Here is a 288,358-nt window from a genome sequence, read left to right on the forward strand (position 1 = left end):
TTCAAATTTTATATAATATAATTTATATTTCTCTGTTTTACTAGGATTTTTTTTTCTGTAATGTTATCTTGTTGCTTTATTTGAATTGTGTTTCTTCATTTTATTGACTTTTTCTGTTGGTACTTACACAGCAGAAAAACTGTCACCTCACATAGTCTTCACAGATTGGCCTTATATTGGGGAAAACCTCACCAATCAAACAGGCCATATTATCTGTTGGTTTCTCAAGTCTTTGTGGTAGTCCAGACTGCTATCTTAGTTCTTAGTAATCCCTAGGTGTCTAAAGTATACCAGGTTCTGTCACTGATATAAAATAGGGAAGATAGAAGCCAGTATCTCAAATAGCACTTAGAAAGTTGGAGCATTGGATATTTAGTTCAACTCTTTCTCTCCTCAGGGAGAACTAGAAACTTAGGTTTTTTTCACCTACCTACTCTGCACTGGGGCAGGGAGAGTGTCTGTGGAGATTCCTTCTGTGCTTGTTCAAACCTCATAAAAATATATAGTTAGTATGTGTCAATTAAAGAATAAATAATAAATAACAGTAATCTATGAGAGATTAAAAATAAAAATATTTCCAAAACTGAAAAGAGCATTAAGGAATGGAATAGTGTTGGGAGTGAAATATATTTTCACCTTTTATAATAACTAACAGACATTCTTTAACATTGATTATTCAAAAATACAGGAATAAACATATAATTTAGATTTGTAGAAGAAAGAAACAGAAGTAAAAACAAAATAGCAGAAGTAGTTACTATTGAGAAATAGAACTCAAAGAGGTTAGGAATGATTGGAAAGGAATTTTTTTGCCATTATTTTGTATCTGTATTTATTGATTTTTATATCTATTCAAAGAAAATGGAATTTTGTAATAATAAAATAAATTATAAAATACAAATGAAATAAAAGGAAAACCTCATTTATTCTTACTGGCCACCAGGATTCTAGACTATACTGGGTACTGTCAGCACTCTGAGACAAGCAATACAGAATCCAGACTCCTGAGCAGCACCATGGATATGTGGCAGAACTCTTTCCTTCCCCAGAGAGAAGCTGTGAGCTGAGTTTTGTTTACTCTGTGCAGAGCTAGGGAGATGGCTTGTGACAAGTGCCCCCACATAGGTCAAATCACCTTTTTGTTCACTATATCCTTGAGGGATCTACTGTATGCTGGGTTAGTTCTTCTAGACAGGTGATACAAAAGCCAGTTTCTCAGGCGGTACATGGAAAAATTGGAATTTCTGATGCACATGCCAGCTCTATCGTTCTCCAAGGAGAAACTGGAAGCTGAGGTTTTTTTCTTCCGATTGTATGATGCTGTGCTGTGGGTGGGGATTATGGTGAGAACATGTTTTACAAAATAACTTAGTTGTGAAAGGAAGTTCACATCTAGGTCACACTTACAAGACACTGGATCCATGACATTGATCGTCCGGTTGCAGGAAACAACATGCACAGAAAGGTGTGCCAGGACTCGTATTACATGCACAGTTTTATCTGCCCATTTATCCATTTCTCTCCACTCATTTAAGGGCCGTAAGCTCACATTAAAAAACTTTTCCTTAAACTTATCCCTAGTTCTTAGCTTTGAGTTAGCCTTGAAATATCCTCATTTAATCCCTTTATCACTCTCTCCTGGATCTCAACACCCACCCTACACTGCCTTCCGATGTCTTCCCTAAAGCCCCAGCCCTATTACTCCCCTGAATTCTGAGAATTCCCCTGCTGTAGGCAATCTATCCAATGGCTCCACCTTCCTCATGACCTTTTACACTTCTAGATTTCTTAAAAATAGTCTCTCTGACTTTTACTCCTCTAATTCTGTTCTTTCTACTGGATAAGACTTAATTTTGACTCTTTCAGTTTTCTTCATTTCAAAACACCTAAAGTGCTTTAACTAACTCATGACTTAAGTAAAAAATAATTGTACAAGTGCTACATGGGCATATCAACAATGGTGAAGGTAGTACATATGCTGCTAAAGCTTTTGGGAAATGCCCTTTCAGAAATAAGAAAAATAAGCAGACAAATTATCACTTTGGCTGGTGGGTAGATTTCAATATGGATTGGACTTGAAGAATCCATTACAGGAATAGGCTTTCTGTGGTCTTGATTAACCAGCTGATGACATTTGGAAGCATTTTTCTAACCAAAGAACAAGAATTCAAATGCCTTCACAGAGTGGCAGGTAGCAAAAAGATATAAAACAGGCAGGATATACCAACAGATAGTGGAGTTCTATAACAAACTGAAGATTGCATTCTTCTTCCTAGAGATGCAGCCACTTCCTAGTGTCTGTTCATTGCTTCCATTTAAAAATATAAAGCTTGAGTTTCTAAATTTATTAATTTATCAAGAGAAATCAAAAAATATCTCTTTTAATATAAAATCTTCAGAATTTAAATATTTAATACCTGATTCAAACAGTGTGTAACCATTGTGTCAGCCCCCAAAACACAGCTACAGGTTGTTTCTGGCCCAACAACTGACATATTCTAACCTTTAGTCTAAACTGAATGACTCAAATATAGGGAAATATACCACTGGAGGGGAACAGTCCTTAGTCAAAAACAATCCCTGTACAAAAGGATTGGCATGATTACATGATGTATAGAAATCAAAAACAGAAATATGAAGAAAGAGATATCTTTCACAGCAGACAGCATAAATGAGATTGGGGAAGCTAGATTAGAAAATGGGGTATAATCAAAAGAGAAAAGATTCTTCTATGCCCCTTTAATTTCTTGGTGAAAACAAAGCTAAACCTATATGAACCAAATGTATCTAAAGTTGTGCTGGGCTTTTATCCAGAACATTATACATTTTTATTTCATTACATTACATTACAACATTAAAAATGGGAAAATAAAATACATTTGTTAATGGAAAACCTTGATATCACCAATAAATATTTTCTTAATTTTTCTACAAATCTGTTATAATCCCTAACACAATCTTTTCAAGGTATTTTATGGATATTGTAAAGGAAGGACAAACTCTATATTGATTAATAAAGAGCTAAGGTATCAAATATAGTTTTAAGGCATAAGAATTTAAATGACAATGACTAGGGAGAGATTATTTTAAAAGATAAAAAAATAAATCCACAATACAAATGATAATTTTATAATGCTAAAATGAAACACTCCTGTGGGGGAAAAAGACATTGTAAAGCAAATTAAAAGTAAATTTAATTTAAAACAACACACACACCAGGTGAAAATATTTGTAACATATAATACAAACAAATGATAAGAGGCAGAATATACACAAATCTCCCAGAAGCTAATAGGGGTAGGGACAAGAAACAACTCAAGAAGAAAATAAATGAGTGTTATGAAGGCAAGTCACAAAAGAAGAATAAGGAAATTTGAGCACTGAACAGGGAGAAGGTTGTGTAAGAACTAACCATCAGTAAAAAGCAAATTAAAACTAAGAAACTTCATTTATGACTCATCAGACAGGCCAGTGTTAACAAGGATTAGGAGAATGGAGTACATACATTGCTAGAGGAGGCAAAAACAAATACAACATCTAGGACAGCTGATATTTGTAATATTCTTTTCTACTGCAACATATTTAAGAAAATTGGGAAGAATATTTAAGATTCATTAAATCTTAGTGGCAGGTACACTATTTTGTGCTTCTTTATTGCCTGTGTTTGTCTGTTTAAATAATTTTACAGAAAAATAAATAGGAAAAACAAGGTAAATAAGTGCTAAGAAAAAAATTTTTTGACTATAGGACAGTACAATTGTTGGTCAGTAAGGTAGAGTAACAGAAAGACTATAACTTAATATTGTTTAGTTAGGACAGTCCTCTTTAGACCCAAACTTTTAAACTGCAATTTTATTTAAATAGCTATTTTCTGAGACACAGGTAGGAAAAGAGCCTTCCAAGCAAAGAAAAGGGCAGATATTGAAGCTAAGAGAAATGAGAGCATTTGGACATTTCTAGAAATAGAAAGAAACTGATTTGGCTTGAATAGAGTGAAAGATGATAAGGGCCTGAGAGAAAGTGACCATGGCAATGAATATTCATTTTACTTAAGAACAATAGTAAACCAATCAAATGATTTTAAGCAGGGAAATGTTGAAGGCAGGTTGATATTTTACCACTTCATTATATTATGAGAAGACTAGGTCAAAAGGAGAAGAAGAGTCTAGGAGTCACTAAATTGAAGGTTGCTGCTGTTGTTCAGGAAAGAAATGATGGTAAACAGTAGTTTGAAGTAGAGTCGCTAGGACTTCGTGACAAAGTGCATGAGGGGAATGAAGGAGAGGAAGTTTTTGAAGTGTGGCCCTCAGCTTTCTTACTTGGGCAAGCACTGTTTAGATCAGAGAGAGAGAGCTGAGAAGGAAAAGGTTCTTAGAACAGGAAGTGGAAGAATAAATTGAGTCAAAATTTAAACACCAAAGTAGAGGGATTTTTTATGGCACCAAACATAAGCAAAACCAAGAAATGATCAACATATATTTATCAATACAACATAATATATCACTTACTTCCTCTCAACAGTTTTTAAAAATGGAAATGGTTACTTCCTACTTTTCATAATACTCTTATTTTTCAAAGTCAATCATTCTCTTACAATAGTTGTGTCCTTTCTTGTGTTGAGTTTCAAATAATTTTGGTTCTTCTTTATTTGTACTTTTTTAATCCACTTCTCAAAATTCTAAAAATGTGTATCTTATTGACTAGACAGCCTATATGCTATTGTAAATTGTTATTGATTCTTTTGGAGAATATTGATGATTTGTTACTTGTAATAACACATCTACATGGTAGAGCTTGGAAAATTTAAAGGGTTTTTTTGAGAGAGAAAGAGAGAGAAAGAGAGAAGAGAAAGACTTGCAATTTGATGGTGACCAAGGAGAAAAATATCATGATACTTCAGTACATTTAACCAACATGTTTTTCATAAAATTTCCACTGAGGGTTGATTGATTTAAAAAAAAATTTGCTCCTTTAATGTTATGACAAAGACTTTGTGCCCTAAAAGTAACTAAAAACAATAACAATTGTAAAATTAGCTAACTTCTTGAGCACTTACTATGTATCCAAGAGGTTGCAGTATACATTTGCTGCAATCGATTGACCAGATTTCATGAAGCTATAGTGGATAATATCAGCTCTGCATCACCAAAGAGCCACCATTAGCTTTTTTGATGAATATTCGGTTTTGGAATGTATTTTGGCACTTCATCTTTATCGAACCATTGTCCTGAATGCTTGCAATTGTCAAAGAATCTATTTTTCATCCTACATAATGATACAGCGTAGAAATGGTTCACCTTTATGTCGTGACAGTGGATACTATACTGAGGATGCTTGTGATTAAGCTGAGATTGGTCAACAGAGAGAGCATAATCCTCTTGCAAGACAATGCTCATCATGTCCCACAAACAACCCTGCTCAAACTGCAGAAGCTGTACTTGGAAACTCTCTTGTCATCCACCATGTTCACCAGACTTTGCACCAACTGGCTATCACTTCTTCCAGGCTTTAGACCACTGCTTTCAAGCACAAATATTCAATTCTCAACAAGCTGTGGAAAACGCCTTTCACAATTTCATGGCCACTCACTCTCCAGGCTTCTTCACTGTTGGCATAAACAAGCTACCCTTAAGATGGCAAATTTGTGTCCATAGTTTAGGCACATACTTTGATTACTTGTACTGCTTCTTGTTTGAGATTATATAAACTACACTTTTTTTTTTAAATCAGACATTTCATACGTAATGACCTAAATACATATTATTGGTCTTAACTGAAATGGGTACCAAACACATTAAAATAGCATAAAGCTGTTCCAGAAATCTTATAAGAGATAGTGTGGGAGAATATACTTAGTATATGTATTTTTTCCAAAGACAGGTAAGCTTGCATTTATAGAAGATATATACCTTTGTAAATAATATAAAATTATATATTTTTAGCTATCATACTAGAATCAGACTAAATGTATTATGTTTAATAAATTGATTTTACCTCTTATTGACAAAAATAATAATAAGAAAACATGATTCTAATTTGTATATGTGACAGAAAAATAAAAAAATAGAATAAATAGTATATTGGTAATTTGGCCAATTACCAAATCTAGTTTCGTGAAATTTATAAAAAGAATAATACATTTCTCTTTACCACAGTAAAAGAATGTAAGGTTTCAGTTGTCTTAGGATATCAAAACCTTTTTTATTTTTAAGTTTAATTCATAAGTTACTGTTTATTTACTTCCAATTCATGAAAATCTCAGTACATAGAACACTACACACAGACAAGTCAGCGTTTTTATTTTTCTAATGTTGTGGCAATGTGTTACAGCTCTTGTTACAGCTCTGGACCAGGGAAAGAACCAAGCAGCACACGAAGAGAGAACAGCGCCTTTATTCTTCTACAGCAGGCTCAGCACACATAGTGCTACAGCTCTCTTTGCGTCTTCTGATCTTCTGACCCTTTTGCTTGGTCTCCTACTGCTTTTATACCCTTGGTAGGGCTCAAAAAGCATCCAATCAGCAACAAGCTTTAACATCCAATCAACAACAAGCTTTAACATCCAATCAAAAACAGTGGGATTCAAAAATTACCCAATCAGGATCATGCAAGCAGCTTGGCCGGAAACAGGCAGCAGCACGTGGGCCTGGGGGCATTCCAGCACAGCAGGGCCCCAGCCGCTCTCTGCCGGGGCCTCGGGGGCAGCTCTGTGTGTGGGGGGGGAGCCTGGCCCCAGCAGCATGCCCTCCAACTGGCCAGGCGTAGCGCTGGCCTGTGGGGATGCAGAGCGTCGGGGAGGTGGCAAGTGGCCGCCTCCCGGCGCCTGACATTTTCCGTATCACTAAGATTAATTTAAGAATCTATGTGAGATTCTTTTCTGCCAAAGGAAGATATGCTTTGTAAATATTTAAGTTTGATCTTTCTTATAATTTCCGAATCCATGGAGTTCTAAATTTGTCATAGTTCATGTTTCTTGCTCTATTTCAAGCAATGTTTTCAAACTACTAACTCTTAATTTAGCTTTTGCTTATTAACAATGCCCAAATAATACAAACAATTTTTGTTATCTTATTGTTTGAGGGCATTCATTGACCCACATGCCTGGTCAGTTTAAATGTGTTTTTGTATTACTGTTTGTGAGATACAATTGCTATCCTAACACTACATTGCTAGGAAGAAAAGGAATACATTTCCAAATACAGATATTATTTTCAAACCTCCCTCACCAATAGCATCAGTCGATAGGTATGTGTTATTTTATAATGCATCCTTTGCATTCTTTTTAGTAGTATGAAGTTTCCACTGATTTTCTTAAAGGGCTCTTTCAGTTTTCATGTTAATCTGTTAGAATCCTGAAAAGTTTGGAATTCTTTTCTTTTTGCTTCTCTTTTGTAAGTTTTCATATCTAAACAATTTTTGATTTGCACAAAAAAGGACTAGAGACCACACAGATCTAGCATATTTTTCTGCATTGGTATTCCTTTTAATCTTTACCTTGTAGCTCATATCAAAGCTGTAATTGTTTGCTAGCCAGCAAAATCTAATGGCTCCCTCTGGTCAAAAGCTGTCAACAGCAATCTATCCAGCAATGGGGACATTGCTTGAAATAGAAAAGCATCACATATGGTCATATTCCTTGGTGAGCCACAAACAAAGCAAAGCTTAACGTTTTCAAACACAAAAACCATTACTAACCCTACATAATCAGACTGGGGCACTAACATATCATTGATAGAGTCTAGTATATCACTACTAGAGAATATTGCTGGTTGGTTTATTATTGTCCTATAGGGCAAAGAGTAGCAAGACGGTCCAACCATTTGCGCTATTTTTTTCTTCCCTTGATTTAGCAATGTGGCAATAAGTCTCTTTCTTAGATGTTAGATCATGATTTATTAGGTGTCCAAAAGTAAACCTGTACTCCACAATGTGTAAAGAAAACAGGCCTCAGATGATCAGTCCAGATTTCCTGCTAAGAGTAAAGACTGCTAAATTCATTAGGGAATGCAACAAAGAAAAATACTATAATATTCTTTAAAAATCACTCCAAAAACTGTAAAGTGTTGTTTAGAAAATTCTGAGATGGGTGATTTATTTAACATTTGTATTATTACAATAGTATTGTGTAATCCTACTGACACAGTCCAGTATAATGACTCTAAACATCAAACCAACTATTTAGCCTCATGCCGAGTTTCCCATTCAGGCTAATTAGAATTCTTGTCTTCTTAAAACATTTGCACTCTTGGCTTTCCAGTGATTTTTCCACTTGCGACTGGGCCTTTTGGATATTTCTAACTCAAAATGCAATGCATGCTGCTAGTTTTACATGCCTCGTGGTTCCTTTTGCCCTCTCACCTGAATGTCAGAATTCTTTTAGTAATTCCTTAGAACGAAACCAAAGAAACAGTTTTTATTAGCTCAGTTTAGAGGCATTCAAATGTAAGTAAACTAGAAACAGAACATTCACCCAGTAGTTTTCCTACATTCTATAATTCCTCTCTCTCAACTAACTTTATATGTTATATAATGTACAATGGAGTATGGATTGTTCTCTTGTTAGAAGTAAAATTTTTCAGGTATACATAAGCTATACTGAGTGTGGTGTAGTACATAAAATATGCATCTAAACTTAATTCATCTAAAAGAACAACAATGTAGAAATAAATTCAGGTAATAAATTGAAGAAGAAAATAATCTTGGGTCAGGTAGAAAAGGAACTCATTTTGTTCACATTTGACATGAAGAACAGCAAGAATGCAATATGAAAGTAGGGACTTGTACTGCTCTGTGTCTATTATAAGGGACATAATAATAAGGCTCTGAGAGTTCCTATAAAAAAGCATATGGCATGTGTTATCACTAATTTCTTTTTAATGTAAAAACCTCCAAGTATCATTGGTAGGAAATTCATGCCCCATTATAAATTTTAGATGACTCATTAAGTGCTCCTGTGTCCTTTTGTAGAAAGTCTTCAAAAAATACACGCACAATTCTCCTTCAGGGAGATTATTAGCAACTGATGAAAAGTTTTGTTGGAATCTGCCATTGGTTTAATCATACTAATTCATCTCAGAACTGAACTAAAAATGAGAGAAGTCTTCAGTCTAAATTCAAATGCAAAAGAACGGCTTTGGTTAAGTGAAAGCATGACAACATGTTTGGTATTTTGTCTGTGTTCCTGACACATAACTCCAAGGTTCAGTGAACTGGTAGTATGTCTTGTTCATTATAACATCTTCAAGCATTTCCAAAATGTCTGGGGTTTGGCAAGCTCCAAGTTTACCTTGCCAAGCACATTTTCTATTAATATTTACACCCATATATATTTTCAAGGAAACAGTCTGAGTGTTTCTGATTAAATGGAGCTATTAAATGTACAAATGGCCCCTTGAATACACTATGATAAATTATTTAACTCAGTTTTTAAGGGAAAATAAATAAAAATAGAAAAAAGAATTCACATTTGCTAATAACCCTGAATTTCAAATATTTGGATTGTGTCTAAACCTTAAATCAAAATAATAAATTTTAGGATTGAATAAAATACATTTTAACCATACTTAGCATCCATGCAATTTTTCATTCAACTCGGTGTCTCCATCTAATTTACCGTATCTCATCTAATACCACAAATATTTTCAAGCACTTTGACATGTGTATGTCATTTTACTACTAGTGCTTTCCTGGTTGCCTTTTATTTTAAGTAATCTAAGTTGGTAGTAACAGTAATTGTTCACAGAGAAGGCCACAATTCCTCTTGCCAAACAACATACCAAAAATTAGATGGAATTGTTTGTGTACTTTCCTTAGGCACTAATATATAATATGATAATAGGATATTAAAGATAATATATAACTATGTATAAGTATGCATAGCATAACCCTGTATTTTAAGCAGTTTGTTAAGGCATTAATAGCATATTGGTACACTAATGCCTACTGTATTAATACCGGAGCCAATATTTATAAATGTTCATTACATATGTTTTGCATTTTATGAGGTCTACCTGTCACTATTGTAATAAGCTAAATGCCAGGTTTCAATGAAGATACTGATCCTTTAAACTTGAGAATCTTTTGGTGTGAAGGGCCTGTTATTTGGATCAAACCATGTTCATCTAAGCAGCAATAGATTCCCGTTGACTGATTTTAGAGTCTTCTAAGGAAAAAACACCATATAGGCTTCCAGAAAATCAAAAAGAACAATGCTATAGAAAATTTTGAAAAGTTGTTCTTGAATTCATTTATTGAAACTTTTCAACATCTCTAAATTCAACATTCCTTTCATTTTTGAGAGGCACTGTATGTGACTTTGTTATGAGCTATGGATACCCCCTGGAAAACATATATACCAGAGGAGAGGGAGGCATGAAGAGTCTTAAGAGAGTCACTTTCCAACTACGATCCTCACTTTCATAGATACTCTTTGCTAAATTGTATTTGACTGAGAACACACTTGCAATATAGATGTACTGGTTCCCTTTTCACACCATCTCACTCTCATAACCCTCTCATAACCCTTGAATCTTGCTACAGCGCATTTGATCTTTTGTGTAAAAATCTCTGGCATACCAAATAGAGAAACAATGAAATAAACTGTTACCTGAGAAGCATCCTTTAACTTTTAACCCTTGGATGAAAACTAAGACATTTGATAGGTCATGGTAAAGTCAATTTTTAGACTTGCCAAAGGTTGAAGAGGTGCGTAACTTTGATGACTGGGTAAAAAATGCTCTTACAATTCAGGTGGTTTCCAGAGTTTGCTTTCAACAAAGTGGAAGAAAGACTTAATTGAGTTAGTAGGTAACAAATTGTTAAAAGTAATTTTTAGTAAAAGATTACAATATAATTTTGGCATACACTCAGAAGGAGTTTGGATAATTGAGTGATACACCTATGTTAGAATTCCTTTTATTCCCATCTGTGTGTTTATTTGACACATACAAAATGCTGACATTTATGAAAATGAAAAAAGGAATAAAATTGAGGCTGAATCTTGGATGATTCTAGAAGCAAGTTATATTAACTCATGCATGCACAAAGTAATTAGAGAAAAATTCATGTAACTCATTAAAAATGAAAAAAATTTTTGAAAATTATTTATCTAAATGAGTATTATAATATTATAATTTATTCATTGAATAATAGTAATAATTCTAGTAAAACTGAGCACAAAAATTATTTTTGAAATTCAGTTTATAATCACCACTTTAAAAAATTGTGTACATATTTTTGTGGGATATGGTCCTTCTCTTCCATTTTCTTTGCTTTCCTAGAATAAAGAAACATGTAAAAAAGAAAAGTGTTTAAATGATACCTGTGCCATCAAAATGTCTTCTGATAAGATAATGATTTGGTATGATTTGGGTCAGATAGATTAGACCGTTTCCTTAATAATGATATAAGTACATTTTTAAAAGTAAGACTAGATAAAAACACAAAATTAAAGATAATTTTAAAAGAAAAACGCCTATAATCCTAACTGAAATAACATATATTCAATTGTTTCATCTTCTAATCTGGGTATTTTTTAATAAAATATTTCAATCTATTTTAAAGGCAATGAATTCTAAATTTAATTATTAAAAATATTTCAAGGTAAAAATATACAACAAAGGTATCAACTATGTTACCTAATGTAGTAATTAATTTTAGTGCCATTAATTGTAGGTCAACCAGATATTATAGAACTTCTGTGATATACTATGAAAATATAATTTCACCAATTACTATTCTAGTCAAAAATATTTCATTTGAACATATAAAGCTTTTAAATTTAACTTCCAGTTTACTGAAAATATAACAAAAGGAGAAATAAGGTAAAATACATCAAAAAGAAGCAATCAGACAAAATCAAAAGATAAGATATTCTTCTGGACAACTGTATGATTAACTCCAACAATTCTATATCATTAAAAATGATACTTTATAATAAAAATTAGAGAAATAGCCCATATTGCAAAAATAATTTGGTATAAAATATCGATTCTCAAATCAGTGTGAATAGATACTATTTTTAATACATGAGGTTTTATAATGAGATAGCCATGTAAGAAAAAAATAAGTTTGAATCCAGTCCTCACATATTATGCCAAGATAAATTCTAGTTGGGTTAAAAATCTAAACTTAAAAAAATTATACAAGTGCTAGGGGAAAAAAAGGTTAATTTTACTATACATATAGAATGGATAAAATTGTCAAAAGTATGTCATAATTTATAGATAAAATAATAGAAAATATTTACAAATTTGTCTATATAAAATTTTTGAAATGTGAAAAAACATTGCAAAGTACATAAAGCAAATAAAAATTTGAAAAAATTTAATGTGTACAACAGCAAATGGGTAGCATACTAAATATATTAATATCTTCTAAAAATAAAGAAAAGCCCTAACACTATAGAAAAGGGTTACAAACAGCTCAACGAGAATAAAAATATACATGCCTTTAAAATATGACAAAAAATGCTCTGCTTTGTTTATAAAAAGAAAATTTTAAGTTACAACTATCCTGAGACCCCAGTTCTCATATACTGGATTGGCTGAAATCCAGAAGTTTGACAACATCCTCTGTGAGTGAGGATGAATAAAACATTCATAAATTGATGATGGAAATGCAAAATGTTAAAAACCACTTTAGAGGAAAATATGGTAATGTCCTGCAACATCTATGCATTTGCCCTGTGACCCAGCAATCCCACTTCAAAGAACATATCCACAAAATAAAGAACAAGAGACAAAAATAAGACAAAAATAAGAACAAGAGAATGATATGTACAGGTTATTTATGCTGCAATATCTAAATTGTAAAGACTGGAGAAAAAACAAATGTATAACAATATTGGACTGAAATTAGTTGAATAAACATAGTAAAGTAAAACAATAGAATTCTAAGTACTACTAAAATGGCAAAAGAAATACCTCTATAAACTACTGAAGTTCTCTTTAGTATATATTGCTAGATCAAGAAGGAAAGTTCAAGAAAAGTAGGTATAATATGATATTGTTTATCTAGGAAGGGGATAGTACATGCAACACGTTAAGTATACATAGCAAACAAAGTATAAACAACATGTATTGACTATTTAATATGTACATATGTATATGGCTATGTTATAAGCTGGAAAGTAATTTTCAATTTAGAAAGCACATGGGCACCTATGGGAATGGGAGCAAAGAGGATTGGGGAAACAGAAATAAGAACTGGACTGTTTTGAATTTGCTTTGTAGATTTTATTCTATACCTATTTTATTTTATTCATATAAATGTTTTGCATGATTGTAAAACAGAATTTATATAAAATGGGAAAAATAGCAATTCCTAAAACCTGACAGCAAATTAAAGCAAATTAAACTATGCATTGAATTGATGGTAAAACCAAAAAGAGTAAAATTATTCCAAATGCCTTTAAAACACAATAATTTGGCTGTACAGCCCCTTGCACATAGCATAAGGACAAAAACAATTTTAAAAATATATTCTGTTGTCAGTAGATATTTTGTTAGTCATTATATTGATACTGTTAGTCTGACATATGCAAATACACATACAACCACACATATAGGAAATTTGTAGTCTGTGTATACATATAAGGATACATGTATACATATATACATTAAAAATACATTTATACATGTTTATATATACTTAGTATTTATGTTATATTATTATGTTTTTATAAGAACACCTATTTTATGGAGATGTAATTGCATTTTCATGGATGAAATGATAATAGTAAGACTAGAATTTACTTCAAATAATCAGTTTTATTTTGTGCAAAGAGAGGAAGTATGTCTTTGGGAATAAAGGATTGGCTTGACTTAACACTTGTGAAGCTACCTGATGAGTAAACAAAGTCATCCTATTCTCCTATTTTATAAATGGTAGAAATTATCAGTGATAAAAAGTTTTTTAAAAGGTAAAATAGAAAAACATGCTAAATTAAGAAGTTTAACAAACATCTAATAAAGAGAAAATAAATGTAAGAGGCATTAAAACCATAAACAATGCTTTGTTTGAAATTAGCTAAAGATTTGAACATTTGGGGGTTAGTGAAGATAATTTAAATGTAATCTGTGTGTTAAATAATTAAAAATTACAGAAATAGATAAATGTAGACAAATACTGCTTAAAAAACAGATCATAAAAGAGCATGTACAGTAAGACCAGAAAAGAATAAATATAAGTATTTATATAGAGAGAAAGATCTGGAAGTCAATATACTAGTTATGTTTTCAATTGGGAGATTGTTAATTCTATTGTTGCATTTATTTTCTTCAATGGATGTGTACTACCTTAGTAATAATAGAAAATTATTTAAGAAATAAAACATATATTCCCTTTTTCCCATTTTTATGCCCTAGAATTAGTGATATTTCTCTTATACATGAATGTAAAACACTATCATAATCTTTAAAATTATTCCCCATTTTTATTATAACTAAGAATGTTAATACTCTGTATTAAACAAAAAGATCATTTAAAAGGAATAATAACAATAAAATTGAATCAAAATGGTCTTTGTCATTTATTTTTCTATAATCTTAAATATATAAAATTTCTCAACCCACTCTTTATTCAAAGATTCTAATTTTCTTTAAATTAGGTTCATCTTCTACCAGTTGCTACTTAAATGCTATACTTACTTTCAGTCATGTAATTGATTTATTCCTGTGGGGGATAACTAGTGATATAAGTGGTATTTTATTTCTGCCTGTGCTTTTCTGTAGAAAATAGAAAATATATTTTGTATCCTTTACTTAAATAATGAAAAGAATGCCATAATTACTAATTGATTTTTAAAAAGGCATATTATACAACTGTTACTACGAAGACATACTCAGTGATTCAGCCCACACATTACTTTACTAGACTAGCACAATCTGTTACCATAGTCTATCTTGTATACTATAAGGTAAATTGCAAAGTATGAGGATAGTTGATAGGAATTTGGCATGGCTTGGTGTCATGCTACCAAGAAAGGCATGATTTTTTCTGGGAGATGGAGACTGTGCTTCCCTTTCTTGTAATTTTCCCTCTTTCAATATTTTTTTCTTCATTAATATTGCTCACTAATTTGTTTTATACCCGTCATGTTTTACTCATCTCTTTCATGGTTGTTTTCTTGAGTCCTCCCTTTAAATTAAAATCAGAACTAGGAAAAAAAAAAAGATATATCTGTTATAGGTAATAGGTACTAATATATCCATAACTATAAGTATAAAAAGAATTTTAAGCACCAGTGCTTTGGCAGACTGACAATATATTTTCAGTTGAAAAGAGCAATAATCTTCTTTCATTCCATTTCTCACCATGGTAAACAATAGCTCTTGGCTCTTTTAGGACTGGCCACATTCATTGTCAGCAGTTGTAACTTCAATACATGTTATTGGAATTTCATTCTGTTTAAGGCTTCTTTCTGCATGTTTGGAAAACTATTAGGTTTGGATATTATGATTAAGATGAAGGCCAGTTTAGTCATAACTTTTTTTATAGAGACCTTGAGGGCCCAAGTTTACTATTACTAAACAGTTCTAAAATGAAGTAAATATCCTTTACAAGAATCACATCTTAGAAAAAAGTGTGATACTTATAAAAATGATGCAAGTGATTTTAATAAAGGAGCTACAAAAAAGGGAAGCTATAATCTGGCCCCCTTTTCACTCTGACCCCATCTGTTGTAAATGAATAAAAGCACAAATTGGGTTTTATGCTGAACACTTTAAAGTCAGTACTGGTTTAAGGTTATAAGCAAATGAAAGCCAGAAGGAGACTTGGAAGTTATATGAACCTATGTACTTGAAGATATAAGCTTCTACCAGGTAATCATATGAGAAAAATAGTGAGAAAATATGCTGAAGTTTATTGAAGATCCACTCCAGTATTCCCAACTACCCGTCTGCACTTGCAGTTAGTCTGTGAAGAAATCTTGGGTCTGATCCAAATGAAAACTAAAAGATGATATAATTTTTTTTTACACAGCTAAATTTATTTCATTTGGGGACTTTTTAAGTCTTTGCTTAAGAAGCTTTTCTACTTTTTTAAATGTTAAAATGCCCTTTTTGTGAAATGATTATACTAGGACGTTGTATCATTATTGTTTCTGTAGTTAGAATTTTAAGCTTTTTCTTATTCAAAATATAAAAGTTAGTAACTCTAAATGGATTATTATAACAATTATTTTTGAAGTTATACTGACAAGTGAAGTTGAAAAATCAGAGAACCACAGAATTGGTTAATTGACTCCCATATAAGTGTTTTACCCATTATTACACTTGTGTCTAGCCTCTTTAACATACCTGGTAGAGGCCAGCAGACTAAGATGAGAAATATAAGGCAAGAAGGATTGAGTAGCTCATCACTGAGAAACTCAAGAATAGAAAAGGAAATACATTCAAGGATACCAACTGTTCCTTCCACCTGGAAAGCCATCCCCACACATTTTAAGGTCCTACTCATTTGATATTTATCTCCTTCATTAAATTTTCTGGGATAACACTTTTAGGCTAAGATTCACCTCTCTATACCACCAAAATATTTTCACAGGGAGTATATGCTCTTTACAGAGCCTGGCTCAAAAGTGGACATTTATCAGTTCAAATGATGGCTAAACTGAACTGAGTTTTTCTTACTGCCCAACTATGCTCTGGATTATAATTACTATAGGTTTCTCCTATGTCTTATCTCCCTTGCAAAAGAAGAAACCAGTCCAGAGCAGTAACTCTGCTCTGTTTGTTTGATTTCTGCCAACATATAAGCAAAGCTTCTAGATTCAGAAGATTAACTAGGGTTTGGTTACTAAATTCTGACCTAACACATTTTTCTCACTGATTTAGCATAATGAAATAAAGTGCACTCACTTTGTATTATGGATATTCATGTAGCATCACAGCTCTTACAGAAGCTCCTGTTAAAGATATTAGATAATTCCAAAGCTTAAAGAGAGACAGAGAACAGAAAAAGAATAACTTTTAATTTTTATTTTTTTAAATTTTTGATACATAGTATTTGTACATATTTATGGGGTACATGTGAAATTTTGTTACATGTATAGAATTTGTAATGATCAAATCAGAGTATTCAGGGTATCCATAACCCAAGTGTTTATCATTTCTATTTGTTGGTTACATTTCAGGTCCTCTCTTCTAGCTATTTTAAAAAATATGATATGTTGTTGTTAACTATAGTCACCCTATTCTGCTATCAAACATGAGGACGTATTCCTTCTATCAAATTGTGTGTTTGTACCCCTTAAGCAACCTCACCCCCACGAACACCTGTACATCTTTCCCAGTCTCTGGTATCTATCTTTCTATTCTGTACCTCCATATGATCTATTAGACAAAGTATATTAAGAACTGACTAGAGGATTACCTTGCTGGGCTTTTTAAGTTGTGAAAAAGCATCTCTCATACATTTGCCTAGACTAAACAAACTGGTTGAAAATGAAAAATTAAAGAGATAGTCAATTTTCTATTAAAAATACAGGTGCCTCGATATTGTGAATTCAACAAAGAAACAGCTCTGAAGCCCTAGAAGAAGTGAAAAGAGGGAACATGTTTTAGTTGTAGAACTACCTGAATTTTTTTTTCTTTGTAAAGAGGACTGTTACATACCATTTTATTCAACTATCTGCTGCTTGGTGCTGCAGTACTGCTTCTTGTGCACTGAATGTTCTTCTATTACTTTCCAATAACTCTTCAGTAGAAGTCGCCTACTCAACAGCCAGGTAGAAGAGGGACTGTGCTCTAATTTGGGTTACATCAGAGGAAAGACAGAAACAACCATAGGTAGAAAGTCTGGAGGGAGGTAGACTGTTGGTATGAAACAATAAATAGAAATCACAGATGACCAGACACAAAAGTTCAAGCACCTTATAAAACTAAGGACATATTCACAGTGCTGCATATCCTCTATATATGGAATGATATTTCAATCTAATTGTTAAACTTATATCAAAAGTACAAGGTAACTTTAACAGCCTAGGCAATTTAAGGGAATCTAGATTACTAACTCAAATGTTCCTGACATGAAATATACAAACAATAAATGACACTTATAATTTGTTTACACCATCTTCTTTTGCTTTTGCTTATATTTTTGTTTTGCTTGTTTTAAAATTTCCTGTTTTCCCTTACCTAATGGAGCTTATTGACTTCTGTTTTGTCTTGTTCACCTCAGACTACTTAATCTATTTATTTTATAATGTAAAAAATGCACTATTAATGCCAATAACAAAATCTAAAGAATATTTAAATTGTAATAGGCACTGTACAATTATTGAAATTTTATGACGCATTATAACTATTTCCATACAGTTTACTCAAAGTCCAGGTCTTTGAGGGGGCGGTGGTCTAAATGTTTGGGTCCCTACTAAATTCCTATGTTGAATTCCTACCCCCCACAATGATAGTCTTAGGAGGTGGGGCCTTTGAGAGATGACTAGATAGTGAAGTTGATGTCTTGATAAAGGGTTTTAGTGACCTCAGCTTGTTTTCCCCTTACACGCCCGTGTGTGGACTCAATAACAAGGTGCCATCAGTGAACCAGAAAATGAGCCCTCACCAGACACCAGATCTTCTGGCTCTTTGATCTTGAACTTTGCAGTCTCCAGAACACTAAGAAATCATTTTCTGTTGTTTATAAACTTCCCCGTCTCGAGTATTTTGTTCTAGCATCACGAATGGACCAAAACAAAAGGTCGAGGAACACTGTAGCAAGTCTTCTATACCAGGCAAGGAGTCATTATTTACAAAGAGCAGAGTGAGTATCCAGTAGAGCCCATGCATTACTTCGCAACATTCAGACATCACCGCACAATGAAAATGATTTGTTTGCTGTTTGTATTGCACATGGTATAAACCAAAGCAAATTGTCATGACATCCTCAGGAGACATCCTAGGCACCACCCAACAGACTCTAAAACTAAAAGATGAATATTTGGACATTCTGAAATCCATTTTAAATGTACCAGTTGAAAAGCGGGGTAAAGAGTCCTTGGAGCAATTGCATCAGACTCCCAATGCTGACACACCTTAGGATTTGATATTCTAAAGAAACCATATATCTACCTGCAGTGTGGCCCTGGATACCTATGTTTTGGCCTTAAGAAATGCCTTTAACCAACAGTGTAAGCACATTAATGAGGTAGTGTTTAAAATTAAAACAGAGCAAATGGTCTTCTCAAAAGCAAAATTATAAGTGAAACTATTCTCATCCCTATGAATGGAGCAGTACATGCCTTTGTGGTGTTAACCATAACCAAGCGAATAAAAAATTTCCAAGGATAATGAGTCTTTTAAAGAAAATAAAGCAGTTCAAGGCATTTGAAAGTGGCTGGGGTTGTAAGGCTACATTACATTGGACCACCATGACAAGGCTGTCTCAAGGTCAGTTGGGCCTTATATGACGTGAAGACGCAGCAGTGTGCCTTCTGGGGAATTAATTATATTCCAGCTGAGGACACAGCGGGCTGGGAAAGTGGGGCTAAGTTCAGCATACATAATGAACAGAAAGAAGGTGAATGTAGCTAGCAAGAGGGGAAATGAGTGTTAAGAGATGAGGTGAGCAGAGGGCACGTCACCTAGTATCATTGTAAAAATTTTGGATTTTATCTCAAAATTGGCTTTAAAATCAATAAATTTATATGATCTGATCTACATTTTTAAATGGTCACTCTGTGTGGGAAATGGATTTCAGAGGAGCAAGAGTGGGATTAGGGAGACTGATGAGAAGACTATCATACCAATTTAGGCAACACATGATAGGTTAAACCAGAGTGATAGTAGTAGAAATGAAGTAAATTGAATAAATCCTAGATATATTTTGGAGACTGTATCTCCAAAATCCAAAACTCAAAATTGCTGGAGTCCTAGAGTAAAAATCAAATCAAATCAATACAAAATACAGACACACACACACACACACACACAGACACACACACACAAATACTTGAGAAGCAAAGAACAATTAGTTATTTGGGTCAAGTGGAAGGCAGATCAGTGTTAGAATAGACTCTGCCAATGGTGGTCTTTTACTCTTTTTTTAAAATGATTTAAAGACTGACATACATTTTGGTGGATGTAAAACATACAATTTGGTCACAATTGTCATCTGTTCATTTTGGAATATTCTTTCTCTCTAAGGAGAAGTGGTTTCTCTCCTCTGACCCATTTATCATATGATCATTATGACTCATTTACAGTCGACTCTAAGAGTATACTATTCTCATTATAGGTATGCCTTATAGAATATATTCCTAGTTAATATTTCCCAATAGAATTCTTCTTGCTTTTAATAGACAAACATTTATCTCTCATTTAACATTTTCACCTAAAAATAATATTAGAAAAAATTGTTTTTATAGTCCTCAGTAAAATATGGTAGACAACAACAATATAAAAGATACCTGTGAAAAGTCTTGAGTTATATTTCAAATACAATTGGTAGAACTCAGAATCTCATGTAAATGTCTTGAAAAATATTCTGTCAATAAAGGAAACATTGTGGGGACCAAGAGTGACCAGGTAATAGAATATAAAGTAACTGTTTTTTAACTTCATCATTTAGGGATCAGGAAATAAAATGTTAAGTATGTATTTTTTATTTTTACATTGCAGTATATTTCTTACACGAAAGTGTTTTACCGTGTTTTAGTCATAAAATATTGCATGAGAGTTCTGGTTTAAAATGTAGCCCATTATCATATTTCCAATTTAAAATAATAAAAATAAGTCCTATAGTAGGCTAAATAACATTCCCTAGATACCAGGTCCTAATCTCCATAACCTGAAAATGTTTTATTATTTGGAAAAAGAGTCTTTGCAGGTGTTAAGAATCTGGAGATGAGGAGATTAATCTGGATTATCTGGGTGGACCTAAATGCAATTAAATGTATCTTTATAAAAGTGAGACACACAAAGAAAGGAGACGTCTATGTAAAGAAGAAGACAGAGGTCAGAGTATATGGCCACAAGCCAAGGAATGCTGACAGCCACCAGAACCTGAAACAGACAAGAAATAGATTTTCCTCTAGAGCCTCTGGAGGGAATGCAAATCTGTTAACACCTTGTTTTTGGCCAGTGACACTGATTTCAGACTTCTGGTCTCCAGAACTGTGAGAGAACACATTTCTGTTCTTTTAAACCAGTTGGTTTGTGGTAAATTGTTACAGGAGCTTCATAAAACTAATCTAGGCCCCAGTTAATATTTTTATTCAGAAACACTGAATTCTCAAAAGTGGATTTCTAATATTCAGTTCCAAATGATTTGATGTGTGTTATTTCTGTTTCTTGGAGGAAAGTCTACTTTTATAACATATGTGTTTTTATGCTTCCATTAATTGATGAACTTCAACCATCAATGAGGTGGTTGAGCCTTCAACTGCTTACTCTGCATTCAAAAATAGAGTGATACTACTATGTTCTGTTGGCACCACTTGCTTGCACCTTTGATCCAGTATTTGTCAAGACTTTGATTCTGTTTCTGTCATACTGTCATCTATTACCTAAAAGTATCTGGCTGAAGATAGAGAGTTGTATATATTAAAGGTGAGAGTTTTAGGCTATTTTTCAATAAAAAGCCATACCTTCACAGAATCAGATAATCCCTGCAGGGTCAATTAGGCAACCCCCCACACTTTGTGGAAAGGAGACCCAGCAATCTCTTTGGTAAACGGTCTCAAGCAGAATTGATTTACTGTATTGCTAGCTCTCATGATATATTGAATCTTAGTATTACTGCTCACTCTTATCACCATTCCTGGGCTATTTGTTTCTGAGTAACTATGCTAGCTCACTCCTATTACTGGAAGAGCTCTAGGATTCTGCATACCTCAGACTGTAGGTCCAGCCTCCTACTGGATCCAAATAGAGTATATCCCTACTCACCTTAATTCAGATACCAAACTCTTCCTGGCTGTAAGTATTCTCTTCCTAAGGAAAATCTCACTCCCACAGGATGGTATGGTCTTTCCCCATGGACCTGGCAAGGCGATCACAGCATTCTGCAGTAGAAGCAGCAGTATAGCATAGCACTGTGCAAGGGCAGCCCATTCTGGGGTGGGCAGCATGTGATGCATTAGCTCGAGAAAGCTCCACAATGAAGGGAGCCTTTCTGAGCTCCAGCTCCATCTGGAAGTGTCAAAAGAAGTCAACACTGATATTTTGGTTGACAGAAAAGCAAAGCTAAACTCCCCCCAAGTGGAGTACTAGAAGCATTATCATAGGCAAACAAAGGAAAGATGGCTGTATTTTATAGTCTAATTGAGGGCCAAGATATATGGATCATACATTAAAAGGAATAGAAAAAAATATTCAAAACATGGTTTTCAAGAGGATACAGTTTTTTCCAGTAGAGTGAATAATTCCCCTAACTAAATTATAGACTTAAGAGTAAAAGTTAGTTTATAAATCTTAATAAGTAACAGTATTAATATCCAAGCTATCTTTGGCACTTACTTGCTATGCGTCATTGGGTAAATTATGTATTTTTTTCAAACTTCCATTGCTTTATCTTTAAAATGGTTATTTATTCATAGGATTAGATGATGCACATAAAGGAGATAGAACAGAATCTAGAATGTTGCAAACAAATAGCCAATGTTACTTCTGCTACTATTTCTCCTCTTTCTCCTCCTCCTCCTACTAATATGACTCCTATAACAAACACTATTTTATGTTCTCATAGTGTTTTAGTCACATACTTAAATCATGTAAGTAGTAGAAGAATAAAAACAAAAAAAAACCTTAAGCATATTTGTCTCATCAGAGAAAAAGTGTCACAGCTATTAAAACATGCCAAGATTTCATTTTATCATAGACAAAATGGCAAAAATGACAAAATTCTTAAGAGGAAATTTAGATTAAAATAATGGAGATATTAATTCCATGTTTTGGAGGCACCTGTCCTAGTATATGCACAACCAGTAATATTAAGAAATCTGTTGAAACCATACTTGATCTTCTTCCACCACAAACACTTAAAAAGAAAGTATTCCTCTTGCCTGAGGCACCATCAATAATAGATAGCTGTAAAATGTGTTATCTAAATTCCTGGAATACCACAGAAGGAATGATTACTAAACAAACAAGAGGGTTACTTTGTTTGATTTTGACTTATTTTCCCCCAATATCTTTAATCTGTCATTCATGGCAGGAAAAAATGTATCGAGGGAAAAAATAGTTGTAAAACATAGTAAGGGAATTAGATCATTTAATAGTTTTAATGAATAATTGTGTTGTATTTGGATTATTCATCATATGGTTTTTAACCTGCTAGCAATTACCTAGGTTGATATTCTCTCTTGTCCTTCTGTTTCATTAATTTTTTCTCATGTGAGTTTAGGCTTACAACACTGGCAAAAGTACCTTCTTTTCACATTCTTCATGTCATCCATGTGGAAATTTTTTCTGAATTTGAACACTGATATTTGCTATATTTTGACTGTCAGTATAGATTCTTAGCATTGAAATTTTTGAAGATATCTTAATTTTTTGTTAATCTTATTTAACTTTTCTGAGTTCTCTCAACTGCTTCTGACTCTTACATGCAAATTTTTCATTGATTCTGTTATAATAGATTCAGAATTTTAATTTTAACATAAGACATTAGAACAGGAAAAAAATAAGAATAAAAACACAAAAATTATATATTTTATATTGATATAACTTTTAAGATTCTATTTTCATTGACATTTCAGTTTCAGTAAGTACTTTCCCATTTAGAATGATTCAGACTCAATTTATTTTTAACCAGGTTCTTAGTGATAAGTAATATTACGTGTACACCATAGTAAAACTATACCCATTCAGAGCCTGGAGAAGACAGGTGATGATTGTTTTCTAGAATAAGTTTTACTAGTAGCCTACCTAATGAGGGTATCTAATTTATAGTACTCATAATGCTAGATACTTTATCACTTATTTTGTAATTCTCTATACAAAAAAATAAGGAATGTGTTGGTACAGCACAATGCCTATAGGATAATGACTAGTGTTACTTAGTGGATAGTAATGATCCAGAAGTTTGAGTAAAGTATAAACTTAAATGGAATTATTAATCCCCAAAATGGTTCCTGCCATGTTCAACTAACAGACCAATAAAACAGTTCATAGAACAAATATTTTACTTAAAACTATATAGAAATGGTTAAATATAGCTAATTAACAAATGTATTACCTCACATGTATATATACTTCAAAACATGTTGTATATGATAAGTACATGTAATTTTATCTATCAATTTTAAAAAGATGAAAAAATAAAAATAAAAGTAGATTACAGAGGAAAAAACTACATAGGGAACAGTTGTGTTTTACTTATTTATATGTTCACTTATTTTTTCATACTCTCAAGTTACTATATAAGAATATCACAATAATAAGGGTTTAGGAAGCAGGTAAAGTAGGTGATGTGAATTTCCTTGGAAACTTCAAGGAGATTCCAGACACACAAACACATTTGAGTGTGTATGCACACACACAATTGCATAACCCTGAAATCATCAGGATATTTCAAACCTCATTCTTTCCACATGCTGTCAATTTCCCCTTTCTGAGAACTCCACAGAGTGTCAATGTATTGAAGTACTAACTTCTAGATTTCTCATAGAAGTACTTGAGCAGTTTTATCATCTGTGATATCATCTGCCTTCCCTAATGAGTTCCTTGTATTAGTTAATACCTCCATTATTGTTCTCTTCAATGTGTAGATACCTTGATTATGTGTTGCCTTCAGTACTCTCTACATAGGTCTTTGAGAGTAAGGAAACTCTCATTTTTGTATATTTTAGTGCCTCACACAGTGCCTGTCAACAATGCCTCAACTGATGTTTAATGAAAGAATGCATGTGTGAAGGAATATGTCATAGTTTATCTTGACATATTCCAGACATATTTTAAGATAAAATCTTGAAACAAAGTTTAGCCTTTATCTACAGAAAATTGGATAATAGATCTAATGAAAGTCTTCCTTTCCTCTTTCTATGCCTGTCTTGTTTGAGTTTTAGAGAAATATATTCAGAAGGACAAATACATCTGCAGTTCTCAATCTTGGCTACACAGAAGAATCACTTCTCACACCAATTATAGCAGAATATCTGGGTACAGGACCCATGTCTGTCATTTTTAGAGTTCCAAGATATTCCATACATAAAGTAGAGAACTCATTTATCTAAACTAATACTCTATTCTTTTCATCTAGATTATGAGTATGGAAATCATGGAACTAAGACAATTAGATCAAATAGGGTCTGTTCTTCACTCATTGAGAAACCTACAGCAACCTAAAGATGAAACCTACAATATTGATTTATCTTCTTTCTCTTTCTTGTTTTCCCCATGTTCAAAGATCTAACTCCTTGTTTCCAATGCAATTGATGAAAACCAACATGAAAAGGAATCAGTATAACTATAATTAAAGTTTACAGACAATAAAATATTGTAAAAAGTTAGTAACAAGAAAAATAGGACCACACTTTGTAAATGGATTATTGGAGACAGATGATACTGATAGTGCAAAATACTATAGGAGAGAGAATTACTGATTTTTGCTATCAATAGGTATGCACTTTATTATGGTGATGATGTCTGATAATTATACTGTTGCAAAGATAAAATATCTCTTAAGATCATATATTTGCTGTTTTTATTCTATTTAAAGCTAAGCCATCTTTTGATAATTTTTTAAATAAATGTTGATTTAGAAAGAAGATATTTTGAAAGGATTTATTGCTTCGAAAGAATTTCAAAAGGATTTAAAATCATTTATTGGTTTTATCCTACTAAAAACTATTCTCTGAATTATCAATGTAATTATCCCAAATTATCAATATAATTATCCCATGTGACATTTGTGATACTTAGTGTCTGCCTATATGAAATTTGAACACTTAAAAAAAAATTCCTTACTGTTGTCATTGGTGTTTGATTTAATCTAAGCCTCAGCAGCTTCTGTGTATACATATAATAAATTCACTGTAAGGTCTTTCATTTGCAGCTGGGCCTGTCTCAACAATTAAGTCTACTTCAATCCTTTAATTAATTTATTTGTATTCATTATGGTAGCCAACACTCAAATATGTCTTAAGTGTTTCTTGATATTCTTGGCTTTGCTTAAAAGTAAGCTATTTACCAAATCTATTTAAGAATATGATTAAAAAATTAGAAATATTCAATAACTAACTTGTCATTAAATTCTCACTTTAGTCAATTTAAAAAGTATCATTTTTTAATAAGTCAGGTTTGCATGCATTTGGTAATCATGAGTCAATAAAGTTCCTGGTAATCTGAAAACTGAGTTTCCAAACTTGCTGTATCAAATGAAAAGGCTTTGAACTCACAACAACTGTAATATACCGAGATTCATTAACCACAAGTCCCTAATCGAGCCAAATCAAAGAGCATAGACAAAGAAGCAAGTAAGATTTTCTAAATTCCAACATATAGGAAACTTTTAAAATGTGCTCGGTTTCTTAAAGACTTGGAATAGGCACTTGTATAGAGTCAATTCTGAAATTTTAAGCTAAGTTACCTTTACTGATAAACACAATTTCATTTTGAACTTTATGCCACTTTATAACTATTTTTTCTTTTTTGTGGAGCCTTTCATAAGCTCATTTATTCATTCATTTGATATATATTTATTGTGTCCTTACTATGTACAAGAAATTTATTGTTCTAGGTATTGGGTAAACTGTTAGTTTTCATATAATTTCTTACTCAAAAAAGGAATGGGTTTCATAAAATATATTTTGCTATGAATGTAAAATCACTTTACTCTGACAGTAGTAGTAGAGGGGCCATACCTTAACAGCAGTCACATAGGAAAAAAGCTGCCAGATAACAGGCTTTGGATTACATCATTGGATGATGTCTGAGTGTGCAGTGGCAAATATAAAATAAACAGTAGTAATTGCATATCTAAGCAACCATCATTGAAAGGTAGAAATATGACGGACCTGGGAAAATGCATAAGGGTGAAAGCAACATAATAGTATTTACCAGTTTACATTGAGGGGCAGAAATGTTTATACACAGTTTTGTGTGTGTGTATGTGTGTGTGTGTGTGTTTTAATTTGTGTATTGCCCTTAGAGAAATCTGTAAACAGATTCCATGAGCCAGTTTTCCTTAATGATGTTCATGAGGGTATCTTCTTAATTTCTACAGAAAGTGATTTAAATAATTTTGTCAAATTGTAAGAAAGTTACAGCATCTGGTTTAAACTCATCTATCATGCATAGTAACATGAATAAATGGAGACATTCATCACTATGCACACCACAGAAACTGTGTTCTCCTATGATATAATTAAATACTCATAGAAGCCTAAATGCATAATAGCTTCCAGATCTTTTGTTTAATGCCAGAAATCAATGGCTCCGCTTCCAATGAACTCGATAGGCATATGTTCCTAGTCAGAACCATTGTGAACCCTCTCCAGTTTCTAAACATTTATTGCCGGTATTGTAATAATAAACATCTTGCATTTATAAAATGTAATGTTGCCTAGAATTTTTCATTTTTCAAGAATGCAGAGCACACTATCTAATGGCTCTCATATGTCCAGTGTGCCCACGAACAATTTGTCTTCTGAGTGGAGTGTTAATCTGACACCTCAAGGACAAACCTGTTTTCAGAGGGACTTAAAGAAAAGCTAGAAACATTCATAGGCTTCAATAACTACTGAAAATCCTGGTGAACTGTGGCTGGGATTACTCAGAGTTCTGGATCACATTACTTCTTTATGCCATATTTTGCTTAAATAAGAGTTATTAAAGATGCTAGTAGATTATTTTTTGACTTATTGCCAAATATGTACATACCAAACACACACTTAATATATGTGCATATATATAAAATCAAGCTAATGATGACATTTATGGTCCAATTATTTTGGTTTTCATCTGGACTCAGAGTTGGGTGTGTGATAGGAATGTCTTTTCCATTTGTTTAACCCAGTTGCATGTGATAACCCCGCAGCAGTGATGAAGGAAGCAAATATATGTGTTGGTCATAAACACTGGGCAGAGCAAAATCCCTCTTCTAAAGACAAATCCAAAATTTTGATCTCAGGTCAGGGCAGCATATTAAACATGTGGCTTTAAAAAATAATACTCTATCAAATAAAAAGGAAAGAAAACAACAAAAAAAATTAAACTGGGTTTTCTTAATGATACTATTTTGCCTAGAGTAAAAAAGTAGAAACTTATCTCACCAATGGAATAAAAAATTTAACGGACAGAGAAAAAGCACACAACATTCACACCTGGATTCATAATATTTGCTTTTCTTATTTGACATGTATTATTAATCTCATCATTCTCAGGTGGCTTGAGCAGGGCTTGAATAGTCACACCAATACCTTGAACTAGAACAATATTTTATACAGGTGTGAGGATAAAATAAAATGAAAGTTATATCTACCTGGCTCACATACAAAATTTGCTCATTTCTTTAAGCCATGCTTTATATTTACAGATAAAGTGGTTGCCCATCAAAATTGCCAACTCTTTGCCTCCACTGTGATTTTTCATGCTCTCTCTGCATTTCTTGCCCCCAAGGAAATACTTAATTCATTGCTTTGAAAAAATGACTTCTCAAATGAAAAGTGCAACCTGTGATTGTGGCACATATATGCTGACCTCAATTATAGTTTCCAGTCCTGATATCCTCAGTTATTTTTTTAATGTACAAGTATATAGGGCGTGGTTAAGACCTGTATTTGATGTACAAAAGGCCAAAAGAATGTTTAAAGTAGAGTAGAAACAACTTTTCATGTGATTTTAGTATTTTAGACCACCTTATTTTTTTACATAGATTTCAGCTACTAACATTCCTACCTGGGCTAACATGATTAATTGAACTTCCAAAGTTTTTATGTTTAAGCTCTAATAGCACCCAGAGTTCAGTGTTTACACACTGTAGGTTGGATATACCTCTAGAGTAGGTCTGCAGAATTTGGCACAAGTTCTGCTGTACCATCAGGAGAATGACAGAGTGCACGAAGTAGAGAGTCTTTAAAGTTTTATTTCCACTTTGTTCAAACTTGCAAACGTTTTTCCTCCTAAACTCAGTGTGATGGGCATGACAAAATGTAAGGCAACTCCAAGCACAACTACCTATGTTTAATGAGGAAACTATGGTTAATGAAGCAAAACTGAAAAAGAGGTAACAGATATTCTTTGAGTTAAATTTAGTTTCAAAATTCTTCTCATAGTTTATGTGTGTATATATATATATATATATGAAAGATATAAATATATATGGGAAAGATATAATATCAGTAATAAGTTTTCTAATAAATGAACAAATCAAAAGTGCAATAAAACAGCCTATATGAGTAGATATTTATTCTGAAGTTATCAGTGTTCTACATGACCTCTTTGCTGAGTTTCTGATTTTATTTGTGGCTCTTTGCATGCCAAGAATTGCTTACTTGAATCCACATTTATCTGCAGTCTTTCTATCTGCATCATGCAATCTTTTCCATTAGTGACATGAGAAAGGCTGTAGCTTGTGAACTCATATAATTTTTTAATTCAACTTTAACACCAAATAGAAGTTAAAGTATTTTGCATTTAACTATAAAGCACCCCACAGCAAAAAAAAAAAAAAAATTTCATAAAAAAGGTGAAGCAAATATCCAATATCTCACAATCTTACAATTAAGTTATAAACAGAGGTTTTATCTTTAGTATTAGATGTCTGATCATTACTTTTTTTAATTAACAGGTTGCATATCTTACAGAAATTCTTATATGGGTGTATATTTCTTAAAAAGAAAGATCATATTCTACACATTATTTTATAATATTGAATTTTCTTAATACTGCATGAACATCTTTCCATAGAAATAAAAATGTACAATATCATTTTAGTGACCAAGTAGTACTTTTAACCACTATTCATATTTAGAGTATTGTCAACTTTTTTCTATCATAAATAATACTGTGATGAAGTCGTTATAGCTAATCATTTATACTTTGATAACTTACCTCACTCACTTAGTTCATTTATTTTCATTCTTAACGTGTAAAAATTCTGGGTCAAACAGAAATACATATTTTGAAATGTTGGAAACATTGTGCTCTGTAAACAGCCTAACTACATACAAATATGGTGACTCCGTTGGGGCTGTTCTTAGTATTTGAAAAGGTAAGAATAATACTTAAATATATATTATAATAAGTAATCATATTAATGGCTGCTAGCTATGTATTAAGTGTACAATTACGTTTTATTTTTTAAAAGACATTTAAACTTTTTTCTGTTTAGATTTCCTTTCTCAATCTGGCTCATACTTAGTTTATAAGTTTTTATAGTTAGAAAAGGATGAAATAACTTTGGAAAATTGAAACACATTAAATATGGAAGAGAGGCAATCTCTAGAGGAGAGGTTGTCTGCCCTATTTTCAGCCATCAGTATGAAAGTGGCAACTCAGGGACTTTAATCACTTAGAGCGAATTTCCACATCTTAATTTCTACAGACTGTAAAGTTTTAAGGGTACAAAGTAATATATAAAGCCCTCATTTTATATCATTTGAAAAATCATGATGTTTCTTTTCCAGAGCTAATATAAAATTTTCATAATTAATTCCTGGGATTTTAATAGCTCTAATATAAGGCAATAACTCAAATATAAAGGAATCCTAATCTGCCTAATCTGTTTTTATAGCAGACTACTTTGTAGAAAACAAAAAGTAAACAAATTGTCACATCAATCAACATATGTTTTGCCCTCATTGTGTGTAATTTTTTTTTTAACTGAGTAAATTTAAGTTGGTAATTTATTACCTTCCGCATCCCAATCATATACTTGCAAGTTGTGTTGGGGTAAACCTGAGGGCAATGTAAATTTCCCTGTGGATAAGAAAGAATCTGTACAATGAAAGCTCTAAACATAGGGCAATGGTGCCAGCCATAGAAAATTTTCATATGGATGTAGAAATTGAATAGTAACAAAACATAACTGGTAGTGAAATAATACGTATAGCATATCACTTAAAGTACACAATATTATTCATGACCTATGGGGAGAAACGGGAAGGATGAATGTTGTATTGGTAGGATAAATGACAAGGTTACCATATGTCCTGGTTCTCTCATAACATAGGAATTGCTTTGCGTCACCTATATGTGCATGAGGGATTACCATCTCAAATTCCACACAAACTTCCCCAAAAGACAGTTCTGTTTAGTACTGTAGCGCTATTGGCTTTAATTAAGTGGACTGAGAGAGGGATCCAAGGTCAGAATATCTAAAATTGTTCTTAAGTACTATAATAGATTTCTCATTAACTTTAACAAAAATTGCTATCATAGCCAAAAGTGGTGAGAAGTGCTTCAAAAAGACTGTCACAAAAGGCATTAGTTCATCTTTTTATGGCTGAGTAGTATTCTATGATATACATATACCACATTTTATTAATCAATTCATGAACTGATGGACACTTGGGTTGATTTCACATCTTTACAATTGTGAAAAACATTTGTACGCACCTTAATATTTTGAAGTTTAATAAAAGACTAATGTCTGTACTCCTGAATATTTTTTCAAGGAGAAGAGGGAGACGGATCATTGGAAAGAATCTTGGTATCTGAATGTTTGGCAAATTGTCGAGTTGTTTCTTGTCTATTTCTTTTTTAATTTTGTTGATTTTTTTTAAGACATCACTATGCATGTTCTTCCATTTGACTCAACAATATGACAAAATTAGCATTCAAAATGACTCAGCAAAATAGTATGTGATAAATGACATGCTCATACAAGTTATTAATATTAATAATCAAATGCAGTGTGTGGTGATGTAGGGAAAAATCTAAGAATTATTGTTTATTTATGGTTACATAATACACTAGGCAGTGTTTGATTATATAAGCCTGCTTCTAATTGTAGACTTAAAACAAGTAAAAAGGAAAAAAAAAGACGATGTAAATCACTAATGAAATCAGCACTTTGGGGAAAAAGTACTCATTATTCTGTTTACTTTTCAATATGTGTTGTTTCTATTAGTGGTTTAACCACATAAAAGGTGATAACAAATATGGATCCTGTTTTGTCCAGGTAATAATTATTATTAACAGTGGTAAAGTACTTTATAAAAAATAAAGTAACAAATTAAGAACAACATTGCACTTTCGATGTTTGAGAAAAATATCACTATTTTCAATGATGTAGTTTGACTAGCTTATTTACAGATGCATATTTCATTCCATTATATAACCATTTAAAGCCTATGCTTGCCTATTTATACTGTTTATATTTAGAAGGAAATCTATTGTCTAAATAGAAATCATTGATACCTATTCAATTTATTTATACCTATAATATTCTTATGGTAGCTTATTTTTAAGATATTGTGCTGAGAATGTTAGAAATTAATAATTTTTGTAGTGATCTAATATTGTTCACAATTTATTTTGTTTCAATTCTATCATGGTTAGCCATTTTGAAATAATTTTAAATAACACGGCATGTGATGACTGAGAACCACACTTAGTATTTTTGTACCTTTTGCTTTAACTGCCAAAGGAAAAAAATATTCTGAAAGATCTCAAAGCAACTCCCCAGATGCACTAATGTCAAAAGAGTGTGTGTTTTTTTTTAAATTAGCACCTTCATTTCCAAGGTAAAAAATTTAAAAAAAAAATGCAAGTTGTGCATTTTTACTATAATGCCTGAGATAAATGTCATTGTCTTTTTCTATAGCATAACCTTATGGGCAAAGACTGAGAGGGATTAACAGTAGGAAAGAGCAATGTTCTCAATCAATTTATAGCATCTGTTATAAACCTACCATGTGCCTAGTATACACCAGGTGGAATAGACCATTTATAAAACATATATGATGTAGCCCTGAAGAGTTTCATAGTTTCTGTGGGAGAAATTGTAAACACAAAAACACAAAGGAAGTATAAAACAAAAAGTAATGGTGAAATTTAGCCACCATACTTTACACTTAAGATTCTCAGGTAAGAGGCCAAAATAAAACTATCAAAGCAGTTGGCATATTTGGAGGTTATAAACAAAATTAGAATCCTCATGTTTAATTCTTTAAATGATTGAATTTTTAAATTCTTACTTTCTCAATGAAAAAAGAAAGCATTTATAAATGTTTGCACAAAGATTTCAATGTATTAGATTGTTTCTATAATAGTTAGCATCGACTGAACTGCAATAACAACCAGACCTCAAAATGTAGATATGTGGCCGTATCTACCCTCAAGGAGGCTGGGGAAGGGATTCCAGTCATGTGCCTAATGCTAATTCTATTCCATTGAAGGAAAGAATGTGAAATGTATTGGACAGTAAGTGGTATTTACCACAGCTTTTCTTTTTTTTTTTTTTTTTTTTTTGAGACAGAGTCTCACTTTGTTGCCCAGGCTAGAGTGAGTGCCGTGGCGTCAGCCTAGCTCACAGCAACCTCAAACTCCTGGGCTCGAGTGATCCTCCTGCCTCAGCCTCCCGAGTAGCTGGGACTACAGGCATGCGCCACCATGCCCGGCTAATTTTTTTTTTATATATATATATATATCAGTTGGCCAATTAATTTCTTTCTATTTATAGTAGAGACGGGGTCTCGCTCTTGCTCAGGCTGGTTTTGAACTCCTGACCTTGAGCAATCCGCCCGCCTCGGCCTCCCAAGAGCTAGGATTACAGGCGTGAGCCACAGCGCCCGGCCCACAGCTTTTCTTAAAATGCTTGATTGACAAAAACAAGAAAAGCTCTTTGATTTTCTCAACTTGCAATCTCTGATATTACAGGCATAATTAGGTTTGTTTTTTTTTTTTTGGTATATACTTTTCCTTTGATGCATAACAAAGCCCATGTCTCTCTTTTCAAGACCATTTTAATGAGTGAAGTAAATGCAATGTATCTAATAAAGTGAAGAAGGTTATATCTAATTCTATAAATTATTATTTTATTTCTCATAGACATTTCCCCTGTCAGCAAAAACTATATAGGCATATATATAGTAAATCCTGTCAATACTTTCATCAGCTGACACATTTCTGATAATATATCACCTAGTTTTTAATATCAAAATTCCTTAGAATATATCTTAGTAATAGGTTTTACATCTGATGCTTAGTAAAGAAAAATTTATATATATGCACATATATACATTTGTACTTTTTTTTTTTTTTTTTTTGAGACAGAGTCTCGCTTTGTTGCCCAGGCTAGAGTGAGTGCCATGGCGTCAGCCTAGCTCACAGCAACCTCAAACTCTTGGCTCAAGCAATCCTCCTGCCTCAGCCTCCCAAGTAGCTGGGACTACAGGCATTCGTCACCATGCCCGGCTAATTTTTTGTATATATATTATTTGGCCAATTAATTTCTTTCTATTTATAGTAGAGACGGAGTCTCGCTCTTGCTCAGGCTGGTTTCGAACTCCTGACCTCGAGCAATCCGCCCGCCTCGGCCTCCCAGAGAGCTAGGATTACAGGCGTGAGCCACCGCGCCCGGCAACATGTGTACTTTTTAAAAGTTTGGATATATATAAAAAATTTAAGTTTTGAGTTTTATGTATATATGCATATATGTGTATATAATATATACATATTATATTTGGAATTTTATATATATATATATATATATGTATACATATAAAACTCCAAACTTTAAAGATTTTTAAAAATTATGTGGAGGGAAAGTCTCATATTACATTCCAAATATAACTGTAAAATAATACAATCACATGTCAATGTTTTTATAGGTAGTTTGAGGGCTAAGAAAGGGAACGTAAATATCAAATGTTGCTAGCACCAAGAGGGCCATCACAGGATCATACTTAATGTAATTATTCTCTCAACTGTGCGATGCCTTGAACTCACTTCTACAATGTCTACTCATACTTGGTCCTTGGTTTTGCCCATTTTAAAACTTGAGAAAGTTTTGAAGAAAAGCATGTGAAAGTTAGAAAAGAATGTGAGAAGAGTGCTTACAATAGAAGAGAAAATGAAGCTAATATTTTAACAATGGGCAGCCCACCAAAGACATCGTGTCCATGCTGTACTCTTTAATCACCACCTCATGTGTTATCATAATAAGAAGTGAAAAGAAATTAAGCAAAAAGGCATAAATCACTTTGGTAATGAAAGAAATATACACATATCATTGTATGTTAGAAAAGCTTAAGGTAAACCAAATAGATGTTAAGCCTAACTAACTATACTATGCTGATCTAGGAGAAACTGAACAACACATTTCAGAAGCTAAAGGTCAAGGCTATAGTAAAGGATGGTGTAATTAAAGAGCAAACCCTGGATTTTGCTATATATTTAATCCATACTCCCTAATATCAAGATAACAGGAAAACTGCTGTAGCCAACAGTGAGGTAAGACACCATATTAACATTTAATTCCCCCCTAGATAGATAGATAGATAGATAGATAGATAGATAGATAGATAGATAGATAGATAGACAGATAAAGGAAGCTATACAATTGAGCAATTGTTCAATGTAAAAAATAAACAAAAAACTCCACAATAAAAAAAGAAAATCATTTTTATTTTGGATGTGCATGCCTTTCTCAGCATTTATCTTACAGTAGGAGAAGAAACCATCTGATCAAGAAACCTCCCGGAAAAACCAACTTCCCCACTGGGATTAAGTTCAAACCCTATCTAATGATCATTCTGTAAACCTCAATGCCCTCAAGAAATGCTCAAAAGAAAATTACCAGCTATCTGGAGTTTCAACATCAACACTGGTTGATGAGAAGGTTTTTGTGGATTCCATACAGTTCTAATCACTGTGTGTTTCACAAGAGAGAATATAGTCAAATAAAATCTTATGAAGAAGCCTTTATACATTGACAGTGTTTCTGTACATCCACACAGTGTTGTAACATATGGTGACAACACACACATGGTTTTCCTTCTCCCAAACAAGTCCTCTCTGATGCAATCCATGAACTAGTAGCTTATTCCATCTTTTATGGCTTATTGTGTACATTTACTTTATACAATCAATATGTGGTCTACAGTGTCAATGACAACTGAAAAACTGCAGTGAAAGTACATTGGAAATGCTTTTCTTTAGACATCATTGATGAGACATGAAAAAGAGTTCCTCTACAAATGATGAACAGTATATGGAAGAAACAGATTCTGCAATTTATGGCCCATTTCAAAAGCTTTGAAAAGGTGATCAATGCCAAAGGGAAAATTGTTGCTGCTGTTGCAATGGTAACTGGTTTGAAAGGTCAAAGAAAGGGACTTTAAAGAGCTTTTAGGTTTCACTCAAAGAAATGGCAGTACTAGTCTGAAGAAGACCACAGTGTCGAAAACCTGAGAGAGCAGTCAATCAAAATACTAGACACCATCAGCTTAAAGAAGTGGGGGCTATGCAACAATAAGCATGGTCCTGGAATGTATGATGAGTAGCCTTTCTTTTAATGTGGTCTGATGTCTCCTCTAACACCATTCAAAGAATTCTAAACACAAAATATAGGAGTGTGAGCCAAGCTCCATTTTGCATCGGTTTTAAAATTCAAAAGACTGCTAAATCCATTAAAAATGTTTCATGACGTTTTGTTCAGGAATGGCAACAGAAAAAATGGAAAAATCTTATAGTTCACCTAAAATTGTCCCCCTTTCACCTGACTCATCCCTGCCATCATCTTCCACACCCAGTGACAATTACTGCTCTACTTCTTCGAACCTTATTTCTGAACATTTTTTTTCAAAGTTTCAAGTCTCTACCTCAGCTAAGTACCAGTTTGTTCCAGGAAATTGCTGCCAAAGAAGGGTTCAGCAACCTTTGTCTGCTAGTAAGTACCTTACACTTTGTGGGGCATGTGTTCTCTGTCTCAGTTACTCAACTCTGCCCTTGTATGGCAAACACAGCCATAGACAACATGTAAAGGAATAAGTATGGTACTTTTAGAATAAAGCTGCATTTTAAAACACAGGTGGCAAGATGGATTTTGTCTGGAAGTTGTAGTTTGCCAGCTTCTGTGTTAGACAGTCTTCAAATATGCTCACTATAAATTATTTTGCTTTCTGTATGTGCATGCTGCACCTGATGCCTAGGGACAGAATCTAATCCTCTTCTCCTTGAATCTTAGCTGGTCTTAGTAATTCATTTGTCTCTAAGAGAATGGAACAGAAATAATGTGCTGGGACTTTTGAGGCAAAATAAGAAGCTTTATAGCATCTGGCTGTACCTTTTAGAATGCTTGTTTTGAAATGTTTCATATTTGAAGTTAGCCATCATTGTATGAGCAGACCATGTGTAGGTGCTCCACTAGAAGTCTCCAGCTCCTGGCCAACAGCCAGTACTGCCAACTATGTGTTTGAACAACCTCAGACATCTGGTCTAGTTGCACCTTTAGGTAACTGCAATGCCAGATTCTACATGACTGCAATCACGTTAGAAATCATACGCTACAACTACTCAGATGAATCCAGTCAATCCACAGGATTGTAAGTGATAATAATATTGCTGTATTAAGACACTCATTAGGCAATAAGAAGTAACTAGAACAATCACCTCACTTTCTTTTTTAATTGTATATTTTTTATAATTTCATTATATCTTATATAACTGCAGTTTTTCTAAAAATGTTTGTTTACTACATTGCATTTGACATGCCATACCACGAGTGAACGCTTATGGTAAGGAGCACAAATAGCACAATGTGCTGCATTTACTGCTTTTTTCAACACCGCATATCATTCTTTTGTTAACCAGAAACTAATGTTTTAAAACACATCACATTCTAATGTAATAGTATTACTTATACATAGTCATTTTAAAGAACTGGTTGAAGATTAGAGATTTATATGCAATACATTATAATTTCTCCCATTAAAATGATATGAAATGGACTTCAAGAATCATTTTCACACAGAAATTCTGATTTTCAGAAATGAATTGCTGACATTAGTGGGGAATGCCTGGCTAATCTATTTTTAGACTGAAACTGTTCATAAGGCAAAGAATATTGAATTTGCCCTTAGTCTACAGATATGGCTATGTTTAAATACTGTTATTTGATCTCTGTTTAGTTGTGTGAATGACTTCTGGTAAGCTTGTAATAAAATTACATCCAATATATTTGAATTAAATTATTTTGATAGTATTAGATTTGGGCTGAGAAGCTAAATGTGTTATGAATAAAAACAAATTTCTTTCACCCAGTTTCTTTAAGCTTTTAATAAGAAGTGACAAGTAGGGGGAATATGATTTTAAGTGATTATTTAACTCTTTTAAGCTCAGAATTAAACTAAAGACATTATGGAAAAAAAATTCCACAAAGCCATTTATAGTTGTTTTGCTGTCACTTCCTTTTGATTAGCTGAAAGTGAGGAAAAAAAAAAACAACTTGTACATAGTTTGCATTTTAATGAGAGCTATGTTGACATAGGCTGCTCCTCTGTTCACAATCATTCAAGATAGAAAAGTCAAGACAAATATGCAGTATACCTGTTGCAACAAGTAATGCCACCATCTAGAAAAACACAGAATAAAGCCTTGATATAGAGCCAAGAGCATCAAATGTAATAAAGACTTAGTGAACGCACTTACTCTTCCCCAGGGTATTGCTTTGACCTAAATATGAACAATTTTCTTTACTTCATTCTAGAGTTCTGAAAAAAAAAAAAACATATGTCAGCCTTGGCTTGTAAAATCAGCGAACACCTTTCTATGCTTGGGCCAAAAACCCCTGATTCAGATCCAGAGAAAGCAGCAGTTCTGATGGGAGATTACAATGTGTTTGGACATTCTATATTTCATTGTGTATAAGAAGCATCTGAGTTACAAAAAAAAAATGTGTACCTGTGTTTAAAAAAATTCAAACATCTAACAGATGTCATGTGTATTTGGTTGCACTGTAAACAAAGGAAAAATATACCAAAATAGTAAAGACCTAGTGCTATTGCTATAAACAGACACTTACCACATCAGAGTTCAGGCTTAAGCATAAAATAAAGTCACAAATACTATTATTTACATATATTTTAATATGCATGTGCATAAAATATGGAGAAAAATTAAACCACCTATAAGCTGAAAAGCCTGGAAATGTGCTATCTTCAGACTCTATTATCACTGAACTTAGAGGAGTGTATTTTGGCAGTATTATTGGATTGATGTCCCAAGGGCTGAATTAAAACAAGACTTGCACCATATGTAGACATACAAAATGTTGCTTGTTGGATACTGCCACAAACAATATGCTATAGACCATCGCAACCTCTTACTTCTTTCTCTGGGCCTCCCAAGGGTAGAAAAAGTATTTTTCATAAAGTAGATTTTTCTTCCTAAGTGGCAAGACATACAGAAGAAATAAACAAAAGTGTGACAGAAGCAAGTAACAGATCCTGGATATCAGAAGTTATCAAATGGCTGGAGTGCCCACAGCACTGATAGAATATCTAATTGGTGGAAACTTTATGAGCAACAGGTAGAGGACCTTTAAGGCTACAACAACCTTTCAAGGAATTTCTTTGAGCAATATGTTTCTAGGTGTAATCCTGTATAATTCATTTTTTCTAACTAATTTTCTAATAGGGAAAATAGGTAAACAACAATATTCTAAAATGATCATTTCATAAACTTTAAAGTAAACTTAGAAGTGATGTTCAGAGAAAATATAAATTGAATTTAAAATGCAATTGTCTAGCTGTATGTATTGTCATTAAATGAGAAACATCTGGATTAGTTTAATTGCTAGCTCATTTGATAATTAGTTGAATTGCCAAAATTGTCTAGCTGATATACAAATTCAGCATGTTGTAGGGAGAAAATAAGGTTTACTAAGGAGGAATTTACATTTTTTGGATTTTATTTACAATTTCTAATATGTTCTTGAGCAGGAGATAGAAAGAGATCAGAAATTATAAACAATCCTTCAACACTGCATATTATTTCCCTGAAACTTGTATCTGACTAATAACATATATGTTCTAAATTAAAGAAACGTCATGGTAAAACTGTACTATTTCATTGCTCACAAAGCAGACGGCATTGCATAGGCTAATTTTTTAGTTTGAGGTCAGCTAGTATTTGTGGTAATGGGAATAATAGTTCATTTTTAAAATAGAAAAAATAAAATCTCAGTTTGAATTTTGAAGATCTTTGGCAAAATGCATTACTTTTTTATTTTAATGGGAAACATATACTAATGATGTATCGTCCATCGAAATTCACTTTTGAAGACTTTTAAACAGCTTGTATATACTTAAATGCATAAAGCTATAGCAACAGAGCAGTAAAATGTTACTACAGATCACTTGAGATTTAGCAAGAGCCTTTTATAATATTAGGTAACCTCCTGGAAATGTGATTCTATTCTACATTCACAAAGTCTAAGATATACTATAAAGATTCAAATCCCTAGAGATATTTGGGCTGCCATCAACAAAAAACACAATTGGTTTTTGAAACATATTCCATCACTGTTGAAGGAAGGAAGATTGCTTTTCTTAATTCTATATCTGTTATATATGTAGTCTATATCATGGAGTAACACTCTTCAAATTACATTGAGAAATACAGTCTTAAAGTACTACATGCAGTGTGAATCTTTCCAGTTAAAATGAAAATCAAAAGAAGTTACTTGAATTATAATTTGTTCTGTTAATTTGTAACTGAAGTATTGGTTCATATTTTTCAAGAAAAAATATAAAATATGAACAGAATACTGTATTTATTAAAAGATTCTGCCTTTAAAATTGGAAAAAAATTCCCAGTATCCCATTTTACTTGGGCAAACTATTTAACTTCCCTAATTTATAAGGTAGAGATAATGTGTCGTAGGGTTGTTTTATATTTTCAACAATTACATATTCAGTAGCTACTATGTGCCCAGGCATTTGATTGGACTCAACACCTGTTGGCAAGAGCCATTGTCAGCAAAGAGACTTTGTCCTGGCCCTTGTGGAATATATATATTCCAATTGAATACATAATGGTACATTTTAATAAATGCTGATGAAAGGATGCCCTGAGAGAAAAAAAATGGCATAACAATAGAGTGGGCATGAGAGGTGTCCCTTTAGATACCACTTTGCCCCACTTCAGCGGAGTCTCAACCCAGCCCGCTGCTAGGGTGATGTGGTTTAAATGTAATTCAGAGCACATTGCCACCCTGCTTAATGGATCCACAGCTCCTTATCTCCATCAGGGTACAAGCCCGTGGTGGTCCCAGTCCAGTGCCTAGTTGCCTGCCTGACCTCATCTCCTGCTGTACTTGCCCTGCTCAGCTGGCTCCAGCTATTTGGATTTCCTCCTTCGGACTTGACTTTCCTTTAGCCTGTTACACTTTTCCTCAGATTTCCATGTAGCTCATTCCTTCACATTCCTTAAGTATTTAGTCATATACTATTTCCCAGAGAGGCCTTCCCTGAAAAACATTTTAAAACTTGCTACACACCACACCCCAAGCCCTGTCCTCTTTACCCTTTCCTTCCTTATCTTGTCTAGCACTTTACCTCTTACTTCATTGTCTGCCTTCCCACTATGTTGTACACTCCATGGGGGCAGCAGTTGTCATCTGCTTTGCTCATTGCTGTGTTCGCATTGCCTAGGACAAATTCTGCTGCATAGTAAGTGATCAGTAAATATTTGTTGATTGGTCTAGTGAGGAAGGACCTATTTGAGGAAGGAACATTTAAGATGAGAAATTACTAGAAATAGTGAAGTGTAGGGGAACATATTCAAAGAGGAAGAAATCGTGAATGGACAGCCCTTGAAACTGGTAAGAGCTCCTTCTAGGGAGGATTTAAACAAGTCTATGCATTGACTGTGGCTTAGGGCAGAGTGGCCTTAGATGCAGCAAGAAAGGTGGGCAGGAGTCAGATCACACTAGAATAAGTCTTCTGCTTAGCAAAGAAGAAAATTTACAATGACCTGTATTTTTTAAAAAAGCAAGAAATTCACTTACAATGTAGAAGAAAAGTAAAAAGAAAAATATTAAAATCATATTTTATTATTAATAATTGAAACAATGAAAGATCCAAGAAAGGAAAAAAAGGCAGAGGTAAACAGAGAAATCTAAGATAAATGAGAACAGAGGAGAGTTTTTACTAAAAGTGAAAACAGTGTTTTAGAATGACAGCAGAGAGAGAGAGATTAACACAATTCAACAGATAAATATAGAGACTGAAACAGAAAAATAAACAAAAAACTAAAGCAATGAAATAACTCTTTCATTTGCTTTTTACAAATGTGTATGGGGTAGGAGTTCAGAGAGATCAGTGTCAAGGCAAAGAAATAAGTGTGGCTGACATAGTTCAGGCAAGAGTGTGAGCAGGAGGAACTGGGCAAAAGTTAGATACTGAGAAGGAAGAGCCTATTGGCTGACCAAAGGGACTAGATACATGGTGCAAGGAGGATGGAATAGAGAACTGTGAGCTTAAGTTTTGAAGAATAGGTTTCTGAAATAATGGCATTCATGAAAGTAAAGTAGAGGATGGCAGGGAAGGGAGAGAATTGAAGAAAGAAAGTCGAGAATGAAACCAGCATTTTATACTTACATTTATTTGTCTTTTCTGTTTTTGTTATATCTCTATGACTCTATATTTTTCCCATTTAAAAAAGAAATTTTTTTTACATTTTATAATTTGCTAATTTTTTCCAAACCTGCCATTCTTCAGCCTGCCTATTACCTCCTTTCTCCCAGGGTGCCATGGTAAATAGGCTCCTCTTGCTCCATCACACCTGACATCCCACTCTGACAACACTAAAGACTTTCAGCTCCTCCTAGCTTTTAACTCCAACACTGCTTTTTGACCCTATGTGTGATAGCCATCTACCACCACTCGCCTTCCTATTTAAAACACTACCATTTGATCCAGCAATCCCGCTACTGGATATCTACCCAAAGGAACAGAAGACATCTCTACTGGAATGTTTATAGCAGCACAATTCACAATTGCAAAGATGTGAAAATAACCCAAGTGCCCATCACTTCATGAGTGGATTAATAAAATGTGGTATATGTATGCCATGGAGTACTACTCAACCCTTAAAAAGAAATGATGAACTAATACCTCTTATATTTAACCTGGATGGAACCAGAGACCATACTTCTTCTAAGTGAAATATCATAAGAATGGAAAGACAAACTCCACATGTACTCACCATTAAATTGGAACTAATCAACACTTATGTGCACATATGGAAATAACATGTATCAGCAGTCAAGCAAGTGGGAAGGAGTGGGAGGGGATGGGTAAATTCACATCTAACAAGTACAATGCACACTATCTGGGGGATGGGCACACTTTGACTCAAAAGGTACAAAAGCAATTTATGTAACCAAAACGTTTGTACCCCCATAATATTCTGAAATTAAAAAAAAAAATTTGACCTAGGGTCAACAGAAATTCAATCAATCAATCAATAGAATATATTGGTCTGGAACACTCCCTAATCCCTTTGCTCCCTGACTAACTGATTCCAAGCCTGTGTGGTAGTTGCTCGACTGCTAACTCCATATTTTATATTTTTATTTACAAAATATCTCTGGGTAGCATGAGCATATAATGCATTGTACCAACCAGGGGCCACCAACAGTACGGGCTAGTTGGCTGAAACAACAGGTAGGAGCAGAGACTATCTTCAGTCACACCTACTGTTAGGGAACATAACCTGGTTACTCTGCTCAGTGTTGCCACCTTGGGGGATACCATTTCAGGGTAGACATAGGGCATTCCTATAGGGCACTGGAAACAGCAGCAGCAGCAGCAGCAACTAACACTTACTCAGAGCAACAACGATTATTAGTCATGCACTGTGCTAAGTACTTGGCTTTAATCTTACATATGCACATAATTGATTTCAAGGCCAGAGCAGAAAAACCCAAGTGAAACTTCACTTTACATTTTATCTAATGGCAGATAAAATAAACCAACAGCTATACATAATCTGAGGGCTAAAATTTCTCTATTACTGGTTGTTTTTTTTTTTCTTTTAAACATAGCCATTTGAAAAACGAATTGCTTTTCTTTTTGTTTCCTAAAGAAGTCCTGCCAATGTTTTATACAGCTACATAAAAAGCTTCCTTATAATAAACCCAACTGTTTCATTATGTAATTCTATGTAGCCTTTTTGAGACAGCCAGTCAATTCTTGTTATTCTAGGTAATAATATTCTAGGACTTCACTGCAAGCACTGAATTAGTGAATAAGGAACCATTGACCCTAGGGGAAACAAAAGGTTAGGGTCCTACAAACTTCTGGTCACAAAATTTTCATCAACCAATCAATGCATAATCTTGTTTAAAGTATATTTCTATTAATGATACCTTATTTAATATATACTGTTGATTCATTAGCATTGACCTCAGGACCAACAGCACTTTAAGTCATGCTTGTGCAAAGCTTATCTACCATACATATCTGTCCCTTAAGGGCACATTACATATCTTTTGCCTCAGGACACTAGACAGTACTTCAGGACTATGCTCGGAGGCCATTTTAAACAGCAAAATCAGCAATAAAAATCATAAGAATGAGGAAAATGTGGCACTAAATAGACCACAGAAAGGAAACTTATTATACAGTATGAGAGATGAAACAAGAAGGCAGAGAGTCAACTTGTTTGATCTTAGCTGGGAACATGTGCATCTTTAGACTAAAATTTTTACTACTCTGTGTATGTCTGCAAATGACCATAAACATGCCAGTATTGATTTGGGCGTTATAGGTAGACAAATACATAAACACAAAATCCACAAATAAAGAGAAGCAACTGTAAAATAAGTAATGTCACTTTCCTGTTCAAAAATCATCCAATGTCTTCTTAGTACATCTGGGATTAAAGACAACCTACTTTACACAGCATGCAAGGCCCTGCATCATGTGAGCCTGCTTACCTTCCTAATTTCTTATGCCAGAGTCCCCATAACCAATGATACCCAAGCACATTGACTTTCTGTATGTTAACGCCTTCTCCCACGTTTATCCTTCCAGCCCCAGCCTTTTTCTTAGCTTTAAGCCATGGACTCATGTTGCAACTACACATTGGCAAACTTGGTTTGTGCCTAAGGCACAAAGCAAACTGAACACAACCGAAACAGGACTAATGACACTTCCTCCTAGTTCTGCTCCTCCTTCAATCTTGTCCCTCACAGTTAATGTCACCCCCATCCATGAGATGCTCTGACCACCTCATCCATTTTTCTGGGCCTCCATCCTACTAAATTTATTCCTATCTCTGAGACGTGGCATTTGCTCTTTCCTCAGGCTAGAACTCTGTTCCTTCAGGTGTTATCAAGGCTGTCTTCCTCTTTGCATTCAGGTCAAATGTCCTCATGCTCACTCACCCCTTACCTCCAAATCAGACGATCTTATCAACTTGTTTTATTCTCTTTGTAGCACTTTTCACTATCTGAAATTCCCTGCCTCATTTATGTGCTTATAATTATTTTCAAAACTGCCTCATTCCGTTGGAATATAATACTCTGGATGGCAGTAACTTTTCTTCCTTTATTATCTCACTCCCTTTACTTAGTTCCCAGTGCACAGTAGACCCTTTGATGTCTGTTGCTATCTGGCCTTTTTCTAGGAAATGACCTGAACAAATGCTTTTCTACGCCTGAGCCATTGCGTCATCATTCCTTCCACATGGGTAGACCAACCATCAGTTATTCTTCATCTCTCATCTGAAATGTCCCTTCTTCAGTAAAACCTTTCCAAACCACCCATTCTAAAATATTCTCCTTGCCCACCTCTCAGTATTTGCCCACATGATACTGTATTTGTATTTATATCAAGTTTTTACTTTTTTAATGCCTATCTTATCCACTAGAACAGGGGTTGGCAAACTAAGACCAGTGGTCCAAATTTTCCCTGTGGCCTGATTTTATAAACAAGCTTTTATGGGAACACAGCCACCCATGTTTGTTTATGTATTGTGCATATCTGCTTTTGTGCTACAACAGCAGAGTTGACTTACTGCAACAGAGACCATAGGGTTAAGCAAAGCCTAGATATTTACTATCTGACCCTTTATAGAAAGTCTACTGACTCCTGCCCCAGGACCCCAGCTCCATGCAGTCAGAGATTCTATAGTTTATTTACCACTGCATACCAACACCTAACAGAGTGCTATGCATGGTTGCTACTTAACTATTATTTCTTGAATGTATGTTGAATGATTCAATATGGAAACAATGCAATTAAAAAAATGTTTATATTCAAAAAAACATGAAATGTTTTTGTGTGAGCATAGGTTATCGTTCTCTAACTGCTTGAGCCTAATTTTTTGAACTAGACTTATTACCTACATTTTAATGCTACGTAAATCAGGATAAAGAAACACACAGAGAATTCCATCTAGTAAATATCTAACTCTCGCTGAACTGCTAATAGAAGTTCATTAGCTGAACTTCTTGTGTGAAGTGTTGGGGCCCCTAGATTAAATCCACAGAAAGTTATAAAATGTGGTGAACTTAATTCTTGTGTATAGGTATCATTCCCTACTCTTTTTGGCATGGCATTGCTAAAAAGAATATTTCAAATACTATATAACCTTTTCCCTCATTAGTATAGAGATATTGTTGTATGTCCTTTGATTTTGGATCTTTGACTTTGTTACGCTAACTTGAATTTGACCTTTATGAACTTTGTTCTCTTCATTTCTCACTGCCTTTCCAATTTACCAAGTTCATTTTGAATAATGAATCTATCTTCCATGAGCAGCTTATCCTTATTCTCTTCAGAAGATTGAACTCATCTACAAATTTGATGAGCCTATTCTCTACTTCATTTTCCAGGTCATTGAAGAAACACTTAAGCATCCCTGGATGCAAAGGTGACCCCTTCAAAACATCCCTTGTTATGTCTCCCCTGGCTGACACTAATTCATCAGTGACCTTTCTCTGGGTATGGACGGCCATTCAGTCCACTGACTATTGTTGGCACAAAGTAACAGAGTAGCAAAAAGAGATCACTTAAAAATTTTAGGAAAATATTGTGTCTTCTGCTTCACTAAAATAGTGCAGAACAGTGGATGATGCTGTTTAGAAATTAAATCTCTTTTGTATATGGAGAATTATATTTTTGGTTTCTGTAGTCAACTCTGCAATGTGGTCTTTCATAAACATTGTGATTAGAAAGATAGTTGATCACTCTTGTTTTGTCACAGAACAGTCTGTATTTATTTTGAAGTCTCTTCTGTATCTGTATTCTCTGTCCCCTGTATTTGAGTAATTACCAAATCCTGCTCCTCACCATACTATTTCTTGGAATTTTCCTTTGCTCTGTTATTACAATTAGAGCTTCATCTCAAGCCATCACTAATTGTAGCCAAACTACTGGAATTTTTTTTCTTGCCTCCAAACTCTGTTGATGCTTCCAGAAAGAAATATCTTGTCAAATATAATGTTGTTTCATGATTCTCATTCCAAAGATACACAAATAACTTCCAATTGACTCTCAAAATAAAAGTCTTAATGTGGTATTCAGGGCTTTCTCCTTGTTAACTTTTACTCTCTATTCTTTAAAGCTCAGTTCGTCCTTAGTGTTCTGATGATTGAGCATGGTTACTAATGCAATGTCTCCATAACTACTAACATCATTTAAAATAGCATTTTCCAGAAACATAGAGAATACTTTTATTAACAGTAACATTATTTTACCAATTTGCTTATCTTTACCAATATAATTTTCACAATTCACTAGCTTTTAGAACCATTCTCATGAAAAATAGTCTTGAAAACAAAGTATATTTATAGATGAGCTTTACTGACTAAAATATCCATGTATACATAAAGATATTATCTAATATGCTTATAATTTTAGAAAACCAAAAAATAATATTTTAAAAATATTTACTAATAATTTAACTGCAGTTTACTTGTATTTGGTGAATAGTATTAATAATGTCTCAATTTATATTTACTCCATTGAATATAGTATAATGACTTGTATATAGAGGATACTCAATAAAAATCTGTTGGAGAATTATTTGATATACAGTATAAGTACATAAAGGTATGCATTTCTAACTCCATTTTCCTATATTACAAATGTATGCAAGGAGCTGAAAGAGGAGAAATAACAAAGAAAACTTATAGAACTGCTATTTTTACATAGCACCTATTAAATACTGTGCTTTGGGGACATAATGGGAAGTTTTTGAGAATGATTAAAGATTAATTAATGAGGAAAAGTAGAAGGATACATAAAAGTATATGAGGTGATTTCTAAATTTAAAGAACCAGTTTGTTAGACAAAGTTACTTCCATTCAGCCAACAGTGACAAGGTACAAGATAAAATTTACATTACCATAGTCAGCATAAACTACATATTCAATTGATTTTTAAAAGTCCTGAAGGTTGTAAAACCTAGAATTATGGAAAAAGAATTCCTGAAATAGAAAATTTAAAAGACAAAAAGTAAATTAAAAGAAACTCATACATGAATAGGCAATCTAAGGTATTAACAAGTAGTTTATTTATATATATATGTTATTACTGAAGTAAAGGTTTGAAGAAATTTAGATGAGTTTAGAATTAGAAAGAGTTACTTGAATTTAGATGTGTTAGAAAAAGTTTACTAATTTTGATTGTATGAAAGTATACATTGTAATAAATATTTTGTTCTTGATTATTGCTCTACCAAAATCTGGATTCACTGAATAAGTCATACTGCCTTGTATTTCCCATCACATAAATAAAATGACACATGTAACATGCCACTGTGAAATGTTGAAGTATTGTAGAATGATTATTTGAACAATGAAAACCAGCTTTCACTCCTCTGATACTTCTTGCCTAAAGGATTTTTAGCAGTTGCTTTAGTTTTTTAATTCTTTCAGTGCTCTTTAAAAAGCAATGTCTAAATATGTATAATCAAAATGTGCTGTAGTAAACTCCTACTAAATCATGGTGACAAGTTTTAAATCATAGTGGTAAAAAAATTTCTTCTATAACAGCTTATATAAATACTTTTGAAGTATGGAAATACAGTTAGTAATCTTTTTCTAATATGGACAAGGTAGAAATTAAAGATTTAGCAATCATTTTGATGGTCAGTGCTAGCAAGTCAAGCTAGCTATATGCATATGAATTCCAATAGTTACTAAATTAGCCCACATAAGGAGGCAATGTGGCATGTTTCCAATAACTTGTATGTTATCATCTGTCTCCACCTCCAGCTGTATAAACTAGTATCTTGTAACCTCATTTTCCTCCTCTATAAAATTGGGTGATAGAAACTAATTCATGTCGTCATTATGAGAAATAAATGAATTAACTCATTAAACAATGTATTCATTTTGGGGGCCTGGTATAACAAATTAAAATAAACTTTGTCATGAAAACCAACAGAAATGTATTCTTTCATAATTCTGGAGACCAGAAGTCCAAAATTAAGGAGTGAACAGTTGGTTTCTCCTGGAGGCTCTGAGGGAGTTTCTGTACCATAATGTTCAATATTTGGTCGTTGCCAGGAATACTGGGTGTCCCTTGGCATGTAGATGTATCACACCAATATTTGCCTCCATCATCACATGACATTGTCTGTGTCTCTCTGTAGCATTTCCTGCTCTTATAAGAATAAGAAGCCCATTGAATTTAAGGCAGACTCTAAATCCAGAATGATCTCATCTCATAGTCCTTAACTAAATTATATCTGCAAAGACCCTATTTCCAAATAAATTCACATTCTGACATTCAATCCATTACAAGTACTTAGAACAGGGCTTAACACAAAGTACTCAGTCAGTTTATAAGAGGAATAAATTAGAATTAATATAAATAAATATTGACAGAAAAATTAATATATAAATTGTATGAGTAACAATGGAGAAAGGACAGTCTCTTCAATAAATGGTATTGAGAACACTGGATAGCTACATACAGAATAGTGAAATTAGATCCTTATCTCACACCATACATAAAAATTAATTCTAAATGGATTAAAAACTTAAATGTTTATGGAGGGGAAGGGCATACCTCTAACCCTTGCTAGGGAGAGGCAAAGGTATTAAATGTAACCAAAATGTTAAAAAAAAATTATAGGATGTTGGGCAGGTGGGAGAGGGAGGGAGGGAATGGGTATTTACATACCTAGTGAATGCAATGTGCACCGTCTGAGGATGGACACTATTGAAGCTTTGACTCTAAGGAAGAAGGGCAATGTACGTAACCTTAACGTTTGTACCCCCATAATATACTGAAATAAAAAAAAAAACCCTTAAATATTTAGGACCTGAAAGTAAACCTACTAGAAGAAAACACAGAAGAAAAGCTCCATGGCATTAGTCTATGCAATGATTTTTTTGATATGACCCCAAAAACACATGCAACAAAAACAAAAATAAACAAATGGGATTTTATCAAATTAAAAATTTCCTGCATAGCTAAGGAAACAATTAACAAAGTGAAGAGACAACCCACAGAATGAAGGAAAATATTTGCAAACCATACATCTTTTAAGTGGTTAATATCCAAAACACATAGAAACTCAAAAAACTTAAGAGTTAGAAAACAACCTAATTAAAAAATGGGCAAAGTATCTGAATAGATATTTCTAAAAAAAAAAAAATGGTCAACAGGTATAAGAAAAAATATTCACCATTGCTAATTATCAGATAAATGCAAATTAAAACCACAATGAGATGTCACATCATACCTGTTGGAATGACTACCGTCAAAAGAAAAAGTAAAAAGTGCTGGCAAGGATCTGGAGAAAAGGAAATCCTTGAACACTATTTCCAGGAATGTAAATTAGTATAGTTCCATAGAGTGAGATGTGCACCATCTGGGGGATGGTCATGCTGGAAACTCAGGCTTGTGGGGGGAGGGAGGGAAAGGACATTATTTGAAACCTTAAAATGTGTACCCCCTTAATATGCAGAAATAAAAAAAATGAAAAAAATTAGTATAGTTGTTATGGAAAACAGTATGGAAGTTTCTAAAAACTCAAAAATGGAACTACCATATGATCCAGCAATCCCACCACTAGGTGTATATTCAAAGGAGATGAAATCAGTATGTCAGATACATATCTATACTTCCATGCTCATTGCAACATTATTCAAAGTAGCTATGAAATCAACATGTGTACATCAATGGATAAATAAAAGATTATATTTATATACAATGAAATACTATTTAAATACTATTTAGCCTTCAAAAAAAAAGGAAACCTTGTCATTTGTGACAAAATGTATAAACCTGGAGGACATTATGCTAAATGTATTAAGCCAGACACAGAACACAAATATGGCATGATCTCAATTATATGTAGAATCTACTTAGTTGAACTCATAAAAGTGAATTACCAGAGACTGGGGGTAGAAGTGGAGTGGGGTTGAGGAGGTGTTGGTCAAAGGATACAAAATTTTAATTAGATAGACTAATTTCAAGACATATATTGTACAACATGGTGGCTACAGTTAATAACAATGTATCACATTCTTTAAAGTTGCTGAAGGTAAATTTTAAGTGTTCTTATGATAAAAAGAGTGATAAGTATATGAAGTAATAATAATTAGGTCCAATTGGCAATTTCATAATGTATACATACTTCAAAACATCATTTTGTACAGGCTAAATATATATAATTTTGTAAATTAAAAATAAACACTGTTCTAAAAATTTATCAACAAGGACACATTAAAACTATCAGTGACTAAAAAATTATCAATCACATGTTACCATTATTAAAATAATGAACTGTATTTGTATTAGCAGGAATAAATCCAGGAAGCGTAATGTTACATTTTAAAAAATAAACATTAAAACCCAAGGACCCCATAATACTCTGAAATTTAAAAAGAGCAAGAAATTATTCATGCAACTTACTACTAATAATATTATCATATTATAAGGCTATTAAAACCAAATTCCCAATCAGTGTAGATTCTGGTGAGAGTTGGAGGAGGATAGGAATGGGGAGAACAGAGAATATTAAGGACTTCAAAAACTTCTATAATTATTACTCTTAAAAATACTATTTTTTCAATTTAATTTATAATAGCATCAAAAATAATAAAATAGAAATAAATTTAACACAGGAGGCAAAATATTTGCACACTAGAAATTATAATAAGTTTCTGAAAGATATTAAAGGCACTGATAAATGAAGATATATACCACATTCATAGATTGGAAAACTTTATATTGTTAAGTCAATACAACCCAAAGTATCTACAGACTCAATGTAATCTCTATCAAAATTCCAATGTTTTTATTTTTACAGAGATAGAAACATTTATTTCCAAATTCATTTGAAATTTCAAAAACCCTGAATACCCAAAACAATCTTGAAAAAAATAAATAAGTTGGAATTCTCTCACTTCCTGATTTCAAAACTTATTGAAAAACTACTATAATTAAAACAGTGTATACTGACATAAAGACATACATATAGACCAAGAGAATAGAGAGCCCAGAGATAAACTCTCCCATATAAACCCTCAAGTGATTTTCAACAAGGGTGCCAACGCCATTCAATAGGGAAAAGTCAGTCTTTTAAATAAATGGTGTGTTCAGAAATGTGTATCTACATGCAAGAAAATGAAGTTAAACCTTTACCTTATGCCATGTCCAAAAATTAACACAAAATGGATAAAACAAGCAAATGTCAGAGCTAAAATAATTAAACTCTTAGAAGAAAACTAGAAGATAACACAGAAGAAAATCTTCATGACCTTAGCTTTGGAAATAATTTCTCGGCTAGGATACCCAAAACACAGGCAACAAAAGAAAAAAAAAAAAGATAAATTCAAATACATCAAAAAAATTGTACACCAAAGGACACAATCACCAGTGAAAATGCAATCCACAGAATAGGAGAAAATATTTGCAAAATATATAATATGAATATTCAGTTTTATTGCAAAAATACTTGAGTGAAGCATTTTAGTAAAATATCTTGGTGTTTTCAAAATTGTATTCTTCAAAACAAGCAATAGGTGTTCTAGCAAGTTTTTAAATTTTTTTAATAGAATTGATCGATGTTAGGTGTCATGTAGATAATTTTTTAGAGAATTCTAAAACTTCTAAAAAAATTAATATAATCAATATTGGTTATTGATGACAAGCAGATATATAAACATGTATATGTACATGTATATTTAAACCATAATATTTCAAATATCTAGTTATATTATTTTTGTATGTATTATTAGAATGATGCAGATCCAAATTTAGTTAAAAATCTATTTTAAAGACAAACGTACTTTTATTCATTAGATGCTACTAATTTGCTTTGTTATTTGCTTGGTACATAGATCAGCATCATTTCTTATTCAACAAAAATATAGAAATTATGCCATAATTCTAATTCATCATTTAGTCATCCAATCATCTTTAAAGTCAGTGAATTTCAACTTAAAATAATTCTTTATCCAAATATTTCTACTTCTCCCAAATACTATTCTTCAATTCAATTGGTAAGGAAGTGATTTTTAGTTTCCTGTCCAAAATACTGAGTTATCTTTCTCAGTAATAGACTTCTGATTTATATTTCAGGTAGTTAAAATAGTACATTTCAACCTTCCTTACATCTAGTAAATCCAATATTATATAAGCAAAAGGTTTTGGGTGGAACATTCTCGATTATCCCTTCAACAACTAGCATGGACCCATTTTTACCCTCCCTATCATCCTTCTGTTCATCGAAAAAACAATGACCAGAATTCTAACAGCAATATTTTTTACTTTGAAAATGGTGTCCATTAGCCAGGAATGGAAGAGCAAAAGGAAGGAAGATGGTAGATCTCTAACAGTTTAAGAAATGATGCCATATCAGACTCGGAATGCTATTTCTGGATTTCTCTTGAGCAAGAAGAAACATTGAATAAATATTGGTCTTGTCCACTATTATTTTTTGTCATTTGTTGGATCTATTTTGATGCAACATCCTCCTTCTCTAATGATTTATCAAGTTTTACTGATTTTAGATTTGAAATTTCTCTTGAATCCAAGACTTTATGTTTGTTTCTAATATGATTATCATTAACCATGTCCATATGGTAATCCTACTAAATTAAACCTCGTAAATTTTTTGCATTTTTTATTTTAAAAAATTGAAAAAATATTAAGATACATAATTTGAAAAAAATGTTTTTGAGTTGTATACTAGAATCTAGTCAGATGTTAGATATTGGAGATACAGCGAAAGACATTAATTACCCAACCTCAAGTTTATTTCATTTTATGAAGTTCCAGTTCAGTAATTTCATAACTCTTAATCTTCAAAAGTATGTGTTGCCATCCCATTTAGAGATAAGGTTCAGGGACATTAAATTACTATTAAGGAATTCAATCAGGATTTAGGTCAAAGATTGTTTTCATCTTATTCTTTCTTGTGAACCATAAGCACGTGGCATAAACATGGGAGGGGAAATGAGAATAGAATGCAACGAGGACTAGAGAGTATCAGCCTGCAGAAGAGTTCTATGCTGAGGGAAAAGTGATGATCAAATGAGAAATGTAAGTCAGTGCCTGAGTATGACAACAGCCTGAAAGGCAGTCTTGCCTTTTGCTAATCCCTTCCAATTAATCTTTCTAAAACATGATATTTATCCTGCCAGACACTTACCAGAAAACTTCTAACAGTGCTTCTTTGTTCTACACAATCTTGCCCCTCCCAAACTTTCTTCATGATTCCCCAATTCAGAGACTGCTTTTGTCATCATTTCTGAACCAACCAGTCCTCATCCACCTCTGAATTCATGCAACCCATGTTGAACTCTCATTTTTCTGACCTCTTATTGACTTTACTGTCTATATCATTCTTTCTGACCATGAAATATAATTTAATTTATTGTGTCTGTGTATGTTCATCCTCCATTATTTGTAAAACATAGAGGTCAGACATTATGTCTAGTTCTGATCAGTGATGGCTAATAAGAAATATTCACTATTTGTTGAGAGCTGAATTAAAAATTGCTTGGCAAATCTTGAAAAATGATAAAATATAATAATTTTTTCCTGCAAGATTTTTAGTGTTTGGATTAACTAGCTCACAAATATTCTCCAGTTAATTTGCATATTTCTCAGTTTTGGCCTAGGTAATACTGTAATGCTGGTAGAACTTTTTTGTGTGTTTTTTGCGATTTCTTCCCCTTAAATTTTCCTCTACTCTTCCATGCCCCATTCCTAAACTTTGCCAAATTTTGCACTCATCCATATGTACCCTTTTCTAAGAATAACTTTTATTTGGTTTGGTTTCCTCATGGGGATTTATGCTTTTAAGGCCCTCAAGCTACCAGTAGCCTTTCTGATAACACCTCCTGTAACTTTTTTGACACCTCAAACTATTAATATACCCCAAGGAAATTCTGTAATGCAACTTGTCCTTTGAAAGGTATACTATACAAATCTTCCAGTGACTATTAGCTAATGTCCTAAGCTAGTCCAAAGGATGAGGAATAAAATAAGAAAATATTCCAGGTAGTATTCTTTATTTTCCTTCTAGATCACTAGCAATTTTACCAAAATAAAATTTTTGAAAAGAATATTCTTTACCCTGGCCAGAGGGGTATTTTGAGGAGGATACTTAAGATCTAATAGAGGGATTGGATAACCACTTTTGGAAATATTTTTATGTCATAGAATTCTATAAATCATACCTAATCTCATAAAAGTAGGGACCTTTTAATATTTGTTGAATTCTTGATTATTCACATCTAATTAACAAATATCGGGGGGCAGAGCAAGATGGCAGACGAATAACACTGCCAGACAGAGGGTCTCTGCAGAAAAGACAGATTCTAGCAGAAATTAGAGGAAAGAAGCAAGAAGATGAGCATACAGCGGACAAGGGCCGGAAGGAGGTGTACCTGAGACCCCGGGAGACTCCACGGGAGGAGGCTGCGGAGGAGAACTGGAGGCTGAGACCACCGGAGCAGCCCTGAGACCAGTGGCAAGGGTAGGTGGATTTGCTGTTTCCCCTCCCCTGCATTTGGGACTGCTGGTGGGCTCCCCAGCAGGTGGAGAGACCTGCGGCAGCCAGCCAGAGACCGCCGCCGCCAGCCAGTGGTGAGCCTGTAGCAGACGTGGCGCCAGGTTCCCAACTTCCTCCAGGCACCTCCGTGTGCACAGACCCGAGCCGCGCGGCAGGCGCCATATTGCCTCCTCCTCCCCTCCGCCGACCCTACCCTACCCGTGGCTGCCCAGAGAGACAATACAGCCACCAGCCGGAGGCACCTCCAGGGAACGAGACCTTCCCGTTTGGGACGCCACACCTGACTCAGGGGAACTCAGACTGTGAGCTCCCTACCCGCCCGCCCTCCCAGGTGCTGCCGGCACCGTGTTCCCAGGAGAACAGTGCCGATTCAGAGGCTGAGAGACATAGACCCAGCTTGGGCTCCCTGTGGGTGAATTAGGACCAGAAATCCTCTCCCTGGTGGGGATACAGTTTGAACTCTGGGACCCAGAGGTCGGACCTGCAGACCAGATCCCCTGCACCGAGGGCTAGCATTGCCCGGGGCACAAAAGGGTTATACGTGAACAGCCTACTGAGGTGTGTGTGCCTCCAGGGGCGGATCGGCATCCTAGAGGGCAACCCTCCTCCCAGGAGGAGGCTGTGCACCCAACCCAGGTGGCGTTCCTGTGCAGGGAACCTCCCCGCTGGCATCACAGTCCGGGGCTTGTGGTCTGGCCTGCTGGCAGAGGCCCAGGAGTAGCTGCGGAGTTGGAGAGGGTGGAAAGAAGCGAGGCCCGCTCCAGACTGTGGGTCTCAGACAACCCCACCCCCACACCCAGACTTTCTGGCTGAGCAGGACCATTCCAGCCCCGCCCTGACAGCTTTCCCTGGAAGCAGAGAACAGAACTTTGACCCCTGCTAACGGCCTGAGGGCAGGCTTACCCAACCCAGCTCCGCCCAGAACGAGAGCTGATAACAGGACTCAAAATCAACACCATAGCCTGTTCCTCCAAGCAAACGCCACCTACTGACAGGGACGGCATCTTGCACAGCCTTTCCACGGCACCCACTGACTCAATATACAGGGAGTGGTCCAATTTCACCCACAGGCACCACCTAACGCCTCAGAAACTAAACAAGGTGTGTGAATACCCAAACAATAACCTAAGGAAAGAAACAACAACTGATCGACATGGGAAGAAATCAGTGAAAGAACTCAGGAAATATGAAGAACCAAACGGAAAACACACCCCCAAAGAGGAGCACCAGCCCCCTAGAAACGGACACCAACCAAAATCAGGCAACCAATATGACAGAAGAGGAATTTCGTATGTGGAACATAAGAACACTCACCCAGCTGCAACAACAACTCAATGAGCAACACAAAGAAACCACAAAAACCCTCAGGATATGGGAAAAGAAATAGACACAATGAAGAAAAGTGTAACCGAACTCCTGGAAATGAAGAATCAATTCAAGGAACTACAAAATACAGTGGAAAGTCTCAAGAACAGGGTAGATCAAACAGAAGAAAGAATCTCAGAGCTTGAAGATAACATCCTCCAATTAAACAAATCAGTCACAGAAATAGAGCAGAGAAACAAGAGAAAAGAGCAAAGCCTACAAGAGCTGTGGGATTATGTGAAGAAACCTAATGTGAGGGTCATAGGGTTACAAGAAGGGGAAGAAGACAACACTCAAGGGTTGGACAAACTGTTTGAAGATATAATAGATGAAAATTTCCCAGGCCTTGCTCAAAATCTTGATATACAAGTTCAAGAAGCTCAGAGGACCCCTGGGAGATTCAACGCAAACAGGAAGACGTCACTACATGCAGTCATCTGACTGACCAAAGTATCAACTAAAGAGGCCCTTCTAAGAGCTGTAAGACAAAAGAAGCAAGTAACATACAAGGGAAAGCCAATTCGAATAACATCAGACTTCTCTAATGAGACTTTACAAGCAAGGAGAGACTGGGGCCCCATTCTCACTCTTTTGAAACAAAACAATGCCCAGCCTAGAATATTATTCTCTGCAAAACTAAGCTTCGTATATGAAGGAGAAATAAAAACATTCTCAGACAAGCAAAGGCTCAGAGAATTCACCAAGACAAGACCAGCCCTACAAGAAGTACTTAAAACAGCGTTACGCACGGAACATCATAATAATAACCCACGAATATAAAAACAACCAAAACCCAAAGATATTAAAGGCCAGATATTACAATGGCTCAAGACAGAAATCATAGCAACAACATCCAACCCAACAGAATGATCAGTAATCTACCTTACCTATCAGTTCTCTCAATAAATGTGAATGGCTTAAACTCTCCACTCAAGAGACATAGGCTGGCTGAATGGATAAGAAAATACAGGCCAAGTATATGCTGTCTTCAGGAAACACATCTAACCTGCAAGGATGCATACAGACTAAAAATAAAAGGGTGGAGATCAATATTCCAAGCAAATAGAAGCCAAAAGAAGGCTGGTGTGGCAGTTCTAATTGCAGACGATTTAGTTTTTAAACCAACAAAAGTAGTAAAAGACAAAGAGGGTCATTATATAATGGTGAAGGGCACAGTCCAACAAGAAGAGATAACAATTTTAAATATATATGCACCCAACTTAGGTGCACCCAGATTCATAATGCAAACCTTACTGGAGCTAAGCAAATGGATTAATAGCAACTCCATAATTGCCGGAGATTTCAACACCCCACTGACGGCACGAGACAGATCCTCCAAACAGAAAATTAATAAAGAAATAATGGACTTAAACAAAACTCTAGAACAATTGGGTCTGACAGACATCTACAGAACATTCTACCCAAAATCCACTGAATATACGTTCTTCTCATCAGCTCACGGGACATTCTCTAAGATTGACCATATCCTAGGACACAAAGAAAATCTCAAGAAATTTAAAAAAATAGAAATCATACCATGTATCTTCTCAGATCACAGTGGAATAAAACTAGAAATCAACCCTAACAGAAACTCACATTTCTACACAAAAACGTGGAAATTAAACAACCTCCTACTAAATGATTACTTCGTAAATGAAGAAATCAAGACGGAAATAAAAAACTTCTATGAAGAAAACGACAATGGAGAGACAAGTTATCAACTCCTCTGGGACACAGCTAAAGCAGTTCTGAGAGGAAAGTTTATCTCCATAAATGCCTATAACCAAAAGACAAGAAGATCACAAATAGACAATCTAATGAAACAACTCAAAGAGCTGCAAAAAGAAGAACAGACCAACCCCAAACCCAGCAGAAGAAGTGAAATCAACAAGATCAAATCAGAACTAAACGAAATTGAAAACAGGGAAGCTATTCAGGAGATTAATAAAACAAAAAGTTGGTTCTTTGAAAAAATAAACAAAATTGACACACCATTGGCTAAGCTAACGAAAAGCAGAAAAGAGAAATCTCTAATAAGCTCCATCAGGAATAAAAAAGGAGATATCACAACTGATCCCAAAGAGATACAAGATACAATTTATGAATACTACAAAAATCTTTATGCACACAAACTAGAAAATGTGGAGGAAATGGACAAATGTCTAGAAACACACAGCCTCCCTAGGCTCAACCAGGAGGAAATAGATTCCCTGAACAGACCAATCTCAACAGCTGAAATAAAAACAGCAATTAAAAATCTCCCTAAAAAGAAAAGTCCCGGTCCAGATGGCTTCACACCTGAATTTTACCATACTTACAAAGAAGAACTAGTACCTATCTTGCAGAAACTATTCCACAACATCGAGAAGAACGGAAACCTCCCCGACACCTTTTATGAAGCGAATATTACTCTGATACCAAAACCAGGAAAGGATGCAACAAAAAAAGAAAACTACAGACCAATATCCCTAATGAATATAGATGCAAAAATTCTCAACAAAATCTTAGCTAACCGAATCCAGACACTTATCAAAAAAATAATCCACCACGACCAAGTGGGCTTCATCCCAGGGATGCAGGGATGGTTCAACATACGTAAATCTATAAATGCAATTCACCACATAAACAGAAGCAAAAACAAAGACCACATGATTCTTTCAATAGATGCAGAAAAAGCTTTTGACAAAATTCAACACCCTTTCATGATACGAACACTTAAGAAAATAGGCATAGAAGGGACATACCTAAAAATGATACAAGCCATATACGACAGACCCATAGCCAACATCATACTGAATGGGGAAAAATTGAAATCATTCCCACTTAGAACTGGAACCAGACAAGGCTGCCCACTATCTCCACTTCTGTTCAACATAGTACTGGAAGTCTTGGCTACAGCAATCAGACAGGAAAATGGAATCAAAGGTATCCAAATAGGGGCAGAAGAGATCAAACTTTCACTGTTTGCTGTTGATATTGTATCTAGAAAACCCCAAGGATTCAACCAAGAAACTCCTGGAACTGATCAATGAATTTAGTAAAGTCTCAGGATACAAAATCAATACACAGAAATCAGAGGCATTCATATACGCCAACAACAATCTAATTGAGAACCAAATCAAAGACTCAATTCCCTTCACAATAGCAACAAAGGAATTAAAGTACCTAGGAATATATTTAACCAAAGAGGTAAAAGACCTCTACAGGGAGAACTATGAAACACTGAGGAAGGAAATAGCAGAGGATGTAAACAGATGGAAATCCATACCATGCTCGTGGATCGGCAGACTCAATATCATCAAAATGTCTATACTACCCAAACTGATCTACAGATTCAATGCAATACCTATTAAAATCCCATCAACATTCTTCACAGATATAGAAAAAATAATTTTACGCTTCGTATGGAACCAAAGAAGACCCCGAATATCAAGAGCAATTCTAGGCAACAAAAACAAAATGGGAGGCATTAATATGCCAGATATCAAACTATACTACAAAGCTGTAGTAATTAAAACAATATGGTATTGGCACAAAAATAGGAATATTGACCAGTGGAACAGATGTGAGAATCCTGATATAAAACCATCCTCATATAGCCATCTCATCTTTGACAAAGCAGACAAAAACATACGCTGGGGAAAAGAATCCCTCTTCAATAAATGGTGCTGGGAAAACTGGATAGCCACCTGTAGAAGGCTAAAACAGGACCCACACCTTTCACCTCTCACAAAAACCAACTCATGCTGGATAACAGACTTAAACCTAAGGTATGAAACTATTAGAACTCTAGAGGAAAAAGTTGGAAACACTCTCCTAGACATTGGCCTGGGCAAAGAGTTTATGAAGAAGTCCCCAAAGGCAATCACAGCAGCAACAAAAATATATAAATGGGAAATGATCAAACTACAAAGCTTCTGCACAGCCAAAGAAATAGTCATGAAAGTAAACAGACAACCTACAGAATGGGAGAAAATTTTTGCATCCTATAAGGAACTGATAACTAGAATATACTTAGAACTCATGAAAATCAGGAAGAAAAAATCAAATAACCCCATTAAAAAGTGGGCAAAGGACTTGAACAGAAATTTTTCTAAAGAAGACAGAAGAATGGCCAACAAACATATGAAGAAATGCTCAACATCTCTAATCATCAGGGAAATGCAAATCAAAACCACAATGAGATATCACTTAACCCCAGTAAGAATGGCCTTTATCAAAAAATTTCCAAACAATAAATGCTGGCATGGTTGCGGAGAGAGAGAAACACTCCTACACTGCTGGTGGGACTGCAAACTAGTTCAACCTCTGTGGAAAGCAATATGGAGATACCTTAAAGCGATACAAGTGAATCTACCATTTGATCCAGCAATCCCATTGCTGGGCATCTACCCAAATGATCCAATGACACTCTACAAAAAAGACACCTGCACTCCAATGTTTATAGCAGCACAATTCATAATCGCAAGGCTGTGGAAACAGCCCAAGTGCCCATCAATCCAAGAATGGATTAATAAAATGTGGTATATGTATACCATGGAGTACTATTCAGCTCTAAGAAACAATGGTGATATAGCACATCTTATATTTTCCTGGTTAGAGCTGGAACCCAAACTACTAAGTGAAGTATCCCAAGAATGGAAAAACAAGCACCAGATATATTCTCCAGCAAACTGGTATTAACTGAGTAGCTCCTAAGTGGACACATAGGTGCTACAGTAATAGGGTATTGGGCAGGTGGGAGGGGGGAGGGGGGCGGGTATATACATACATAATGAGTAAGATGTGCACCATCTGGGGGATGGTCATGATGGAGACTCAGACTTTTGGGGGGAGGGGGAAAAATGGGCATTTATTGAAACCTTAAAATCTGTACCCCCATAATATGCCGAAATAAAAAAAAAACCAAATATCTATAGATATTTATATATCTATAGATATATCTATATCCTATATCAGATATGCTCATAGAAATATTTCCTTTAATCTCTCTCATGCTATCTTACTGATAACTTAATTCATACTATTAATATAATATCATAAATTTAATATATTAATGGTGTGAGGCATAAATTTGTATATTTTCTGCCCATTGCATGATATATTTTAGAGTTGATGAGTTAAACATATACAATAACACTTCAGCCCCATCTTCTAAAGCTAGTGAATCAACAAAAGCATAAAACTTTCTGTTTTATCTTCCCCTTACATAAAATTGTACCCCAATCACTGGGAGGTAGACACATCTGTATAAAAGAAACACTGAACACCATGTTTTAATGAACTTTGTATGTTTTATATCCTTAGGTTAATGAGGCCCAATATTGGAACTATGGAGTAGGAAATTGGAAGGATACGGAATGTTTTTAAAGGAAATTTATTTTAAGTGTATTCACATTTAAGAGATACAACACTATTTTCAGAAATCCAGACTTGCTACTAGGTTCGGCATAAAGTTCTTTTATTACCCTAAACTCAGAAATAAGCAGTTTGAAGCTAACATTACTTACCATTTGGGCTTCAAAAGCTAGACCCAAGCAAGATACATGTTTAAAAGAGGATCAAATCTTAAACCAGATAATTAAATATACATTGACTTTTGATGACACAATATATTAAATAGTTTAACAAATGTATTAAACAAAACTATTTGTACATCATTTTAACAACATGTTTTGATATTTAATTAATAATCACATCACATTTGAAGTTTATGAAAAGACTCTTAATAACAACTTCACAGATATCATAACAACTACTGTAGTCAACATCAGTAAAACAAAAGGGGAATTTTTGAATGGATGGAATGAGGGGGCGGAAGAAAGGGGTGTCAAAATCAAGGATGAGGTGGCTGCTAGATGTTTGTTGGCAGAAATCTATTTTTACTTTTCTGCAGGAAAAAGGAAAACCAGCAAGCATTGAATCATTAGTTCATAAATTAGATAACATTTGTTAAAAAGGACTCCTTTGTGTATAGGCTTGTATGATGGGTTGTGAATAAACCTAGATATAAATCAAAATAAAGTCTGTATGCATATCCAAATCTTATCCAAACTTTGGTATAAAAGTTGGACTGTAAACTCCACAGGATATTTTTTCTTGGGATGTTTCCAATATGTTAAATTTTCAGCCAAGATAGAAAAAAAACAACACATAGACACAATGAAAATCTTCATGGTATTTCATGTGAAACCATGAAAATTCAGTTTTGTTTGTCTTTCCAATGAAAATTCTTGAAATATGAAAATGCTAAAGTTTGCCTGAAGTTCATAACAGAGATGTCAGATAGAAACTTTAACTTAATTTACTTAATCCAATTAAAGAAAATATGAGAAATTGCTCTCCTATACAGTGTTTCCACAGGTAATCTTTTCTGTAATTTGGATATCAACATATACTCATAATGTCTTTGAGATGTAAAAATCCACACATGCACAAACATATATACATGTATTCAAACATAAACACATTCTCTAAAATAACCACCCATTGTTAAAAAAAAAAAGGGCCCTCTCCTGATATCACAACTATATATAAATAGTAATTGTGAACCATTTAGACCTCTCCAAATTGCATTGTCCCCTTGGGCTACATTGAAATCACAACCTGTTTTTTCTCTAGTTCTATTATCTCTTCTTTGCATCTATCTATCTTTTTCTTAATACCATATCCCCATTTTTATCATACTTTATCTTTCTACTTTATTATCTTTTGATACTTTCCTTAAAAATTCTTCTTGCATTTTGAAGCATGTTTGTTTTTATTCTTTTTATTAAGATAGAATGACAGAGGACACTTTTCCTAATTATTTAGTGTGATTATTATAAATATACAAAAAAGTATGCTAATGTAATCTGCCATATTACATAAGACTATATAGCCACTCAAAAATCAGACTTTTATCTTTGCAAAAATTATTAATAACTGTCGAGCTCATCATTTAAATAAATTTTCATTGAAATGCAATTTATTTTTTTAAGATTTATTTTCCTGTCTTGTTTCCAGAAGTGAAATTAGTTTTTTTTTTCTGATTTTTCTTCACATTTTGAATAATATGATTTTACTACTGAGTGAAATAAGCTGCTATTAGAAGAAATAGTATTTGTTCGCAGGGAAATGGTAGAATATATTTTTTAAAAAAGGAAAATAAGAAAATTTAAGTCAACCAATACATTTGGGCCAACTTAAGAGAGCGTGGAAAATGGATTGAAAATTCTTCTTTTTTGTGGTGTGTAGGGGCAGAGCAACAGGGCTGGATAGAAACCTCCAGCAATCATCCCTCCACACAAACACCTAATTGAACAGTTATCCATGTAAGCAAGCACTTTCAGAAGAAACAAAAGCCAAGTGAGTGATCATACTAACACTATAACATGGAAAGAGGCACTGAAGAGGGCAGAAAAGACATTCTTGCATTGCCTATGCCACCACTTTCCCATCCCTGACAGTGCCACAATAATTTACAGGTGGAGAGAGAATCTATGTTCCCGGTAGAGGGAGAGTAAAGTGATTGTGGGGCTTAAAATTAAAACTCAGGGCTGCCCTGGCACAGTGGAACATAGCACAGTGCAGAATTCTGCCAGTGCCCTTGGAGGGAGCATTTTGACAAGCCAGGCCAGAGGGAAATACTCCACCCCAAAGCTTTAGTTTCCACTAGTCCCAACACGGACAGACAGAGCAACTTGGCACCTGGACCAAATTCATAAGACGATCAGTGCAGTCCTTGACAATTCCTGTTATCATGCTGGCTCAGAGCCCATGGACTTGGGTGCACAGGAACAAGTGAGACACCAGCCCCTGTGGCCAAGCTAGTGGTTGTGTCACTCCTCCACAGGTGCAGGCAGCAGGGCTTAGGGAGAGTCTTCTTCCACTTGAGGAAAGAGAAGGGAAGAGCTCAGAGGACTTTGTTTTGCAACTTGATACCAGCTCAGCCACAGTAAAATAAAGTACCAAGAAGACTACTGAGGCCTCTGAGACCAGGCCTTAGTTCCTAGATGGTATTTCTGGATTCACACTGGGCCAGAAGGAAACAAGCTGCCATGAAGGGAAGGATCCATTGGTGGCAGGATTCACCACCTCTGACTAAAGAGTCCTTGGGCTTTGAATAAATATCAGAGGTGGCCAGGCAATAGTCACCACTGGCTTTGGGTGAGAATGGGCTGGCTTCAGGTATGACCTGGCACTGGTGGCCATGAGGGAATGCCCATGTCATCACTCCTCTCCTAACACTAGCAGCCCAGCACAGATAGTGAGGGAAGAGAGTGAGAGACATTGCTGGTAATCCAGGAAATTCTCTTGTATCTTACCAAAGTCCACCATGGCAGTACAACCAGGAGTCACAGCATTATTGGGCTTGGGGCACCCCCAGTGCTGACGCAGCTGCAGTGACCAGAGACTTAGACCACAACACTCAATTCCTTTTGAATATCTGGAAAGCCTTCTCAAGAAGGACAGGTTCAAAGAAGTCCAGACTGTGAAGATTAAAATAAATACATAACTCCTCAATGCCCAGACATCAATGAAGATCCACAAGCATCAAGAACATCCAGGAAGGCTGGATGGGGTGGCTCATGCCTGTAATTTTAGCATTCTGGGAGGCCGAGGGTAGGAGGATTACTCAAGGTCAGGAGTTCAAGGCCAGCCTGAGCAAGAGTGAGACCCCATCTCTACTAAAAATAGAAAGAAATTAGCTGGACAACTAAAAATATATAGAAAAATTTATCCGGGCATGATGGCTCATGCTTGTAGTCCCGGTTACTTGGGAGGCTGAGGCAGAAGGATCATTTGAGCCCAGGAGTTTGAGGTTGCTGTGAGCAAGGCTGACGCCATGGCACTCTAGCCTGGGCAACAGAGTGATGCTCTGTCTCAAAAAAAAAAAAGAAAGGCCGGGCGCGGTGGCTCACGCCTGTAATCCTAGCTCTCTGGGAGGCCGAGGCGAGCGGATTGCTCGAGGTCAGGAGTTTGAAACCAGCCTGAGCAAGAGCGAGACCCTGTCTCTACTATAAATAGAAAGAAATTAATTGGCCAACTAATATATATAGAAAAAATTAGCCGGGCATGGTGGCGCATGCCTGTAGTCCCAGCTACTCGGGAGGCTGAGGCAGTAGGATTGCTTGAGCCCAGGCGTTTGAGGTTGCTGTGAGCTAGGCTAACGCCAGGGTACTCACTCTAGCCTAGGCAACAAAGCGAGACTCTGTCTCAAAAAAAAAAAAAAAAAAGAAAAATCCAGTAAGACATGACCTCACCAAACAAACTAAATGAAATACCAGTGACTAATCCTGGAGTGATGGAGATAGGTGAACTTTCAGACAAAGAATTCAAAATAGCTGTCCTGAAGAAACTCAATGAACTTCAAGACAACACAGAAAAGTAATTCAGAAGCACATCAGAGAAATTTAACACAGAGATTGAAATAACAACAACAACAACAAAAATTCTAGATCTTAAGAATAGACAAACTGAGAAATGCATCAGAGTGTCTCATCAGAATAAGTGACCAAGCAGAAGAAAGAATCAGTGAGTTTGAAGACAGGCTATTTGTAAAAACACAAAAGAAAAAAGTAAGAATAAAGCATGCCTACAAGATCTATAAAATAGCCTGAAAAGAGCAAATCTAAGAGTTATTGGCCTTATAGAGGACACCGCCTCTTTAAGAGAAATTGGTGTACAAAGTTTATTAGAAGAAATAATAACAGAGAACTTTCCAAACCTAAAGAGAGATATCAATATTCAGGTACAAGAAAGTCATAGAACTCTGCACTGATTTAACCCAAACAAGACTACATGAAGGCATTTAACAATCAAGCTCCCAAAGGTCACAGACAAAAAAAGGTCTTAAGGTAAGCAATAAAAAAATAACATATAAAGGAGCTCCAATATGTCTGGCAGCAGACTTCTCAGTGGAAATTTTATAGGCCAAGAGAGAGTGGCATGACATATTCAAAGTGCTGAAGGAAAAAACCCCTAAAACTAGAATATTATATCCTGAAAAAATATCCTTTAAACATGAAGGAGAAATACAGATTTTCCCAGATAAACAAAAGCTCAGAGATTTCATCAACACCAGACCTGTTCTACAAGAAATGCTAAGAGTAGTTCTTCAATCTGAAATAAAAGGACATTAAAAAACAATAAGAAATCTTCTGTAGGTATACAACTCACTGGTAACACTAAGCATACAAATACAGAATACTCTATTGCTATAATGGTGGGGTATAAACCACTTGTACATAGAGTAGGAAGACCCAAAGACAAACCTATCAAAAATAACTTTTTTTTGAAAGATAGGTAGTATAAAAAGATATGGATGGAAACAACAAAATGTTAAAAAGTGAAAGAGGATGAAGTTAAATGGTAGAATTTTTGTTAGATCTCTCTTTGCTTGTGGTTATTCATTTGTTTCTAAGTAGGTTTGTGATATGTTTAAAATAATTGGTTATAAAATGTTTTTCGCAAGCCTCATGGTAACATTAAATCAAAAAACATACAACCTACACACAAAAAAATAAAAAGCAAGAAATTAAAACTATTAGTAAAAATAACTTTTAAGAAAGAAACATAGAAGATATAAGAAATAGAAGAACATATAAGAAATATAAGAACATATAAGAAATAGAGAGTAGACCACACACGCACACAAAAAAACAAAAATCAAATAACAACATGGCAGTAGTACATCCTTATCTATCAATAAGAACACTGTGAATGGACTAAACTCTTCAGTGAGAGACAGAGAGTGTCAGAATGGGTAAAGAAAAACAAGAGGCAACTATATGTTGTCTGCAAGAAACATACTCCACCTATAAAGACACACATAGACTGAAAATAAAGGGATGGAAAAAGATGCTCCATATAAATGGAAACCAAAAAAGACCAGGGGTAGCTATATTTCTATCATATAAAATAGATTTCAAGACAAAAACTGTAGAAAGACACAAAAAATGTCTTTATATAATGATAAATGGGTCAATTCAGCAAAAGGATATAACAGTTCTAAATATATATGCACCTAACACAGAAGCAGCCAGATATATAAAGCAAATATTATCAGAGCTAAAGGAGAGATAGACTCCAGTACAATATTTATTGGAGACTTCAACACTCCAGTGTCAGCATTGGACATATCATTCAAACAGAAAAATTAACAGTGAAACATTGGACTTAATCTGCACTATAGACCAAAAGGACCTAATAGATATTTACAGAACATTTATCCAACAGCTGCTGAATTCACATTCTTCTCCTCAATTCATGGATCATTTTCAAGGAGAGACCATGTATTAGTCCAGAATAAAAGTCTCAAAATATTCAAAAAAATTGAAATAATACCAAGTTGTTCTCTGACCACAATGAAATAAAACTAGAAATATATAACAAGAGGAACATTGGAAACTATACAAACAAATGAAAATTAAACAATATTGTCCTGAATAACCATGAAGAGATTAAGAAGAAAATTTAAAAATTTCTCAAAACAAATGAAAGTGAAAACACAACATACCAAAACCTATAGGATAAAGGAAAAGCAGTAATAAAAGGAAAGTTTATAGCAATAAGTGCCTACATCAAAAAAGTAGAAAAGCTTCAAATAAACAGCCTAATGATACATTTTAAAGAGCTAGAAAAACAAGAGAAAAACAAACCCAAAATTAGTGAAAGATAGCAGCAGAAATAAATGAAATTGAAACAAACAAATAAAAAAACAATACAAATGATTAGTGAAACAAAAAGTTGGTTTTCTGAAAAGATAAACAAAATAGAAACACTTCTGGCCAGACAAAGAAAAAAAGAGAGCAGACTCAAATAAATAAGATCAGAGATGAAAGAGGAGAATTACAACTGATACTGCAGAAATCCAAAGGAGCATTAGAGATTACTATGAACAATGATATGCCAATAAATTGAAAATCTTAAAAGAAATGGATAAATTCCTATACTCATACAACCTACCAAGATTGAACCAGGAAGCAATCCAAAACCTAAATAAACCAATAACAAGTAATGAGATGGAAGCAGAAATAAATGGTCTCCCATCAAAGAGAAGCCCAGGACCCAATGACTTCACTGCTGAATTCTACCAAGCATTCAAAGAACTAATATTAATCCTATTTAAATTATTCCAAATAATCAAGGAGAAGAGGATCACAACAAAATATGAAAACCATAGGCCAATTTCACTAAGAAATATAGATGCAAAAATCCTCAACAAAATACTAGCACACCAAATTAAACAACACATTCAAAAGATCTTGATCAAGTGGCATTCATCTCAGGGATGCAAGTAGGGCTCAATATACACAAATCAATCAATGTGATATATCATAACAACATAACAAAAGACAAAAATCATATGAGCATTTCATTTGATTCTGAAAAGTCATCTGATAAAATGCAACATCTTTTCATGATAAAGACTCTCAAAAAACGGGATACAGAAGGATCTTACCTCAACATAATAAAAACCATATATAACAGGCCTATAGGTAGTATCATAATGAATGGGGACAAACTGAAAGTCTTTCATCTAAGATATGGAACCAGACATGGATGCCCACCGTCACCACTGTTATTCAACATAGTACTGGAAGTTCTAGCCAGAATACTTAGACAAGAGAAAGAAAGAAAAGACATCCAAATTGAAAAGGAAGAAGTCAAATTATTCTTGTTTCAGATATGATCTTATATCTAGGGAAACCTAACAATCCACACAAAAACTATTAGAATTGATAATCAAATTCAGTAAAGTGGCAGGATACAAAATCAACATACAAAAATCAGTAGCATTTCTATATGCAGCAGTAAACAATCTGACAAAGAAACCAAGAAAGTAATCCCATTTGCAATAGCTACAAATGAAATAAAATACCGAGGAACAAACCTAACCAAAGAAGTGAAAAATCTCTATAATGACAACTCTAAATCATTGATGAAAGAACACAAAAAATGGAAAGATATTCCATGCTCGTGGATTGGAAGAATCAATATTGTTAAAATATCCATACTTCCCAAATCTGTCTACAGATTCAATGCAATACCCATCAAATACCAATGATATTTTTCACAGAAATAGAAAACATAATCCTAAAATTTGCATGGATCCACAAAAGACCCAGAATTGCCAAATGCCATCCTAAGTAAAAATAACAAAGCTGGATAAGTCACATTACCTGATTTCAAATTATACTACAGAGTTGTAGTAACCAAAACAACATGGCACTGGCATAAAAACAGACAAATAGCTCAATGGAACAGAACACAATACACAGAAATACAGCTACAAACCTGCAGTGAATTTGTCTTTGACAAAGTTTCCAGAACAAGCAATGGGGAAAGGACAGTCTCTTCACTAAATAAGACTTAGAAAACTGGATACCTATATGCAGAAAAATGAGAGTAGACCATTATCTCTTGCCACATATGAAAATCAAATAAAAATGGATTAAAGATTTAAATCTAAAACCTGAAACTATGAAACTAATGAAAGAAACATTGGGGAAATGTTTCAGGACATTGGTCTGGGCAAGGACTTCTTGAGTAATATCCTTAAAGCACAAGTAACCAAAGCAAAATTGGACAAATGGGATCATATTAAGCTAAAAAGCTTCTGCACAGCAAAGCAAGCAAGCAACAAAGGGAAGAAACAATCCACAGATTGGAAAAAAATATTTGCAAACTACCTGTCAGACAAAGGATTAATAACTAAATATATAAGGAGCTCCAACAACTCAATAGGAAAAAATCAAATAATCCAATCAAAAATAGGCAAAGGATCTGGATAGACATTTCTCAAAAGAAGACATATCAATGGCCAATGGCTATATCAAAAACTGCTCAACATCATTAATCATCAGAGAAATACAAATCAAAACTACAATGAGTTATCTATCATCTCACTCCAGTAAAAATGGCTTTTATCAAAAAGACAGGTAATAATGAATGCTGGTGAGGATGTGGGGAAAGTAGAACTCTTGTACACTGTTGGTGGGAATGTAAATTAGTGAAACCACTATGGAAAACAGTATGGCGGTTCCTCAAGAAACTAAAAATAGAACTATCATATGGTCCAGCAATCTGACTCTTCCGTATATATTCTAACGATGGGAATTCAGTATATTCAAAAGATATCTGCATTCCATGTTTATTGTAGCAATTTTCAATAGCCAAGATATGGAATCAACCTAAGTGTCCATCAACGGATGAATGAATAAGGAAACTGTGCTACATACACACAAAGGAATATTATATAGCCACAAAAAGAATTAAATTCTGCCATGAACAACAACATGGATGAAACTGGAGAACATTATGTTAAGTGGAATAAGCCAAGCACACAAAGGAAAATCTTGCATAGTCTCACTCATATGTGGGAACTATGTTATTTAAAAAAGCAATTGATTTCATGGAGGCAGAGATTAGAATGATGGTTACCAGAGGATGAGATGAGTAGCAGGGAGGGGAGGATAAAGTTGGGCTGGTTAATGGGTGCAAAAATATAGTCAGATAGTTAGATAGAATGAACAATATTTGATAGCACAACCGAGTGATTATAATAAATAAGTTAGCATATACTTTAAAATAACTAAAAGAATTGGAATGTCCCTAACAAAAAGAAAATTTAAATGCCTGAAGTGATGGTTAACCCAATTACCCTGATTTCATTAGTTCATATTATATGCCTGTATGAAAATATCATATGTGCCCTATAAAGATATACAATTATTAAGTACTCATAATAATTAAAATAATTTTTTTTAAATTCTTCATTTTCAATCCCATTTTCATCTACTTATTTGCTGCAAACCAATTAGGGATATCAAAGAAACACTTGCTCAAAGAATTTTAATTATAAGAAAATACCAACACATTATTTTTCAAATATATGCTCTTATGCAATTCTTAACGTCATGGGTCCATAGTGCTTTTAGTACAACTTCTATCAGGACTATATTTCTACTACCTGTTTGGACACACAAAGTCAGAATATCTAATTCTAAATTGTAACTAACCATAGAAATAAAATAAGGGTTTACATCAATTTTTGGTTAAGGAAATCTATGATAATCATTTCATTTTATGCACGACAAAATTATTCTTTATAAAGATTGTCTGACCTGGTGAAGAATGAGGATTTTAGAGACAAATTGAAATGAATTCTGTTTTCAATTATAGCAAATGCATTACCTTGAGTAAAGTAACCTTTTAGAGATTCTTTCTCTCATCTGAAAAAAAAAAGTGATAATAATAGTAATATTGACCTTACAGTGTCCTTGTAGGACTCAAATACATGATGCGTATAAAGCTCTTTACATAACTTCTGGCTTGTAGCAACTGTCCAATTATCATCATCATTATTAACAATAGTAGTTGCACACGATTTAACATAGGAAAGTAGCTCCCAACGACATATAAAACAGATCAAATAGTTCCAGTGTTTTTAAGTTAATTACACTCATTCTGATTACTCATGCATTTTTTTATTGACAAAAACAGTGGAGACATAGAAAGCCCTAAAGTTTCCATGGGTTAAGGTGCCTGACATAATAAGTGATATACAGAAATACATGAGGACATTTTTTCCTAAAAATTGGCTTAAACTACATTAAAAAAATGCTCAACTGCAGGATGTCAATCTGCCTGACAGTGTAAATCTCCTTAAAGCAATTTAATTCAGATTAAAAAGATAACCTTGGCTTATGTAGCAGAATGAAGGATGTGTTTCAAATTCATCACGTTAACACTATCAACCCACTATGGCCCATGATTGAGTAGTTTTAATTAAGCTTAGTTAGGGTATTGGGGGAAGGGTGTGTCATTTAATCCTTCATTAATAGTTAAAGTGATTATTATAAATATCTCCATAATTTTTGTTGTTTGAACATCTTTCTTTTTTATTAAATTTATTGTTTTCCATGCTACAGAGCAATACCATTTGGGGGAACTCTGGCTCCCAGGAGTTTTAATGCTACCCCACTTCCAGCACTATAAAACAGAGGCCTGCTGTTTTAATCACGCCTCTCTCTCTCTCAATGTTGTTTGCGCCCTGGTACAACCCATCTGCCTTGAATCTAGTGCTCCACTGGGGCTGCACACATCTGCCAGCCAGACTACCTTCGTACACAATTACTCAATCCACCGTAAGGCTCTTTAATAGGAAACAAGTGTGACAACGGCAAGCCTCTTTTTTTTTTTTTTTTTTCCTCCTGCCTCTTAAACCACGGAGTCAAATAGCTCTAATAGAGATGAAGCTTGATAGATCCGCCCAGGTGTAGGTGAAATGGTAGAGCCTCAAGGGCAATAGATGCTGTGCTCTCTAGCTGAAGTTTAGCACTTTGTCCTGACGGGCTCTCCAGCATCAGTCGATAGGCTGCTCCTTGTACAGTTACAAAGTCAACATGCTTCTTGCCGCTCAGATTTATTCCTAATCCGGAGGGCGACCTGGAGCTAGGTAAGAACAGCAGAACAGCCCTTTGACTTCAAAGCGTGGACAAAGGACAACATATGCAGTAAGTGGAAAATTTATATTTCCTTCTTTTACTTGGGAATTAATTAAGGGTGTTTACTCTCAGGGAATCCTCTAAAGACGGTAAAAGTGAACTAGGAAAAAGCCTGTGTTCATAACCCCATGGATTTTCTCCAGTTTCGTTTTGCACAATGCCCTGACATTGTCACTAAAGCTTAACTACTCCTGGAGAGACTCCTCATTCAGAAGGTCTCGGAACTGAAATGTGGTGCTAATAATAATGCTAATTCAATCCTGTATTCTGGCTGTTTCTGGGTGAAATGCCCTTTATTACTGTCAAAAATGATGGTGGTAAGTGCTTTGTCACAGTTTTGAAAATAGAAAAAAAAAGGCTTTAAGAAGCACATACCCTTCTGGAAAATGAATTCAACTTCTATACATAACTGTATTGTTACATTACTGTTTATACATTAATGTGAAAAATTCGCTGGTAATTTTTGCTTAATAAATCCATTTTACAGTTTTATCTCTTACCAAAGAAGTGATACCAAAAACTCTAAAAGCAGTATTAGGTTGTGGCAGCAATGACAATGATAATGAATTTTTAAAACAAACAAAACAAAAGGTCATTTGTCTAATAGCATAGGAAGAGATATTAAAACCAGATGTAGGAAATCTCAACTTTGACTTTTTGGTCTTTCATGCTTGGTTTAAAGCAGCCTTCACATTGTGTTTATTTTGCATTTACAACTTTGGATTCACCATTAAACTATGTTTGAACTTGAAGTTCAGATTTGATCTAAGTACAGTTCTGTTCCTTGAGCCCCCTACTCTGATTTTTACTTGGCTATGGGGAATCTTTTTACTACTCCACCATATATCCTGAATTGTGTTAACAAGCTAACTGCGGTGGACTTTCAGGTGGAATGTCAGCCAATGTAAAAGAATGTGTTTGCTATTCAAATATATGATGCTCCATGTAAGAAATAAACACATAGAATGTATGCCTTAATGAAGATTTCAGTTATTATTCCTAGATGAATCCATAAAATATTGCACAGAGATGATCATATTAAAAAATACAGTAAAAACTGTCAGTACATTGCAGACATTCAAGTTGATTTTTTTTAATTTAAGCATTACATATTTGAAAAATTAGTCTAGAAGATATTGTCAACTCAAAAGACAATGCACATATATAGGGTACACAGTCAAAATTAGACAAAACATTGTTGCATTGTTTAAATAATTTTCCATTGGCCAATGTTTCGTTTTTGTTTTCTAACTATTATAGATGGACATCATTGAAATTGATGATTTAAAAGCCGTGACAGTAGAATCCTGATGACTCCTTTGTGTATATTCAGAAATGATTTAGCTTGGATAAAGTTGCTGCTATGAGAGGTTTAATTAATTACTGCTAGTTAAATATATTTCTTTAAGAATTGCATTTGACATTACTGATGGTGGAGTAAACGCAGTTTAAAACTCATTCTTCATGAAATATTTCAACCGACAATTGTTGGCATTGAATAGCGGTCAATGTCTACCCCCTACAGGGGAGAGATTCTAATTTCACTATGCCTTCCCAGTACATGAATACCACAGAGTACAGTTCACACATATGAATGCTGTAACCGTGTCAATGACTTCAACAAGTGCCCCTTAATGAAAAGGTCAGCCCTGTGATTAATAGGAAGCTGGTTTCAAAGGCTGGACTTCACTTCAGCACTGCATTTAGATTTGTTTTTTCTTGATTTACTCCATTTGCCTTTCAAAGTGTAATAAAAATCAAGTGGTACTCTGTTGTACATTTTTAATACATTGTGGTTGCTTTTATAGGATAGCCACACATCATTTAGTATAGTTTAGTAAAGAAAAAATAGTATTTAAGTGAAAAAAATTACTCAGGCCAATAATTGAGAGGATAAGGGTGATGAATGAAAATTTTACTCTTTATCCAAATAGAATATATAGCCTTTGCTGAAGTTTCAGCTAATTTAATGAACTTTTAACAGACATCGTGGGGTAAAGGGGGAGTGGCAGAGGAAAGGCTTGATGTTTAACCAAAGCTTATTATGCTTAAATGCTTAGCTATGTACTAGAAAATAAATATTCACAGGTAACTCATGAAGATAATGACTTTTCACTGTGGTGAAATTTACTGAAGAGCATAGCTGAGTGGAGATGAAGAGAATAATTATAAGTCTAGTTACAACCTCAAAGAACCAATTTAGCCATTTAAAATTTATATTGGTGGTTTTGTTATAACCTAGTTAAAATTTGTGCTGGAAAAACATTATATTTAAATTCAACTTAAATTTTTAAAATGATTCTCTTCAACTGGAATTATATTTTGCTAATAAATATCACGTTAAAAATTAGGCAATTAATAAATTGGGTGTTCCTTTAATACATTTTTAAAAGTTTTCATTTATGTACATGTTTTGTATCCCTGGAAATCCGTATATTTTCAAATAAGATTGCAACATAAGTAATTAAGTAACAGAAACAATGTCCGAATATATACTATATTTATTGCATATGAAAATTGCTATATGCTTACAGGAAAACTTTTAGAAGTCATAGGATATGTCAACTTATTCTAAGAGACAGTCTCTTTCAAGTAACTTTTCTTTTTTGACCTTAAATCAACACTTATGGAATTTAATATCCATGTACACTTATAATGAAGGAACTATATTACACATCAAGGCTTAAGCATAGAAAAAATGTCAGCTCAATTTCAAATGCCAATGGGATACAAAAGGAGTTTTCAATGGCCACTCAAGGAAGAGACAGTGTAGTCAACTCTATGATGGGCACAGTGTTTCCTAGATGTCTCACATCTTACCAATGACCACAGCCATGTCTTCTGGGTACTCTTCTACTCAAGGTTTCATTTTTCCTCTGAATTGGAAGCCAACTATTTTGAGATAGGGTTCTAATGAATAACATGAGTTGGACTCTCAAAAGGTGCCAGACATGGCCCTAAGCACTTTGTATCCATGATTTATTTAGTCCTTCTAGTCCAATGAAATAGGCAGTGTTCCTAAATCTGTTTATGAATATGAAAACAGAATGGTTAAAGGAACTTGCTCAATGTTGCACAGCTAGTAAGTAGAAGAACTTAGGTTCAATTTAACTTTGCCCGGGTCCAGGTACTTCCTCCAACCACTGGACTCCACTGCTACTCTAACAGGTTATTGCATTATCAGTGCAAAGTTGACTTTATCTCTGACCAGTTTATCAAGACTACTTGAAATTAGAAAGACATTCATAAATGCACATTGATGGAATGTCCAATCAAACAAAACATAAATAGTTGAATGCCAAACAATGAGTACGATCTCACTTCAGTTACTTTATCATTCAAGCACTTAAACCCCTAAAATTTCCAGAGATTTTACAACAGATAAAGAAAAGGAGTTGCAATTATATCTCAGAGATGTGCAGAAGAACTGGCCTTTGCACCCTCACTCAATTGCAAATTGCCACACCTGTTACTAGTGGGTCTCTGAAAACAGTTTGTCTCCTCAGGGTATTTCCAACCAAGCTATGGCAGACTGACATACAGAGATGACTCTAACCACAAATAGATTCTCAATGAGAGTTACTTAAGCACATTCTCACCTGAAAGGCAGTGGGAAAAAACAAGCTGTCAGCCCTCCTCAAAGATTCTCAGGCCTCAATTATTCAGTAGGACCATCTGGATATTTATTTTTTTAAATATCTATTTAAAATAAATAGATATTTATTTTTTTAAATAAATATTTAAAAAAATTTTTTTAATATTTTTTAAAATATTTTTTTAAATCCAGACCATCTGGATATTTATTTTTTTAAATTAATTTTTTAATTGAATTGTTCCTTTATCTGTGGAGATATATATATATATATATATATATTTTCATGCAGACACATAGTCTGGAAGGCATCTATTTACCAGATTTCATGTCAAGTAGAATTTTCTAGAACCTGCATCTGTGGTATGACTATCTGCTGAAATACTTTCTCACCAAGAATAGACATTCATCACTATGAGATTCTTCATTGAGAGATCACAAACAAAATATTTATGACAAAACATCCCTTGTGTTTTATATTTTTTAACTTTAGAGGTTTATATATCCTCTACCAGATAAAAACAGAATATTCCCTTTAAAAGGAGTTATAATTTTATTTTTAATAGTGCATATTGTTATAATTTTTAAACCAACACATTGATTACTTTTACAAACACAAGCAGATTTACTCAAGAAAATGCTATAAACATGAGGAAATTCCTTCAAAATTTAAACAACCCTCCCACGCCATTTTCTACAAGAGTACATAGAAATGTGTTCCTTTAATTCTCATAATTCTTTTTGTTTTGATGAAAGATAATTTGATAAAAGATATTTAAGTATGATTGTCAGAAAGACATAGACTATTCTTATAAAAAAAGCAGAGAAGTAAACAGTTTTTAAAAACTAATCTCAAGATTAGTTGGAAAACTTAATCTATGGTGACAGGATCTGAAAGCTCTAAATACCTTGAGGATTGATGATTACTTCAAAACAGTGGTCAGAGACTTCCTCTATCATCATCATTAGTCAAAGAGATCAACAGGCTAACCCCTTGAAGTTAATCTTATCCTCATGAATCCTTTTTGAATTATCCACTAACTAATTCACTTTTATTTGTAAGCTCATCTTAAGTGGGAGAGTGTTTTTCCCCATCTTTCTCTTCTTACCTGGCATTCCAAGCCTTCCACCAGGGCACCAGTCTAGAATTAATTCTTATGCTAGTTACTTCTGGCTCATGATCCAAGGAAATATTGAGAACACTGCACATGCAGACACTGCTGGTGGATCTTGGGTTTGGCTGTCTCTGCTCACTTACACAGTTTTACAAATCCTGAAGCCCAAGCCAGCAATCACAGCAATCAACCCAACTCATGGTCCTTGTTTTGCATGAGGGACTATTTGTCCCAATTCCCTTACACAAGCCAAACTTCTGGCCACCTGGGTCTGTTTCTGCAACCAAAATACAACAGTTCTTAGTTTCTATTCCTGCTTAATATATGATATTTTTTTTCATTATAGGCCACTTGAAACATATACCTTGTTTTATACATGGGTATAAATTTTTAATTTTGTTATGAAGTATACTTTATGATTGGTATATGTTCACAGTAGCACAGTAGTTAGTTGCAGGTGTGCCTGAATCAATAATTCAAAGAGGCATCTAATTAGCAGTAACTTTATTTTTGTTTTATTCCTTAATGTACATTTCAAATTTGGATGGAAGGGGCAGCTGATAATTAGTATTCTATTTGTACTTCTATTAAAAGCTTGAGGATTTAACCTTGTTTCTGGCCAGATGTGCTTGAATTTCACATGCTAGATAATCATTTTTCTGATAAATAATATTTTTGTCACTTGAACTGATTTCCTAAATCAAATGCTATTAATTATGCACATACATTTTTGCATTTATAATTATACTTGACTTAATTACAAATCTAAAATTCTCCATAAGTGGAGCTGTGAGCATGAACTAAGATCACTGGGGGTCAGGTTCTCTTTTTCACAATTATTATCTCTTTTTCAAAATGTAGAGAATATTCATCCTACAATATTTGTATGATTATTTACATGTGAAAGAACTTTGCAAACTTCTTTGTCAAGTAACCATAAAGAACTTTGAGAAGTTATCATATGATAGAAAAAAATGTAGAATGCACAAATCATATCCATGCTGCTTCATATAATACTGTTGCCAAACTTTTAAGAAATTTTGCATGTAGTATAGGACTAAGCATTTGATATAATTTATGTTATAGCATGCAAAGCATAACATGTATTTTCTCCTTTAGATTAAAATCTGTTTTAATGATATTTATTAATCAAAAAGCTTTTCTCTGAGACTAATTTCCATTTCACAAAATATGAGTTTATATAAATAAGTCTTTCTTGACTAAGAAAACACTTCTCAAACCTTTTTTCAATTTGTAAACTTGATGAAGGACTCATTTGATTAATACTATTTCTTTTATTTGTTTTATTTGGATGAGTCTCTTCCCTACTTCAATTTTGAACAATTTAATAAATGAAACAATTTTAACAATGAGAACTCTAAATATTTACTATTTGAAAATGAGTCTATAATACTGAATCCTTGAATTCGGTTTGGCTTACCCATCCAATTACAGCCAACACTGATTTGACACAGAGTGAAGAAGAGAAAATTGTTAATATTGGCAAGGATGTCTTAAAATTCACACAAAATATTGACACGTATTATCATTTTGTTCTCAGCTACCCCAGGAAATAGTGCAGGAAAACTGATTTTTTTTTTTTTTTTTTTACTTCTTAAATAATGACAGGAGTATATTTCACCATATCTATTGTTATGACCAAATATTTAACTTAAACATTAAAATATAAGTAATATTAAGTTACTGCATTTTCTTTACAATATAAAAGCAAATATATGTGGATGTGGATGCAAAATAAGTATTAATGCCATAACTACTATGGGTCCTGTGGCTTACATTATATTATCTAATCTTCATATTGGCAGGTAATAGATTAGTCACTTCCATTTTACAGATGAGCAATGTGTTTTGTTTATTTGAATTTATGAGTGCTAAACCTATAAAAATCTTTTCAAATGGCTAATACTAAAATTAGTAAATATGTACAAATATGTCAAAATGCCCACATGTGCTATAGGTTACAATATAAATGGTTTTTATTATATTTCCAACCCTTTGGACTGGTATTTAGAGACCTGGACTGCTTTAATACATTATGAACCCCAAGGATGAACTTATACACTTTACATAAATGAGTCATACTTGACTTAAACACATAGTATTGCCATCATATTTTTATTCAAGGAAATATCAAGTAATGCCATCTCTTTTGGAAGGCATTCTACTTTGTCACTTTTATGAGAATATAAATGCTAAAGATGGTTTCATCAGTAGGAAATGATATATTTTATATCAAACCTTACCTTTACATCATATTTTAAGGTATATTCATTAATTTCAGTGTTACAACATGCTTAAAAACTTGCTCTGTATGTTTGTATATGAAAGTGAGTAAGTTAATATATGCATTTATGAGTAAAACCCTCTACTTGGGAGAAATTGCCATTATATATTCCACAGTAATCATTTGTTAAAGTAAAAAAATATTTTGCCTTAAAAAAACTATGATTTTTTTAAAAAGCTCTAGTCTAGTCACAAGTTTTTTTGTTGTTTTTTGTTTTTGTAACAACAAGAAAAACATTGCGTTTAAAATATTTGTTTCTTGGTTTACCTTGGCCTTCATTCAGTGTTTCGAATATTGAGGTAAATTCTTTGCTATTCTCAGCTGCTGTTGGAATACTTTATTTTTATACTATTTAATGTGTATCTTTAAACTGTGCTACACCTAACTACAGCATCACACAGAAGTCTTCTGGGTAGAATATAAGTTTTTTAGAACAATAATAGTAACAGTTTTTTTAATTGTCTATTTTGGAAGTGGTGAATTTTCCTTTGGATTGTGACAAAACCAAGATTTTTTTTTTATTAGAATGATGTGGGTGGTATGTTGCCCACCCAGAGTCTTTTTAGACTCTCCTTAACAGCCAGACTCCCAAGACTGCCACTGGCTACTCCCTGACACAAGCCTGTGAAGAAGGGGCGGAAATAATTCTGGCTTGAACACCTCCTTCTCTATAGAAACTGATCTTTTTTCTATCAACAGAGACATAGCTTCCAGGACTTCTGCAAGGGGCCTGCTCAGTGAAAATAGTCACCTGTATTCAGGGATTCTCCTAGTCCTGATGCATTGTAGCAGTCAAGAATCATTTCTCCCATAGGTAAATTTCCTTAGTAATGTCTTTGACAGTCTAATTTTTATCAATTTTCAAAGGGAATAGATCTAGACAGTTAAGAAAATATCATATTATCAAATTATCATGAAGGGGAAGGTGTTCTTAGCCGTTTCTCCATAGATGGTTAACGAGTTTGAGAAGATTAATTTTAAGGACTAGTGTGTCCCATTTTTCTTACGTCTACAAATGTAGCCTATGCTTTAGTTTACAGTATAGTTATCACATACAAACCTGTCATCAGTTATAGTTTTGATTAAGTATCGCTACCCCCTCTGTAAAATTAAAAAAAAAAAACTATGGAAATCTACAAATGAACATTTCAAAAGGCTGAAAAATATTTAGATTTGTCAACTAAGAATTCCAAGTGGATTTTATATCTTTTAGGTGAGACTAGACTAAGAAAGATTGAGACTGTACCCTAGAAGACTAAAACTTGTAGTGTATTATGTAACTTCTGAAAACAAATAAGCTTTCACAAAAGATAAGCATGGATTTGCTTCCAAAGCTTAGGATACTAACTAATTCTGTAGTAACACCTTTAACATGGGAAGAAGCTGTAATATAGGACCTATGCATTATATAACAGTTGTAGCCACAACAATAATGTCATATGTAGCCACAACAATAATGTCATATGTAGCCACACATAAGGTAAACATGCCTTAGGAGGAAAATGTGAATGTGGCAGGAACTCAGGCTGTTCTAGAGGGAAGCAGTATAATGCATAAATGATGCCCCATAAGTTCCTAAAACTATGATCATCAATGTTTAAGGATTGAGTCCAACTGTGTTTTCAGAAAGGGATGTGGATTGTGCAGGTTCAGAGCATTTGGGGTGCATTTACTATTGTTGCCAATGCTAATTATTGGATTTTAAAATCACTAAAAATTCAGAATAACTCTAAGAGATTATATGACAATTGAAATTGGGTCTACTAATTTACTATTAGAATAGATATGAGCTGTACAATAATTGTAAAATGTGCATTACATATGCATGTTTGTTTTATAATGAGTAGAGAATTAACCAAAAGTTCATTACTTGCAGTAATGTCAAAATAAATATGAGCTTAGACAAGTAACACTAATAGCACTTCTGCACTTACAACATTATTACAACACTGCCTCAACATTTTCACCTGTAAAATGAGAAGTTTTAAATAAATGACAAATATAGTTTTTTATGCTTAATGTTTAAAATGTGTTCATATATAATTTTATTTGTGATAAAAAGTTAACATCAATCAACATTAGGACATAAGACAATTTACAAATAAACTTTAGGTAGAAGATACATTACTCTTAAAAAGATGTATATTAATTTTTAAAACAATCTTACTTTAATGATGCATTTTAATGACTTAAAGTCAATCATAGTTGAATTAATAAACTACTTTTGAGTAATTAAATATCTTCAAATAACCTGAATATTGAAAAATGAAGGCATTGATTCTTTTAGTTAATTTTTCTGGCTTCTGTTGAGTTCTTATCATGAATTAAGGAATTAAAATTCATTTCTTGCACTTGAAATAGATAATAATTTGCCTTTTTTCTATAAAAGGTAATTTATTATTCTGTCAAACTATACACACTATAATAAAATGAAGATGGTACAATGTAATTAGCTAGAAAGAGTGAACTTAATTTATCTTAAATTATGTGTAATAAGAAAAAAACATTAAATTATATTGAGCATTACTTAAAGAAATAGAAAAATATATTGCAATTATTTCATATTCCTTTTGAAATCAAAGATATAAATCTTGTGAAAATTTGTTAGAGATATATAAAGTTTTTTCTAGATCTTTTTCTATTATCCTCTGCATTTATTTCACAGATAATGGATTTCAACATTAGCTGTGGCTGGCTCTCTTAATTGGTGTGAATAATATACTTTGAGCATTTTTATTTTTTTCATCTATTTTTTATTTGTATACATTCATTTTGTACAAGTGCAATTGTGCTACATTGATTGATATATTGCATTGTGGTGAAATCAGTGCATACATCATTAAAGTAACACACATTGTACCCCCCAAGCAATTTTTAGATGTATTTCTATTAGAAGAACATCTCAAAGTTACTCTAAAAGAGCTTTGAAATAATGTTTAGTTTTAATTAGGTTTGATCTCAACCTGTGCAGTGCAGCCATTAGTAATTGAGATACATGCAAGAGAAGGTGGGGGCAATGAGTATTTGAAAAACTGTTGGATCTCTGAAGATTTAAATTTGTTCTAGTTTCTCTTCAGTGACCAACCCACTGTCAGGGTGAATCTTTCTCTACTTAGAATCCTTTAAAGCTAGGAAATATAAAGAGCAGGATTAATCTTTAAAAAAAATTTTGAGTGTTATGAACTTTTTCTTTTACACTCTTCAATCTTTCTTCACAACTTTCCCATTTCAGGGGCAATTTCTCTTCTCTTCTCTCACAAACCCAGTCATCCTCATGCCTGTACTCTTTCTGACTTCTGATATTCCCCATATTGAACTTCTGCCAACAGCAGTGTTTTCCATTCAAAAACTCCGTGCTCCTAAACAGTTTTTATTCTTTGGCATTGCCACCCTCCTTTCTAGTAATTCCTAAGTCAAAAAACTCATTCTCTTGGTAGATCCTGGAAGGGAAGCCTATTAAACATGGGCACATCACGTTGGAAAACAGTTTGATGGGGCAATTTTGAGTTAATCAAGTTCTAACCTTTTGAATTAATAAAGCAAATACATTTTAACAAGAGGACACTCCTAATTCCAGAAAAGGTGTCTAATTATTCAGTTTCAGAAAAATTCAAAGAGGTGACTTTCAGGCCAAGGGGCTGAGGGCCCTGAGGGCCTGTCAGTCTCACTGCAGAGCTATCTAAGATCTTCTGCCTCAGGCGGTCAGGGACCTGGGGACCTGCTCCCTGGCCAGCATTCTGGCTGTCAGGAGATCAGGATCTATTAAAATTTACTGCCAATTTTTGGTGCTCATTTATTTTTGCCTATTTCATGCTTGTGTTCTAAGCATTTTGAAACTAGCCAATGGAAGCAACTTAATGAAAATATTCTTTAAGAGCAGTTTTTAAACTTACTCTTAATGATTACATGTTACTATTTTTCACCTTCTTCTCCCTTCCAGGTGTTCCTTCTCAGCCCCTAACCTCCCCATTTTCCATCCATAGTGTACCTTCCTTCTGAAATCAGTTGGAAATTCAGGGAGGGTGAAAAAAGTAGAGAGGAAATACAAAGAGGCCTGGCTGAATGTTGCTAATTGAGTGAAAGTGAGGCTGCTCCATGTATGAAGCACTGTTCCCAGTGGCTTTTGCAGAGATGAACATTAATCTTGTTTTAGTAAACTTCATTTATATAATTAATCATGTTGTCATTTGGGGGTTAGTGACGCAGTTTGCCTTGAGTAACTGCCGGATACTTCAGACCCTTACACTAGCCTAAACTTTTCTGGTTTGCCTAGTTTAAGAAAATTTATATTGAATTCAAAGTTAATGTGCTTACTTAGTTTTGCTCTGGCTATTTGTGTCGCTATTGTTGTTCTTGCTTTAAATTGATCTGAAATTTTGCATATGAAAAAGAACAGTATATACACACACATATGTATTCTAATTATCGCACTTCTTATCTATTAGTATTGTTAAATTGCTGACATAGTTTAAATGCAGAACAGTGTGTATGGCACATGGTGTCAATGATATATGTTCACATTATTCGGGATTTATGCTTCTTTTTTAAAAAAATGAAATATAGCTCTTTAAAAATTATTAATTTTAAGGCTTATTTTAAATATCCTTTCCCATTTTATGAAAACTTGAACAAGATAGTATTAATATCTTTCCCTGCTCTGGATTCTATAACATGTCTTGCCTGTGTCATTTATTTGATAGTTGCCTATACTAATGTATTTTCATACTTTGGTTTATTCACTGCTACATGCTAAGCTTCTTATTAGGGACCATGACTTCTTTGTGTGCACCATGGCCATGACAAAGTAGGTGTTCAATAAATACTCCTTGATTGAAAGTTAACAATTCTACCCTATAAATGCTGGTTGAAGGCTTTTTGCCTTTGGTCTCTATCCCCCATTTGCTGTTTAATTGGCTATTAACTAGAACTGATTGATAGACATAAAGACATTTTTTAAGAGAATTGGCAGCTATGTAAATACAGCACTTAACCTTAAGCACTTAGCCATTAACCTTAATCACTATCCATTAACCTTAAAGCACCCCAGGTTTCTCCTCTTACAGTCCCCCAAAGTAAACCACACTCAGTGCATTTTTAGCATGAAAAAGAATCTTAGTAAAATGTTTTTATTGTCCTGTGAGTGGCTGTAAAAATTATATTTCAAAGAGAACATTTGATTCCATTTCTTTTTGTAGATACTAATTAATTTTCCAGGTGGGCAAAGAAAGATAAGAAATTGAAGAATTATTTTGAGGAGCATGTTGGTATATAAGAGAAGAACTAGACAATTTTTTTAAAGTCCTATTTTCTATAAGGTTGATAATCATAAGAGTATCATATACTTTCTACTTTAGCCTCCAAATCTATGAAAAATAAACAATATTTTCCTATAGCTATTGCTAAAATCTTATTTAATATTAATCCCAGACATATGGAAACATCTAATTATTTAAATAATAGAGACTTCTTCAAATATTTTCTAATGTCAAATTATAACAGAGAAATGAAGGATAAATAATATTTTAAAAAATGTAACACTTTAGATTTGTTCTTGCAAATATTCTTGTCTGTATACATAACCAATTTTATTGGAATTATAGCTCACTTTCTCATAATCCTTTAGAGATCACAAAATCTATATTTTCTCTTGTGAGCATTTCACAAAAATTTTATAAAACAATATCTTACTGAAAAGAAAGAGTATCATGTATTAATTAACATATTCCAATTTATTATATGTTTGTTTTATATTATGGTTTTGTTTCTACCAAGATCTACATTCACTACCTATGAATGTAGTAAAATAACACAAAGTTACAAAAAGTTTTTTGTGTAATTTTATATGCAATTATGTTTTATGACCTCAATCCTTGGGGTGAAAACAGTAAATCAGTGAGGTTCCCATTGTATTCTGAACATGATACATCTGAAGGTGAGGTGGGGTAGAGTGTGGGGATGGAAGAGGGAGAAAGAGCACCTTGCCACATTCAGGATGCAATTTGATACTAATGGACTGATGATTTTTAGATTTGCCAAAGTGCTCAGTTTTGCTCCAAGTCCCAGAGGGAACTGACACTAGAAGGTGTGAGCAACTGAGGGCAGTAGAGGGTCTCTCTCACCATTGATTTCCAAGGTATATTTTAACAAATGTGAAATCTTACTGGAACAACAAACCAGTGTAACATGATGACTTCAACTCTAGAAAGATGTTACCTCAACACTGAGCTGCTTAGCTGTTCACTTGGAATTTTACAGTTACCTAACTGAGAAGGAAGGTGATAATGAGGGTGACTTGGCAACAGAGATCTGGGCAGAATGAGCACAAAGACAAATCAAATGCCAATATTGACCATGTGTTTTGGGAATTACTAAATCAATACCTTTCACTTAAATTGCTGTTCATATGTTTATTTCACTCTCTAAGTGTTTTAGCATACAGTCAGTCATTCATAGACCTGAGGATGCGCTTGAAGGTACCCAGATACTAAGACCTTATTAATTCACTGTTTCACTCTTTATTTAGTAGATTCCACACCTTCACAATATTATACATATTGAAAAGTAATGTATGCATATCACTGTACATTGGCATTTTTTTCACATAAGGTGATGACAAACTCATGTAAATTTAGCTCAGAATATGAGCAAATAAGTATAAGTAAATTTGTGTCCATTTTTGCAGAATGTCTTATGCAATATATGCATTTATTTATTTATGCAATATTGCTTGAAGAACCATGTTACTTAAGAATATTTTAGATTATTTCTATTGTTGAAACAGTGATATAAACATATTAATATGTTTTTGAATTATTATTTTCTTTTCATAAATATATGGCAGGTATTCCTCTAATGCTTTCTACTTGCAGAGAAATGAATAGGAAAAAGATAAATTTCTCTCCTTTAATACAAGTATTAAGTGTTAAATTCTGGAAAACTGATTAAGATATTATTGTTTCCTTCAGAACTTGGCTAGGAATAATTAGTAATTGTAGCCATGTCTCTAATTTACAATAGAATTTTATATTTGTTTTATTATTTTTATCTTTTCTTTATAGTACCTATATGCATAGCATTTATGAGACATTCATGTTATTTGTTGAATTTTTTAATTGTTTCAATTAAGCACCATCAGTCTAATTTAATAAACCTAACTTCAAGTTCTACTAATATACTGCATTATTTTGCAGGCCCTTACATGGCTGTTGGCTCTACATTTGCACAACTAAGACACATAGACAATATTCTTACTTCCTTTACCTTATCCCTGGGTTCTAAGGTAATATAAAACTTTTATCAAAATTGAAAATTGCTACCATGAATATTGTGTCTTTCCTGAAATTCTGGCTTTATTTATAGGTTTTACTAAAATGTATTTTAATCTAGGGTCATATGAAAGCTAGAGATAAAGCCTGCCAGAAGAACAAAAGTAGCCCAAAAAATTAATGCTTGAAACATTTTAGAGAGAACTACAAAGTCAAGACTATTCTATAGGGACAAGAGAGAAACAGGGCTCTCTTGCTGTGACCCAAGTATATAAGAATGAAAACAGGAACAAGTGCCACAGGTAATTAGGAGTTCTGTAAGTAAACCCATATTCGTGTGCACACCATCTGTCAGTTAAGAAAATATTTGCTCAGCACTAGTTTCTTACAAAATATTGAGAAAAAGGTAAAAGAAATAGAGAGGCCTCCCACTTTCCAACTAAACTACCAGTTTGCATGTTATGTGAATTATCTTTCTTAAAATGACTGCTCTTGAAATTCACTTTGATTGTATTTTATCAGTAAAAGAGATCAGAATATAAAAACCCAACCCAATAAAGTCTGCTCCAACATCTGCATGACTGCTTTTCTCAAATGTTAAGTAGAAAAGAATTTAAGGAAGTGATATTTGTTTCATATGAGTTTTTTAACCTTAGAACAGTAAGGCAACAACCACTACCACTCCAAAACAATGACAGGAAAAAGTATAACCACTCATCACATTCACACACACCTTCACACGATATGAATAAACAAATATATAAGCAGACATAAAAAACAAACCAACTACAAAAACAGATTCTCCCTCTCTTTCTCTCTCTCTCTCTAACAATGCATTATTGCCAGGAAATTTCATGTGTTGAATGTGTATAGTAAAAAACACACTTTCACCAGGGAGTGTGAGAGGGGCTGTATTTCCCCCACCCCCAGCCCCAGCCCTTGCACTCCTGGGACGCAGCACTCCTGGGGGTAGGGGGAGAGCTGGAACAAGAACTCTGGCGCCTCAAGCCCATCTGAGGCCTTAGGTAAGAAAAATGATGTCACAGATGTTTCATTGTTTTTTCCTCATCCTCTTGATTGCCTTCTCTTTTCTCATACTTTTTAAGACTTTTCTCTCTCTTTGTAATAATTTCTCTTCACTTTAAAAACCTCTAACATTTCTTCAAAACTTTTTGAATCACTAAAATAGAGGGATAATTCTTCTGACATAATATAAACATTCATTTCCACTAGCCGTTTGTATTTTCTCTCCATTTTTACTACGGATGGGGCTTCTTCTTTTTGCCCAGGGTAGAAGCCAGGGTGCCAGGATCTCCATCTGCATTTGCCATCTTTAAGAATGTATTGAAGAATACTGGCTATTAATTAACATTTTATGATGTGCCTTACACTCTTCAAAGAAACACACTGTTTAAAGGCCAAATAGTAATAATGCAGCTCCCTTCTTTCCTTTGGTTTCTGGATTCACCAGCTCCCACACTCCTGAGGAGAAAAAAAGGAGACATCCTTCTTATTACAATTACCTAGAGGATAAACTGTCACATGTAAAAGCTCCTACAAGGAGGAAAAGTTGTGCTCATTTCAAAATGATTTGAAATGTTTCTCTGCGAAAAGTAAAAGAAAAGAACAATCCTTGGCATAGCTATCAAAGGAAGAAATCTACCCCTGCGCCCCTCCCCCATTCTGTACAATTTGCATAGGGGAGAAGAATTTTTCACCTGTGCTTCCTATAGTCTTTTCAATGTCTAGGAAACAACCTATCTTACTAAGAAGAGTAAGCTTCAGATTCACTCGTCTCAAAGGCTATTTTCACTATGCAAGAAGGTCCTGTCCTAGGTGAAATTTCTATGTAATGCTGCTTTGGGCATACAAACCATTTGGACCTTTTCATCCATTTGTCCATTTAGAATAATGGAAAGATTGTTTTCTCTAATACAGTTTGGGTTTAACCATTTTATTTTTTCTAATCATATTATTTTGTAATACTGTAGTCAGAGAAATCAGAAAGAAACTCTTTTCCAAGGCCAAGAGATAAGGAAATTGAAAGAGTTGGGATTCTCCCACTTCTTAGCAGATGAGACTGCAAGCCATTGTTGCAGTGATGGACACAAACAGCCACATAAGGTCTTGAACTGATTCAGATCTCCAACAATATCCTGACCTATATGCATCTCAGGCACCTGGCCTTTTGTTCAATAAAGGTATGAAAAATAGAACTATAACTGTTCTTGACTCAGTATAGTGTTGTTAATATTTGGCTAAGTTTTTTTTTTACTTAAAATTTTACACTTAAAATGAATGTTTTATATAATTTCTATAGTTTGGGGGCTACTAGTTGTTATTTAAAATTTTTTCTTCTGCACAGTCTGAATAATTGCCTATATGTCACCATTCCTATAGGAATTAAAACATTTATTTTATTTGACTTAAAAAATTAAATACTTAAGATTTATCCATAGATGGCTTTTTAATATTTCTCAATTCTTTTGTACTTTCAGATAGTTTTATTCATTTTTAGTTACAATTATGGAAAATAATGAAGTGGTTAAACATAAAAATTCATGATAAAACCTTCAGAGGGAATAAGAGGGAAGGAAGCTAATACTTAAGAAGAATGTAGGTTTTTAAATATACATTGTTTCTTCTTTTCCCATTCCACTCAAACAATATCTCTATGAAGTAAGTATAAATGGTAGTTCAAAGAAATTAAGTTTTATACAGGTTGATAACTAGAGTTAGTAGTAGAACTATGATTTAGACCCAGACCTGTCTAATTCCAAATTCCAGTTTTATAACACCAATACATGGTACCCTTTTTACCGCCACTATCACCATCAATGTCACTCTAAACTGATGGCCATCTTAAAGCTATTGTCAGTCATATCATCTACCACTTTGGGGAGGTAATACTACTTTACCTCTTGAGTGTCAATATTTTATTTTGTTTGAGGTTTACCTTTCTCCATGATAATCTACTAATAAGATCGAATTTGTAGCTTTGGTTTAGTGTGTTTATATGTTCCTTTGAAATAATATGGTGAAGTGTGCCATGGTAAAATTTAAAAGCAGAATATAGATTTCTGGTTGAGTTTCTTGCTTATCCCTTGTGGCATGTAAGTTTCTTTTTATCAGAAGTTTTTATTTAGCTCTAAAATATTTAAAGGTAATTTGAAATTTGACAAACATTGAACATTTTATCTGATATAAGTAGGGGGCATGTTTTAGATGAAAAAGGATAGCACATATGAAAGGAAAAAGGAAGCAAAATATATACTCAAAAATGGAGTAAACATGGGCAGCTTCATGACCAATAAAAATGCAAAGCTCTAATGAGTTTGACACTATTTTTCTAATAGTCAAGATGTTAGCTAAGGTTTCCCTACCTTTTCATGTCTCTAGATCTTTCCTTAACTCCTCCTTATCCCTAATCCATGCCCCATGAAAGTCCAAAACCTTCCTTAAAATTTCTGCATATTTCTGAGGCATGTTTTGGAGGGGAGAGTGGAGTAATATAACTCAGGTTTTTTAATCTAGCCCTTGACTCTAAGCTAACTTTTTCTCAGCTCATGAACAATTTTACCATTTGTCTCTACTTTAATTATATGGACACATAATCACACACATACATCCACACATGGCTTCTTTTCTATTATAGCCATATATATTAATATTTTATTATAGACTGGACACTCAGTTTTAGGTTAAGTAATCCCCAGAGCTATCTATTACTGTTCATTGAGTTAGTCTCTTAAAACTCTATTAAATTTAGTTAGCGATCAGTGTCAGGTCAGTGCTATTAATAATAATCATGGGCATTAACCTAACATACTAAGGGAAAAAAAGCCTGAGAGTCAAGTGATTTGGAGATACACTAATTCTAATGTGCTTTTCACAATTAGAAGTAGCAAATTTTTATTGAAACAAGGGATCTAAAAAAAGATTTCCCAAGTCAGCCTTATGTATTATATAAAAGCATGTTTCCCTAGTAACCAAGAAAAAAAAATGCCTAGAAATATAGATGGTTTAGACTGTCTCTTTTCTGTTGGGGGAATTGGGATTTTGTTGCACTCTAGCAATTCCAGGTCTAGATTTCATAACGCTTTCGTTCCCTCTTTCTCTCATGAGGATATAAAGCCATTGGGATAGGTTGCTAACACAATTTCTATTTTTATCTCTCAAAAGACTGGGATTATTGTCTCACAAATCTAATGTTTGCTTTTTTAACATCACTGTAAATTTCAAGTTCTTTTGATTCTTCCTGCATAGATGTGTTCATTTGTGCCATGGAAAAATGAGATTTATTACATTAAGCAACACTTCCAAGACTTTATTTAAAATCTTGCACTGAAAAAAGATACCTAAAGATCCTCCTTTAGGGATTTCCTTGTACCCTTTTAAGCTTTATATGTCTGTTTAATGAGGGAAATATAAATATGATGAGTCAGAAAAATTGTTAGTCTTTTAAAATAATGTTGTGTCAAGCAGCCCCTCTGATTGCTTAAAAAATACTATTGAAAAAAAAAATCACAATTGAATATCAGCCAGCCTGCATGGCCACTCATAAGCATTAATATTTTATGATCTAGGACAGAAAAGAAACATCATGAAACATAGGGGAAAATGATTTAATCCCAGTGCCTATCTGGCTTAAGACAACTGCCTTTTTTATGTATTGCTGGTTATAAACCTCAAGGTTTTTGCTGGAATACACAATCAAAATGGCCTAATTTCCTACTCCCATCTTTCTATTTGCTTGTTGGAAAACCTACTAAAACAGGCCATATCTTTTTTTTTCCTTTGTCTACTGTCAGTGTTCCCATCTTTACCATTTGCAAGCCAGTAGAGAATAGCAATCTATTTTTCCCTCTGACCCAAATAATTTTTTTTTTTTTTTTTTAGACAGAGTCTAGCTGTTGCCCAAGCTAGAGTGCCATGGCATCAGCCTAGCTCACAGCAACCTCAAACTCCTGGGCTCAAGCGATCTGACTGCCTCAGCCTTCCAAGTAGCTGGGACTACAGGCATGTACCACCACCCCCAGCTACTTTTTTATGTATATATTTTTAGTTGTCCAGCTAATTTCATTCTATTTTTTTTTTTTTAGTAGATACGGGGTCTCGCTCTTGCTCAGGCTGGCCTTGAACTCCTGAGCTCAAATGATCCTCCCACCTTGGCCTCCCAGAGTGCTAGGATTACAGGTGTGAGCCATCACACCCAGCCAGACCCAAATAATTTCATATATGAAATCTAATTCTGAAAAAAAGATGTCTAATGCAGTCTATAAGGAGAAAGAATTAAAACCTTAGGCAGCCTAATGGGTGAATGGGGAAGAGGTTGAGATGGGTCTACTTTAATTCCTATAGTGCTCTTCTCTCTCCATCTCTTTTTTAATTTCAGAATATTGTACGGATACAAACATTTTGGTTACATATAATGCCTTTGCCTCATCCAAGCAAGGGCTACAAGCATGCCCTTCCCCCATACAGTGTGCTCTGCAGCCATTAGTTGTGAGTTTACCCACCCTCTTTCTAGAGCTCATGCTAAAGAATATTGCTAAAAGGTGTGTTAAAAAAAGATAATTGAAGAAGAGTTCTGGTATTTGTATTTATAAACTTTGCTATATCCCATGAGTAGGTAACTCTTGGTTAATACCTGTATATGAGCCTTAAATTTTTAGCATCAACTGATAAGTTATTCTTAAATCCATTGTGCTTTATCCTTACGTCATTGGGTCACTGCAAGATAAAACCCACCCACCAAGGCACAGTCTGTACTATGTTACCTTCTCACCTTCCAGAATTTATTTATGTATTTATTTATTTAAAGTTGTCAAACTTTAACAATGCTTCACAACTGTCACTACTATCTCCTACTGTTCATAGGATCGTATGTGTCTCCAGAAATGTTTTATCACATAGCCTAGTTCTAATCTACAATAAAATGTATTTTTGATTAGGAACATAAATTTAGCCAAATGAATCAAAAATGAAAATGAAGTTTGTTAAGCACATTGTTATAAGAAAAACATTTCTCCTTATTTAATGTTGACCTTAAAATTTCTGATAATGGAAACAATAGAGGATTTATGAAGTCTTTAAAGTTATAATATGAGGGAATCTCAAGCACTTAAAGAATCTTCTAACAAATTTTTTCTCTTCTTTTCATCCTTTGTTAGATTATCCAGCAGTAAATTTTATAATTAATGAATATTCTCTATACTAATCTCAGAAGGGATGAAATATTTTTCATATTAATTTTTTAGAATATTTAAGTTTTTGTTTCATTTTATCCTATTTCACTTACAATTTACAAAAATCTAATAGCACATATAATTATTATTTTGTATTATTTTTAAGTTTGTGTTTTCCTAACATTTGTAGTCTTCATGAGTAGAGCAAAATATCAGCATGATTTGGAAATAAAATTAATTACTGTTATTATATGTAAGAACTCCTCACCTCATGGTAATAACAACAGATTCATCACTAAGACATCTCATTTTACATAAGTAATTAAACCATTTAATAGAGGGAATCAATTCCATGTGCAAAATCATAGAAATTGATCCAAGTTACAGTCATATTTATTAGAAAAATGCTTCTACTTTTTTCAAAAGCACTTTTCACATATACCCCATTAAGCACATGTGGACAAAGATTTAGGTTAACAAAAAAATGCTTAATGATCATCAGTAACCATGCAAAAGCTCAAAAACTTTCCTTATGTTTTGGGACACACAAGAAGGAAGTAACTCAACCTGCGTTTTATTATTTTGTATCAGATGCAAAGCTTTTTCTAAACTTTAAATCCAAGTGAAAGCAGCTGCTGGAAAAATATCATTACACTGTACCTTAAGCTACAAAAACCAATTTAATGGTGACATTTTATTTTGTTCAGATGGTTTGCTCTTTTCTTCTGTTTAAACCAGTAAAGCCTATGGAAACTATATCTGGATGAAATCACTGGAAGGTGAAGGCCCATGACTAAAAACATTCTTTAAAGATTACACAGGGTTACAGTCGAATGGGACAGCAGTACTCACAAGAGCAAAGTCTCCTAAACACAGGAAGTAATATTACTTCATTTTGCTATTCATATGCATAAGCACACATTCCCTTGCCTAGAAAAGGATAGAAAGTTTACTATTCAAAAATATCAAAACATACAACACAGGCAACACAGATGGTAGCTTTCAGTTCAGCCTATTTTTATTTTATAAATAAAATAATCACCCTTCTATCATCACCAGCTCAAAAATTTGCCTTACATTTTGACCATTTTATTTACTTTTCCTGAAATGAAAATTAAAAAGAGAAAATTGCTTATGTTTACATTGCATATCAATATGATCATAAACAAAACTTGAAAACTAAGCAAAATGTAACACTGAGGTTGACCTAGCTGTTTCAAAAATTAAGAAATATTTTACTCTAGGGGTTTTTGTTTGTTTGTTTGTTTTTGAGATAGTTTTGCTGTGTCTCCTGGGCTAGAGTGCAATGGCATCATCATAGCTCACTGAAACCTCAAACTCCCAGGCTCAAAATATTTTAAAGAAATATTTAAAAAAATAAATAAAACCTACTCTTGATATAAACCCAATACTAGAGTAAGCCTTTACTGAGCATGAGGGTAAGAAATCTTTTTGTTTCTCACCAATTTTAAGTCTTTCTCAATTGATGATAATATTTATTTGTTCATTCACTCATTCATAATTTATTTTTTTGAATAATAACATACACAATATTCTAAAAAGGACTTACAACAAAAGTTATAGATGATAAAAAAAATTGATTGACTTTAAAAGTTGATTTAAAAATGAAGGAGCAATCCAAGTTAACATTGTTACTGTGATATAAGTATTAAAGAAAGATCCAAATTTCACTGCATCAAAGTGCCTTTGTAAAGACCTTAAATGTGGTAAACTAAGCACCTGCTATGGATTGTAGTTATAATAACCTTTACATAAATAAGACAGTCTTGCCACTTAGGAATGACTCCCAGGTGGTCCTGGCACAGCCTGGTCACATCTGCTAGATCTTAGGGAGATGGGGGCGAGGGCTCTGCATGCTGGCATTGTGCCACTGACCTTGTTGAAAGCTTTGCACAAATAAGGAATTTAAAATCTTCCAAGATCCAGAAGAAGAGAGTGTTCCAATTTAAAAATGCAATATTGGGTTCCTCCAAAAAGTGTCATTTCCTCTGTAGTTCTAAATTTCCCTGACCCTTGAATCAGTTGGTTGGACTAAATAATTTCCAAAGATTTACTGTTCTCTCCAGAATTCTTAGCAAGTATTTTATATCACCAGTGGTAGTCTACATGAATACCATTTAGTCATTCAACAAACCTTTTTTCTAGGGATGAATAAAAAGAATATAGCCTCTGTCTGGCTTGGGCTCAGAGTTTGAGTAGGAGAGACATAAACATAAACATATTATTAGAAATATATATAAAATACTATAATAATATCATACACAGGCATACTGAAAGAAGTACTTAAGCCTTCTGGTGAATTTAAGAAAACAGCTGTCTTGAATAAGAGTTCACTAGGCATTCACTATCAAAGGAAGAAAAGCAGAAGGCTATTTCTAGTAGAGAAAATGGTCTGTGTGAAGGCAGGAAGTAAGGAAAGTTGATAAAAGAAAAGAGTTCTTAGAAGGTCAGTGATGTTGGAATACACTGAAAATGGGAAAGTAGTTGTAAATGTAAATAAGTAGATAGAGGCCAGATCATAAAAGGAATTGCATAGAAAACTGTGTAGTTTGATGTTTAGGGTCATGGACTGAGAGTCCATTGCCTGGAATTTATTTCTAACTTAGTCATTTATGAGGTCTACAACTTAGGAAAATGTATTTAATCCCTCTTAACCTCAATTTCCACAAATGTATAAAGGTGATTAGATTTCTCCCTTATAGAGTTCTGCTAAGGAGTGAATTAGAAAACACATGCTAACATTGAAACTTCAATTTGATTCCAAAATAAAAAAAAAAATGTTAAATTCCAAATTGAGGAACTGAATCACCCCATGTAGATGTTTGAAGGAAATTTCTTAACACTGATAATCCATGTTGAAACTGTTTACAGACTGAAAGTGAAGAGTGAAGAAAAGGGTTTATGAAGAGCTTTCTTTGAAAAGAGTAGTTGCCAACTTGTGGGCATCTGTTCTCACTGGAGTGAGGGGCTAAATAGTGTTACCTCCATCACCCCAATCCCAGAGAGGGGAAATACAGGTGAGAGGATTATTTTACAAAGTCACCTCAGTAGAAGCAATCAGGTTCTACCTTCTTCCAGGTTCAAGGTACCATCTAGTCTTCCAGTCTGATGTTGACCTGAGCATGCACGTGGGAGATCTGATGGTAATTCAGGTTCATCTTGGATAGAGATATATATTCTAATACTAAATTGAGCTTCTTTTTGGACTTGAGTGGTCATAAAGCTTTCTTTTACTTAAGAAAGAACAGAGAATTCATAGGTCTGCTGGAGTTTTCTTCCATGGGCAGGGAAATATAACCTTCATGAAAACAGTTTTTAAAAGATAATAGAAGACAAAAACTAAGTTGCATTTTGATTATATCACAGACTAACTTGCTTTACATACCAGTTTCAACTTAAAATAACAAAAGATTGTTTGCACATAGTGAATGACTAATATCTGGGGTGTTAGCAGCTATGCCAAGTATGAAGTGAATGCTACATAAATTATGAAGCCATTATAAGAAGAGAAAAATGACCAGCTTTATATAGCAGAAGATAGGTTTGAACTGATGTTTGGACAGATGTGTTGGGGAGAAGGAGAAATTAGAGGCAGGAGGCCCTTGAGGAACCTATTTAATATCCTACAAAGAAATGTTAAAGGCATTAAGTAGCCAAAGCACATAGAGTGGACTTGGTAGATATTTAAGAGGTAAAAACTAGGCCGGGCGTGGTGGCTCACGCCTGTAATCCTAGCACTCTGGGAGGCCCAGGCAGGCGATTGCTCGAGGTCAGGAGATCGAAACCAGCCTGAGCAAGAGCAAGACCCATCACTACTATAAATAGAAAGAAATTAATTGGCCAACTAATATATATATATATATATATATATATATATATATATATATATAGGAAAAAATTAGGGGGCATGTTGGCATGTGCCTATAGTCCCAGCTACTTGGGAGGCTGAGGCAGAAGGATTGCTTGAGCCCAGGAGTTTGAGGTTGCTGTGAGCTAGGCTGATGCCACGGCACTCACTGTAGCCTGGGCTTTACTAAGACTCAGGGACATATATTGAAAGGAGGGAAATGAGGAATATAGAATAACTTCTGATTCTCTGTTTTAGGCAATGGAAAATAAATAAAGGAGAATCAAGTATTTTATTTGTAATATGTTGAGTTTGGTATCTTTCTGAAAGTGCCAGATAAACATATGCAGTTGGAAATAATCATCCACATTTAGGACTCAAGGCTGCATTAGAATTACAAAATTGAAAAAATTATTTATGTGGGAATGGCATGCATGAGAATACCTATGAATATTCATGGAAAGTAGAAAGAAAGTAAATGATAGGTCTATCTGATATTATACCTGAAAGTGACCAGAGAGATAATTTAACAATGGTTTTCAACTTTTCTTAGTGTCATTCAAGCAAGATATTATGAATCTAACGCATAAAAGAGACAAAAATGGAGCTATCTGATTGAGGGATGGGAGAGCGTCCTTGCTTGTACAGTCAACTTTTATCCTTTTAAAAAACCTTACCATTCCTGTGGAATACTCGGGACTCCCACAAACAATTTGAAAATCACCAGTCTTATATAATCTTCCTATTTAATGTACATGGAAGTGATAATAGAAGAAATTATTTACTTAAAGTTACACACAATCCAGATACCTTTATGTATGATTCTAGAATTCAATAATGGTGGACTGAATCTTAAGGATTTCTAATCCTTAATTCTCTTTACCTCTTAGAACTGTACAGAAGAAGGCTTTTTTGGGACAATCTACAGTTCTTTAGGTTTATTTGTCACACAGGTCCCTGTTTAGATTTAAGAGAAGATTTTTGTGTAGTCACATGGCATTGAAGCACATCTTCCTACTTCCTACTCTTTTTATTTTTATTTCAAAATATTAAGGGGGTACGAAAGTTTTTTGTCACATGGATACATTCTGTAAGGCTTGAGTCAAAACTTTCACAGGAACAGTGTCTACAAGGATGGTGTTCATTATACCTAACTGGTAAGTTTTATCCCTCACCCCCATCCCACACAACCCCCTTTTTCAATGTCCTTTACTTCTTTTTGTGCCCATAAGCACCTATTGTTTAGTTCTCACTTATTAACAAGAACATTTTGGGTTTGTTTTACCTTTCCTGAGAAACTTCACTTAGTATAATGGTCTCCAGTTCCATCCAAGTTTTTGAAAATGACATTATTTCAGTCCTTTTTATGGCTGAGTAGTACTCCATAGTGTGGCTATACCACATTCTCTTTATCCACTCATGTATTGATGGGCACTTAGGTTGGTTCCATATCAATGCAATTGTGAATTGTGCTGTGATAAATATTCAAGTGTAGGTAGGTGTCTTTTGATAAAATGATTTCTTTCCTTTGAGTAGATACCCAGTAGTAGGATTGCTGGATCAAATAGGAGATCTACTTTTAGCTTTTTGAGGAATCTCCAAACTGTTTTCCATAGAGGTTGTACTAATTTGCAGTCCAACCCACAGTGTATAAGCATACATTTTTCTCTGTATCCACACCAGTATATTATGTTTCTTGACTTTCTTAAAAGCCATGCTAATAGGGGTAAGCTGGTATCTCACTGTGATTTTAATTTGCATTTCCCTGATGATTAATGATATTGAACATTTTTCATATGTCTTTTGGCCATTTGTATATCTTCTTTTGAAAAATATCTGTTAATGTCTTTTATCTACCTTTTGATGAGGTGGGGGGGTTGTTTGTTTTTGTTTTTGTTTTTTGCTGTTATGTTTGAGTTCCTTGTGATTATAGAAATTAGTCCTTTGTCAGAAATATAATTTGTGAATATTTTCTCTCCAAATTAGTCCTTTGTTAGAAGTATAATTTGTGAATATTTTCTCCCAATGTTATAGAATGATTTCTGTAAGCTAGATGCCAGGTCTTCTTTGCAGATCTGGTAGAATTTGGCTATGAATCCATCTGGTCTATAGCTTTTTTTATAGGAGGGAGAGGAGATATTTTTCATTATTATTACTGCTTCGATCTTGCTGTTAGTTATTATTCTCTTCAGGTCTTCTATTTCTTCCTGATGTAGGCTTGGGAGGTTGTATGTTTCCAGGAATTTATCCATTTTCTCTAGGTTTTCTAGTTTGTATGTGTAGAGATTTTTGTAGTATTCATGGATGATATTTTGTATTTCTGTGTTATCAATTGTAATGTATTTTTTTTTGATTGAGGTTATTTGAAAACTTTTTCTCCTATTTCTGGTTAATCTAGCTAGTGGTCTGTTAATTTTGTTTATCCCATCAAAGAACCAGCTTTGTGTTTCATTCATCCTTTGCAAATTGTTTTCTTTTTGGTTTCCATTTTATTTAGTTCTGGTTTGAGCTTTGTTATTTCTTTTCTTCTGCCAGCCTTGAGTTTGGTTTGCTTTTCTTTTCCTAGTTCCTTGAGATATAGCATCAGGTTGATAATTTGTGATCTTTCTGTCTTATTGATATAAACATTTAGGGCTATGAATTCTCCCCTGAGCACTGCCTTTTCTGGGTCCCGTGGATTTTAAAAGCTTATCTCCATTCTTTATTTCAATTCAAAGAATCTTTTGATTTCCATCTTAATTTCATTATTGATCCAAGGATCATTCAGCAGCAGGTTATTTAATTCCCATGACTTTGTGTGGATTTGAGAGTTCTTCTTGGGATGAATTTCCAGTTTTATTCTACTGTGGTTTGAGAAGATACATATATCCTTTAAAGTTTTCTGAATTTTCTGAGACTTTTTTGTGGCCCAGGATATGATCAATCTTGGAAAATGTCCCATGTGCTGGTGAGGAGAATATCTATTCTATAGTGTTCAGGTAGAGTGTTATGTAAAGGTCTGTTAGGTCCATTTGTTCTACAATTCCATTTAAGTCCAGGATTTCTTTGTTGATTTTCTGTTTTGTTGGTCTATCTAGCTTTGTCAGTGGAGTATTGAAGTCTCTAGAGATTATGATGCTACTCTGCTTCAGTCTAATAAAATTTGTCTTATGTATCTGCAAGCTCCTGTATCAGGTGCATGCATATTTAGGATTATGTCTTCTTCATAACTTGTCCCCCATAATGTCTATATTTGTCTTTTTTAACCATGGTTGATTTAAAGTCATTTTTATCTGATATGAGAATGGCTACACCAGCTTGTTTTTTGTTTCCATTTGCTTAGAATATTTTTTTCATCCCTTTACCTTGAGTCTGTGTGTCTCCTTGTGAATTAGGTGGGTTTCTTGGAGACAGGACATAATTGAGCAATGATTTTTTTTAATCCATTCAGCCATTCTATGTCTTTCAATTGGAGCATTAAGACTGTTCACATTCAATGTTAGTATTAATATGTAGGGTACTGTTCTTTTCATCATGTTGGATGATACCTTGTGATTTTGTTTTCTCTCTTATGCTGTTGTTTTATAAGAGCTATGAGCTTGGATTATCAGGTGTTTTAACACTGGTGGGTGTCTATTGTGCTGTTCCATACATAGAACATTTGAACCATTGAACATTTCCTGTAGGGCAGGTCTAACAGTGACAAATTCCCTTAGTGTTTGTCTGGAAAAGTCTTTATTTCTCCATCATTTATGAAACTTAGTTTTGCAAGATACAAAATTCCTGAATGTTAGTTGTTCTGTTTGAGAAGACTAAAAATGGGGCTCTAATACCTTCTGGCTTATATGTTCTCTGCAGAGAAGTATGCTTTTGGCCTGATGGGTTTTGTTTTGGGGCGTTTTTTTGTTTGTTTATTTTTGTAAATTGTTACTTTCATCTTGCAGCTTGTAGAATTTTGACATTCATTTTGACTTTTGTCAGATTGATGACTATGTGTCTTGGAGATGAGCTATTAATATTTGCTATGAATTTCCCAGTAAATACCTGGGAAATCTTATATTTTTATATCTGAATCTCTGATGACACCAGGGAAGTTTTCATCAATAATTCCCACAATTAGGTTTATTGTGCTTTTTGCTTTTTCTTTTTCTCCCTCAGAGATACCTATAATGTGTATGAGGTTGGCTAACTTTACATAGTCCCATATTTCTCTGAATGGTTGTTCATTTTTCTTTATTCTTTTTTCTGCATCTTTGACTGACTGGGTTACTTTAAAATCCTTGCCTTCAAGCTTTGAAATTCTTTATTTCTCTTGGTCTAGCCTGTTGTTGAAGCTTTCTGCTATATTTTGAAGCTCCCTAAGTGACTCTTTTCTTTAAGTTCTTATGTTGTCTTTCTAACCCTTTCTATATCTTTTTAATGTTGTCTATCTCTTTAGCAACCTTATCATATTTTTTTTCATTCATGTCTTGAAATTTTTTTTTAGTTTCTCTTCAATCCCATTCATCTTATTTGCTATTCATATTCTAAATTCCATTTCTGATATTTCAACAATTTCCTTATGATTGGGATCTGTTGCATAGCTCTATTGTGATCCTTTGGGGTTGCTGAAATAGCTTCTTTCTTCATGTTGCCAGAGTTATTTTGTTGATTTCTTTTCATCTTAAAATTCTTCTCTCGATTTAGGGCAGATAGATTTGCAGGGCTCCTGTTCTCCTTTGCTGGGAACTCTCCTATTTAGTGAAAAGACGGAGTGATCCCTAGATGGCGCTGGTTGTCACAGTCCACACCAGTGCTGGGGAATCTTCTTGTGAAGTGGTGGATTGTCCTAGCTCTGGCAGGGGATTGGGTGAATCCCTTTCCACAAAGGCGGAGATTGCTCTGCCCCAGGTCTCCCTGTGGCGGTGGCAGTGACTGCGTGGCGAGGCTATCTAGACAGTGGCTGCAGGTGTCAGGCTTTTTTTTCTATCTTCACACCATTATAACTTTAGTACACAATTTTGGAGAGAAAGATTTGAGTTCTACTCATATAAACTCAGGCACATGACATTTTCAACCATTTTTAAATTGAAAAGTATGAATAGCATTACTTTATTGTCAGAATTCTTGTGAAATTAAGAGTTCAATAAGTGAAACTGTTATTTGTGTTAATTTCTGTCTCTCCTTAGCAAAATAAATTTGAGTTGCATTTTTCTGTTAAGTTTCAAGGTTAGGAAAACTAGGAATATGAATATATCAATGGAGAATTACAATAAAAGGTTATTAAAGTTTCTAGATCATCAGCCATGACCAAGACCTACCATTAATTAATTAATCTATTATTTTTTATTCATTAAAGCTGAGTGCTCACTATATATTAGATACTGACAAATCCTGGGAGAATAAGAGTCACACATAAAATCTATAGAGGAAATGGGTATGTAATTATATTATATTTTATTAATACATTTATCTCAGTGCAATATTTTATGTGAACATGAAGGGAGGAAGGAAGGAAGGAAGGGAGGGAGGGAGGGAGGAAGGAAGGAATTATATATACATAAACAAACACATATGACAGGATTTCAAAAAGTTTGTGGAAAATGGAATTAAAAGATAAAAATTAAAAATATGAACTTTATTTCTCAAAATAAGCTCCACCAAAATCAAGATATTTTTGTAAGCATTGATACCAGTCATGTGGGCCATCCCTAAAGAACCAAAGGTCTTGGGAATTTAACTATGCAGTCTTTTTATTATTATTATTAACTGAAGAAAAATGAGTGCCCTTTACAGTTTTTTAAGATCAGAAAACAAAAAGAAATCAGAAGGAGGCAATTCAGGACTGTAAATGGGATGCCTAGTAAGTTCCCATTGATGCTTTAGCAAAATTGGCCTTGTTTGATAAGAGGAATGAATAAGAGCATTGTCATGGTGGAGAAGGACTCCGGTGAAGCTTTTCCAGGTATTTTTCTGCTAAAGGTTTGGGCAACTTTCTCAAGAACTTTCTTATAATAAGCAGGTGTTATTTCTTTAGTCCTTTAGAAAGTCAACAAGCAAAATGCTCTGACAATCTTAAGAAAACCTGTTGCCATGATTTGACTCTTTACTGGTCTTCTTTTACTTTGACTGAACCACTTTTATCTTTTGGTAGCCATTGCTTTGTGCTTTGTCTTCAGGATCATACTGTTAAAGCCATGTTTCATCTCCTCTTACTACTCTTTGAAGGAATGTTTTAGAATCTTGATCCCACTTGTTTAAAATTTCCATTGAAAACTATGCTCTTGTCTACTGCTGTTTTGGATGCAGCAGTTTCAGTACCCATCAAGTGGAAAGATTGCTCAGCTTTTTCCATCAGCATTGTGTAAGCTGGAACAATTGAGCTGTCTATGGTGTTGGCTAGTATTTCTGCTGTTAATTGTAGTTTCTCTTCAATTGGGGTATGAACAAGATTAATTTTTTTCCTTGCAAATTGATATGAATGGTCTGCTGCTGCAGGCTTCATTTTCAACATCATCTTGTCCCTTCTTAAAACAAGCTAATCATTTGGACACCCTTAATTCCACTCTCTTGTCTGATGGCTGTAGCAAGGACTTTCAGCACTATGTTGAATAGAAGTGGAGATAGTGGGCAACCTTGCCTTTTTCCAGTTCTAAGTGGGAATGCTTTCAATTTTTCGCCATTCAGCATGATGTTGGCTGTGGGTTTGTCATATATTGCTTGTATCAGTTTTAGGTAAGCCCCATCTATGCCTATTTTGTTGAGCATTCTTATCACAAAAGTGTGTTGAATTCTGTCAAATGCTTTTTTTGCGTCTATTGAGAGAATCATGTGGTCTTTGTTTTTGCTTCTGTTTATATGGTGAATTACATTTATAGATTTGTGTATGTTGAACCATCCCTGCATTCCTGGGATGAAGCCCACTTGGTTGTAATGGATTATTTTCTTTCTTTTTTTTTTTTTTTTTTTGAGACAGAGTCTCACTCTGTTGCCCAGGCTAGAGTGAGTGCCGTGGCATCAGCCTAGCTCACAGCAACCTCAAACTCCTGGGCTCAAGCAATCCTCCTGCCTCAGTCTCCCGAGTAGCTGGGACTACAGGCATGCGCCACCATGCCCGGCTAATTTTATATATATATATTAGTTGGCCAATTAATTTCTTTCTATTTTTATAGTAGAGACAGGGTCTCCCTCAGGCTGGTTTTGAACTCCTGACCTTGAGCAATCCGCCCGCCTCGGCCTCCCAGAGTGCTAGGATTACAAGCGAGAGCCACCATGCCTGGCTGGATTATTTTCTTGATAATCACCTGGATTCGATTGGCTAGGATTTTGTTGAGAATTTTTGCATGTATATTCATAAGGGATATCGGTCTGTAGTTTTCTTTCTTTGTTGCATCCTTTCCTGGTTTTGGTATCAGGGTTATTTTGACTTCATAAAATGTGTTGGGAGGATCCCATCCTTCCCAATGTTGTGGAATAATTTCTGCAGGATAGGCACCAGTTCTTCTTTGTAGGTGTGGGAAAATTCAGGTGTGAAACAACCCTATCAAAAAGTGGGCAAAGGACATGAACAGAAACTTTCCAAAAGAAGATAGAATAATGGCCAACAAACACATGAAAAAATGTTCAACATCTCTAATCATCAGGGAAATGCAAATCAAAACCACAATGAGATATCACTTATCTCCAGTAAGAATGGCCCTTATTAACAAGTCCCAAAACAATATATGTTGGCATGGATGTGGAGAGATAGGAACACTCCTACATTGCTGGTGGGACTGCAAATTAGTTCAGCCTCTGTGGAAAGCAATATGGAGATACCTTAAAGTGATACAAGTCAATCTACCATTTGATCCAGCAATCCCATTACTGGGCATCTACCTAAAAGAACAAAAGTCACTCTATGAAAAAGACACCTGCACTCGAATGTTTATAGCAGCACAATTCACAATTGCAAAGATGTGGAAACAACCCAAGAGCCCATCAATACATGAGTGGATTAATAAAATGTGGTATATGTGTATCATGGAGTACTATTCAGCTATAAAAAACGACGGTGATATAGCACTTCTTGTATTTTCCTGGCTAGAGCTGGAACTCATTCTAGTAAGTGCAATATCCTAAGAATGGAAAAATAAGCACCACATGTACTCACCAGCAAATTGGTATTAATAGATCAACACCTAAGTGGACATATAGGAATAACATTTATTGGGTGTCAGGCAGGTGGGGGGAGGATGGGTATATACATACATAATGAATGCAATGCACACCAACTGGGGGCTGGACACGCTTGAGGTTCTGTCTCGAGGGGGGAGGGGGGACAAGGGCAATATATGTAACCTTAACATTTGTACCCCCACAATATGCTGGAAAAAAAAAAAACAAGCTTTCCATTTGTAAACTGATGATTTCTTTGGAGCATTGTCCCCATCAACTTTTTGTAAAGCATCAATGATTTCACCATTCTTTCAGTGAAGCTTCACCATAAATTTGATGTTTATTCTTGCTTCAATTTTAACAGATTTTGTGTTGCTCTGATAGGAGCAATTTTCAAATTGATGTTTTATCCTTCCTAACACCTTGAAATGGCTCCTCTTCAGACATGTCATAAAAAATTAGTATGAGTTTTGATGCAAAACAATTTTGAAATCTATGCATATTTTTTCATAATATGTATTTTCCATGAACTTTTTGAAGTCCATAAGTGCACACACACACACACTTTTTCCTGACTATTTTTTTCACTAGTCCCCTCTTGTCCTTTTTACTCTGGGTCCACCTTAATCATGTGCTATAAAAGTAAACTTTTCTACTACAGCAGAGTAGGCATCCATGCATGGTACCTTGTTTCTTCTTTAGAATAGGTCTTTAGTATTAGAGAATCATTCAAAATAAAGGTCTTAGGAACATGATACACAATGGCACATTGTGAGGAAGAATAAACGTGATTTAAAGAAAACCCACCAAAGTACAGACCAGAGCTATTCTAATTTCAAAAATAAGACTATTTTATGATCCTGTGGAGCTAGTGTCAGTAACAGTGATCATAGAAAATTAGTTCCTCACATTTTTCCAGGGATAAGTTGACTTCTTTAAATAAAATTCCATGGGAAGACTCGAGAAGTCACAGTTGCTATATGTAAAATTTTGTCATCTCTTGTTGCTTGATTAATATGAACCCCCTGAATTATATGCTGTACTATAAAATATGGCAGCAATGATATCCTGAAAATGTAATATAAGCCAAAAAGCAGGCCATACATCTTTTGTTAATTCCTCAGAATGCTACAGTAATAAGGTATATTTTTGTGAGAAAAAAAGATCATTCAATATATAACATGTCAATGCTTAATGCTATATGGGAAATGCTTTATAAATTATAAGGTACTAGTCATGTGTGAGACATATATTCGTGGAGAGAGATCAAAATTAAGATCTATTGGCTATCATCAATGCTTTGAAAAACCAAAAGGATACTGTGACGCAGTTTTGCACTTTAGCATACTTAGGTGCTAGTTGTAAGGAGTCACAAAATAACACCCAAAACCAGAAGCTGAAGGCCTGGCTCCTCTGTCTCCTATGTGTATTTTCTTTTTGTGCCTCAGCTTTAACATTATTGCTAGGCATTAAAATATTTCTAAAACATCCACATTTTGCTATTGAAACATTAGTCTTTTTGGCCAAGATGGTAAACGTATAAATTATCAAAGAATTGCAAAATCTGGAATTAAATGAGAAATAAGAGTCCAGGAAGCATAGAATAAGTCAAAAATTTGTTTTACATAAATATGAAATGGATTTATTTCCTCCATGTGGTTTAGTTTTCTTCCATCTGAATCAAATCTACCCTAATAGTAGTTGAACTAGCTGATAAGTAATAGATTAGGTATTCTAAAGTGGATTTAACCCTTGTTTGAATGTCACTATTTGTTTAGGTCCCAAAAGATTTGTGCATAATTTAAAGGAAGTTGGGGATGGCAGATAGCTCTATTGTTCGTTCATGGCCTTTGCTTAATTATAATGCACAAAATATTACCTCTTCATGCATAAGTATCTGAAATTATGCATCCAAAGTTTGTCTTATTTAAAAGAAGACAGCTATAAAAAAAAAGAAAGAAAGAAAAGAAAAAGAAAAAAGAGCTTTCCAAGTATTTATGCACCAAAAATACATATTCATGATGGAAAATTACCCACCAAAAATATGCTCTTGGCAAGGGGCAAAAATCATAATTTTGAAAAAGTTACAACCTGTCTTCTTTATTCTCTGTATTATGTCACTCTTGGAGGGACACAGAAGATATTTAGTGGAGATTCTTGAAATTTTGCTTTGTTTGAATGTTTAAATACATTGAATATAAGAACAAAATTAAAAGCTGTAAATGACTGAAACATAAGACAGCTGCAGACTGCTCACTAAGAACATTTATCAACATATTTAATCTGCAATTCATTTCACATCCTAGGTATAGAGCATCATGTCTATTACATGGCATTTGGAATGAAGTATATTTGAAGGACATTACACTTTCTGAAATAAGAAAAATGCCTTACACTCTGTGAATTTTAAGTTTTTTGGGGGGATGCTAAATAATTTTAAAGAAAGAACAGTATTTTGAAGTATCAGAATAAATATGCCTGTTTTTCAACTTCATGCCTTGAGAATTCTCTTGGTTTGACATGCAAGACAATCTGTGTGCGTGAGAGTGTAGGCATTTTAATGAAGCTATGTGACTCAGTTTTGCACTTTAGTATACTTAGGTGGTAGTTGCAAGGAATCACAAAATAACACCTGAAACCAGAAGCTGAAGGCCTGGCTCCTCTGCTTCCAATGTGTATTTTATTTTTGTGTCTCAGCTTCCTTATCGTTGAGTCGGCAAAAATAATCCCTGCCCATCCGCAGAGCTTTGTACGTCTTAAACTTGACAGCATGTATTCACACTTTGAATAAACTGTAAAACACTGATAAAATCAGAAAACATAATTCAAATTGCTGGTTTCCAAGTTATGACCAACCAGTGGACTGGGAACTTTGCAAAGGCTATGATACCTTCACATTGTGAATAATCATTTACTTCAATGTTAACAAATGGCAGGATTTCAATAGTAAATGGATTTATGTTCTTTTTGTCATGGCAGGGGGGTAGAAAAGTAGATGCATAATGGCCTGCAACTTGCATAAATATCTTCCAAAATGATTATTACTATTATTATTCTTCCTTCTCACTTTTTTCTTGAGGATTGATTAGCAAATTATAGCTTCTCATGCTTCATTATATTTTTGGAAAATGCCCCAAAACATACGTTCTGACAAAAAGATGAGCTCTGTGTTACCAGTTTCTGAATATGTTAAAAAAACAGAGCCCAACATTTGTCCCATTGCTTTGGTTGTCTTCCTATTTACAGGATTACAAAGTTCAGTAGAAGGGTGCATTTGGGATTATAACGATTTCTTTAAATTGGCTTTAAAAAATTCTACTTCTAAAAAAGTATTGTTAACATTTTGAAAATAGAATAGTATTGTCAATTTGAGTTGATAAAATGTGGTATATGTGTACCATGGAGTTCTATTCAGCCACAAGAAACAATGGTGATCTAAAGCCTCTTGTATTATCTGGATAGAGCTGGAGCCTATTCTACTAAGTATCACAAGAACAGAAAAACAAGCACCACATGTACTCACCAGCAAATTGGTTTTAGCTGATCAACACTTAAGTGCACATACGATAGTAACATTCATCAGCTGTTGGGCAAATGGGAGGGGTGAAGAGGGAATGGGTATATTCACACCCAATGGGTGCGGTGCGCACCGTCTGGGGGATGGACATGCTTGAAGCTCTAATTCAGGTAGGGCAAAGGCAATATATGTAACCTAAACATTTGTGTCCCCATAATATGCTGAAATAAAAAAAATTTAAAAAACTAATGCCTCTGAAAAGTTATATGCAATAAAGATTGTTTATTAAATCAAAATTAATTTAGAGAAAATTTTATTTCTTTAAGATTATTAAAGATATCTGAGGAAATCAAAACCTGTGTTTTTAAAGATATCTGTGTTATTAAAGAAATCTGAGGAAATCAAAACCTTGTTTTTGTTTTAGTGTTTTTTGTTTTTTTTTTGAGACAGAGTCTCACTTTGTCACCCAGGCTAGAGTGAGTTGCCGTGACATCAGCCTAGCTCACAGCAACCTCAAACTCCTGGGCTCAAGCAATCCTCCTGCCTCAGCCTCCCAAGTAGCTGGAACTACAGGCATGTGCCACCATGCCCGGCTAATTTTTTCTATATATATTAGTTGGCCAATTAATTTCTTTCTATTTATAGTAGAGATGGGGTCTTGCTCTTGCTCAGGCTGGTTTTGAACTCCTGACCTCGAGCAATCCGCCCTCTTCGGCCTCCCAGAGTGCTTGGATTACAGGCGTGAGCCACTACACCCAGCCAAAACCTGTGATTTTGAATGCAAAGATTTTCTTTCATGGTGTCAAGGAAATTTAAAGGATATTCATTGTTTAGAACCTATTTTTTTTCTTGTTCTTCTGCTGGTATAGATTTTCCTCACATCATTGATTTGAACCATATGTCATTGCTTTCTTCCCTAAGGTTGATAATACTTATTATCCACTTGCTACAAAGATGACTGAAGTTTTTATTTGTTTGAGGAGAAAATGTTGAGTTTTTAGAGAGAATTTTAAAGAGTTGCACCTCATCATTACTATTTTAGTTTTATTATAAAGAAATAAAACAAATAAAAGTACAATAGTCAACATTCTGTGGAGAATTTCATTTGTATCAACAAATCTAGTGTGAATCTTTCTTGCACTTAATATTTCGGTAGCTACACTTTCTCTTTTTCAGTCCTTGAGACAGAGTGTTTAGAAATATGACTATGTTTTTAACTGCAACTCATTTATCATCTTACATGGCCTTTTTTTTTTTTTTTTTTTTTTTGCTGATACCACAACAACTTTTTGCAATGTGACAATGAGTCACATGTTGGAAAATAATGGATCCTTAGAGGATATTTATAGAGAGTAAGGACAATATTATATATATGCAAAATTTAAAAAACAGGTGCTGGGAGGGTGATAGAGTTAGTGCTATAGACTCAAAAGAATTTTCGTGAGAGCTGAGTGATGTCAAGTTCAAAAGTAGTTTTCAGGGACTGGAAAGAGTAGGGAGGAGAAGAGAATCAAGAAACTTTGGTTAGTGGGTACAAAACATTCAGTTAGAATAGAAGGACTAAGTTCTATTCAATAGTACAGTAGGAAAATTATTAACAATAATTTGTTGCATATTTCAAAATATCTAGAAAAGGAAAATTGAAATGTCCTCAACATACATGATAAATGTTTCAGGTGATGGATATCCCAATTGCTCTGGTTTGATCATTGCACATTGAATAAATGTATTAAAATATTACACATACACCAAAATTACATATTACTATTATATATAAATTTTTTAAAAAGTAACTTCCAAGATGACCAGGCAGAGGATGGGAGGATTCTTGTAACAAAGCCTAGGAGATCTTTCCTCAAACAAAGGGAAAGCAAAAAGTAAGAATTTTTGGTGTCCAGGCAGGCGAAGTATGTAAGTTGAAAACTAAATAATTTTGTTAGAGTATATTAGAAAATACAATAAAATTAAAAAGTAAAATATATCTCTTATGTATTTCTTCCTATCATTTACATGGCAAAAAAGTTAAAATTGACTGATGACTTCAATCTCTGAATTAATAGCAACAATGTGTTAAATAATACTAGAGTTAAAGAGGTTTTTGAAGATGAATTTCTTCTCTTTAAGTAGATACACAAATAAAAGCTGGTGCACATATTAAATGAACAGTTAGGATGTTTTCTTTTTACCAAAAGGCTATGGGAGGAAACTCACTCCCTTGACATAAACATGAGGCATTGCCTTTTCATATCACAAATTCAGAATTTTCCTGTGCATATAATGCTTCTCTGATTAAAAGATGAATAATTATTCATAAAATTTGAATTATGTCATTCCCAACATAGAATTTAATGTAATGTCAACATAATTGAAGAAACAGGTTACAAACATAAAGTCTTACCTAAGGTTTCATAATGGGTCAGGGGAAGTACTAGGACCAGAAGTCAAGTATACTTAGACGCTGGTCATCCACCAATGTGATTCTCTTCATTTCATTTATATCAGTTAATATATTTATCTGTTTACCTATCTGTTAACTTATCATATGGCAGCTAATGTGTGATGTCTTTATCTATGTCTGTCCCTTAGCTAATATATAAAAAAGGGAATTTTTTTGTCCAATGATTATGTTTTTCTCCAATGAATGCTCAATATATTTGAGAAGAAAACAAGAATTACTTAAAAATGTGTTTTCCCTTATTTATAGTTCAATATATTTGTATTCTCAAGTCAGAATGCCTCAAATGGATATTCAGAGGTTAATTACATCAACTTACATTTAGTAAATGTGAACTTAATTAGTTGATTAAACAGGAACATTTGAGATTATGTTTTGTTATCTGGAAGAAATGTTTCATCTAAACAAATTTTCTAGTTCCATTTTCAAAAGATTTATAAAGCAAAAAATTTAATTCACTTCAAAGATTTATAAATTCAAATCACTTGAAACTTTATAAAATAAGTACTATTTTTGTTTTTTCACTGTTACTAGAAAAAAATTAACAAGGCAAATATTCCTCCTCTAAATATCAAATCTTTCACTACTTACTGAAGTCTTTTAACTCGTATCAGCAACTTTCCTAGGATTGGCTCTACACTCATATCTTGATTATCTATGATAAAGCAGAGAAGCTGCAAACTGAAATTTGTAAAATTGTCATACATACCTACAAAATATGGAAAACATTTGTACATATGAACAAGAGTATATTCTGTACTTGAGGAATAACTGACTCAGGAGAAACTAAAAAATTTCAATTTTTCCTATTCTCCACCCTTCCTAACACTGCATTCCACACTAGCAGTAGCATTATCACGTGATTCTTTCCAATGATACCAGGTATGCCATTGGTTTATCTGAGCTTGGGGACCACTTATCTTTGAAACCAAAATGTGTGTGTGTGTGTGTGTATGTGTACGTGCATGTATGTGTGTGTGTGTGTGTCACACAAAGCAGTATGCTTACTGTCTGAAGGCTTGAACTTGAGTGTCCTGGCTTTTTCAATTATTAGCTGACATTAGCAAGTAACTTAGGGTCCCTTAGCCTCAGTTGTTATTTTTAATCATCATCATGGATATAAGAAGATTTAACTTACAAAATTGCTTAAGATTATATGCATCTTTTTATCATATTCTATGAATGGAGAACTATTGGGTTATATGTTTGTTTATGTGCCTCTGTGAACCACTGAAGTGGCATTACAGTTATTAAATGTAAATAATGCCGAATATACTATGGGTCTTTGTAAGACTGATTAAAAAACCAGAGGTTTAGGCCAGGCGCGGTGGCTCACGCCTGTAATCCTAGCACTCTGGGAGGCCGAAGAAGGAGGATTGCTGAAGGTCAGGAGTTCAAAACCAGCCCGAGCAAGAGCAAGACCCCATCTCTACTATAAATAGAAAGAAATTAATTGGCCAACTAATATATAGAAAAAATTAGCCGGGCATGGTGGCGCATGCCTGTAGTCCCAGCTACTTGGGAGGCTGAGGCAGGAGGATTGCTTGAGCCCAGGAGTTTGAGGTTGCTGTGAGCTAGGCTGATGCCACGGTACTCACTCTAGCCTGGGCAAAAAAGTGAGACTCTGTCTCAAACAAACAAACAAACAAACAAACAAAAAAACCAGAGGTTTCTTTTTTAATTGAACAATTTATTCATTTAAGTTATTTTCTAAAGGCTTTACTATAACATATATAACTATGCAGTTATCTAAATCAGCATATTAATACTCATTAAACAATAAATATTTGCAAAATCTCCATCTTTCTATTTGTTTAATGTTAATACTTTTAGTTTTCCATGATAGTTTTATCATTTCATGTCTAGTCCGTTCAAAGTTAAATGGCTAAGAGCTGATCATCTTTCTTTATTCGTATACTTAATTAGAATATCTGACATATACATGTAAAAAAAAAATGATGAATGGCTCCAGTGCTAATTTAGGATTCCAAGAGTACTATAAACTAGATTTTTCTTTTGGCCTTCAAAATGGAATAATTTATTTTACCATATTAAAACTTTATCCATCTCCCAGTCTCAAAATTGACTTGATTCAAAAATTCTGAATGTTTGAGTATCTAATTTATTTTATTGGCATATCTTTATAAGCAGAGAGGATTAGAAAAAAGAAAGGAGAATATTTTCTACATTTTAAGTATTTTTCCTATATGAGAACTTAACTAGTTGTGAAATGCATAAAATAATTTTAGAATATCATCCCAAACATCCTTACATTTAGTCCTCTCTTTCATAAGTGTTAAATCGACTTTAAAGCCTGAATTGTCAAGGATCACATAAATTGGGTAGCTGCCAAATTTCCATTTCAGTTTATGCTGTGTAGACAGAACATGTATCCATATGACCTGCATGAATCAGCTATTCAGCTGTCTCACGAGCTATTTCAGCTATTGCCTATTGCCAACTAGGTAAGAAAGAATATGCATTAGTATGAAAGTTGGAGTATACTTTGGTTATTACACTGGTTAAATTTTTTTCTAACTCTTCCCTCTCCCATATACAAAATGGAATAGATGTTTTCTTCTTGAAATTTAGAAAAATATCTCATACGTTTTTAATGTTGTTTATAGTTATAAATTTAAGAAAATTCTTCTTTATTCTGAACTTTAAATTAAAAACCTGAGACTATTCTTATTCACAAATGTATTGATATGAAGCTTCAGAGCAAATTGTAAGGATTATTCACACTGAAATTTCAGAAATTACCATTCTGCAAAAGAAAAAAATGTTCTCAAAGAATTGAGTTTGCTAACTGTTGCTATCATTAACTCACCTCACCTCACTGAAATTAACATGTACTACATGACATTATTCTGTACCTTTTTAGTTGTTGTAAAGAGGTTGCAAAATATCTTTACTAATTAAGCATATATGGAACATTTAGAAATATTAGTTTATGATATAGCCTGTCAAATATTTTTGTTCAACTAGATGGAAAATATCAAACAAAGTAGTTCTATTAAAGGAAAAAAAACACTATGCAATAAATGTTGTAGTTTTATTTGAAACAAAAAAGTACTGAAAGCATTTACCCTATACAATGCTTATATAAACTACATTTATTTTTATCTTAAACTGCCTGTTTCAATTCTTAAACATTTTCATAAAGAGAGATTTATCTCTACCCCTCTAGTTCATAAAAAGTAAAGAATGAAAGTTTTCATATTTCTGTCATATTTTTCTTAAAAAACTGTCTTTCCATATTTTAACCACATTTAACTCTAATAAAAATGATTCCAACAGTACAATACCAACCACTAAGTTTATAATAAATATTCAATGTGGTAAAATGAGAAGAACTATTGACATACAAATATGATACCAACTATATAGTCAATTGTTATTTGTCTATATTTACCGTATTTTAGTATTTATGTTATAGTTTTAAAGATTATGCTAATCCTTTAGGTGCTACTTGTTAATAATTAAATCAACTGGATTTATTTTGCTATTGTACACGAAGTTACTACACTTATGAAGTCCATTACTAGGATCATATAAAATTAATTTGAGTGTACTTTGGCAATAGTAAAGATATTTAAAATTAGAGTGCATTCATCCGATTAATATATATTGCCTGAGTTTTGATCTTGCCACCAGATGGCAGGAAAAATCAGAGTCAAATACATAGTTTTTGTTGAGCAGCATGAACAAGGATTTTTGTTCTTTTTTTCTCACTTTGGATATTTTTCTATTGTTGATATTTTGCATCAAGCCCAAAAATGTGTATTCATTGTAACATGAATACACAATAATACCTCACTAGTAAATGTTTTTTTAACTGTAGTCATGCTGTAAATAACGTTTAATATATTCATGATATCATTGATTTTATAAGTTTGAAAACTATAATTAAAGTTATTGTTTCGGTAACATTCATTTGCTATAATAATTGGTGCTGTAAATCTCCAGACTTCTCAGGGTCAAACAATTGCTTACTTAACTCCTTTATATATAAGTCTTCACTTAAAAGAATGGCATGACAATAAAGTATACAATCTATGAGAACTCAAAAAGGGGATGATTGAAAAATGAGTAGAAAAGAAACTAAACTGTCAACTTAAAGTTAGTTCCTTATTGGTCAAGGCAAAGGAGAGACTTATCTGTGTCTGATAAGTCTCTTCTTTGCCTTCTTCTATTTCACAAACTAAATATGTTAAAGTCTTAGTTATAATACCACTTGACATCTTCTGTAAATAATAAAAAAATATTAATTGCAAAACAGAAAAAAGGCAGGAGAGAGAAAATACTACCCAAACTGCAGTAGGACTCTATAGTTATTCTATATGTTTTATGTGTATTTGTGTTTTCTTTTCTTTTTTGGCTTTACTTTTTTCAGAAAAAGTTTAGGTCTCTTAACTGAATTGAAACAAATGTTTTAATAAATTAATCTTAATGAACTTTAAATAATTGGAATGCACATACCGTGGATACAATTTTTATTGCTCTGGTAATATTAGTTGCTTTAGTCTATCTACTTCATTTGTGATATAGTAGTTTTCTTTATCTTGCTTCTGAGTATCACTGTAATATCAAGAAGAGGAGGTAATGTTTCCTCCTTTTCCTAAAATAAAAAGTGTAACTAAAATTAAATCATCTAAGCAGGTCAAGTTTCATTCATTGATGTGATCTGTGCAATATTTCGCACATTTTTTTTGCAAATAAAGGCAGGCAGCTATTCTTGATAAATTAGAAACTACTGATTACTGAGCTAATGTGAACAATGGAGGATTATTTAATACAGACAGTGTGGACTTTAGGTAAAGACAGGGAGCGTGTCTTTCAGGTGGCTCCATTATATACTATTTCTTGACTTTGCATGAAAGAAAGTAGCATTGCATTGTGTGAATTAGGATGCATTCTGTCATTCAGCTGAAACAGTCTCATCAGTCATAATTTTCTCTGAAACTAGATTCAGAAGATCTCTGTGTTTAATTTGCTTAAAAGCAGGTACTCAGTGTGTATACGGATACAACTATTTTTTACTCTAGACTCATTTGTCTTTGATGAGACAAAAAACTGGGGAGTTTTGAACTAGGTTAACATAGAAAATGTTTAAGCTGTCATTACTAAAATGACCTGCTACAAATCTATAGAATGTTACCATGCAGACTTTCAATGTAACAAGAAGGGGAAAGACGCTGACAGTTTACAAAGATTTACTTCCCAAAAAAAGCCCCTAGTTTGCTTGCTCAAATGATCACACAGAGAGACAAGTGATCCAGTGCACCAAGTTCATACAAGTTTGCAAAAGAAAAAGAAAAATGACACCTCTGGTCAATGACAGATGAACTTTGCATCCATCATGCTAGTACAAGGAAAACAGGTGAATTGTTACTGCTGTCTATAAAGTCTTTCATTAATAGCACCCTATGGAGCCGTGCCTACAGCAAAATACATAGTTGTCCTGTGTCATCCTACTACATATTCTGGCTTTTTAAGCGATTTAAAACTAATTCTTAGTAAATAGTAACATAACATTATGTTTCATGTTGAAGGCCAATAAGAAAGTAATCACTAGGTTTGGAAAAGACTCAATGTAATGGTATGGAAATCGTGAAACTTACCGGGCTCGTGAGCACAACAGATTTCTATTATCAACTGTGCCACCACATATTATCTTGGCGAATAGCATATAAATGCTTTCAAATGGCAACATTATACTCATAAGGTGTATGATACCAATCTGGTTTGCTGGCATTGTCTACTTTTAAATAACAGAATTCAGTTCTCCACTAAGGTTCTCATGACTCTGTTGCTGTTTGCAAAACAAGCCTTATGGCACATCACTCATCCAGAGTAACATCCAAGTGGATTCATGTTAGTTAAAACTCAGTTATTTTAGCTACTGACTATTTAAAAACAAAAACAAAAAAAACTTGTCCTAAAGTAATAACCTTGAACTGGTTAAGTGGTAATTCTATTTTGCCAAACATTGAACTTTTAAGCTTTAAAAAGTGAAAAAAACAAAACTGTAATCCTTATTTGAATGTTTTGATTCAGACTCAGGTTAGTGAAAAAACAGGTGTTAAAGATAGATTTAAGTAAAGACAGAAATATAATGTTTAAAAATACATTTGAAAAATGAAAAATTAAATAATCACTACTAAATTTGTTTATAGATTAAGAGTAGGAGAACAGAGAGTACAAATTTTACCAATGCAACTATTCCTTTATTGGAGAAAAATATAATGATGCTAAATAAGGTTATATAAACTACGGAGTATTAAAAAAAATGACTTTCAACTTCTTCTTCAACAACCTTACTTGGAAAAGGAAAAGTCAGTGAGATGACATACCTTAAGAAATTGAAACTATGTTCTTAATGTGCAATAAAGTGTCCAATAAAACATGAACTCAGAATAAAACTGGGTCATTGATGATTTTCCAACAGAAGTTTTGCCAAGGCAAATTTTCTATGATAAATTTGCTGTAACATTTCAAACCATGTCACTTTGTAAAGTAGTGAGGGATTTCAGGTATTATAGAGGCTTTATAAGCAGGAGAACTTAGTTCCTTCTGCATCAAATATTTATGCATATATAAGGCAAATTTCTGTCAATTGCATACTCTATAAATTTACTACTATTACTAGTAAACGTAATTTGAATCTCAGGTTAACCATTTAATTTTGCTTATTCAACAATATTTTAGGGCTATAAACATCTGTAATCAATTTAAGACTTATTCATGATAGCTGGATAAAATTTGTTCCAGAATGATTCAAAATTGACAACAGGGGCTTTTCTCTATGACCTTGATTACCCATGGAAATGACTTTAAATCTCACCCAAAGGGAAAGAAAAAAGTTTCTATATAGGGCTAGAAGAAATGTTATGTGTGTGCATATTTTTAACCAATCAACTTTGTTTCTGAGGATTATATTAAGTATGTACTGTAATCACTGAGCAAAAATATATGTGCCAGGTGCAAAACTGAAAGCTTTTGCTCTAAGACAAGGAACAAGGCAAGGATTCTCATTTCTACCACTTCTATTCAACACCATAATGGAAGTCCTAGCTGGAACAATTAGTCAAGAAAAATAAATTAAATGCATCCAGGTTTTTCTGGTTCAAAACTCTAAGGACAAGTGTCCCAGAGTAGCAGGCAGAAACCATATCAGTCTTAATAACTTACCCTTGGATGTCACAATGTTACTTCAGCTATAGTCACAAACTGCCAAGATTCCCGGAGTGGGAAAATAGACCTCACCTTTTGATAATGGAAAAAGTTGCAAAGTTACATTCTAATAAGAAACACTAGATGGGAGATATTGTTGTATATATGTTTGGAAAATACAATCTGTCACATCATCTTTGACCCATGATTGTATATTGCCTTTTTCCCCATTTTTTGTGGTAAGATACATACAACATAAAATTTACTATATTAATCATTTTTACGTAGACAGTTCAGTGGTCTTAAGTACGTTCATATTTTTGTACAACCATAAACACCATTCATCTTCAGCACTGTTCATCTTGCAAAACTGAAACTTCATACCCATTCAACAACTCCTCATTTCCAGTCTCACCAGCCCCTGGCAACCCCCATTCTATTTTTGCTTCTATGATCTTGACCTAAATACTTCATATATGTGGAATCATGAAGTAGTATTCATTTTGTGACTGCCTTATTACAATTAACATAATGTCCTTAAGGTTGTCACATATGGCAGGATTTCCTTCATTTTTAAAGCTAAATAATATTCCATTGTATGTGTAAATCATATTGTGTTTATCATTCATTAATGAACACTCATGTTGCTTCCATGCTTTCATTATTGTGAATACTGCCACTGTGAACATGGATGTACAAATATCTCTCTGAAACACTGCTTTAAATAATTTGGAGTATAGAGAATTTTATCATACAAATCTAGACTTGGAATCACTCAATCATACAATAATTCTGTTTTTAATTTTTGTGATGAAAACCACACTGTTTTTCACTGTGGCTATAGCATTTTAGATTCCCACCAATAGTGTACCAGGGTTCCAATTTGTCCACATCCTCAATACCTGTTACTTTGTTTCTTGTTTGATAGTAGCCATCCTTGCAATTGGTATCTCATTGCAATTGTGGTTTATATTTTGCTCCTGATTAGTGATGTCAAGCATCTTTTCATGTACTTATTGGCTGTTTGTATGTCTTTTTTGGAGAAATGTCGATTCAAGACATTATACATTTTTATAATCAGGTTTATTATTTTGTTGAGTTTTATGAGGTCTATACATATTTTATCAGACATATGACTTGCAATTATTTTCTCCCTTTTGTTGTATTGCATTTTTAGTTGTTGATAATGTCTTTGTTGCACAACTTTTAATTTTTTTTATTAAGCCCAAATTGTCTACTTTGTTGGTTTCCTCTATCTTTGGTTTCATATCCAAGAAATTATTGCCAAATCTAATGCTGTGAAGGTTTTGCCCTTTCTCTAAGAATTTTACATTTGTTAGGTCTTAATTTTAGACCATAGATTTGTTTTGAGTTAATTTTTGTATGATGTTATGTAACTTTATCCTTTTGCATATGGACATGCAGTTTTCTGACTACCATTTGTTGAAAACACTGTTTTTCTCTCCTTTGCATGGTCTTGGCACCTTTGTTGAAAATCATTGGATAATATATGTAAGGGTATATTTAATTCCTTTTTATTTTATGCGATTGGTTTATATATCTTTCTTTACTCTGGTACCATATGTCATAAGGGATATTGGGTTTTAGTTTTCTTGTAGTATCTTTCCCTGGTTTTGGTATCAGGGTAATGCCTGGCTTCACAGAATGTTAGAGACTGTTCCTCCCTTAAAAGTTTGAGAAATATCAGTGTTAGCTCTTTAAATATTTGGTGGAATTCATTGCTGAATCTATAAGATCTGAGGTTTTTCTTTGTTGAGAAACATTTGAATACTTATTTAATCTCTAAACTACATTTCTATTTCTTCATGGTTTAGTCTTGGTATATTTTTGTGTCCATTTCACCTAGGTTGTCCAATTTGTCAGCTTACAATTGCTCATACAACTCTTTTATAATTGCTTTTATTTCCATAGAATCAATCAATAATAATGTTCCTACTTTTTTTTCTTTTCTGATTTTAATAATTTAAGTCTTCTCTCCGTTTTCCTTAGTACATATAGCTAAAGGTTTGTCCATTTTCTTGATCTTTTTGAAGAACCAACTTTTGGTTTAATTTATTTTCTTTGTTGTTTTTATCTTCCCTATTTTTTTTTTTAAACAGAGTCTCACTCTTTTGCCTGGGCCAGAGTGCTGTGGCGTCAGCCTAGCTCATAGCAACCTCAAGCTCCTGGGCTCAAGTGATCCTCCTGCATCAGCCTCCCAGGTATCTGGGACTATAGGCACGCACCACCATGCCTGGATAATTTTTTTTATAATTTTAGTTGTCCAGCTAATTTCTTTCTATTTTTAGTAGCGATGGGGTCTCGTTCTTGCTCAGGCTGGTCTCGAACTCCTGAGCTCAAGCAGTCCTCCTGCCTCGGTCTCCTAGAGTGCTAGGATTACAGGTGCAAGCCACTACACCTGACCTTATCTTCACAATTTTGTTCTGATCTAATCTTTATTATTTCCTTCAACTAGTGATTTTCCCTAGTTCTGTAAGTCATAAAGTAAGGATTTTGCTTTGAAATCTTTCTTGATTTTTACTATAAGCATTTATGATTGTGAATTTCCCCTTTAGCAGTGTTTGTATTCTGTCCCATAAGTTTCTATATGTGGTGTCTTTGTTTTCATTTATCTCTAAGTATTTTCTAATTTCATTTGTGATTTGTTCTTTGATTCATTGGTTAAGACTGCATAGTTTAATTTCCACAATTTGTGAATTTTATTGGTATGTAATGTCATCTTGTACTAACATACCTTATATCATATCTGTCTTTTTAAATATATTGAGACATAATTTGTTTCCTAACATATGATCTAGCCTGGAAATATACCACGTGTACTTGCGAAGAATATATATGCTGTCATAGAATGTTCTGCATATATTTCTTAGATCTAATTAATTTATTGTAGTGTTTCAGTCCTCCATTTCCTTACTTCTTTCCAATTGTTCTATCCATTATTGGTAATGGCATATTGAAGTTTCCAACAATTATTGTAAAAGTATCTGTTTTTCCTTCAATTTTGTCAATTTTGCTTCATATATCTCAATGGTCTATTATTGGATACAAAAAGGTTTACAACTGTTTTTCTCTTTGTTGTCTCAAAACTTTTATTAACATAATATTCTTGTTTATGCTCTGTGTCTTCTAAGTTTTCGTCTTAAAGTCCATTTTTTTCTGATAGTAATATAGCCACTTCTGTTCTCTTTTTATTTATTACTATTTGAATGAAATACCTTTTTTATATCCTTTCCCTTTCAACCTATTTGTGTCTTGAGATCTACAATGAGTCTCTGATATACAATCTATAGTTGAGTCACCTTTTAAAATCTAGTTGGCCAATCTCTGTCTTTTGATTTGCAAATTAAGTCTATTTACATTTAAATAATTACTAATAAGGAGGGACTTCTGTCATTTTACTACTGTTTTTTATGTGCTTTATAGCTGTTTTTGTTCCTCATTTCCTTCTTACTGTCTTCTTTAGTTGATTTTTTTAATAGTGAAACATTTAAATTCCTTTCTCAATTCATTTTGTTTTTATTCTTCAGCTATTTTATTTATTGTTGTCATGGAAATTATATTTACCATTCTAAAGTTATAACACTCTTATTTGAATTCATACCAGCTTAACTTCAATAACATACAAAAATTCTGCTAACATAAGAGCCCTGTCCCTATTCCTTTCAGTTGTTTATGTCAAAAATTACATCTTTATCTATTGTGTGTTCAAAAACATAAACTAATAATTTCTAAAGCACTAGTCTTTTAAATTATGTAGAAAATAAAAATGAAGTTGCAAACCAAAGTTAGAATGATATTAGCTTTTTAATAGTATTTTAATAATATATATTTTTAATATATCAGTCTCTCAAAACATGTAGGAAACCTATAGTGGAATTACATACCATTGTTATAGTAATACTAGATTGTATAATTGCCTGTGTATTTATCTTTATCAAGATCTTTATTTCTTCATATATGTCCTTCCATTTTGACCCGCAGGACTCCCGTTAGCATGAGTAGTGGTCAACAAACTTCCTCAGGATTTTGTTTATCTGGAAATTTCTTAATTTCTCCTTCAATTTTGTTTTGTATATTTTCAACATTTTGAATATCAGCCCATTGCTTTCTTATACCCAAGGCTTCTGATGGGAAATCTGATAATCTTACTGAGGATCTCTTGTATATGACTGTCACATGTTTCTCGCTTATTTTAAAATTCTCTCTTTTCTTTGGTTTTCAACAGTGTGGTTATAATATGTCCCCAGGTGGGGCTGTCTTTGTGGTCATCATACTTGGAGTTCATTTCCTTCTTACTGTCTTGAATGACATTTCTTGAATGTTTATATTCATGTCTTTCTTCAAATTTGAGGATTTTTTACCATTATTTCTTCAAATATTTTCCATACCTCTTTCTTTTCTCTTCTCCTTCTGCAACTCCATAATGTATATGATGGTCTACTTGATGGAGTCCTGTAGGTCTCTTAGGCTCTGTTCACTTTTCTTCATTTTTTTCCCCTTCAGTTCCTCAGACTTAAAGATTTCTATTGTCTTATCTTCAAATTTTCTGATTCTTACTTTGCCTGCAGAAATCGGACTTTGAATCTCTCTAGTGAGAGATTTAAGTTATACTTTCAGCTCTAGAATTTTTCTTTTTTGTTTGTTTCTCTTTAGGTTTTCTTTCTCTTTATTGATATTCTCATTTTGTTCACACATCATTTTATTGATTTTCTCCATGTCTTCCTTTAGTATTTTGAGTATCTTTAGGACAGATGTTATAAAATCTTTGTCTAGCAGAACTGTTATAATTTGACTTCAGGGTAATTTTCTGTTGATTTTTTTTCTTCATATAGTCCATACTTTCCTACTTCTTTTTATCCTTTGTAAATTTTTATGGAAAACTGGACATTTAATCTAAAATATGGTGACTGGAAAACATATTCTCCCCCATTACAGGGTTTTCTGCTTTTTTGTTTTTCTTTATTTTGTTTTGTTTCTTTTTGTTTTTCTGTATGTGTGTTTGTTTTTTGTAAGCTGTTTCTGCCAAGAGCCAAACAGAGGTATAAACTTAAGGTCTTTTCAAGTCATTTCTGTACTGGTGCCTGTCCTTGGTCATGCACAATGACAATCTAATTTCCCCTGTATATGCAGTTGCTTTTGTATATTCTAGTAGTCAATGTGTGGCTCTTAAAAGAGGAAAAGGAGAAAAATGAGGTGGGGTGGTCATCATCCTTTTAAATCCCTTGGAAGTCACTTCAACCAGAGAAGGAGGGGCTTGCAACAATGTCTGCACCTCTGTGATCAGAAGAAAGAATCAGGGATCAGATCACAGATTCATGATATTTGGAAGACAAGGCCTTTTATTCCCAACCTCGGCTCCCATAAGCTGTGTTTTAGCTGCTCCAGGAACATGTGCACAGCTGCTTGACATGATGCTGACGGGTGGAGGATCGGTAGTTACTACTGTGCTAAGAGCTGAAAGTGACCAAAATTAATCAGTTTGCCATCCAAGTCTTCCCCTAAAAGATGTAAGCCTTCACTATACTCCAAAGTTCCAAAAATATTACAACAGACAGAATGTGTTACTGTAACTTTTACCTAGGTAAGGAGACAGTTTCCTGGTGCTTCATATTCTGACATCTTCCCAGAATCTTTTGCCTGAGTGTTGCTTTTTAACAAAATACATTCTTATTTGTTTCCCTCCTCTGCTATAAATGTAACTGCCACGCATGTTGGTTTACTTCTATATCACCTTACCAATCATAGTGCCAAGTACATGGTAAGTGCTCATGAATGTTTAAATATATGAATCAAATACATTCATTTTGTCTCATATATCATAGATACTAATTATATTTTCTAACCTGAGAATATTTTATTTTTAAATTTTCCTAACTTAAATGTAAATATGTTTTCGATTCAATAATCCATATGAATTCCATGTAACTTGTTTGTATTTTATGATTCATTGGTAATGTCGTTGGAAATCTTCACACACACACCATCCTTTCAACCCTGCTTCTCTTGTGTTTACAGATTTAATTCCTTTTCCACTTTCTAACAGTGAGTAATTCCATAAACAAGCTTTTTATAGCTTTAATCTAAATCTTCTTTGTGGGTGGCTAATCTTTGACAGTGATTGTTTGAAAAGTCTCATCAGAAATATCTATTTTCATGGCTGTGTTTTAATATCAAACATAATCCAGAAATTTTCATAGCACACATATTTGTTCTGTCAAAATAAAATAATCAGGACGGCTGCCTTGCTTATGCTCAATAGAAACACTGTAAATAAAACCAGCATTGCAGTCAGTAATCTAAAATAACAAAATAGTTTTACTTCTTGAAATATAACCAAGACTGGCAGGCATGAAAGTAAGGTAAAATTTGTCCATGTACACACATGAAATTTCACTTGTCCTAAGTAAGCCTTTTATGCTTCTTTGTACTTTCTATATCCGGTCAGAGAATTGTTCTTGGGTTTATACAGGGAGGCTATGTACATATTCTCCTTCTCTAAATTCTGACCTATGTTCTAATGGGTACAAACATGAAGAAGAAAAGCCATTTGACATTGTCTTATTTTTTAAGTCTGAATCAGAATATCCCAAGATGTACAGATGATTATTGCTCATTATTATAAGTTCACACTAGAATCAACAGAGTCATCATTGGATGTACAATTTATTTAATACTTTGACTATAAAGAGTTTGTTTCCTCACTATTATCAATAACAAGAATTTTTCTCACATTTTACTTCTAAAGCTTTTTAGTGGAGACCTAGAGAAGGAAAATTATTGATGACGAGTGGAAGCTGAGCAATGGGTTCTGGTTCTGCCTTCATACAGTTCACCCTCTCACTGACACTTCAAAAATTTTGTCACCAACATATCAAACTGCTCAGTTCCCATAACACCATGGTCCCTGGAGAAAATGCCTTTTCCTTTCATTTATTTTGCATAGCTTAGATGTACTGGCATGTTTAGAATGTTTCCTTGTTACACATTTTAAAAGACTAAACTATAATAAAGAAGTAACAATAAAATCTGTTATAAACTTTGAAAAGAAACCTCAACAAAGTAATTTATTACTATCTATATAGATTATGAGCCTTTAAGAACTAAGAAAGCTCAAAATGCAGGTCATTACCTTGATGATATTCTTTGCTGATGGTTTCTATGTGGTGGATGCCCTATTATCATTTAATAGAGAAGCAGTCTTCAGGGTATCTATCCTGATCCTTCCTCAGACTGGCGAGAAATGTTCTTGCTACTCAATTTTTGGTTTGAAAGGCATGAATTTCCAATGGTTTGCTAGCAATCTGTGATAATTCACATAATGAAGTAGTTCACGCTTTGAATTAGCCCAAACATCCTGCCTACAGAAAAGTTATCTGGCCCATTAAAGCTTCATGGACTAGTGAAATTTAACTATATAACTGCCATAATTGCCATAGCACACATAATGTAATTGTAGGCTTGGTCATCTATGACCTACATTACAAAAATGTAATGTAGGCTTGGTCATCTATGGATTCTATTGTAGCATATTAGTTTGATGCCTTGAATTGGTGAGAAAAGTTAATTCAATTGGTTAAGACCAATATACAATGTAACCCCAACAATATTTGTACCCCCATAATATCATGAAATAAGAGGAGGAAAAAGAAAAAAGAGTAATATGCAATATCACAAGACCATCTTCCTCTTTCTTTTTTATTTTGTAATACACACTTACACAAACACAGATTCACACATAAAATCGTTTCTAACACATTGTAAATTTCTTGAGTATAGTATTTATATCCAATTTATTTTGGTCTTCCTATTTTATGCCAGTAGTAGGCAGACAGTAGTACATAGTTGTTGACTGCTGAGAGAATAGTGTTAATACGTAACCTCCTTTTGATTAACAAATCATACCCTATAGTCTGAAGCCTTTGGAAATTCCCAAAAATATATAATGCTTACAAATTTTTCTCCAGCTCTTTTCAGGATATATTGCTTGCTTCACAAAGATGACTTTCTTCATTCTTTATCTGTCTAGCCATCAATTTTCATTTTCTGTAAAAATAAAACATGCTTTAGCTTTTTTATAAACCCAGCTGAGATTGGTAGTGGAGCAGTTAATGTCACATTGGTCTGAGGAAACAACAATGCTGGACTGAAGTATAGTTTAGAGAAATTATTTCTGAAAAGTATCATCTAAGTACTACTGATTATGGCAAATATTTGATAAATTTACATGTTATAGTTTTTTGATTTTCTATTTGGGGTCATTCTGTCAATCTCATGACTATACCTTTCAAGATACTTTCTTAGTAGCATTCCAAGTTTGAAATGTTCATCTCTCTGGAATATTCTATTCTCGTGTAACATAATTTAATATCCAGTTTTAAATTTTTTTTCCTTAAATAGTTTACTTTATGGCAGCTTTTCTCATTTATTAAAAAAAACCACAGAGCCAGAAATAGAAAATTGATGCTGTAAAAGCATCATATTATCTTAAAAATTAAATTTATAATGTTTGAAAAATGAAATATGCTCTACTAAAACAAAACTGGAAAATTATATCCAATCTTCTGAGCTTAATCCATGAAATTATCTAAACATCAGTTTAAGTAATTGATGTTTACAGTGAACTGTTAACTGGAAAGAAACATTCAAAGGAGAATGACCAAAGCAGGGAGTTACTTTGAATACAAACAATAAAACTAATTACTAGTTCAAATGACACCAAATCCCACCTACCATTTCTGTTTATTTCAGTTCATCCTAGTATTCCTTTTTTATTGCACTTGATTTTAGGAAAGATTAGCCACTAAAATATACTTTTCTTTGATTTACTGTATATCATTCTGTGTTTGACCTCTAGGGGAATCACCTCAGCCATCCAGCGAGTATATTATAAAAACCACTTGTGATTTTTTTTATTCTGAAAAATGAAGTATAAAATAGCTGAGAAGCTGTTTTAGATGGCAGTCACTGGGATTCTGTTTTGTCTATGTTTTGTCATGGAATTGAATTACTGGTACTTAACATAAATGGCAGTTTAAAACTGAGGAAGCTGAATGAAAAGAATTTTGGATAAATAAACAATTTCTCTTTCAGAATGAGTAATTTATTTCTTTGTTTCCACATGCACACATAATTTAATATTTAGACTCTAAAAAAACACAGGATAAGTAGCTTGTGAAAGAAACTAAGGCTTAAATTTAGTCTCAATAAATAGGGAATATATTTTTTTGCCACATTTGCATAAGCAAAAACATTCTAAAAACAATTTATATTCAGACTGACCACCAAAACATGATTTTATAGATTAATTTTTATGAGAAAATAGTATAAACACAAGTCTACGGTCAGTATCAAAGCAAACCTAAATATAATAAAATTACAACACAAATAAATTTGAACTTATAGAAGCTCTAAGTATGTTTAGACATCAATCTTATAAAGTTTTAACACTTTACAAAGAATAAATTAAAGCACATGGTATAGTATAATGCTATGCATACTGAAGTAACTTAGGAAATACTTCTAATACTACAGATAAAGAGGAAAAGAAAGAAAAAATAGATAAATGAAGACAAAAAAACATAAGAAGATTTATAGCATAATTTTGGTACTACTGGAGATTGAACATTGATCTAAAATATCTTGATTCATATTTTTCCTATGTGACACATATCTTGTCATGTCACTTGTGCATTAATACATTCAATTACTTCCATCATTATCAGGCTTTGTTTAAGGTTCTTTAAATGGCATCTAGGGATCTGACTCTTGTTTTCTTCCCACTATAATCCTGCACCATATATGGAGTAGATTTTTCTAATCTAGTATTACTAACAATGAGGAGAAAGCACTATGCCTCACTTACCAATAATGCTATCTCCTGATGGTATCTTTTTGTGTGTCAATAATGCAGTCTTTCTTGTTCTACCTGGAAAACTTCTGTTCATTGTTTAGTTCTCAACTACTACTGCACCTTGTCTTGTATAATCTACCCTGAACAGTTCAGAGAGAGAATCATTTTCTCTTCTGTGCTCTCTGCATGTAGTTCTATCAATTCACTTATTGTAACATATTATAATTATTTGTTTACATATATTCCTCCTCTATTCAACTATAAGCCCATTGAAGGCAGGACTTAAGGAATAGGCTTGGTATTTTTAGGCTTGCTAAAAATACTTTGATTTTTACTTTCTGTATCTTCTTTGGAAAATATTCCATTCTTTTTCTCATGTTAACCCAAGGAAATGAAAAAGAAATGATTTCCTCCTTGAATTCAATTCAAATTTAGCAAATTGTGAATCTAAAAATGCATATAAGTTTTTGGGAAACTAGTTATATTCAAAGCTTGGCAAAGCATAACTTCCTGCATTAAAGAAAAATAGCTTTAAAAGACTAATAGACTCACAAGACCCCCGTCAACATCAAATAGCACTGATAAACTATAGTTTGATTAAGTAGATGTCAATGAATCATAATCATGGAAATTAAATTGCCCTTCAGATATTCATGAACAGAAAAGGCATTTTTAATGCCTTAGTTTCACTTAGTTTTTCTCCACATATAATCTTAATTAAAATTTTTAAAATCCTAAAATATTTTTAATTAGGAATGCCCTTAGTGTAAAATCTTTAGGGCAGCCAGATTATTAGGAGAAATTCTTCTGTTAAATTTTACCCATTTTTATTCCTTAACAATCATGTTTCTCTAAAAAATTTACTATCTGTTCTTTCAGTATTGTAGGAATGTAATAGTTCTTATGCTAAATGCCTTATTATTTGTATAATCCATACGTCAGAATTCATTTTTATTACTTTTGCTTGCCTAACATTAAGTACATTTAATTTTTTATTATTCTAATAACTAAAAGCTGTTGAAATATGCATATTTTACTTTGAACATGTGTCATAATTAGAGCACAGTAGAATAATAAAATTATATTAAAAATGGAAGGTAATGTAAAGAAGGCTGTGTTTTATTTTATTTTATTTTTTATTTCAGAATATTATGGGAGTACAAATATTTTGGTTACCTGGATTGCTTTTGTTTGAGTCAAAGTTATAAGTGTGCCCATCATCCAGATAGTGTACATTGTACCCATTATGTATGATTTCACCCATCTCCTCCTCCCCTCTCCCACCTGCATGATTTCCATTAACTTTTACTTCTATATATACACATGAGTGCTGATCGGTTAGTTCCAATTTAATAATGAGTCCATGTGGTGTTTTTTTTTTTCCATTTTTGTGGTACCTCACTTAGGAGACTGGTGCCCAGTTCTATCCAGATTGTTGCAAAAGGAATGGTTCATTTTTTATGGCTGACTAGTACTCCATGGTGTACTTATACCACATTTTATTAATCCACTCATGAATTGATGGGCCTTTGGGTTGATTCCACATCTTTGCAATTATAAATTGTGTTTCAATAAACATTCTAGTGAAGATGTTGTCTTCTTTATAGAAGGTGAGAAATTTTATTCAGTTCCTTTCTCCCTCTCATTAAATAATTTGTATTCTATTAAGTCAAAAATTTAATCTAAGATATAATATTTATTTGTGGTAGTAATTTTATTTTAAATTTATAGAATTGTTTATAGCTGTAGTATCTAATTTACATTGATCAAGTTTAATTTTTTTATGAACTGATAAATTATACACAGTTTTGGTAGAAAGTACTTAATGGAAAATTTCATTAGCAATCTTAGAAATATGGTTAAAAATTTTATACTAATGAAGTTCACAGATAATTCTATATTGGAAAGTATTTTTCTACTATCATACAAATGATAGTAGAAAAATAAATTTTCAAAAATCTCATATAGATTAGTATTCAAATGTATTTTTTTTTTTAATTTTAATTATTTTTTATTTTGGCATATTATGGGGGTACAGATTTTAAGGTTTCAATAAATGCCCATTTCCCCCCCTCCCCCCAAAAGTCTGAGTCTCCATCATGACCATCCCCCAGATGGTGCACATCTCACTCACTATGTATGTATATACCCGCCCCCCTCCCCCCTCCCACCTCCCCAATACCCTATTACTGTAGCACCTATGTGTCCACTTAGGTGCTACTCAGTTAATACCAGTTTGCTGGAGAATATATCTGGTGCTTGTTTTTCCATTCTTGGGATACTTCACTTAGTAGTATGGGTTCCAGCTCTAACCAGGAAAATATAAGGTGTGCTATATCACCATTGTTTCTTAGATCAAATGTATTTTAAAGTATATAAAAATTATAGCTCACTTATAAGCAACTAGAGTAGGATGCATATTGGTTTTGAGAAGTAAAATATCTGTAATTATTGGCCATTATAAAATTATATGTAAATATAAAATTTGACTAGAATATAAAATAATTTTGTCAATAAAATAAATATCATCGTTTTTATTTTCTTCACTACATTTTAAAAACACAGAATTCATTTTCACTTATTATACTTATTTTCCTCACATATATAAAAATTGCTAAGGAGATGCTGCCAAAGCTTAAGTGTATCAGATTCACTTCAAAGAGATAATAACTTGATTTCCAAGCAAACTAAGTTGATTTCTGTGGAGTTTCTCCATTGTAAAGTTATAGTTTAATGTGTATATTTATCAAGCTATCTGAAGTGTGTTACTTTGAGGCTATGTAAAGATCCTGCTCCCCAACTTTTAGCAAATTATTTAACATGTTCTGATTACTCTTGCTTGAGTTAATTATTACATGGGTATTTACAAAACCAAATACTTCATTCAAAAGTGTCAATATTTATGGGAAATAGAAATGTTTAAGGGGATTCAGGATTGGGGTCAAATGATATATTCACAGAGGTGCATACACAGGTGCATAGCTTCTAAATTATTCAAAGCTTAATGGTGAATACTCGATTAGAAATCTATTTTTAAAAATAAAAACAAATGCTGTAACTTTTAAAAGTGGAATCAAATAAGTTGATCACATTAATTACATAGGGATGAAGCCATAAATATAAAAAAATGGTTAAAGAATCAATTGATAGAGTCATTAGCAATTTACAATGAAGCAGTATGTCTGAGCTTGAGCCTAGTTTTTTCTATCTACAAAATTTGGAATAATAACTACTTCATAGAACTCTAGAGATGTAAATGATGCATAGACTTGTTTTGAAGATTGAGATGCTACATATAAAACATATTTTCTGGCATGTAACAAAGATTTTGAAATGTTAGTTATTTTTACTATATTATATTATCCTATCCATCATATAATTTAGTGTTTTCTTTTTTTTTAATGACTAATAGGAAACAAAGAAATAGGTGGAATAAAATCTAGGATACTTGCAAATACTTCCTTTCTACATATGCAGTTTCAATGGGCACATTTGCTTTCTACAGCATGCTCTGTTTATTACCTTAAGTCCCTTTGTTCATTATTTTAGAATGGTCCACATAAAATCCTTAAAGAATATGATTTTCATTCTTAAAAACTTTTAATTAGAGAGAGTTTGGCAATAACAGTATTATTCTGAACATATGGTAATACATTTTATGATGTCATAAATGCAGAAATCATAAAGAATAAGTTCCTAAAAGGAAGTCAGTATTAGAAAGAAAGATATGTATACCAGAGTAATAATTTTAGAAGTATATGTGGAAAAATTAAATAAAACTACTAAAATGTTTCATTTGTTTGTAAAAGGTGATATTTCCTTCCAAGAGTAGAAAAGTAATTTTGTTAAATTCTTTATATTTGTCTTGGAAAAAACCTGCTTGATAATCAGAAATGGAAATTTGCCTTATGCACTGGAAATATACATGTGCTTACATATGTGAGCATGTGTGTATGATGTGTGTGTGTGTGTGTGTGTGTGTGTGTGTGCGTGTGTGTGTTGGGAGAAAGAGGTGAAACATCTTTATGTAGGACTGTCTTCAAATTTAGACAAGGTTTGTAAATTTGAATCATTCCTCTCTGGAGTACTAGCGCTGGGAGAAGTGTCATTGCATAAACTGTCTCAGCTCTAGTGTTTGCTTTGGTTTATATTTGAGTTAAAATGAAAGTCATGAAAATAGTTTAGGAACTTTAACAATCCCTCATTGACAAATAAAAAGGCTTGCTTTTAAAATGACCCATGCATTGTAATCTTTATACCACTTAGTGCCCAACTACAAAGATTGTTCATCAGGAAAGGATAAAGGGAATGTGGTGATGTTTCTTTGTAAATGATCTAGGTCTTGTTTTATTTGCCTTTTACTTTGAACCATTTCTATATCAAAGTCATGGCCAGTAATGAAAGGGCTTTGGGGGGATTTCTGACTGACAGGTACCATTACTAATAAATTGCCTCAGAATGTAAAAATGTGACCCCTCAGGTGGTTCAACCACATTGTTTGCAAACTGTGACTAAGTATCAAATTCCAGCTTTTTTACTAAGCACTCACCATGGAACAATACAGTTCCACTTCTTAATGCTTCAGCGCTGATTGTGTGAGTCATAATTAGAGATTGAGCTGGGGATGAATGGGGAAGAATGTGCTGTGCAATTGGCTGTAACCAATCTGACCCTGCTTGATCCTCACTCCTTAAAAACCTGTGACCTCCTGTGGCCTCTTGCATGATCCTTGCATGTGGTTAGCACTGCCTCCCTGCCAACCTTTTCATCAGTAGGCTTTCAAATGGTTACTTTGCATTGTAGCATTATCAAGGCATTCATTTTGAGCTGTCATAAATAGCATCTAGGAGTGCAAAGTTGGCCCAGCACAGTAAGAAAAGTCACTATTGGTGTCTTAAGAAAGAAAGAAAGAAATGTGGTATTTTATGGAAATTACGAATTTAAAATAAGTGAATATTTGAATTAGGGAAGAACAATAAGAGAATGGAATAATGGGGAGAGAAATACAAGCTATCTATTTTATAGAATCTATTATAGTAGCATGATTCAAATTCACAATTTTTACTTAGTCCATCAAGATTCAGTTTACAGGTGGTCCATGACCTCTTGTTGAAAGAAAGAAGAAAGAAAACAAACCTGAGTCTAAAATACTGTCTTACTTAATCCATCTGTTTCATGTTGACATGACAAAACAAAATAACACCAGAAAATTTCTCTAAAAATGTAGGGCAAAAACTTAATAATTTTTAATTCAATTTTTACATGTATTTTGAAATTTAGAAAGTATAATAAATTTGAACCCTCTTCATTTTATTATAATTGTCTTGTTATAATAGTAGAATATAAGAATATATATTATATCATCATACCCAAATGTCAGTATTTTAAGAAATGAATGCAATTACATGAGTATTATTTTTTTTAAATGGGTTTAATATAAAAGCCTGCTTTGGCTGATAGTTTGAAAATACTATAATGGAAGTAACAGGACATAGAACCAATAATTCATTATAATTAGAAAGCAAAGTAAATCTAGCATTCTACTATCCCTGAGAGATAAATTATTCCTGGCAATGAAATATTCTATTCTATTCCATTCAAGTTTATGCTTTAATGACTATGCTATTTTATCCCTTAAATGTGGTTATTTATTAAAATATAAATTAATAGTTATAATCATCTTGAAACATTATTTTAAAATTTCAACTAGAATTTTTCCAAGAGAAGATTTTCAATTTTTCTTTTATTTCAGAAATCAAGTATCATGGGATGGTGGGAGGAGGTTGTCTCTTATAGCTCTCTGTTTATGTTTCTGAGATATGGCTAGCTTTTTCTCTCCCTGTATCTCCTAAAGACATACACACAGACAAACAAACACACATGTATATAAACCTTTGTTAATATACTGACCTACTGCAAGATGGTATTTCTTTATCTTAAACTTTCAGATTTGGGGACAATGAAAAGTTACACCCCCTCAAAACAAACTGAAAGAAGTTCTAACTAATAGTTGCTGCTATGTCAGTATAAAGCTAGTCATGTAGGTGCAGATATCCTGGGAAAACAGTCAAATGGCTTTGAGTCCAAGAGTCCAAGTATATAGAAACACAAATACTTTTGAATGCTCTAAAGGCACAGGGTTAAATGCTCCCCCAAGCAATTTGCCATTTCCGTGTTAATTCACTCTGTAGAAACATATAATTAGAATCTCTAATACCTGCATTTTTCTTTTCTTTATGAGAAAAACATGTGGCAGTGCAGAGAGCAATGACTATACTAGAAAAGGAGCCCTTTTTGGGGTGACTTGACATGTCCTGCTGAAAGGCCACAACTACTATATTTCCAACATAAAACAACAAAAAATAAATAACACTTTATTTCTTTATTGGAAACTAACACCTCTCCTTAAAACTAAAATAAGTGCTTTCATGCAACATAAGTAATTTTCTTCTTTACAGGTGTTGAACAAAGTAGCCTGGGGAGTGTGCAATCTAGGTTAAGAATTAAATCCAGCTTGCTTGCCTAACAATGTAATACATAACCATATAGGCATGGGGCTGACATTAAAAGAATGCCTTTTATCTTGAAAATTATAGAAGAAAAGTGCTTCTTGTTAATGAAAAAATTTGTGTACGTTCAGATAGATAGATGAAATATGCATGCATGTTAGTATATAAAAAGTACAAAGATTTAAGAGAATTTGTGCTTTCCCATAATAGAAAATAATTGGAAATGTAATATAAGAAGATAAAATGATTTTACCTTTTTTTTATTCTTGTACAGGAATAAAAAAACTATTTAAAAGTCATGGTTTATTTAAATTTGGCTTAATCGGTGAAAAAATCATCTCTAAAATCAATTATGATATAACTAATGTTACTCCATATGTTATGTATATTAATTATTCTTTCCAAATAGAAAAAATGACATTTGATAAAAAAGTAAATCTTATGTTTGCATTTATTTTAGTAAAATTAATACTCCTGTACATTATATCTCACATTAGAAAAAACTTGGAAACAAGTGAATCACTATTCTCTGATAAATGATATTTGTACATGATTTTTATAGTTCCTATCTAAATTAATTTGCTTCAAGGATATCTGTTTCCACAAATCATTTCCCATAGTTTTGTTTTTCTCACCTAACATATTTGGTCAGAGAAAGTCAGTGATTGAGAAAACACATTTGCTTTTATCTTTGGATTTGCGAACTACTATATCAAACACAAATAAGTTAGGGTTTTTTCATTGAATTCAATTTTTTCTTTGAATTCAAAAGAAATTTACTCAATAGGGGTTTTCCATTCATGGATTATTAAATATGTTTCAGGGAAGAGAGTAATGTTCAACTATGAATCCCAAGTAAATATTAAATAAAATGTAATGTCAAAGTTTCTCCTCAAGTTTTCATCTAAAAACATTTGGGAAGGGAGGGGCAAGATGGTGGATGAGAAAAACTACCAGCCAGAGTATGTATCTCTGCAAGAAAGATAGATGGAAAGAGAGTGGAAAAAAAAATAAACAGGCAGATAAATATAGATCAGATGTGGGTCAGAAGAAAGGGTGCCTAAAATTACAGAAGACCCCACAGGAAGAAGGTGTGGAGGAGAACTGGAAGGAGAAAGGCCCTTGAGAGGCTTGGAGACCAAGTTAAATTTCCCCTCCCTTATATCCTGGACTGCTGGTGGGCTCTTGAGTGGTTGAAGTGACCTGCTAACACCAGCTAAGAGACAGCTGCTGCCAATGAGTAGTGAACCTCCTGCGGACAGGGTACCAGGCTCCAAGCTCCCCCAGGGCACCTCCAGCCCCAGACCAGAGCTGATCAACAGGCACCATATTGCTTCATTCTTCCTTTCTCCTCCCGTACCTACTCTTGGCTGCCAAGAGAGGCATTTTAGCCACCACCCAGAGGCACCTGCAGAGAATGGAACCTATCCTTTTGGGTACCTACAGTGGACTAAAGGGTACTCAGACTGTGAGCTCCGTACCCATCAGCCTTGCCAGATGCTGCTTGCTGGTGACTCTAGGAGAGCAAAGCAAATCCTGAGGTAGAGAGACATTAATCCAGCTTGGGCACCCTGTGGGTGACTTGAGACCAGCACCCCTCTCCCTGGCAGGGTCAGGGATTGATCTCCAGGGCCCAAGGGACAGGCCTACAGACCAGATCCTGTACACCCAGGTCTCAATAGTGCTGCCCAGGAGCACAGACAGGATATTTGTGAATAAGCCTAGGGATAACCCTCCTCCCACAGGAGCACTATGCTCCCAGCTCAGGCTATGATCCTGGGCAGGTAACCTCTTGGCCTGTATCACAGCCAGGGGAGATCTGCTGGCTTGAGGTCCTGCCTGCCAGCAGAGGCCAGAGAGAAACTGTGGAATAGGGGAGGGTGGAAAGGAGCAAGGCCTGCTCCACACTGCAGGTCTCAGTCAGTCCCACTCCCACACACAGAATTTTGGCTGAGTCGGGCTATTTCAACCACTCCCTGGAAGCTTTGCCTAGAAGCAGAGAACAGAACTTTGACCCCTGCTGACAGTATTTGTGGAGCTTGAGGGCAAGCTCACACAACCCAGCTCTGCCCAGACTCACTCTGCCACCTGCCCCCACTGCGGTGGAGAATAAGAACACACTTGGAAGTCCCAAGGCCTCACCCACCACCTGAAGCATAGGGTGCCTCTCCAGAGGACCAAGAGCTGGTTACAGGACCCAAAAACAACACTGCAGCTTACTCCTCCCAGCAAGTGCCACCTACTGACAAGGAGGTTATTCTGCACACCCTTTTACTGCATCTACTGACTCATCATACAGGGTGTGGGCAAATATCACCCACAAACATCATCTACTGACTCAGAGACTAAACAGGGTGTGTCATTACCCACAGAAATATAAAGGTAAAAAGCAACTGCTGATCCAGATGAGAAGGAATCAGCAAAAGAACTCTGGAAATGTGAAGAATCAAACAGAAAGCACAACCCCAAAGGGGAACAGCAGCTCTCTAGCAATGGACTTTAATCAAATTCAGAACACAAAAATGACTGAAGAATAATTTTTAACATGAATTGTAAGAAAACTCAATGATATGTAAGACAAAATGGATAACCAGCATAAAGAAACCACAATAAAAACCCAGGACTTTGAAGAAAAATTCACTAAAGAAATTGAAATATTTAAAAAAAATAAAACAGAACTTCTGGAAATGAAGAGTTTATTCAAGGAATTAGAAAACACGGTGGAAAGCCTCAACAACAAGATAGATCAAACAGAAGGAGGAACCTCAGGCACTAAAGATAACACCTTTCAATTAAATAAGTCAATCACAGAGATAGAACAGAGAAATAAGAGAAAAGAGCAAAGCTTACAAGAAATGTAGGATTATGTGAAGAGGCCTAAGATAAGAATCATAGCCATCCCTGAGGATGAAGAAGGAAATATACAAGGGTTGTTTGAGCATACAATAGAGGAAAATTTCCCAGGCCTTGCTCAAACTCTAGATATCCAGGTACAAGAAGCTCAAAGCACTCCTGGGAGATTCATTTCAAATAGGAAGACACCATGACACACAGTCATCAGACTGACCAAAATAACCACCAAAGAGGCACTCCTACAGGCTGTACGGTGAAAGAAGCAGGTAATCTACAAAGGAAAACCCATCATAATAATGACAGACTTCTCAACTGAGACCTTACAAACAAGAAAATATTGGAGCCCCATTCTCACTATTCTCAAACAGAATAATGCCTAGCCTAGAATCTTGATATGATCTTATGTCTATAAGACCCCAAAGATTCTACCATGAGACTACTGGAATTGATAAACAAATTCAACAAAGTCCCATATTACAAATACTACATTTTCTTCAGCCAATCATCCATCAATGGACATTTAGGTTAATTTTCTCTTGTTGCTATTGTGAATAGTTTTGCAATAAATATACAAGTGAAGGTATATTTTGGATGTAATGATTTTTTTTCCCTTTGGGTAGATACCAAGTATTGTGAGTGTTAGATCAAATGGTGGATATATTTTTAGTTCTTTGAGAACTATCCATGCTATTTTCCATAGAGATGGTATTTATCTATATTCCCATCAATAGTATATAAGCATTTCCTTTTTTTTTTTTTTTTTTGCATCCATTCCAACATGAATTGTGTTTTTGACTTTTCAGTGATACTATTCTGGCTGGTGTTAAAGATCACATCTCATTCTGGTTTTAATTTACATTTCACTGACAGTGATGTAGAGCATTTTTGTTTTCATATATTGGTCATCTATATGTCTTCTTTTGAAAAATATCTCTTCATGTCCTTTGCCCATTTTTTAATGGAATTATTTGTTTATTTTCTTGTTTGAGTTATTTCTAAAGATATCTTTGTTGGATGCATACTTTGTGAACATTTTCTCCCATACCATAAGTTATCTATTTAGTTTGTTTGATTATTTTTTCATCATGCAAAAGGTTTTTAGTTTAACCAAGTCCAATTTGTTTACTTTTGTTTTTGTTGCATTTGCTTTTGAGGTCTTAGTCATAAATTCTTTCCCTAAGTCAATGTCTAGGAGAGTTTTCTGTAGGTTTTTGTTTAATTTTGTCTAGTTCCAGATCTTACATTTAAGTCTTAAATCCATCTTGAATTAATGTTTGTATATGAAGAGAGATATGGGTCCAGTCTCATTGTTCTGCATGTAATTATCCAATTTTCCCAGCACCATTTATTGAACAGGGTGTACTTCCTCAGTATATGTTTTTGTCACTTTCTCAAAGATCAGTTGATTGTATGCATAGGCTTTTTTTTCTGGGTTGTGTATGCTGTTTCATTGATCTATATGTTTATTTTTATAACAAAACCATGCTGTTTTTGTTACTATAGCCTTATAGTATAATTTTGATTCAGGTAATGTGATGCCTTCAGTTTTGTTCCTTTTGCTTCAGATTGCTTTATCTATTCAGGCTCTTTTAGGTTCCATATGAATTTTAAGATTGCTGTTTCTAATTCTATTAAAAATGACATTAATAATTTGACGGGAATTGCACTGAATCTGTAGATTGCTTTGGGCAATTATCATCATTTCAAAGATATTGATTCTTCCAATCAATTAGCATGTTTTACTGAGTTGTGTAGTTCAACATCTAGGCTGGGAGGTGACAGTTGGGTAACAGCTGGCAGCAGTAGAAGCAGATTTGTATATTCTTTATTTTGTTTGCCAGTAGAATTTTTCCTTTGCTTCAAGCAGTGAGCTGGTCTATGGAATGTGTAGTAGCCTGAACTTCTTGCTTAGCCCCTAAGAGGGGAGCAAAGCTGGGCAGAGCTGAACTTCTAGATCTTCCCTTGGATACTCCAATGGCAGATACATGCACCAGCTCTGGTGTGGGGGACAGGGGTAGTTCCTGATGAGATTCACTGAGGTTTCTATAGAGCAGAAACCCCAGCTCCAAGGCCAGGACAGGCAGGAATGTAATCTGCTTCCCTATCATTCCCTTGTCATGGTACTCAGGACTCTCAGATCTGAGAGGCACTGCTGTCTATCTCCAGGCAGCAATATAGCCAAGTACCATGAAAGACACCTGCCCTGAGTCTCACCATTGAATAGTCTTTGGTGTGGAAGCCCTTCCTCCTGAGCCAAACACACAGGAACCCTGCTTCTCCATGTAGAGAGTCTTAGGGCTGCACATTTAATGCAAGTTCAGGCCTAGTGAGCACACTATCATTGGGCCATAGCCACCTAAAATCTCTGGAATGGCTGTCTTTCAGTGCACTTGCACCAAATTCTCACAGAAGTGGGCGTGACTATGACTACAGCACTGGAGGTAGGGGGAGGACAATTCCCTTCTCCACATCTGTTCTGAGCACTGAGACCACCTGCCACTGGAATGGGACTACCCTACCCCCTTGCTACATTGGGCAGAGTGCCTGAATCATCCTCTTCCCACAAGCAGTGAGCTCTCAAGCACAGGAAAAGCACATGTGCGAGAGTTCTCATTGTCCCAAGGGGTGCTCCTTTGGTGTACTGCACTCGCCCTTCCCTTAGAAGCAATACTCCCTGATGCTCACTCCCCTGACTGACCAAGAGAATAGTCTGGGGAACTTGGCAATGTCACACACAGACCAGACCCAGCTCACAAAGCCATCATGCCTCAGATCTTACCACTTCAGGGAAATTCTGGCTTCAGCAAATCTTCTTTTCTGGCCTCGTGAGGGGAGAGAGCCCAGTTCCAGTGCCTACTTCTAGAGTGCTTCACACTCACCATTCAATTCTGATTGTGGGAGTCCTTCCCCTCCTCTAGATCAGGTGCTTGAATCTCTGGCCCAAGACTCAAATGCCCATGGTGATTGCTACTGGTAGGTGGCAGTGGCAATCAAACAATGACCAAACAATGACCAGCTTGGTATGAGCCCAGATTGAGAATGGTGTTCACTTCTTGGTTCCATGTCTGGGAAAATATCTGAAGTTTTTTTTCTACTGCCTGTCCTTCTCATAGTCTCCTGACATCTCCCCAAGTTAGCTCCCGAGCTTGGGGAAAAAAGGGTGTTCTCACCATGGCCTGGGTGGAAAAGTTCTCTGCTGGAAAGGTGAATGACAGGAGCAGACTCTCTACCCTTCTCACATACACTAAGGTTCCACTCACTTTTCTCAGCTGAATTCCACCACACGTCCTGCTTGCCCACCTTCTCTTCTCCAAGGTCTGAAGTATTTTTCTCTTTTTCAGTGAATTCCTATATTTCTTCTTGAATAAAACTCACTATGTTAATCTCTATACTAGTTTACTGTTTCCAAGTGGATGAGTCTAGCTAATAAAGCCCCTAATCTACCATTTTGGGAAAAGAAAATTAGCATATTGATTTGTCAAGATAGCAATAAATATTGATATTTCAAAGTATATTGATTTGCATATGTCCAACCATCCTTGCATTCCTGTGATGAATTTCACTTGATCATGGTGATTAAACATTTCAATGTGTTATTGAATTCAGTATGTTAGCATTTTGTTGAAGATTTTTGGTTATATATTCATCAGGGATATTGGCCTGTAGTTTTCTTTTTCTGTTGTGACTTTGTCTGGTTTCAGTATCAGGGTAATGCTGGCCTCATAGGATATATTCCCTCCTCTTCAGTTTTTTGGAACAGTTTCAATAGAATTTGTATTTCTTGTTTCTTAAATGGTTGATAGAATCCAGCACTCCCAAGCAGAAAGAGTCTCTCTCTACTCTTGGCTTCCTAGAGTTGGGGGAGGGGTCATGTGGGCAGTCCCTTTGCTGCCACAGCTGGAAATGCATTGAGTTGCACCTGAAGCTCATGGTCTCCCAGACCAGCACAATACTGGGGCTTGCTCAAGGCCCAGTTGCTACTCTCTGACTGCCACTAATGTTTATTCAAGGTTCATCCCACCAGGACAATAGATTTCTGTCTGGCCCAAGGTGAGTCTAGAAGTGACATTCAGCAGCAACAGCCTACAATTGGGGGCTATGGGATTCCACCCAGTACCCTGTTTTACTGTAGCTGAGCTGGTGTACTATTGCAAGACAAAGTCTCTTATATTATTCCCTCTCCTTCATCCAAAGGAAAGGAATCTTTCTCCACATTGCACTGTTGGAAATTGAGGGAGGGGTGGTACAGGCACTCTCATGGCTGCTGCAACTGGTGTCATGCTGGGTCACACCTTGAGCCTGTAGCCTCTGAGACCAGTGTAGTGCCAGGGCTAACTCAAGGACCACAGTCAGCATGGTCTGGCTTTCACTGAAATTGATTCAAGGCCTGAGAGCATTTTAGTCAACCAGTAGTGAAACAGGCCAGAACTCACGTTCCGCCTGCTATGGCTATGAATGCCTCTCTGGCCCATGACTGTCCTAAATGTTCCTTCTGTGGGCTCTGGAAGAATTCTCCCCAGTACTGTGTTCCACAGTGATGGGGCAGCAGTAAGCTCCAGTGAAAAGTCCCACCCTCTCTTCACTCTTCCTCCCCTGGACACACAGATTCTTCCTCTGGGTTGTACTGCATGGGGTTGGGTGAGGGTAAAATAGGCAATGTGAGACTATCCTTCTTATACTCTTCAAAGCATTTTTTTCCTATTGTTGTGTTAAAACCAGGTACTATGTTTTCCCACCTGATTTTTCAGTTCTTATGAAGGTGCTTTCTTGCATGCATAGTTGGTCAATTTGATGTTTCTACTAGGGAGATGATTGCTGGAAGGTTCTATTTGGACATCTTGCTCCATCTTCTCAATATAACTGTGATTTTTAAAGCCTTTGGTGAGGGAATGATAAAGGAGAGTGATATGTTTAAAATGTTTAATACCTCTGAATGAAGATATATGCTTTTCTAAGACAAGAATGGTCATGAATGTTATAAGTATATAAATCAGGGGGAAAAGTTAAGAAAACGGCATAGGACATTTATATTAAATGAAAGAACAAAATGATCCTTGTACAAGTGCTGGGAAATTGCATGCACATAATCAATGGTAGCTACTGTTACTTTCCATAATGATATGTGGAATGTAAGTTCATTTTGTTGTCTTAAAAGACCTATTGGATAGAAAAGTGAAGAAGTAGATAGATGATACATGTTTGGAAGTTGAGAGGCAGGAGCTGAAAATGAAATACTAATCAAAATGTCTTTTGGTTGTTTGATCAGTTTGTTGATTTTAAGTCTTCAAAATCAGACTGCCCTGGTCATTAGAAAAAGTATATTGAAAAAGACATAAATCATCCAGCACAATGCCTGGCATACAGGTATAAAGGAGAAGTCATGTTTTTGTTTACAATGTGCCATGCCTAGTTTTATAACCTTTGCATAATTTATCTCATTTAATTATCACAAAACTATGTGTCCTAGGCACCACTCTTCCCAAAATGCTTATTATTGTAATATGTCAACTTACATATAAGTAAACTAGGGTCCATAGGGATAAACAAAACTTTTCAAAATTTTTCACCTAGAAAATTTTGTGTAACTTCTCTCCACAGTCCCACATGAAGTATTAGAAGGTAACTGTGTATGTGTGTGTGTATATATATATACATATATATATATACACACATACATACATACATATACATACAATGAAAAGGGGAAAGAAAGATGCATGCATAGTACTGCAGCAAAGTTTACAGAGATATTTTCAGAGAAATCCTTGGCATTTCAAAGTAAAATTCTCAATAAATGTTTATTGAGCAGTTGACTGATACTTTTCACTTACCATTGTCTATAAATCACAGCTGTAATAAGAACTAGACAAAGTAACAAACACAGTAGATTATTAGTATTTAATATTATAAGCATATAGAATAACCTTAGCTTTGGAAACTTTTGTATTTCTGCCTTGGTGTTCTTGCATACCCTTAAAAACTTCCATTATAAACTTAAAAATGTAAATCTTCAAGATTTTGAAAATATTACCTCGTAACTATCACATTTTTAACTTACTTTGCAAAAGAATTTATGTATCATGTTGTCATTTATATAACTGATTGGTACAGAGCAAAAAGTCATACACTTTTGTTACCTTATGTTGGACAATGGTCCAAGGTCATCATTAAAATTATGTGTAACATATAGTAATTGTTTATTATCTACTAATAACCCTGCTAAGAATTTATCCTTATTGTAAACCTGGTGAGGTAAATATTCCCTTGCTAAAGAAACTCATGATTAGAGAATGGGTCACAGATAAGTTCTCTGAGACAAGAAAGTAAAATAAAGATTATACAGATAGAAAAGAAAAAAGAAGACATTATTTTTCTTATCATTTCTTCATACATGTCAAAACTCTTAACCTTAAATTATTTCCCAGCTACATATATTACCACCTTTGGAAGTTAGTTCAATAAGTCAGCTGGCCATAAATTTTTTTACTTTTTTTTTTTTTTTGCCTAAAAAAATATATTTTATTTCACATTTAAAGATAATAGCTCTGAGTATGGAATTATAAGTTGTAATTCCAGCTCTTTACTTGTAACATATTGAAGATACAATGCCCTCTGGCTTTCATTGTTGCTGTTGAGACACCAGTGTATTGTTATTCTATTTAAAAAGATATTTCTTTTCTGGCCACTTGTAAAATATCCTCTTTGTCCCTGAGGTTTTATTTCCTTTTTACATTATTACATTACTATAATTACCATGATAGTATTATTTTATAATACATTACTATGATATATCTTGCTCAGAATTTGTTTTCATTTATCCTGTTGGTGATTTCTAGATATTTTTCCAGGATAAAAAGTTGGATATCTTTCATTTATTCTGTAAAAATGAAATTCATAATTTCATAATTCATAATTGCATATCAAAATTTATCATTATATTTAGTTTTATTTTAATATATTGCCTTTCACCTATTCCTCCCAGTCTTTTTGTTCTGGACCTTTATTAGGTTTATTCCAGCCTTCCTTAATTCACCTTCTGTGTCTCATAACCAATATTTGATATTTTTAACTATTTTTCATTGTAGATTATCTCATGAATATTTTCTTTTGTATCTTCCAGTTCTTGATTCTGCTTCAATGCACTGAACTTTTTTCTTCAGTTACATTTTTTATTTCTAAAACTTCCATTATATTCCTTTTAACTCTATATACATTTTATATTTTTGTTCCTCCCTCACATTTTTAAGGTTTTTAAACTTCTTGAAATATATAAAACATGTTTATTTAAATTATTTCATTAGACATTTAATATATGATGCCTCTGAAAGTATGTTTCTGCTAGCTCTTACTCATGGTACATTTTTTTTCTATGAGTTTCTTGATTTTTATCTATGCATAAGAATTTTGAATTGCCGTTAAGATTTTGTAGTGTAGATTTTGTGTTTATATCTGTTAGTTGACTGGTGGACTCCTACAAAGTAAGTCGTGTAAAGTTGAGAATTATATCTACATGAAGACCATATTATGGTTGTAAATTCTCAAAGGATAATTTTTCCTCCCTCATACCACACTGGTGACATAAAAAAAAAGTTTATTTACTGTCTCTCTGCTGTGGTTTTATTGCAGGTGTAATCTTTTGGGAACCCAGCTTTATAGAGCAATCTCCTGTCATATCCTTTACTGTAAGCATACCCAAGCCTTTATCTTGTCTTCTGCACCCTGAACAGCCATCAAAATTGAAATTCATAATAAAATTCTCTGGGTTTGGTGCATCAACAAAGGGTAAAAACTGTCTTTTGAGCACACCTAATTTCTAGGGTTTCACTTTTACTGTTTTAGCCTCTAAGGATAGTTTAATTTATTTCCACCTCAGAAAGGCATTTAAAACGACGTTTGTGGCTGGGCACAGTGACTCACACCTATAGTCCTAGCTATTTGGGAGCTTGAGGCCGGGATTACTTAAGCCCAGGAGATGGAAGCTGCAGTGAGCTATGATTGCACCACTGCAGTCTAGTCTGGGTGACAGACGCTCTCTCTAAAAAAAAAAAAAGAAAAGAAAAAAGATATCTGCCATATTTTATATATTTTATATATCTTTCATTAGTTTTTATTACAAGGTCCATTTTCAATTTTGTCTACTAATTGCTGACAATGAAAATTTTATTTGTATTATTTTCAAAACTCTAATTACATATGCTTTCTTATGTTCTTATATATAAACATTGGCTTTTTTAATATGTTAAAGCTGTAGGTTTTAGCTTTTTAAAAATTTGTTTCAATCAGCCATCAACTATGACTCTTATGCTACTATTGGACCGTATATTAGACCTGATGCAAAAGGCAGATGAATGTTCAATTGTATATATTTATGAAATAATCTTCCAGTGTTCTAAACTGGGCTCCTATGAATTATCCCTTGGATAAACCATGCCAGTTTTACCTTAACTATTTCTTTTAAAGATTAGCAAACAGTGCATAGAATGCCATTACCCATTGATTGGTTCTATATAAAAATCTTCCTAAGATGACAGTCTACAAACTTCTGGTTTTCTAAATCACATAGTGCACTTTGGGGTAAGGTTTGTTTATAAATTAATGATCTCTCAGCACATAGTAGTTAAAAATTCTTTAAACTGCAAGTAACAAAATATCTGACAAACAATGGTTACATAATATAATGTCATTTACTATTCATTTTAAAAGATATAAAAAAGTAGATTGTTTCATGGATGACACAGAAATTAAACACTACAAGCATATATATTTTATTTCTAACCCTTAGTATGCTATTTGTCCTAATCCTTCTTGTATCTTGTGACAAATGGTTTTTATGGCTCTAGGAATCACATTTGCAAGGCAGAACACAAATGGAAGGAGCTATTTTCTTATAAGTATTTTTTCTTAGTAAATTATTTTTTTGAATAAGACCCCAGTAAAATTCTTCTTAGGTTACTTTGTCCAAAACTGGGCCACATGACTATTTCTAACTTCAAGAGAAACGAGAGAAATGAGCTTTTCTGGGAACTGACTAGGGAGAAGAAACTTAGGAATGGATTATGGGAAGCAAAATAATGGTGTGTACAATAGTTCCATCATTGTGTATTCAACACCCATACTCATTTTACATGGAAGATACTCACCTCTTCATCAAAGAAGACCACCCTAAAAGCTCATCCACTTATCATATATGGGTCCCTTTCTAAGATATCTAAATAGTACGCCTTACTCTATAATAGTTAAGTGTGACAACCCATAATCTACAGATTCAGAATTAAAATAGAAGACATTTTTCTTTAACATTCGTATACAATAATATTATGGAAAAGAAACACTATGATTTGTCATTTTAAAAATGAATGATCATAGATGCATGAGTTTATTTCTATGCTTTCTAATCTATTCCATTGGTTGATGTGTGTACTTTTTATTCTAGAACCATGTTGCTTTAATTACTATTACCTTGTAGTATAGTTTGAAATCAAATATTGAAATGCCTCCAGTTTTATTGTTTTTGCTCACAATTGTCTTGGTCATTCAAGGTTTCTGTGGTTCCACAAATTTGTAGTCAACTCATTTTCAACAGAGATACCAAGAACATATTATACAATAGAAAAAAGACAGTCTCATCAATAAATGGTATTGGGCTAACTGGATATCCATATGCAAAATGAAATTGTGCTCTTATGTCATACCATCTATAAAAATGAACTCAAATTTGATTAAAAACTTATATGTAAAACATGAAACTGTAAAACTTCTGGAAGAAAACATAGGGGGAAAACTATACAACATTGACCTGGGAAATGAGTTTTTAGATTTGACTCCAAAAGCATGGGCTACAAAAGCAAAAATAGATAAATGGGATTACATTATAATGAAAAGCTTCTGTACAAGAAAGGAAATAATTAAGAAAATGAAGATACAACCTAAAAATTGGTAGAAAATATTTGCAAGTGAGACATCTGATAAAGAATTAATATCCAAAATATATAAGGAACTGAAACAACTATATAGAAAGAAAACAAAAAATCTGATTAATAAATGCACAAAGGACTTGAATAGACATTTCTCAAAAGAAGACATACAAATGACTAGCAGATACATTAAAAATGCTTCACATACATAATCATGAGGCAGATTAAAACCACAAGGAGATATCACCTCACACTAGTTAGAATGGCTATTACCAAAAAAGATGAAAGATAAAAAGTGAGTTGACAAGGATGTGGAGAAAAGGGAACCCTTGTATGCTCTTGGTGGGAATGTAAATTAGTACGTCAATTTTGGAAAGTTGTATGGAGGTTGCTTAAAAAACTAAAAATACTCTAGTTGGGGGGGGGAAGGCAACACATATAACCTAAACATTTGTACCTTCATTATATGCTGGTAAAAAAAGAAAAAGAAAAAAACCATAATGCAACCAGAAAAAAAAATTGAAAACGAAATTACCATATGATCCAGCAATGCCACTTCTGAGTTTTTCCCCAAAAGACTTGAAATCAGTATGTATAAGAGATGTTTGCACATTCATGTTCATTGCAGCACTATTTACAATAATCAAGTTATGGAATCAACCTAAGCGTCCGTCAACAGAAGATTGGATAAAGAAAATTGGTATTTTTACATGATGGAATACTATTCAGACTTAAGAAAGGAAGAAATCTTGTCACTTGTGACAACATGGATGGAAATGGAGAACATTATGCTAACATAAAATGAGCCAAACGCAGAAAGACATATACAATGTATTCTCACTGACATGTGGAATCTAAAATAATTGAACTCATAGAAGTAGAGAGTAGAATGGTGGTTATCAGTGGCAGGGGTGTGGAGGTAGAGGGAATAGGGGAGATAATAATCAAAAGATATAAAGCTTCAGTTAGATCAGAGGAATATGTTTTTTGTCTGAGATCTATTGCACATGATGGTGAATATAGCTAATAATTGAATACTGTACATCTCAATATTGCTAAAAGAGTAAGTCTTAAATATTCTAATCACAAAACACCCAATATTTGAGGTAATAGGTTAATTTAGCTTGATTGAATCATTTACATTGTATTAAAAATCATAACATTTCTTCATACCCCATAAATATATGAAATAATAATTTGTCAATATATAATTCAAAAAAATTTTAAAGTGAATGATTACAAACACACAATAATTGCAGTTGAAAGCACATATCTTATCCTGCTGGATAGTAAGAGCAGGAAATCCTGTCCTGGGAATGAAGTAAGTTTCCTGATTAGCCAATCTTTCTGTCCCTACTGCTGACCCAAAGTCTTTACTTCTGTTACTCAGAGGTGCTTTCCTCTGCATTTCCCTTCCCATCTACATCTGTCTGTGTTATTAAAGTGAATGCTGCTTCTGGAAAATCCCCTGTCTTAACATCCCTCTTCCCACTGATGCAAGCTTAGAGGCCCAGTGATTTCCTCAGATGTTTTCTAGTCAGATTTAGTATTTTGTTGCTGGTTTATTTCCCTCAGATTTTAGTAGGTTTGAGTCTATTTGCTTTTAATCAATGTTGGTCTTTTGTATCTATGGCCAAAATAAATTGCTTGGACATAATCTTTAAGCTAGACATGACCTACCACTGTGTCTTTGCTAGAAGTTTTGTCCTCCTGATGAAAGATGTTGAGAAATGTCTAAGGCACAAATTGTATCTCCTAATCAGGCTGGTGTTTTCCTGTTGCCATTTATACTAGTTTCAACTTGGCAAACTCTCCCATGCTCCACATTATGAAGATAGACTTTCAGTTACCCTGGATTGCAAGCCTCAGGCAGAGAATGCCTGTCTTAATAAATCCATATTTACTTTCTTCTTTGCTTTCAAACTGGCCACTTCTGGTCTAACTTCATTATTCTCTTTTAACTATTCCTCCCCCAAGAAAGTAAGTAAACACAGGCCACCATTCTGATTTTTAACTCCTCGTGCACCAGCAGTTCAGCCCTTATTAGCACATTGTCTACATCCCAAAATAATTCAAGCAACAGTTTGACAAAATGTTTCATCAAATCTTAACAATGTCTGTAAAAGGCAAGAACAGTTGGCTTCTTTTTCATTTACATTCTACTATCAAGCATTACTACATGTAGAGATACTTGTAACAATCCAAATCTGTTGCTGTGTTCAGAATATGTACTGTAACTTACTGAGGGCTTGGGGATTTTATTAATAATTTTATGACTGCACTAGACTGTCAAGTTAAGTGTGACTTTAGTTACCAAATACTGAGTCAAGTAGCACAGTAGTACTTCAAGGAGAAATCAGACAGAAAATAACAGAAAAGTTAGTGTTCTCACGAATGATATTTATGATCAGAAGAACTATTTTTTATTTCTCATAATAAAGGAGTTCATAATCTAAACATCATTGAAATTGACCCAACAATGGTTCCCAGCTGTTATAATGATAATAATTCTTGAATACCACCAGCTTTTTTTTTTTTTACTGAGCCCAATATATTAAAAATATCAATAAAAACCTCAAAAAACAAACTTGTATTGCCAGATGTGCAGGAGGGTTCTTACCACAATGGCGTCCGGATTGGAAAGAATTTTACATTTACAAGTCTCAATGGAACATTCAAGACAACCAGTGGTTACACTTGGTTTATGAATATAGTGTCTCAAAAACACAATCATCAATTTTATAATATATTTATTTTTTACATCAAGAGGATATTTATGGCTGTTACTTTGGAAAAAAATAATCACAACCAACTAAATGTAATGTCAACATGTAGAAATAAGATTGACAAAACGGTTAAGAATTACTTATATCTTCCTTTAATCCCAGCTTGCATAAGTGATGTCCAGTTATGTTAATTTTTGAGTGCCCTTGAATATAGTTTAAATATCTTAATATTTTACAGGGTATAATTTTTTCTCTCTCTCATTTTTGGTTTTAAAAAAGTTTTAGATGCTTACAATGATATCTCTTCTGTTTAAAGCATAAACATTCGTTTATACTGATCCTGTATAAGTTTATAAACATTTTTTAAGAAAATTGTCATTGGCATAATTGTAATAGGAAAATGGGTGAAATATATTTTCATTCAAGTACACATAATGTCTTTCCCTACCATGATGAATAAAATTTCTAAGTATAATTATTTAGTTAAAAAATGAATCCCATGTTATAACATAGAGTATACAATAAGAAGAGTATCTCCAATCTGCATTCAGCATGTATGTTTAGAATCATATAGTTTTATTAAATTTGACATATTAATGTTGCCAAGACTTCAGAGATTTGTGAATTGTTTTCCTACCAGTTTGTGCTAGACTACTCAGAAGCCAGGTGTGTACTGTTGAGTTATACAATTACATACTTGAAAATCAAAAGGGGGAAATGAAACTGTAAAAGCTACATAGACAGGAAAGCCAAATGCACTCTTAGGGCACATCATTACATACTTCAGACTCACAAAATAGGCCTCCTTCCTGTAAACAGTGGATAGAGAAATCAGAGAGTATATCACATTGGCACTTGGGGAGAGGTACAGAGAGATTAGATTCACTCTAGCAATTTTCTACAAGAGTGGAGCAACTGCAATATACCTAGAAGGTCAAAGCCAAAATAAGCTTTGACTCTATTTTATCTAATCAGGAAAACTCCTGCATGTTTTTGTTCTTCATGAATTTTTTGTGTCTGACAGGGAAAGAAAGTTTGTTGCAGAGAATACCACCAATCTTTCAAATCTTTATAACCTAAGACATAGAAATGGGGCCCTTATTTTTATTTTCTCTTCATAAGGTCTCCTTTTTCTAACTTTCTCCTTGAATTTGTTCCTTTGTAATTATCAAGGGCAATTTTGACATTGATAACCTAGATTGCTATGTATTATCATAACAGTAAGGCAGTGTTCCAATTAGCTTTCACACTTTTATATTCTTAATCATACTAATGAAGCTTTGCTTCTAGATAACCCTTGGGAACCACTAAGGAAATCAGGAAGTTTTCCTAGGATCATACGACATTTCAGGGGAAATGCTCCTAAGTCTGTTATCAGAAACTGAAAGTTCCTCGAATACTCTATCTTCTCTCATATCCTACAACCTATCAGAAACTTATTTATGTTTCTATTATTTATATTTCTCTTCCTAGGGCTAAGTATAACTTTAGACCTATAGAAAACATTTAATAAATGAAAGTGTAGTATAAATCAATTTTCCTTTGTATTCCACATTATTACATAAAGTTGAATAAAAAATTACTATAAATTCTGGTAATATGATAGTAACAGCCTGGTTGTCTAGAAATACAGAAAGTGTATAAAATCAAGATGTTAGAAATTAAGCAACAAATTTCTAGAATCCATTCAATAATGGTTTTAAGTGCAATGAACAGAATAGTTATCTAATCTCTGGGCTAAAAAAAGGGGAAAGAAAACAATATGTATTCAGGAGGAATTATCCTGTAATTCTTTTAGTCTTTAAAAAGTATACAATTTCCACCCTTTTAAGAAGAGAAGTTTAGAAGCAATGAGGTTATGGTTACTTAACTACCAACTTCCCCCAAAACGTCTAAATCCTAGACAGCTTAAGAACCAGGTAAATGTTTTGCAAAAGCTTTTTAAGCTCAGGTTTCTTATGTGAGCTAAGAACTCGCCTGTCAACTAAGAGATTTTTCCAGAGACACTGAAGTTCAAATGTTTTGAGATCCGGAAAAGTCTGTTCATTGTGTTTTGTTTTGTTTTGTTTTGTTTTGTTTAGAGTACAGGTATTGCTCCGCCATAAACATCCTTTGTTTTTAAGATGATATTTTAACATAGAAAATGAATTGAGTTCTATCTTATATCTGTACTTAGCATGATTCATTTAAGTAGATTATTTCCATTGTGTGCAGGTGGTAAACTTATCTCACATGGTTTTTATATAACAGCCGGAATAGCAAGCCCTTAAGAGCAACATCTAATGGTATCATTAAAATGATTGTAAACATGCCTGTTGTGGCAGATGTGAGCTTTCTTTCTGTTGATATACATTCAAATTGTTTGGTAAGATCAAACAAATGTAGAGTTTTAATAGGTCAAACATGTCTACATTCTAACAGGTTTTGTTTTTAAAAAGATCTGTTTCTTTAGAAGTCAGGATGGCTATAAAAGATCCAAACTACAGAGCAGATTCAAAGTCAAAACCTATTTTCTCTGATTACAGCAAAATTATCTGTATGTGTATTATTTAGCCAATGTTTCTAATGAAAAGAGATCAAGCAGGGAATAATATTGCAAGTATTAATAAGATGTTGGTGAATGCATGTGTGTCTATTAATTAACCATAATTACTGCTAGGTTTTACTGAAAACAAAATTAAAAATTGTGGGTCATTAAATTTTATCTATCCTTCTCCTAACCTTTTCACCTCTCCATCACCATCCCTGTCCCCTAATTTAATAGTTTCCTTAAAATGGTGTCACACAATGTGTTTTAATTTTCAGACCATTTAAAAATAATTCTAGGAAAGCCAGTTAAATTTGAAGTTCTCAAGCAAAACTTGGCTTTATTATTTTCCTGTGGCAAAATAAGTAGATTTCTCTGGCAGGGTTCTACTAATATGTATTTTTAATACAGAAGAAAATTTTAATTATGTACATTGTATGGAAGTAGAAAATGCAAATAGAGTATGTTTTCAATTAAATCTAATATCCTTCTTATACTGCATGGATATCTAGTGTTTTATTAAAAGTATCTCATTTAACTTTATATGTGAGAGGGTAGGGGGGAGTCCTAAATCACATAGCTAATAAACCAGAATTGACTATAAAAAGAATTTGCACTCTTAACTATTGGAATATACTGCTTGTTTTTTTTTTCATTTTATAGTGTTATTTACTATCTTCTATTTTAAAATAGGTAAATATATAAACAGTACTATTTCTAGAAAGATTTATAGAAAATAGTGTATTGAAGCTATTTTCTTTTGTGGTAAAGAGTAAAACTCACCAAATATTCCATTTCTCCCCCTACATTCTTGAATATTCTTACAATTATTTTAAACCATATGACTATTTTGGATAATAAAGTATGTGAGGAAGTGTCATGTGTGCCTTTCTGGGTTAAAATAGTGAAATTGCAGGCTCCATTCTTCAATATCTCTCCTCTCCTGATGTGGTCACTAGGAAGACACAAAACATCAGAACAGTGTATGTTATGGATTGCTGAGTTGCTGCAGGGAGAACTGTGCCCGAAAAGATGCCCAAATGTGTAGTGAATTCAGACCGAATCAGACATAAGCCAATGTTGCATTGAGCTCTGAGATATGGGCATTATTTGTTCCTGTCCAATCTAACCTACCTTTGTAGAAATTTTTGTAGAAGTTAGTACCAGAGGTGAGATGTTGTTTTAATAAACTTAATATATTTGGTATCAATCGAGTGATCCAGTGGTGGGTGAGTAGAGATAGAACTGGTATTAGGGGTTTTAGAAAAATGGGAGATTCATTTCATGCTATGCAAAACCTTAGAATAATGTGAGCAACAGATCATGTACCTAACAAATTTTTTACTTTAGTTTGAAAGCAGATGTTAATAATGTGTGTGATTTGCTAATAACTCTATTTGACAAGATATAATAAGGAAAAATGCTCTTAGAATAAAATTGGCTAGTTTGCAAATGGAAGTGAAAGGGGAAGAGAGAGCCCAATATAAAGCTTTTTAGAGTTGGAAAAATAATTGCTTCATGGTCTTAACAAATGATAAGAGTGAAAAAGTCTTTGGAGATAAATATCTGGTAATATAGTTCCAATTGATTAAATTGCCTCAAAGCAAAGAATAGATTAAGAATGTGGCATTCAATAATTTGGTATAATGATTCAGAGCAAAGATCAGATTAAGAGCGTGGCTTTTCTGGGAAATTCAAACAGCTTCTGTGTAACTCTGTTATATTGAGAGAATGAATAATGGAATAGAAGAGTAGAGATATAGAAGATAGAAAGAGCTGGGTATGTTCCAGATACATAAAGATGATTGGAATTAAAACTTACTGGATGTTTGAAAGTTGTACTGGCAATGAAATTATGAGTTTGAACAAAAATAACCATGACTTCCGCTCACCCAAATCAGAGTGGCTTTTATCAAAAAGGCAGAGAATATCAGAGACTGGTGAGGATGTGGAGAAATGGGAACCTTGGTATAATGTTGGTGAGAATGTAAATTAGTACAGCCACTATGGAAAACGGTATGGAGGTTCTGCAAAAAACTAAAAATAGAACTACCATGTGATCCAGCATTTCCACTACTGGATATATATGTAAAAAAAGGAAATAAGTATATTGAAGTGATATCTACACTTCCATGTTTATTGCAACACTATTAACAATAGCCAAAATAATGAAATCAACCAAGTGTCTGTCAATAGATGAATGGATAAAGATAATGTGGTATATATGCACAATGGAATATTACTCAACCATAATAAAGAATGCAATACTGTCATTTGCAGCAATATGGATGGAACTGAGGTTATTATGTTAAGTGAAACAAGCCAAGAACAGAACATATGACAAATATCACATGTTCTCACTCTTATGTGGAAGCTAAAAGTGGATCTCACTGAGATAAAGAGTAGATCAGTGGTTATTATGGGCTGAGAATAGTAGGGGAGAGGAAGTATGAAGAGAAGTTGATTAATGGGTACAAATATACACTTAGAAGAAATAAGACCTTGTGTTTGATAGATCAGTAGGCTGATTATAGTTAACATTAATTGATTGTACATTTCAAAATACTAGAAGAGAGTAATTTGAATGTTCCTAGCATAAAAAAATATTTAGAGTGATTGATATCCCAATTACCCTGATTTGATTATATGAATGTATCTAATTATCACATGTAACTCCAAAATATGTTCATCTAATATATATCAATTAAAAAATTAATTTTTTAAAAAAGACTTACAGATTTAAAATGACTCTAAGTCCTCAAATTTCCTATGAGCAGGAAGCTAGCTGGGAAAGTTCCTTGGACTTCAAGTATAAAATATTTCTATAAACTCACTTCTAATGAATACAAGTATAAAGGGAAAGGAAAAGCATCCTTAAAGATGGAGCCAGGGAGACCAAAATAAAAATTTAGACCCAACAGGGGAATACTTCCCAGCCTCTCGTAGGGACCCCTCACAATTCTTGCTCACTGGAAACATGTCCATGAACAGTAACTTCTGTGTGTCTCTTATTTTTCTCTTCTTTTAATGGTATCTATTCTGTTCCTATTCCACCTTAATCTTTGAATTGTCTCTCTTAGAGAGTAGTTGAGTATGTTTCTTTGTAGATTAATGAGAATAAATAATGTTTGGAGATGGAGATAGTCCCCAATTAATACTTTCCAATTATTACATTATTCTTCTATATTTCCTTGCTCTAGAGGTTAGGTGGGGCCAAGAGCTAGTCTTGATCAAGAAAGATGAACAGAAGTGACATTGAACTTTCAACACACATAATTGAACTCTTATTTGATTCTCCAATAACTCTCTTTCTCTAACTTGGCAAAAATGAAGGCCTGTGTTGAGATGATACAGTCACATGATTGAAGTAGCCTAAATCACTACACAGAAGATAATGGCCTTGGGATGGCTTGGGAATCCACAGCACACAGCAGTGTACTTGTTAGAAAAAGAAATAAATTTTTGTTGTGTAAGGTCTCTGAGATTTTTTAAAAAATTTTAAATTACTATATGACCTCATCATTTTTGACTACCACCTCACTGTTACTATATTTAACGCAATTTATAGCTAAATAATACTGCTGTCAGTTTTCAGACTGAAAAACATGTTGACTAATATTTTTAACAGATTTATATGTGTTCCTTTTCATTTTTACCTATTATAATGACTAGAAATTGATCTATTCTGCTCTTTAGAAGTGAAAATGATAGAATTACATTCTATGTTTAGGGCTCTGTAATATATAAACCTAAAATAAAATCTAATGCATTTTACAAAATCAAAATGATGTGAAAACTACAGATGATTATTTTTAATTTCTCAATGTCATAGAAAAAGTGATCTCTGCTTTAACATCTTTGCAAAAATAAATAGAACAAGGAACCAATGAGTTATTTAAAGGACTCATTAACTTTCATCTGACCCTATTTGTAATTGAGACAGTTGTGTCCTAGAAGTACCCTCCAAGAAATGATTAATGAGGTTTCCAAATACTCTAAATTGACTGACATAGAAGGGAGTGAACCTGTGCTTTAGTGAAACCTCTGCGAGTCCCAGGCAAAGGGGATGCTTATCTCTGAAATAATTCATGTTAGTCTCTAATCCCAAGCATTTACCAATGTAATTATCTTTTTTTAAAGTTTAAGAGCTCAATACATAAGGTGAACAAGGAGATAAATTTATGAAAATTTTCTCTCTAAGCATTAATTTACAGCAGGTTTAGATATAGAAATCTTTTAATTTTGTTCATGGTAATAACAGATTTCCCACAAATGCATTGAATAGTATTTTTCTACATTTCTGTTCTACAAACTAGTTAAGATACCATTTGTACCGTAGAAGGTTGAATGGCAATCTGTTTTATTTGATCACGGTATATAGCTCATTTGAATAAATTAATTTGACCCCTTGTTATATCACCTAAAGACTGGAGTTATCCACAACAATGATTAAATCCTCACTTTCACTAGAGTAAATTTGCTATAGCTATAATTCTGAAGTAAAATGTTTAAAGTAAATGTAAGAAAATGTTAATATTTCAGTGTCTTGTTGCAAATGAACTTTTTTTCATTTTCAAATGTACCACTCTTTGGAACTTTCTTTGTAATTAGAAGTAACATTTTCTATACTTTAATTACCAATATCCTCATTATTTAATTTTCTATCTGTTAAAGTATAAAATTATTTATTATATAGTGGAAATATTCAATTTTCTTTGGTTGATTTAGTTCATTGGTTTAGTATACTTTATTGCTTTTTTTCCCAGTTTCTTAAATATTTATTATAATAGTAACTTGTTTTTCTCTTGTTAATTATTCAAATTAATAGCTGTCTATGTAGAAAGAGGTTTTTTGTTTTATTTTTTCTTGTTCTTATCTTCTTAGGCTAAAACTTTAAAGAGAATTATTTTTAAAAAATACATAATGGTGTGTTTAAGAGATGTTACATATATTTATGCAATTATAAGGAAAATCATTTTTTTAGTAAATGTAATCCCAGGATCTAAAATGGTAAAATTATCATTCATTCTCTGAGATTTTTCTTATAGGACTTTTTCCATTATACATACTACACACACACACATATGTGGACACAAACACACACATACATGAAAAATCAGAATCCAAAATATACAGTTTAATTAAAAGAGTATTTTAATTTATTAATTTTGAAAAGACAAATGCCACTTTAAAAATTTTTTTTTTATTTTTTTTTATTTTTTTATTTTTTTTTTTGAGACAGTCTCGCTTTGTTGCCCAGGCTAGAGTGAGTGCCGTGGCGTCAGCCTAGCTCACAGCAACCTCAAACTCCTGGGCTTGAGTGATCCTTCTGCCTCAGCCTCCCGAGTAGCTGGGACTACAGGCATGCGCCACCATGCCCGGCTAATTTTTTCTATATATATCAGTTGGCCAATTAATTTCTTTCTATTTATAGTAGAGACGGGGTCTCGCTCTTGCTCAGGCTGGTTTTGAACTCCTGACCTTGAGCAATCCGCCCGCCTCGGCCTCCCAAGAGCTAGGATTACAGGCGTGAGCCACAGCGCCCGGCCCACTTTAAAAATTTTTTACAATTTTCTAAATGAAGCCAGTGTGTCTTTAAATTGGCATAATCTTGATTGCTCAACTACTGCACAAAATTCATACATGGCCTCTTATCCTCAACTCCCCAATCATTGTTCTTTTAGTAAATATACTTAAGTAAAATTCCTAAAATATCAATTGAGTCCAACTTCATTATTTTTGAATAATTACTTCATCGAGACAAAATTCTCTGCCAACGTTTAAGATTCTTCGTAGAATGACCTCAAAATATTCAATGAACTATATGTGCTACTAATGGTCAAGTTGCAATCTTTGCTTGTTAGGAATATCTTCTTAGTCTCTTCTATGAGAACTTTTTGCTTGGACAAGAAAGGATGTACCATATGGAACAGGGTAGGTTTTGCAGACCAAAACATATATAATAATGAGCACAAATGTAGGTCAGCACATAGAAGAATTTTGTGGAATTTTGTGAGGCAGGTGTGACCTCCCATCGGAGAAGGTGGTAGGCAGAAAGTGAATACTTTTATTAATTTGTTGAAAATTTGGGGTCTGTGTATTTTGATGTCTGAGTGCCAGAGGGAGCTTCTGTTTTCCTATGTTTATTGGTAGAGCTTAGCTTAATGTAAAACTTAAGGAGCAATATTTTAAATGTTTGAAAACTATAAGAATGAAAGACAGGGAGATTATTTCATTCATTGCCTAGGGTGTAGTAGACAAAATAATGGTTCCCAGAGATGTCCATGTCCTAATCCTCAGAACCTGTGAATATGTTACTTTACATGGCAAAGGGGACTTTGCTGATTTGATTAAAATAAAGTACTTTGGGATGAGGAGATCACTCTGAAGTATTGAGGTAAATCCAACCTAAACACATGAATTCTGTAAATCAGAGGATCTTTCCCAGCAGTGGTCAGAGAGAGATGGCTGTGCAAGGACCAGAGAGAGGTCTTTAGAAATTGGAAATAACAAGGGAATGGATTTTTCCCTAAGGCCACTGTGAGGTACTCAGCTCTGCTAATACCATGATTTTTAGCTTAAAGTGTCAGACTTCTGACCTATAGAACTGCAGAATAATAAATTTGTGTTGTTTTCAGCCACTTATTAATTTTTCACAGTGGCAATAGAAACATAATACTCATGCCAGATCTATTCCATTTTCCTGAATTTATTCATGATCTCCATCAAAGTGTCCTCAACCTTCCACTGCCTATCCAAAGTTCCTTGGTAAATTTAGAGTTTGAGAAAACCCTTTCCATCTCTGAATGGTACTCTCAGAGTTTACCTATATCCTCCATCATATAACAGAACCCTGAATTGCCATGCAAGAAGAGTTTGTCCAATTTAATTATGCTGCCAAAGTAAATTGTGAATATGTCTTAGGAATGATTTCTGTTTAATCTTTTGTGTCTTCTAGTACACCTGGGGCAATGTATGTTTTTATTGCTCTAAAACTATTTGGAGCAACAACATTAATTATTTAAATCTTTTCAATCCAGGAAAATATCCTTATGTTTTCATTTACTGTTTCATTTTTATGATATTTTATTATAGTGTAAATAATTAAGGTATATTATAGAAAGTCAGTCTCATTTATTTGGATACATATGCTGGACTCAATTTTTTTAATGCACACAAAACCTGCCATGGAATTTCTCATATTGCCATGTAGTTCACAGAAATAAGATTTCCAAAGTCCAATATGCTAAACTCGCTCTCATTCCAAAACCATAACTTTCATTTACATTTTTATCATTTGAATCAAAATAGCCCTAAATTAGTTGCCAAACAAATCTAATTTGTTTTTAGCAATTGTGCATGAGTCATGCTGCCAGTGTTTTTGCCTTACTTGTTACAAATTTTCCCTAATTGGAAAATACTGTGAGCAGTAAAATATGAAGAGAAAAGCCACCAGAACTTTGAAGTTTATTGGTTAGAAAAATTGGAAGGGTTTTCCCATATTAATTTTGATGGGCATAAGGATTATTTATTTTCCTTGCTTCAGTTTCATCACCTCATTCTAAGTTATGAAATAAACTGGTAATTTGGGGAATAGTTTTCAAAACCTGACCACTTCCTCAAATTGGATCTTTGTTTTTATAAATAGATACAATTATGTGCATATGTCGGGAGATGAATACAGTAGTGTGCATGTTGAACAGAATCTCTCATGAGAAGTTCTTGAATTCTTTAGAATTTCACTCTTGAATTTGATCAATGGAGACAATGGGGTCTGTAAAATATTATTTCTTGGTGACAGTACTATTTTCCCATAAACATACACTTCATCTCACATGCATGTGCTTAGTTGTGTTAGACAAGCATGTTGGACAAGCGTTGGTGATATTAACCATAGAGCTATAGTTCAACTCCATGAGTTATAAACTAAATCTTAATTATTAAGAAATACTTCATCCTTCCTCTAATGTATTAAATCTTAGAACAAATGCTTAAAAATATAGTCATAGATTTTAATTTTCTTATCTATAAGGATAAAGAAATTAAACAAATGTAGGCCCACATATAATCTTTTCAATTTACACTTTGAGTTTTTAAATGAGTATACTGTAAGTTATTTAAAAAGGCATTTTATGTCTAAATTCACTGCATATGCATTGCTCATTTATTTATAAACTGAAGAAACTTTAGATTGTTTTAATAAAGTTATATTTATAATAGCATGACATGGCAGACAACTCCATTTACCCAGAAATATTAGAAAATCAGATTTTATTTATTATTGCCTATGATGATCTGCTTTCTTCACTGTGTGAAATTGAAATTACCATCACTGGAATTTTCTAAGGAGAGGAACCCTCTTTTGTTCAGTGGCAGGGTAGGGGGGTGTAGCTTTAGAACAGGTTGTTGATCAGATGAGCCAAAGGAGACTTGCATAAATTATATTCCCTAAGATAGCACCACCTGTTACTATAAACATAGCTAAATAGTTTTTGATCAGTAGTAGCCAGAACATATTCACCACTAAGAAAATGAGGCTTCTTCAGACTAGAGTAGATCATTTGTTGAGTCGCAGCTGGAGTGCAATTAGTTTCCCATTAGTTTTCAACTTTGAAACAATGATGGAAACCCTTACTTCCCTGAGACATCTCCACATGACCAAATATTCTATCTCTGAAGATGGATAGCACAGACCAGTGGGAAAAAAAATCTGGTCTTATTGTCTACCAAACTATAAAGGTTCATATTCCAGCAATGCCACTTAATATTGTGCAACCTCAGGCAAGTTACTTAGCTTCTCAGAGGGTTCTCCGTTCCTTATTTACAAAATAGGGATAAAAATACCACAAAATATCCCAATATAGCCAAAGCAAACCTGAGCAAAAAGAACAAAGTTGGAGGCATCACACTGCCTGACTTCAAAACATAACACGAAGCCACAGTAACCAAGATAGCATAGGCAGGCATAAAAACTGGCACATAGGCCAATAGAACAGAATAGAGAACAAAGAAATAAATCCATGTGTTTACAGCCAACTGATTTTTTAAAACATGCATCAAAAACATTTATTTGGGAAACCATAGTCACTTTAATAAATAATGGTGGGAAAACGGTATTCATATGCTGGAAATGAAACTATATCCTTACCTCTCACCTTATACATAAATCAACTTGAAATAAACTAAACACTTAAAGATATGATCCAAAAATATGAAACTACTAGAAGAAAGCACAGGGGAAATGTTTCAGGATATTGGTCTGGGCAAAGATTTTATGGATACAACCTTAAAAGCATAGGGAACCATAGCAAAAATAGACAAATGTGATTTTATCAAACTAAAAAGCTGCTGCACAGCAAAGGAAACAATTAATAGAGTGAAGAAACAACCAGCAAAATGACAGAAATATTTACAAACTATTCATTTGATAAGGGATGAATATCCAGAATATACAAGGAACTCAAACAGCTCAACAGCAAAAAACCAAATAATCCCATTAAAAATGAGTAAATAATCTTAACTATTTCTCAAAAGAAGGCATTGGCCTAGGCAAAGAATTTTTGAAGAAGACCCCCAAAGCAATCACAGCAGCAACAAAAAATAAACAAATGGGATCTGATCAAACTAAAAGGCTTCTGCGCAGCCAAAGAAACTATCATTAGAGCAAATAGACAACTTACAGAATGGGAGAGAATATTAGCTCTCTACACTTCTGCTAAAGGTCTGATAATAAGAATCTATCTAGAACTCAAAAGATTAACAAGAAAAAATCAAACAACCCCATCAAGAAATGGGCAACGGAAATGAACAGAAACTTCTCCAAAGAAGACAGAATAATGGCCAGCAGACATATAAAAAAAGTGCTCAACATCTCTAATCATTAGAGAAATGCAAATCAAAACCACAATGAGATATCTTCTAACCCCAGTGAGATTGGCTCATATCAAGAAATCCCAAAGTAGTAAATGCTGGCGAGGATGTGGAGAGACAGGAACACTCTTACACTGCTGGTGGGACAGCAAATTAGTGCAACCTTTGTGGAAAAGAATTTAGAGATACCTCAAATAGCTAAAAATAGAAATACCATTCAACCCAGCAATAGCATTATTAGGCATCTACCCAAAAGAGCATAAGACATTCTATTATAAAGACATCTGCACCCAAATGTTTATGGCAGCACAATTCACTATTGTAAGGACATAGAAACAACCCGCATGCCCATCAATTCATGACTGGATAATTAAAATTTGGTATATGTTTACAATGGAATATTACTTAATTCTAAGAAATGATAGTGAGCTAACACCGCTTATATTATCTTGGTTTGAGCCTAAACCCATTATCCAAAGTGAGGTGACACAAGATCAGAAATATGGGCTCCACATGTACTCACCATCACATTGGTACTGACTGATTATCAATATGGTGCTCAAGGGGTGGTGGTGTTCACCAGAGATTCGAGGGGTGGGAGGATAGACCCACATCTGAGGGATGCGGCGAACAGTATGGAGGGGAAGGGCATACCTCTAACCTTTGCTAAGTAAAGGCAAAGTTGTAAAATCTAACCAAAATGTTATAAAAAAAAATTATCGGGTGTCAGGAAGGTGTGGGGGAGAGGATGGGTTTATATATATACATTATCAGTGCATTGTGCATTGTTGGGGGCATGGACACGCTTGAAGCTCTGACTCGAGGGGGTGGAAAGGCAATAGCAATGTATGTAACCTTAACATTTGTACCCCCATATTATGCTGACATAAAAAATAAAATTAAATTTTTTTAAAAAAAAGGCATACAAATGACCAAAAAGCATATGAAAAAATGTCCAACATAACTAGTCATCAGGGAAATGGAAATCAAAACTACAGAATTGCTATTATTAAAACAAAACAAAACAAAAAAACCCAAAATAATAGTTTCTGGCAAGAATGCAGAGGAAGAGGAACTCATATACACCATTGATAGAATGTAAATTAGCACAGCCATTAAAGAAAATAGTATGGACATTTCTCCAAAAACTAAGAATTATCATATGATCCAACAATCCTACTACTGGATATACATCCAAAGAAAAGGAAATCAGTATGTCAAAGAGATATTTGCAGTGTCATGTTTACTATAGTACCATTCACAATCAAACGCCCATCAGTGAGTTGTTGATAAAGAAAATATGGTATGTATACACTATGGAATACTCTTCTGTAATAGAGAAAATGAAACCTTGTCATTCATGGCAACATGGATGAGCCTGGAGGACATTATGTTAAGTGATATAAGCCAGGCACAGAAAGATAAATACTGCATATTCTCACTTCCATATATATGGGAGCTATAAAAAGGTCTCAAGAACAGAGTAGAATAGTAGTTACTAGAATTTAGGATGGGAGAGGGTTGAGGGAGAGAGGTTAGTTAATGGACACAAAATTATAGCTAGATAGGAGGAATAAGTTCTAGTGTTTTATAGCACTGTAGGGTGACTGTAGTTAACAATGTATTGTATATTTTCAAGTAGGTAAAAAAGAATCTTGAATGTTTACAACATTAAGAAATGGTAAATATTTGAGGTGACAGATATGCCAATAACCCTGATTTGGTCATCATACATGGTATACTTGTATTAATATATTATACTGTACCCCGTAAATATGTACAATTATTGTTTATTGATTAAGAATAATAAAAATAAAATTAAAAAAAGAATAGCTACCACACTGGGTTGGATTGTGGATTAAGTAAAATAATGCCCCAAGACTCTCTGTACAGCCCTGATAACTGAGGAAGTTTTCAGTGAGTGGCAACTGTTGTCACATAAAGATATTAGAAGGATGAACGAGGTGGCATTTTTGAACAATGTAGGTTGGTACTTGGCACACTTAATGCCTTCAATCATGTTACTTTTCCCCTGAAATTTCCCCTTTAAAGTATCAATTCATGTTTCAAAACTTCACATATCTCACTAGGATTGCAGACATTAAGCCATAGTGTACATAGATCTGTCATAGGCAAATCCTATGGCAGAGTGACTAATCCAGTTACATCTATCTCACAAACACAGTTAAAGCTCTGGTTTCCTATATGCTAGCAATCATACACTTTAAAAACTATTACTCCCAACAAATATACTAAGCATTGCCTATAGAAAGGTACCCATCCATTAGGCAAATTATATCATTGGATGCTTGCTTTTCCATTTTCTGCATATAAGTTTAACTCTTTTGTCTTAACACTCTTAGAAATACCTTAAGTGATTTTTTGTCATTTTTCTTATAAGGACAATCCTAGAGTATTATTTTAGATTAATTATAAATGCAGATATATACAAGAATGATTAAGAAAGCAAAATGTCCATAAACCAGAGACAGTTTTTAACAAGTTGGGCATTGCCCTTTTAAACATTTTGTTATACATGCATGCACATGCACACATATACATGTACATATATTTACACACATGCATTCATAAGATATGTTTAATATATGCATTTTAAAAAGTATAGTGTTCATATTCTATAATTTATTCAAATGTTCCCCTTTTTGAGGAACATGCATATTTTCCATTTCCACTATCATTAAGCAGTGGTGCAGTGCATATGTGTATGTCTTTGCATGCATATCTATTGCTATTCTCTGGATGAATTCCTTAGAATGGAGTTTTTGGCCAAAGGATATACATATTAATATATTTAGTACATATTGCTTTTCACAAATCTGTTATTGATTTTTGTCCCCACTGACAATGCAGTGTCAAAGTTTCCATGAGTTTCATTCTCTATTTCCACTGCGTTTCTCCTCTGGGTTTCTGCCCATCAGATGATGCCTGAGATCCATTACTGTTCCCTGATCTTCTGCCCAGGCCTTCTTGATCATGTTTTCTCAGTAACTCTTTTAGCTGGGACCATTCCTAAACCTTGAGGATTTCCTTCCTAATGTTCTGGTCCTCTAATGCCAATCTCATCACGGTTTTGATCACTACTGTTTAAAAGATATAATCAAAAATAAGGATAAACACCACACATTAATAAATGTAATTTCAACTTGCTTTGAAAATAATAATGCTCACTTAATTGCCAGACACCAGACTAAGTGATAGATATATACATCTATCTATCTATCTATCTATCTATCTATCTATCTATCTATCTATCTATCATCTATCTATCATCTATCTATCTAGATAGATAGATATATGGGCTATTATTAACATCTTCCTTTTCAATAAAAAAATGAAACTCAGAAAATCTTAATCATTTTCCAAGAACAAATGGCCTATGAGTAGCACATCTGGGCTTATATCCATGGTTATATGATTTTAGTTCTACTTCTAGCCACTATGATATATTGTCTGCATTTGGAGATACAGAAAGAAATTTAGAGCTTTGCCAGCACTTCAGAGGCATGATTCTGGAAAGTAATTTTACTAATAAAGTACAGTGTGATGAAAAATATAAATTTAGATAGGTTTAAGTCTAGGCTGATCTCATTATTTTTAAGCAAATATCTGTTATTAGGTTCAATAACAAAAAGTTATTGATTCTATTTACTTCTTTGTAATGATTGCAGACATTCTGTAAGAGATGTTTAGTTTAAAATATATCCAAATAATCATGATGAAGTGGAAATTTAGGCAAGCTTGTAGGTAACTGATATCTATACTTATTTGAAAAACTATTTTATTCAATGTGTATCGAATAGATATCATAGAATAATAAACTATTGGAAATTTGGTGGTCTTATAGTACCCATCAACTTGGTCAGCTGGGATAATCTAATATAAGCTCATTTTAGCTTCTGCAGGATGGCTGGAGTCACTAACTTAGTCTGGGCTTGGCTGGGCAGCTTAGCAAGGGCTTCTCCATTTTATGTATTTCTCATCATCCTTCTGGGACAGAGTTGGGGGGGGGGAGGGTGGGGTTAGCCCAGGCATGTCTATCTTACAGTGATGGCAGAAGCACAAGAGAGAGCAAATAGAAATGCCATTTCTTGAGCCCTCATCTTACACATAGTCAACTTGCACATAGTCAACTTTGCCTCATTCTATTGGCAAAAGCAAGTCTCATGACCAAGCTCATAGCCAAGGAGTGGAAAATATAGGCATCATCCTTTGTGGGAAAGACAGCAAAGTTATGTGGCAAAGAGCATGAATATAAAGAGAGAAAGAGAACTGGGGCCACAAATGCAACCTACCACCAATGCAACTGAATTTTTATTTGAAGATGGATTTTAGTTCTAAACTAAAATATTATTCTATAGTATTAATTATTGGATCCTGGGATATAGCGAAAATTTCTGATTTCCCAAAGGAAAAAGGAAAGGCTGTAGAATTTTTGCTTTCTGGTCAGGTGTTTTTTTCCTATGAAATAATATTGTTCGTGTTCATTAAGAGCCTCTTGTGTGTCTCTCTGGGTTCAGATTTCAGTACTAAAACCTCTCAGGGAGTGACTCATTAAACTAGTCACCACTACATCCACCCACTCAACCTCATGCCATAGTCTCCAAATCTGCGGCTGCTGTGTCACATAAGCATGAAAATTGTAGAATCTAGAATTCCCATTCAACTTGTGCCAAAACACCAAGCCTTAAAGTTTTGGAAGAACATGTGAGAGTAATTGTGAAAAAAAAGAGCTTTATTGTTGGGGAACCAGATCCTAAGGTGAGTATTACTCACTCACACTGAGTTAACCGGAAACTGGAGGAGGGAATCATAGCCCAGGAGTGTGACTGAAGATGGCCGGAAATGTCTAAACAGCTAAGGGGGGGAACAGATTTTGTCTAAAAAGATAAGGCAGCTAAACAGAGAGTGAGAAGACATGAGCCAAATTTACACACACAAATAGTGGAAATAATCTCTGAGAATCCAATTTGGGAAGAAGTAAGGGAGATAATAATGCCCTGAGTGGCAAGTGATGAGAGAACAAAGAGGTTAGTGATGCCTGAGAGACTCATCAGTAATGTTTTCAAGGTGTCATGCAAGAGTTCACTGGCAGTAGGACAGAAGTGTTCCTTTTTTTGTGTGTTTTAAACTTGCTTACCAAGAAAGTCTAGTTTTTGGTTAAAGTTATATAAAATACTTTACAAAATTATTTGCTTTGCTTTTCAGAATATTTCAAAACACAATCCATGGGACAACCTAAAATAACAAAAGAAATTAGTCATCAAGAAGAGGCCCTTTAGTAGGTAAGTGGGCAGAAACTCTTTATCTCTAAAAGACATACGACTCTTCTCTTCACTTATGTTTGACGTTAAGTGGAACCTAAATAGTGGTAAAGAGATTAACATTTTTATAGTCTTATAGCTGAAGTCTTCAAAATAGCAATCTAAAAGCAAAGTAAAAAATTCAATCAGTTGTCTGCTCATTTTTTTCAAATTCAAATATGTACAGTATTATTTCTCAATTTCTTGTCTTGGTATGAGTAATGAGATAACTATAATAAATAGTTGCATACCTTAATATTTTATTTTCTTATTATTAATTATAAGTTAACACTATGATCTGAACAATTAACACCTAAATACTCATTCTAATACACATGAAAATTCAAAATTTTATGTTAAAGAATTACTTCTAAAAATATTTAAGTATTTTACATCAGGGTAAAAACTAAAGATAATTACCAATTATGTTTTATTAAGATAACTGTTTAAATTCTACTTGTTTTCAATGCCTCGTCTGTCTACCACTTCCATACTACATGACACAGATAAAAGTCTCTAAGACATGTTACACGTTATCCAGTAGTAACCATCAACATGCTGGCACAGAATCAGAAGGGCATATCTGATTCTGTAACAAGTTTCTGAAGGAACAATATAATAAAAGAAAAAAGTATTACTGGAAAGAGCTTCTGCCAATAACTACTTATGTGATCTGTGGCATAGTTCTCCTGTGAAAATGGCAAAAAGGAGAATCCTATATAGATAGATTGATATGTGTAAGTGCCTGTGTATAGACACTTATATGTGCATGTGTTTATAAGAAGATACACACATATATGCACATATAACCTATATGTAGCTAAATGTATGTATATATAGGGTAGATACATATATTTTCTATCCATATATCTAACTATCATCTATCTATCAATTATGATCTATCCTCATCTTCTATATGATTAGGTAATACCATCCATAGCTGTTGTTGACATGGAGAAACTTGGGGATCTGGAAGTGTTATTTCTGCTTGCAATCATGCTATATTAGTTTGTGGTTTATACAATCATCTTTATATGTCTCCTCATCTTTTCTCACTAAGGAACTTCATATCCTATAGCTTCATCTCTTTGAATCTGTTTTATCTTCTATAAAATGAAAATTAATGTAAATATTGTAAAGATATATTTGAGGTCCAAATAAAATAATGTATATTAAATACCTTGAGAGGGAAAATGTTTAAAAATTAAAAGGAGAATTTAAAACATAAGAAAAACTATGTTTGACACAAGGCTAAAGTTAAGAATTCAATAGAACAACCAAGTGTTTTTTTTTTTTAATTTACCTTTTAATTGCATTTAAGACCTACCTATCCTAACTTCTAATAAAATTATAATTTCTTTATGATTATCATAGATATTTCATATTTTATTATAGGATGTATCTGTTAAACTAAATCTAGGAGTAAGACTTATACATTGGGTATGTGTACACATATTCCTTATTCCCTAATGAGGCTCTAGAGCTATGAAACATGCATGTGCACTGTGGAGACAAAGTTCATGAATTGTACTTCACATATATTATTGCAGTTAATCCTCATACACTTCTAAACAAAACTTTCATTAGTTCATGCTTGTACTTAAAACCAACACTGCCTTCCTTTGCCAACATAGTAAGTTACTAGTTCCTTAGATCTCCATTCCAGGCTCTCAAGAATGAGGTCACATCCTACCTCTTTGAGGTTATCTTTTACCTATGGCCTTTTACTTATGGTTATCTTTTACTTCTGTGCCTCAACCAGACTAACATATCCATGCCACCCACAATTCTGTGGGCATTCAACATCTGCACCTTCATTTTTATAGCTTCCTTTCCTACCTGGAATGCTTCCCATCTTGAGCAAAGATTTTGCATCCTTTAAATAATAGGTCCACCTCTACCTACCAGCATTTCCGGATCATCCCAACCCGTGATTATATCCATTATCTGATAAAGTAAAAAAAATTGATCATCTGTAATGAGGCAGAAAGAGTATGTGTTCCATGTTCATGCTTGACTGAGTATGTCAAGCATGGTTATAACATAGAGTCACAGAGGATGAAGTGAGAATCGGACAGCAAAGATCCATTGACTACTATGGTGGTTTGCTAAGAAACATAATTTGTTGTAGCAGTTTAATAAAGAGGAGTAATTTGCTGTTTTAGTGAGTTAATATTAATCATATCACCATAATTTACCATTTTAATATTACATTTTTGTACCACTTATTAAACTTATAATTATTTGTTTAGTGCTTAAGTTTCTCCACTAGATTATCAGCCTTATAATGGGATTATATACTTTTGCTTTAGTCAAAACTATATGTCATGGGCCTACTTCAGGTCTGTGGAAACTACTAGTTCACAGTAAATATATGATGAAGTAAATTTTCATTGTTGAAACACTATGACGTGCTACTTTATCTAACTGATAAAATTTGATCATTGGATAAAGTGAAGTCAAAGATTAAGGGAAAAGAAGGTCTTTGACATATAAAAAGGGCAACAATCTATTTTAATAATGATTTATCTGTTTATGATAGCTTCAGTGTAAGCTTTGGAAGGTAATAGGAGAGCCCTTATTTTTTTCTTTGTTGGTAAATAAAATATTCCAATCATTTAGTTAAACAGTAGTGCCTCTAATTCTTTTAAATGTTCATAAAACTATATTATAATCACTCAAATGTAAATTATGATATAATTTAAATGTTATAATTTTATTCATGATAAATATTCCAAATATAAGCTAAGTGCATGTTACTGAATATAGATGTGTTATCTATTCACAGTGTCTTAGAATTATTAATTTCTTAGAGAAATATCTATGATGTTTTTATAGTTCTCAATATCAGAGTAGTATCGATTTGTTTGTAAATAGAAATGTGCTAAATATATAAATTCACTTAAGACTAACATCATAGTGACTTTGAAGTTCTTGCAGGAATAAAAAGGTGAGAATCTAAAAAATGTAATAGGATGAGTAATAAGAGATAACTAGAAGTCACCATATTATCAATAAAATGTAGTTACCAATATAAACAATATACATATCAAATAAATATTAATAATACAATATGAGGTATAGTCAAATTTAGTTTGGAAAGAAGAACCTTCACAGAAGTAAGGGACTGGTTCAGGGAAGGATTTTGGAAACTAAGAGATGTGGGTTTGCATCTTGGATTCACCATTAATGCTCTGTGGCATTGAGCAAGTTACTTAAACTCTTTCAGTCTCTATTTTAAGCATGAAATGGGCATTGTGATAATAAATACAGAAAGTGCAAACCAAGCACTGCCATACCTAGAACCATAACTGAACTATAAAGGCATCGAAAGAGCATCTTTCTTTGGTTTCAAACTCTTAATATATGTGGGCTTTCCTTCCAAACATGAATGCTTGGGTAAATTGGGTATGATAATGTTCTCTGCAGCCTTGGGCTTTAGTACAGATTCACCCTTGTCATGACATACTTTATTTTCCTCTGTCAAGCCCCATCCAGACACCCTTCGGTTCTTCCTGCAGGATTGAACTGAGTCTATCTCCTGTGTCACTATTCCTAGTTATTATTATTTAGTTTGTCATGTGTTTTTCATTCCCTTTGTAGTGCCATAACCACAAGGTAATGGTAAGGCAGGTCCTGTTGCTGGGCAGCTGGGAGTAGGGTTAATGCACCATGCAGCTTTGATCAAGAATTGTAACTCTATTTGGTCAAAATGCATTCTGTGTTTTTAACTGCCCTCATTCTTGTGGTTAAAAGAATGCAAACAATTCTGCAATTCCACCTCTTTTATTTTCTTGTTCTTTTTTCTCTCACTCCTCAGTCTCTCTGTGTCCTCAGGGCCTACTTGACCTGTAGAGTTTCTTCTGAATTTGCTAACAACTTTAAGTTCCAAAAGTTACTCTTAATTCTTTTTTCCCTTTTCTTATATAACAAACGTTGCCTCTGATCCATAATTATTATTTTAAAAAATTAACAGTATAGTGGTATAAATAGAACATTTTTTTTTTGCTATTTAAAATAACAGTAAATGCTTAGGTTCTTATGTTATACAACAAAACATATTTTGGGTGATAAAAAACTTAATTTATTATGCCATAGAACAATATGCTTTTTGTGGCTAAAATAATTAAATACAGATAATTCAAATGATTAAAACATTAAGAAAAATTTAATACAGCCATAATCCAAAAGGGTGATGGCTTTCTAAGTTTGAGTGACAAAATGAAATTATAAAGAGAGAAGCAAATGCTTAACAACACAAAATTAAAAGTTTTACTTGAAAAAACTTTTGTATATTTATGTCTCTTTATTTTTTCTTTAACTGATGCTGAAGTGTAAAATACAAATTAAGACAAAGTAATTTCAGGGAATATGACAAAAGAGTATGTTAATATATAAAACTTCTTGGTTTCAGGATCTTGTTATATCCTTAAAAATCATTGAGGACCCTAAAAGCTTTTGATTATATCTATCAATATTTGCCATGATAGAAATTAAAATATATATTTTATAATATGTATTTAATACTTCATTTTAAAACTATAATAAACCAATCATGTATTAACATAAATACATATTTTAAAGAAAATATATTTCCAAAACTAAAAGAAATCAGTTAGAAAGTAGCATCGTTTCATATTTTTGAACATCTTCTTAACATCTGGCCTAAGGGATGAGTTCTCATACCTGCATCTGCTTTCAATCTGTGGTGATAGCACCCATCTGTAGCCTCTGAAAAACTCTGAAAAACCGCACTGTACACTTAACAGAGAATAAGAATGAAAGAAGCATATTATATCTTAGTATTATTTTGAAAGTAATTTTGACCTTTCAGAGCCCCTGAAAAGTTCTTATGGAAGCTTAGGGCTCCCTAGATCACACTATGAGAAACACTGGCCTCGACCAATCAGGGCCATAGTGGGAGCTGGAATTAATAACAATGTCACAAAAAAGCATGGCTGTTGTTTAAGTGAGGAGGAATGGAATGGATGTGAAAGTGACGATCACAATGTTCTCTAACCTAGAGTTTATTGTTCTTTAGCCATTCAAATTAGGCTATAATCACATATAATTAAATAAAAACATATTTATGTTATAAAACTGAATACAAAGAGATATGACATATTTTAGTTAATTAAAATATATATAGATATTTTATAGATAAAGATAGATATAGATTTAAATAAAATTGCTAAGACTTTTTTTTAAAAGACTGGAAAAATTCCTGAAAGAAAATACACCAAAAAATGATCAGTGATTGCCTTTGGGAACAAAGACATGTGAGCATGTATTTCCAAATATCCAGTAGAGACAGCAGTGACAGTCCAGTCTCTCTCCCCTAAACTGTTATGGAAATGTAGACCGCTGACATGTTTTCTCCCTGGATTCCTATTTCTCTCACTTAATGAATCAATTCTTTGTTGGTTAGAATTAGGTCCAGAACAGCCATTTCCCAAATAATTCATTTCCTTTATCTTTGATGGATGGAATTTTCAATAAGGTGTGTCAGGAATTTGTCAGATGAAGTGATTTTGCTGAAAGAGAATTTCAACAGATGTCCATAGACTGACTCTCCTTTTGCTACTTTGCCTTCTGAGGCAGCTTGGGGATCTGTGTCATGACACATCATTCATTTCCTTCCTCTGGCTGGTTGCTCAGTGGTACACTCCCATACTGCTGTTTACTTTGTAACTTTCCCATTTTTTTCCTCGTCCATTAGATCTGTAGCACATTTCCATACTGGATTAATGAATGAACACTGCTTTTGTGGAGGCACAGAGCAGGGCTCTAGATAGAGTTTACTCAGTCCTGCCCTTGAGTGGTCCATAGTCCAGTTCACACACTATGATGATTACTTTATGTTCGTTGCATTTTCATCTTTATTGTGCTATATGTTATACACATCCCTAAAGTCAAAAAATGGATGGAAACAAAATGACCAATGTGAATATTACAGTTCCATGTGACTATGTAAGCACCAATAGTTAACAGAATTCTGTTATAAGCATGTTCTGGGCCACGTGAAACTTAAAGTGTCAAGTTTTTGAAGAAGCCATGACTGAAAAATAACATTACAAAGTATGATAACGATGATTTCACAGTGACATATTTTCCCTTGTTCACTATCACTATCAAAGGTTATACACCTTTGTCAAATAGTGTCCCGGAGCTCTCTGTTACTTTTAGAATAAGTTTTCAGAACTCAAGTTCAATATTCTTGATGATCCTATAAAAATCATCAATAATTAACATTTATTTAACATTTATTATATGGTTGAAATTGAGAATTCTTTCCATTAATTATCTCAGCACTGCTGCAATATTGGCAATATTATTATTGTTACTTTATAAATATGATAATTGAGTCTCGGAAAGATTAGGTAACTTATTAAAGGTCATCTAATTAATTAGTGGTGAAGTAAGATTGTTTATCTCAGAGATATTATGTTCAGACCTCTCTTTCTTAACCACTAAATAAACCATACAAAACTATATGTGCAACATTAAAAACTATGCTTATAGTTTCAGTTAAAAAGAAAAAACAAAAACAAATGAAAGTTATTGTCAAGAACTTTAAAAACTACCATAGAAATAGAAGAAGGAAGAGCCTAGAGTCAAGTTGATCTTCCAGTTCTTTCTTCTAGGATCCTCTGGATAAGAAGCACTGAAATTGAAGAACACTCCTTCCTCTACCAAGTCCTCCAGTTAACTTCCCACGCCTACCCTTAAAGATGCTTCTCTGATCCTTTTGATGATGTCATTTATATTTACATTAATTAGCAATAGGAAGTTTTTTTGGTCTCTCATTGTTCAATGGACTTTTCCAGAAGGCTTAACTTTCTCCTCTATGTCATGAGATTCATTGTTATCAGGGCATCAATGATAATGAAGAGCCCTTCCTGACTCTGTTATTTTATGTTACTCCCTTCACCCTAATGGTGCCTACTCATTCATTTTCTGTCAATAGAATATTGCTTCATACTTAAAAAAGAAACCTAACTCCCATCCTCCATACAGATACATTTGTTTGTATTACGTGCATAGCCACATAGCTGTAGTAGTAGAATTTCTTCCATTATGTCATAGCTTTCCATTTTTATCTTTGTTTTGTTCTTTTGGTTTTATTTGTTCCTCTCCATTGTTTAGGAAACTATAAATGCTAGTTTCTATTTTGTATCACATCTTCTGTTCAATATAAATTTTATAAGCCTTAAAAGTTCTTCAGATCCATTAGAAACAAACTTAGCACTTCATGAAAACATGCTCTTGGTTTTCTTACCTCTTCTTCGGATCAGAATATGCAGTGGAACTCAGCCATTGTGGTTTCCCTTGGTGACTACTTTGGAAATTGTGAAAACCAGTTTATTTCTTCCTAAGATCTAGTCATTCCAGACTTCAAAAGCTCCTGCTTATCCTGCTTATTTGTTTTCTTCCTCGATTCTGATATTCACTGGGAACCAATTAGCAGTAATTAACACCAGCCTTTGAAAGCCAATTAATTATAGACCACTCAAAAATCATAGTACAAGATTTCTAAGAAGTTCATAAAATTAATTGAATCCACCTTCTATGGAAACAATAAATCTTGGTTCCAGTCAGATCTAGTAAGTTTTCTGTAGGAGATTGGAGATCTTACACTTTCTTCCTACCTTTCTAGCTTGACCACCCTGCCAAGAAAGAAATTACCTTGATTTTTCTCTTTGTGCCACTAATCCATGCTCTGTTTGATAATTGAACAAATTTATTCCTAAATTAACTTCGTTCTAATTTCTCATACTGGTTGCAAAAATGATTCAGGATTTTTTTTTTATAGTCATATGTCTTTTCTACTATCTCAGGTGTGGCTAATAGTATATTAACTGAAATAATGTTATCATAAAATATCTGTTTTGTCTTACTGGCATTCTTATATACAGTGATAACTCTTTGTATTACCTGTGTTCCGTCCTCCTTTCTTGCACCCTTACATTTGTAGACTACATATTTATGTACCTCTTGTCTCAAAACTTAATTGTTAATTACATTTGATGTGGGAAAGAATGAACATAACCCAGTTCTGATCTTGTTTGGAACAATTTAATTTCATTTCAGGTAGATGACAACCTGTTTACCTCATTCTTATCTTGTTTTCCTTCTGACTTATCAGAGTTTTATAGCAAAAGTTATACATATATTTATATAGATCAATGACATCTGTTAAAAACAAATCTTTCACAATAAAATTTATAATAGGCACATGAAGTTGTAAAATGTTCTCAAGTATTCAAGTGAAAAAACAAAATATAGAAAATCAAATATTAAACTAATTTTGAATTCTTAGTGACAATTTTTAAAATGGTATTTATATTTTAAAAATTCAAGTTCAATTTTAATTCTTGAAAATAAAATTTTTAAAGGATATTTAAGCTTGTAGATGTTTAAATTGCTGTTAGTAAGGATAATTGGCCAAAATGTATGGTTTACTCTATTCCTCTTTGAAGTTGAGCTCATTTAAAAAAACTGTGGACATTAGCAGCAACCTGCATGACAAACATTGTATTCTAGACTCAACTTGGCAAGCTCCAAGTAAAATTGGGTAAGTAAAAAATATGCTATACTTTTCCAATTATAATCTTTTTCGGTTAACAGCTTCCAAGACTAGCAAAGCAAGGGTTCTGAAGTTGTCTGTTTAGAAATTATTTGTCAACATGGATTTGAGAAAAAAGCTGCCAAAATTTACTGTGTGTGGTTCTCAGAGAGACTTAATCAAAACTGAGACTATAGCTGTGTGGTTGTAAAATGTTGCATAGCAACATTTTTAAAAACTTGTTGCACATCATCTATAACTGGAATTTTAGAACTTATATTTTTAAAATTGTAAAAAACTTAAATATCATTGTATATTCTTATCAAAACTAAAGTTTTGATCATTTTAAACTGTTATTCATAATAAAGTAATTCTTTTATTTATATTTACTTAAATAAAGGACAATTCAAAAATAAAAATGAGTAAAGCAGTTAACACTAAATAACCCAGTTGAAATCCTTTTATAGTTAGACTTCTTAGCAGCTACAAAATTTACCTTATATATATAAAAAAAAATCACAGAATTTTTAAACTATATATTTTCTCATTAAAGTGCAGATTGTAGAGGTCTTGATTTCATTATGACCTGGTTTTATTTTATGGAATTCAATTTATATTCATTTGATAGGCTGCTACTGAATCACTGGTTATAATTAAAAAACAAATTTCAGAAACATTTATGTTTAAAGATATATTTAAATTTAGCTTGCAAGATCTAGACCACTTTTTTTATAATATAGACTAGGTTAAAAGTAGAGTAGTATTTATTTTCTCTCTCTCTCTCTCTCTCTCTCTCTCTCTCTCTCTCTCTCTCTCTCTCTCTCTTTATCTCTCTTTTTTTTTTTTGCAGCAGAGTCTCACTCTGTCACCTAGGCTAGAGTGCAGTGAGTGATGCCATCATAGCTCACTGCAACCTCAAACTCCTGGGTCAACTTCTCAAATAGCTGGTACCACAGGCGTGCACTACCATGCCCAGCTAATTTTTCTATTTTTGTAGGGATGGAGGTCTTGCTCTTGCTCAGGCTGGTCTCGAACTCCTGGCCTCAAACAATTATCTCTCCTTGGCCCCCCAAAGTGCTAGGATTACAGGCATGAGCCACTGTGCATGGCCCATATTTATACTCTTGAAAATGGAGTGAATGAATAAGGTCTGATTTTGGATTTCATTGTTAGAAATATTTTAGAAGAAGTAAAATTAATTAGTATTGGGGTACAATAAATAAATAGCTATCTTATCTCTAAATTATCTTTTACTAAGAAAAAGTTAAAATCAGTATATTCCATAAAGTATAACATCAATATGACCCAGATCCCTACCCACCAAATTAATTCTCAAAAGATTTTCAAAATTATTTTTAAAATAAAAATAATATTTTTAATATTCAAAGATCTATAGTACTTATTGTGTACAATAGGTAAATGAGGTCTGTAAGACACAATACATGAATTAGAAATGTAGCAAAGATTAGTATAACATTGCCATTTCTTGTTAAAACAGTTTCCAAAGACTTTTTCCAAGATATTTCCTTTCAGTCTAAGATATTTCCAATAATGACATTATAAAGTGCATGGTCTTGTCAGATCAACTAGAGTTTTCATTTACATTTTATTGGCTGGGGAATATGCATTACAAAACTACATTCTCAAGTACTTATACATTTGTCTTTTCTTCTTGGTCTTTTGTTTAAAACACTTTAACTTGGGCTCATATATTTTTCAGCTTCCTTCAATTTTCTCCTTTGTTTTGATTGTCTAGATTCAGCAGACAGAAACTTTTCCAAGTGGAAACAGTATGATATAGGTTCTTGATCAGATTATAAAGACAGATTATGCTGAGAAAATACTGGTAGAGTAACGTACAAGTTACTTGTTGAGTTGGTAAATTAAGACTTTTTAGAAAACACTTAGGTAGGTTCTGATTATCCAATTATTACAGAGTCAGCCTCTTGCTACTCTAGTCACCGTTAGCTATCTGAATTTAGAGCTTAAATAATGTACTCTTTTCTCTGTGAAGTTGATATTTTACTAAGGAATACAGCTATGTGTTTGTGTGTTTCCTGTGTTGGTGATGAATTTTCCCTGTTTTAAACAGACTGTCTAACCAAAGTCTTGGTGAGTCAAAAATACATTATAGATGTATTAACGGGAACTGAATACAAAATTACAGTGACAGTCCACGTCTCAATAAAGAGAACATGAATTTTGGCTACATGAAAGGTATATCCAAACTTGAATAAAGTTTACATCTCTAATTTATTGAATTAATGAAATCATAGTATTCTACAAAATAGCTGAGAAAGTGAGCAGAGCTCAGGATATCAAAAGCAGCCTTGTTTTTGTTAAACTAAATTGTGAAACACTAGAGACTTGGTTTCTGGTCAAAGCAGTTTTTGCTTTCATATTATGAACATTCTGATGTAGAGATTCCATTCTGTATACTTAATTTCCCTGAGAATCTTAACTGGAAATGATCTGTGTTCTCATCTAGTCATGAAGGTCTGGTATGCAGATGCTCTGTTCCATTCTGAAGAAGTTACAGTAGAAGAAAAATTGATTTCGTGACTTGGCTGGGAGAATAAAATTTGTTATGATAAAAAGAATAATAAGACCTTATTTTCACATCATTTTTTGAAGGAATGATCTGAATTTAGTGACTCTGAGTTATTTTTATCTCTTTCATTTCCCTTCCAAACAGCAACTATGCATCCATTTGTTCCTTGTGTGTTGTATACGTAACACACAGACTCAGGAAATATGACATTTGTGAAGAATCACATCTGAAAGGGACAGTGTCAAAACTTCTTTCTTGGACTATCATGAAAAAAATAATATCAATGACAGAATAGTTTTTTTATCCACCTCAATGGCGAGAAAAAATTTTCTAGTACCATATTATCTTTCAACATTTGACAGAGTAAAACCTATTGTGCATAAGATTTAACATAAAATACGACATTTATTTACTGTTGTTTAGCAATATGTTTTTTGCTTTAGAAAAATCTCTTAAAAGAAACTATCCAAAATGCTGGCAACTTAAGGGGAGTGGTGTATAAGAAAAGAAATCAAAGGGGAATGGCAATTAAATGGATAAGAAATAGTATAGATACGCACCTTCTTACAGTTAATAGTAAAATCTATTTTAAATACTAGCTCCCTCTTGTATGAATGAGGAAAAACCACATGATTTTTTTAAATTAAAAGAATAAGTTCAGAACCAACGTACCACTTAAAGAACTATCATCAGTTGAGTTGAACACAAATTTTGGTCTATGTTGTCCTAACTGTGTACATCAAGTAGAGAATAAACAGTGACTTCATACTGAGGCAAATCTGTTGCCAATACTCTTTAGTGTAGTCCTTTATGTCCAGGAAATCTGTGGATTTGTTATTACCACATTGTAAATTTTTCTTTAATTTTTAAATGTTTATAATATCATTTTGATGAAATTTTATTTTCAGCTAGCACATGTTGACATTTTTATTTCTCTATTTTTTTTCAGTGCATTAAGCTTATATGACTTGAGAATAAACATTAATGTATAAAGATAACATATGGTATCAATAGGTAACTGACATAAAAGAAGAAGAAAAATGTGATTTGATGATATAATTTCAGTAGTTATAATTTAACGTATGACTTAGAAAGAAAATAAAGTCAACAAACAATGTAGACCTAAAAGCTCATGGACAAAACTACTTCCTAGGTTAGATTCCGTGTTTTATAACATGTTAATGTTGTGATTATCCAAGGTTTCTTTATTCTCTCCCAAAAATATACTATGAAAAAGAGGAACATTTCATAATTTGACTTCAGAGTCTGTAAATAGCATAGCATATCAGTTTCTATCACAATACTACCAAAAAAATGAAACATTTTTTCCATATTTCCTATTAATTTACTCATCTATATTCAACCATGCTTTACCTATCTGAATCTTTATATTTTCTATATAATATATGATATGTAGAATCAATACGTTGGACATCTGGAAAATATATTAAGAAATAATTCATCTCATAGAGTAGTCTCTCTGTTAAAACTTGTTATTTCTGGATCACATTTCTTTTTTATTTCAGGATATTTTGAGAACTTGTACAATTAATGACCAATTGGTCATTGGTGTTTTTAAACCAATGACCAATGGTCACAGGTGTTTCTAAAACACCTCTATTATATTAATAGAGAAAGTAAGATGCGTGTGTATATACATATATGTATGTGTATACATACATGTATAGTACTGTCAGCCCTCCCTACCCGTGAGTTCTGCATCCATGAATTCAACCAATTGCAAATGAAAAATATTCAGGGAAAAATATGGACCGTTATATCTGTAGTGAACATATACAGACTTTTTCCTTGGCACTATTTCCTAAACAATGCAATATAACAACTATTTACAAGGAATTTACTTTGTATTAGGTATTATAAGTAATCTAGACATGAATTAAAGTATGCAGAAGGATGTGCATAGGTTATTTGCAAATGTGTATCGGTTATTTGCCATTTTATATCAGGGACTTAAGCATCTGTGGATTTTTGTATCCAAGGGAGTCCTGGAACCAGCCCCCATAAATACCAAGGGGTGACTGTGTATAGTTATTACAAATTAATTTGATTTGTGTCCTTATCAATTCAAACATTTTACCTATTTGTTTCCATAAGTGACATATCAGTCTCCCATTATTTGATCTAACAAATATTTGTGGATGTAACTAATGATGAATGATGTGGCTTTATGACACCAACCTGCTTGTTTTCTGATATCTCAGATGTTTTCTAGGATACAGTAGTATATTACTATAGAATTGTATCTTTCGTTTTCCCCCCACGGGATAGCCATGTTACATGACTATGATCCTGAGATACTCCACAGCCACTGAGACACCCGCCTGCCCAGCTCATGTTCAGTCTTGGCCCTTACTATATTCCCTGTATAATCAAATATTAATAGTTTCTTGATCCATTACAGAATATATCATATCAGAATTCTGATATATCATATCAGAATATATGATATTCTCACCATGAGAATTTGTTGGGGACTATGTTTAGGCACAATGAAGGAGGTGATGTAATACTAACAAAGATGATAAAAATGAAAATGGGAAGTGTGGATTGATCTGAGGAACATTTAAGAAATCTAAGCAATAGAGATTGATGTAGATTATCATGGAAATATTAATGTGCATAAAGAATAAGGAGATGCCAAGGTTAAATTCTAGGTTTCTAGTTTGTGTGACAGAAGAAATATGACACTAAAGTAAGGAAAATTAGTAATTAGGTCAATTTGGGGGGATTCAGGGAAGAGAGAATATTCTTTCTAATTTGGATGTATTTATATACCTTGTAGATGTCAAGAAGGCAGACAGATACCTAAATCTGGAGTTCAGAGGAAAAGTCTAGGCTACAGATAGCATTAGGAAAAATCATTGAAGAGTTACTCATTGAAGTCATAGATACATGTAACAATGTCTAAAGATTATATGGGAAAAAGGAGAAGAGGACCTCTTATTCTAGGAGAAAAATAGGTCTAATACTGTTAAGATCATCAGGTAAGATCAGGTGTGAAAACTATACTGTTAGAATTATTAATATGGAGGCCATGGGCAAACACGGCAACTACTATTGTGATGGAGCCAATTGAAGTGGAGGGAACATCATTCTCTTATATTGACATTTTTCCTCTGGCTACAGTGTCTGCCCATATGTTATAGACTCTGAAGCTAATGCCTTCTTGCCCTCTTCACCTTCCTAACCTCATTACTCAGAAAAACCATTTCTGACCCTACTGCCTACTTCACATCCCAATATTATATGCCTTTAGGGTAATTTATAATTCCTCAGTTTATTTGAGGGTTTTAAAAAAATGAATATTAATCTCCATTCCTAGAATTTATTCTCCACAAGAGTAGAACCATGCCTATTTTTACAATGCTTTTGTATCCCCAGCACCTACAACATTATGGTATATTTTAAGGGTTTCAAAATATTTGTTCAGGAAAAGAAGTAGAAAGAAAAGAAAGATGAAAAGGGAGTCGGGAGGAAAAAAGGAAGACAGAGTTAAAGCTATAAAGTATATGGAACCTTGGCCGGAGCCTTGGCTGGGCGCAGTGGCTCACGTGTGTAATCCTAGCACTTTGGGAGGCCGAGGCAGGGGGAATTGCTCAAGGTCAGGAGTTTGAGACAAGCCTGAGCAAGAGCAAGACCCCGTCTCTACTATAAATAGAAAGAAATTAATTGGCCAACTAATATATATATAGAAAAAATTAGCCTGGCATGGTGGCGCATGCCTGTAGTCCCAGCTACTTGGGAGGCTGAGGCAGGAGGATTGCTTGAGCCCAGGAGTTTGAGGTTGCTGTGAGCTAGGCTGACACCACTGCACTCACTCTAGCCTGGGCAACAAAGTGAGACTTGGCCTCAAAAAATAAATAAATAAATAAAGTATATGGAACCACTAAGAAATAAATGAAGAACAGGAAGCTAAGGGGAATTAATGGACTTTCAGAAAGATGTGACATAGATCATGTAACTCTAATACAGAAAAAAAGTCCTTCAAAAATTAAGTACAAAATGCATGAACTAAGTGAACAACTCTTAATTTTAAAACTTGATGAATTATACAACTTGGTACACACAAACACATACACACACATGCACATCCATGTAACTACTACTGCAATAAAGATATCGGACATTTACAGAGACTCCAAAGATTCCTTCATGTCAGTCTCCAGACAATAGCCTCTATAGTTAAAACCAACATTCTGATTTTATCACTATAGATTAGTTTTTCCTTTTTTTCAAATTCATGTAAATAGAAACGTAACAGTATGTCCTTTTGGGTTCTGGCTTTTAGGAATCATTCTTATTGCATGTAAGCTGTTTTTTCATTGCTAAGTAGTGTATGACTATATCATAATTTGTTTATTCACCAGTCAATAGAAATTTGTTTTGTTTTTTAGTTATTATCTACTACTAATAAAGCTGATCTTAGTTTTGTCTATTAAGAATAAAGTTTTTGCCTATTAAGGATAATGCTTTCCAATACAAGTGTTTATATATGCTTTCATTTATTTTGGATAAATACTTACCTTGGATAAATACTTAGATTGCTAAACCATGAGGTAAGTTCTGTGTTTAGCTTTACAGGAAACTGATGACCTGTTTTCCAAAGTGGCTGTACAATTTTGCATTTTCACAAGTATTAATAATATGTACAAATTCTACATACTCATTAACACTTGGTGTTATTAATATTTTTAGTGTTAGCCATAAAATAGAGTATATTGGTAGCTCATTGCATTGATATTTTGTATTTGCCTAATGATTAATGACTTTGAGTTTCTTTTCATGTGCTTGTTTGCCATTCCTATACAAGCATACCTCCTTTTACTACACTTTGCTTTATCGTATTGCACAGGTATTATGTTTTTCACAAATAGAAAGTTTGTGGCAACTCTGTATCAAGCAAGTTTATCAGCACTATTTTCCCAATACTATGTGCTCATTTTGTGTCTCTATGTCACATTTTGATATTTCTTGCAATATCTCAAGCTTTTTCATTATGATTATATATATTGTGGTTATCTGTGATCAGTGATCTTTGATGTTACCATTGCAATTGTTTTGGGGTGCCACAAACCCTGCCCATATAAGATGGTGAAGTTAATTGATAAATGTTTGTGTTCTGACTGCTCCACCAACCCATCATTTGCCCATCTCTCTCATTCTCCTCAAGCCTCCCTATTCTCTGATATACAATGATATTGAAATTAGGCCAATTAATGCAATGGTTTCTAAGTTTTTAAATGAAATGAAGAATCACACATCTCTCACTTTAAATCAAAATCTATAAATAATTAAGCTTAGGGAAACTTAATGAAGACATATCAAAACCCAAGATAGGCTAAAGGCTAAGTCTCTTGTGCCAAACAGGTAGCCAAGTTGTAAATGCAAAATAAAAAAGTTTTTGTAGGAAATTAAAAGTGCTACTCCAGTGAACATGAGAATGGTAAGAAAGTTAAGCAGCCTTATTGCTCATGTGGAAAAAGTTGTAGTGGTCTGGATAGATTAAACCAGTCAAACATTCTCTTAAGTCAAGGCCTACTTCTGAGCTAGGCCCTAACTTTCTTCAAATCTGTGAAGGCTGAGAGAGGTGAGGAAACTGCAGAAAAGTTTGAAGTTAGCAGAGGTTGGTCCATGAGGTTTAAGGAAAGGAGCTATCTTCATAACTTAAAAGTGCAAGGGAAGCAGCAAATGCTGATGTAGAAGCTGTAACAAGTTATCCAGAAGATTTAGTTAAGATGATTGATGAAGATAACTACACTGAGTAATGGATTTTAAATGTAGATGAAACCAGCCTTCTATTGGAAGAAGATGCCATCTAGGGCTTTCATAGCTAGAGACAAGACATCAATGCCTGGCTTCAAAGAACAATCTGTTAGGAAATAATGCAGCTGGTGACTTTAAATTGAAGCCTATACTCATTTCCCATTTTAAGAGTCCTAGAGCCCTTAAGAATTAGGCTAAATTCTCTGACTATACTATATAAATAGTACAATAAAGCCTGAATGACAGCTCATCTTTTCACAGCATGGTTTACTGAATATTTGAACCCCAATGTTGAGACCTATTCCACATGGAAAAAAAAATGTTTTTCAAAATGTTACTGCTCATTGACAATGCACCCAAGGTCTCTGATGGAGATGGATAAGAAGATTAATATTTTTTACATGCCCACTATCAGAACATTCATTCTGCAGCCCAGGGATCAAAAAGTGATTTTTGAATTTTAAGTCTTGTTATTTAAGAAATACATTTTGCAATAATATAGCTGTCGTATTATAGTGATTTCTCTGATGGATCTGGGCTAAGTAAATAAAAAAAACTTTCTGGAAAAGATTTACCATTCCAGATGCTGTTAAGAACATTTGTGATTCACAGAAAGTAAAAACATCAATATTGACAGGAGTTTGGAAGAAATTGATTCCAACCCTCATGGATGACTTTGAAGGGTTCAAGACTTCAGTGCAGTAAGTCACTAGAGTTGTGGAAATAGCAAGATAACTAGAATTAGAAGTGGAGCCTGAAAATATGACTCAATTACTACAATCTCATGATAAACATGTAAAGGAAGAAGAGTTGTTTCTTATGGATGAGCAAAGAAAGTGATTTCTTGAGAATGAATCTGTTCCAACTGAAGATACTGTGAACATTGTTTGACAACAAAAAAGTTGGAAGATTACATCCATTTATTTGATAAAGAAGCAGCAGAGTTTGAGAGGATTGACAACAATTTAAAAGAAGTTCTACTGTGGGTAATAAGCTACTGAATAGCTTCACATGCCACAGAGAAATCATTTGTGAAAGGAAGAGTCAACTGATGTGGCAAGAGTCTGGCCCTGTACCAAAAGCTGGACCTCAGCAGTGTGCTCCTAAAGTTGGGGATAACACCGTCTATCAATTACTACCAGGTTGGAGATTTTAAAGATGCACTTACCAGAGTGTACGGAGTGGTGCCCAAACTCCAGTGCCTTCCTCCAAGACAGGGAGAGGCGGTGCAGAAGCTCGGGCAGATAGAGCTCTGCCTCACCAAGGAGGACCAGCAGCTGCCCAAATGCGCCGAGACGGGCGAGCGGCCGTCCCCCAGGCAGGGCCAGGGGCTGCGGGTCTGTGAGGACGGCCCCATCTTCTACCCCCCACCTGAAAAGATGAAGCACTGATGCCAAATTTTGGAAATATTCTGTGTTTTAAAATACAAGAGAAATTGACAAAAAAAAAAATTTAGAAATTGTCACAGCCACCCCACCCTTCAGTACCACCACCTTGATCAGTCAGCAGCCATCAACAAGGTTTCATTGTAACAATTTGGAACTGAATTTTCATTATTTCCAAGGTATGCAGGCATATACTTTGGCATAATGTCTATGCAAATATTTTGGATATTATTTAAATAGTCATTTGTATTATTACTAATGAGTTATAGATGTTCTTTATGTATTCTGGATGCAAGTTCTTTTTCAGATATGTGTTTTGAAAATATTTTCTCCCAGCATGTGCCTTTCCTTACTGTTTTCTTAAACTTGTCTTTCAAAGAGCAGATGTTTTCAATTTTTAGTAAGTCTAAGAATTTTACTTAATGCTTCTTATCCCAAGAAGTTTTCCATTCTGAATGATGAAAACATGAACATCCGTTAGCTCAAGATATTTTTCTGCCTACTCCTTTTTTAAAGTTGTTCTTTCTCCTCTCTAGGATAATCTGCTCTCACACCGGATTAGATCAGTAGTCAGCCAAAGACTTGAAAAGAGGCCTCGGAGGATATACAGAAAAAGGTTTCTCTGTATCTTTCCGTGTGTATCTTTCTCTTTTCCAGAGCTTTAACTGGCAAAGTATAACTATCTTGGCCTTTAGGAATCTGGCTCTCAGTATCTGAAACCCAGCAAGAATTTAGTTCTAGGCTTGTCTAGTTCTTGCCTCTCCATACTACACTCTGGGTACTGCTCCCAAGCAATAAGTTGGTGCAATTGTAGGTCTCACCTATTAATTTCCCCTCTCTGAGGAATCACAGTTCTGCAACACCTGTTGTCCAATGACTTACAAGCATTGCTTTATGTATTTTGTGGGTTTTTTTCCCTAGATGTCTAGGCAGAAGGGTAAATCTGGTCCTTGTTATACCACATTGGACAGAAACACTAATTTTTATCTTCATAATATTGAAGGTATCGTTAAAAATTCACATTGAGTGTACTGATAAACATTTCCATTTGAGCCAAGTGTAATGCCAGAAATATCCATATTGTAATATATTATAATAAATCCATTGTATAAGTATTACTTTGTTTTCATAAAGTCAGATTATTATTTCATTATATGATTTCTATGTGAAGATTACGAATTTTCTGTTTGCACACTGATACTCCTACTTTCCTGATTTATATTATTAATTTTCTATTGCCATCCCCACTTGGCTGTCCCAGAAGCACATCAGCTACTTCTCAAAACCAGATTGTCTCTACCAGACACATTTTTCCTTAGGGAATCAGAATTTGGCAGAGGTTGAGGTAGGATTCAATAATCACTCAGTATTTAGTTGAACTGGCTGAATTAAATTACCTTTAGCTTTCCTAGCTACCCAGCTCAGTTATAGGCAATTTAATACAGTCATAGACAATTTAATCAATCTACCTTCATAAATTTTCCATATGGTCCAACATAGAAATATCTCTAAAATTAGGCTGGATTATAATCACCTTGCTTACAGACCTTTTGGTGATTTACATTGCCTATAGGACAAAGTTGAAATTCCTATGCATGGTATCTAATACCCTCACAATTTGACAACTGTTTACAATTCCAATTTCATCTCTTTCTTCCTCTATTTCTCAAGAGTAATATAATCTAGGGGTTAAGTTTGTGAGTTCCAGAGTTCAGATGTTTTATTTCTTAGCTATTTATTTATGTAAAATTTACTAAAATGCTTTAAGGCTGTGTTTGGAGCATTTAGGTATATAAATTTAGGTGGTAACAGTAGTGCCTACATCATATGCTTATGAGAATTAAATGAAAGTATATTAATATATTTCAAAGCACATATGAGGCCTGGGACTTGGTAAGTGCTCATTAAGTGCTTGTTATTCATTCATAACTATCTGCTTAGAGTTACAAAAACATACTAAGCCCAATCAGGAAGCCATGATTTTCCACATACAATTCCTATTTCCTATAGTGTTTTTTGGCATTCTTGTGCCTGCTAAAATTTTTGTTGTCATTCAAGGCCTGGCTCAAAAACCAACATCTTTATAACTTCTTTCTTATTGTCTACAGGTAGAATTATTATTTTCTTCCTTTGTATACTCATAACTCAATGATTATTCCCCAATGATAAGAATTATATTAGTAATACTTATTTATAAACATAACTGCCGACCTCACCACATGAGCTGTTCATTTAAGAGATGTGGAAAATTTACAGCACAGTTGAAGTGAGTCTATTAAAAAAATTATATGTACATACACATTCACATATATATCTATATATATGTATGTCTAAGGGTCTCTTTATTACTATATTTGAAGATCTCTCATTTTCCCTGAAATGTTCATGTACTTGAAAATTAAAATTTGAAGACCTGTACTCTTTCTGGATTCCTCTTAATGTCCTCAAATTCCATTTAATTTATTTGAACAGACAAAGTTCATGTGTTCATGCCTTTACCATGTATGTAGAACTGCGGTCCCCAAGCCCAGGGCCACAGAGTGGCCTATTAGGAACCAGATCACACAGCAAGAAGTGAGTGGCAAGCAACAAGGATTGATTCATCTGTGTTTATAGCCACTCCCTATCGCTTGATTCACCACCTGAGTTCTGCCTCCTGTCAGATCAGTGGCAGCATTGGATTCTCATAGGAGCATGAACCCAACTGTACACTGCACATGCGAGGGATCTAGGTTGCGTGCTCTTTATGAGAATCTAATGTCTGATGATCTGAGGCGGTGATGCTAGTGCTGGGGAGTGGCTGCAAATACAGATTATTGTTAGCAGAGAGGTTTGATTGCACAATAAATGTAATGCACTTGAATCATCTCAAAACCATCCCCCCATACCGTCTGTGGAAAAATTGTCTTCCATGAAACCAGTTCTTGGTGCCAAAAAGGTTGGGGACCACTGATGTAGATGTTAAATAAGTAAGAATAAAAATGTAACTGCAAACTTTGATAGTAAAGTAAAAAAAGTTTCTACAGTAGCAAAGAACAAAGAAATCTGTCTTGATAATTTAGAAAAGGCTTGCTTGAGGTGAGATGACATGTTAAGAATGAGTAGAAATAAATTCATTTGGTGGTGTGAGAAGGCAAGAAATGCAATATGGGCAAAGATGCTAAAGTATAATGGAGTATAAACTCCTAAAAGCAGCAATAGAAGCTTTTACTTAAAAGGATGGTCTCTGTAGTTATACTGCTCATTTCAGAGTATTAAAGGGGGAACAGACTAGGGTGTGGAGCTAACATGACCAGAATTGTAGTTTCAACAATCACTTCAGCAGAAAGCAGTGTGGAGACTACATTAAAGGATAGCTTGAATGACTGGGATAATGAAGAGGCAATTTGAGTAATCTTATCCAAGTTTGACATGATGGGGGATTGGGTAGATGTTGTCAGTGCAGATGGAGAGAAGAAGAGAAAATCAAGAACTATTCAGGAGGTATTATCTTTAGGACCTGCTGATGGAATGAATGTGGGGAGAGGAAGAATGACAAGTAAGTAATGACTCCTTGGTCTCAGGCAGCTAGAATCATGACCTGGTATAAGAATCATCAGAATCTTGGCAACTTGCTCATGATTAACACTTTTTATTCATAATTTAAGAGAAATTAATGACTTAGAGTTTAGTAGTGTTTGTAAAAAGCAGAAGGCATAATTTTGCCCTCATATATTCTGAGAAGATTGATAAAGCAAGCATGCACACCACTATTTGAAAACAATATTTAAATCCCTAATATTTCACATTTAGGAAATGTAGAAAAAATGGTACTAGATAAATTTATTAGCATTAGCTACATGATCGTGTTAACTGCCTGAACAAGCAGGAGCATAGAGTATGTGCTTACCATATGATTGATATTGTGGTTATTCATGTCTCCATAAAGTCAAATAGAAACTTTACTGATCAAATCATCCCATTTATATGCTTGAAAGACTAATTTTTTCTTGATCCTTTATTCTTCCTTATTTTACTTTGTACATGGAGATATAACCATCATCACGATTATAGGGTTAAGAAACTATCTGAAGAATTCTAATTTCCCTTTTACATTCCACATTTTTTTATGAAAGACATTTTAAAACTTACTATTTTGTTTTTATACACCATTCAATTATCAATAATAAATTTAAATCTTTCATCCAAAAAATTTATATGATTTGATGCATTTTTACCAGAAATACTGAGGCAATTATAAATTTATTAATATTATAATTGATGTGACCTCAAAATTTCCATTAGATTTACATCTTTCTACATCCATCTAGACAAATTGATTATGAATTTAGTATAATTCTATGGCCTGCATACTGAATGGCCCAGGCTAGGATATAAAATTTCTAGAGTTGCCAAATATCCTTCAATTATATGTTATTCTCAATCAAGTAGAGGTCTAATTGGCTTATTCATCTATTCTAACATATTGTTTTAAAATTTACCTAGGAAAATGTCACTTTCTCAAATGTTCTCCTAAATATTCAATTAAATAATATAAATAATTCACCTTAATGATCTCCTCATGTTCAAGAAATGTAAAAATATATTAGCTAAGTACTTATTTTTCTTTGTACGATTTAAGTACTCTGATCCTAAATATCATTACATCACAGTATGGTGATTTTTAAGGGTATGTTACCTGGGCAAAGTTGAAATTTATTAAATTTTCTTTCTAAAGTGATTTTTTTTAATCTTTCAGGATTTATTTTTCTCTAAAATGACTTTGAATATCTTATGTGATAATTTGAGGATGAGAAATTTTCCCCAAAATTCCTGTATGTGCGTAAAATGATTTTATGAATTTGAGACTTTTGTCAGGAATACTACCATAAATATATTTTTAAAGATGGCTGTAAGTATAAATGGCTATCTTAAAGCTTTGAAATTTGCTGTTGAAACTGAGAAAATAGAACACTCTCTAGACCTACTTCACAGAATTCTTCTCTTTGCTGTAATTATCAAATGAATAAACAAAATTTAAGCCAAATATCAGAATATTTTGTCCTTATATTAATTGTATGAATGGGACCCAAATGCCCCAAACAAAATAATCGCCCTTATATTCTTTAACTCTATACCTCATGTGCTCAGAACCATAACTATGGAGAAAAGTTTTACAAACATTCTTTAAGTCACCATACCCTTTCCACAGTTCTTGCCAAACTTCTACACAGTAGGAACTATCAAAACGAGTGCCAAACCCTCACGTTCCTGATATAGCTTCCAACAGCTGCAAACCCTTAAGCTTCAAGCGCAGCTGCCTTGAGCAGAACTATTGAAAGGACCCACAAAGGCAGATACACAGATTACATATGTTCAATAACTTTAGAGCAATAATAAGAATATGTGGTTATATTAAGGCCATTAGACAGGAGAGAAATTGCACAAGCAGTCTCTAATTGACCTTGGAGAGAGAGAGTCTGATCTCTCTTATTGTGCCACCATTAGTCCCCAAATCATCTACTTTTGTTAGGATTATACATTCTTTCAACACACAACCCACACCAAATAGAGGGCAATTACATTGGTTCAGTTAGTGCCCGCTCTCTGAATTGTAATTTTCCAAGGGAATGCTATTCGAACAGTTAATTCCTGAAAAGTCTGAAGCAATTCTTGGCATTAAATTATTACTAAGGATCCAATATATATGATATATATATATACCAAATTGGAGAATGGAACCTACCACAGACATCTGAGCTATACCATATAAAAACAAAGAGCAAATTCAAGTAAAACCCCACATCTGATGAAAAATAACCTAAAACATGTTTTTCTTCCAATTTTAAAAACTGAATTTGGCCATGCATTTCTCTTGTTCCCATCCAAGATCAAAACAAGTTCAGTTAATACTTTAAAACTTTTTTCCCTTTTCTTTTAAAGAATGTTAGAAAACTATACATCTGCAAATTGCTCTTTTATTCTTTCAGCTTCTAACTTCATTCGGTTGAGTGAACATAACTGAGCAGGTCCATGTGAAGATAGAAGTGAAATTTAAAGATTTTTGTTCTTGTTATGGATGTGTGCCTCTCTGAATCCACATCTCTGTAATTTTAGCACTATTATGTTCATTTATGCCCAATCTCTGTACCTGACTTCCCATTTCTTCAAATATTTATCGTAAGAGGCAAAAGAATAATCTTTGAGTTAGAAATAAATAAAGTCTAAGAGAAACTTAAATGTTAGGTAATACAAATGTGTGTTTAGCCTCTTGGGCATCATGAATTCCTGTTTATCAAATCTAAACAGTATTAACATTTTAACAATCAACTCTCATTGTTTATTCTAATGTAAGAATGAGATGATGCAAAAATGTAGGAAGAATATAATTCTAGACAATTATTTAATTTGTGGTTTAATTTCCTATTCCACTTAAATTTTACTTACAGTTAAAATGAATAGAGAGCACACAAATTGGTGTTAGTCTACCCATTTTAAGGGATTTCTTTTTCTCTTTTGTATGATGCAAACCCATAATTCTCATTCATATTTATTTATCCATCATTGTGATATGTAGAACATTTTCCACTAATTTTATATATGCATATACACACACTTTATTCTATATATATCACACACATATACATACACATACATACAAATATATAAAAATATGTGTGTATCTATATGTGTGTGCATATGTGTATGTATAACATTATAATAAACACTTTTGTGGAATAAAGCTTTTGTTAAGCTTTGGTTATTATATAGCTTTTGTTAGACCTTTGATAAGATTTGCTATCCCTGACCAGCAGGGTTTATCAATTTTTGCCTGAAATGTTCTCCTCCCAGAGATAGCATTATTTCCTGAAATTTATTGTTTATTTTTGTTTTGTTTTGTTAATTTTATTTGAGAGTATTACAGGAGTATAAATATTTTGGTTACATGAATTGCTTTTGTACAGTTTGAGTCAAAGTTGTAAATGTGCCCATCACCCAGACAGTGAGAATTATACCCATTAGGAAGAGAGGATGAGTAAATCCTGAAATTTATTGTTGGGAAACATTTCTTGTTAGGCAATTCTATATGCTTTTGTTCTTTTTGAAAAGTGCTTTGGGGCTACATGTAGATCAAGAAGAACATGTGCCAACCTCCTTTCCCACACCAAATGTAATGAAAAATATGACCTCAAACCCCAGCTGCACAAAACATTAAGGATCTAGGGAGATTCTTTATCAAGGAGTTTCCAATGATCAAGAATGCAAGCTTGCTTCAATGAGATCTCAACACAGTGATCCCTCCCTCTAAAGCCTTTTTATGTTAAATTGAATTTGAATCCATTCCTTGGTGAACTTTAATCTTGAGCTAATTATGACCCAATGCTCCTAGGGCTCAGTAGTCTTCTGTTGCTTGGGATATGTTTTGAAACACTGCCAGCTGAATGCAACAAAGAGAATGACACACAATGGATTATTGGCCAAATAGTATTTTGGAAGACAAAATGAGAGCTACTCGTCTTCCTTAAGTGTAACTTCTTTGTTTTCTCATGAAATGCCTGTTTTAAGGAATGGGAAGTACAGATATATATGTGGACATGGGTCTCTATGTTTTTTGTGTTCATGTATATATTACACATGCATCAACAAAAATGTGCTAAGCAAAATAAAACATAGTTTCAGTATTTTTCTTGTCAGCCCTTTTGGAATTTATTAGTATATGACATGAAAATAACTTAATGAATTGGGTAACAGTTAAAAAATAACTAAAATTTATTAATGCTAACTATATGCCAGATACTTCAGATTTTTTTATGTCAATCTTCATCGTATCAATGCTATGAAGTGTCAATGTTTAATTCTGTTTTGCAGGTGAGTTAATATGTCTTAAGTATAAGTTATTTGTCTAAAGTCACCTAGTGAGCCAGGATTCAAACCCAGGCAGTCTGCATAATACCTCCTCTTCCTAATCACCACTGATCTTGTTCTGTAGCAAAAATAACTTGAAGTCAAGGGAAAGTATTGGCATGATATAGATAAAAATCATGTTATTCTTAAGGAATTATATTTAGGTCAGAAATTCTGAAGGAAATTGAGAAACTGTACATAATTCTTTCATACTTTAACATAGACTCTTTTACAAAACTATAAGACATCCTAGTTTACTTGATAAAGTGCATATATGTGTGTGTATATATAATGGGAATATTTATCATCCTATCATAGGCCTACTTTGGGATGATTCTGTCTAATGAATTCTCCTAATAGAACCCCAGGTTTGTGTGCATGTGTAGATAATAAAGCAACCCTGGCATTCTGGCTCCTCCTCCTTCAGCACATTTCTCCCACAGGCTCATAGAACACTGTCCTACTGTATGTAGATAAAATGGAGGTTGTGAAATTCAGTTCATGTTTTCATTCTTGCTTTGACTGAACATCTGCTCACCCAAGACCAGCTTTTTTTAGTTCCATCTACTCATTACTATGGTTACCATGGTATATGCTCTATTTTAGGCCTGTATCTGTTGGCGTGTGGCCATTCTCTTTGGGGGGAGAAAAGAAGAAGTTTTCTAGAGCCAAACTGGCCTTCTATTCAGTAAATATGGTAATTTTTGCCTATGCAAAGTTTCCACCCCTCCCCTTTCCTTTTATGTTTGGTGTTCTTCTGTTTGGAAAAGGATCTTTCCATCCAACATTTTTTGTGTGGATTTAACCACACATTTTCTACTTAATTACCCCCTCTGTTTTGAAAAGTTTCCCCTTAATTGCACTCATAGAGGGTTTGTTTCTATAGTCATTGTGATATTTAAATGTGACAGTTGCCTACTTATATTATTCTAAATATGGTATCTAGGAGGAAGATGTTCTGATATTTTTAAAAGAAGATTATGTTGTTACTAGATTTTAACTGTACTATAGATCCATGCTGTCCAACATGATAAATAGCCAGTAGCCACATGTGGCATTTGAGTTCTTGAATTGGGATAGTCTGAGTTGAGATATGTAGATATTAAAGACACAGTAAGAAAAAACGAATGCAAAATATCTCAATAATTTTTAAATTATTACATGTTTAAATAACATGTTGGTTATAGTAGGTAAAATAAAATATTATTAAAATTAATTTCATATTTTATTTTTTTTATTTTTTAATGACTACTAAGAAATTATATATGTGGCCTACACTGTCTGTCAATTAGAGAGTGCTGCTTTAGACCACCTCTGAAATTTGAGATGTCAGTAAATTAAAATAAAACACTAGTTGGTATATTTATTATTTAAAGTCATGTGTACATTCTATCATGAACAAGCATAATTTCTATGCTTGAGTACATGTCTTTATAGTTCATAAATGTCTCATTTAAAGGCAACATGGTTGAATTCCCAAAGAAAATGTGAGTCACATAGTCTTCACTTTTCATCAAGGACTAAACATATTGTATGTGTTTATGATAGAAAGACAGATGATAGATCTTTCTCTCTTTTTCTCTCTCTCTCTCTCCCCCTCCCCTTCCCCCTCCTCCTCCACCCCACTCCCATCTTGCTCTCTCCCTCTCTCTCCCTTACCCTATCTCCCTTTTTCTCCCTCTCCTTATCACATATACATAGACACACACACACACACACATCATAGTTTCTTAGTTGAATTAATACTTTATCTTCCACAACTATGACCTATATTTGCTAAGTAAAAATATCTTTTTTTATCACAGAGTAAACCTTCATAGTCAAAATGTAAATGCAAAAGACATGAGGAATAAAGACACAAAACTCATGCTTTTAATTATAAAAGGAATGTTCTACCATTATGCCAAGACCAATTTAAGTTATATATTATACAATTCTGCCTGTTTTATAAGCCTATAACCTTAGGTTCTATAAGCAACCAACACTTATGATAAGTGAATAGTGAGGGAAAAGAAATAATTACTAAGAAATTCTAGTAATTTAAAGAATTTCTCCTCCCTATTTCATATCTCTATAGAACAGATCCAAATTATTTGAAAGAATTTAAATTTTAAGCATGAGTTTGTATCAGTAAGGAAAAAAGTATAGTAGGAAATATATACATAAAATATTATAAATTGGTGTTACATTTTAGAAAGATTTTACCAAAAAAATCAAAATAAAATTTTTTATTAATATAAGTAATTATTATGATTTAATAATATAAATTATTTAATTTATGTTATTCTATTATTTGTTTTATTATAAATTGTGAATAGACAAGTTTTCTGGAAAATTTTCTGAACTGTAAAACTTCATCTCTAGTTTTATGAGATTAGATTGAAATGTATATGATTAATTGAAGATTATGAAAACAATCTTCTCTATAACCAATTATGAAATACTTCCAATATTACCCTGAAATCTTTATCTCATAAAATATATTTTAATTTATAAAAAATTGATAGAATAACAAATTGTAAATGAAAATTAAATTTGCATTCCAAAATATTAACTCTTAGAAAAGATCAATTCAGACCTTTGAAATATGTAGACAGAGTAGCTGATAAAAGTTTAGTCTTTGATTACTCACTGCATTTTAGTTAGTTAACTTTTTAAAAATTTCAGTGTATTATAGGGGTACAAATGTTTTGGTTACATATATTGCCTTTGCCCCACCCGAGTCAGAGCTTCAAGCATGTCCAGATGGTACACACCACACCCATTAGGTGTGAATATACCCATCCCTTCCTCCCCCCCCTCACCTGCCCAACGCCCAATGAATGTTACTACTATATGTGCACATAAGTGTTGATCAGTTAATACCAATTTGATGGTGAATACATGTGGTGCTTGTTTTTCCATTCTTATGATACTTTACTTATTGTCTTCCATATTTAGCCAATTGTAAGAAAAGAAAGACATGGATGCATACTATTATTTTTCAGTGTACTTTGTGGACATCAGGTATTTACCAAAATCTGTTAAATGTGGGAGATAACACAATGAAGAATCTGAAAATTACATCTTTTATTTCCAGTGTATTTCCAGTGTATTAAGTTTAAATATCTGGTAATGGAATACAATGTGGCATGGGAAATTCAAGTCATTTCCCTTTAAGGTTTAAAAATAACTTCTCTGATGCCCCAAGACTTAGAATTCATTTAAATTATAACAGATACTTAGTCATTCTGTATGTATAGCATATGTCTTGGATAAAAGTCACAAGCTGAAAACAAAAGAGAGAAGTGTCTCTGCTCATAGGCATTCTGCCTTTGAAATTTTTCTTTCTTTAAAGGATTCCAAAATTAGCATACTTCCCAGATTATCTTCTGAATTCCTGGTGTTGGAGCTATATTTTTCTTCATTTAATTTTTTCTTTGGAGGGTAAAGTACATCATGGTAAGCTGGAAGAGTTTTGAAATTTTGAAGTTATAATTAATAAGCATTCTTTGGTGTCTTTCTATTAATGAAAGACCACTATCCTAGCCTCATCATGTTTTGGGGATTTGTAAATTTCTTCTGTGAATGCTAAGGATTATAATAAAGAAGCAAATGAAGAATGTAAAGAGTATAAAGTCTGAGTTGTAGAAAATTTTAAACAACATCATTTTAAAGTTAGAGTGCTATTGCGGTTGAATATTAGCCAACAAAAGATAGTTTCTATATGTTACATTTCTTACAATCAGACAGAGGTGGGAGGTATAAACACAAAATTAGGGAGGATCAAGGGAGGTCTTAAATATTTGGGGGATAAGGACTTTGATAGGTGCTTCAACTGGGAATCCTGGAAAATTGTGGTTTTATAAGCTATTTCTAATATGGCACATGAAATATGAAGTTACTATTGTTTTTCACATTTCACATAAGAAATACCCCACCATGGCCAGCTTTTAGTTGCCAAATAGTATTAATGGAGGTAACTGAAGAACTAGTTGACTCCTTGTAAAAGGCTTGAAATATTCATGATACCAGTCTTAGAGCTTGATTCATGACTTTTTAAAAAATGAGATTGCATTATTTTTCTTTCTTATCCTAAATAATACAATAATTTATAACCCTAAAATGTTAAGTCTTTACCTTGATAATGTGTATAATAAGTAGAGACACTTAAATGTCTGAGACCTGTTTAAATGTAGAAAACTTAATAAAGTTACTCAATGTTTAATTATACTCAAGAATCATAAATATTTATTCTAGGGAAAAAACTAATACATAGTGATGATTCGATTATTTTTTCTTCTATAATTTTTTCAATAAAACACAAAGCCATATATGTATGTGTATATATATATATATATATACACACACACACACACACAGAGACACATGCACAAAAATTTCAACTTATTAGAGCCTTAGATTGATTACATCACAGCCATATGTTAAAGCTATATTCTTCCAACTACTATCCTGAATTGCCACTGGAAAATCAAAAGTTGATTAGTTTCCTCAAATTAGACAGTTTTAAATTCTCTCTCTTTTATTTTACCCTTTAATTTGAGTACAAACTCACAGTAAAGAGTTAATAGACTTTAACTTGTCGTTTAGACATTTAACTAGACATTTAGATTTCAACAGACTACTGTCCAGGACATAAGAGGTCTAAGAGACTAGTCTTATAGATTAGAATTAAGAACATTTCTTTTTATTGGCAGTATATCAAGTGTTACATGCTATAAAAAAAAAAAGGTAGATTACATTGCCATGAATAATAATACATAATAATTTACAATCACATTAATCACATTTTAATGTGCAGGAATATTATGTGATTTTTTTTCTGGAAATGAATCACTAGGACTTAGAATTTTGGGTTTATTTATAATGTCTGATAGCAACATCTGCTATGAGCCACTTGGTATTAACACGTTGCATGATTCAATGACCTATGTAGTTTCTGGATCCTTTGTTGAAACTCTCTCTAAAAGCGTATTTATGACTGAGTAATGGCAAAAAAAGCAATATCATTAAAGCGGAAGACAATAGAATCTTGGTTATAATTTTGTGAATAAGCTAAAAAGAAACCACTAGGAGTCAGAACTTTTATTTTTTTTGTTTGATATGTTCACTCATGCAAATTACATTTTCCCAACGTGCCAGAACATTTCATTAATAACAAGGAAATACCTCATTGCCAGTAGGGTTGAACAGGCTTTCTTCCACATTCCTATTTTACTTCAGCAGATTGGACTTTCCTTCCTCCCATTTCTCCTTTCTCTGCCTCTAAAGGAGCATGCATGCACGCACACAGACTTCATTCTCTCTTATTATTTGCCAGCTGCAATGCTGAGATGCCAAGCTCTAAAATGTTTTTTTTTTTTTTTTTAAACAGCAGCAGCAACAACATCTGGATCTGTGAAACTTTAATCTTGGCTGGTTTGCTTCTTTTCCTTTATGGCCTTCCAGGCACCTGTGGACGTCCTGTACATACACAATGACATCAAACTGTAGTTGGAAATCTGATTCTCTTGGTATAATGAACAATGATTAGTTAGAAGCGTATAAAACCACAAACTGCTAGTAATAAAGAACAATTTCAATACATTGTAGATAAAGGGCAATGAAAACTTAAAAATTAAGAGAATTTAAAAGAGTTAATGTAACTAGAGTCACCTGAATCCTTTATTTTCAAACTTTATTACAAAATAATGGGCTGAAATGAAAAGCAGGAACTAAACAGACTTTGTCTAAGGTAGTAGGCTCTTGTCATAAAATATTAAGCCTTGATTTCAAGCTAAAAGAACTTTGGGAGGAAGCCAAAAAATTCTTCCAAATACTTCTCATAATTTCTTAATCATCTTAGATGCTTCTATTTTTTTTTTTTTTGATTTCCTAAAGTTCCTGATGTCTTTTTGAGATCCAGATTGAATGACTGCAAAATAAGATTAGGAGATTACTCAGAAAAGCAATCAATAGTTCAAAACAGAAAGCCATATCTGTCATAGGCATTGACTACTTGATACTTCATTTAAAAGATTTCTATGTAGGTCATGGCATGCAAATATAAAAACTGAGATAGTTGACTTTGATCTATAAAACCTAACAGTGTATGATTCTTTCTTTCTTTCCATGGCATATAATCATTGGTTTATATCTTGGATGGCTTGGATAACCACCCTCAGATATGCATATCAAAGAGATAGATATAAGCATAATCCATTCCTACAGTTTTTATCCTCTTTGATTTAATAAAATCCAAACCATTCTCATATCTAAAGTATTAAAAAAAAATGACCATTTTAGTTGTTAGCATGAGCTTCATGGAGGAGTTGGATGAAAGAAAACAATGTGCTCATAAAATTCTAAAATACCTCATCATTTTAGTGTCCAAAAAATAAAACTACTGCCACACTCCATGTAACATAAGGAAAAAAAAAATGGTGGAAAGTGAATGGCAGATGACTGTTTGGAGAGGTAAACTAAAGGGTATTAGATAATATCCTTTCAGTGACGAGACTGGATATCTCCTCCCATTTTACCTCCTCACAAACTCTGCAACTGATATCTTCAAAATGTTTACTTATGATATTTTCCTGAACAAATGATCTTCATTGGAAACATTTAAAATTTAGTAGATCTTATTATTTAAATGCATATAGTCTTTTGTTATATATCATCTTCTTTATTTTTTAAAATTGTTTCAAATTTTGATATTAGACTCCCTAATTGTTCTGTAGGTACATTTAAAAAGTCATTGATTTCACCCATACTTTATTTTTCAGATAACTAAGCAATTGTTATCATCCCCACTGTTGACATGTGCTATAAAAAGTATTTAATAATGCAACCTACAATATATTAATACCATACAAGATGCTTTCAGGCTTATTTTTAATTCTCAATTAAGTATTTTTTTTAATAGGCCAACTAAAAACTAAGCAATGAGGCCTATATCCAGGACATAAAATATTTATTCCTGCTTCATATAAGCAAGTGATTCCTTAAAATAAATTGAGTTTAACTGGTCTTGCTTCTATTTAACTTGAGTTACTTCTTATGAGAATCTGTGTTTTTCTGTATTATGCATTTATCTTTGCCCATTCGGTATGAATGTACAGCATCTGATACTGACTGGCCCCAAATCACTGTTATTAAATTAATCATATAATGGGACACATAATTAAACCACCAGTGATAAGCTCAAAATTTGCTACAGAAATAAAATCATAAAATTATTATAGTACAGGACAGTGATTTATTTCAGGGTCACTAAAGCCACAGGTAAAGACACATAGAAAAGTACAAACATATAACACAAAATAAAACAACTTTTAAAATTAGGCACTGTATTCCCTCTTACTTTTTATGAAATGATGATTTTAATGATTATTGATTAGAAAATATAGGGTAACACTATATTTTATAGTGATTTGGTAAATAAAATCATGGCCTCCATTGTATTAATATTTCAGAATCTCATTGTTATTCACTTGGACTATTACAATGGTCATGTGATTTGATTTCAACCTTTATTCTAAGTTTTTGGTAGAGTGTTCTTCCTAAAATTCTATTTTATTCTTGTTACTTTTCTGATTACAGTGTTCCTTAAATCTTCTGCCATGACAACCTCACAAAATTCATCTTTCACCTGCTTGTTTCATTAAATTGTATGTTTTAAAATACAAAACTACATGTAATTTTTTGAACACTCAATGTTTTACTGCCACTATGCCTTCACACATAACGTTACCTCTGTCTTAAATGTCCTTATTGATCTCTCTAAGCCACATTTGCTACATTCTTATTTGCCTGATGCAATTTGATTTTTTTCTTAAAAATCCCAGGTTGATGGAGAATAGGGTGAATCTCAAAGAAAAAAAGAAAAAAAAAATCCCAGGTTGAAAATGACCTCTTCTGGGAAACTATCTGTGAAATCAAGTCAGAATTATTCACTCCATGCTTTGTAATATCTCCGTATCTTTAATTCAGGCACATTTTTGCATTCTTCTTCAAATATTTACATGCCTTTCTCTCCCATGAGATTTTGAGTTCCTTTTTTTCCTGGGTATGCATTTTATTCATACCTGGGTTTCAAGTGTCTAGTAGTGTGCCCAAATCTGCAGAAAATATTTGTTGGATGAACAAAGAAATGACATGAATAGGTCAAATGAATCAAAGTCAGTACAAAAAGGATATTTTTAGTCTGTATAAATTTGCCATAGGTTGTTGAAATGGATCAGCCATCATCAATTGATTCAATATTAATGAGTCTATCTCATCAGAAAAAACACCTTCAAACATCTCATGCCCTGCAAGTAATATTGCATTTTTTTCAACAATGAAACTTTTCTCATATAAAAAACTCTTATTCTGAAAATTACCATCTATTTCTTCTCTTTCCCTCTTTTTCCTGCCCATTATTTTTTTTCTCTCTCTCTCTTTTTTCCAAGAACTGAACATTTACTTTATGCCAGAACCTTTTCTAGGGCACGGTAATAAAGGGGCCATTAATGTTTATATATGGTTACCAAACTGTCTTGTGACAGTGAAAATTAGTTTTTTAACTGTAAAGAAGAGGGTGTTAAAATATTTTTTCCCATGTAAGCTGCCATAAAAGCATTACTGGCCTCTACTATTTCCAGTCCTTATTTACTTGACTCATTTCTGGTTTTCTGAGTAATATTCCTAAGGATTATACTGTCCTTTTAATTTCTTTATAACTTACAAACACACTTACTTGTACAAAGGGAATTATATGTGCATTGGTGGTATAGTGGTGAGCATAGCGGCCTTCCAAAGGAATTATATGCAAATTAATGAAAATACGCTGTTGAAAGATAAATGGAGCCACCCAAAATAAAGATTTAATTAATAAACTCAAAACTATAATCTATCAATTATCATCCCAATAAATTAGAAAATGCTATAAGTTATCTTTGTATTTTATTTATTTTGTGGTAAGTATATGCAAATATTATGTTGTTGGCATTAATCCTAGTTTTAATTTTATCTCTTGCTAAAAGACCTAGCATAAAGGAAAACAGCCTTGAGGGTTGTTCATTCATCAAAAAGATCATGTTCCATAGCTGCTTTTCTATATTGAAGTTTGCTTCATTTGCATGCTTTTTTGCTTGAAATCTGTGATTAAATGCCACATTCTTTGCATTAACTAGCAGTGGTGAAAGTTATAAAATTGAAGGTTGTTCAAAATAATGCTAATTTGAAAAATTAAACTCATCTATGTATAATAAGATAGTTATGATGTATAAATAGTAATCTTATATATTTTAAAAAGATCTCATATAGCACTGTTCTAACAGATTTTATAAAAATCAGTATTTTCAAATGCTCACATGCTTCCTCTGTTAGGAATTACACATTCTCTTTAATACTACTTTGGCATCAAGAGTACCTTTGTCTGTTTGCTTTCTTTTCGTCTTCCTTCTCCCTCCTTCTCTTTCTCCTTTCTTTCCTATCATATTTTTCGCTTTTCTTATCATGACTATTGCATTTTACATGAAGTAAATGCCTGATTATTCCAATTAAAACTACTTGCTTCCTGACTGCCCTTGAACATACTTCATGACCTAGAATTACGTTATTTTGTGTAGTTTATTTTGAAAGATCTTTTGCAATCCTTTCATATGTAAATGTTCACCTCCCTGAAAATATTGTAAACCTTTTTTTTTTAATTGCAAAATATGACAGAGGTACAAACATTTTGGTTACATAACTTGTTTTTGTACCATTTTAGTCAAAGTTATAAGTGTGCCCATCACTCAGATAGTGTACATTGTACCTGTTAGGTATGATTTCATCCATCCCCTCCTCTCCCTCCCACCTGCTTGATCTCCGTTGAGTTTTACTTCCATCTGTGCACATGAGTGCTATTTGATTAGTTCCAATTTAATAGTTAGTACCTGTTGTGTTTGTTTTCCATTCTTGCGATACTTCACTTAGGAGAATGGTTTCCAGTTCTATTCAGATTGTTACAAAAGGTATTAATTCTTTTTTTTTTTCTTAATGTGGAGAGAAAAGAACACTTATACACTGTTGGTAGGGTTGCAAACTAGTATAACCTCTATGGAAAATAATATGGAGATTCCTCAAAGAACGACAAGTAGACCTATCATTTGATCCAGCAATCCCATTACTGGGTACTTATCCAAAGGAAAAAAGTCATTTATCAAAAAGACACTTGCACTTGAATGCTCATTGCAGCACAATTCACAATTGCAAAGATGTGGAAAATACTGTAAATCTTTTAACGGTAGACATCAACTCATTGGCACTTTGCACACTTCAGACTACCTGTCATTTTAAAAATGGACCTGTAATATTGTGCCTGTAACTGCCTCTGAAGCTATTTTCAACACAAAGATAATATGTTATATTATATAAATGTTCACAAAATAGCATAAATATAAATATACATAAAATACTTAATATTAATAGATACATATCATTTATAAAGTCCTTTTTTGAAGGATATTTTATAAAATAAAAATTGATCATTGTATCCTTTCACTAACTATAGAGTAAAACTATGTTTTGCTCATGAGTTTTACTTATATGCCCCCAAATCCAAATAAATAAAAAACAAATAATTCAAGAAAATATTTATTATTTATGGTTCATAAAACAAACTTTGGTTTATAATATTTTTCTCCCCGAATTATAGAATTAGCCAGTTTAGAATTTGGCCATAAACCTTCATTTAACTTTACTGCTATGAATGCCCTTGCATACATCCTTCCCCTAAACTATATTGAAAGCTGTCTGAATAATCTCCCTGCTTGAATGGGCAGCTTCTACAGCCCAAACTTTACCACAGTGCCAGGTTTCAGAGTAGTACTTTTAAATAGGCAATAGTATAGGGAAATATTTTTCAGCTATGGAAAAGGACAATGCACCATTTGTGATAACATGGATTAACCTGGAGGACATTATGTTAAGTGAAAGAAGCCAAACGGAGAAAGACAAATATATGATCTCCCTTCCATGTGGAATCTAAAAAGTTAAATTGATAGAAGCAGAGAATAGAAGAGTAGTTACTAGGACCTAGGAGAGATGAAGAAAATTGGTTGAAGGGTACAAATTTTCTATTATAAGATGAGCAAATTCTGGGGATCTAAATTACTGCATGAGTAGTGATGGATGTGTTAATTAATTTGATTGTGATAATCATTACACAATGTATATACATCTCAAATCATCATACTTTATACTTTGAATATATTCAATCTTTATTTGACAATTAAATATTTTTAAAATACAAATATAAAAAAAATAAAATGGGCCAAATCCTATCACTCCTCTGCTCAAAACCTTCTGATAACATACAAGACTCTCCAAGGCCTGCCTATTCCTTCAAAGTCTAGAAGGCTCACAGTGGTTAGGCTCATACATTTCTAGGTAGATCTCATCTACCACCTTGCCCCTAGCTCAGGCTACTGCAGCTGCACAGACTTCCTTGCTACTCCTAGAATACTTCCATCTGTCTAATATAAGTCTCTTCTGTCTCAGCTTCACATACCCTGTGACTGGCTTTCTCCTTTTATTCAGATCTTTGTGCAAATGTGACCTTATTAACCACTTCGGTACAGCACTCACTGGCCAGGAAACCTTGCCCATAGCCGGCACTCATAGTCCCCATGATTGTTTGTGCTGTGCACTGAGGACAAATCTGTTTTGCTCTTATGTGATGAGGAAAGCTTTAAAGCACTGAAAGCTTGTTTTACTTTACAGGCAGCTTTACTTGTAATGTAAATCAGAATAGGTGACATATACATATATGTTTTCATTATGTTATTTTTAAATGTTCAAAATTTTATTTTGATGAGTGAAAAATTAGAGAAGTCAATTCAAAATTATAGTTTTACTTTATTCATATCATAAAGAAATAAGGCAAGTTTTTTAATATTATGATAAATTTTATTCTTTGGTATGATAAATTTCGAAGCATGGAGCTACACATAGGCCAACATTACATTGTTTACAATAGTATCTAGTACTATGCCTTTTATTATTTTTTGAGCATACAATACATCATACTGGATTTTTCCTTTTTGTTTTATCACTATTGTAAGGTGCTGGAAAATGTCTTTCCCTAAAACGCATGAGATTTTCTGATGCAGTACAAGTGTTGTATTGCCTCGATTCAGAGTACTGTTGTAGAAGTTTTGTCATTAACACTAAAGTCAACTCTCGGCTGTGAGCCTGCATATCATGCTGTAGGCTAAAATCAACGCTCGGCTGTGCGCGTTCATCTGTGGCTATCGACTATAATCGACACTCGTACCAAAGTGGTTAAAGAAGCTATCCCTGACCTTCCAATCTAAAATAGCACCTCCCATCACTCTCTTTCTCTCCTTTGCTCCACATTGGTATTATTGTTTAATAATTTGATTGATTAATTGATTATCTATTTACTCTCCCTAGAATGTAAATTTTATAAAAGCAAGAATTTCACCTGTTCATTGTCTTAACTCAAAAATTTAAAATTGTGCCTGCTCCATACTTGACACAAACTAAATATTTGCTTAAGAATCTATACATTTATATAGAGATAGATACATATACATTCTCCTTTGTTATAGGTCTGTAGGTATATTATAAAAAATAGAGATGTATATATTATTGCGTATGTAGCATCTACTACATTAGATGTACCACTTGTTTTCATACTCTTAATATATTATGTGATGAGTGTCTTTTTTCTTACCCCTTGAATGTATACTCTTTGAGGGAAGGAGTTGCTTGTATCTAAGCTGAATTTTAATGTTTTTTACTACACTGCACATGACTTATACATTTTATCAATCAATAAATATCTTCTGAATCTTGAAAGAATGAAGTGATTTTGATGGTTAATAATTATAATGTAATCAGGCCAATTGTGAATCTTCCTTACCATTTTCACCCACATATTGTAGTCTATTTAGCTAAGCATATTTTGGTATGTAATTTTTTTAAAATAATAGAAAGTGATTTTATAACCACATACTTCCTAATAAATTTCAGTCTCTGAAAAAATAAATTCAGAAATTATTTTGAATTTTTTTGTTAAAGGTCAAAAATTACATATTTTGTTATCTAGAATTCTAATTTGGTAAAATATTATTGACAATGTATATAGAATCATCATTTTTCCATTTATCTATCAGCCAAGAACAACATTTGCTATGTTTCAACCATATGTTCTTTTCTTTTTACTCTATAACAATCTTGTTTTTGTTCATTCATTGGAGCTGGCAGATAACTATAAGGGTTTGAATTCCTAAGCCAATTCAGCATTAACTTTATATCCATGACCAATGTCAAATCTGAACTCTATCTAATAGAAATATTGAGTAATCTCATGTTAATCTTCTCTATGTCCCAGCTCTGACTTGCACTAATGAATGATGTTTGACTAAAAATCCCAATAGATTACTGCTGTCCTATAGAGTTTGCTTTTTTAAGAAACCACTCTATAGATTTATCTCACCCACATAAGTCAGGCTGCTGTAGCTTGACAATCTTTGAAAGGTCTTCATACACTCTGTAATTAAAAAAAAAATCCTTGACTGTTGGTGCCAGGAATGTAATTTGGTTCAACCATCATGTTGGTAAACACTAGTTCTTCAGATAATTTTATTCATTTACACATTTTGTCCATGTATTGATTTATCATTCAATTAAAAATCTAGGAAAGGTAATACAAAATTAAAAACTTTTAAACACTTCATTGTGAAACATTTAAAAAGTAAAATGTGCTACTCTCTGGAGGAGAATAAATTGACTTACACATGATTTTAACGTCACATTTTAAATAAAAATATTTGAAGTAAATATTGTTATTGTGCAGATGTGCTACAACAAAGAAAAATTCATGGGATATTACTTTTTGCCTGCTATAATATCAAAAAAATTTAAATTTTAGATTAAAAACTAAAATCCTTAGCCTGTGTTGCATGAACCTTGAATGATGGTAATCAACCATGATGCGTGACTAAGGCATACATCTGTCCATATGATTTATGACAGAATATAATCAGAGAATAAGCTTTCCATTTTTTAAAGAACTATAGTTTATTGTAAGAAAGGGTCATGGAAGCATGGAAGTTTTTAATTTATACTATTTCTTCAGGGTTCTCCCTACTTCCCCCCCCCCCCCAATTTACTCATTTTTACTCGTTGCTTGCTGCAAATACCCCTTGTGAATTCCCACTCAGGAAATGCATGGCTTCTCTTCATCAGAGAAATGTTTTCTTTTTAAAGAAGGGAATGGTATGTTCTGCTTTAGCTGAAGGTGGTCTGCCTGTCATTTGTGGCATGCTTGATTATGTAATTATTAATGCCAAAAGAACATGTAGATTAAGAACTTTTCTAAAATGAGTGTCAGCAAACTTTAGCAACCCTAGGAAAGTGAACTGTATCGTTTGAAGAGGAAATCAAGTACTCTTGAGTATTGATGCTTTTGATTGACATAAATATACTATAGAATAAAAGGCATAATTATTTTAATATCAATCTATTGGTAGTTAATCTTTAGAGATCATTAAAAGAAGAGCCTTAGACTTTTGTTAATACTTATTGTTTGTTTTGCATTTAACCACATTCAGTATTGATCATGTTCATTTAAAGAGTCCTTCTGTCTTTGTGATGACCTGACAAGGGTCAGGTCTATCTAATAGAAATATTGAGTACTATTATTTTCCTCACTTTACAGGTTAGAAAATGGAGGCCAGAGTTGTAGTCATTTGCCAAAAGTTGTCCAGTGAATGGAATGGTGGAGGCAAGTTTCCAGTCTAGGCAGTGTGACTCTATTGGCTATGTTCTTACATACTGTGCTATTCTGCATTAGTGTTAGGAATGGAAGCCCATTTTCTCAAATGCAAACTCTTTTTTGAAGCCTATACTGAGTTTAAATGGGACTGGTGTGATTTCACATTTTTTAAATCCTCGATTTTTTTGTATCTCTCCTAAAATTTGTGTTTTCTTTGAATATAGTTAAAATATGAATGATGACAATGATAACCTTGAGAAAATAATAGTATTTCATTGTGAGCTACTTTTGACAAGCAATTGTTTTAAAAGTGTTAATTCATTTACTTCTCACATCAACACTATGAAGTAGATAGTATTACTATCATCATTTTATATTTATTCAAACTAAGGTCACATAACTAGTCATTTGACAAGCAAAAATTTCAAGCCAGGCTGTCTGATTTCAGATCATGTGCCCTTTACTGTTTTATCATTATCACTGATTTCACTGTGGAGAGAAATAGTGCTTTCTTTAGTCTCTTTAGCACTTTCATAAACATTTCTTAACATTTCCATTTTAGTGATAATATACCCCCATCTTGTTTCAGAAATCATATGAATGTAACTTAGGAAAACATACAATAAAGAATATGTTTATTCATGAATAAATATTTGTTGAATTAAATATCTAATGATACATTCGAATAACCATAATAGATAAACATAGATTATGATGTGAGATTAGTACTATCAATTAAAATTGGCCTTCTATACTATCTGACATTCTCCATAGATTTCATCCAAATCACATAGTTTTATCTAAGTAAACCAAAATAAATGTGATTGTAATCAAACTTGTTATTGTCAAATAATGACTCCTAAAGTCAACAAATGAAGAATAAAATTCAGCTAAATATATATTGGGCTAATGTTAGGTAATCCACTGGCATGAATAGCCACTCCATATTGAGTCCACCAGTGAGGCAGACATTTCATAAATCTTGTCATTTAATCTTCACAATAATTCTACATGGCAGTTATAATAATATTCCTTTTATAGAAGAAAGAATAGAGGCACAGAAAGATTAAGTAACCTGCACTAGGGTAACACAGAAGGTAAATTAGAGAAAGTTCATCTGATTTCAAGTTTCTTATTTTCTCACTATATTGTAACACTTCATCTTGCATATTGACACTTGCAACTAAACAATTACACATAGTTTACATGTTTACTGTGATATAACCCCTATACAAAAAATTGTAACTACTTATAAAGTATGTTACAGACTTCCCTTCTATGGATAGAATGACTTAATAAAGATACCTAAACTGTTTATTTTTGCAAGTGGAATTATATTTCATTCTTACACTTTATAAATAATTCCACATATCCAAATACATGTGTTCAATAATGTAATTTGCTGATGCTAGCAATATGAAATCATATTTATAATTTTGCTAGCAATAGGAAACAACTTTTTAGATTTATTTAATATACTTTTACAAATTCTTCTTTGGAGAAATTCCTGTTGAAATTTAACATTTTAGTGTACTAGAAGAAATATATCATTTTTACTATATGTTGATAAAGGAAGAAAAAGTCTATACATAAGGGATTAAGTTAAAATGGACAAAAAAGGTGATAAATCATAATACCCAGAGACAAAAAAAATATTTTTTTATGGTAGGAAGGGGATTTAAATGTGTATATCCTGTAAAGTATTATTAGGACTAAAGATATAACACTCATTACCAAGTGGTCTTTATATGTGGCCAAGGGCATCCATCAGTGATTTTACAATTATAATAGTAGGGTGAGCTCAGAAAACTGGAAAAGATAGAAGTGTGATGATGTCAGATATGGTAATGGAGAGAGGTGGTTTAACTAAGTCCTTAGTGCCAACTGGGCTCTTGATTTAGTTTCAGCAACAAAGGATCTTTACTATTTTCATGTCTTTGGAAGTTTGATGAACTCTATGAACCACTTCTTAAAATGGTGATTTTAAAAGCATAAAATAAAATACATAGTATTAAAAGGAAAATCAATTATATTGAAGGAATAATCAAAATATTGAAAAATACAAATTTATGATATAATAATATATGTGCTTTTTAAATTAAAGCATTAAATAAGAGGATATGGTAAAAGATGCAAAAACAGAACACTTTTTAAAAGGTGATGAGTATAAATGACATTCTAAGATTTACAAAAAATGTATCATGTGATATAAAAATATCTGTGATTTATTTTGGTGATAAAATCACAGGTCTTGCTAATCCCACTGTGGTTTCTTAACTACCATTAAAAGTGAAGGAAATGCTAAATTTCGGTTGAAGGTTAGTAAACAAATTTTTCCCAACACAAACTCATGGAGTATCTGAATTTTACACTAGATTCTAGGTGGTCTGTGAACCTCTTGCTTAACAAGCCTTGAGATTCTTATAATACTAACCCCTATTCATGAAGTTAAGGAAATGATTATGCCAGTGAAGTAAGTCCTTGATACCATCTTCCTCTTTACTTGTGGTGCCCCACTTCCTGTTTGTTGCCCTCAACTTATTCAACAAAAACACATTTGAATTTTTTACAAAGACTGCCAAGCCCTTCCTCAGGACCTAGCATTAGTAAGCTAAGTCTATCTACCCCTCCTGCTTCCCTTCTCCCTCAGAATGTCCTTGGTCACAGCATTGACACTGAGGCCATTGAGCCTTATGATGGAGAACAGGATCTTTGCAATAAGGTTGAATAACTTTTTAATATCAGCTTTATCAATGATTATCCATATTCACAAACTTTCTCTCCCTCTCTTTTCTTATCCATAAAGTGACTTAAAAAGAACTAGCTCACCGAAATGTTGTAAGAATTAAAATAGCCAAGTGGTATAGGTGCTGTGAACAATCCTTGAATTATAATAGCTGCCCAGTGATAGTCACTACTGTTATCCTTACTTCTGGGCCTTGGTGGCTGATGCATGATAAATTACTATACTAATCAATGTTTATGTGGTATAATAGGAGACTATAAATCCCTTGAAATTAAGGTTAATGTTTCATTTACCCTTGTTTATTTGCATTATCTGGTGAGTATATAACATTTGTGATAGTAATTTACATAAATATATTTAGGCAATCCATTCCAAAAACCATACTTAAATGTTTAATGATGATTTCCAAGTGGTTAGAGTTCCAACAAGTTGGTTAAGATATTATCTGGGTCTGGTGGGATTGTATTTTATTACTAAAGTCACAAAATATTGGTAGCTATGCAAACATATTATTGAACAATATAATGGTAGAGGAAAGTCATTTTATTACAACTGACTCATTTTCTCTATTAATATTTTATACATCTTACTCGATAAAAAGAAATCATTTATATATACAGTAAAGTTATACAGAACTTTTAGTAATTCTTTTTTTTTTTTTTTGAGATTGAATCTTGCTCTGTTGCACAGGCTAGAGTACTGTGGCATCAGCATAGCTCACAGCAACCTCAAACTTCTGACTCAAGTGATCCTCCTGCCTGAGCCTCCTGAGTAGCTGGGACTACAGGTGTGTACCACCACACCCGGCTAATTTTTTTTTGTTTCTATTTTTAGTTGCCTGGCTAATTTTTTTCTATTTAGTAGAGATGAGGGTCTCACTCTTGCTCAGACTGGTCTTGAACTCCTGACCTCAAGTAATCATCCTGCCTCAACCTCCCAGAGTGCTAGGATTACAGGTGTGATTTCAAAATTGTGGTCATAAATCATCATTATTAACAATTAGTTGGTGATTATAAATTTGGTATTAATATTTAAAAGCAAAAAATATAATGGGACTAATAATATATATCTTTGTTTTATTTTAAATGTTTAAAAAACAACTTTATAAAAATGCCTAAGATTAGTTATTTTTGTTTTTTTTTTTACTATTTTTTTAAAGATGAGTTATTTTTTATTCATTTTAGTAGGTGGAAAAATGGAGGCCCCAACCTAAAAAGCATTTGATAGGAAACTCCTTTTTCTGTTGTTGTTTTGCTTATTTTTTCATTCATGCTTTGTTTCTTTTACTGTATAAATATTCAGAAATATCTCTAGGCCAATTTAACTTTAAGAAACAAATGTATCTTATCAAATCGTATTTATTTCCAAGCTTATTTAGAAGCCAGGTATTTTTATTAGAATTTTACAGTTTGAAGATTTCCTAAAGTAGTTGCATTTTCATGGAGTTTGTCCTAAGAAATGCTATCCACCAGAGAACAGTTATTTCAGTTAAATAATTTATTGGCAACTCAGCAACCATAATAACTGATGAAATATGTTGAGACAAGGAGTAGTCAAGTATAGTGAATGTGAAATGTACTGCAAATTTTAGAATAGGAAGACCAGATGCCAGGAAAAATGAAGAGTGGTGCCTATAAAATAATAAGATTATATTTGTTTTTAGTATTTTCAGCTGGAAAAAATGCTGATATTAGGTAAAGGACAATTTTTTAAAAAATATAAGTTAAAACTAAAAAAGAATAAAACTGTCTTATGATAGAGTCCTATTCCAACAACAACAAAAAGGCATTTTGCCTTAAACACATAGATAGGGTGAGGGGCAAAAATAAATGAATGGTGATGGACTATGTTGTCACTGATATGTAGCATCATGGGTAACTATCATAGTCCATATTTAAATTTTTACACACAGTACCTCTATGTCTAGAAAATCAGAGGGTATAAATGATGGGGAAAAAGTAAAATCACATTCTGAGCTTCACTGTACTAACAATTACCATCAGTGACCCAGTTTTGTTTTGTATTTTTCCCTTCCAAGGAAAGAATCTATATATTTCTCCCACGAGCTTTGTATAAAAGTCCCTCAAGGCTACATGTGACTATGCTTCTTTGGGAGAAATGTAGCCTGAGGGGTAGAAAGAGTTTATAGGGTCCATAAGCTGAATCTCACATTAATATGGAGAAGTGCTCTATTAGGATGATGGGTACCAGCTAATAGTAGAATTTCCTAATGTGTGAAAAAAAAGTTTTTGCTGGTATCACGAGCTTTGTGCTGGGCGTACTGGTTTATTTGGAGCCTGCTACTTGTGAAAGCTTCACCTTTTCCATTTTTAGAAAATGTGAGGCAGCAAAAAGGTTTTTGACAAACTGCAGATCCTGCAGAGTTTAATCGGCTTGATTGCGGGCACCCCTCCACCTCTCCTTGCTCTTTATTTGATTATTAGCAGTTTTTTTGGGGGGGGGGATTTGCAGCTGGATTACAGTTTGAAAATAAAGTAAAAGAATGTGATTCTGGAAGATAAAAAAAAATAACCTGCATTACAAAATATCAGCAACAAGTAATAGGAAAGAAGAGGAGCTCCCAAATGGTAAGGGTAACTGACAGATTCTCTCTCTCTCTTTCTCTCTCTCTCTCTCTCTCTCTCTCTTTCTCTCTCTCTCTCTCTCTCTTTTTCTCTCTCTCTCTCCCCCCTCTCTCTTCCCCCTAACCCTCTCCTCTCTCAATGTTTCAAGCATAATTTTAATTTAAGCACTTCTTTTATTTTGTTAATGGCTGAATTGATAGAATGGCAATACACCATGTATGATCCAAAAACAAAGGAGTTTTTTGTATGCTAGTGAGTGGATTTTTACTTTGTGTGCCTTTATTTGTGTGATGTGAAAGAAATCCTTTTCTCAATTTAAGAATGTTTAATTATTTTATTATTTGAAAATATTAACTGATTTATCTCCAGACTAGCTCTTTATATCAGTGCTTATTTAGGTTTTAATTTAGTTACAATTATGCTGGAAGTAAAAAATTATACATATTAATACAAATTAAGGCAGTGGTATTTTTAATTTGAGCAAGTTTATTCCAGTTAACTTCTCTTAAATTAAATTTAAAAAAAAATAGAAAAACATGGTAAAATTTAGTTTCAATCAAGCAGTGCTACTGCTGCTTCCTTTTTTTTTTTCCTGTTATGGAGTCTGGCTATGTTGACTAGTTAACTAGGCTTTGAACTCCTGGACTCAAGCAATCCTCACATCTCAGTCTGTCAAGTAGTTGGAATACAGGCACATGTCACCATGCCTGTTCTATTTATAAATATAAAAAGAAAAAAAGAAAATGAAATTAGAGAAAGAACAGGCAAAATTACAGAAAAAAAATATTAGGAATACAAAAATACCTAAAAAAGTAAAATATGCCAATGTATATAAATTAATAATCAGATTATTAAGTAAATTTGGGATTACAAATTATGTATTATCAAATGTCTTAATATAACAAAAGTGTCTAAGCTATTTGAATGTAATTAAAATAAGGTTTCATATAAAATTTTGTGAAAAAATTCTTTACCATAGACCTACTGAAACATTTGCTATGTTTACTTATTTAGAATAAGAATATGTAGTTGATTGCATTTATCAGTTTCATCTGGTTCATTTTTTATTATTGAAAGAGGATGAAATGCAAGCAAGATTTAAGTCATCAAAGATTGCTTACATAATTATTTAAGAAAAAGATAAACTAAGTCTGGTTTACCAGTGACAATTCAGATGATTTTTCATTGATTTGTTTTTATCGTATGATTTTGACTTACTAATCATAGCTGCTATTTTTAAAACAGAACTCTAAATTGTATTTATTGTTATTGCACCAATTATCCAAGGATAGGAAATGTGTAGACTTTCATATCTTGTAGTCTTTCCTCCATACAGCTTATATCTACAGTAATGATGTTATTAATAAAAGCAAGATTTTCAAAAGTTAAAACTATCTGGAGGAGAATATTTCACGTATTCGCCAGACTAATCATCTATGTTTGCATTTGATACCTGTTCTGTGAGCTGACAAATTTACTGATTACATTTATGTATTGTTAAATTTCAACTTGATATGATGTTTTAGAGTCTTTTGCTGTTTGATGTAGGTACAATTAATTGTCCTTTTGGAAATGACAGACTTGCTAATCCAATCCCCCAGCTAAAACGGTTAGCAGAAAATTATTTGTAGCAAACCAAAAACTTTTCCAGATAATGTTATTTTCAGTTAATTTGTTTATTTATTCCTCATAACTCTATAGTACTATGTTAGATTTATTATGAGATTAAAAAAATCAAACTACTTTCTTCATTAGTTTTTCATTCGGTTCCTCCCTTTTAAATTCAGGGAAAACCAGCTTTTACTCAGAAAAATGACTTTCTGATCAAGTCTTGGCTGCCAGTTCTCTGAAATTCCTGCTATACTGAGGCAGACAAGGCATAAAATGAGTCCTGTCTAAAGTAGACATTGCTTGGCCAAGCAAAAGTAACCATTGTCTTTGACATGCTGCTTTGTCTACACCTTTTGTTTCTGTGCACTTTTTATTGTATTGTTCAATCAGTGAGTCTAGACTAAATTGTACTATGGTAACAGATGATCTCCACATCTATGTGGCTTATAACAGCAAACTCTATATATTGCACGTGTTATATGTCTGTCATGGGACAGCTTAGACTCTGCGCCATCATTCTAAATCGAAGCCGCCAGTCTCTGAGATATACAAATCTCACGGCAGAAAGAAAAAGCAAGACAGAGCAATGAACTTGCTCTTAAAGCTTCTGCTCAGATGTGGCACAGATTACTTGTAGTCATGTGTTACTACCCAAAGCAAGTTATATGACTAAGTATAAAATCAGTGATGTGGGAAATCTAATCCTCCTGCAGGATGTCTGTCTATAATTTTTATGTCCCTGATGTTACCAAGAAATTAAATCATAGATTATAACAATATCTGTCTTAATTAAAATTTTACTTTTTTATCTAATTGCAAAACTAGATAGACTCACTGACTTTATTCTGAAGAGATTTTATAGACATCAAGACTGTCAAAATGTCATAGGACAAGAGCCAGGTTTAGAATGAGCTTGAGAAGCTATGGGACATACACTTGAAGGCTAGAAAAGTTTGATATTATATTTATTTTCTCTCTTCACTCTTCATAAGACACATTTGGGAACACAGCATATACTTCTAGAAGTTTCTATTAAAACTCAACAAACACAGTTTTCTCTATCACTTTACGTGTAAAACTGTATATATTGCCACTCAACTTAAAAGGAAAGAAAATACCAGTTTCTTATCAGATAATTTAAAGAAAGAAAGCATGTTGTTAAAATGGTTAAGACCATAAAATAAGACAGTAAGTAATTAACTTGATTTATTCCCAAAGAACTGTGAATCAATATTTTTGTTCCAACAGAATTAGAAAATAATTTAAGTGAGAGGCCTTATAGAAGATTGGTTTTACTCTTCCTATGATTTTACTTGGTTTACTCTAGAATTTGGATTCTTTTAATTTAATGGCAATAGAACTTCAGACAAAATAAGTATTTAAAATACATCAAGGTGATATTCTAAAAAATAATGATAAATACCAATGCATGAGGTAATTGAATTCAAGTGACTAGTGTGGTTAAAGAGAACTGATATTTTATACGTAATGTTTCAAAGAGACAAATAATAACTCTACCATTGCAAATAACTTTAGAATATTGCAAACATTGGGAAGGTTTCAAACAAATGTCTGTACTAAGATTTATAACTAAAATTAAGAAAAATTCAAAGTCTTATAAGGAGTCATATATTCAAAAAAAGGATTATATATTTAGAATTAGAGATCACATATATTCTGAAAGAAATGAGGATTCCGGAAATGTTGGTGGTACTAAATAAACTCTTGAGTGTTTTAAGTCAAAGGTTATCTAATTATAATCATAACAACAACAACAAAAATCATAACAAAGCATGTACAAATCAGCTAAGGATTCTCCAAGGAATGAGTCTATATGTGTGTATGCACACATGTATGGGTAGGCTTATGTGTTATGCTTATCTATGTGTTCTATATCTAATAGTGTATATTTTATAGGGTATGTATGTATTTAAATAAGTGCATATATTTTAAGATAATATGTATGAAAGTTTACAAGATATTATTAATACATGAGTAAACACAACCATTTAAGCTCTGGTTCTATAATAATTTATAGAATTTCTATTTATTTTTTAATGGAAAAATTGTTTTGGTGTAATTTTTTTAAAAGCCTTTGGGAATTAACTGTTACCATTGGGGCTTTCTTCATGACCTTTTATTGACCCAGAACTGTCCCAAGAAATTTGCTTAGGCTGATTTAAAGTCTGATTAAAAAGACACTAGGAAGTTTATTTAACACAGCAATTGTTCTAAAAGATCTTAAACGAAGAATGCATATGTTAATTTTCAATGTGTAGTCTTTATAATCTCACTGAAAAATAAAAATGATGAAATTTTCAGTTTCATGTTACTGATCTAAATTAGAGATAACCAACAACAAATTAGAGTTTAGAGGTTGCTTACTCAAAAGATAGATGGCATACAAAATTTTGATTAAATTATATATTTTTTCAGCCTAAGACAGAGCCAGTATAAGACAGGACAATACAGACCTATTTTAAGTCTTCTGATGCCCTATGTTTCATTTCTTTGTTTTGGTGGTATCACCTCATAAAATTTAAAAAATATTAAAATATACCTCTATTTTGTATGGGTATTTTGTTTTAAAAATTGGGAAGAATTTCATAAATTCGTGCTTTCATTTTGTTATAATTCTATAATTTTTTAAACAACTTGTGGCCATATTGGGGGATGCTTGCAAAGGAAGAAAATCTTGACTGTAAAGAGGTTTCTATTTAGCCATTGATAAAGTTGAGTGGTTAAATTTAACAGATGTTTATTCAAATATTTCTTGATTTTTGATTTGTATATCTTTTCTTCGTATTCTAGAGATCATCAAATTTTTCACAATTTAAATATTTTTCTTCATTCTGGAAATATGTGTTTGCCTTCCCTGAGCAATGTTCCATAATGCCTAATGGATATATTAACCTCTGAAGTGTGTGCTCTAAACCTTTACCATCCATCTTTAATCTTCTCTTTACAGACCTGGAGCCATGAACACCCCTGTAGTCTGATTTGGATTCTTATCTTTCTGTTTCCTAAGCATTCAGTATATATGGCCATCATCATACTCATCACACTGTACTACTACAATATACTTGTGTGATGCCCTCAGTAAGATAAAAGAAAGTAAATGAGAGATGAGAGCACAGCCATTAATTTACTCAAATATATACATTCACATAAAATAGATATTCATGACACATTTTTGAATGCTCCTCCCTGAAATGCACTGTTGTGTTTGCTGGGGATACAGAAATAAGTAAAACTCAAGTCTCAGCTACCTGGAAGGTTATATTTTAGTTGCATGTCTAATTTAATTTTCCATGTAAAACATTTCCTTATATATTGAATATACTTAATAAGTATTTTTAAATATATAAATAAAATATGGAAATTGTTTAAAGATAAGAATGTTTGAAATTACTTAAATTTATATATTTTGGTATACATTAAATATTCAGTACAACAAATAACTTCAAGTTATTAGAGATATATGTCCACTAATTCTAATCAAGGTCACTTGGAATTCTGCATATTAAATGAAATTCAACCTCAATTGATTTGTTTTGATTTGTTTTTAATTTATTCAATCTATTACGCCAATTATCTCATCCTCTCATAAGAGATAGATAAAAGAGATGGAGGGAGGGAAGAAAAAAGAAACAAAGAGAGGGATATGTTAAATTTGGAATATTTCTGGAACATTTTTCTGGAATACTTTTCTTGGAATATTAATGACAGTCTTAAGTCTTTCCAGTAAATTCACCATATTATTTTGAAAGAAAACGACCAGTGTAAGTTTCGATTCTACCTCCTACTCAATCATTGCTTAATAAAAACAAGTACAACAGAAAAAGTATAATGTTTTATTTGTTCTTAGTACATCCCTGTAGGAACGAGCAGACATCAGATTTGTCAAAGTCACAACTCCTTTAGAGTTTCCAGGAGAACACTAAGATCAAAGAAAGAAATAGATAAGATAAAGAAATACAATCTATTTGCAATAGGAGTTTCCCGTGTAAGTTTCACTTGTTACTATCATTCTAGCACAAGTTAAAAGTATGCTTTTTAGGACTCTTTACCTGACGCTAATGGAACCTCTTTTGACAGATTTTTCTGTAGAAAAATTATATGGTGTGAATTTGAAAAAAACAACTGTCAGGTTGAATCAGTTATTTTGTATCTGCGGGTGCCTACTTGGCTCATATAATCTTCCCAAAGATAAGTGGAAAACTGATTTGTGCCATCAGATTCTGTACATTATAAGAAAAGATGAATATTTGTATTGTCAGACAAGTATATTTAGTCATAGTTATAGCTATTGAATTAAACAATATTCTGTGTATTAGAGTAATTTTTTTGATCAACATGTTAGTTGTATTGGGTTAATTTGTTATGGAGATATCTAAAATAGTAAAACCTCCATCGTGTAATTAGGCTATTTTAATTATACATAGCTCATATATTTTTTCTACACTATTTTGATTTGACTAATGCATTGTTATTAAATAGGAAAATATGCTTATGGCATAGATCTTGCCAATGTTTGTAGATTATTCTTATCAGTTAAAGTCTGGTTTATAGTTATAACCCACATTATAACTACGTGATAACCACTTTATATATTATAATTTTACATTCCACTTCCCTCCCATCACTCTTCCCTCACTCATTGCTTGCTGTCTTTGTTACTATTTCTGGAATAATCTATGAATGATCTTGCCTCAGGGTCTTTGTATTTATTGCTTTTTTCATTTGGCATACTCTTTCTCAAAGTATCTGCATGGTTTCTTCCTTCAGGTCTCAGATAAAATGTCACAAATTCAGAGAGGACTTCCTTGACCATCCCAAGCAAATGAATACTCAGCCACCTTCTATCCTATTGTTTTATAACACTGTAGGTCAGAAAGAAGCCCATATGTAGGGTATGTTCTTCCATAGCCCATCACTGGTTGGAGTTAAGGAAAAAAGACTGACCCTTCTTAGCCTAGAAGGGTCCATCAATAGACATCAGGAGGAATTCACACATCCTTTTTCTGAGTCATAGAGCACCATTATCAAGAGTTAACTGGACAGCTGAACACTCTGAACATGGCTGACAAGATCTCACAATCACTCTTTTGCCCCACTGACCCTTGTAGCCTCATTATTACTGTCTGTCTCAAGAAAAAGTTCGACTTAACTCATCATGTCCACTTTCTCATTTTATGAGAAAGGAACTCAGGACTTCCAAATCATTCCTGATTCCCAAGACTTTATTCCTCATTCTCTAATTCTATCTCCTCATACTCTTTCACTATACTCTCTGGAATTCACCAGCAAAGCCCCTTTATCTTCAACCACTTTTGTGTATATTTCCTTATCAACTCTCCAAATGAAGGCTGATGACTCTGCCTCACACTCCAGCTATTAAGAGGTGGCTATTTCTCTCCCACATCACTTAAATCATGCGATTGGGGGTAGGGTAATGTTCTCTTTGTTCCTCGGTGTCACTTCCTGAGCAGTCTTCTTCTTTCTCCTTAAAAATCTTGTGCTCTGTTCTCAGGACATCAGTAGATACACCCTACTATAGAAAAGTCTCCCACCAACCTCTGGTAGCTTTTCCTCTTCTGTTAAGATTTTAGCTGTAGCTGATTTTCATTCTTTCTAACTCCATTCTTGTCATATATATTGTAGTGTTAATAATTTCAATATTCACACAGATGAGTCTCCAAAAACTCTAGTCCCTCAGTTAAGTGACTCCTCTCCCTTAAGAATCTTGTTTTTCACCTAAGGACTACATGCAAATAATTTCACCATCTCCTAATGCACGTATCCATGTAATGTTTGGCATGATACTGACATCTGAACTTTAAATGTTTGTATATATGTTTAGGGTAACAGATTATCTGTTTATTTACCTATACACCTAGAATAGATTTTTTTGCCTAAATAAACTAAGATTTTCTCTTAGCCTATCACGTTGTAAGGGATCCCACAAACATCTGTTGAATAAATGCATATAAAATATTTTGTGTTTCTAAACTATATAGTAGTATAGAAATATTCTTTATTTCTCAAAGTTGTATAGTTAAAAAACTGGAAGAAAACTGTGAAAGAAATACTTTAAAATCAATATCATTTTATTGATGCTTGACTTTAATAAAATTACTATTTAATAAGGATAATAATTAGCTAATGAACCTCCATTGCTTACCCGTTTGTTTTGACCAAATTACATATTTTTCAAATGTAAAATATTAATTCTTTGACCCAGATTTGAATTGTCATTATTTTGTATACTAAATTGTTTTCATTTTTAATCAAGTATGAAATGTGTATAATTAATATTACAAAGCATCTATTTAGGTAAAATAAAATTGTTCAAAGCATGTTTTAATGCCATATTTAAAATTTCTATTTACTTTAAATACATGGTATACTTCCTTTATTAAGGAACAAAAAAAGAAAAAGCTTTTGTTAAAGTGAAATCCAGTTACTTGCTAGCAGGGCCATGAAATTACTGCTTGGCTGGGTTGTCAGTGTGAGCCTTTCATCATCAGTGGTGAAGAATGTTAATGACATCATAGCATTATGGACAAATCTATAGAGCATGTTAGTGTTTCACATAATTCTCAAATAAATCAGTTATCCTTTAGCAGAGTCAGAGCCTAAATAATGAACTATTTCAAAGTACCTCAAATCCGATTAGTGATTACAAATTGTAATTTGGAGGAACCAGAGTGAAATGTTTGTCAAATTCAGTACTTACCTTCCATAATAACTTTTTCATTCATGTATTACATTTTCTCATTCAAGATATAGAGGTTGTTTGAAGAGATATAAACTGACTTTTGATTTAGTAGAGCACACATTAATTGATTGCTAGTTGTTTGATTTATGTTGAATTCTAAAAACAAACTTGTCTATTTTTACAGGGTACTTAAAGTGTCCAGGTACTTAAAATAACCAGCTAGACTGAACACACTAATGTTGTTCAGGAATTAAGCCTCAGGAATTAAAGTTTTTCCTGGAAGGAGGTAAGATATTTAAACATATGTATATTTGCATGTTAATAAGTTTTGGTGAAAATTTAGATATATTAATGTAATTTTTAGCATATAATTTATAAGATTGTTTTTAAAAATTAAAAGGACTTTTTGTTTTCACTTCTATTGTCTCCCATTCCGTAGAATTATTTGGGTAGATGAAAAGGCTCCAACATTTAAAAACAAAAAAACAGTTTGTAGAGATTGCCACTTCAAAATATCAAAAGGTGGATTGCTACTATTCCTTTTTTTTTTTTTTTTGTCTTCATACTGAGAAATTTCACTGGGTTTGCCATGTTCCCTAGGAACCACAGAGCAGAGGTAGCTGGAATGTGAGCAGATTGCCATCCCAAAAGATCTTTGGCTAACTTGTCCCTTCTACATTTCCTGGCACAAATATGGTTACTGTCTTCCAGAATCCATTCAAAGTCTGGAATGCCAAGCTCAGGGGAGGAGTCAGTTTTTAAGGAATGGATGCAATGAACAAATGAACAAAGGAATTAAAACATATACTTGAAGATCTATGAATAGTGTATGAGACTGTTAAGAGAAAAAATACCTCTGAATTTAAATATGTTTCTTTTTCTTTTATGTACATTTGAGTAGACTAAAATTCATCTGTAAATTTTATTTAGATTTTTATTATAGTAAAACTGAAAAGTTCCCGATTTTATTGGGTCCCTTTTGATTCAGTTGTATGATTATTTCTACTTAATATGAGCAAATACTTTCTTTCCCCTAGGTTTTTCAGATTGCTATCAAGAAAAATAAGATTTTTATGAAAACTATTTATATTAAAAATGTATGAAAAGAGAAAGAAATTAATTGGTCAACTAAAAAAAATATAGAAAAAATTAGCCAGGCATGGTGGTGCATGCCTGTAGTCCCAACTACATGGGAGGCTGAGGCAGAAAGATCGCTTCAGCCCACGAGTTTGAGGTTGCTGTGAGCTAGACTGATGCCATGGCACTCTAGCCAGGGCAACAAGTGAGACTCTGCCTCAAAAAAAAAAAAAAAAGAAGTCAAACAAGGAATTAGCACATACCACAGTAATTCCACTTGTTAGTATATGCACAAGATAAATGAAAACATACATCCCCAAAAAACATGTACACAAATGTTCATAGCAGTATTTTCACCATAGCCAAAAGGTAGAATCTATACAAATAATGATGGAAGTGATGAATAGATAAGAAGATGTATACATAATATTATTTGGCAATAAAAAGGAATCTACAACAACAACAAAAATGTACGGAAGCATCATTTACATATGTAAAACATATATTTCATAAGGCAAAAATTCACTGATTTAATATGCATCTTCAAATTGTTAAAGTTGTTATCATGTCTGTATGGATTTAAATTCTTTTATGGGCAATATATTTCATATCTTTAGTATTGATAGAGCAGTAAAGACTTAAAAAATAACTTGTAGTGCCATTTCTTTAATACATACATATATATACACACACGTACATAAACACAGATATATGTGTATATATATTCATTATTTGGCTAGAGTAATTGTCAGCCTTCCATAATACTAATTTCCTGGGTGGTATTTTTCATGAGTACATTATATACATGAAGACTGAATATTTTCTTCCTTTTTCAGCAAATAATAATGTAATTCTCCAATTACAATTGCCTACAAGGGTACCAGTAGACTAGGCAAAGTTCACAAGTTGAATTTCCTGGGTACTAATTAAAATCTGTTCTAACTTTATGGAAGCCAGAGTTGTACATGGTCCTGTTGTCAGTGTCATTGCCATCATTGTCTTTTAATTTTTACTTAGCATCAAGTCAGTCCTTACAAATTAGTCTCCTAAAACATCGATAGTCTAGATTGATGAATCTTAAATCACTAACTACAATTAAGAGTGTATACATTGGATTGAAATCGGCTAGTGGATAGAAATAAGTGAATATTTATAAAGAGTCAGAGCAGCAATTTGACTAAAATTTAATGAAATATACTCCCAGATTTTGCATCTCATAGAACTATTTGAAGAATTTATGATTCTAGGCTTTGGGTAAAGCAAGTACAGGCTGGAGTACATAAATATCAGTTGGTTGGAAAATGTGATCTTTTTATCTCAAATTGGAGATCTTAAAACCTTTTTTTAATCTATCCCTTTCTGCCTTTATGATTTAACAGAAGTAACCTGAAAAGTAATTGTTGGCATGTCTAATGAATTATGAAATATTTATACAAATAATTATTTAAAAGAGTAGTTTAACAATATATTTTTTTCTTATCTGGCTAATTCTTTCATTAAATAACTTATTTGTTTAGGCAATGACAACATAGCAAGATTCATGACAAATTTTTTCCTTTCCCAAATTTGACGATAGTTCTGCTTTTATTGACTGTTCCCGAAACGTGGCTCCATATATGTTTTATTCTAAATGAGTTCTAAATTAAATATCTACAAATATCTTACTAGTAATCTCAAGATAAATATTTCAAGCAATCATTTAAAAAAATTGAAGGTAATTAAAGGAATCTATATCTAAGAAAAGGATGTACTAAATTGGGAAGAGAGAAATGTAGAATAAAATTCTCCATTAGCTAAAAAAGAAAATTAAAAATGTGTGGATGACAAGGAAGAAGGTAAAAATCAGAATGCTAAAACCAGCAGTAGTATATCATTTTCTATTCCATTCCGGGGAAGACACCTTCATTTGTATATGACCATTGAATAACTCTGATCTCATTTTCTAGGGAGATGGTTACATATACTTTAATGAAAACACTACAGTCTCAGATATTTCTGGAATTTCAAGGTGCATCACTGCTTGACCTTAAGAAAATTGTGTTACCTTATTTCATTTTCTCATTTATACACTAAAATTTGCAATACTGAATTTTATTTGCTTATACTTACATATTTTTAAATATTTCATGCTTTTTTATAAACTGAATTTGGAGATGTATAATAGAGTTTTCCTTTTCTCTACTTATTTTTCAAACTATAGTTACCTTATTTTTAAGGAAACTCTTACTTTTTTTAAGGCAATATCATTTTTCTTTTCTAGATTATAAGCTTTTTGAAGTGAAAAATATTTTTTCTTCTTTACGCCTTCCCTACCCCCTGGTATAAAGGACTAGACAATATTAATTCAGTGGATGACTGAAAGAAAAAATAAAAGCCTTTTTACATAGAAATGTTGCTAGCAAATAGAGTTAAAACAAAAGCTGTTAAAAGCAATTAAAACTCTCTAAAGTATTTTAACACAATTTAGGATGGAGTTACATCCTGATAAACCTATCCTAAGTTGAAAATATAGTAAGTTGAAAATGCATTTAATACATCTAACTCACAGAGGATCACAGCTTAGCCTAGCCCACCTTATACATGCTCAGAACGCATATAGAATGCCTACAGTTGGGCAAAGTCATCTAACACAAAGCCTGTTTTACAATGAAGTGTAGAATATCTCATATAATTTATTGAATGTTGTACTGAAAGAGAAAAATAGAATGGTGTATGAATACTCCAATATGATTTATACTGAATGCATATAGCTTCAGCACCGTTATAAAATCTGAAAATCTTAAACTGAACCATTGGTAAGTTGAGAATCATCTGTATTTAAGAGATTAAAACTATTTTTTTCCAATGAAGAAAACTCAGTATGTTCACCTATTAATTCAGCTGTTACTTAATTTTGATTTTTTAAATATATTCTCTTAGCTCATAGCATTTTTATATTTCAATCTATTTTGTAACCACTTACATGATTTTTGAAGAAATTAGAATATCTTTTCCTTATGAAAAAATTCCCTAAATATTTTTCAAAGAGAGATCGCACAAGTGTATGAAGAAAATTATGCTGGAATTGAGCTCACGTTCAGTTTTAGTAACAAGCAACTTTGGTGAGCTGGTCAACTAGCAAGCTCTTACCTCACTGCCTCGACTCAAACATTAGTGCCCAAAGAGTCATAAGGAGTTCTTAGAGGCTTGGCTTGGCAAGGTTTCCTAGTGCACATGCCTAACCCTCTCTGCACCCAGTGAGGGTGGGATTGGAATAGCTATGAGTAGGCATGGCATGTCTCCTACCTCTTTGAAAAACTTCATGGCATGTTTGCACAAATCCAACTTCAAATTCAGACTGAGTAGTTTATTTATTTATTTTACTGGCTAATAATTTCTTCTTTCCTCAAACTGTTCTTTTATTTTTCCTCTCTCTTTAATAATCTGTGCTAAATGTTTTTAAGTCCACAGAATTTCTGAACCAAAAAGGATTTAGGAAATAATCTCATTGTTTACATAGAAAGATAAAGGCTAAGATGAATTTAATACAGGTTACAGAGACCAAGAACCCAAATCTGTAACTCTAATACTAGAGTTCTTTGCCTTACATCAGATCTTACTCCTAAGATGTTCCTTTTAATGGACTTTATTCCTCATTTATGTTAGGAATCTGTTGACAATTCCATTTTTTCCATTATTTATCAGTGTTGTCATAAGTACCAATTTGTATTTGTGTGAACAAAATAAATGTGTCACTCTTATTCTACAGAGGAAAGTATCTTAGTGGGTAAAAATAACAGAACAAGAAAGATTGAACAATAAAAAATATGTATATATTATACACCACCTCAGAGAACCACCCTGTTTGAGGAATGGGATATTTTTATGGCTGGCTAAATATTTGTTGATATATGTATGAAAGGCTAATTACCGCATAAAACTCCGTGAGGTGTGTACATTTTTCGGGGGGCTGAATCTTCTCTATGTATTTATTTTATTTTACTAGATTTATTGGGGAATAATTTAAATAAAATAAATTGCATCTGTGTTAAAGGCCTCAATTCTATGAATTTTTACAGAGATGTATACCTATTAAATAACCACCACAAGCAAGATACAGAATATTTTCATCACCTTGGCAAAATTATTTATAACTATTTCTTTTTTTGATACTATGCATTGATTTGCATTTCATATAAATAAGTATGTAAGTATAAGAATGTCCTTTGTCACTTAGCCTAATTTATCTATGACTTATGTCTATCAGTAGTTCATTTTTTAATCACTGAGTGGTATTCCATTGAATAGCTATTCTACATTTGGTTATTCATTTACCTGTTGATGGATATAGAGTTGTTTTCATCTTTTGGCCTTTGTGAATTAATTTCCTATGAGCATTTGTGTACAAGTCTTTGAGTGGACATGTATTTTCATTTTCCTTGGAGAAATATGTGGATTGGAATATCAGGGTCATTTGGTAGATATATGTTTAACTTTTTAAGAAAGGACAGTTTTCCAGAGTGGTTGGTTGTTCCATTTGACATTTCCCTGAGCAGTGAATGAGAGTTCCTGTTGCTCGGCATCAGAGGACTTCAAACTATAGATCTTGAACCAAATTCAATGTTATTTGTAAATAAAGTTGTACTGAAACACAGACATACTCAATTCTTTATGAATGAGCTGCTTTCATGCTACAAAGACAGAATTGAGTGATTGTGATAAAGACTTTATGGCCCTTAAAGCTGCAAGTATTTACTATTTGGCCCTTTAAACACAAAGTTGTACAACCTAGAAGAACTTTCACTTTATGAGTCTTCTAAAATTTTAGCCATTTTTATGTGTATGTGGTAGTTATCTAAACAGGTCTCTAATTTGCATTTCTTCAATGAGTGATGATATTGAGCATCTTTTAGTTTGTGTATTTGCCACCTGTATATCTTCTTTTGTGAAGTACCTATTGAAATCTTTTGCTCATCTTTTTAAATGGATTTCTCATTTTATTATTGAGTTATAATAGCTCTGTATATAGCTCCATATATATTCTGGAATTAAATTCTTTGATCTGTATTTTTAGTGAATATTTTCTATCATTCTGTGGCTTTCTCTTTTTGTTTATTTTGAAAAGCAAAAATTTTAATAGCAATGAAGGGCAATATATGATTTTTTTTTCTTCTTTTATTGTGCTGTTGGATACTATTTAGGAATCCTTGCTTTACCACAGGTTAAACAATTTTCTAAAATATTTTCTTCTAAGAGTCTTATAGTTTTATTAGGACTATAATCCATTTATAACGTTTAATCTCCTCTGTAATTAATAAAAGCCTCTTGAAATTTTGTTTAGGATTTTGATGAATCTATAGATCAATTAATGATTCTTTACATTTTATTATTATTAATTTCTAATCTAATTCCATTGTTGTCAGAGAACAGAATGTGTTCTAATAGCAATTATATCAAACCTATTGAGAGATGTTTAAGGCCCAGCATATGTCAATATAGGTGAATGGTCCACACACATTTGAAAAGAATGTGTGTTTTTCAGTTAATGACTGGCATGCTCTTGAAATACCAATTAACTTAAGGTGCTTCATAGTGTTCTTTAGATCAACTAAGTTTTCACCATTGTTTTTGTTATTGTTGTTGTTCTAGGCACTCTAATAAAATCTCTTACGATGATTATGCAATTTTCATTTTCTTCTTTTAATTCTGTCAAGTATTGCTTTTTGTACTTTGTGAATCTTTTATGGACTCATACACGTTTGTGCTTTATATGTTTTCTTGCTGAATTGATGCTTTTATTATCATCTAATGTTTCTTTGTTCTTTGATAATGCTTTTGTTTGGTATCTATTTCAGAAGATATTCACATAATCACTCCAGCATTCCTATGTTTATTATTTGCATCCATTCAATTTGAACTCATATGTATAGTATTGCATTTGAGAATTTAATACATTTTGATTTCTGGTTTTTTGTAACATGTAAACCTTACCAAAAAAAAAGGAAATGATTTTAAGATTTTATTTTTTATCACTGATATTTTAAAATGTAATTATATTATGCCTTTTGAGATTTGTTTTATTTTCTTTTCCTTGTGAAAGGTACTAAGTAGACCCTTTCCATCTGAAGACTCATGCGCTTCAGTTATGGGAAAATTTCTCTCTCTATATATAAATAATATATACATATAATTTATACATGTGAAATATATATGGAATGTGTATCTGTGTATATACATATATATTCCTTCTCTGATTAATCTGTTAGCCCTCAAAATCTGATATTTGACTTCTTTAATTGATCTATTACTTATATTTCTATTTTTCCATTCTTCCATTTTATGTTCATGTTTTACTTTATGAAAATTTTTCTTGCCTTTATCATCTAAACTCTTCTATTGAAGTTCTTATTTTGTTTATCAAAGTTTTAATTCCTAACAGCTCTATCTGGTTCTCCCTTTCTTTTCTTATCGTCTCATTTGTGTGTTTGCTTGTTTGTTTTTTAATAGATTAAATATATTTTCTTATTGCTAGGTAATGTCAATTATAGTTTTGATATATTCTTCAACTTCCTCATTGTTTTTGTTTTCTCCAAGTTCTTTCAATTGGTGTCTTAGGTTTTATTGTTGATTATTTATGTTGTCAATTTTCCTCATAGGTCAGGTAATTCTAGGCTGTCCATTTGTATTTATGAGTGAGATAAAGCCATTTTTGAAAGTACTGTGTGGGGTGAGGGTGAAAAGAATTAGAGGATATTTTGTAGATTTGGTAGATTATTAGACTGTACTTTATATTGCCCATTAAGTATCTCAGCCTTATTACTTGGGACTACCAAATTATGACATATGGAGTACTTTTTCTAGTACTTTTTAGTTCCTCCAATAGTTGGCAAAGGCGAAATATCTGCTGTTGCTGATATTTGAGGAGCAAGGTGGGAGAAATTATCTCTTCTGCTGGCATAGTATGCCATCATGTGCTGATCATCTCCTTAGAGTGATGATCTTTTCCTGAGAGAGTTCTAACTTCCCCTTGCTAAAACAACGAATTTTATGTGTATTCTTCATTCCTCAAATTCCCTGAAATCTTATATTGCTGTTATGATTGTAAGACCATTCTACTGGTATTAACAGATTAATATATTTCTGTTTGTTTGTTTTAATTCTTTGTTATACCTTTACTGGGGTCAAGAAAGGGAGAGGAGATTGACTTGTATGCTTCATCTGCCTGGTTTAATTAGAGTTCACATTATATTCTTAACAAATAATCACATACTTTTTACATATATTTATTTAACTTGGGTATTATTATGGATGATGGTGTTTTGTTTCTATAGGTTTGATGGACAGAAGAAATAATTCCCTGAGTTTCTCTGATACAGATACCTATAGTATCAATGATTAGTCTTCCTTCCTTTGTGGCCATATTTTGAGGAAAATGTTATAACATATTGGCTCTTTTGCCACAGAAAGAGAAGAAAACTTGCATCTGTCCATTTTAATACATGCTAAGAATTTTCAGTAAGAAGTTTGATAGAGGTAGGATTGGGAATTATTGGCTAAAATGATGCTTTGGGATTACCTCCAGATTTCATTACTCATGTTATTTCTGTTCTGCTGTTACCATAGGTAATTAACTATAGCTAAAGTGGGATTATACAGTTGCAGCTTATCTAGGTTTTCTCAAAAGTATATCCCTGTTGGGCCACAACTGGATTTTGAAACAATTTATGTCTAGAAATGCTACCCAGAGTCATGGAGAATTTGTCCAAGGTCTGAGACAGTTCTTATGAAAACTGTCCCACTCCTCTCTTCTTTAGTGAAAACTTAACAAACAACAGTCAGCCAGAACTGAAAATAATAAAGGTGAATAAATAAGTGCAATGTCTTGGGGCATTGACAATAGTTGGACTTGTAGACTATTATACATAGATCCATGTAGATTAGTTATTTTGAGTGGAATTTCTGGAACAATTTATTTTAATCTGTGCTAAAAAAGTTAAAAATTAGGCCCTTATGGTTTAAGGACTTTTATCTCACTTCATTCTAAATATGTGATCACAAGTTCTCTTGAGCTTTCTCTGTTAAAGACACTTCCGTTTTGTTTCTAAAAATGTGAAGTTAAAAAAATTAAAACCAAGCCATAGAATTTTTTTCAATCAGAAGAACACAGCAGTACAGATAAAACTTAACATTCTGTATTTTAGGTTGTGTTTTGCCAAACATGATTAGACGTCTCACAAAAGAATATCAAACTACATTCAGAAAGCCATCTTACTGAATGTTATGACAAAATAGACATAATTTGAATTGAATTTAGAACTGTACATATCATGTTGTCAAACTTTGATTTTTTTAATCGGGATTTTGAAGTAAAAAATGTGTTAAAAATATAATAATTCTATTAAATGATTGTTCCCCCAACATCCTCTAGAGTTTGCTATTCACAATACTTAAATTGCCCTTGGATAGTAATTAAAAAGCTATCACAAAGAAATAGGGAGATACAAGGATGAATAAAATAAAAGCACATACAATCATAAAGGAGTATCAGAACATTGGCTCTAGTTGTTCACACCATAGCAAAATAAACTAGTTTTATAATCATTTAAAGAATATCCCAAAGTTCTTTGTTAAGTAGTCAAGAAGGCCCTGTAAGCAACACTTCTATAACTTGCAAGGTAGGCTTGGCTCTCTGACATAGATTCAGCTGGTAAGGAAACAATAAGGCCTGATGTATTGAGAAATTTACATTTTATTACTAGATAATATGAAAAACAAACATCCTTCCATCCCTTACCATGAATCTTATCTAACTTCTAAACTAGTAGATGAGTATGTTGCTCAAATTTATAATTAAAAAGTGAGTACACATGTTGAGGTGATCATTTCAATGGAACTACATCATATAGTTGTGGCAACTGGTCTGTCAAAACGTCTAATTTTAATCTCATCCCCTGATCTAGCTAACTCCATATAAACCTCCACGTCTCAGCTAAATATCATTTCCACCAAAAAATCCTCACAAAAACCTCATATTTTAGAGTACTCATCTTACTTATAACTTATTTTTTAAAGCAGGTCTTTTATAAGTTATAATTTCCATTAAGTTGAGGATTGTGATTCTTTTTCTATCTACTGTTTTATATATATACTTGTAGTTTCTCAATTATTAATAATATGTTGGTTATTTGATTAGTTAAGCTTACATCTAAATATGATATATTTTACTCAATACTTTTTGTAATTTCCTGCTGCTCCCAATACAATATGAGAATATTATATTATAAAAGTGGAGCTTTGACTTATGCATGTATAGATATGCTTTATTAAATCCAACCATGATAATATCCGCCATATCAAAATATTGTATAATCATTACAGTCAATATGTTGGTTGACTTATTTTCAAAATCATAATGGAAACCTTTGATTATAACTCAGAGTAAATTGCAACCAAGAAGTGGGGCACTATGTAATTAAAAAAAACAATGAAGCATTGTCTAAAACTTTGGCTTGAATACCAGAGTATATAATTATGAATTTGTTTGCTTATTAGTTGCTTTGTTTTGTCAAAGAAAGAAACATTATAACTGGAAGAGATTTTAGAAATTATTCCACATGATTCATTTAGGTATAAGAATGAAAGAAATGAGAAGAGAAAGGCAAAATGATTTGTCCCAAATCACACAGTCAATAGAAAGCCTAGTCATGGAAATCAAATTTTTGAAACCGACTAAGACAGTTTTTCTACTGAAAACATGTGGACTTCATTTCAGATATTTTCCAAATTTAAAAATGTAGTCTTTTGAAAATTTTTGCCCCAAGCAAAAGATAAATTATAACATTTGCATTTTGTGAATAACGGAAATCTTTACCTTTGCAGCCTAGTTGACTTAATGCAAACATATCCAACAAGAATAATGAGTTCAATGTCACTCATTTAACAACAAAATGATACTGTCAGCATTTTGAATAAGGTCTATTTTGAATCAAGAGGCCATTGTCTTATAGAAATATTTTAGACCAATTGCTAGTCTAGACTACAAAGTTGGACGGAGGTGCCTTCTAAATCAAATCCTTTTATTCCCACAGACTGAGATCATGCACATCTGAGATTTGTTAGTTGAAATTCCACACAGTCCTCAATTGCCAAGTTTGGATGGAAGGAACCTAATACTAAAAATAAGGAAAGTAAGAAAAATTAACATTAAAAACCATACTATATAAAGGTCCTACAGAGACCAGCAGGGAAGAAGGGCCCTGAGCATTCCTACTTGCAGATTTAAACTTGAAGCTAACCTATTAGTAACTTCAAGCAGGAATTGGGAAGGTAGGGAAAAGGATATCAAGATTGAGCAATCAATTACAATTAATTCAGTAGTATCTTCTGAACAGATTTCTGTGGGGGAGACATAAATATAAGATGTGCTTCCTTTTCTGGCAGCTTGATTGAATTATTTGGCAGTTTGATCGAAGATGTATTCTTCTTACCAGTTCAACCTTTATTTCATGAATATTTACAGTATTGCAGGTATTATTATAAATTATTAGAATAAAAGAGGAATAAAAATAAGTGCCTTACAATCAAAAAATACCATAATGGGAGCAATATAATCAATATTTCAATAAAGTATGGTAAGTGCTAACATGGCAGAGTATCCACTTCTCAGTGTAAATTTACCCATACTTTACTCTCTATCCCTTCTGCCTGATTTCTGATGAATGTTATTTCCATATGTGCACACAAGTGTTGATCAATTAGTTCCAATTTAATGGTGAGTACATGTGGTGCTTGTTTTTTCATTCTTGTGATACTTCACTTAGAAGAGTGGTCTCCAGTTCCATTCAGGTTAATACAAGAGGTATTACTTCACCATTTTTTGTGGCTGAGTAGTAAGTACTTCATGATATATATATATATATCATATATACCACATTTTATTAATACACTCATGTACTGATGGGCACTTGGATTACATCCACATCTTTGCAATTGTGAATTGTGGTGCTATAAACATTTGAGTGCAGGTGTTTTTTTAACAGAATGTCTTTTTATCCTTTGTGTAGATACCCAGTAGTGTGATTGCTGGATAATAATTCTACTTTTAGTTATTTGAGGTAAATCCATACTACTTTCCATAGAGGTTCTACTAGTTTGCGGTCCCACCAGCAGTGTAGGAGTGTTCCCATCTCTCTGCATCCATGCCAACATTTATTGTTTTGGGACATTTTGATAAAGGTCATTCTCACTGGAGTTAAGTGATATCTCATTGTGATTTTGATTTCCCTGATGATTAGGGATGCTGAGCATGTTTTCAATCAGTCTATCTTCTTTTGAAAAGTTTCTGTTAATGTCCTTTGCTCACTTTTTAAAGGAGTTGTTTGATTTTTTTCTTGCTGATTTGCCTGAGTTCTTTATAGATCCTATTTATCAACCCTCTGTTGGATATACAGCATGAAAATATTTTATCTCATTCTGTGGGCTGTCTATTCACTCTAATGATTATTTTCTTGGCTATGCAGATGGTTTTTAATTTGACCAGGTCCCATTTATTTATTTTTGTTGTTTCTGTGATTGCTTTTGGGATCTTCATAAACTCTTTGCCTAGGCCTGTCTGTAAGAGTTTTGCAACATTTTCTTCTAGAATTTTTATGATTTCATGCCTTAGGCTTAAGTCTGTTATCCACTGTGAGTTGATTTTTGTTAGTGGTGAGAGATGTGGATCCTGTTTCAGTCTTCTACATGTGGCTATCCAATTTTCCCAGCACTATTTATTGAATAAGCATTCTTTTCCCCAGTGTATGTTTTGTATGCTTTGTCAAGGATCATATGGCAATATGAGGATGCTTTTATATCTGGGTTATTTGTTTTGATCCATTGGTCTATGTCTCTGTTCTTGTGCCAATGCCATGCTGTTTTGGTTATTATAGCCTTAGTATAGCTTGGAATCTAGTAAATTTATGCCTCCCAATTTGTTCTTTTTGCTTAAGGTTGCTTTGTCTATACGGGGTCTTCTCTGGTTCCATACAAAGCATAGAATTATTTTTTCTAGATCTGTGAAAAATGATGTTGGCATTTTAATAGGGATTGCATTGATCTGTAGATCATTTTGGGTAGTATAGACATTTTGAAAATGTTGTTTCTGCCAATCCATGAGCATGGTACATTTTTCCATCTGTTTATGTCCTCTGCTATTTCCTTCTTCACTGCTTTGTAGCTCTTCCTATAGATATCTTTCATCTCCTTAGTTAAATATATTCCCAGGTAATTTATTTTCTCTTTTGGTACTGTGAAAGGTATTGAGTCTTTGATTTGATGTTGTTGCATATAGGAATGCTACTGATTTGTGTACATTGATTTTGTAACCTGAGACTTTTCTGAATTTACTTATAAATTCTAGGAGTCTCTTAGCAGAATCTTTGGGGTTTTCTAGATATAATATCATATTGTCAGCAAAGAGCAATAGTTTAACCTCTTCTGTCCCTATTTGGATACACTTGATTTCATTTTCTTGTCTGATTGCTCTGGCTCGGCCTTTCTAGCACTATGTTGAATATAAAGGAGCTATACAGAAGATAAAGGAAACAAAAAGGTGGTTCTTGGAAAAGATAAACAAAATTGACAGGCCTCTCACTGAATTAACCAAAAGCAGAAAAGAAAGTACTATGAGAAGCTCAATCAGGAATGAAAAAGGCAAAATTACAACTGATACCATGGAAATATAAAACATCATCTCTAAATATTATAAAAATCTTTATACATATGAAATTGATACATTGAGAACATTATACATTATTAACATTATACATATGAAATTGAGGAAATGTACAAATTATTAGAATTACACAGACTCCCTCGACTCAATCAGGAAGAAATAGAACTCTGTAGCAGACCAATATCAAGTAATGAAATTGAAACAGCAGTAACAAATCTTCCAAATAAAAATAAGTCCTGTACCATTTGGGTTCACACCTGAATTTTACCAGACCTAGAAGGAAGATATGGTACCTATCCTGTAGAAATTATTCCATAGCATCAAGAAGGAAGGAGTACTCCCCAGCATATTTTACAAAGTTAACACCACCTTGGTACCAAAGCAAGGAAGGGACACAACAAAAAATGAAAATTATAGAATCCCTTATGAATATAAATGCAAATATTCTCAGTAATATCCTAGCAAAGTGAATTCAGCTGCTCATGTAAAAAAATAATCCCTCACAACTAAGCAGGCTTCATTCCAGAGATGCAGGGATGATTCAATAAACACAAATCTATAAATGTAATTCACCACATAAATAGAAGTAAAAACAAAGACCATATGATTCTCTCAATAGACACAGAAAAAGCATTCAAAAAAATTCAGCACCCTTTTATGATAAGAACACTTAACAGAATAGGCATAGATGGAACTTATCTCAAAATGATAAAAGCCGTATATGACAAACCCACAGCCAACACCTCACACTGAATGGGGAAAAATTGAAGTATTCCCTATTAGCACTGGAATCAGATAAGGTTTCCCACTATCACCACTTCTGAACTGTATGATATAGGTATATATCTTTTCATATGTGATGAAGAATGTGTAAGAAGCTATTGTTTATCTTGAAATTCTGGGGCATAAGAAATGGAGTTAATATATGAATAATTATTTTTCTCTTGACATAACTTCTCTGGTTTGATTAGTTGAGGTAAACATATAATGATTTTGTTTGAAAATATTAATTATAACAAAAACATAAGTAAATATTATAAAATCTTGCAATGGAATCACTTGAAATATTATTTGTATTATTAATTTTTATAGTTTATAGACCCATGGCTTTTCCCCATCCAGTTGTACAGATATGCAAGATGTTGATAATATTACTCTTAAAATTAAGATTTTTGAAACAAAAATAGAATTGTTCATTGTTTTTTGGTTTTTGTTGTTTTTTTTCTTTTTTCTTTTTTTTTTTTTTGCATCTGCATACTAATTTAGTATCTTTCATCCAACCTTCTAGTTGATAAGTTGGAGTAGATAGCATCATCTGGCTTTATAAATGACTTGCTCTATTCCATATGCCAAATATAAGAAATACTGTTGGTTAATTTCAGAAGGAAACTCTGACATACGTGAATGAAAAGGCAAATGTGAGAAAGCAATTCCAACTTCATTGAGAATATATTTTTTAAAAATTTGAATTGCTTCTAACTGGCTCTGAACGGATAATTATGTCAGTATATTGCACAGGGTACTATGGCTAAAACAGCTAGCATGATGCTCACAGCAATGATGGTCCAGATGTTTGAATTTTGATTATGTTCAAGTTAGAAACATTCAAAAATATGTGCTTTAATTATAGACATGGAAATAATTATTTTTCTGCTTCATCCGTCATCCTGCCAAAACTGAGATTTTTGTAACTAGTGCTTTGTCCAATGCATTTGTAAACAGAAATTCTACAATTTTGCTAAGACTCTTTTTAAATTACTACTTGTATATAATTTTCTGCACAAAACATGTAAATGAATATTTCCATGCATACACTAATATATTCACCAATTACGCCTCATCTAGCTGGCCAACATGAAAAACCTTTGTAGAACAAGGCAAAATGTTTTTTTCACACCATAAATAACCTATGAAATATATGCCAAGTTATTGATTTTTAAAATACGTCTAAAGGCCTTTGAAAGTTACAACAAATTACAATTTTCTAATAAAATGAAATGCAAGTCAGCATTACTTTTGTACATTCTATGTTTATACATTCTTGAAACTTCATGTTTTGTGAGTTATAAAATCACTAATGTTACTCTCTGCGATAAAGTTTTCTGGGAAAAAATTAGGAATAGGTTTTAGTAATTAATAATAATTCAGGTATTTTCTGCCTCCTAGAGATTTTTACATAGTATTGCCCTCAGTTAAATTATTGAGCATTGCCTTCATTTTCAGAATAAAGATTCTTCTCTGATTATTTTTCAGTTTTATTTACTCAGGTGATTAAATTGGACCCAGGGATTTCACTAAAAAATGGCTACATATTGTGTTGATGGATTTTTTTTCAATCAAGCATTCAAATATTCAATTTTAAATAAATACATAAAATTAGCCATAATGTATAGCAGCCACTTTTAAACTAAATTTTAGTGAAACTATGTATCATACCAAGCACATATTCTACTTTCCCATTTTACCTTCCAAATAAGCACTGACAATTAATTAGACAGTGTTTAACATTTATCATGCTTATCTTCACAGCTGCAGTGGCATTGAAGATGACTAAGAATGGCAAGAAGAGTTTTTTTTTCCCCTTTGGTAAAGAATTGAAAATAGAGGGAAAATAATGATTGATTCTCCTTTGCTTGTTGAGTGCTTAGAGGTAGATAAGCGGATTTGTAGTGAGGTCATCAGTCACAATGGGACGGTAATTTGAAAATGGATTAGCTTAGAAGTAGCAATTTCTGCTCCATGGGTTTCAGTGAAAAAGTCTGCCTAATTCTGTAAGAGACCTCATAAACTGGCAGAGATCAATGCCTACCTAATGTGCCATTATGCACTGGGCACACTTCAGTGATTACAGCACAGCTGTGACTGGGTTTTTCTTGATATTTCTTTAGCACTTGCACCACAGGTGCGCCACATGATTATTTTACCCAAAGGAATAAACTCTTTAGGGAATTAAAATAAAGGAGAGGTTTTTATTCCTAAGCTTTTCACTTTTGTACTAAGGAATAGCCAGTTCCACAAGTCAGTAATGTCAGCCCAGTAACAAATAAAGACTCACCAATTTATATGAAGAAAATCGTCTTCTATTATATTTGGATGGTATTTTTTTTTTAAAAAAAAATTATGACATAAGACTACCTGCCTGTATAGCTTGAAAGAACATGGTAATACAGATTTCAAGTTGGAAGTGTTCAATGTTTTATAAAATAGAATATTTTGCTAAATTTGAAGAAACAGCATTATGTAAGTTTTTGGGGTTTTTTTGTTTTTTGTTTTTTGTTTTTGAGACAGAGTCTCACTTTGTTGCTCAGGCTAGAGTGAGTGCTGTGGCACCAGCCTAGCTCACACCAACCTCAAACTCCTGGGCAGTCCTCCTGCCTCAGCCTCCTGGGTAGCTGGGACTCCAGGTATGTGTCACCATGCCCACCTATTTTTTTCTATATATATTAGTTGGCCAATTAATTTCTTTCTATTTATAGTAGAGATGGGGTCTCGCTCTTGCTCAGGCTGGTTTCGAACCCCTGACCTCAAGCAATCTGCCCTCCTCGGCCTCCCAAAGTGCTGGGATTACAGGCGTGAGCCACCATGCCTGGCCAGCATTATCTAAGTTTTTTACTTTTTCTTATAGGGCATACAAGTTAGATGGAAGGGGAGAATGAAAAGGAATAGAGTCATATAAACTTAAAATGAAATGTGAATATAAGACACACCACTAATAAACCTACATTCCTATGATCTCTAGATTTCTGCACTGGTTGTGTGCAATTATATGTGGGAACAAACAGTAAAATATTAACAACAGGTAAATAATTTGAAATGCAAATGTATATAGTGCAAACCAGTAATAAATTATGCTTTATACTTTAAACAAGGAATACTATTATTAATTATCTAAAAATTTCAATCGTATAGCTCATTAAATGTGATATGATATGCAATGAGATGATACAAACATTCCAGGGCAGTGCAACACAGAGAAATAAATTTATTGAGAATAATTTATTATTGATTCCTTGACATGAGTGGGAACGATATCTGGTACATGGTTTAAACCATTTAAAGCTCATTTTTTTCTTTATGTAACAAAGATGCTGTGTTCATAGTTAAAATCAATTTACCAGTGACATCAGGATTCACTTAAATATTTGACCAGTTCTGTGTAAAAGGAATACAATACAATGATAGACAGATAGTACTAAAGATTTAAGAGGCAAAGAAAAGGGTTTCCTGTCCCAAATGATTCCTCAATATTCTCGTGTAAAATCTATTCCAGAGGGGGCCATTCATCTAATCCACAGTTAAATGTTAATCTCTGAATGAAATATTTCTGGTAGAGGTAACATATAAACTTGAAGAAGTTTAGTACATGAAACAAGGGTAGCAATAGTCTCGTTTAATACTTCAAAAGAATTACTTTGGAACCTCAAATGGATAATTAATTTTTTAAAATGAGCTAATTCAGAAGAGAATTGTTGTCATGGTGAGAGGATTTGCCATGCCATCATGCCATTTGTGTGTGTGTGCTGGGGGAAACTCAGTGGAGGAATTATGGAAAAGAGGAAATTTGAAGACTATCACATGAAAAGAAGATGAAGCTTTGGCTACGTGAACCTATTGGGTAGTACACAGAATACTCTGTGGCTCCTTAGATACAGTTTAGAAAAATAGGAAAAAATAACTTTTAAACTCATAAAACTATCTAAAAATGGAAAGAGCTATTTAAAAAGTATTAAAAGATATACTTCTTTTCACAGGGTATTTGAGCTCAGAGATCAGATCCTTGGATTCTAAATTAGCCAAGGATATAGACATTTGTTTGTGTTTTTTTACTTTTTATTTTTTTAGTTTTAAAATCAGCTTTATTGATATATAATTCACATAATGTAAAATTCACCTATTTTAAATGTATAATTCAATGTACATTCAGAGGGTGGTGTGATCTTCATTACAACCTAATATACAATATCTTCATCTCCCCTAAAAGAAAGCATTAGCTATCACCCTTCATTCTTTCCCACCCTCAACCCTAAGCAACCACTAATCAACTTTTTGTCTGTATTGATTTGCTTATTCTTAACACTTTAATCAAATCATATAATTTATGGTCTTTTGTGACTTATTTTTCACTTAGCATATTTTCATTTTAATTCATGTTTAGCATGTATCAGTACTTCATTCCTTTTTATTGCCAAATAATATTCTATTGTATGGATATACCATCTTTATATTACCATTCACCTAATAGATGGCCATTTAGATTTTTGGCTATTATAAATAATGCTGATATGAATATTCATGTATAAGTTTTTGCATGGAAATATATTTTCATTTCTCTTTGGTACATATCTAGGAGTAGAATTGCTGGATCATATAGTAATTCTATGTTTAACTTTTTGAGGAAAAAACAACAGTTTTTCACAGAGGCTCAGTTTACATTACTTGAGTGCTCCAAGTTCTTCATGTCCTTGATAACTTTTGTTTTTGTAGGATTTTTTTTTTTTTAATTTTTGCCATCCTAGTGAGTGTGAAGTAGTGTCTCATTGTGGATTTAATTTACATTTTTTGTGTGTGTCTTATTTTTTTAAAAAATTATTGATACAAAATATATATATTCATGAGGGTACAGTGTGATATTTTGACACACATATACAATATGTAATGATCAAATCAGGGTAATTGGCATAACACCTCAAATATTTATCATTTCTTTGTGTTGAGAACATTCAAAATCCTCTCTTGTAGCTATTTTGAAATATAAAGTAAGTTATCATAGTTTACCCTGCTGTGCTGTAGAACACTAGAATTTATTCCTCTTATCTAAGTGTAGTTTTTGTACCCATTTAAACACAACTCCTTATATTATTACTATGCTAATAAAAAAATCACCTTAAGAGAAAGCAAAAATTGACAGACGTAACAGGTTGTGGGTTTTCAGAAAACAAGTAGCTGAGAACACACAGTGAAGAACATAAAGTGAGGCCTGATGGAAAAGGGACACTTTTGGAATGATGTATTTGGAAGGATGAATTTTAAAATATACCTTGATTAGAGTTTGGTTTAAGAGAATGGTGAAAGAAAAGAGAAATGATGATATATTGGAAGGCAAAATGGGTAATATTGTTTGACTATAAAAATGCTGTACTTGCTAAGAGTAGATCTTAAGTGTTCCCACCACACACAAACAAAAAATGGTAGCAATTTTTTTCTTTTTGGTGAGTTGATAGGATGTGTTAATTGGCTTGATTCTGGTAATTATTTCAAAATACCAAATCAACACATTGTACACCTTAAATATACATCATTTTTATTTGTTGATTATACGTCAATAAAGCTGGAACAATGTTGAAACAACAACCAAAAAATGCTATGATTCTAGGTTTGAGATGATTTGGAATGAAAAATTAAGGGAATATGGAAAGTTTTATTATTCATAATAAAGTAAGGTGATGTAAGCTTTGAGTTTCTATTTTCATTGAGGATAAAAATAACCTGACTGTAATCATAACTAAAATAAAGCACAACCTAGTATAGTTTGGTATGTAGTTGGAGTTAGCCATTTTTAAAATTGAATTATCCAAGTAATTTCAGTGTATGCTGATTTAAACACTTAAGGGGATTTCTTTGCTTTGTGTGTGGATTATAGAAAATAAACATATTTTTAAACATTACATAAGTATTTGATGTAACATATACATTATTTCTTTTAATATTCAATATAGGTTATTAATAGTATGAATGGCATCAAATATTAAGATCGTTGGAAATACATTATTATTGTATTCTTCAATGGTACAAATGTGTTTTTTTGCAATTAAAAAGCAAAGCCAGGTTCCTAAAATAGTAGAACATACTATAAAAGAATGAGAGATCTGGGTTAGGGGGAAGGTGAAGAAAGTTATGGGGTAGGAATTACCTACCTTTGAATTCTGGCTATATTGTCTGCTAATCTCTGTGAACCTCAGCTCAATTTCTCTAAGCCCTATATCTATGAAATGAGAAGAAACAGTAGTTCTTTTACCATAGGGATATTTTGAGGATGAATCAGATAATGTATTAGTATAACTTTTATTTAAGAAATGTTAACTATCATTATCTAATAAGAATCCTATCAAACTAAAGGTAGTGAATTAGAGAGCTTTGAACACTATTTCTTTTTTCTTTACTAGAGATTTATATTTATTTTTTATTTACCAGAGTCTTATTTTAGAGAAGACATTTTCAGCAATTCTTGAAATAATTTTTAAGTGAAAGGTATTATACATCCAAAGGATATTCTAAGCCCACTGCTTTCTTATTCTGTATTACTCTTTATCCTACATTCTTTACTCTCTGGCGCTGAATTCAATGAAAACAGATGTGAATGAAAGCGTTTGATTTGAATGAATGTCAAACCAAAGCTACTACTGCTACATCAGGGCATCTCATATTTATTTTCTTTTTCTTCTCTTTAAAGTAAAAAATCAACTAACATGCATTTTTTAGTTGAACTGGGAGGAGCAGGTAAATTAAAAATTGTCAACAAAATTTAATGTGTCAAGATTTCAATGGAATTTGAAACATTATTGTTTATGTACAGAATTTGAAGTCTAGGATTTTGCTAATGTGAACACCTGTATTTAGCTCATTCTCAACAAATTTTCTGTTACCAAAGAAAATATATGCAAATGCAACCTTTTTTATGAGAACCATTTTGTCAAAGGCAATCTAAACAAAACATTCTATGAAATTCTCAGAAAATTTAAAGTAATAAAGATTTTTATGCTTGTATTTATGTTAGTCACTTAAAATTGTTGGCATCACCAACATTTACATCCTTAACATTCAGTTGAAAAAGAAATATAATAATTTTTCTATTAAATAAATTGGAATTTATTAACCCTATCGCCATAACCACATTTTTAGATTAAATTGTGCATGTGAATGTTTGTGTGCATGTATATACACACACCTGTTTTTTTTTTTCTTGGATACTTTTGTTATGCCTGTATTGCTTTAATTTCCTGGAAAAACTTTGGTAGAACGTAAAGTCAGAATTCTTTACATTTTCCTTTTTGTTTAATGTCTTTCTACAGGTTTAGGGGCACCTGCTATATTGTCTTTTGTATTTAAACAGTAAAGGAAGTAGACTCATTACAGAGGGAAGTTTGGTTTTATTCTCTGAAACCACCTGGGAACTGTAGATAAACAGTATGAGTAAAATGGAAGAAAATTTTTTGGACCACCACAACACAAATAATAAAATAAAATAAAGCTTTGGTTACAATGTCAAAAAAATAAAAGAGTACAAGAGAACAGCAGAATGTGCCCTGCCAAATACACATTGAGACCTGCTGTTTTCCCTGTTGGTGTCCACATGGCTTTGATTTTCATCTAATTGCAAGAAAACACAAACATTGGCAAAGGTTTTACTGGATGTTTGGTGACCCCACTGTGTTAAATAGGACTTGAATTTGTGTGCCTTAAGAAACCTCTGTATGATGTGTTTGTTTGGCTTTTATTCCCAGAAACTTAGTAGGCCCATCAATTAACAAAAATCTTCTGTAAAATTGGGAGTTTGGATTGTGAAATGAAAAAATAAACACATTCTTCTTCTTCAAAAGCCTTGCTGTCAACAACTATGAAAAAAAATCATTCAGTTCATAGGACACAGTATCTTACTGGGATCCAGTATTCCATTTAAATTGCTCAATACTCTTCACAGAAAGCGACATTCAAGTTGAAGGTTAATTTTTTTTAATTTTATGATTTCAAGGAAATAAAGAATTCTACCACTCTAAGGTTGGCCCTTTACTTGGCCTTATCTGCTTTCAGCCCCAAAATTTGTAAATAGAGTCTGATGAGCTTAGATGGTGATATTGTCAACTAAGACAGATGTAGGCCTATGCTTTCTGCTTTGTCTGCTTTTCAGTATCTCACAGCCTACTTTTAAGATTGTTCCTAAATCATAGCAACTGAAATACAATGAGAATGTAATACTTAAAAAATAATAAGAGAAGCTGGCCTTTGACAGTCAGGAGAACCAATTTGAATATTTCCCCATTAGGTGATCTCTTTGCTCTTTCCACCCACCACTGTCAGCCAGAAGTTTGAAGTAAACACCTGCTCAGAGACAGTTATATGTAACATTTACATTATAAGGGAAGGTAAATGCTCAAATTTCTCTTAAAATTAGCTATAAATTAGTCATCTGATTCCCTCCTATCATGCGACTATCTAAATTTTAAAAAGGAACGTAATGCTCATTTTCTTGCCCCATATTAACCTAGGCAGTCTCTTTTAAATAGTTCATATGCACTTTAGCATTGATTGCCTCCTATAATTCTACAGCCAAAAATTCAAAGCAAGTAAATCTTAAATAATTGATTGTCTGGTGTCCAAGAAAAAAATTAGGAAATTTAAAATTATTTTCTATCATTAAAAAGTACTGAGTATATTTACACAATTAAATAAAGTGACATTTTAAAATATTATTAAAATTTGCGGGGGGGCGGAGCAAGATGGCGGACGAATAACACGGCCAGACAGAGGGTCTCTGCAGAAAAGACCGATTCTAGCAGAAACTAGAGGAAAGAAGCAAGAAGACGAGCATACAGCGGACAAGGGCCGGAAGGAGGGGTACCTGAGACCCCGGGAGACTCCACGGGAGGAGGCTGCGGAGGAGAACTGGAGGCTGAGACCACCGGAGCAGCCCAGAGACCAGCGGCAAGGGTAGGTGGATTCGCTGTTTCCCCTCCCCTGCATTCGGGACTGCTGGTGGGCTCCCAAGCGGGTGGAGAGACCTGCGGACATCAGCCCAGAGACTGCCGCCGCCTGCCAACGGTGAGCCTGTAGCAGACGTGGCACCAGGTTCCCAACTTCCTCTGGGCACCTCCGTGTGCACGGAGAGCCGCGCGGCAGGCGCCATATTGCCTCCTCCTCCCCTCCGCCGACCCTACCCGCGGCTGCCCAGGGAGACAATACAGCCACCAGCCAGAGGCACCTCCAGGGAACGGGACCTTCCCGTTTGGGACCCCGCCCGCCCTCCCAGGTGCTGCTGGCACCGTGTTCCCAGGAAAACGGTGCCGACTCAGAGGCTGAGAGACATAGACCCAGCTTGGGCTCCCTGTGGGTGAATTAGGACCGGAAACCCTCTCCCTGGTGGGAATACAGTTTGAACTCTGGGACCCAGAGGTCGGACCTGCAGACCAGATCCCCTGCACCGAGGGCTAGCATTGCCCGGGGCACAGAAGGATTATACGTGAACAGCCTACTGAGGTCTGTGTGCCTCCAGGGGCGGATCGGCGTCCTAGAGGGCAACCCTCCTCCCAGGAGGAGGCCGTGCGCCCAACCCAGGTGGCGTTCCTGTGCAGGGAACCTCCCCGCCGGCACCACAGTCCGGGGAGGCCTGGTGGCTTGTGGTCTGGCCTGCTGGCAGAGGCCCAGGAGTAGCTGCGGAGTTGGGGAGGGTGGAAAGAAGCGAGGCCTGCTGCAGACTGTGGGTCTCAGACAGCCCCACCCCCACACCCAGACTTTCTGGCTGAGCAGGACCATTCCAGCCCCGCCCTGACAGCAGAGAACAGAACCTTGACCCCTGCTAACGGCCTGAGGGCAGGCTTACCCAACCCAGCTCCGCCCAGAACGAGAGCTGATAACAGGACTCAAAATCAACACCATAGCCTGTTCCTCCAAGCAAACGCCACCTACTGACAGGGACGGCATCTTGCACAGCCTTTCCACGGCACCCACTGACTCAATATACAGGGAGTGGTCCAATTTCACCCACAGGCACCACCTAACGCCTCAGAAACTAAACAAGGTGTGTGAATACCCAAACAATAACCTAAGGAAAGAAACAACAACTGATCGACATGGGAAGAAATCAGCGAAAGAACTCAGAAAATATGAAGAACCAAACGGAAAACACACCCTCAAGGAGGAGCACCAGCCCCCTAGAAACGGACACCGACCAAAATCAGGCAACCAATATGACAGAAAAGGAATTTCGTATGTGGATCATAAGAACACTCACCCAGCTGCAACAACAACTCAATAACCAACACCAAGAAAACACAAAAAACCTCCAAGAAATGGAACAAAGGTTCAACAAAGAGATTGACACAGTGAAGAAAACTTTAACCGAAGTCCTGGAGATGAAGAATCAACTCAGAGAACTACAAAATACTGTGGAAAGTCTCAAGAACAGGGTAGATCAAGCAGAAGAAAGAATCTCAGAGCTTGAAGATAACACCTTCCAATTAAATAAATCAGTCACAGAAATAGAGCAGAGAAACAAGAGAAAAGAGCAAAGTCTACAAGAGCTGTGGGATTATGTGAAAAAACCTAACGTGAGGGTCATAGGTTTAGCCGAAGGGGAGGAAGACAACACTCAAGGGCTGGACAAGCTTTTTGAAGATATAATAGAGGAAAATTTCCCAGGCCTTGCTCAAAATCTCGATATACAAGTTCAAGAAGCCCAGAGGACCCCTGGGAGATTCAATGCAAACAGGAAGACGTCACGTCATGCAGTCATCAGACTGACCAAAGTATCAACTAAAGAGGCCCTTCTAAGAGCTGTAAGACAAAAGAAGCAAGTGACATACAAGGGAAAGCCAATTCGAATAACATCAGACTTCTCTAATGAGACTTTACAAGCAAGGAGAGACTGGGGCCCCATTCTCACTCTTTTGAAACAAAACAATGCCCAGCCTAGAATATTATTCCCTGCAAAACTAAGCTTCATATATGAAGGAGAAATAAAAACATTCGCAGACAAGCAAAGGCTCAGAGAATTCACCAAGACAAGACCAGCCCTACAAGAAGTACTTAAAACAGCGTTATGCACGGAACATCATAATAATAATCCACGGATATAAAAACAACCAAAACCCAAAGATATTAAAGGCCAGATATTACAATGGCTCAAGACAGAAATCATAGCAACAACATCCAACCCAACAGAATGATCAGTAATCTACCTTACCTATCAGTTCTCTCAATAAATGTGAATGGCTTAAACTCTCCACTCAAGAGACATAGGCTGGCTGAATGGATAAGAAAATACAGGCCAAGTATATGCTGTCTTCAGGAAACACATTTAACCTGCAAGGATGCACATAGACTAAAAATAAAAGGGTGGAGATCAATATTCCAAGCAAATAGAAACCAAAAGAAGGCTGGTGTGGCAGTTCTAATTTCAGATGATTTAGTTTTTAAACCAACAAAAGTAGTAAAAGACAAAGAGGGTCATTATATAATGGTGAAGGGCACAGTCCAACAAGAAGAGATAACAATTTTAAATATATATGCACCCAACTTAGGTGCACCCAGATTCATAAAGCAAACCTTACTGGAGCTAAGCAAATGGATTAATAGCAACTCCATAATCGCCGGGGATTTCAACACCCCACTGACGGCACGAGACAGATCCTCCAAACAGAAAATTAATAAAGAAATAATGGACTTAAACAAAACTCTAGAACAATTGGGTCTGACAGACATCTACAGAACATTCTACCCAAAATCCACTGAATATACGTTCTTCTCATCAGCTCACGGGACATTCTCTAAGATTGACCATATCCTAGGACACAAAGAAAATCTCAAGAAATTTAAAAAAATAGAAATCATACCATGTACCTTCTCAGATCACAGTGGAATAAAACTAGAAATCAACCCTAACAGAAACTCACATTTCTACACAAAAACGTGGAAATTAAACAACCTCCTACTAAATGATTACTTCGTAAATGAAGAAATCAAGACGGAAATAAAAAACTTCTATGAAGAAAACGACAATGGAGAGACAAGTTATCAACTCCTCTGGGACACAGCTAAAGCAGTTCTGAGAGGAAAGTTTATCTCCATAAAGGCCTATAACCAAAAGACAAGAAGATCACAAATAGACAATCTAATGAAACGACTCAAAGAGCTGGAAAAAGAAGAACAGACCAACCCCAAACCCAGCAGAAGAAGTGAAATCAACAAGATCAAATCAGAACTAAACGAAATTGAAAACAGGAAAGCTATTCAGGAGATTAATAAAACAAAAAGTTGGTTCTTTGAAAAAATAAACAAGATTGACACGCCGTTGGCTAAGCTAACGAAAAGCAGAAAAGAGAAATCTCTAATAAGCTCCATCAGGAATAAAAAAGGAGATATCACAACTGATCCCAAAGAGATACAAGATACAATTTATGAATACTACAAAAATCTTTATGCACACAAACTGGAAAATGTGGAGGAAATGGACAAATTTCTAGAAACACACAGCCTCCCTAGGCTCAACCAGGAAGAAATAGATTCCCTGAACAGACCAATCTCAACAGCTGAAATAGAAACAGCAATTAAAAATCTCCCTAAAAAGAAAAGTCCCGGTCCAGATGGCTTCACACCTGAATTTTACCATACTTACAAAGAAGAACTAGTACCTATCTTGCAGAAACTATTCCACAACATCGAGAAGAACGGAAACCTCCCCGACACCTTTTATGAAGCGAATATTACCCTGATACCAAAACCAGGAAAGGATGCAACAAAAAAAGAAAACTACAGACCAATATCCCTGATGAATATAGATGCAAAAATTTTCAACAAAATCTTAGCTAACCGAATCCAGACACTTATCAAAAAAATAATCCACCACGACCAAGTGGGCTTCATCCCAGGGATGCAGGGATGGTTCAACATACGTAAATCTATAAATGCAATTCACCACATAAACAGAAGCAAAAACAAAGACCACATGATTCTTTCAATAGATGCAGAAAAAGCTTTTGACAAAATTCAACACCCTTTCATGATACGAACACTTAAGAAAATAGGCATAGAAGGGACATACCTAAAAATGATACAAGCCATATATGACAGACCCATAGCCAACATCATACTGAATGGGGAAAGATTGAAATCATTCCCACTTAGAACTGGAACCAGACAAGGCTGCCCACTATCTCCACTTCTGTTCAACATAGTGCTGGAAGTCTTGGCTACAGCAATCAGACAAGAAAATGGAATCAAAGGTATCCAAATAGGGGCAGAAGAGATCAAACTTTCACTGTTTGCTGATGATATGATATTGTATCTAGAAAACCCCAAGGATTCAACCAAGAAACTCCTGGAACTGATCAATGAATTTAGTAAAGTCTCAGGATACAAAATTAATACACAGAAATCAGAGGCATTCATATACGCCAACAACAATCTAATTGAGAACCAAATCAAAGACTCAATTCCCTTCACAATAGCAACAAAGAAATTAAAGTACCTAGGAATATATTTAACCAAAGAGGTAAAAGACCTCTACAGGGAGAACTATGAAACACTGAGGAAGGAAATAGCAGAGGATGTAAACAGATGGAAATCCATACCATGCTCGTGGATCGGCAGACTCAATATCATCAAAATGTCTATACTACCCAAACTGATCTACAGATTCAATGCAATACCTATTAAAATCCCATCAGCATTCTTCACAGATATAGAAAAAATAATTTTACGCTTCGTATGGAACCAAAGAAGACCCCGAATATCAAGAGCAATTCTAGGCAACAAAAACAAAATGGGAGGCATTAATATGCCAGATATCAAACTATACTACAAAGCTGTAGTAATTAAAACAATATGGTATTGGCACAAAAACAGGAATATTGACCAGTGGAACAGATGTGAGAATCCTGATATAAAACCATCCTCATATAGCCATCTCATCTTTGACAAAGCAGACAAAAACATACGCTGGGGAAAAGAATCCCTCTTCAATAAATGGTGCTGGGAAAACTGGATAGCCACCTGTAGAAGGCTAAAACAGGACCCACACCTTTCACCTCTCACAAAAACCAACTCACGCTGGATAACAGACTTAAACCTAAGATATGAAACTATTAGAACTCTAGAGGAAAAAGTTGGAAACACTCTCCTAGACATCGGCCTGGGCAAAGAGTTTATGAAGAAGTCCTCAAAGGCAATCACAGCAGCAACAAAAATAAATAAATGGGACATGATCAAACTACAAAGCTTCTGCACAGCCAAAGAAATAGTCATGAAAGTAAACAGACAGCCTACAGAATGGGAGAAAATTTTTGCATCCTATGCATCCGATAAGGGACTGATAACTAGAATATACTTAGAACTCACGAAAATTAGGAAGAAAAAATCAAATAACCCCATTAAAAAGTGGGCAAAGGACTTGAACAGAAATTTTTCTAAAGAAGACAGAAGAATGGCCAACAAACATATGAAGAAATGCTCAACATCTCTAATCATCAGGGAAATGCAAATCAAAACCACAATGAGATACCACTTAACCCCAGTGAGAATGGCCTTTATCAAAAAATCTCCAAACAATAAATGCTGGCGTGGTTGCGGAGAGAGAGGAACACTCCTACACTGCTGGTGGGACTGCAAACTAGTTCAACCCCTGTGGAAAGCAATATGGAGATACCTTAAAGCAATACAAGTGAATCTACCATTTGATCCAGCAATCCCATTGCTGGGCATCTACCCAAATGATCCAGTGACACTCTACAAAAAAGACACCTGTACTCGAATGTTTATAGCAGCACAATTCATAATTGCAAGGCTGTGGAAACAGCCCAAGTGCCCATCAATCAAAGAATGGATTAATAAAATGTGGTATATGTACACCATGGAGTACTATTCAGCTCTAAGAAACAATGGTGATATAGCACACCTTATATTTTCCTGGTTAGAGCTGGAACCCATACTACTAAGTGAAGTATCCCAAGAATGGAAAAACAAGCACCAGATATATTCTCCAGCAAACTGGTATTAACTGAGTAGCACCTAAGTAGACACATAGGTGCTACAGTAATAGGGTATTGGGCAGGTGGGAGGGGGGAGGGGGGCGGGTATATACATACATAGTGAGTGAGATGTGCACCATCTGGGGGATGGTCATGATGGAGACTCAGACTTTTGGGGGGAGGGGGGGAATGGGCATTTATTGAAACCTTAAAATCTGTACCCCCATAATATGCCAAAAAAAAAAAAAAAAGCAAAAAAAAAAAATATTATTAAAATTTGCTTTACTGGAACTTGAGATTGTGTTTTCATTTGCAAAATTAAATCTTCACCAAGACCAATGAATCAGTGGTATACACCATATTTATATGCAGACGAGTAAACCCCAAGTCTCTTATTATTTTATTTATATATATGTTAAACAACACTTTTACAACGTGAATTATGTGACAAAAACTCTTCATTTATATCCAATAAGCAGCTGGTTTGATACTTAGAGTCTATTCATAGCATGCCATTTTTCTTCATATCGTCTTAACTTTTTTTACTTGCCACATCGAATCAGTTGCCAAATTTTATAATTTGTCTGCAAAATATTGTATCTTTTCCTATAATTCTATTTCCACTGATATCGCCTTTCTTTGAGTCCTCTTTACCTTTCACTTAGTAAACTAGACCACTGGGAAAGAATTAAAGATTATTTTGAGCATTTTTCTGAGGTTTTAAGCCCAAGAAGATGGTGTATATCATTAACAGTAATAGTTAAACTGAAAATTAAGGAGAAAGATGAGCTTAGTTTTTATCAGGTTTGACTGAATACATTCATTTAGAAATACTGACTTATACTGGAACACCTGCATGTATCTAATGTACCTGGATTTGCATGTATCCTAGAACTGATCAGCATGTGTTCATTGGTATACTGATTCTAGAGAAATAATATAATCTTGTGTGTTCTGAGAACAAAGATTTAGATGTTCAAGTAGATTTGGAAGCTAAGTTACCTATTACTACTTATAACCCTCACAGCCCCAAACACATACATACACACACACACTTTCTCTCTCTCTCTCTCACAGTTTTTGAAAATTAACAACTTATATTAACCTATTAAAATACTAAAATATTTCCAATAAAGAAACCTTTACATAATTTTATTCATTATTTCCAAAACTTATTTTAGTATGGGAGTTTTTGTTTGTTGCTGTTTTTGAGAAAGGGTAACAGAGAGTATAGCTATTAATGGATACTATTAAAGTATAGAAATGCAAACATTTTTCCTGTGGGAATCACTAAAGTTATCTAATGAGTTAGAGAAGACTGTGATAAACAATGAGAGAAGAAATTTACAAATTTTAAAAATGGGAAGGTGATAGAAGATGTTTTAGGATAGGAAAAACAATCGTGTTTGTTACTAAATGGGAGGAAGTCAATAAAGATAGCATGAAATTTCAAGAAATTATGATAATGAGGGAAAAGATCAGGAGGATGCTTAGAATAGATACTAGTTTAATTGCTAACATGAAATTGAGTCTATTTTGAAAGCTTTTGGAGGTTAGCCATTCTGGAAGTTGGAGAAATAATGTGGCAAGTTCAAGAAGAATGGAGTTGTTTTATAAAGGCCACAAAAGAAAATGCAACAAAGAATTGCAATGTAACTAGGATTAGAAGTAAATTTTCTTAAAATGTAAATGAGCTTTGAGGTTCCAGCAGTGGTTCAAAAACATGAATTTACTGTGGATAATTAAAAGTAGTGGGTTTATTCCAGAAAGATGATGATATGATGTAGGCACATATGGTAGGGTTCTGTATGCATCACATCTGTCAATGCAAGGTTGGTGTAGTCAAGGACTCAGGTGATTTTGAATGTTATGAAAAAGATCCTTTAAAATGGATGATCAAGAAATTCCACTCTAATATGGCTTCTGGATAACATCCAAATGGCAAACTTTCTATTCTTTTAAATATCCATGAAGGTAAAGAAGAGAAAGAAAGCATCTCAATGCTATCAAAAAGCATCTTAAGCCTGGGTGTGATGGCTCACATCCATAATCCCACATTTTGGGAGGCTTAGGTGGGAGGATTGCTTGAGGCCAGGAGTTCAAGACTGGTCTGGGCAAATAGTGAGAGCCTGTCTCTATAAAAAGTAAAATGAAATAAGATAAATTAGCCAGGCATGATGGCATGCACCTGTAGTCCCAGCTACTCAGGAGGCTGAGGCAGGATTGCTTCAGCTTCAGCCCAGGAGTTCAAGGCTGCATAAAGAGCTATGAAAGGGCCACTGCACATCAGCCTGAGCAGCAGAGTGAGATCTTCTAAAAATATATAAGCATTTGTAAGAACAAGATACACTTCTTGAGTTCTTACTATGTCAGCCAAGCATCGGCATATATATATATATATATATATATATATTGACTCAGTTTATCTTTACAAATATTATGTTGTTATCCAAAAATCTTCCCCCATTTTATACCTGAAGAAACTGAGGTAGTAAAGCTGAGTAAAACATTCAAGAGTGCACAGCTAATGAATAACAGAATTAAGATTTCAATCTAGTGAATGTAGTTACAAGTTTATTCTTTTAAACACCACCCTGTATTGTCAAATATCAAAACCTGTGAGACAGCCGGGCGCACCACGCCTGTAATCCTAGCACTCTGGGAGGCTGAGGCGGGTGGATTGCTCGAGGTCAGGAGTTCGAAACCAGCCTGAGCAAGAGCGAGACCCTGTCTCTACTATAAATAGAAAGAAATTAATTGGCCAACTAATATATATAGAAAAAATTAGCCGGGCATGGTGGCGCATGCCTGTAGTCCCAGCTACTTGGGAGACTGAGGCAGGAGGATTGCCTGAGCCCAGGAGTTTGAGGTTGCTGTGAGCTAGGCTGACGCCACGGCACTCACTCTAGCCTGGGCAACAAAGCGGGACTCTGTCTCAAAAAAAAAAAAAAAAAAAACCTGTGAGAAATTGATAATGATTTCAAGTTGAAACAAATTGAGAGAAATAGTTTGCATGAAAGAAACAGGCTTTCCAATGCAAGAAACAGTTTTTCCCTTTTTTTATTGAAAAGTGGAGTGGGTCATCCCTATCCTGTCCTCTCCAAATATATATAGTCCATGGGTGATGTGCACTTGATTCTCAAAACACTATCCCCAGATCTTGACTAATTTTCACCCAGCTTCCATATGACTCCTTGAAACTACCAATGGATCCTGTTGCCAGTCTCCCCAGGGTGCTGTTGATTTTTTTCAAAAAAATCGCCCTTGGGCTGGCCTTTCTTTTAAGCACCACAGACCTGTTCTATGGATGATGACTATGCCACTCTCACTCCACCCTGCTCAACCCAGCCCTAGTCATTGCAAAGAAAGCAGACAGAGATAATGATTCTTATATCAGAATTGGGTTGCAAGAGAAAAAACTATACCCTCAACAATTAAAAAAAATGCTAATGGTTTTAAAAACGCTTTTGAAAACTTAAAAGCAATGATTGGCAAATTTTAAACATGACATCTGTTTTCCTATGTAGCAATGAATTCAAAATCAAATTATATAATACATAACCCACTAACAAAAATAAAGGAGATGTCAAAGAAGCATGGCATTAAAGGACAAAGAAGAATATCATTTATAAAAGTAAAGTATGTGGGAAAATTTCATATTAAAATATCCATTATTTTGTTTTGGACAAAAAAAACAAATAGCAATTATATACTATTTGGAAGATCAAATGCCTAAATTTGGTATTGTGAAAATTTGTTAAATTTTAACAAAAAAATTAAAACCAAATAATAGGTGAAACTTCATCAAGTCATCAAAATGCAAAGAAAAATGCCAACGCAATTTTATTTTTTAAGTTTTTTAATTTAAATTATTTTTAATTAACAAATTATAATTGTATGTATTCATGGGGTACATAGTGATATTTTGATACATGTAATGCATGGTGACAAGATCAGACTGGTTAGTATATCTATCACTTCAAACATTTATCATTTCTTTGTGTTAGGAACATTCAGTATCCTCCTTCTAGCTATTTGAAACTGTATATTATTGTTAACCACGGTCATCTTATAGTGCTGTAGAAGACTAGATTCCTCATATCCAGCTGTAATTTTGTAGGTTTTAACAAATCTCTCCCCATTCCTCCCTTCCCTCATTCTGCCCAGCCTCTAGTATCCTCTGTTCTACTTTTTACTTCTATGAAGTCAACTTATTTTAGCTTCCACATACGAATGAGAACATGTAGTGTTTACCTTTTTGTTCCTGGCATCTTTCACTTAACATATGTACTCCAGTTCCATCCATGTTGTCATGAATGACAGCATTTCATTATTTTTTATGCCCGAATGATATTTCATGGTATATATATATGTCACATTTTCTTTATCCATTCAACTGTTGTTAGACACCTAGGTTGATTTCACATCTTGGCTATTGTGAATAGTACTGTAATAAACATGTGTACAGATGTCTTTATAATATAATAATTTATTTTCCTTTGGGTAAATTAATTCCCAGTGGTGGGATTGCTGGATCATATGATAGTTCAATTTGACTTTTGTGAGGGACCTCTGTACTATTATTCATAGTGGCTGTACTAATTGCATTCCCACCAACAGTGTATTAGGGTTCCCTTTTCTCTGTATCCTCACCAGCATATTTGTTATTGTTTGTCTTTTAGATAATAGCTATCCTAACTGGGATGAAATGATACCTTATTGTGATTTTGATTTGCATTTGTTTCCCTGTTGATTAATGATGTTGAACATTTTAAAATATATTTGTTGGCCATTTGTATGTCTTCTCTTGAGAAAGGTCTGTTCAAACTATTTGTCCATTTTTTAAATGAATTGTTTGTTTTTTTGCTGTTGAGACGTTTTAGTTTCTTGTGTACTTTGGATATTAATCCCTTGTCAGATGAATAGTTTGAAAATATTTTCTTTCACTCTGTAGATTGTCTTTTTACTCTGTTGATTGTTTCATTTGCTGTGCAGGAACATTTTAGCTTGATATTATGTAATTTCATTGGTTTATTTTTGCTTTTGTTGCCTATGCATTTAAGATCTTATTCATAAAATATTTTCCTAGACTGATATCCAGAAGCATTTCTTCTGTGTTTTCCACTAGTATTTTTATCATTTTGGGTCTTATATTTAGCTCCTTGATCCATTTTTGAGTTGATTTTTGTATACGGTAAGAAGTAGGGTTCTAGTTTCATTCTTCTGTATATGGATATCTAATTTTCTTGGTACCATTTATTGAAGAGACTGTCCTTTCTCCAGTTAGTGTTGTTAGCATTTTTGTCAAAAATCAACTGATGTGTATAGATATGTGGATTAATTTCTGGGTTATCTAATCTGTACCACTGGCCTATGTGTCTGTTTTTATGCCAGTACCATAATGTTTGGTTACTACCTTTGTAAGTTATAAACTTAAGTTATTTTAAGTGAACAAGTAGCCTAGTTACTGCCAGTTTTCTCCATTAGAAAGTTAAATTTCTTTTTTCCTTTGTAATCAATAAGTATTTCGAAGGAAGATAGTTTGAGACTAAATAAATATTCTATTCCTCATCCCACTCCATCCACTAATTTTAGAAACCATTGATTTTTTTTACCTATATTATTATTATGGTGATTGCCAAATGGGTTTTCTAATTTATTTTCTTTTAATGCATTTATTAGTTGGCATTCTACTATAATGAAGAGATCTATCTTCTCATTTATTTACTCATTTGTTTATATCAGTGTGAACTAATGAAATCATTTTATTTAGTATCTAATAATCATTGATATAATTATCCCAGAATAGATCAGTGGGAGTCCTTTAAACTAGATCCTTTATGATTTTGACATGTCCAAATCATTCCTTAAGTATTCAGTACTATCTACCATGACACAATATCGCAGGATCATCTTTTCAGCCTTAGCCCAGAAATCAGCCATTTCTCCAAGGTACAGTAGTTCTTTTCAGTGAAAAATGTTATATAGAAACAAGACTTGAGTGTAAGGTATACTCATTGTTTTAGGTGGACATAACGAGAAAGTATATGTATTCACACACACACACGATTTTATATTTCTATCTATATCTGTAACTATACATATATTTATATATTAAACTATGACTTCATATCAATAGACCCAGTTTTAATCTACTAACATTCATGCCTGCCCAATGACTTTTGAAATTGGAGAGAAGAAAGGAAAAAGATTAAAAAGACTTTGTTACTGTTGTTTTTTATAAAAGACTTTATCATTATCATCTTCAAAATTTCATCTAATTTTAAACATGAGAGGAATGTCGTTTTGTCCCATCTCCTCATTTTATACCTAAGATAATTGATACAGAGGGAAATGAGAATACTTGTCAAAGCAGCACATTTAGGTAAATGTGAAGACATATATTTTACTTGGAACCCATAAGTGGTTCTAATATTTTATCTCCAAAACATTATTTTACATTTGGTTATTAAAAAAGGTGTAAAATGATTAAATCATAACTATTTAGATTTCATATTTATTGAGATACTTTTATGAACTAGCCAGTATTTCATGAATTGAATCTTTCAATCTTTTCAACAAAAGCATGTAATAGTAATTAAAAATCCATTTTGATAATTAGATCAGTATTCAGGAAGACTAAATGAATTGCTTACAGTGTAATAAGAGCACCAGGCATGGATCAAATTGTGCTGAATTCTAAATCTACTGAGCTTGATAGTACATTACCATGTAAAATACGTATAATAACAAAAGAAGGGCTGGAATGAACCGTGTCAAATGGAAATCAAATTAAAATTGTTAGTACTTTTAAAAATGAAATTAGATTATAGAAGTGACTGGTGTTTTAAAATTTTACCAACTTACTGTGAAATAATTAATCCATTCAAAATTTGTTTATTAAAGAACTACTATGTGCTAGAAATTGTGCTAGAATGAAAGATATAAATATGATTTAATCATGCCATCAATGATTTACTTAGTAACATATTTGAGGAAAATGCTTTTTAAGAAATACATCTAAAACACTATAGAATTATAGATTAAGCAGCCAACAAGTGACTTCAAGAAATAGAGAGATGTAAGAGATAAAAGGGTTTTTTTTTTCTTTAACAAAATGAGAAGAGTTATAGATAACATAGTCAATGAAAAACAAATACCACATGTTCTTACTTATAAGTGGTAGCTAACCAAGGGGTATATATGGCCAAAAAGTAGTATAATATATATTAAAAACTAAGAAGGGGAAGAGTAAGAGGGGGTCAAAAGATACAAATCTACTTATTGGGTACAATGTACACTATTCTAGTGAAGGGTGCACTAAGCTCTTACTTCACATTATACATTTCCTCCACATAACAAAAAACACTTGAACCCCTAAATATATTAAAATTAAATATATATGTATATATATATATATCCAATGAAACTGAGGCCATGTTTATCTTTTTCACTGCTATACTCCAGCACCTACTAGTGTTGCTTGGTTCAGCATAGGTCTTCAATAACTATTTATTGAATAAGCAAATAAATGAAAAAAGTAGATGGATGAATATCAAATGGCATCATTCAGCTGAAACTTAGAGCATTGCATAAATACAATCAATATTAATATTATTAATGAAATATTTTCCTTTCTTGCACTACGTTTTTGAAATCTTGTGTGTATTTTACATTTAGAGTGATTCTCAACCTAGACTAGTGACATTTCAAATGCTCAATAGCCACATGTGGCTAATGGTTACTGTATTAAAGAGGACAAGTCTAAGGTTCTTGCTATTTAACACATGGTCCTTGGACTAACAATCCCTGAAAACTTGATAGAAACGCAGAATCCTGGCTGCATTCCAGATCAACGAAATCAGATCTGTATTTTTTTCAAGTCTTCCAGGTAGCTGTGCACACATAGCAGTCAGAGAAGCACTGGTCCAGATGACAGCTATAACATTAGGTCTGCACATTCAGATAGTACACAAGGTAAATGCTATTGAACTTCAAGAAGATTAGATTAGAATTATAAATTATATTAATTTGTCTTAAAAGTACAAAGTGAATTAAACTTTACAAATATTTGATATTATATTCACCCTGATGTGTACATTTGGTCCAAATGTCAGATTGTCACATGTCATTAATGTCTGGTCACATGAGATAAGAATTCAAGTTACATAAATGGGAGAAAGTATATATCATCTGTTATCCATGCCTGGTAAATACATTTATGGATTTTATTATCTATTATATTTCCTAGCATTAAAATAATCTTCACAAAATGGAGGCTACTAAATATTTTTGCTAGTACATTTTTACAAATATAAGAAAACAAAACAAAACAAAGTGGCAGAGCTAACCCTTCTAATCCTTATAGAAATATTTTCTCAGATTGAATGATAGGTAAAAAGTAATGATGATATCATCAGACCTACTAAGTAGAGGGATGAAACCTGTAAAATTATCAAAATATCCACTGGAAGTATAGATTCACAACCCTATAGTTAATAGTGAACTTAGCCATTGTATTTATTGTACTTTGAGATATCACCTAATGATAATATAAAGCCATTATAATTAGTAAGACATTTTAAATATTTTTAATTCAATCTCCTTTGCTGGGCATTACATACATCCAGGTTTGCCTACAAGAGTTCTGACTCACATGAGTTTTCCAATCATCAATAGCACCCCCTTTTGCTCTCAAATGAGGCCTGGTTTAGAAGATAAATCACTCTGCTTTATTTGATCGCTCTACTTATCACCTCAATTGTCTTTTAGATATTTTATAATACATATAATTTACAAGTACAGTAAAGAGTACAAATACATAATTTTGGAATCAATGAACATATGTTCTAGGAAAGATTTCTTTATTCATTTATTTTGGGTTATTTTGAAGATCACACAGTGAAAACTTGACTTGTGAGAAACCGGAGTGTTTCCCAGGTTCACTCTTAGCCCATGCTTAATTGTTCCCGGCAACCCCTTTCAGGCTGGGAATATGTGTTCCCTCTCAGACTGATGCAAAGTGACAGTCTAAGCAGAACTGTGTACTTTTCTCTACTCTCTTTCCTCTCTCCACTCCCTTAATTGTGGGAAGAAGGAGAAGTAATTGTTAGGAATTTCAGAGGCCTTTCCTGCATGGCATATTGTTTACTGTCAGAAAGAAAGGCAGAGTCACCAGGAGGCAGCAACTTGACCAAGTCAAGTGAGTAGCATGTAAGGCCTTAAAGGCAAGTTTTGCAAATCACAAAGTATATATCACCCCGTTATGGTTCTCCTGGGATGCGTTAAATGTATGCTGGAAATATAAACTTCATGTTTAAGTAGAAAGAGCAACAAAACTTTCAAGGGTTAAAAATAGGCCATACTGTAGATAAATAGATGTTTATATGATTTCTGAAAATCTTTTGAAGCTCTAAAAGTGTATCTTAAGAAAATGAAACTTACATAGATGTATTTTTCCAGTCGGTATAAATAAAATTTTGTTTTTTATTTAAACTAAAAAGAATAGAATTAGATTTTGGAGAATTCACTATGAAACTGAGTGACCCACAGAATGAGACAGGCAAGACACTTGAAGAGAAGTTAACTGAATCAGCAATTAAATGCCCCTATAATGTGAAAATAAAAGAAACATAAGGTTATCTGTTAACTATGACTATAATGGAGGGAAAAAACAGAGCAGGACACAGAACCTACACAACTATAGCAGATATCTGCCAGGGAACATCAAACATTTAAATTGCAGGTGTATATATTCTATTATAGAATGTCTAATCATATGCAGTGGTATCTCTCTTAGTGTCCTCAGCACTGTCTATAACAGATTTTAATACATTTCACATAATGATGGTTTATATGGTGACATTTCTCAGAATGTGTTGCTTGGAACACTAGCTTTTCCAATAGGCCTTGGGAAGAATATGCCACATCCAACTAAATTTAGGAAAACTTGTATAATACTCTGCTACTGTCCTAAATAAAATTCACCTTGCACATTCACATACTTAGTGGTCTTAAGAGTTCATTGTAGTAGCTAAACTAGTGATTTAACTTTGCTTATTCCATCATTACCTAAGATTCTTAAATTATAGAACCTTTAGTTTGAGTGAAATCTATTAATATTCCAGGAGACTAGTGTCCCATAGAAAACATTTTGGGAATTTCTGGTCTAGAGTAATTTTGTCAAGGCATTACTATTCCTTGCATACTGTTGGCCTTGACATGAATACCTAAGTTTAAAGAATATCAGAAACAGTATTGGATAAGTATTTCAAATATTTTAGGTAAATTTAGATTTCCATTGCTTGGTTATTTGGACCTTTCTCTGTGTCTGAAATAACAATGTTATCTTCATGCCTGCGTTAATGTATCAGCAAAAGACCAGGTTGACTAGGAACCTGACAAATATTATCGAAACATTCCTGAATATGAAACCTATGATTCTACAAATGCTAGTATGTACAAAACTATGTTCATTTTAAGCCTCACATTTTTGAAAGAAGATAGACATAATCTCAGAAGTATAATGTACAAAATCATCATTGTTGCTATTTGGGTGATATAATATCCTGTAGGAAAATAATTGTATTTACATTTCAACTCATGATTATTATTTATTTCTTAAGGTGGAAAAAAAGCTGAGCTAGAAAAACAGAAAATTCCCTAAAGAATTGCTTGTTGGTGGCTAGGGACCAAATAGTATAGTTTTCCAGATGCTCAGAGATAATGGGGTAACCTGACCTGCCTATACTAAGGTTAACTTGGTGGAAATGTGGGAAAATATCTTTTAGCACTGGAGTTTGTAATCTAATCCTATTTACAATCAATATGATTGATGTAGCTTATAAAATAAAATAAAACCAATAGGATTGGTGAAGGAAAATTATATTTTAAAAAGTCCTAAAATGTGATCTTATTTTGTTGCCTACATCCTCAGAAGCAAGTTGTTTGGCCAGGATCATTTAATATATTTAAGTAGAATAACAAATTTTTATTACTGCATTATCATTAATACTCAGTTAAATCTGGTATTAATTACTGATAATAATGATATAAATTATATTATAATAAACAAATAATAACTGGGTTAATAAACTAGTAGAGAGGCAAGTGTCAAGAAGTATTATGTCCTTGACCATCACCAAAACAAAATAGATTCCAACTTAATAAAATGTACAACAGGCACATATGCAATTACCCTGTTACCAATATAATTTGCTTTCTTTTCACAGATTCTAAATTTTTTTTGTATTTCAGTCTTTTTTTGTGATTAACTGTAATGGTTCTATTGATATAATCTCTGATATTACTTTTATCAAGCTAATACTTTGTTTTAGTTACTTTGTGCATTCATTATATCAGGTATCCCATATGTCCCATGAAAGGTGCTAGATATTCTCTATCAATAGAACATACATGGCATCTGCCTTAAAGGGGTTTATAAACTGGTGAGAACAACAGACAATGCAAGTAAACAGACTAAGTAATTGCATTTAGTAATGGAATGAGTGTTATGAAGTTTAAAGTATTGTCTCCCATCAAAGACAAAATTTGAGTTAGGGGAAGCATATTATAATCATTATATTTGCATTTTTGATAGTGTGATAATGAGAATAATTTTCTGACTGGATTTCAGAGGAGCATGACCTTCTGAGAGAGCTGACAGATCTGTGCCTACTCTACTAACCCCTCCTGCACCTTTAACGGTTAAGGTTAAAGGGGGAGCCATGGTTGCAAAATAAAGGAGACTCAATGCCTTGTATAAGCTTGCTGATGATGGTATTTGTTAGTATCCCCCTCAAATATCAGAATTACCTGGACACTTGACACAAGGAGTCAGAAACCAGATAAAATGTCTCTATAGGGATAATTTGATTTTCCTTTTATTCACCTGTTTCTATTAAAGATTTAGTCAATGTGTTTGTCCAGAAATTGTGATAATGACTTGACCTATTCTGACTGAAGTTGCAAACTTCAAAAGTTGCACTTTTATTTCGTGGGTCCGTTCTCTTAGTAGCTTTAAATATGTGTATTTGTGTCTTTTATATTTGTGCTATCACTTTAGAGGAGGTTCCTAAAAGTAGAGAGAAAAAGGGATAGGAAATAGGAAATCAGACTGAGATCAGAACGTACGATGATATTGTCCACAATACATAGTCCTTATATAATTTCTGTAATATTTGATGATTCTGAAATTTGTTCCTTAATTGCAAATTGCTTCAGAAATATGAATGGATAATAGAAATAGCAAAATTGAGTACTACTAATCTGAACAAATCTTTACCTATTAATAGGTGAACTAGATAGCCCCAGAGATTAAAGAAAACAATCTACCTGAAAGCACCATTTTATAGAAATTGCGCTGTTAAAGGAACTCATGAAACAAAATTTCTGTCTATAAATTACGCTTCTTTCTATTTTTTGAAAAGTTGTTAATAGATTATTTTAAAATTCAACATTTGCAACTTTTTTATAATAAATATCACTGAATCCTAATATATTCCTGAGATTTGCTAAACAAGAAAACAGACTAAATCAATAAAAGATGCATGCAGATAAGAGTAGAAAGAAAGAGATATTATGGCCATAAAACAATAAACAGCAAATCTAAAAAAAAAAACAAAAAACAGAGCTATTTAAACTTTCTGGGAGTAGCTAAAGAGATAGGATTAGTTTCTCAATTTTGTCTTCTTTTCTTGATTCACCCACTTCACTTGTATCCTCTTGCACAGCAGGTCAAATAAAGGTCTGCAATGTGGTGTGTGCTGCAAATATTATGCAAGACCTACAAATGTTTGTACTTGGCACACAGGTGTTTCAGTGTTTGTTTTCCATCATGCCAGTAGCAAATTTTTAAAGGAAAATAAGTTACAAAAATTTTTCTACTTGGTGCACAGAATTAAGCCCACCCAGGCTGAAAAATAAAACAAGGCTTAGTGCCACTCCAGCACTCATGGCCAACCAGACAGGCAGGTAAATCATTTGAGAAGATTTCCAAACTTAATCCTTTGAAAATTGATCTTACCTCAGGGGGATACCAAATCATATTCTCTCATTTAAATATTCCTGCTTTAAAATGCAGTCGCTCAACAAGTTTTGTAGGGAAAAAATGTCTTTGATTTGAAATATGATTTCATTATAAAGAAAATGTTTTATGTTTACCCTCAGACATTAAATTATACTTCTTTTAAAGGGTTATTTTTTGTTATACAATGATTATTATAATGAGTCTATATATTTTATGAAAGTTGATAAGGAAAATCATGCATATGTCCAAAGATACTAAATTAAATATTTTAACCAAAAATAATTTATGTCACAGAGGTAAATAGCAATGAATTTGAGACAACCAACATTTTTGTCTTTAGAAAATGGATAGTTGTTTGTACAAACCTAAATGTTAATAATAATGTAACAATGTTTGTCTTCTTAACATTGGGCTAACATAGGACATGTTGCAGAAGCAAGATGTTTGACTTGTGAAACAGGTGACCCCGATTTTAATCTGAGCTCTGCCATCAATTAGCTGTTTTATCTTGTGCAATTCCCCTATCCTTTCTTGATTTAAATTCAATTATCCTTAAAATTGGAGAGTTTGACTGTATTATCTCCTAGGTCCCTGTAAGCTCTAAAATTTCAATGATGCTGAAAAGCTAACCTTGCATAATTCCCATCTCCATCAGTTCACATGTCCTAGTTTTTGACAGGGTTTATATGGATTACCGACATGAGAAGTGTGTACGGGAATAAGCTACTTCAGATATATCTTTCACTTTTCTATAGGTGTTGTTAAAATATATTTGAAAATTTATTTGCCAAATAATTAGCATTTTCAGTCCAACTTAAACTAAATCAGATATACTATGGAACAGAGTCTTCTAATTCTGTAGGATGATAAAGATTTGTAAATAATCCAGTATATATGAGAGATACAAATAGAAAAAAAAATCTATCCAATAACAAATTCAGGCTAAATAATCTAGTATATATAATGAAATATAAATAGAAAAATAATTACTTGTTGACAAATTCAGGCTATTTATTGATCCAGGAAGGATGTCAGGAAAAAGGACAATGAATTTCACAAAGAGAGAGAAAGGAGGAAGAAAAAAATTAAGGAAGGGTGGATGAAAGGAAAGAAAGAAGGAAGGAAAGGAGGGAAGGAAAGAGTAATGATAGTAATAAAAACCTTCTTCAGCCTTCTTCTAGTTATATAGTAAGGCACACTTTGCTTGCAAGAGGAGTCACTGTGAGATTGCTCATTGATCAGCCATGTATATGAGAAGCAAATTAGAACCATTCATTTTTCTTGAGCTGGAGCTGCAATTCTCAAGAGTGGTGCGGATACACTGGTGGGTCATGATCAGTTGGGAGGTGAATTTCAAGTAATTTGATATTTGTTAAAGAAGCAAAGTTTGCAAATGATTTTCTTTAAAGTAAATCAGAACATATTTAGGTTAAGCCTATAATAATAACCCACTTGCTTCCATTCTGACATTCTATCTAGAGAGGAAACAAAGGGTGGAGTAATAGAGGATGTAAATTGTTCATAACCCTGAGCGTGAGTTCCTCTCTTGCTTGAGAAAGTCAAGGAAACATTGTGGGTGATAGTTATACAAGGCCAACCTAATATATCCTAAGGGAAAAGGTAAAACACTGGGAAGAACAGGGATAGAGTTTGCCATAGGCTTTACTGAGTAGGCACTCCAATATTTCACTGAGCCCAAGTGGACTTCCTCTTCCATTTTCACCTGGGCCACTCTTCTCTACTGCAGACCAAGTATTTCACCTAGCTGGCGGTAAGAGGGAAAATGTTCCAATTAGCTTCATCCTACCTTGGGACTCCAAAGGAAAAGCAAGAAAAGCATAGTTCTCTTTCTCTCTCTCTCTCTCCTCCTCTCCCTCTCTCCCTACACACACACACACACACACACACACACACACACACACACACACACACACACACACGTATATAACTCCCAGGGAACAATTGTGCTTCACTCAGTTTGGTGCCTCTTCCTCCTTAAAGAAAAAATCACCATGGACATAGAAAAAGACACTGTATCCATTGTAAATTATTATGATAAATTATAGCCCCATCACAATCAAATGGGATGCTATTATGTGTCTACTTAATTCAATTATTCCCTTCAATAACATTTAGAGATCAGAAACAAAGTAATATTGTTACACAACAGTCAAGTCTATTTTCATAACCTCCCTAATGCAATTCAAATAAACATTGCCTATTTATATCTATAAAGGAATTAAGCAGGTTACAAACAAAAGTAGAAATTAACACACCACTGTAGCCCGGGCTAGAGTGCCGTGGTGTCAGCCTAGCTGACAGCAACCTCAGAATCCCGGGCTCAAGGAATCCTTCTGCCTCAGCCTCCCAACTAGCTGGGACTACAGGCATGCGCCACCATGCCCAGCTAATTTTTTCTATATATATATTTTTAGTTGCCCAATTAATTTCTTTCTATTTTTAGTAGAGACGGGGGTCTCACTCTTGTTCAGGCTGGTTTTGAACTCCTGACCTTAAGCAATCCTCCTGCCTTGGCTTCCCAGAGTGCTAGGATTACAGGTGAGAGCCATTGAGCCCCGCCAGTTCTGGGAATTTTTTTAAAAAGATTTAACAATTTCTATCATTGAAAAGTTGATAGTTGTTCATGCATTTACATGCATGTGTAGGAAAGATGGGTAAGGGTGAGAGAATCATGAAAACATTATTTTGATAATACAGGTTAAGTGTTTCTTATCCAAAATACTCTGGACCAGAAATGTTTTGGATTTCAGCTTTTTTCAGGTTTTGGAATACTTGTTTAGTGGTTGAGCATTCCAAATCTGAAAATATGAAATGCTCTAATGTACATTTCCTTTGAGGACAATATTGACACTCAAAAAGTTATGAACTTTGGAGCGTTTCAAATTTCAGATTTGGGGATTTGGGATGTTCTACCTGTATACTTAATAATTACAAGTATTTTAAAAGATGGCATCATATGTGTACATTTGCTAAAATAGGTGAATTTGATTTAACAGGCATATTTTATCTGATATATTGAAAATATAATTAGAGGATATGCAATGGCTTTTATGTTTCACTTATAATCTATTATTTTTATAAAACATAATCTATAACTGTGATTTGATAGACACATCAATGATTAGGTAATCTTTATGCTTAAGGTTGTAAATATTCTCAGTAAGCTCTTGTGTGTAATATTCACAACATTCAGCAAGTCCTGTGGTGACCAAACCTCAGCTAATTCATCATTTCATTTTCTCACTCACCAGCTAAAGCAATTTCCTTCCATTTGTGTGCCAGTTGGCAACTCACGTTTCTTTTCAATTATGTTTTTAATTATTTTGAGTTGTATTTGGCCTTACATTTCATTGCAATTTTACATAGTACCTCTTTCTTCCTAGATGACTCATAAGTCTTTTTTTTTCACATTCATGTTAACCCAAAATGTAAATTCCCCAAACTTACCAAAAGACAAGTTTTACACAGTTTCAGAGCCATACAAAAGCCTCTTACTTTTCATAGTCACTCTCTCATATCTATTCTCATCTATGTTCTTTATTGCTGAAATGGCCTCTTGTTTTTTCTGCTACTGTGATACCATTAGAAAAAATTTTCTAAAATGCCACTTTGACCTACCCAAAATTAGTCAGTGGACCCTCATTTCTTACTAAATTATATTAAAATTCTTTAGCCTAGTATTCAAGAAAAGTCATTCATGCTGTGATCCTCATGATTTTCTAGTATTATTTCTCACTATTTATTATGAATAATAATCTTGTATGTCACTTACATCTTCTATTCTTTCAAACATATTTTGGGCTTTATCTAAGCAAAATTGTTTGCTTACAGGAGGCAAAGTGATAGTTACTGGGGATAGCAGAGAGGTGGCAGGGATGAGACCTCTCACTAGATGAGTCTAGTAGGCTGGACCCAGTGGTGCAGACTGGACTACCATGGAAGGAGATTTTCAAATAGTCAGGCAGTCATGGTGGACATAGTAGAATAGAAATATTTAGTCCTGGTTCACTCAAAATACCTGTAAATGGAATATGATAGTACTTTTAAAACCCAAAGAAATAAACAGAATACAGTTACAATGGATTCAGGCTAAATAATACATGAAGATCAAGCATCCAACAGTGTCTAAGGGGTCATTCCCTGAGTTGCAGGGCTCCATTCTGGAAATAGGTTTAGAGGCTTATCTCTTTGTATTCACAGGAAAAAGACACAAGCCAAAGCAAAAGTAATAACTAAGAGAAATTGTGCATGAGCTTTGGCATCAAATGAATATGTTTAGATATGATTATAAACTCAGCTTTGCTGTTTATAAGCCCTCATTCCTATGGAGTTCCTTAGCTATCTAAGCCCCAGTTAAAGATTTGAAAACTCCAAAACAAAATTCAAGTAGATGCCTTCATTTTTGAAGTGGAGTACTTTGGCGTAGGAAGTGGACTCTATGGGTAGTGACTTACATTGCTAGGGAAATGGGTAAGCAGGCTGATGACTGGCAGAGAAACTCAAAATAGAAGCCACACGAGAATCTGGCTGAAAAAATTGGGACAGAAGTTTGGACAACTTCAAATCATTAGAATCTGGGAACAAACTATTCAACATTTGATACTATGACCCAGGAAAACTTACCAGGAGACAACGACTCCGTACCTAAATTTCTACTGCAGAGCAAAACAAAGATGGAAGATGAGAAAGCATTTCCTGCCTCAAGTCAACCCTAAGCAGTCTAAAAAAGAGCTTCCAAACCCTTCCCCCACTTACCCAAATTAAAAACTGGAATTTGTTTTTCTAGGCATAAATGTGGCTCATTTTCATGATGAATAGTGCTCTTGGGCACTGGAGTTCAGTTTGGTTAGCATGAGCATTTCAGATCTGTATACATGAATGCATTTTATCTGAACCACATGGATCCACAATTGGCTTAGAAATCTAATGAAAATACGTTATCTTAATATATCCAGTATCTCTGAATTTATTGCTGTTACAGGAGCCAGAAAAAACCACAGAAGTAATTTTTCTTATAGAATGTTGGCTATTCAACTGCCATCCTTAGCCAGAAGCACAATGCATAAATATTCAGGAAAATTAAAAAGAACAAGGAGAAGAAGTATCCACATTGTTGTAGGCCCCCCAAGTAGTTTGCTTCAGGTTACTATTTATTTTCCTCAAATATTTACATTCTCTTCTAACACATTCTGGAATCATCATGTTAAATTGTCTAAAGTATTCCATCTATGTGAATAGCTGAGAAGAATTTGTAAACTTGCATTAGAAGGATGACAGACTTAGGAACCTTCATTATCTGATTAAAACAAAAATGAAGACTGAATTGATATGAAGAAAGAAAAAATATATCATAAACAGTACTGTAGGGTCAATCATTCGTGTCTTTTTTTGGTGGCAACAGTGACAATGCTGTTTCATAATGTGTTTACAACTTAATTTAAAAAATTATGCTATGTTTTACACTTAACAGTTTGAAATATGCCAGAGTAGATTTTTGTTTCCATTATTCAAATCTCAGTTGTAACACTATAAGGAAAAGGTTTGCTAATTGCTGGTAGAGTTTAGATTGTGATGTGTTATTTCCTTTTAAGAACAAGAGTCACGATTATTATTATGATATAATAATCATATATGTCTAATATGTACTCCCTCTTCAATAAGCACTGAAAAGATGTAGAATAGATCTTCTGCTTTCAAATCCTGTAATAACTGATGCAGGAAATAATGAGCATGAAACACCATTTCCAGTGATAACTCTAAAGTCAATGTGAGAGAAAAGAAAGAGAGAGCAAGAGACACGGATAGAGGGAGAAAAGAGAAGGAGACACAGGGGTGGGGGAGAGAAGAAAAAGAATAGCAAACACTTAATGGCAATGACTATGTGTCAGATATTATTAATGCTTTATATTTACTTACTATAAATTAATTTAATCTTCATAAGATTAGGTATTAGATATTTTTATTTAACACATTTCATAGACACAGAGAGACATACGGTATAAAATATCTCAGTGGGGGAGCTAAAAGTAATGCAAAAGCAAGCTAAGAAAAAAATATCATATTTCTTGTTGCCAACATTAAAATTAAAGGCTCTCAAAGATTGAGATTTTCTTGCTTTGAAGCAACAACTTCTGGCCTTGTGCTTTGCACTACCTATAAGATTTTCCAAGTGGGAGTGACTGGGACTTCCAGAACTCAAGTATTCCTACCTGCACATGTCTGGTATTGATCCACAAAATTCAATAAGAGCACAAATTCTATCACATATCCATATAATGCAATGTATTCCAGAATTTGGGGATATCTTTTAAAAATTAAGGCAGTTGGAAAATATTTTGCACAGGGGATAATATAAAGGCAAGATACTATAAGTAAATAATACAATTCCATTTGGTAAACTATGTAATTGCCTTAATTTATTTTTAAAATTATGCCACATTTAAGACTTATAAATTTATATTTTATATCCAACATTATAGCTTCTCAAAGCCAATCCTTTCACTTCCTCTAAAAATAATTAACATATTTTCCTTTCTCCATGGAACATCCATGAAATATCTATTTTCTCTTTGAGCATGTTACTGACACTCCAAATAAAAGCCTGGCAGAGACTCCACGAGTACTTAGTCTTCACTTTGTGAAACAATCATCTGACCTGTAAGGCTAATGGAATATGAACAGGAAAAAAAATCATTTTGATATTTGCCAAATAGGGGGATAGTTTACCCAGGATTGGTGACTAAAAATTGATTTATGTTTGCATATTACTACTGGTTATATTTGTAACAAAGTTGTTTTACCACCTGTGTATCTGTAGGTAGATTGGCAGATATAGATATAGTTATAGATACCAGTAAATACTTCCTTTGCTCTTCCTCTCAAAGGAAGTAATTTAATGCAAAAGAATTTCCATTTTTTAAAATGTTGAATATATTTAATTGAATACATACATTAGTGTGATTACATATTGAAAATATAGCAGTCCTAAAAGGTATGATAGCCATTAGGTAAAAGACACACTTGCTATGGTTTCTCCATTGATAAAAGCAGGAATGTGATAAAAGCAGCTTTGAACTTAGAGATGTTCTCCAATGTAAGTGTTCAAAGTCTTAACAGGCAACGTCAAAATATATAACCTTGTTTTTGTACATGCTCTTGGTTCAAAAGGCTCCTACAGATTTGTTAAAAGAGGATCTCATCTGTGAGGAAAGGATAACAATATTCACTTTAATGAATGACTATGAGGATTATAAATAATATTAGTTGTATATATCTGGTAAGGATTATTTATTAAACATATTGTAACTTGTTGCTATGGAGAAGGTAATATTTTACTTGTCTTACTCTATGAAGCTCTTAAAGATATACCAGGAGGAAACATTTCATTCTCATATATTTTATTCATTTACTCATTTATTCATTTACTTGTTCACTCAACAAGCATCAATTTACTGCCAACTAAATGTTAAGCATCATTCTATTTGTTGTAGATGCAATGAAATATAAGAAAATGGCTTTGAAAAACATAGGCGTGTGATGACACAGACCATCAAAAGTTTTGCTATGTATGGGCATCTACAATGAGTCTTGCTCGGGACCACTCCCATTCACCAGAGAACAGCAAGAGGCCTTGCCCTCAGTTTATGGCGTGTTCTATTTCCAAGTGCCCCATTTGCTTTTTTGAACTGGGCTGATCTCTCGGTTCTTCACTTGCAGCTTGCTTTAATGTCTTCTCCTACCACATGTTCCCACTGAGGACATCTACATATCCCTCTGTGCAACATTCGATCTCAGCAAGGGAAGGTTCCCCCTTTTTTCCCAAAACCATAAATATTTCTCCTTTCTAAAATAAGTTCCTAGGATTTATTTCAGGAAAATTAAAAAATAATTATCCATTTTCATATTCTCCTTTTTATGTCAGTAGCATGTTCAGGTAATACTTTCCCCAAACTTTTCCTGCAAACTCCTCAGTTTTCTACCCTAATGCACATACACAAACATACATATCTTGCATAACTTTGACCTGAGAAGTCAATTTTCTATAGCTTTAGGAAACCAACTTATGTTCTCAGAATGGATGAGAGATGGAGGTATAAAAGAGGAAAACAATGTTCTTATCCCTTTGATAATAATTTAGGCAGTGGTATACTATCCAGATCAAGGATATAAGAAACATATTCCCTTTAAAAATTATCTGTGACATAGAATTAATAGAAAAATAGTATCCCACATAGCCTAACCTCCGTAGTATAAACTAAGTGAAAAGTTGTTGATAATTGTCATTGACTAGTTAAAAATACCGTGTGACTCACTAAATGTGCAAATGCTTTATTTTAGTCTTCTTGGAAAAACTAATTTGTAGGAAAATATGTAAAATACAGGTATCTCAGTATTGAGGTTATTCAAATATATCTGTCTCTAAAATAAAAGATCATCCTAAGATATCCTATTTCTTTGCCAGAACTTTAGTTTCTTGGTCATAGAAACCAGTTTTGTGCAACAAGGGAGATATAACAGATGGCAAAGCCACAGCTCAGAAAAGAAAAAAAATAATCATCCCTTCTGGTTTAGATAATCCCTAGAGTTTTGGCTTTGGAATAAGACTAGTTTCCTATAGCAATACTTTAAAAAGAAGAATGAGGTTTTGTGGTTGGAATTTATGACTAGAAGTGAGGAATCCTGGGTTATAATTTTGGTTGCACCGTTTACTCATTGTCTCTGGAGCAGCAAAGTATCACTGGTTAATAAATAAATATTGACAGACTGTTTCTAGGGCTCTGTGAAAAGCACACTAAGCAAATATTCATTGTCAGCAGAAGTATTGAAAATATTATTATTCAAATATCAGATGGCATAAAAATGAAACATAGGAGATTATTTTTACTAGTCTGAAAACGTGTAAAATCCTGCAGAAACCAAAGTGATCACTCCCATTTTCCCCCCTGCACAAGGTTGAAAGCACAATATTGAATTGGGTAGAATTATCTTCTCAAAATACAGCATATAAATCTCTCCTTGGATTACTATGTGGCATTTTCTCTTTGCCTTGAACTTTTACACAGGAGTTCAGTAGAAACCTCACGTTACTAGACATCCATCTATGAATAGCCATTGTATACAGGAAGTGAGGTGAATTTAATAACAGTCACAACTAAGCAAAGGCAGCATTGGACCTTTGGAAATAGGAGCTTATTATAATCAGAAGACTAGCTTGAAAGCCAAAGTTCTCATCCATCCCCTGACTGCCCCAAAAGGATCAACCTCAGTAAATGAAGTGCTGGATGTGAATCTATATGATGAAGAGGGTGTAGCCAGTCATGTGCTAACCCTGTGTAGGAAAGTGTTGTGAAAAGAAAGGTAGAGAAAGAGTCTTTGAATGCAAAGACAGTGACGTCTGTCTAAGAGCTTTATGTGAGAGATCATCCTCTCTTGTCAGATACATCACAAAAGTATATATATTACATTGGAGTTATCATGGAAAAGGTATCAAACACAAGAAATAAAATACTGTTCTATTTACATGTCAAAAATAGAGAACATTTTAATCATATTTTTATCTGATTTTTTTCCATATGCTTTCTCTTAGTAGTTTATTAAGTTGTTTGTGTCATGACATTCACCTCATCTAAACCATTTTCTTTATATTCTATAAACAAAAACACAACAATTTTGACACAATTAAGCACAAGCAAAAATTAGTGTCTTTATGAAATTTCATTCTGGGTCTTTATTGCTTTTCAGTTTCATTTAAGGAGAGCCAATCACACACTGTTGATGAATCAGATTAGGGAAAATCACAGCAGGAACTGTTTAATTTCCACTGGGAGGCCCTGGCCATCCTCTGTGAGGATTAATGTTTCAGAGCAGGTACATGCTCTTGTCCTAAAATAAACGACTTGAACGTTATAGCTAGTGCCCACATGCTTACACATCTTAATGCTTTAAATGTTACCTGATTATAGTGTATGGGATTCTAAATATATAGCAAGGAAAATTAAAGGGAATAGAGGCCTATATTTAATAATGTATTATGTCCCCAATTTCCTGATCTCCTGGGGAAAGATGTGAGTTTTAAAACTGGTAGCATGGTAAACCAGCTTTACAGTAGATTTCAACTGCAGATGGGTTGCTTATTACAAGTTCAAAGAACTCCAGTGAAGACTAAAATAAAAAAATTAAAGTGCCTAGACTGTTTTTGATGAGTGTTTGACATTTATTACTTCCTTTGGGTTTTTTTTTTTTCTTAAAAAAAAAATCTTGTTTGATTTAGGAGGGCCAAACTTCTATAGAGACAGAAATTAAGTTAGTCAGAAAATAATATTCCCTTGTTACCATTTGATTCATGGAAAATCGTGGAGACACTCTCTTTATCTATGATTTTTGACAGTTCTCTAAATCCCTTTTTCAACTATCTTAGCTGTCTAGATCTGGAATACCTATACCATGGGAAAAGTCAAAGGGGGAAAAAGAGAAGAGAAACAATGTAATATATTATCCTTCTAGATTTTGGTTTCTCCAGTATCTATTATTTCCAGGGAAGAGAAAAGTCTTCAAATAATGAAACTGCAAGAAGTACTGCTTGGTGATCACAGTCAAGTTTCCATTCAGGGAGAAAAGTCATCATAGGATTTAGGATACTTTTTATTTATGTCTCATAAACAAGTTTAAAAATAACACCAAAAAAGGATGTTAACCATATGTCGTCTCACGGTTTGTGACTAAAGGGGATAAAGTTACCAAAGTTCCCTCAAGCCCTTTGAACTTGAAAGCCAGTGTGCATTTTCCATTCCATTGTACACTATGATAAACAGTAACCCCTTCACTGCTATTCTGGAGTGTGTTGTGAGCTTTCTTTGTTCAGCAAACATAGTACCTCACATCATTTTCACTACTATATTTAATTAGAATACTTCCAGACACATGCCTAAATTCACTAGGATTTTTTTTTCCTCATTTGCCATTTATAAAACACTATGTTTTGATAAAATATTGATTGAAATCATGGCTTAAGGTAATGTCCAAAGATCTCTAAGTCTCAGAGCAGTAATCAGTTATAATGAATTTTAACAGGATTTTAGGAATATATTTCATCATTCAAAGATAAATGAGTTATAGATAAATCATTACTTTTAGATAACAATATAACATTATCATAACACATACAAAACATCTATATATGCTACCTTCACTTCACAAATTCACGTGCCACTTATCGACTGCTAAATACGGTAAAGCAACATTCTTTCACCTACTGTAACATGTCATTTGATGTAAGAGAGAGTCGCGTTCATATTTTTCCTCCACATTTTGTATATATTTAAGCAAAAATAGGGGGTGCAAATGTGCACAATCAAGCATACAGAAACTTAAGTGCTATTGCCATCATCACATCATCTCTGTCACCCCCATCAATCACATCATCTTCAAAAATTCCAAATGCTAATTGCATATTACATTTTATTCCTCTGCTTTGGGAAAAGATTATAAATCTCTAGATACTCAATAAATATGATTTAAAAAGCAATAGAAGCAGGGTTGTTTCATCTTCCATCATAATAAAAACAACATTAAACATTTTAAAGTCTTGCCTGTTTTATCCATTGGCAATTGTTTAAAGGATCAGAAAAAATTAGTGCAGTATTGCTAAGTGTTTCTGTTTTTATTTTTGGAAGTGATTTTGGTATGTCTACTAATATATACACCATGTTTCCTTTTCTCAATCAGTTCTCATAATGAGACTGGTAATGAACGTGAGCTTAGAGTAGAGTCACAAAAGTTGTGCAATCAATGGCAGTAAGACAACAAGGACACAGAGGGGAGATCAGCCTCTGAAGTTTTATTAGGTTAGACCAAAGAGAAGAGAGAATGTAAACTCAAGAGATATTCACTGAAGACTACACATTTAAATAATTCTTCAGGTTTTAAATTTTAGCAGAGTTGCTGTGGGGTAGCAGAGGTGTTCCTGCCCATTTCTAGTTAGAATTCCATAATCTTTGTGAAAATCAAGGTTCATTTTGGAAGGAGTCTGGCTGTGAGTGTTGCCCTTGGAGCAGATAGGCCGGAATGGAAATCCTGCACAGAGACAGAAGTAAGCTTTTCACAAGCTCACTTCTACATACCTTAGTTTAGTCAGATATCACATGGTTATAGAATAAGTAACTTACAAAATTGTCGTGAAGGTAATGGAGATTATATATGCATGGCTGTTAAAAGAATACCTGTATTATGATAAATGCTCAATAAAAATAAACTGTCATTTCTATTTACTATGTTATTATTAATAAATTTACCTTTATGTCATGGCCTGCACATGGGCAAGGACTTGTAGAGATAGGTACGTAAGGTTCCCAAGGACTTCATTCCATGATGATCTACTTTCAGGTTAAAGCTTTAGAGGCTCATCCTAATTCTGCCCTTTCACAGTCTTCCTCCCCAGCAATCAAAAAATAGAACTTGGTAAAACTCACATTCTTCTTAGATGATGTACTTACCAAACTTTGTTTCATTAAAATAGAGGAAATCTATTACAAATAATGCTGTCATAAACTTTTTATAAATGCCTTTTGGCACATGTGTATAGGACATCAAACATGGTCAATGCATGCAAAAATAGACAAAACAAATCCATGATGATAAAAGTCAGGTAAATTATAGGTAATCATTGAGAGGGAGCACAAAGCAAGCACTAGTGGTAACCTCTTATATATTTACTGGCTAATGGTTGCATGCTATGTCCATTTTGTAAAGATTTGTTAATCGGCAATTGAATATGTATACTTTATAGTCATCCGATTGTAATAAAAGTGCTTAAAATTCTTAAAGAAGAGATATCAAGCATTAAAAATCTTATAAAACAAAATGCATGTTATTTAGAATTAACATTGGAATATTACACATCATTACCTTTCAATTTCAATTCTCAGGGAAGTTTCTAAGTCACTGCAGCTCAACTCTTAGTTGTAAACACATCTACTTTTAGGCCATGGCATGCAGCAATATCTGTCTCTTCATTCTTCTTCCTAGTTAGTTTTACTCACATTTAAATCATTTTCTATAATTTACTTAAAACTTCAGCACCCAACTCAAGTCCTTTTCTTTTTTTTTTTCCCATTCAAAACCTATTACTATCCTAGGGAAATTTAATGTCTTTATTTTTGCTCAGAGAATAACCTGCTTTTTCACTTTCTTGATCTCATCTCCACATCCTCTGGGACCAAATTCCATAGTTACATCTGGCCCTTGTCATCACCACGAACAGTTTGGAATAAAAGATTGAGATGGCTAAATCTATCACAGCCTCCTTCCTTCCAGTTTTCTCACTCAGTTACTCAAGTAGAGTAAATCAGTTCTTTGTTTCATCCACATATCCAGTAGCCTATTCTCTCTATATTCTCAATTGTTGTCATTTTCTTCAATTTCTTTTCCATTTTCCCTGTCTAGCTTATAATTCACTATCATGTGAATATCTCATTTCTCCAAATCAGTTAAACATCCTTTGCATCTTTCTGCCAAACCCCAGACTTGGATCATTTGAACCAGTCTGTCATCTCCATGCTTCCTCCAGGACTACTAGACAAAAACAAAACAAAAAACCACCAAATAATGAAAGTTGGTAACAGTACACATTCACGATGACCAGCATCAACCCAGTCCTGACACTGCCCAGTGATTCCTCTTAATTTTCGTTAACTCTCTCTCTGTAGGCCTCTACAGCAACCATTTCATAATGGTTTATCTTTTCTCATATAGTCTTTGTCCTCCTCTATCCTTCCCACAAAGATAATTTAGTTTGTTACTGCAATAGAGAAAATAATAATCATCAACGAGAACTATCTCAACTTTCTGCCACTTGTATTATATATAAAGCATATGTATTATATACATGTATGTAATACATATATTGTACAGCTATATCTAACTAAATGTGTACTATATATACATACATATGTAATATATAAATTATATATCTGTATCTATATTTAATACTTGTTATCTCTACAAAACTGGTATCACTATAGTTGCAATTAACTGATAACTGGGTCACTTAATCTAGTAGACACACTGAAATACTTATCATAATTTTTGTTCTTTTAGACTGTCTATCAGACAAGAGACCGCTATAAGAGCTGGGGCTAGATCTATCTTGCCATTTATGTATGTATTTCTAAATCCCTCAATGTATGTTCAGTAAATATGTACTGTGTTTTAATTAATGTTATAAAAAGTCATATAGCTCTTAACGAGAACTTGCATTTATAAAAACATTGAGTCTTTGTAGAAAGCATACTTCTAAATTACTTAAATGCAAAAGACATATTCACTAAAGCTTTTAGATCCAAGCTCTCTTAGTCAACTTTATTAAAATTCAAACTTTTAACATTTCAAAATAAATCAATCATTTTCTATAAAGCTATGTCTAGCAATGGGTAGGATAATAAAATAATGTATTTTATATTATATTATCCAATATATTTAAATTCTTTACTATATAATAGAAGCTCTCAATATTTGCATGTCATCTTGAATTATTATATAGGTAAGAACTCGTTTTCCTAATTTATATATGGGGACATTTGGTTTACAATAAATGATAAGTATTTTTAAGAATTAGGAAAATATCTTAGGTAAACAGTAATTTTTCTGACAGGTTCATAACTTATGAAGAAGTCTTTCAACAATGATCTTATATGTGGATCCCATTTTGTTGTATGTGTTCCAGCAGACTCACTATCACATCTGGAAAAAAATCTCATTCTTTCTGTGTTATTCTGTGGTTTGCTTTTATATGCAGGTCAGTATTCTTCTATTTGAGTATGATTTGTTTTCTCATCTTTCATCTTTTTAAGTAATTGTCAATCCTGTCTCCCCATGGCTATCAAATTATGTGAAGCTACACTTTAGCGACACCATAGAATGACTGCCCACCAGGTAACAGTTAAGTGGCCTAACATTGATCTTACACCTGCTCAGTGCTTACCAAAATCTCTGCAGGGAACATAAAGGATGACATTAGGGAAGAAAATTGCTTGGAGCATTTTATTTCTATTCACTCTAGCAGGTACTCAGAAGGGTCTAATCCTAGATTCAGCTGAGTATTCAAAGTGGTATGTCATTTTAACCTCAGGTAGAATTTCTATTTTTAATTATGAAATGTTATTTTGAAACCTATATTATTCTTACGGCTTTATTTGTTGTAAGAATACATGACATCAAATTTCTCAGGAACCTAAGAAAAAATTTCTATAGTCTCAATACATATGCATTACTTGTAATTGGCTTATTTTTATTTTGAGGACCCTGAATCACATTCTTGATTATATTAACCCCCCATTGTCTAATCAGCAGTCATGAAAGTGGAAAAAAAAGGTCTTTGTTCTCTTGGGGTTCTAGGTCAATCACAAGAGAACCTGAGTGGAACTGGAGACCATTCTTTTAAGTGACATATTACAAGAATGGAAAATCAAACACCACATGTACTCACTATTAAGTTGGAATTAATCAATCAACACTCATGTGCACATATGATAATAAAACTCAACAGAAATCAAGCAGATGGCAGGGAGGAGGAAGAGATTGGTAAATATACACCTAATGGCTACAATGTACACTATCTGGGTGATGGGCACACTTACAACTTTGACTCAAACTGTACAAAAGCAATTCATGTAACCAAAATGTTTGTACTCCCATAATACTCTGAAAAAAATAAATGAAAATATTTTCTTCATTCAAGAAAAAGAAGAGGAAGAAGACAGCTCCTAATTCTTACAGGAATTCTGTAGGTTCAGTGACCCAGGAAATCCTTTCAGTTGTTCTTAGGATAAAACAAACTGCTTTAGCTGCTTGATGCCCAGTATGTGGTGAGGCTGAATGAATCATCTAATAATGAGCTTTATGTAAAGAGTACTGGGGCGGTCCCTAGATGTGTAGCATAGTTTCTGTGGGACATCCACTCTATGGATAGCCTTTCAAGCTATAAAGAAATATAGTTTTCTTAAGTCAGCTTTCTGGCTTAAAGGCAGTCTCTCTGTCTTCACTTAAGCATAGATGCCCTCACTTAAGGATAAATGAGAACCCGCTGCTTATGCTGGAGTCAGTTCTTCTGACCATGTGTACCGGCTTCAAGTCCTCCTGTCCACTTGGAAGCAGACTCTTGGCTAACAATCATGTAAATCAACCCTCCTGGCTTCTAACCTGCTGTATCTCAGTCAGAAATTCCAACCCAGCTGCTCTCCCGATCACTTCCAAAGCATAATACCTTGGATAAGCAAATGACACTTTTCATTTTAACCAATGCTCCTGAAAACCCAAGGAATCATAAATAACATTGATAGAATTAAAGTTATCCAGTAGCATAAAGAAGTCAATAGTGTTATTTAGGCCATAGATTTGTTAAAACTTGACACACATTTCTCTTGTTATATAAATGGCTAAAAGGCATAGGTTATATTTGAACTTATTTGCACTGTGACATTCTTAAGATAATAAAAACCTTATAGAAAGAGTAAACCCTATGAATTTTATCACTACTATCTCATCTCCATTTAATAAGAAATATTTAAGTCGCCAAGAGATTATGTACATCTTGGACATGGGCATATTTTGCCAAATTGAATAGACAACAAGATAAAACTCATATATTTCATAATTGACAAGTAAGAGTTGGTTCCTAATATATTTTGTAGCAAATGATAAAATCAAAATAAAATACCATAACTCTGGAATTTTTTCTTCATCATGTATTTTTAAAATAACCTATTGATAGAGGTAGCCACTTGAAATTCCCCTTACTTAGAAATAGTGAAATGTCAACTTATATTGAATTGTGAAAACAGATTAAAATGAAAATGTAAAGTGCCAAGCTTGTTTTAGCATTTAAAAAAAAATTACATTGGCTTGTAGCCAAAATATGTGCCTCCCAAATGTCATCTTTAGAACAATTTTTTAAACACACTGTGATTGCCTCTCCCTCCTCTCAACTCCCAGCAGGCTAAAGCAGACCTCACATAGTCCCACACAGATGTAGACAGAGAAACTGCTCATTATCAATCAATGAACACAAACAAGTTGAAGACTGCTCAGTTCCACTGTTAAAGGTAAAGAGGCTTACAGCCCCCAAAGAGTTTATTATTCTGGGACTGAGATCGTCAAAGTCATTTGATTTTGACTTGCACAGTAGCCACAAAGGTTAAATTGAGGTTAAGTTTCCCAAACAAAATGGAAGCAATTAAACAGTTAAATAATGTTACTTTTTTGGTTTGGTTTCAGACCACAGATCCCCCCCTCCAAAATGTATCAATGTAGCCAAACTGTAGATTTTTATATATCTCTAAGTAACAATATGATATATAAGAAATTGCTTTTTATGTTTAATTATATGTTTCTATACACTATTTCTTCAATAAAAAAAATCACACCAGTAGTTTGTATTTCTCCAGCCAATAACTCATTGTAAGATTTCTCTCTTTGCAATAGAATGTCTGAAGACTTCTAAAGTCTATAATGTTCAATTAGAGAGGAAAGAAATTAGGCTTGCTGAAACGGGATAATAAAATTACTTATGTTTGTTTGAGTATGGTCCATTAGAAAGAAAACCAGTCACAGAGTCAAAAAGCCTAGAAGTAACTGTTTTCCCTCTGTAAGAGCATTATGCAAGTATAACTTACTTTATTTTATGTAAATAATTTTCACTTGACTGAAATAATTGACTTGAAATAATTTGTTATCTCACTTGACTTCTAAAATAATTGTATAAGGTTGAGGGACACTTGAAAAAAAAGATTTTTTTAAAAGTAAAATCACAAAGATTGTCTGACTTGCCCAAGATGACATATTTAATAAGAGTTGGAGCCGGACTCAAATTCACTACTATTTAATAATCCACATATTACATGACATAATGCCTAGAATCATGTTTTTGAGTATGTGGTTTTATCTCTAATACAAAAAAATTAGGTGATATTCTTAAATAGTAACTTTTTAGCACTACAAATAAGAGTTAACATATTATTTACTGAATCTTATGTGTGTGGAGAAATATCTTAATGCACCACCATGGGGAACAGACCTAGATGTGTGTATTGTACTGGCATATATTGTCAAAAAGAAGTGAAAAAAAAGGACTGTGTTCAGCACAAGTCCACTCCTTACTAATTTTTTCCCCATCTTGGTCTTAATTGCTGTTCTCAGAATAAATACCATCTGCCTGAAGTTAATCTAAATGATTTTTTCTATAGAGGGGTCAATTAAAGAGGAGGGATAGGTTTGAGGAATGGCCCCTTCAGAGATTCTTTACATTCTGGGCAATCTTCAGATCAGTAGCTGGGGCAGAGACATGGCTTCCTTGAGGAGCCAGAAGACTGACATCCAACAAAGTGCAGGGAAGCACTTTATCCCCTGAAACAGGGAAGGGGAAAACTGAGCTGCATGAAATATTGCACATGATTTGCCCAGTCTAGGTACACTCGTGTCTCCTATTCCTCATGAGCTTAGAGCTTGGAGCATAAATGGCTAGTCAAATGTAGCCTTACGCTGACCCAAATCGTGCCATGAGGGAAGAATGGGTCCCTCTGAGGAGCAGTTATTTTCTTGTTCTTTGAAGCCTTATACTACTGTATAGTGGAAACAATAGGCTATTAAAAGTCTTAGAGAGCTTTTTTGTAGTCTTTCCTAGGTGACGGCCTTTCCACCACACACACACTGCATAATTAAAAAAAAAAAAAAGAGAAAAGAAAAAAAAGAGGATAAAGATATCAAAGAGTGGAGTTCTTTAGGTAATTTGCTTAGCAAAAACCTTCTAGCACTATAAACAATCATTGACGTGCTGTTTATTGAAACACGTGTCTGAAAAAAATATTTTAACCTTTATAGATAACAGGGCTAAAGAATGCAGTTTTTATCATTAGGCGGAATAGAGACACATTCTAGAGGAATCTAAATGTATCTCTGCTGACTCTCACGAAAAGACAAGTGAGTACTCAGCATATGGTGAAATTATTTGCTTGACCACATGCCACAAACTCCAAAAAAAAAAAAAAGGCTACTGTTCTCATGATTCCTTTTTGCTGGCAAGATCATGCAACACGTGACCATGAGGAGTGCACAGAGAACTTGTGCTGTTTAATTTGTCAGATAGTGTGGTCAAGAATTTGAAGTACTCTTTAAAATTCCATTTAATAATTTTCTCTCAGATAACATATTAACAGACATTGTAAAGGATAGGCTAGAAGTTATTTCAAGAGAAAGCAGAGGATTGAAGCAAAAATATGAACATGAGAAAAATTAGTAATAACTATTGACTAAGTATCAATTATGCCTGTAATTTACTGAAAAAGAGACCACATATGCCAGTTTTTATCTTGAAGTGATGGAGGTGATAGAGGTAGATAGTATAAATGGTTAATTATCCATCTTAAAAAATTTATTTATGTATTTATTTATTGGATGGTGATAAGAGAATGATTATTTTATCATACTGCCCAACACAAAGCAGAAAGTGGTTCAGTGAATAACTTTCCCCTCCAATTATAAAAGAGCCTAGGTAGTCAATCCATGTAGATGTAATCCAGTAAGTAAATCATACCGAAAGGCTCTTAAAGAAATAATTTAAACTTAATACATATTTTACCTTCTAAACACTCAGTCATCAAGTCTGCCACACTTTATGGGCAGCAGCAATCTCTTCTGGACAGCTACCTGGGGGTAGAGGTGCTCTTGAGTCAGGCAGGAGTTGCTGTGGTTTACACAAACTCAGTGGCTTACTGAATTTATTCAAAGAATTTTGGAGGCAGAAACAGCTATTTATTCTACATCTTGCAGGTAGTTCTCTTTTTCTGTTGACTGGCCAGTCAAAATATTCTGTGTGAAATATTACAAATTGTTATCACTGTTTATTGAATTTTCCTTGCTTAACCAAAAGTTTTATTTTGTTTAAAAATTTGATATTTTTTCACATTATGAATTAACTACATCAACTTTGTGATATCTATTAAGTCTAGAAACAAAAGAGAGAGAGATGCTACTTTTTTATATTACTTTTTCCATTTTTACTGAAACCTGGAAAATCTGATAAAAATATTATAATATGTTAATCTCAATGCTGAATACATGAATGCATGCTATATATTTTTTTCTGTAATGTTGAAATACTTACATTTAAAAATTTTTTAAGTGAATAAAATCTTATCAAACCATTAGAGTTTCAAAATAAGAAAACTGATTTGCTTACCCAGCTACTATGTAGACTTAACTACTATAAAACTTTGAGAATAAAATTTTCTATGCTTAATTTTTTAATGTACATTGCCATAAATTTTTGTTGTTTTTATTTGCTTTCCACAAATTTTTATACACTGTAAAATCTGACATTTTACTTTATTCTTAAACATTGAAATTTCACCATAGTTTATTATTAAAAACTTTTCTGATGTCATTAATTATAAACCATGATTCATAATACTATCCTATTGCATTGTATCATTTTACAATTATTATAATTCATTATATATTAACTATTTGATTTGTTTTTAATCATTTTCTATTATATATAGCACTATGAAAAATAACCTTGTATAAATCATTCTGTTGACTTCCTTAACACTAATGTTTAGCAATTAAATTATACAATCAAACACATACACACTTATGTTTCTTTATACATGTATATATATCAAAATGTTTTCTAAAATTACATAATTTATCCTCCCCTGAGAAGAGGATGCTAGTAGTTAATTTATCATACCCTCATCTAAACTGAGAAAAAGAAGGTTTGGGATTTTTTCCAATTTAGGGACAAAAATATTAGCTCATTTCTTTTGCATTTATTTGATTGCTTTTCATGTTGGATATCAAAATACATGTATATTTTATCTCTTGAAATTCTTATTTTGGAGATTGTCTCACTATAACCTTTGTCTTATTTTAATGTGGAGTACTAGTAATTTGTTTTCTTTATATTTAATATATTGAAATTATTAATCTTTTTTAATAGTTGTAGTCAAGCAATATTAATACTTTATATTTTATTTTATTCTTGGCAGACATAAGTGTAAGATTTTACATTGTCAGGTCCATTTTTTTAACCAATTTTCCATTGCCTTTATGCTTGGAAAGTCCTTGTATTTACTTACTAGGGCTGCTCTAACAAATTACCACAAACGCAGTGACTTAAAATACAAAAATTAATTTTTTCACAATTCTAAGGCCAGAAGTTCAACATTGGCATCACTGGGTCAAAATCCATGCATCGATAGGACCATACTTCTTTACAAGGCTCTAAAGGAGAATCCTTTCCTAACCTTTTCCAATTTCTGAAGCTATCACCCCTGGCTCGTGACCCTTTCCTCCATCTCCAGAGATGGCAGTGTAACATCTTCAAGTATTTCTCTCTGCTTCCATCTTCATATGGTCTTCTGTCTTCTGGGTATATGCCTAATTGTCCTCTGCTTCTCTCATATAAGGACATTCATGATCACATTTAGGGCCCAACTGGGATAACAACAAATCTTATCTCATGGTTCTTAATTGCTTCCCTACTGCTCTCACCTGCGGCCGAGCCTTGCCCACGGCCGGCACTCATAGTCCGCATGATAGTTGTGCTGTGCATTGACGAAGGATCCGTTTTGCTCTTGTGTGATGAGGAAAGCTTGAAAGCACTGAAAGCTTGTTTTACTTTACAGGCAGCTTTACTTGTAATGTAAATCAGAATAGGTAACATATACATATGTTTTCATTACATTATTTGTAAATGTTCACAATTTTATTTTGATAAATGAAAAATTAGAAAAGTCATATTGGCTAAAGTCGCTTTCTAACACTAACTGTTCTAACGCTTTTCTAACACTGTCGGCTAAAGTCGCTGTGCACTTACATCTGTGGCTATCGACTATAGCCAACGCTGTTACTGAAGTGGTTAATGACATCCACAAAAATTTTACCATTTAAAGTAACATTCACAGGTTCCAGACTGTTATCTTTGGCCATTATTCAGCCTACTAAAATCCTTCTTCAAAAATTATGTATAAGTTAAACGTTTACTTCTATATTTTTAAGACCTTTTATAACCTCTTATGATATTCTCTCTCCCTGTGTCTGTCTCTCTCCTTCCCTCCCCCTCTCCCTGAGCCTCTCCCTTTCACTCTTCCTATTCCTCTCTCCATTGAATCTACTATATCTAGACTAGTTTTGGTATTGTTTTATGCTATTTACAAGTAGTACAATTTCTTTTGGGTTCTCAGAGACCTACCTACATTTGAAGCACTTGAAAATTTATATGACATTGTTGTGTTATA

The 288,358-nt window shown here is 33.5% G+C and overlaps 1 long non-coding RNA gene across 1 annotated transcript; it reads left to right on the forward strand.

The window, feature by feature from the left end:
- The first annotated feature begins 73,460 nt into the window (after positions 1 to 73,460).
- LOC142872866 (uncharacterized) lies at positions 73,461 to 223,796 on the forward strand. The gene is made up of 3 exons (XR_012920959.1): positions 73,461 to 73,753; positions 168,837 to 168,913; positions 223,701 to 223,796. It is a non-coding gene; the product is annotated as an uncharacterized LOC142872866 (long non-coding RNA).
- Positions 223,797 to 288,358: the final 64,562 nt, after the last annotated feature.

The sequence above is a fragment of the Microcebus murinus genome, chromosome 9, assembly GCF_040939455.1.
Source record: "Microcebus murinus isolate Inina chromosome 9, M.murinus_Inina_mat1.0, whole genome shotgun sequence".
NCBI lineage: Eukaryota > Metazoa > Chordata > Mammalia > Primates > Cheirogaleidae > Microcebus > Microcebus murinus.